At 47.8% G+C, this 283,171-nt stretch overlaps 1 protein-coding gene across 2 annotated transcripts; it reads right to left on the minus strand.

The window, feature by feature from the left end:
• Window positions 1-7,736: 7,736 nt before the first annotated feature.
• NTRK3 (neurotrophic receptor tyrosine kinase 3) lies at window positions 7,737-216,825 on the minus strand. Of its 2 annotated transcripts, XM_032700246.1 has the most exons (18): window positions 216,275-216,825; window positions 183,276-183,350; window positions 181,926-181,997; window positions 163,630-163,698; window positions 156,218-156,375; window positions 153,797-153,939; window positions 153,051-153,192; window positions 150,641-150,937; window positions 147,164-147,187; window positions 146,286-146,356; window positions 144,484-144,586; window positions 100,908-101,096; window positions 49,057-49,187; window positions 44,826-44,998; window positions 39,029-39,272; window positions 28,290-28,364; window positions 11,119-11,277; window positions 7,737-8,226 (listed from the first exon to the last, which is right to left on the minus strand). In XM_032700246.1, exons 1-18 carry the CDS (start codon window positions 216,520-216,522, stop codon window positions 8,041-8,043), a joined length of 2,559 nt encoding a protein of 852 aa, XP_032556137.1. In that variant the 5' UTR covers window positions 216,523-216,825; the 3' UTR covers window positions 7,737-8,040. The 2 variants fall into 2 exon arrangements, with proteins under 2 accessions (XP_032556137.1, XP_032556138.1); XM_032700247.1 differs by lacking the exon at window positions 28,290-28,364 and having other exon boundaries at window positions 7,751-8,226; window positions 216,275-216,811.
• Window positions 216,826-283,171: the final 66,346 nt, after the last annotated feature.

Here is a 283,171-nt window from a genome sequence, read left to right on the forward strand (position 1 = left end):
TGGTCCATCAAATTTCTTCCAAAGCAAATTCCAGTCCAAAGTAAGTGCTTGACCTTTTCTATAACCTTGGATAGCCTTTTCAGCTGTATTATGATTGGGGGTAATAAATGTTAGTTTGAAGGAATCTTCCTGTTGGGTCAGATTGCAGAAATGCCACAACTCCTTCTGAAGACGAAAGGAAACTACAGACATGTCCCCTCTAGGCAGTCCAAAGCCTACCATGAAAAGCTGTGGGTGAGAGGATGGGTGGGCTCTGAAAGAGGTTTCTAGAAGTCCTGTTGAGATTTTGCCCTTAGGGTTAGCAGTGGATCTGTTTGATACCTGATAGCCTGTCTCTTGTCTAGAACCACCTACAGATGCCTGCAGAGCAATGACAGTATGAAAATAAGTGTGAGAATAAGAAGGTGTGACAAAAAGACACAAAGAAAGAAACCTACCCTTCTGCTTCAATTTTTTTTGTTTTAAATGCTAGTGGTTTTTTCACAAAGTGTATCTCAGAGATGCATCTTAATAACCACAGAGAGGATCTTCTCTACTCACATAAAAGTGAAGCTGTTGTGCTCCTGCCTGGGACATTTCACTGCTCCCCCTACTCCTACATAAAAGACAAAAGGACTTGAGGTCTGGTCTATGCTTGTCAACAGAAGTATTCAGTTCAAGTGCCAAGGGACTTCTTTTGCAATGTCCTCTGACTTGCATTGAGTTAACTGTGTGAACTTCTTTAATTCATGCAGTTTTGGTTTGGTAAACAGTGTTGATAGTGGCCTGTGGGCAGGTGGATAGGATTGGATGCCACTATCTCACATCAGCTGGGAGTTTGTCTGCCATTTAGTCCTAGATCACATCTGCTCAGACCATTGTGTGTGGGGATTATATGTCTTGGTGTTAATCAGTGCAAGCAGCTAATTGCCACCGGTTAACTAGTGCCTTTTAATTAGGACTGTGTTGCTGGGTGGATACCTGAAGGGAGCTGTTTGTCACTAGCAAAAATTTTATCCTTGTGATGTAAACCTCTTTGGGGAATTAAAAATAATACAGGCTGGAGCTACTGTCACTTTAGCATGGTAGAAAATCAGTTTCAGCAGAACTGGCCTGGATGAGGTTAGAGTCATGCTTTGCTGGGGTCAAAAATGATAGTGGCTGCTCCCCGACCCTTCCTCCTGTGCAGAAGGGTGGGACACTGTGGGCTTCAGCTGGGATTTACAGGAGATACCCCACATGCATTACAATGAGCTTTGCTGTAAAATTCACAGCACAGAGGTTAATCTAGATGTCAACACTGCCTGACAGCAGTGAAATTACTCCGGGGCAGTGCTCCTTCTGAAGTCTTAATATAACAGTCAATTCCATCCTGCCTGCAGGAAATGAAAGTTTTCTGCTTTGTGTGCGGAATCATCCGGCGCCAATTTTCTCACTGTTTGAAGTCCAAACTGTTTGTGGTCTTGGGATTCACCTCACATTAAGACTTTCACTTCATTTAAAAACTCTCCTAGTCAAGTCCTGAGAACTGCAAGGACAAGAGCTGTGCAGGGAGAAAAAGAAGAGGGCATGGGGGGAGAAATCTTATCTCACCTACCACATCAAAATCAAACACCTCCACCAGCTCTCTGTGCTCTGTAAAGGGAGTGAATGAAGAAACTCAGTTATCTGAGTATCAAGCAGCAAAGACTGAGAGGCTGGAAGCCAGCAGAGAGCAAGAAAAAACGTGCAAGAAGACATTTGGACCTCCCAGAGCTCTGATTTTCTTTAGAGGTATTTCAGTCCTTCCCTGCTGGGACCTTGTCCTAAGCAGCCAGTAGTTCAGCAGTTAAACTCTTCCTCAGAACAACTGTTCCAGTTTTCAGCTGTGGGATCAGTCACTTGTGCTGGGTGGCAGATCAGTTCCTATAGAGGACTCCTGACAGTATGAGGAAGCGATGGTTAGATTTTTTTGTGCCTCCTTTCCCCTTGGAGAGATGCAAAAATTGTGGGACTAGTAGAAGGGAGAAGGAACTCATGGTCATTCCTTTAGTCTGAAAACAGCTGTCAGATTGGGTCTGTGAGAAACTGAAGGCATTGAGATGAAACCAACCTACCAGCTCGCTTAACCCTTGAAGAAAGCTGGAATATTTTGTCCTTCTTTCTCTTTGGTCTCTTATCTCTTTCCTCAGTTCAGTTTTTCAAAGTTTCAAGCAATAGGAGTCCAATCACTTCTCTCAGGGAGCTGTTTCATGGCTCAGTGGCGTACTGGAAAGGAATAAGAGGCACAGGAGAGGTGGAATGCTCCTGCATTCCTCTCAGAGCAGTGAGTGACGTCTCTGCCTGTGTCATTTATGACACTGTCAACCAGAACAGATGTTTTGAAAACACCTATTTTCTCAGGCTTGAAACTCAATATCCCTGCTTGCAAGGAGAGGGGAAAAGGGAAAAGAATTTTTAGGACTTAGCACCTACTTAAATATAAAATGGGTACTGATGGAAGAGATGCATTGGTGCAGAAGTGGAGAAGGTACCTTAGAACTAAGCACTGCTCTCCTGTAATGCAGTGCTGAGAGGGAAAATTTCTCTTTTTCTATTTTTGGTATTCATTTGGAGACAGCAGTGCTGTGACAAGGCTCCATGACCTCAACATCCATCAGAAAACCACTGCATGTGAATGGAGAACAAGCCTTTTGGGATGTGCCAAGACATGCCTCTGCCTGTGAGTCCCATAGCAAAGGAGCCAACCCTGTTGATGATCAGAGCTTTCCAGCTGTCAGAGGAGCTATCACAGCATGATATCACAGCCAGGATCTCATTTATTCCCCTTACTTATCCTCATCATTGACTTACAACCGGAGAACACCTCAAGCTGTAAAAAACATTGGGCATGAGCCATGGCTGTAGTAGTTCAGCTGAATCCTGGCCAGAACAGGAAAAGATGTAGATACTTCCTGAGGAGGGAGGAAATGATAAAGATTAAAAAAAACTTCTTAAGATGGACACCCTGAACACAATATTGTCTCCACACAGAGTGGCACATGAATGCCACCTGACCAAGTGTTTAGAGCTACCTCTGGGTTTGGGGGTTGTGATGATCCATGTCTGCATTCTTGAACCCATATGCTGAACTCAAGGAAACCTATACATTTGAGTTCTGGGAAATAAGAGCCTTTTACATGAAAGGAAACAGCTCATATAGTATTATACTTCTGTCTATGCCCCTGAAAAAGCACAGATTTTCAGACCTTTTTTTAGTTGCATTTTCTTGCAGGGAAAAACAAATAAACAAACAAAAACAGAAAAACAAAAACCCTAGTGATTTGGTTTTCTGCCTGCATAAATGGTCCCTTGATTTAATTGGTTTCTGCCTCCTTTTTAAACCAGTATTTGTCCAGTGTTATAGTTAACTTTTCCTGGAGCTCCAGCACATTGCTGTTTTCATTTGGTTTTGCTTGTACCCAGTGTGCTACTTAAAATTCTACACCACACTCCCCAAATCGATTTCCCAACCTAAGATACTCACTTGCCTTCTAAAACCCGCCTTTCCCTTTTCTTGGCTCTTTTATTTCCTCACTTATTTTCTCACCTTGTTCCACCCACTCCTCGGGACAAGCAAACAGCTCAAAGGTAATGATGTCTCCCAAGCAAGCAGCCTCTCTGAAGACATTCCAGAGTTTCCCCATTTTTCTGTGCAGCACAGTTCCCAGAGTCACCTGTCTGCAATTCAACACCCTGCAGATCCAAGGACAGGCCTGAAATGACGCAGCTCAGACTTTTTCACTCCCAAACACGTGCATTGAGGAACATTTAAAAAGACCAGATGGGCAAGTTTTTCAGGAGACAGGATGGACTTTCAGTCTGACTGATCATTTTATATCTTCCTTTCGCTACATTTCAGCTTTTGTCTTGCAACCTGACAGACTGGAGTGGAAGGACAAGTAATCACTGGAGAAGACAAGACAGGTCACTGATGAGGCCCTGGGGCTGGAGCCACATGTACTCCCCACAGTTTGCAGCCCTTGTACACAATTTCCATCCGTACCATGCACCAAAATAGCACCTTCACCTCCAAGAAAGCATCATTGCAATGACACCCTTGGGTGACTGAGTTGGTGCAATCAATTCTAATTTTTGGGGAGCAGGGCACAGCTGAAACAGGGAAGACCCCATGGCCCCTTCTCAGCTGTATTCAGACTAGCGTTCCTTCCAGCTCCCTGTCACAAGCCCCTTGAGAAAACTGTAAATGGAAGAGGCTGGGTGGTGGGAATGTCTGCTGGATGTGATGGGAATTAGGCCTGGCTTGCCCCAGAGCTGGGGTTGTTGAGGTTCTCTGGCAGCAGGAATAGCTCTCTGCTCTTAGTAGAGGCAAGGCATTGGGAAATATCTCTCCTAGAAATAGAGATGAAGCATGAACTCATTTCTCTTTGACTCTAAACACTCAGATGTTGGTACTCTGTGAGAGTTTCCCCAAACTCTGCTCTTCTTCCTCCCCTCACACACAGTGGGGCCACCCCAGAGCCCATTCTCCTACAGAGAAGATCAGCATTCACCCATACTGATGGGCAGCTCCACTTCTGGTCCAGGAAAGGTGCTTCTGGAAATGAGGTCTCAAGAGTGTTCATTAGGAATGCAGCACAGCTGCTTTCCCTCTTCCCATCCAAAACTGTCATGCCAAAAAGGGATGCAGCACTTTTCATCATGTCTTTGAACACAAAACCATCTCCTCCTTCCCCTTGACAAAACTCCATCCAGCACTGACAGGCCAAGGGGCCTAGAGCAGCAACAGGGCAGATGTCACACCGCAGAACTGCAGCTTATCCAGCTCTTCTGAGTAATTGTTCACAATTAACTTTGACAAAAGGACCTTTTTCCAAGGTAGTTACTGCACATGATGGGGCTAGCAGTAAAGCAGGCAGACCATGAGCCACTTCACATCTTCTGGGGACCCATGAACTTCCCTCACAGACCAGCTATTCCTAAACATGCAGCACCAAGGCTCGGTGTCACGCTCGGCTCCTGAGCTCACCTCGCTGCTGTGACTGTACAGAGAGATGGTGAAGGGACAGGTGATGGTGCCGGGGAGCAGGGGAAGGAGGAAAGAAGGAAGGGAGGATGTAGCTGCTATGCAGAATGGTGACAAGGGAATCTCATTCACTGGAAACAGCATGTCTGTAGGTGATTTGATAGTGTAAAAGCCTGTGACATTGGCCAAAAAAGAAATGAGAGCATGACAGCGAGAGAGAGGGGTGGATAAAATTGTGGCCTTGCACAATCTGACACAGTGCCTGGGAGCCACAAGAGCCAGAAGCCACTTGGAGTAAGAGACAGGCAGCCCCTGGAAAGGGTTTTCTTTTGGAGATGCTGGGCAATTAAGAGCCATTGCTTGTTCTTCCCCTGTGCAGAATATCAATTCCTTTTAGCCAAAGCAGCCTGCACACAAAGGGAGCCACGCCAGGGCAGGCAAATTTTCAACCAATCTTTTTCACTTTCAAAGCTGGACCTAAGTAGGCAGGTGAGGAAAACTGGATGTCCTCTCCCACAGGAGGGAGATCCTGCTGTGGAGGCATGGCATGGTACACTGCTCCTGTGTGCGGACTCCATGTGCCGGTCCACACCCTTGTCCACGACCACACCATCACTGGTGTCCATGCTGTGGAGCAGCTGGTGCCTGCTTAGTGGCAGTCTGTCCAGCCTCCATCGGCACGAGTCTGTCTCACTAGCCCAGATCTCTCTAATATGCAGAGGAAGTTTATGTCCTTACTCCCAAATGGTTACTGCCTTCCATCGTGTTCCACTCCAGGCTTCCACTGCTCATTACACAAGCGCAGAATAAACCCTTGGCCACTGTTGTCACCACAATCCTCCTTGTAGCAATACCCCCTGCCTCTGTCTAAAACCATAAGTCAGGTCATGCAAGAGCCATGGGTGAGAGTTATAGACTGCCAGGAAACATGGATAATGAGAAAAGGATGCAAAATCTTCTTTTCCAATGCAAGACATAAGCAGAGTCACCTATCTCCCCTTTCATCCTGGCCATGAATACTACTCTGGCCATGGGGAAGGAGTCAAGATCCCTTCTCTGTCTCCTTTTCCCCATCTGCATTCCCTTCCAGGAAAGTGCCACGTCCAAGCAGGCTATTTTTGTGCTGGCAGTTATTGCCTTCTCAAAATTGCCTTGACAATGCCTGTGCCACCCGCTCCCTGCCTCCTGAGAGCAGCTGCCAAGCTGAGGTTCCCCCTCGTCCTCCATTAGCCACATGAAAAAAAGACCCAGAAAGGTTTTATATTCTCGGCCCAGTCTGGACAGGCAGGATGCAATGTCTGACTCAGTGTTTCCCCAGGTCGGGATCGTTTCCCGCTCCAGGGAGATGGGCAGTAGGGAGGATGCTGCTGTTTCTCCCTGGCTGTCCCCACCACCCCCTGTTGCTGCCTGTCAGGCCTTTCTCCTCATTGAGATGCAAGGCCGGCCACTGTGGCCATCCGCTGAGCCGTCTGCTCCTGAAGGCACCTTCCCCTCCTTCCCCCCTCCTCCCGGGGCTGCCTGTGGAGCTATTCTTCAGCCTCTGCATTTCACAACAGCTCAAAGGCAGATGCATCAATCCTTTCAGGGGATGGGGACGTGAGGAGAATGGCAAGGGAGCTGCAGGCAGGTGTTGGTAGGTTCCCAGCCATCTCACAAGCCTTGTCCCCCTCCCTGTCCCCCGCTGGCTTGTGCCTGAGGCTTGGACTGAGGCTTGGGGCAGGAACAGGGAAGGGAAGAGGATAGGGAGGAAGAGCACTCGGATATGCTGACCCTATAGACATGCCCAGCTGGTTTGCAGGCATGTTCCCAGCTGTCTGCATCCTGTAGCCTTAGTAAGAGGAGCAGGGATCCAACTCTGCTCACTAAAGGTTCACACCAGGGACCAATTTGGCCCTGGTGCAGACAGCTGAGGGAGGGGGAACAACTCCATGGCTGGTAGCAACCACGAAGGGTGGGGAGGAATGAGGTTGTTCCTCCCAAAGTGACCGCCTGCGCTGGATGCACTGGATGCACTGGATGCCCTGGGCAAAGAGCACTCCTGTCTCAGACACTGGAATGGGTTGGGGATGAGTCAGGACCAGGCCTCCAGGACCACCCCCCAACTCCCGTGCGCAGCCGCCTCGGTCCCGTTGCTCTCCCAGCACTGGCAGCAGCCGGCACAGGGCAGAGGGAGAGCTGGGCCGGGCAAACTTGCAGTCTGCAGGAGGGCAGCTGGTTCCCGGTGTGTGTTTTACCCGTAGGTGTCACAATCCTTTGACTGTGTGTTCGAAAGCCTTGAGTCTATACATTTAAGAATCAGCAAATTAGAAAAATTGTCCTGAAATGTTGGAGGGAGGAAAAAGGCAGGAAGGCAGAGAGGGACAGGGAGGGCCTGAGAGGAAGGGATGGAAGGGGTTGGTAAAAGAGAGTTCACCCAGGGGCACTGCCCTGGCTTTGTGCCCATCACCTGTGGGCTGGAAAGGAGGGAGGGAGGCAAGGACGAAAAGGGAGGACTGATTTCACACATTCAGTGCATATCATACAACCAGGGCAAGGCTTTCTTCCTGGGGCTCCTACCCAGGATGGCGTTGCTGCCATAGCCAGTCTAGAGCCCTGCCCAGCAGCCCGAACCATACTCACAGCAGGGTTACAATTCACTGCTTCATTGCTCGGGGGAAAGATACCTTCTCCTTTCTTTCTCTCTTTTTTTTTTTTTAATTATATATATCTTTTTAAGTACTTTTTCTCCCTTTTTTGTTTCTTATTTTTTTATAGTCTTACAATTTTCTGTAACAGCAGCTTCTTTTTGTATTGGTGTGGAAGTTATATATAGAGAGATATCTATAAATATATATATAAGCCAAACTGCCTTACAGGTTGTTGTTCTCTGGGATTTTTGTTGGTTTGCTTTTTGTTTTGCTTTTTTTGTTTTGTTTTTTTTCAGTGTTGTATGTGTAGCAGGCACTTGAGTTTATATGAAGATGTTTGCTTGGGAGCTGAGGGGCAAAGGACTTGGGAGGGGGAGAGGGAAGGAAGGATGGAAGGAAGGAGCAAGGACTTCCAACAAGTGGCCACTGCTAGCCAAGGATGTCCAGGTAGATTGGTGTGGCCTTGCCCAGAGCATGAAGGATCTTGTAGATCTCCTTGATGTTGAGCCGTTGCTGAGGTTCTCTCTGCCAGCAGCCCAACATGATGTCATAAACCTCCTTGGGGCAGACTCGAGGCCTTTCCAAAACTCGGCCTTGGGTAATGCACTCAATTACCTAAAAAAAAAAAAGAAAAAAATAGACATTGAACACCAGCTGGGCAGTTTCTGGAGCATCTCCTGTCCCAGCTACTGCTTGGTTGATGTGGTACCATTTAGCGAATGGGAGCACTGAGAAGCCAAGAGGTCTGCAGATCCTCAAGGTTCACCTGTTTGTGTGTTGTTAATTATAATTTTGCAGTGAAAAGTTTGTCTCCGGCTGGAGTTTTTCAGATCTCAAAAACCTTCTCCATTTGACACCTACCAACCTCAATGCACTCTTCAAACAGGAGTTCACATACAAATGAAATGGAATTTTAACTTATGATGTCAGTTTTTCCTGCTAAATGAAGAAGGAAAAAAGTCTTAAAATCCCCAAAGTAAAGTAATATTTTGCACAGCTGAAATTATATTTTTCTTGCCTGAAAACCAAGAGTCCTTTCCATTGCAAAGCCCAGGAGAGTTTTACAAGGAAAAATTCAGAGCATCTTTTCCTATATACTTCTCCAAGGGAAGCTTTGCCTCATTTTGACATAGAAAAGCAACTAAAAGAATAAAATTTCATATCAAATTGCATCTGTGATGGAGAAAAAAATTTGCACTGCTATCACTCTATTTTGGGTCAGGCCAGCGCTGATAATGAGAAAAATGTGAGCTCTTGGATAACATCGAAGTCTTTCTAGAAGGATGCCATTGGAAAGAACTCCCCTAAGTATTTGTTTGTGTTTTATTTACAGGATGCATGAAAAGGGAAGGGATGATTTGTCAGAGAGCTGCTATTACCGTCTGCCCTCCTTGGCTGGGGTTGATGAGTCCCAGCATTGCAGTCTGCGAGTGACCTGCCACACTCTGCAGATAAACACCAGTCCCAAGCAGTGTGTTGAGGGAAGCCACCCAGCAAGGGGTGTTTGGAATTTATCATTTATGAACAGTAATGGTCCTTCCACAGAGCTCAAGGGATACTTATCTGTTTGCTGTTTGCATATAAATACAGAAGGAAGAGATTAGGACCTGCTGAAAGGAAGCAAGGAAGACACAGCATGCAGAGAAGCCTACATTGCCACAGAGCTGCTGGCTGAGGACTTGTGGGAGAAGGTGAGTTATGGTTTCTGACCAGACATCCTGGACATGCACAGGAGCCCTGTGGTGGGCTCTTTCTGTCCAGGGCAAAGGAAAGGCACAGACAGAAGTTAATAGGCTGGCTGAGTTGTGCCCTGCCTTGTTCCTCTGCTCAGGTAGGGTCTCTTCCAGCCTTGAAAATAACTGCTGAAAATGCCCTGGGGATATGAGGCCACGCAGATGGCACAGGAAGCAGTGGGCATCCCAGCCTTGCTAATGCTGGCACCCCCCAGTGACAATGCTCAGCCAGCCTGGTGCCTGCTCATGGTCCAGTCCTGGCAGCTGGGACCTTGGCACAGGCTCATTAATCTGCCTCTCTGTGGGGCTCTACCACTGCAGCTGGACTGCCAGAGAGACTTGCTCTGATGCCACACCATCCAGGAGCTGGTGGAGGTGCCAGTCCTCTGCAGCCACACAGGCTCTGCCCATCTCTCCACAAATGGTGAAAAACAAGCCAGATGAGAGCTAATGTGGCTCCCTCCCACCAGGATACTCTGGTCTGGGGTGGGAGCCCTCAGCAATCAGAAAGAAGTGGTGACATTTTATCCCAGGGATGGTAGCAAAACAATACAGCCACATCTGTGCAGATGTTCACCAGCCCTCCCCTCAAGTTTAAGGCTGGTTATTCTCAGTCCTACTGTCCTGCAGAGGAAACTGAGGCAGAAGGCACGGGCACAGTAGAGCTGTCACATTCCAGTATGCCTATCACCCATGTAGGAGCTACATGTGCTCATTTGTGTGTGTTTGTATTTACTCTCACAGGGAAATGCAAGAGCAGCTCATTAAATAGCGTGACAAATAACTTCTGTCGCTGTCGATTCCATTGTTTGTGTCTCTAAAATGTTTGCGTGTGCTACTTTGGGATATACAGTCAGGCCCCATTGAGCACACGAATGGGCAAGTATTAAAGCTGTAAAGGAACACCTTGGATTTGCCATCTCTGCAACTCACTTAATTAAGGGATCTGTATCCAGAAAGCAGAAAATGCACATTTCTCATTACAAAAGGTGAAATTTCTGAAATCCATTAGATACACAGTAGGATAAAAATGTGCAAGGTTCCCACACACTGCTATGTCAATGCATCTTTTTCCTCTTCTATAATACCCCCTGCTATTCTGAGCAAAAATCTTCCAACGCATTTCTGCTGATGTGCCTCAAACCTCAGCGCTGACACCCCGCTAATCCCAACCAGCCTTCCCTCAACGTTTTTATAGTGCATCCCCATACTACTGGGCTACAAATTTTGCTAGTCAAAAAAATAAGAAGGACAAACCAGCTCCTTGGGTTTCACCCTCAATGAACTGGGGCAAACCATGTAAGAGACATCCTGATGGCAAAAAGCCCCATGCAAATGTGCAATATGCAATATAGCAATTAGCCTTAAAACGATTTCTCACAAACTGGAGACTGCAGTAAGAGCCTCATACACAAAAGGAGAAAGCAGAGGAAATTCAGGGCATGACAGTAACTTAGATCCCAGAAGTAATCTCGGTATGCCCAGTTCTGGCAGCACCCTGAGAGTTTATCAGATATGACAGAGGTATGTCAGCAACTTAGAAGGGAGAGGCTGAGGATGGGCCAGTATATGGCTTTTGCAGAGCCCTTTGATTCCTGCACGCCTCAGTTTTCCCTGAGCTCTTAAATGGAGATAATGACACTTATCCTATGTCATCACCGTGGGAGTGCCAAAGAGGGGACCACTCACATACAAAGCGCTTTGCAAACAACCTGGAAAGGAGAGACGGCAGAAAAGTACAGTTTTCAGCTTAGGTGTCTCAGCAGTGTTGTACCTCTGTGTTTGAGAGCTGGAACCAGGGCTGCTTCCCATAAGTGAAGATCTCCCAGAGGATCACCCCGAAGCTCCAGACGTCACTCTCTGTTGTGAACTTCCTGTACATGATGCTCTCTGGAGGCATCCAGCGGATAGGCAGCATGGTGTGTCCTCCAACCTGGGTGAGGGCAAAGGCACACGGAAATCTGAGTGGTTGGAGTCCTGAGGGAGGGGTCAGCCCTGACATGATGTGGACCAACTCAGGACCTGAGCTGTTCCAAAAAGCTGGGCTGGCTGTTGCCTCCCCAACCACTCATAGGTTTACCCACCAATCCCACCTGGTTAACATGACAGATAGGGAGTGAAAGGTATCAAGGTAAATGACGTCTTCTCCACCCAAAATGGCCTTGTAAAGAAGTCAAATGCAAAACGCCAAGAACATACTCCGGCCCCACAGTCTGGTGAACCCAGGCACACAGGAAGAAACAAGTGTCCAGCAAAGCATTGCAGGGCCTCAGTGCTCCAAGGCACCCACCAGAACTACAGAGTGAGGTCTGTCCCTCTTCAGAAAGGTTCTCTAAAACCCTTACACAGCCATCTGTGCATCACCTAACTGCATGAAAGGTTTTGTGCTCATAAAACTGTGCTACAGGCCTTTTCAGAGAGTGCTTTGAATATGTAAATGACTGAAGGACCGCACTGCAAAAAGGTGGCCTGTTGGTAAAAACAGGCTCTAACAGGCAGGGATATGCCCAGTGTTTAATGGAGGAGGGAAATCCAGCCCCTTTGGAGAGTTTGGAAATGGAAGAGCCCACGGGTGTATAAAAATGGGGTATGCCAAGCCAGGGAAGGGCACTTTCCCAGGTAAGGTTCAACCCTTCTCCAGGGCACATGAATCCAGCAGGTGTACAGGAGGCTTGCAGGAGACATGCAAACAGTTCTAGAGTAGATGGATTTACCTGCAGATTCACTAGAGATTCCTAAACAAGCGTCTCTGAGCAGGACAAGTTTTTCTCTGTTCTGTCCTTCTGCTAAGAAGATCCATCTGTGGAGAAACAGCTAATTGCTACAACCAGCTGGTGCTGGAAGCAGCAGGGCTGCAGGTCTCAGGCACTCATTTCTGCTGAGGGTAAAGTGTCCGAGGTTTTATAGGAGATGAGAAAAAGTGCTTTCGTGGTGCTGCTTGGAAGGCTGCTTGTCTCATTACAGACACCAAAAAAGCAAGTACTAATAACTTTGTAGCACTGCAGCTGAATCAAACAGGCAGAAATCTCTCTGGTCCCACGAAGGGTGAGGGAAGAAGGTATCTGCTGTCTAGGATTCCAGCATATGTGTGGCCATTCAAAATAATGAGATTGTTGTGCTCGCTCAGATGAAAACATTTCTTGTACAAACAAGAGCTCTCCTGTGAGCTGCCAGTTTTTCCACAGGTTTCTTTGACTGATTAAAGCAGAACTAGTGTGGGGAAGGGTCAGTACAGAGACACTGCAGCGTTTGGAAGCAAGAGGGAGGTGTGTTGGAAGAGGGTGTGAAACTGGTAGGATGCTCAGCTGGCTTTCTGCACAGAGGGGCTCAGACTTCTCTGGGGTTTGACAGAATTTAGACTCAGGTTTGCAATGCTGTAGTCAGAGGACTGCAGACCAACCTTCTTCCTGACTCTGAAATAGACCCTCCTCAAAAAAGAGAAGGAATTTGAAAAGTCTCAGGAAGATCTTTCTTCCTAAGTGCAGATGCATGAAGATAAAAAGCTCATTGCAGCTCTACACCTCCTATTTAGAGATGGCTGGGCTAGCGTGTTCTCAGCTTGCTGCTCTGAACTCCCAAGAATGTTCTGAAGTAATGGAAATGGAAATATGCTTTTCTTTGTTTGTTCCTTTGAAACCCTGGCTGCAATTTCAGCTCTTTCCTGCATTCCCAGCTTTTACAAGTTGCTTTCCCTTCTTGTGAAGGGCTCTGAGGAAACGTTATCAGCAGAACAGGACATACATCAAACTTGATTGTGGCAAAAACTGTTTTGTGCTAATGCTTATTTTATTCTTCTTTAAGTAGTGCTAAGTCCTCAGTTTTCCAGCAATCTCAAGATGATTTACGTATTGCAAACCATTTGCAATATCCTGAACCTTGCAGGATCATTTGTGATTACAGGTAGCACAAAGTAGTGAGCACAGTTAGCTCCCTTTTGAACAGGTTCAGAATGTATGAAACAGGTCCTCAGCTTACACAGTGTTGCAGCAGCACTGCTCAAATGGGAGGGCCCTGATTTACACCACCTGAGGATCTGGCCCTGAAAGCATTGCTGAGAAGCCAGCAGTCCCATCTCAGTTCTAGTAAGCCAAAATAAAGGTCTTTGGTCTGCTATAGACACATCCTAGTGAAGAACTGCCAACAAGGTGACATAGAGAGTCAACAGTATTCCCAAGGATGTGACAACACAACCTTGGCATAGCTCATACAGTGGAGTCTAGGGACTGCCAAAGCATTCCTCCCAGCCATGTGTGTCATGTGAGACCGCTTTTACTAAAAATTAATCTGTTAATAATTAATAATTCAATTAATTGGGGAAAAAAAAATAAACAAGCAAGCAATGCCCCGAAATGTGTGGATCCCAAAACATGGCCCAACTATGCTCAGTGATAAGATGTTCCTTGCAGAGGTATCCTTTGCTTCTCAAAGAGAGAGCCACATTTTTGAGAGCAAATGTTAAGCCTTGCATTTACTAGCTATAAGCAGAACAGGCATCAATTAAACTCTACTATAAAACCACTCCAATGTCTAGCCTAGCACATAAGGCTGACTATTACATTTTAAAAAATCACCTTTGCCTATCCTTTACTGCTTCCCTTGCAAACTGATTAGGATTAAAATTCCCATTTCACAGATGAGAAAGCAGATGCAGGAAGGCAGGGAAAGGCCCTGCTCTGAAGCTGTGTAGCAAGTGAATGCCAAGTCAAGTCTTCCTGGTCTGCAGTCAGCCATACCCTGTTATTTGCTGATGTAGCAAAATGATTTAGAGTTGAGCATAGAGGGATTGTGCTACTGATGCCACAGGAAGCTGAGTGTGTCCAAGGTGACAGAAATTCTTTGCATAACATGTAGTGGCTGTGAGCTGTGTTTTGCCACTGTAGACTTGCTGTGATTCCCACAGCAACATAACTGTTTTACAGGACCAGCCATTGCCAGAAGCATAAAAGCAAAATGATGCTATTAAATCAGGCTGAAAAAAAGGATGCTCTTTTTTTATTTTGCAAAGCCAGTTTATAAGGCATGTCCTTGGCTTTGGAAAGAATAATTACCACGTCTTCAGGGAGAAGGTGAAAGTTTGTTTTAGTCAAACCACTGCTTTCTCAGAGCTGGGCCTGGTAGGTTTCAGAAATTAGTGACCATGCAGGACTGGTGTTTGTTGGGGTATGCTACTTTTGAGACTTCTCTAAAACAGCTACGTCATCTTCCCACCCCATCTTCTCTTTTTTTCTGGGATCCAGGGATGGGGGAGCCCACCCATCACATCGGCTCATCTACTAAAGGCCCTTAAGGGTAAAATGTTCTGAAACAGTGGCATTGCAACATCTTCCCTGGAGACACTCCACAGCCTGGAAGAAGGTTTTGCTTGAAAGCAAATAAGACAAGTAAATCCTCTTCTGTTCCTCTCTTAAAATCCTATGATGCTGCCAAGCTGCCCTTTCTCCCTGTTATCTCAATGCTTCATAGACCTGCAGACTGGCCTCTTTATCCCATTGCCATGGTTGTCTAGCTTTGCTTGACATTTTTAGCTCTCTAACTTTCTCTCCCTAGATCAACTCCCCATGCCCACATTGACATGCTATTGCCACTGCTTTGCTCTTTCTGTTCACAGTGCTATCCTGGTAATAAATAGAGCAATCAGTGCACATCCTCTGAGCGGCCAAAGTTTTCTTCTCTCTCCATTTCAAGATCACATTATCACCTACTCGTTTCCACCCCTTTCTGATGGATGCTCCCAAGTGCATGACCTGGGCTACAGCCACATGTTTCTGATACTCCAGGGCATCTGGCCTCTGCTCTGAAGCCTCATTACATACCCAAGCCCATAGTCTTGCAAGACAGCCAGTCACTCCCTCTGAGCAGCTTATTGCTGTATTAGATATGAACCTCAGGGAGCTGGGGGAGGTTCATGAAAGGCCAGTGTTAATGGCCATTAGGGAGAAAGATAATTACTTAATGCTAGTACAGCACTTTGAGGATGTAAAGCTATATAAGTGCTATGTACAAGTAGTATTATAAGGCTTGAGGTTTGTCTGCTACCAAGGAAAGCTGGTGTCTGGGGGGAAAATTCTCCTTGTCCCAGCTTTCTGAATGACATCCAGCTGATTAGGAAAGGAAAAGATGACATGTTATCCCCAGTGAGTTTGACAGCACAGCAGCAGGTAGTAGAGCAGCAGTGTTCAGAAAAGACTGTGCAGTTTAAGCCACTAACAGAGATACAGCAGAAATCAAAACCAGAGTAGGGCTGAAAAAACCTCATGAGAACTTAGGACTGGTGGAAATACAGATACTAACATATTAAAGGCAGCTTTTGGTGGGAAGACACTTTTTCCCCTTCCCAGTTCTTATACCAGGGGCAGGGCTATAGCCCAAAATAGCATTTAAAGGGGAACTACTGAGCCATCCACTCCATGTCCACAGCTGAAAGTTCCTTCACTGATCTCAGCTAAAACCAGGATTTGGTCTCTGGCATACTCTCAGGTTGTGTTTGATTTTCCTTTTTGTGCAGTTTTTTTCCCAATGTTGAAATAAAATTTAAAAAAAAAAAAAGTCAGTGTTTTTGTTTTCCTTGGTCATTCGACATTTCCTGTCCGAGGTCATTTGACACCTTTCTTCCTGCTCCTGGTATACTTGATGGAGGCTCTGCTCCTGCTCCTGCCTCGGAAAGGCCACAACAACTTCTGTAGGTGGATTTGTATGGCAAAACATTATTTGAACTTCCCATTTATGTGCAGGAAGTGGAGACATTTGAGTTTGTACAGAATCATGCAGCAGTAGTGGAGACCTTGGCACCATTCCTCTCCAGGAAAATCCACTCAACATCCAATCCACTCAACTTAGTGATAAGACACACATTCTCTGATTGCCATCTCCATTCCTGCTGCTGTAGGTAGGGATGACCTGGGATCTTCTTTAATTGCAGACCTGGCTGCCATCCCAGGCTGGGCTGCACCAGAACATATGTCCTTTAGACCTCAGCACTAGGAGCTGGGTGATCCCTGGAATATACTCAGCCCTGAGCCTTCCCCCAGCAGCCAGATGTATGTTCCCATCAGGACACACTGATTCCTGCTGTGGGCAGGATGTGCTGTAATTCAGCACTTCTGGACAGCTTTGTATGAATAAGAGCCACAGGTGGCTGGGTCACCCGAGAGGACGCAAGGGCAAAAAAAAAAGCAATGAAAGCAAGAAGCGGGAAAAGCTCCTCTGTTTGTCTAAGTTGAGCTCCTAGAGAAGAACAAACAACAAACAAAACTGCTGTAGATCGTGCTTTTGTGAGTCAATGCTTGTCAGTTCAGGCTGGAGCACAAGAAGGTGGCTTCTCAGGGGCGATGTAAAGGGCAGCACATGCTCATGGCTGGGGATCCAGGAGGAAACACTCCTTCCCTGCCTTCAGCCCAGATCCAGCAGCACTGAGAAATGTTTCCCTATCAGATGTGCCAGTATTTTGTATCTGTGAGTCCTGACAGATTCCTGCGCACCTTTTGCAAAGCAGAGGGACCAACTCTGACATGCCAGACAGAGCTGAGCTTTGCTGACTCTTAGCTGTCCAGCACTTCCTAGTTTTAACTGTCACCTTACTAGGCTCTCAAGTATCCAAGTAGTTTAGATCAGAGGTAGCTGAATTTAACTGCAAGTTGTGACTGGATATGATTCCCAAGTGCTTTATCTGTAATTTCCTTTCAGCTTATCCAGAAAGAATGGTGCTTGCTATATCTGAGACTGCACCATTGCCAGAATTACTCTGGCCTCCAAAAATCCCCAAGGTGTTCTCCTGTCTGAAAGGCATCATGCTTTATGGCCATACCAGCCGCAGGGTGAGCCTCTTCTGAGTGATTCAAAAGCCATCATAGCCCTGTCCTTGCCTTCACCTCCCGTGCCTTTGCGGTGGCTGCTGTCATAGCCAGTGCTGAATGTGAGCTTAAACACAGTCATCAAACAAAAAAAAGCTTCCATCAAACTTTTCAACTTATCTGAAAATAAGCTGTGTCCTCACCATGCCCCACTCTCTGGGAATGACAGACATGATCTTCTCCCAATTCTCACTGGCTACACCAACCATCTCCTCCACTGCAGTGGCAGTGCCACAGCATAAGGCTGGCTGCATCCCTGCATGCCAGTGACTGAAGACATCTCAGCAAATTTCAATGGATTTTGGAGACTTACAGAATGAATGAAGCAACCTGGAGCTGTTTCTCCTACTCGCCAGGTGTCCCAGCCTTGTCCAAAGAAGGGGAGATGCTGGTTTCCTGCTGGCAGAAGGGAGTGGGTTTGATTTACCCAGAGAGAGAATGGGGAAAGGAACTAAACGTTCCTGCCATGAGGTGATGTAAGGAGCTATGTGGACTTGCTCAGGAAGAAGAAAGACTGACCAGGAAGTGTTAATGTGAAACTGAGAAAGGGGTGAGAGCTTCCCGCTGTCAGTAGGACTGTTTGGCAAGGGACTGTTTGTTCCCCCTAGATGCACATACTGTGTTTAAACATGATTCTAAAAATAAAGTCTGCCATTGACATTGTTTTTCCTTACTTCATTTAACAATCTAGTTGCTTTATTACCTGTAATTCTGAATCATGTTGAATCAAGCAGTGTAATTTGCAAGCAGGGACAGTGGCCTTCCCCCCCCCCCCATCTCGGCTCCACTGAGCCTGTTTTAATCCCACGGTTTTCAGCATTCCTAATGAGCCATTAACAAGCTGACAATTACTTATGCAAATGAGGGGGCAGACATGGAGGGGTGGCTGTAGCTAGAGGTAAATTCTGCTGTCTCAAAGTGGTCTGAGATAAATCACTATTGCTCTAAGAGTTGCCTGTGCCCAAGAGTCTTCTCAGTTATATTATCTACTGCCTAAAAATGCCAGAGGTAATGCAGAGGATGGTTAAGAAAAGGGAAACAAAGGAGTAATCACACATACATTTTTAATTATATTTGCCAATAATCTGTTTGGGGTACACCTTACCACAGCTCACCCTTCGCCTTTTCTTCCCACAAACTCAAAGCAGCTGCACCCACTGCTTGGGAACAGCTGCACAACCAGCCTGCAGGGGAATGGCCAGTTTCATGTGTTCATCTAAATAAAAACTCCAGAAGCCATGATCTTCAACACCAGGACATAAACTATGAAAAACCTCATCCATGCCTCATTCAGCTGGGGGGATGTGGGAGCAGAGCAGCTGTAGTTTGCAAAGCATCTCACAAAGAGGTCATCAAGGCCACCATCAGCTCCTAGTAGGTCCTAAGCCCTTGTCTTAAAGGTTGCTGCTAGAGCCTTTCTAGCTGAAGAAGAGGTGACCAGCCCCCTGATCCCCTGGATCCACTGAAAGATTCTTGTGGCCCAGAACAACAAGACCTCACAGGAGGATATCAGAGAGAGGAGGAAAGTTGTAGCACTGGGGAAGGATTCTCTGGTGGGTTTGCCCAGTTGGCACCGGGGAGGCGTGCAGGTGGTGCATGCAGATCGTGGCCTTTGCAGTCTCCTGCATCACAGCCACAACATGGGCACACATCTGGGCTGATCAAAAGCTGCCTTTCTCCTGGTCACTGCCAAGACAACAGCAGAGGCTGGGAATGCCATTAAATCTATTCAAACTACAGCCTTCAGGCAGTTTGTCAGGCACCTTATAAATTTACCAATTTGTCTCCACCAGGCTGGAGACCCTTGCACCACAGCACACTTTTTTAGGACAGGCCTGCTCAGAGAGGTTCAATACCCATGAGACAGCACAGCTCTTGGCTGGTTCCAGATTCAAAGGCAATCTGAAGTGTGCAAAGACTGCTTGTGCCAACAGAATCTGTCCATGACTGATCTGCATTATTATTTTGCTGGTATTACTACAAGAAATGTTTAATAGCTCAAAAGTTAATCAGATAGAAGCTAAGTTAAACCATCATGTGCAAGAAACGTGTCCATTAGGATTCTGTTCTTTTGGAGATGCAGGGAATAAAAATCAACTCAGTTTCTGGCTTTAGAAAATAAGGAAAAGATTTGCCCAACAAATCTTAACCTAGTGATATAAAGGCAAAGTCTCAAAATGGCCTGAGAAATGCAGCTTAGGAAATAGGAGCAATAACTTGCATGTGTGATGACTCCATGCTAAAATGCTTTCAGATGGGTATCTCATAATCTCCCTTTCCATCATGTCTCTCTCTGTCCTGCCAGTGACTCCCCTCTGGGTAACCAACAACACTCCATCTTCAACTGCAGCCAGAGCCATTCCTGACTGAGGACTACACAAGATTTAGATAAGGCTCTATGACTTAACTGCTGGATATTGGATAATCAGTTCAACTCCCTTGGCATTAATCATAATAATATTCAAAATTCATTAGACTAGATTGTTTGGAAATCTATTTCTTGTTAATGTCAAATTCACTGAGCATTGGCCTGGCAGGATACAGACAGAAAACTAATACAGGGCAGGGTATGGATCTCCCTATGGAACAGTTCTTTTCTTCATGTGTAGCTGGACAGTGATGTGGCAGCTCCTGCCTGGTTTGTCATTTGTGAATCTTGTTAAGAGCAGTGGAACACCCTGAGCACACCATGCTGCCTGTTTGTTGATCAAGGGAAGCTACAGAAATATATAGCTGGATATATAGTATATAGTTAATTATATTTACAACATTTACTGCAGAGTTTTAAAGGGGGAATATTATATGTTCTGATTTACACCCAAAAATCTTAATAGCTTTTGTATCTAAAACCTGGATAAGCAACCCAGAGAATTCTGTGTGCAATCACAGTACAGAGGTACAAAAATTGACAGTATAATAAAAATTAAAATCTGTTCTTTGCTTTCCTGAAAACTTACAGCACTTTAGATTAAAGGATGGGGCCTTAGCGTTTTGCCAAGATGAAAATCTTTCAGGAATAAAATAACTGGATCATTCCTTCTAGCCAGTTTCACGTAGACCAATTGAGGATTCTTCCAAACAGTGCACTTCCTAATGGTCTGTTTGGCCTGTTTAAGCATTTTGGGTGTTGATGTTTTCCTTCAGAGTTTTCACTCTCTAGTTGAACAGTGGTTTCTGAGCAGGGAAACATCACTGAAATACAGACCAACATCAGAAGACACATGGGCTTTCTCTCCTAATGAAGGCAGTGCAGGCACAGATGGCATCTCAGAGAAACACACTGCAAGCCATGTTAAAATAAAGAGCTCATCATTGGAGGCTGCGGTGTCACACCTACTAATGATGTGATTAAACTCATCAGTGTCGGTGGGAAAGCTGTGCCAGCTCTGGCACTGCTGAATGCAGAGCTGCATTTCATGGCAGAGGCAAATCCCAGTCTGCACAACCCCCACCCCCATGAGTCAGACCACTGTAGAGACACACTGGAGATAACGATGTTCAAGGCTGAACTTCCTCAGACCTAAACTCGGGGAGGTTGCCACTGATACGTTCTTCACACGACTGACTCAAGCATCCCTGTCCAAAGCTGGTGTAGCAAGGAGAGGAGAGGCTGCAGATGGTGACAGCAGCCCAAGAAGGCCAGGCAGAGGAGAAGACAGTGACAGCACCCATCTGATCACTGCTGTCATGGGGGAGCAGCAGCAGCACTGGAAACAGGAAGAACTAAAACCAGCAATAGCCAAAATGGTGGCACGTGCAGATGGTGAGGGTGGGTTTTGGCTGCAGGATTCTGCTGGAAAACAAGCTAAATTTGAATTTTTGAAGGAATCAAGTTCTGCATCCTGTTCTCTATTTTTCCAGCTGAGACATTCTGTGCATTGAAGTTTCCTCCATTCTTTATCAAGTTTCCCGGATGCCCTTGAGTAGGACAGAGCTGCTGCAGTCCCACGCATTTTAACCACTGTGTTAAAATTCTTCCTCCCTACTTTATTTAACCAGAAGCATAAATAAATAAGCAAACCCACAAACACAGGAACCTGGTTCTCAGATGCCATTAGAGCCCTTGAGCACTAAGTGGCCATCACAGATATCACTAGTTGCCTTCTGCTCCCCTTCCTGCAGCCATCCAGACACTCCATCCCAGTGAGCCCCGCTGGGACCACTGCACAAATCCAGTACCTGCTAGGACACATCTGACTAGTTTTGCCCTAATACAGGACTGCTTCTAGATGGTCAGCTCTCCAAACCAGGCAAGTTTTCCTAGAGGAGTCTCTAGCCACCAGCTCTCCATTAGGGTTAGCCACAAGCGGAAGGACGGAAGGAGAAAGTGAGTCTAAAAACCCTCTAATGTTCTGCAGTATTGGATAGAATGAATGACCCCTGCAGACACATGCTGAGCAGACAGGACAGTCCTCAATTATGTCATTGCTGGAGCATTTACTTCAAGGATAAACGTGACTACAAATGCTGGGCTTAAAGCCTTGGCTGCTTTTGCTGCCTTTGGATAAGCCGCTCTAGTCCAGGAGCGTTAGGGGTGTGTGTGTGCAGCAGGCACCGGCAATGACACGCGTGTCTGCCTATGGAAACACTTAGCAGCTCAAAGAGTAGAGTTGAAAAAAAAACCCTATTAAATTTCATTCTTCCCTCCTTCCTTTGTGAGAGCAGGCCCTAAAGGATTTGCTAAGGTATTGATGGGTGCCAATCCATATATCCCAGTGAACAACCCACAGCCTCCCTCAGGAAATCACAAGCAAATCTTGCCTACACGATGGAAATTTCTTGCTTGCCACACTGATTTTCCCCACTCTCATCCTCACTGCATTATCCCTGTGCTAACTTTTATATACTTCTCTCAACATTTTCTAACCTTCAAGCTCACTACTTTGTAAATATTTGCAATCAGGTAGCACATCTCCCCACTCTGGTCATTCTTTAGACAAAGTATTTACATACAGTTCTTTCTGTCCTCAGTAATCAATGGCTTTACACTGTCTTTGTTTCTGCCACACCTCTACAGAGGTTGTGGGGCTGAGTTGGGTACATGTGACTGCGTCAAAAAAGGGTATTTAAAATAATGATTGCTGTAGAGGTACACACTTCACTCTTTGGCTTGGGTCCTTCACCTGGAGGGCTTCAGAACATCATTTGTTTCACTGGCACACTGAAAACCACATTTTCTAGGGAGCTGCCACCCCACAAGAGACCAACCAACCTCTGCTTGGTTCGAAGAGGACATGGTTTATAAAGACAAAATGCAACGTGGCCTGGGGCAGGCACAATCTCACTTTACAGAGCTACTTGCTGTATATTGATCAGAACGGGCTCGGTGCTTTATTAGCCACACGAGAGGTGCAATGAGCTGCCACTGGAATTTGTGCTTGATAATCAAAGGCATTTGTCATTCTTCCAAACGCTCTGTGAGTAGGTGTTTGATTTGGGTGCGTGTGAGAAATGGAGGAAAGCAATCTGGAGCAAGAGGCAGCAGGCATGGGGAGGGTGTCCTGTTGCCCACCCATTGTCCTGACCCACAGGACATCCCCTCTGCATCATCCTCAATGGCTCCCTGGATACCATCCCACAGGGCAAGGTCTGTGGCTCAGCAGAGCCCTCCACCATTGGCAAAGCTGATCCTACTGAAACTCGAAGAGCAGCAGCTGCTGCTGCTGCTGTTCAGCCACTTGGCACAGGGAGCTCCCTCACAGCCCTCTTTTCTGTTTTGGCTTTCCCGCATTTCCTAGACAAACTGCTCTGTTTTTTTTTCCCCTCCCTCTCTCTGACAGGTACAGGTGGCCTTGCTGCCCTCTAATTGCACCTCCCCCAGCTTGAATTTTAAACTATTTAACAGCTTTAAATGCACCTAATGAGGCTTCAGCCTGCACTTTGCTGCCATCCCTCTGTTTCTCTGATGCAGGGAAGACGAGTGGTTTGGAAACCTATCGTGGACTTCCCTGCTTGGAGGTCTAATTACACGGTAACTGGTGACCTCGTAAGCACAGGGTAATCTGCTGTGTAATACTGGGGTAAATGATCCCAGTACTCCTGTCTTTTCCACTGAAGCCTTCTGCAGAGATGGATATACAGCCGGTTAAATGGTCATTAATCCTTGAACCATTTGACACTTGCCAAGGGCAGTGAGGAATAACCAGCACTGCCACTGGGGCAGTGGCTTTGGGCCACTTTCTTAGAGCTGGATGCAGATGTCTCTGCCTGTCCTGCGTTAGGAATCAGTCATGTGGAGGGACACATCCAGAGTCATCCACAGGAGAGTCGCACCAGAGGCACGTGTGTACCCGAGGGGAACAGGCCCCCGTGCTGTCTGTGCAAGCAGAATAGGGCCAGAGGTTCCGAGCAGCTCTTCCATGACTGGGATGAGCCGTCTGGAGTGCTTCCTTACCCTCACTGCAAGGGATGTGCGTGGGAGCAGCAGCAACAAAGGTTTTCCTCTGAAACCATCCCAACCAGACAGGCACAGCCCCAGGCATTCACCCTGCAAAACTCCAGGAAAATCAGCCAAGATATCCATTTTCTCCCTCCCCACTGTGAGATGCATTTCATTCCCTCCCACACTAACAGCCTGTTGCCCTAGGGCTGGGGGCTGCCTGTCTGACCCCTGGTACCTTTGTGGCAATGGAATATATTTGCATACATTTTAGACACACTGACATCATTCCCTCTGAAGACCTTCAGTTTTTTTTAGTAAGCACAGTAATGATTTTCAGATTATAGGCTAATAAAATATTTTAATTTGTTAGGCACATTAAGGTGGGCACTGTATCATTCTCATGACATTTAAATAGTGCTTTAAAACAAAAAAAAAAAAAGGAGAGGGGGGTGGGTTTGCATGCATTTCTTTCCTAAACAGGAGCACTGAAATAGAAAGTCAAAATCCCACACACGGGTACCGAGATCAGCTCTGACACCTCCCCTCTGTGCCTGTTTCACTTGAACACCTGCCAAGTTAAATAAGCAAACATGGTATTGCAGTGTCCTAGTTCCAAACCTGGGTTTGGCAAATGAGGCCTTCTCCTTAGTCACTCTGGCCATGCTGTGCAGCAGTGGCCCCATCTCCATGTGCCATTGGGTCACAACTAGGCTGGGTCACATCTAATGGGTAACACTGAGGTTTTGTGCCTCAGCCTGCCCTCACCAGCTTCCCCCCTCTGCCCATTTACTGTGCGCTCTGATTAACTAACTGGATAAGTCATGGGTCTAGAGCATGCCATCATTTCCATGACATGCATTGTACACTGTGTGCCACAAGGCAGACTGCTGCACCAGCAATTGCATGGTTTGGAGTGAATCAGATTGCACTGGATAAAGCCAGGGGCATTTTGGAGGGGGGAAGTTGCCCTTGCAGCTCCATGGGTTTGTATGGCTGATGGCACTGGAATTTCTTTCCTAATCTGTAAAATGGGGCAATGCAACTCTACCCTTGGAATTGTTCAAGACCAGGTTGGATGAGGCTTTGAGCAACCTAGTCTAGTGGAAGGTGTCCCTGCCCACAGCAGGGGGGTTGGACTGGATGGTCTTTAATGTCCCTTCCAAACCAAACCATTCTATGATCCTATGAACTCAGTGACTTCTCAAGAATGCTGTGCAGGTAACAGCTTGTACAGTGAAAATATAAATGGCATGGAAAAGCCTGCCAGCAAAAGAAAAAATACTTAAATGTTTAGCTTAGTTATAAACATTTAGTTAGTTATAAACATTTAGTTAGTTATACCTGGCAAAAAAAAAAATAGAGGGTTACACAATGATTATGATGGCGAAGAACAGCAAAGAAGTTACTTTGTTCTGTGAGTACTTTTGCCTTGTACCTCACCTGGATCAGACAAGCTTAACGGTAGGTGATTATGTGAAGTCTGTACTACAAGGCTGAGGCAAGTGTGAGCTCAGGGCTCCTCATTATCATTACCTGACCTTGCACGTACTCTTTTGCAAACTCAGCATTTTTTTTTGTGGATAGAATTTCTGGGTGGTTATTTTAAGAAAACTGTGTTAAATTTCTTGCTTCTGTGCCAGGTACCTGCTGTTTAACAAACGGGCCATGACTAAGCACAGACTGAAAATCAGGAGCATCTCCAATTTAAAGCAATGAGATTCTGGTACTGTCTTCCCTTAGGAGCACATTTAATAGTGGTGCTTGATTATGAAAAGGATAAATCTGATGTGATTGATGCAACAGGGGATTAGATTTGATGATCCAGGGAATCCCTTCCAGATCTCTTCACTCCTAATGAATTTATCTCTTAAGGGATTTTTTAAGGTTGTGGGGAGGATGCAGTGCTCTACTGATGGCAAACAGTGTTGAGGTGTGTAGATGCCTACTGATGGTTAGTGGGTCTCCATCCCCAGATTTAACAACTTCCCATCAACAAGAAGGTGGAGCAGTTCTCCTTTCTGGTTCTACCCATCTTGAACATACCAAGAAGAGGTGGGTGCATGGATCCTGCCTGCTTCACTCTTTGAATTTTACAGCTACTAAGTGCTTCCAAAATTCACTCTGTGCAACTTCACCACAAATGTCTCAGCTCTCAGATTCCCTACATATTCCTAAGGTACTTACCTGTTTCCCAACACTACAATGACTGCATCCCTTGCAATCTTTTTTTCATGTGAATCTCCTTGGTGAGGATGAGCAGGGATCACCTTTTAACAATGGGAAACTGAGGCACAGGAGAACTAACTGAATTTCCAATGGCAGCAGAGGACATCAGTAGCATGGAAGGGACCTGCAACCCAGTCCAAGGCTGGGATCTCACTACTTGACTCTTCTCCATGCACCTAACTGGGCTCTCCCTTTCACAGCAGGAATAGCAGAACGCAAAGTGGTTTTCAGATCAGGCACTCACTGATTTGGGATTTCCATCCTCTGCCAAGCCATAGGGGCTGAGCTTGGGGTTTCTGAGGGCACAACACAAGGTTGTTTCAGAAGGGATGACCAGGGAAAGTGATTATGTTCTTTTTTCCCCCCTGAGTAGTTTTAATTCTTTAATTCCTACTTACTAATAAGATAAAATGCTGTGATTTCTGCAGGATCAAATGGTGCAGGATAAGCTAAGGGATTTTATTAATTAACATGCTTTTAGAGCTGGGAAAAAAATAATAATAAAAAGGCAACAGGGTGGTAGATAATAGCTATCAACACGGCCCCAGAATTACCTGCCATGATACTGTATCCAAGAGGAGGCTGTCATATTAGTGCTGGGCATGGCACTCTGATAGCAAATAAAAGTAATAAATCAGAGAGAGCAAGGCTTTCTCCCTCCAAAATATGGCTATTCACAAACATGTGCTACATTTCTCTAAGGCCTGATCCTTCCAGTAACACCATGTATAGCACTTCTATGCTCCTCTGGCTTCCCCAGGGATTGCTTGGAGCAGTGAGTGCTAAGCCCAGTGGCAAGTGGTTGCAAGATCAGATTCATAGTGTGCCAAGAATTTTAGATGAAAAGAGCTATAAAGAAGTCACATATTATTATGTCACATTGCAAAGGTCAACCCCAGTATTTGTTCTGTCATAAGGACATGATTCAAAGGCAAAAAAATAGTGTCAGGGCACAGGGGAAAATAATTTTTTAAAAACTGCCTTCAGGTCCAAGGATACAAAATTACATCAGTGCTTAGAACTAAATTCCCTTCCACACCCCACAATTCAATTTTGGCTCAGAAAGGCATAAACGTAACAAAATCACCTTTCAGTGGCAAATCTTATCTGCTGACATATCCCCTGCAAAATCAGCAATATCTAAACTCACACTCCCATGTGATTCTGCAACAGTCAAGGAAGTGCCAGAAACCTGCTCTTTCGATTTGCAAGATCCACTCAGCTGCTTAAAACTATGCAGGCATTTGCTGGAGCAGGAGGAGTGACCATGACACCAGGTGGTGGGGCAGCCAGTCCTGCATCAGCAGGCCAGGAGTATATATCTCCCCTTGCAATGCCACAGAAAGGTTTGGGTGATCGGACCCAGGTAATTTATCCCTGCCATGGCTACTTTGTAAATATTTATGCCCATCTCTGTGGGCTTGCTGGCACAGGGAAGCTATTGAGAAAGAAAGTCTTAACTTATAAGGAGTCATAACTGCTCTGCAGCTTGGGTGGATTAGCTGGTTCCACTTCCAGAACGGGCTCGAGCAAAGGCTCCCTAACTGCCTGGATCAACAGAGCACTGTGTTGTGTGCCAGCAGCAAAATCCCACAGAACAACCAAGTTTTATGTTTGCACCTCTCACAGGCTCCTGCAGCTCACCCTCCAGTTGGCTGGAGGAGAGTGCTGTGATGCTGTGACAGCCAGGGACATACTGGGCTGAGGATCCTACACAGAGGTGGCAGCACCACAGGATGCTGGCTTGGCTCTGTGGGAGGGAGGGCAGGGTAGACAGAGGTGTTACCAACTCTCAGCAAGCTCACACAGTTCACATGGCTCCCATCAACCACTGCCTTGGCAAAACCAAGGCTCTGTCAGAGCTTCAAACTTGCACCAGTCCCTCACTGTCTCCCCTCTGGGCAAGGGGTGGGAGCAGCAGTGGGCAGTGACAGTTGACATCCACTCAATTGGCACTGCAGGCACCCAACTGGTCAGATACAGAGGAAGTGTCCACACTACCAGACAAAAGTGTCAGGGCTGGCATCTGACAGTCCAGCTGCTCAAATGGTCTGGTTTTAGTCCATGACAATTTGACCATCCAAACAGCTGCTGAGGGGACAGTCCCAGTGAACAGTGCAAAGGCCACGCTGCTTGGAGTCATGGGGTGGTTTAGCTGCACAGAGACAAAACATGCTGCACTTGCTGCCAGCGGAGCCCGAGGACAGCCTGCACTGCCTACTAGTGCAGGCACAGCCTGGACACTCACAGAGGAAGGTTGCACTGAGGACTTCTCCATTCATCCCATATTATCTCACCATATAAAAAAGCCCCAAGAGCTGTTATAGTAGAAATGTGTGCAGTTCCCACCACAGACAAGAGCCCTTTGCTGCCAAAACGCACTAGACCCGACCTAGTCCCAAAGCCACTCAACCCCACGTGTCATTTCATGCTCAAGCAGCACCAGTCCCCCGCTTCCAGCTGCCCCAGGGTTCGAGATGCACTCACTGTTGCAGCTGCCGGCGGTGCCAGTCTCTGTCGCTGCCACGCTGCGCTGAACTGGCCCTTCGGACGCGGCCCTTCCTGACAGTGAATGGGTGAAAACAAGGGAAGGAGACAAACAAAAGAGAAGGGAAGGGTGAGAGAGGGAGGGAGGGATGGGGGGGATGAAGCAAGGGGACAAGAAGGGAAAGGGTATGTCTTTAACTGAACCATAAGTCTTTCACTGGCTGCAACATCCCAACACTATGCAGCCCTTGCTGTGAGGGCAAGGAGAAGGTGAGACCCTCTGGCCCCAGTCACCACCACCTTGCACCCCACACGATCACCTGCACCAGTGCAGAGGGAGGGCGAGCTGGGCAACAGTCAAAGGGGACTCAGCCTCCTGAAACTTCTCCTTGGTCTGAGAAGCCACCTAGAATGCTCATATAGAATGTCATCCCTTGGGGGACCCAGAATTCCTCTCCAGACAAGAGAAGTTTTAGGATGCTTGAGCAGTTCCTTCATATCTGGTACTTAAGCATCCTGCTCCTTGCCCATTGCCAGTCCTCCTGGGCACAGTGCAGGGACTCATCTGCCTCTGCCAGCAGAACAAGACCCAGCCCTGATATCTTTACTCAAGCAAGTTCAGGCTAGCCAGAGTTAACGGTATTGCTGGCCAAATGTACCAGTGAAGCACCTCACACATCACCCTACACTTGCCCGAAGTCTTTGTCCCATCAGCACTGTCACAGGCTGGGGAAGAAAATACCTAAACCCACAGCTTCCAATCACCCACAAACCTGCCAGCACTCACAAAACTGGAGCTTAGGAGGGGACAAGGGAAGCAAAATGCTGGAGCACGAAATACAGGACTACATTTTCCTCTGCATCAAAGTAGGAGAGATTTGGAGAATGGGAGAATGGAAAAGGGATAGTGAGCAAACTGAGAGTGAAGGACTGGCATAAGCTCTGCTGACTTTCTAGTGAGCTTGTTTGTGTTCCCATTGGGGCAAAGACAAAATCCCAAGATGGAAGGGCAGTTGGTGAGCATGGTGATTTGGTGGTACACTTCTCACTGTATTACTCAGGAGCTCAGGCTGAGAGCTGCCTGGGGAATTCCTGAAATACGGCCTCAGAGTGTGTCCAGCTGGTCATTGCCCTGGGCACCTTCCCACCCTGCACTAGCAGTGGAAACCAAGCTGCTAAATGTATCTGACAGCTCATTCTGCTTGGGGAATTACCCCAAGAACGACTGACTCACCTCCCTTCCCAAAAAGCTGAGGTAGGAAATGGTTGGGGGAAAGGCTTAGAAAATTGGTTCATGCTGGTTGTTTAAATTGCTTTTGCATTACAGTGTTACAATTAGGGGAAGAGTAAAGAGAAATCTATGCATAAAGCTGTATCCTAAAGCCAGCTGGGGCAGAGGTATGGAAGTTGGAAAGAAGCAGAGCAAATGAAGTCATCCAGCAGTGGGAAAAAACATCAATATAATATAGTGCAGAACAAAGCAAATTCTACCTCAAACACAGAGTTGAAAGGGAAACATCTTCCTCTGTCAGATCTATTACCATGCATTTATTCCAATAACAAATAACTAACCCGAAGAGTAACCCAAACCTGATTTATTCCCCCATCTAAGTAAATATGGACAGGCAGCCGAATTTGACTGTAAAAACCACTGATCTCATATGTTTTCTTTGTTTATGTTTGAAAAAATAGGAATGAAGTTTCTGCCTTGCTGCCAGGGGATGCTGGCAAAGCATTTGAGCTATAGATATTGTATCTTGTCACTAATGACTGCAGGGAACTAAAAGGGATTTGAATTTTTTAATGCTTCACATTAATTGATAATTTGGTCTCAGAATCCACAGTGGAACACAGGATTTGCTATATTGGATCAGTCTAGTGGCCCATAAAATCTGGCGTCTTGCCTCAGTGATGCTCAGAAAAATTATCATCCCTTGTGTTTGCCTATAAGGTTGCTGACCATTCCTGTAAGGCCATACAGCAGAAAGGGATGGAAGGTCTCTCTGGCCTACACAGCAAACCTCTTTAAAAACCTGAAACATGGGTTTGGCAGGGCTCTACTACATTTTAATTTTTTTTAGGTTTGGGGCTTTTTTTAGGGAAAGGAAGAAACTCTGAAACTACAATCATTTCCAACAGACACACCGCTGTTGTTCCACTTGGTCACCACAAATAGAGAGAAGGTGGACTTGTGTTTTCAGAGGGCAAATGAGAACATGGCTGAGGCCAGAGGGGGGAGATGCCTTCTGCTGAGAAGAACAGTATTGATTAGTCAGTATAAAGATTTTCCTCACTAATTCCTTTTAGCAATCTTATCATGTGTTGCCCACGTAATTGGATGGGGAAGAGAGAGGTGGAATCACTTAAGCGTTCAAAGCTCAACACGCACTGAGAAAAGATTCCCATTTCGTGTGTGTGTGCAATTTTGTGCATCGTTGCCCCTTGATTGTACATTGAACATGCTCTCTTTGACAGCTGAGCCCTAAACAGCCTATATATTAAGGACAGCTGCTTGCAAATAGGGGCTTTCTCCATCCAGCTGGCAGGGAGAAGGAGCTTGCTGGGGTTGTGAGAGAGGTAAGACTATGAAATGGGGGGGGGGAAAGGGAGGGGAAAGTATACAGAAACTCTGACCATGCAGGAATCAGGAGGAAAAAAGAAAAGCAGTGGTTTCTTTCCATGCAAGCATCTTAATTAAGGAGGTTGATGAAGATACTTGCATCTTAATTTTTCTAGGGAGGTCTTCAGTTTGTCTTGAAGCAAAGCGTAATTTATCCTTGCTCTTGCTAAATTGGCTTATAACTGCTCTGCCTCCAGTCCTTTTGCTGATGATACTGAGGTTTGGGGATGCTCCCCACCTTTGCTGACCAATATGTGATCCCTTGGCTGTACCCATGGTAAAGAAGAGCTGAGATCATGGTCCTGCGGGTAGGAAGGCAGGAGGAGGACAGTGGCCAGTTGGGATGAAGTGAGGAAATGGGTACAACAACCTAGACAAGATGAGAGGGGAGGATTTTACATTTACACATCCCAGTCACCCTCAATTGCAAGTGGCAGTGCTCCTCCCAAAGCATGAACTGTTCATTTCTGTATGCTCAGAAGGATCTATACTCTTTCTGGTCCACCTATGCTGGAATAATGAAGCTTCCTGGCATATGGTTCTCTACCTTCTTCTGCTGTGGCTGTAGTTTAAATCAGACCACCTTAGTAAAACCCAGGAACCATGAGCTTCTCTGATCTGACCTTACAAAATCCTTTTGTTTCTGGTGACACTTTTGGATGGATCTCCACCATGAGAGAGTCTTTCATGGCTCAAAATGAGGTATTGTGTTCTTTCCCCCGTATGTCACAGCTTTCAGGCTAATGGGATGTTCCAAGTGGGGACAGCAGGAGGAGGCAAGCACACTGCATGCAGGCAGCCTCTAGCAGGTGTTGGGAATCACACTTGGATAAAAAAAATTAGAACAGGGGGAAAAAACAGTCTCACCATCAGGGGGAGAGAAAAGTTACTCAGGGATGGATGGGGATCACAAGTAGCTTCTCTTGCCTCCCTGGATCTGTTGGCTGCACCCAGGGAACACTGAAAATGGAAGAGTTCTGCCCTCCCTAGTTAAGTTTTATGGGAAGGAAATTGCTTTGAAGGAAAGGGCTCCTGAATTCCCTGCAGGAAATTTGCTGTCTCAAGTTTTTACAGCACAGGTGACAGGGTTTGGTAGTTTGGCTGCACTGAGAAACAACCCCAGTTTTCTGAACTGAACTGAATCTCTGACTTCTGGGGATGGTGTCACTAGCCCTCACCTGGCTCTGGCATTTGACTGGTTACTCCCAGTACTCTCTCCAGCTCTCAGGAAAGCAGACATCAGCCTGGACAGCTTTTAAGAGCAGCCAAAGTCCAGTCAGCATGGGGAAGACTGGAAGAGTCATCTCCATTGAATCCGAATCTGCCACGTACATCACCAGGTGTTTCAGGAAATACTGAACAACAAAAAATTCCTCCCTGTTTGGCTACATCTATGATCTCTGCAACTGGAAGGTTAAAAAACCATCAGGAAGCTAAACTGAAAGGCTTTGAGCTCCCAGGCCTCTGGATCTCAGCCCAGTGGTTGGGAGAAATCAAAAGCCTCAATTCAAATGCCTGGGAGTGGGGCTGAGATTTGATTGAAAGATCCTGAGTTTGATTAGCTTTCAGTAAGTGTGTGAGCATTTGGGTGGTCCGGGAGTAACACAGAGGGGTTAAACATGGAGGTCAGTGTTTAGGTGAATACTGAGACTATATTAAACAAAAATCCTGAACCAAATGACTTGCAATGACAGCAGTAAAATACCCCGAGCAGGAGAAGAGGTGAGCGTGGAGGTCAAGTACCAGAGCAGGGAGTTTTTATTTCCCAAAAACAAACTGCTCTTTTGTGCCTGTGCTTCAAAGAAGATGTCACCAGATTGTGAGAGCTCTTCACCTGCCACATCCCTCTCATTACCGGAATTAAATAAATGGCAACAGCATGAAAACAGCAACTCAAGCAGGAGAACAACAGGTAGACAGTGAGGAAAAGGGGAGGAGGAAAACAGGGTGCGGATGCAGGTCTTGACAGGGTGGAGAATTAGGTCAATTACTGTTTCTGAGAAAATGCCAGGAATACAGCACACCCTAATTTCCCCAATTAATTCTTCTGCACTTGAGCTGCTTTGTGTGAAGGGCTCTTAATGTTTCAAACAGGAGGGGAAAAAAAAAAAGACAACATTTGTTTTTCTCTCAGTGTAGAAATAGGGAAGTGTTGAGGGAAAACGTCTGGCTAAAACACAAGATGATGCTGTTACATCTTCCTTCAGGAGATAAGAAGCTGTGCTGCGAATCCAGTTTGCAGGGGTTTTTATAGGAGCCACAGAGATACCAAAGACTAGCACGTTCAATATCACGCTGACTTTTCCTGCAAGCAGAACACACCAGGACAGGTACAGAGACACTTAACCCACGTACCCACATTGAGCGGTTCCTTCCCCTCCCCTCTTTTCAACCCTACAGCAAGTTGGGGGGAATTTGGTTCCTCTGCCCCCAGACCCAGAGTTGGAGCAGTTTTGAGGCACCATGGCACGAGCCATCCACACCTCATGGTGCATACAGGTGTTATCTAGGGGGAATGAGAACAGTGGGGTAGTGAGAACAAGGAAAGAAATAACAAATCAGGGATGATGGGATACATGGGATAAACAGGTGCCAAGAGGGGGACATAATAGTTTCAGACATGGGTTCTTGCACACAGAAGACTATGGCTCTGCCTACCTGGCACAGCTGTATCAGTACCAGAGGTCACATCTTCAGGTCACTATCAGACTTTTTGCCCTTACTCATGTAGGTATGACAAAGTAAGACATGTTTTCAGAATCCATCTTAAGACAGGAGAAAATTAAAGTACTTTTCCCTTCTAAAACCTTTCCTTAATGACATATATATTTACAGATACGAACCCTTCCCAAAACCCAAGCAGAAAGGACGGAGACAGAGCAGCACATCACATTTTTCGCCTCAGAGAAGGAGTAGGAGGAGACAAAAGGCAATACACAGATGCTCAGCACCTGCACAGCACTGAAGTGCTGGAAATGGTGCTGCTGTTGGAAGCTGAACGTGACACAAAACATTGTACCTTCTACACAAGATCCCACTCAACAGCCAGCATGACCAGGGACTAAGCTTGCTCTCCCCCCACCCATCAGCACTAAATCTGAGCCTGAGGACACTGTCTGGATGCAGGGAGCTTGGCCAGCTCTCTGTCCAGAGCTGACTTACTGCTGGCGGACACCGAGTCTGCCATAAAACCTGAGAGTGGCAGCTTTTTTTCCTCCCAGAGTGAGGCAGTACCATATCCCAGACAGAAATTTAGAGGGAGTTCTGCTCCTCTCTGCCTGTTGGCATTCCTCTTAGCAGGTGATGGTGCAGAGCCCTGGCACGCTCATCACAGGGCTCCATTCTGGCGCTAACGGATTCCCTCCATTCTGGGCAGCAGTTTCCCTCTGCTAGGATCCACTTCCCATGCTGTAAACACTCTGCATGAGACGGACAGCAAAACAACAAAGAGAGCATCAGAGACATGAAAGTGGGTGTTGTACAGCTGATGGATCCACATGGGCACTAAGGGGCTCCAAAGGAGCATGACCCAGGTAGCTGCTAAACCTCAGTGATCTATTGCTCACATGCAAACTTCACTGGAAAAATAACTAGCTGTACCCATGAGAAAGAAAGCAATCTTGAACTCCAGTGGAAAACAACTGGAGAGATGGTCTAGATGGGAGATGGTCATCAGAAAGCAACCTTACAATGGGTACTGAAAATTATCAAGAATATGGTGTTTTTACTGGCCATTTTAAAGAAAGATAAGAAAGAAAATGTTTACACAGTAAACCTTCATGCTTCAGAGGAGGAGGGATCCCAGAATTTTTAAAGAACACTGACCTAAGGCCAAAGTCATAGCAAAAACATTGTTTTGGTTCTGATGGTCTAAGGGTGTGAGCACCAAGGTTCATAGGGAGAGATATTAATCTTTTATTAAACCAACCGACACAACTGAAAATAATAATAATAAAAAAAAACTCAGAGAGGCTTTGTGTACCTAAAATTCATCCTTTTTCCCCCTTCCAACAATATTATGTGTTCTATTAAAAGATATTACTTCTTCCTGAAAACCTTGTCAGTCCCAAATCCAAACAATGCTCCAGAGTAGTGAGGACAGAGAAACAGGGAGCATTTTTGTTATTATGTTTATCTATCTCTGTGTTGCTAGAAATACAAAAACACTTTCAGAGCCCTTTGCAAGTCCTTCACATGTCTTTTTTTGACAAGCAGGTGTCCTCTGTGTGATGAACTGTGACCACAAGAACACTCAGCACAAACCTCTGGGAAAGGATGGAACTAAATCCCCAAGAGGTTTCCAGCCCACCCCAGGATTTGGGGCAGGATGCCAGAAGGGCAGAATAGAGGAAATATGGACAGAGGAATGTCTTAATGATGTTTAATGCTTACGTAAATCCCTCCTCTATCTGACATGTGTCTTCACTGATGATGTCCTACCCACGTTAGGACATTACCTTGGGAGTTCTTAAGGAGTCTTGATTACAATTTAAGAGTATGTTCTCTTCTAAAGATGAAGAAATGCTGCCCTTTTCCTGGACAGTGACCATGATTTTGTTTTGGAATTGAATTATGCATTTTGGGGGACAAATGAAAATTATTTGTATTTTACTGGAGTTTGGGTGGGTTCAGAGCCACAGAAGGGCTCTTGGAGCAACCACACCCCTATCTGCAGGGTGAAAGAGCAGCTGGGAATTCTAATCTCAGCCCTGAAGATGCCTCCAGCTCTGACACTCCTCCCCCAGACACAACAAAAGCCCCCAGCTCCCTGGACAGAACCGGGCAGGCACCATGTGCCTGACTTGCTGCAGTCTCCATGCCACACTTGGCTGAGGCACAGTGTCCCTGACCTGCAGCGTCCCACCACCTGCTGTCACAGTCCTGAGTCATACCTAAAAAAAGTCGCCTACTCACAGAGTTTTTTAAAGAAAACAACAAGGAAAACGAAATCCGCCCAAATCTTTTCTCTGCAGTAGGGATATTTTCCATCCTGCCTTCCCACAGAGACCCACACCAAAGACTGCACAGCACGTTACACAACACAGCACAGAAACGCTTCTTCAGCATCCCCGCCTTTTCTCTTCACACAGAAGCTGGGCTACTTCTCCCTGTCTCCCCAGTTCCTCCACTTTTCTCCGCTTTCTAATCAGATGCTGATCCACCTCTCCCCACCACTTCCACCTCCACAACCATCTTCTCTCCATCCTGTCTTGTTGAAAGGAGGTTTAAAGGAAACAGCTGACGGGATCCCTCTGTGATGCAGGAGGAAAAGGACGCATCTGTCTTCAGGCAGAACATGGAGAGCCTTGCAGAGAGGGGAAACAAGCCTCTCTGCTGCTTTTGTTACTCAAATATTTGTTTTCTGTATCCAAATGTGCAACAGAAAATTAAGCGGCTCACCTTTGTTAAAGCACTTTTGCATCCCACAAATGCTGGAGCCAGATGGTGTTCTTTCTTTGTCTTAAAAGATTAAAACATGGGAAAGAAAGAAAATGTCTAGGAACAAATTCTCAGCCTGGAACATGCTCATATATCCCACTTAAGATATCATATATCCACATGCCCAGTTATCCAGGCATGTGGGGCCTGGGCAGGAGCAAACACAGGGACAGGGCAGACTGAAGTGAGTCTGCTTGCAGAGAGCTCCAGACCTGTCACTTTGTGTCAGCTTGGAGGTGGAATCTTTCCCCATGTTTCCAGAAAATGACAAACTACAGTTTCTCCCAGGGCTGCAGCTCGGACACACCAAGCAATATTTTCTAGAAACCATATGAAGCAGAACTTTACTCCAGGTCCTACTGGTGGCAATGGCAGGCTGTGCACAAGGGGAGAGATGCCATACACAAACACCAGGAAACAGACTTGGGAACTTCACCAGGAAGGTTGTAGATGTGACCAGGGGCAGCAACAAAGTCTTTAAAAGTTCAAATCTGCAGCCACATCTCCACCTTTCGTAGGTGAGACCCAGGAGCAGTTCAGTTCTCCCACTTGAGCTTCTTCGCTCATTTGCTTGGAGGAGTGTGGTTGCACTGTGGTTGGAGGAGGGATGAAGGACACTTGGCCTCTGCACTTCTGCTCTTTGCTGGCCTGGGTAGGCTTCCCAGCTCTGCCACTGACTCCTGCTTTGGCCTTGGGCCAGTCACAGAAACCCTCTGTCTGCCCCTCATGCCACCAGTATAAATGTGGGCAATCAGAACCTTGCTTTGTTAGGACCCTTCTTTGGACTTTAGGAGAGAAAAGGCCTCCATGAATTAATATAGTGAGCAAGAGTTTTAAAAATACTAAAAATAAGTGAAAACAAAGAAAGGAAAATCAGTAAAGAACAAAAGGCTGGGCTGGGCTGAAACTCAGCTCTTGTTGTGGTAAACAGGTGATAACTAGTTACTACTTCAGCCATACATGGCAATTTGTCTATGTAGAGAAAAGTCCACTAAAAAGACTTACACCACTGCATGAGATATCATGGAGCAGTCCTCAGCAAAGCACTTTGCACAGACAGGATGAGGTCTACAGGACACCACCATAGAGAAGACAAAAAATCCAACAACGACGAACTGTGGAAATCATCTCAGTTCTCACTTTTTGGGGGCCCTCCCAGCCTTGACATGTCAATAACAGCAAATTCTCCCACTGCACAGGAGAGCTCTCAGTGCTGCAGGAACACCAGCTCAGCTGGAATTGTCCCCAGAAGTGTGACACTGGCTGTGGTTGGGGCAGGACTAACAGGGCTGAAGGGAAGAAGGCAGGCAAGAACATGGGCAATCACATGTGCTGCTCCTCATCTTCCCCTGGGCTCTTCTCTTTCCTACTCGCTCCTTCCTGAAGTTTCAGCTGTGGTGGGACCACAGCACCTCTCTTTCCTCATCACTGCCCAGTAACTGCACTGACACCTTTTCCCAGTGCAGGCTTTTCTGCCGCACAGTGAAGATTGTTTCCCTCACTGGTAACTAAACTTAGTGGTAAGCTGATGTTCTGGCCTGGGAGAGGTGATATGTCTCAGCACAAATCTGATCATGTTTCTCCTCCTCCCAAACACAGTAACTCCACTTGGCAGCTGTCTATCACACAATGAAAACTTTCTGAATCAGATCAAGACCATAGGTCAACCCTTTCACAGGTAGCTGATAGAAATCATCCTCAAAGCCAAAGATCCATGCTGTAAGCAGAAATAAACCAGCCTTAGTCCAAGCATCAGGCTGGAAACCACAGCTCCATAGCCTGAAAAGCCCTTCCCTGTTGGTAGATGGTCCAGAGACAAATACCTACTCCAGTGTGTTTCAAACATTTCACACATCACATCATCTCCTGTAGCTGGGGAAGGGTAAGAAACACTCTGTTCCCTCAGGAAGGCTGCCATCCTGGGCAGGCAGGACAGTGCAGACAGGTACACAGGGAGTGTGCAAGACAAGGGGACAGTGCGAGCACAGATCACACAAGAAGAGGCGGAAAGGCATTCCTGGCTCATTGAGTCTGTCCCCAGAGACAAGTGCAGGATTAGCCTCTGCACTAAACCCAGGCATTTTTATCTAGTTGCTTCCTGAATTTCTTTAATGACAGGCTTTCAGCAACCTACCCTTGGCAAATTATTCCATTGTCTAAATGATGACCCTGCTGGGAAAAAAAGTGTTCTGAGGTCGAACCTAAATTGACTATTATTTCCTCTTCCATATTTTATGCACTTATCAGTCAGTCTTTCAGTTGCTTTTCCTCTATGTCCCTGTATTAAGTTTCTTTAATCTAACACCAGAGGTCACAGCCTGTAGTCTTTATCATCTCTTTGGATTACCTTTAATTTATCAATGTCTTCCAAAAAAAGGGAATAAAAATAGGCAGTAAGTATGGGATGACTTCAGAGCCATCCCAAAGCATGTGACTGTGTGCTGGGGTACCACAAAGAGTCTATGTGTAGGCATCTGCGTGGATGTCTGAACTACAAGCATGGCCAGGACTGAACAGGAGTAAGGACAGTGTTTAGGGATGCCTCATCAACATCTGTGCACATATTTCAATGAGGAAATAATGAAGCAAGTGAGCCCTAGGGCTCCAAAAACTGATTTACTGTAACATTTCCTAGTCTCCCTTTGCTCTGAGCATCAGACTGCTGCTGGAGCTGCCTTACCCTGTAGTAATCAGTGCTGTAGACATCTCTTGACATCCCAAAGTCTCCAATCTTCACCAGCAGGTTGGCTCCGACCAAGCAGTTCCTGGTGGCCAGGTCTCTATGGACAAAGTGCTGGGAGGCAAGGTACACCATTCCAGAGGCGATCTGGCTAGCGATGTGGAGCATCTGGGATAGCCCTAGCTCCCCTTTGGCTTGTCGAGGCTGCCCATCCACGAGGATCATAGCGTCTGGGCCATGTGCCCTATAGGGAGGAAGAAGCAAAAAGCATAGAGTTGCGTCTCAGAAGTGACCAGGAGATGGGAATCCCACACGGTCGCTGTTCCTGCTGGAGTGGGGACTAAATCCCAGCTCTGCACTGTGAGGATGTACACACAGCTCCAATGGAAAGGAAGAATGAAAGCTTAAGAGAACAGGACCTTGTGGGAACATTTGGTGGGTGAGCGGGTGCCATACATCCTTATCCTATCCTTAGTCTACTGCACACAACCTCTTGTGGCCACAGATGGAGACAGAATGCCAGAACAGTGGGACCACTGGCTTGATGCAACATGGACACTCTTCTCTGGTAAGACCTCCGCAAAACTAATGAGCCTCAGGATATTTACATGTTAATTCTTACACCTTTGATAAGTTCCCAGAGGCAGAGATATCACCCACTTTTCTTCCACACCTGTCATATTCTTACTACCTAATCTCTTAAACAACCCCAAACAGCCTCCTTTTCTTTTCCTTCATATCACCAACCAACCACCCCCGATTGATATTCATACAGCCAGAGATCACACAAAATGTTTCAGAGGAACATCAGCAGCTTCATCCCTGGAAAATCCCTTTTATATCCTGAACTATCCCAAAGGTAACACAGGTACTGTGAACTGTGACAGCATGAGCACAGGTGCAAAGTTTAGCCCTGGCTGTCAGCAGATGCAGAAAACATCCTGTACAACAAAAGGAAATATTTTGCTGAACCAGGTGCATTGTAAATGTAGGACTTTAGGTCAGTCTAATTCCTGTTCTGTCCTTTTTTTGTCCCCTTCATCACTATGTACCAAGCCTTTCTGTGCCATACTCCCTCTGTGATGTCTCTTCCCCTGTTAGAGCTCACCCTGTGGTAACTTGTGTGAAGGTAGAATAACAAAAGCCCTCGTATTTAGGGAAATGCAAGAAATGTTGCTGTGACCTTCCTTCTTGTGACTAAGACACAGAACAGCATTTCCTCTGAGGCTTTCATACTGTTCTCTTTGAAATTATTCTCGGCATTTTACCCCTGTCATCAGCAGTAACCCCACAGAGAGACAGCAAATTGAAACTGCACATTCAGAGCTTTCCCTCCTCCTTGACATGGGACTGAACAACACACCACAAGACCCAAACTGTTTCCCACCTTTATCTCTGTTCCTGAATAGTGTTGGGTTTGAGGGTGCACAAAAGAAATGAGCATCCAGATGTCTGGGGTTCAAGCATCAGTTTTTCAAATGCCCCCCTCTTCAGCTACCTTCCCTACCACTGGGAACATGGCTCTAAAGGTCCTCTCCTGGTAGAAAGGGCAGCTGGAAGAGGAGAGAAACTGCAGAAACAACTGCTGAGGAGCCAGGAGTGTTTTTTGGGAGCCACGAGTGGGTGGTACTGCTGAATGTGGGGTGAGTTGTCTGGGAGCAGCAGTGTGAGCAGCAGAGCAGGGGCTGCCAGATGCATCTCGGAGCCCTGTGGGTATGGTGGGAGCAGCAGCACACAGGAAGACTTGCTGAAGGAGCTGCAGAAGAGTGCATGCAGAAATGACTATTTGATGTCTTATTTAAATAGCCCACAGACATGTTTACCCCAGGAAACTACTTGGTGGTGACAACAAATGGTGACAGCAGGTGAAGCTGAGCCAGGACTGAGCAGGTTAGCTAAAAACAGAAAAACAGAACAAACAATAGCTTCTAAAACTGTTCTGGACAGTTTGTGCCAGTCATGCCTTGCAGTTACATCATATTTAGCTACAGCTGATACCTGTTGTCATCAAAGGTAAACATTCCTAGGTGAGAAGTGAAGGATGTATTACTATCTCATTGCTGCCACTTTTTTTAAATACAATAATGGCCCCCAAAGAAGTGTTTGTGTCTGAGGGGAACATGTGGTGGTTAAAAAATGGTCAGCCAACACCTTTAATTCACTGGCTCTTTGTACAACCTACTATACAGGACACATCTCAGTATGTCCTCTCTACTACGTACATGTCCCTCCCTCCCTTTCTCTATCCCATATGGTTATAATCCAAAGGAAAGAAGAATCAACACATTTATGATATAAACAGGAAGGATATTAGTACATTTAGATGTGTCAAGAAGCCTACAGGGAATATGAGAAGGGTATGTCCATCTTTTCCTAGGGAAAGGAGTTTAATTTAGCTTTAGAGAGAGGCCATAAAATTGGGTGGATTTCCTGTTAAAGAACTACTGGAGGTTTTTTCCATTATGGAGTGGTGGAGGCTTTTGGGAAAAAAAATCACCCTTCTAACTTCCTCTTCTGAAATTCCTTTTCTGTCCCAAGACAGTCTGACTGTTGGGCTGCTTCACCAGAAGGGCTGACACAAAAACACCAGAATTTTGCAACTTTTCTAACAAAACCTGTTGCCTGTATGAGTGGCAACGACTTCCTACAGACTGCAGAGAAGGTCTGTAATGGCAATGTGCAATTATCCCTACTTCAAAATTCCTTCTGTCCCAGACAGAAAACAAAAGCTAGAAAACCAGTGACAAAGGTGAAGGGGGGAAGTGATGGACACCTCCGGTTAGCAGAGAGGGACGTGGTCACTGCAGACCCCTGAGCAGTGGGGGTGTGTGCTGGGAACACCCAGCCTTGCCACCCATGCACCCTGGCAGACTCCAGCCCCTGTGCACACCATCCCTAGGGATGCTGTGCTCCCTGGAGAGGAATGCCTGTATTTCTCCACATCAAGATCATGTCTATTGATATTTTCTGAGGCAGGACACCACAATTGCCGTCTCCCCTGGTGCAGACAGCAGGGTTTGTTGTTGCACCCCCAGCAACAGTCTTACACACAGGGGCCCTGGTAGGTGTGCAGAACCATCCCAGTGCATGCCACCACTAACTCAGCAGGTAGGTGTTGATCCTAGTGCCTTCCTTTTCCACACCAGTCAATATTACAAACCAGTAAAACTCTCTGTTCTCTAGGAAGCACACAAAGATTTAAAAACACTTAGGGGAATTTATTTATTGTGCTTTTCTCTAGGAAACTGAGTCTAAAGTGAGCCTCTTCCTTTTTACTGCTTTTTCGATTTCTGCAGTTAAACTGGGAAAAGTCCATCTGAGTGCCTGTTACAGACTCCCAGCATCCCTAGCCTCCAGTGTCTGGGAGTCACTGTCTCCTGCTGCGGGCTGGGTGAATCATCACACTATAAAAACTGCTGCTTGCTGAGGGATGCTAGGCAGCTCTGCATCATCAACCCTTTCTTACCCCCTTGCAGTCCCCATTCCACGGTCTCCCACCAGCAGATATCTGACCTGACAAACAAACCCACAACTCTCTTTCCATATGTCCCCTTAGGCATTTTGAGTTTCTGTTTGCCGGGTATAAGCTCCCTTGCTCCCAAAGCCAGCTTCCTTTGGGACGCAGAGGGGTTTCACTGCCCACCACACACCAGCATGCAGAGAAGGGAGCATGGAACTGCTTTCTCCAAGGTTGCTCAGGAAGGAGAAGCTGGCAGCTAAATGCAGCTGGAAGATCAGGAGCTGCAATCCCAGAGACCACACATCTGGAAAGTTTCTTTTCCTTCATAAAGGCCAAAGATAATACAACGAGCTTTCTTCTCCAGTGAAACTGGAGATGAATTTCATCAGGCATGAGTGTTTCTCAGACATATCCCAAGGAAGAGTTGGGACAGGGATGAGGATGTCCATGGCTCCAGCATGATATCAGCCTTAGGGACACACTATTGTGTGAAGCAATTCCATGAGGCTTTGCAAGTGGGTACAAGACATCTTTCTGAGACAGTGAGAGAGCCTGTTTTGGACTACACTGTTCAGGAGCTCAACTAGAGCAGTGAGAGGTTGTGCCTCAGCTGTAGTATCTCCCTCCTCTAAGTGAATTAAGGCTGTTGGTTCTGCCAGGAAAAATGATGGGTCAATTTTCCACTCTTCTTTGTGAGGTGCTTTAAGAACACCATGTCTCATGCTCTTTTTCAGACTGCCTTCCTCCAGTCACAAGGCTGAGGCACTGTCCATAACGCTGCATCACCAATCTATGCTAAAATAACCTTTCAGTTCAACTCATGGTTTCATGCCAGTAGGTAGAGTTCAATCTGCTGCTGCTGGAAGGTTGTTGAGCCCTTGCAGGTACCACAAGAGAGGGTCCCAGGGTAATCAAGGCTGCTCCCCCTTGAACGTGGGTCTGAGGAGCTCTGTAAAGCCAATGTAGCAGCAGCCTTCACTTGTCCTACCTTGCCAAGGATGTCATCTATCTATCCAGAGCCTGAGACAGGGACTGAGCTATAAAATCATATTTGTTCTACCCATAGATGAGGAAAATGAGGAGGAAAACCAATGCAGGAATGTTCTCAACTCATGCACTGCCAAGTGAATGCCCCAGTGGAGCTGCAGACAGGTTATCGCTACCTGACAGATGAAAGAAGAAACTTCTACGATCCTTCTTCATATCTCTTCTGGTGTAGGTGATTGCTTGGAAGTGAAAACCTCAGGGGAAAACCTGTGTCTCCTGGTCAGAAACTGACTGTAATGGCAGAAAAATACTCACTGAGTGTATCCCAACCCCAGACCTAGACCTGCAGCGCACAAGCTTCTTGTTCCTCCTGCAATCATATTCACACTTTGCAGTCAAAACAGGAAAATATCAAGGGTCCAATTTTCTAAATATTGGAAAATAAAGCTAGTAATTATTTCAAGAGGTAAGTACCACTCCACTTGCATGCAGGTTTCAGAGTGGAATTTCTGTTTCGTGGGAGAAGAGCACCATAAACATCCTCCAACAGCTGCTCCCTGCCCCTTGCTGCTGGTGGATGCAGGGCACACAAATGATCTGCCTCAGGCTGATGAAATGGTTGAATGATGGGGGGCAGGGAGGGCTCCAGCAAGTTACAACTCTCTAGAGACAGGGAAGGAAATTACAGCACTTTTTCAGGCCTTGCCAGGCTTCTTGAGTAGCGTGGTGCTACAGGTTAAGAGATCTCTGTCTGATGAGGCATGGGGACCAGGGATCGGGGATGGACTCCACAGTCACTGCCTGAGGCCCCTCCAACATTTCTCAGGTCTTTTATGAATACAGGAATGAGAACTAGAGACCAGTAAATGCCCAGGATACCAACCAGATCAAGGACTCCAGCAAGTTTCTGAAAGGAATATTTTGGTTCTTGTGCTGTTGAAGCAGAAGCTGGGTGACTGAGGGAGTGATGGCAAGTGGCCTTCCTGCTTCAGCAGGACATGGCTTTGCTGGGGGTACAAGACTTGGAGCTGCTGACAGCTGTGGTATCATGTCCTTCTACCCCCAAAGGGCAAACACACCTCCTGCAGCTTCAAACTTGCTGAGGTGGGAGAAGAAACCCCTGGTTTCCACAGCTCACAGAGACCACTATTGAGATTACCCAAGAGGAAATGTTGGGACAGGGCTAATAGAGCACCAGATGTGGTGAGGACTATCATCTCCTACAAGCTGTCCTTGGAACAACCATCTCTCATTCCTCAGCTCACTGAATTACATCACTGGTGCAGCACTGAGCCAGAACTCACCCTGGGGTGGCTGTGCAGCAGTTCCCATGCCCTCCTTCACACTTACCTCAGGAACTTGTTCAGGTCACCGTGCTTCATGTACTCAAAGACCATGATGAGCGGGTCTCCGTCCCCACACACGCCGTAGAACTTGACGATGTGCTCGTGCTGCAGGTTGGTGAGCAGCTCCGCCTCCCGCTGGAAATCCTTGCGGGCTGCCAACGTGGGGTCTTTCAGTGCCTGAAATGAGGGACACAGACACGCACAGGGTGGGCTCAGGCGAGGGAAAAGCAGAACAAATGGGTCACAGCATCACAGAGGAGCTGGTGAGGAAGGCAGGGGAGCGGAACCGCTGCCACCAGCCCCATTGCTCTGGGAGGGCTGGTGGCACCACCTAAATGTTTTGTTCATGTAGTTCCTGGCCCAGTGGGTTCCCCAGCCCATTTCTTAGGCAGCAGCAAACATGCCTCAGAGGGTAATAGCTTCCAATTATTCCCAGCTTGGGCAGAATTTGTACTGGTGACCTAGGGGTGAATGGCTTCATATCTCATTATTATTAAATTTCTGAGTCAGCCAGACCTTGCTATCTGTCTTTTATTTTGAAATAGCTGACTACACTGCCTTTATTCAGAAGATGGATTTGCCTGGCTGTGCAGTTATTGTGTGGATTTTTCAAACTGCCTCCGAAGAAGGACATTGTCAAGCTTTTTCTCATAATTTTTAAAATCATGTTTTTATTCTCTGCTGTTTATAGCAGCTCCCCGGAAGACTGATGCTGAAATTGGTATCCTTATTGAGAATATCTCATCTTCCACAATTTGAGCATGCCACTTTGCCATTGCAGGGCAGCTTGCAGGCTCCAGGTGGTGAGGACCAGCCTGACATTGCAGAGTTGCCATGAAGATGTTGCTGTGGGTGCAGCCGGTAATCAGGGAGGAATTCCCAGGCTTGGAGTCTGGCTTGTCCGTGCATTATCGTGCAGTTGCATTGGTGAGTTAGTTTGAAAGCAGCTTGTTGTTATCTCAGGGTACCAAGGGAGGGAACTTGATAAAAAAGTTGAAGTCCAGACCATTTGACAAGATAGAATGGCCATGAGAATCAGCACGGTCTTTGCAAACATTTAAGGAAATGAAGAGGCAAATCTGGTTTTGAGTTGCTGTGTCTCAGTGACATCCTCCCCATCCTCCACATGCCAGGACTGTTTAAAACCAATTCTGGCTTTAAGTGTGCAGCCTAACAGGAGCTGTAAAAGACTCAAGAAAACTTGTTCTAGTTGTCCTGAGTCACTCTGATGTGCACCAGTTCCCTCTCAGTGGTGAGGGACACGAGGTAGCTCTCCCCTTGCCTACACACAAATATACCTTCTCCCTTTTCCCCATGCCTTCAATCTCCCCATACAGACAGGATAAGTGGCATGAGTAGGTGTAGGCTGCAATTTATGCTTAAAAAGAGATGTTAAGCATCAGAAAACTGTGCTTGGAGGACAGGACCCAGCACACTGTTACTGCACCTTGGCTGGCCCATGGTACTGCTGGATATAGTGAGTCCTTCAGAGCAGGTCCTTTTCCCCTCGGAGCAGATCTGCTGGAAGGTTTTTCCCCAAGCCTTAGCACACTACCTCTTCTTCTTCTTCTGCCCCCAAACTACTAGACACATGGCATAAATCTATTTTAATTCTTTGTCCTTTGGGATAGCTTGACTAGAGATATTTAGATGAATGTTAGTTACATGGTGCAGATGGCAAAGCATCCATCCTTATCTCAGGCACCCAATTACTTTTAGTCATTTAATATCTTCATAATGTTGATGCTACCCTATTCTTCTGCAGGGAAATAGTCCCTTCCCCCATCACTCTTTTCTCCCCCTTTTTCCTATGGTTGCACATAGCATTTCAAGCTGCAGTGAGCTTAGGTTTCCTCCCCTTCACACACAATTATTTCTAGAAGGTGTTAGGACTGCAAGTTTGTAAATACAACACATCAAAAAAAAGTTATTAAAATCCCCCACATTACTAAAGTTGTACAGTCAAACATTTAGAAATGAGGAAAACAGGGATAGAACAGGGAAAGAAGACCAGAACCAGAGGAAGGGAAGGGATGTCTCAGTAAAATCACTGGAATGACTCTCTCAGGAAGATTTGGGGTGGATGTTTTTGTGCCTCCATCACATGATTCTTCCATAATTTCTGGCAAGTCCCTGAGCATCTGCAAGGTTGCATCTGTTGTCACGAAGCAACAGTTGTTTCAATATTACCTGGAAAATCCCCTCTTATGTGGCATCATGGCCAGGTCTCCACAAGCACTGTACGTTTATTGCTGCAGCAAGGTTCACTCTGAGTCTGATACCTGCTGTCCAGAGGCTGGAAAGGGAGGTCAGTAACTCTGTCTTCCACCTAAGTGGATCCCTTCAGCTCAGTTTTCCTGCTTCTCCATCTGCCCTTCATCCCTTGCAAAATGGTGATGATACAACCCCAGCAACTTGCTGGGAAGCTGTGAAAACAGGCACACTCACATCTAGGGAGTTCTCAGCACAAGAGTGATCATCACAACGGAGCAGCTCACAGACAAATGAAAAATACGTGTTTGAAGGACATGCCCTGAATATAGCCCCTCCAGCATTTCTAGTACTTGACTTTGTCACCTCAACACTCTTCGCTGGGTATAGTTTTTGTGCATTTCTTAGCATGCTTTTAGAGGCAAGCTGAATAAAACAGGGAGCTCGTCCATGTCATCACATCAAAACTCAGCTTATCTGCGGGGCTGCGACCTCTAGATTTGCTGAAAATCTGAGTCCATTTAACTGAGTGAGTAACACAGCCACTTTATTTGGCCCTGGGAGAGAGTCCCTGAGAGCAGGGCAGAGGCAGGCTCTGGGCTGTGGACTCAGCTGCCCTTAACCAGCATATCCTGCTGCTGCCCTGAGCTGTAGTGACTGGGGAGGTAGTTCTCAGCCTCTATCAGGAGCATGGGATCTTCAGGAAATGCAGCCAAACCTCAACTTAATATGTAAAACCTTTCTTTTTTTTTTTTTTTTTATTTTACATCAGATTTATAATGTGGCCCAAATTAGAGGGATTTTTTTTTTCCTGCCACTCCCAGAGCTGGCAAGAAGCCAGATTCCAAGGCCCTGCTCCATACAGCTGGAACTGTATGATCTTGCAGGATGAAAGGCATTTTGGAGATGTAAGCTCAGAGTAGCAATTAACAGAAACAAGTTCAGATGCTGTTTCTGCCTACATGCAAATGAAACTCAGAAGAGACTCAAGAGCCAGGCTTGCTAAGGGATGGTTGACACTGATAGGCAGGTACGAGCCCTGTAATCAAGCAATTAATCGTATGGGTGTCTTCGCTGCCTCAGCTTTAACCAGTCTCAGAGGTGAAAGGTTCAATCTTGCACTTCACTGCCGGAGCAAAAGGGGACACACAAGCTTACAAATAAGAAAAGGCCTGAGCTGCCAATGATTAGAACAACTCTCAAGTAACTGGTTGCGTCCAGCATGCTGGAGAGTGCTGGAACCTTTCCCCCTGTAGAGCATCAGTTCTAATGCAGAACTTGTTCCAAGGAGTTAGGAGGCATTGGTTAAATCCAAGGGATTAGACTGTGTGTGTCTGCCAACTGGTGCCACTTGAGAGGAGAGCGCAGTTCTGCACTGAGTGGTCTCCCCTGCCCAGAGCCACACTGATGGGACACAGCTCACACAAGGGACTATCACAAGGATGCAAGCAGCACAGCACAAGCCAAGCTGAACCTGTATTGGCTCAAAATGAGCAAAGCAGGAGCAACCTGTGGCTAGGCAAGCAGGAGCTGAGTGGAGCTGAGCCGAGCTGTTTCGCCCATCTTGCGGCAAATTGATCCCAGAAAATTGGTTCATCGTGCTTAGCTTTTAAGTACTTATTTTTGCTGAGTCCTTTTTTTTGTTTCAGCTTCTGCATGTTACACAAAAAGATAAAATCCAGAAGGAGCAGGGCCCCAGTGTCTCACAGAGGGAGGTGGATCCACACCGGGCTGCTTCAGCTGCACGGGAGCTCACGGCTTCCAGACCAGCTTCTCCTCCCTGTCTGTCTCCTGGCTGCGCCAGCAGGAAGGGAGGTTTTGGCATTGGTGGGAACAGACAACCTTGAAGCGAAACACTGAAACTTTGTGTGACTAAGTGGATTTACCACAATCGCCAGCATCAAATAAATCTCCACCCATGGCCCCCAGCCCTCCCCTGCTTCCCTTTCCCATGCAGGCTCATCCAGCCTCGCTTTGCCAGCCAGCCCCTGCCCTACTCTCTGCCATTCGCCCTTGGGATTTACCTTCACTGCCACCAGCATTTTGTCGTTGGTGGGGCTGAGGTTGTAACACTCGGCCAAGAACACCTTCCCAAAGGCACCTTCTCCCAGCTCCCTCTTCAAAACGATGTCTCTCCTCTTAATATGCTGGACATCTGTTGGAGGGAGGGGAGGAAGAGGGAGAGGGTTGAGGGAAGAATGAATCAGGGTTAATTCAGGGAATGGAAAACAACTAATTCAATTTTCTTGCAAGCTGCAAGGGATCTGAAATTGCTTTGCAAAAATATCTACAGGGATCTTTTTACCCACCCACAGAACGCAGCCATCTCTGGGATGGAGCTAGTCTCACACAAAACATCTGCGAGGAAAGCACTTGAGGTTTATCACGTTCTCATGACAAGCTCGTGGCAAGCTTCTCCACAGGGAGAGGAACTTTTGGGGCAAGTTCTGCTACAGAGACCTGAATCTCTTTGGAATGATCCTGGAAATAATCCACCTCCTGTAAGCGGTAGCAAAGGTCACATACCTCTGATGCCAGGTCAGGCAAGATTAGAAGATCCTGATGAGTTTTGCATTTCAAATGGGATTAGTTTAAATTCAAATGCAGTACATTTTTGGGGTTCAACCTTGGCAAGTCAAATCATTCCCAAGAGGAGGAGGACCACTGACCCCCATGCACGTCAGGGCACAAGCAGGAGCCGGCTGGAAGCACCTGCAGCAGGACCCTGACCCTGCAGCCTTCTACTCGACTGTTACCTCAGAAAGGTCATCCCAGGATACAGTCACTGGCACAACAGACAAACTGAATCCATTAGTTTCAATGATCCTTTCCACTGACATTTAGGATGGCAAGGACTGACAGAGAATAGCAACCCAGGTTTCAGGAAGAATCAGAAGAGCAGTAGCTATTAATTTACTAAAGGTACAAAGGCCAATGAAAATTGGTCTGCTTGGCTTACAGGTCATTCCTAAGGGCTGGGTCTGCCCAGGGATCAGGCACCTACAAGGGTGGGTAAGTGACTATGGGATATCCACTATGCTTTGGCATGATTAAATGCCACTGGCTGCTGGGAGAAGTTGTGGGTTTCCATATTCTCTTCTGGGAAAAATACTAGGGCACAGCTACTTGCCACCAAACCTTCAAGCACTCTTCTGACATCACAGCACCCCTGCAGCTCCTCAGCAATACAAAGAGGCTTTTTAATGCCCATAATAAGCTGTGGAAGCAGCTACAGATGCACAGCCACCATAGCATTTTCTGGAGGCACAGTACCCAAAACTTCATCTCTCTAAACTGTCCTTCAGTGAGGCTTACTGCCTCCCTCGAGAACTCTGGCACCACAGACCACCCCCAGCTTCAGCTTGAGGGTCATGGCAGGGCAGTGGAGAGCTGTACACTTTTCTCCAGTGCCTGGTGAGCAAAAGCTGATGCATGACAGGTCTCCCCAAGCAGAGGCATTAAGTGGGTCAGTGCCCTCTTTCCACTCCTACCCTGAAGCGTCCATAACGCTGAATATGTTTGCTCACAAACTGGACCACTTTTGAGTCTTTTCCATCTCTTCCACCTGGCACAGGTACACACCCCTTGGCTCACGTGCATTTTCCGTGGGACACTGCAGATTCAGGAGGTAGAGGTGACTAACTCCAGATTGCAGACTGGCTGCAGGGACATGTCACTAACAGACATCACAATCTGCCACCAGCTCCTGCCACCCAGGTGTCCAAACAGGTATCTGTATCGACCAGGGGGCATGTGCCCCACAACAACATAGGTAACACAATGCATCAAAACTCCAAGGGATTAGAAGACAAGCATCCTAATGGATTTTGTACAATTAAGCTTTTTAATTAGGAGCTCAGAGGCAGGTTTAAGTAGCTGCCATCTCTGGGCCTTTGGCTTGTTTGGGAAGATGGATGCTGTGAGATTGCATAAGCAATGGGCCTTGTAATGAAAGATGCCTCTCTGGGGAATTCTCATTGACCTTTTTGTTAATTGTTCCGCAGACTGAAAAGTGTTACTTACCAATATTAATAACATTTGTAACATTAAGGCACAGGGTGGTAGGCACATCTAAAATTATTCTGGTATTAAACCTGCAGTGACAGCCAGGGAGAACAAATCACATGTGGACTTTGCCTTCTCCACCTGGTTTAGCTGAGTGTTTAAGGAGTACCTTGAGAAATCTGAGACATTATGTGTTGAAATGTTAAGTGATGCACTTGGGTGAGGAAAGTCCTAATTTAAGAAAAGCTCAAATGGTACCAATTTACTTTACAGAGTAGAGAGAAAGGATTTTTTCCTCTTTCTCTTGGCAAGCATTTCTATAACACTCATCACTACAGTACCTTGGACTTACTGTACTGACAAACCACATATTTGCATTGTTGGTCTCCTGAATACCAGCAGTCAAGAAAGCTGCAGGGGAATGATCTGGTACTAAGAGGAGCCCAAGGACACTTCAAAAAACTCAGAAATGTAGCAATTGCAATCCGATTGCCCCGTTTGGTGGGAGATAAAGTTAAAAAGGAAACTGTCTCAGAATATCCAGCAATACTATTTGAGAATGTTTATACTTCTTGTGAGCAACACCATGAGAACTGAAGGAAACTTCTCTTTCTGAACTCTCCAGAGTCTTGCCCAAAATGTTCAGCTCCCAATTTTTCCTCCCAACAACATCTTAATAAATGATCAGACATTTCTGAGAGCTGGTATCCAAACTGTGTAATTATGTCTACATTATTAAAATAATATCCCTTCTGTGTTCAAGACCAGATTTTGCAGCAAGTTGTTAAAGTCACCTGAGAAGCTTCAGGGAAAATTTATATGAAGAATTAAAGGTGCTATTGCACCAGGCAGAGTTGAACTGAGAGAGGAGCAATACTTTTGCAGTGGTGGATGCATGTAGCACTGCTGGATTTAAAATAAACTTGGGTGGTTATAAAAATAAAAGGGTCAAGAAGTTAAGTAGTTTGACAGCAACTGGACAATCTTAATGCAGAATCAGAAAAGTACTTTTGCTGATCACAATTTCTCTCAACCTCAACTGGCCATAAATTTTGCTTCACAGCATTTTAGACACAAATGGAATAATAAGTGAGTTATAATAAATTGCTTTTTCACATGCTATAGGCCTAAAATAGTGAATTTTACACCAAATTCTTCCATTCACAGAGAGATCAGCACTATGATTAATTCTAAATTACTATTAAAGATGGGCTTTGGCCATAAAGCAGTGACAAACCACCCCGGCACAGTGCAGATGGCTGTGTTATTGTGCTAACCCTGCACCTCTGTGCTCGTCTGTCCTGGCTGTAACTCATAAGGAAGGCAGAGTAGCCATGAAGGATGCTCTGCTGCAAGGGCACCTCAGAGGTTCATCTGCATAAATCTGTTTGCCTCCTCCTGGAGAAAGCAGAGCCCTGTCTGATAAACAGCTGGTGTTTATTTGTTTTAGGCAGGCAGTGGTGTGCTAATCTGTCTCGGCTGTGTTGCAGTCAGCCCTGTAGACAAGGTGTATGCAAACTGCCTTCCCCTAAGTACCACTCTTTGGTTTTTTTTCTCCCCTTGTACCATTAACTTATAAAAACAAGCCAACAAGACAATTCAAAAGAAGAACCTTTGCAGGAGCCACGGGAAGACCTGACAGGAAAATAAGCAGACTTGACAGCATGATGGGAACTCATTCAAAGCCGTGTTGTATCTGCAGGAAGGATGTGAGCACACAACACCGAAATAATTCCAGTTTAAAATGAAACATCTTTTAGTCCTTGTTTTGGGATTACTGTGTTGCTGCATGACACAGACGGAAAGTTGGGTAGATTTTCCACCTTCCTGCTTGTCCATCAAGATTTAACACAGAGAAAGCGTTTCAAACTCTTGTTGTGAATAGCCCATTAACCACACCAGAAAGCACCCCACCTGCAGCTGGTTGGAAATGGCCTGTGACTTCAGTTCAGTGATGGTAGCAGGAGGGGAAGTTAGAGCATTAACAAGAATAAGTCTGGGACGCTGCACCCATCTTTACAAATAGCCTCCAAAGCAGAAAGCTTTCCCTTTCACTGAAAGAGCTGAGGCAGAAGGGTGGCAGCTGCAGATCTGCAAAGGGATCTTACCACCTCTGAACCTTTTTGCAGGACAGCTGACTTGATCTCTGCTTCAAGTGAATTTAATCAGAAAAGTGGCTGTCTAAAACCAGAAACTTCTTCCTCCCTGTCATTGCACCCTCTTCTCCCATCTTTTATGCTCATATTGCAGAGTCTCTCTAGCTTATGGTAAGGTCAAAGCACAAAGACCCCGACTCAACCTCCAAATCCCAGGTAGAGCATATGGAGTTGGTAACAGACTGTGTGCAATGAAAACAACTTGTTTTGAATAACCACCAGATTTCAATCACATGAGCGGATGTTGGGACGTTACATCGGTACATTTCATGAATCTAATTTTCCAATTACTGTCTCATTTCTAAATCAGTCCTGGGCATCAGACAAAGAAGAGATGGGTTCAGTGACACTGCAAATTCTGCATTTCAGATTCCCATCACAGCCAGAATCCTTAAAACCATGGTTTGATAATACAGTTGAAACCTGGATGCACAACTGTGTTTGGACACAGATGACTACAGTGGGAGGTAAATGGACAAATCAAACTCCAAGCAGAGTAAACCATGAGCACTGTCAGTACTTAAGTTACAGTGAAATGCAAAACTACTAATGCTGGATCATTTATACCACGTCAATTTCAACTGTTAGATTAATTAATTTCAATTATTTCCTCACATCTCCTTCTTTCAAACTCCCAATCAGCAAGCAGTCTGTCTCATTGTTGTGTTTTTAGTGAGTTTCTTGATCTTGGACTATTAATTCACAAACAACATGTGGCTCGCTGGCTGAGCAGAAAAAAGTTACAGAAATTTCTCCATTTACTTTTGCCACTCTCTTTACCAGAAGATTTCTAATCTAGCCAAGAAAAGACCAATATCAATTTTCTATAATTTTTTTCTTTCCTTCTCACATGTGGCCCTGTTTTCCCTAAAGGTAGGTCCTTTCCTGTACCTCTCCATCACCAGCTCCTCCCTCCCTATGCTTTTTCAAATCATGGCATTTTTTTCTCTCTTTTTCTTCTTCTCTATTTTTTCCCCTCTTGTTGTTCAAGCCCTGGTTTAAAACTGACTTATTTTAGATCTGTTTCTAGGGTATCCTGATTTGAGTCTGATCCTGGGCTCTTTGTAGATATGGCCTTGATTTTCATAAGCTTCTAAAGCCTCATTTGCATCAACAGCACTTTATAAATGATAACAACAATGACTATTTAGTAGTGGCTGAGTCATTTGCTGTAACAACTAATTTATGCTGAAGAATTGTCTCTTTTCTTTATACCTAAGTTGTCCCCAAAAAGGTAGCAAAGTTCTCACTTAGTCAATATGATTCATTCATTTCTTTCTTGATACTGCTGAAATAACTCTTATGAATAAAGAGCTGCACAGCTTTGCTGTTCCATGACAATTAAAACCAAATAATCAAAGCTTACAATTTATACTGGAAATCTTCTTATTAAGACATGTAAGTACCAAGAAGAGTGCCTTTCATGTCAGGCAGTCAATTGCAGCCTGGATGTCAACAAAACATGTTGATGAGTTATCCGATGTACCTGATCAGAGCAAAACGTGCACATCAGGTAGGACCAGATCAAAGAGCCTTGCCACTGGAGGGCTGGTAAGTCATTCTCTCACAGACTTGTCTAACAGTGAGAGAAGATAATGCATACACAGGCTGCACAGAGGTGGAGTCTCCCTCCTGGCCTGGAGCAAATCCATCAAAGTCAATGAAGGATATTGATTTCAATCAATGGCTGCTGTGAAGTATGTGTAAACAAAGGGAGAATCAGTCCCACATCATTTTAAAAAATGGAGACATAAACAGGCTGGTTCTCATCTCTGCATGGACTCTGAGTAGGTAGCCCTCCACTTGTGGTGGCTTCTCTCCCAGCTCTGACATGAGCCACCTCTGGGAAAGGGCCTGGGTACACGCTCCAGCAACTCGGCGCTGTGCCCAGACACTGGTTCTTTGCCAAGTTCCTCTGTAAGACACCCTTCAAGGACTTGGATTCAAAAGAGTTGTTGATTATAAGTACCAAGCAGTTCTGACACAAATCATAGAGGTTTATGCAAAGCATATCTGAATCTTTGGGAACCTGGTGGAGCAACTACAGTTTCTGGCTCAGTCAAGGATCACACTCCATAAAGACCTTAAAAGATAACTATTTTATGTTTCTGCAGTTCTTTTCATTTTCTTACCATCAGCTTCATTCCTTATGAGCAGTGCAAGGCAAGAGTGCAGATCCCAGGTGGGAAGGAGGCATTATTGCCCAGCTGACCCAGCAGACCCAGAGCTAATGCACTACATGCTGCTAAATGAACCTCGGTAAAAAATAACAAGCCTTGACGCATTTAGCTGGGCAATCTAGGTTAAAAAATTATCCAGGAATGCCAGTCAAAACCAGGAGCTGTCAGTGTAATCAGACTCAGAAAAACAGACCAACCTCTGCCTGCAGATCTCTGATGCTTTGTAAATACCTTACATCCACCACTTTCAAGCCTACCTCTGGCGACCAGGACATATCAGCTCCTCTGGCTTTTGCTGTTGCAATAGCAGATGGAGAGGGAGTCCTGACCCAAAGGGCTGCCTTTCAGCTCACTCCAGCCAGAACTGATTCAAGGAAGAGCTGTCTTTCTGCAGAACAGCCCTCAACCTCCACAGAGGGATGTGATTTGCAGCATGGAGTGACTGGATTAGCACCCGCTGAGCTGCTGTAACCTGAGCTGCAGCACCGGCTCCGAATGCAGCCACACAGAGACCACCAACAGTCCACATGTACAGCGCTCTCAGAGCTGAAGGCAAGTGGAAAGGGAGTGTGTGTGTGCATGTAAAGGAGCTGAGAGAAAAACAAAGCACACCTTAAACCAACAACTCACCAGACACAAGTCCAAAACCTGCCAGGGTCCCTCACTACATCACACTGAAAACCACTCCGAAGTGGATGACATTACCTGGACTGACATTACCTGGAGTGACATACCTGCAAAGTTTAAACCCAAACCAAACCAAAATCTCATTTTCTTAATGAAAAAAATCTGGACAAAAATACAGTTAGAATGCACTTGGCACCACTCCACAGACACTAAGCAGAAAAGCCTGTCCCAGCTTAAACAACCTGACACTCCTATAAAAACAAAACACAACTTCAAACCCTTCTCATCCATTTCAGTCACATAAATCTGAGTACAAACCACTTGGTAATTATTTTATGAAGAGAGCAAGGTAAAGTGTCCCATGGCTACTAGGTGCTGAGCAGTCTCAACTGGGATGCACAACCACTGCATAGTTCTGCAGAACCAACAGCCATTTCACAGAGATCCCTGGAAAAAGCAAAGGTTCACCCCATGCTTGCCAATGTCTCTGTATGCACCAACTCCTCCTCATCTGGCTCCCACAGGAACACAAAACACTGCTGACGGGACCAAAACCTTATTAACATTCCAGACAAAAGAGCTAAAAAACATCCAGTGATTACCAACATCATCTTCATCTTCTCAAATAATTTCTGGTTGGCACTAGGCTGGAAAGATAAACTGCCTCTCCAGCTTCAGCAGTCTGTCTCCTCAGGCATCAAGCACCAATTTCACATCCCAAGGGGACACTCGGGCTCTGCTTTTTGTATACAAGGGTTAACACACAGCTGGGCTCTTCTGAAGAGGAAGACTAGGACCATCAGAAGACAAGTAGAGGAGGGACAGAGTAGGCTGCAGAGGTCTTTCCACTGGGTGAAATGCCCAAGAGCCTCATGGCAATGTATCACAAAAAGGATCATACACAAAGCATCCTCATCACTGACTCACTGATACACTCCAGCAGCTCTTGGAAATAGGGATTGGGATTCTTGGCAGGGTGGGAGGAAAAGGGAAAGAGAGAGGAGAAGGGAGTCTTTCTGGTGAGCATGTTTTCTTTCCACCAGCCAGGCCCCTAGGTCCCCTGCTGCCAAAGCACTCAGAATAAAACATTAATTCAATACCACACATTTAATTACACATTATTTGAAAGTGAATTTATTTAACGGAGGAAAATAGTCTTCAGAGAGCATCTGCCTCCCTCAGACTCATGCATCTGCAGGGAGGGGGGCTTGGAGAGGAGATACAAGGAATAATGGTTTGTTTTACATCAGCAGCTATTGCCGTTCAGCTCATCCCTTCAAAAGAGGAGATTTTAAAGATATAGAGTTCTGTTTTGCAGGAACTTACCGGTTGATTTGATTTTCCAGCTAGTTTTCACTTGATTGGAAAGTGCTGCTGCAGACAGATACCACTTGTCTTTCTTTTTTATTATTTTTCCAAGGGAAAGGAAGGATTACTGGTGGAGGGACGGAGGAGGATCGGCTGCCCCTCGAGAGACCACGTGATAGCCAGATTTCAGGCTTAAGGCTTTAACAACACAGTAATCAGACACTTAACAGCATCCTATTGCCGAGATGGATAATCACAAGAAAGCTGGAAGTGACCAGGTCTCAGCAGCAGCCTCCCAGCATTGAGAATGTCTCCCAGCAGGAATGTAGAGGCTTACCTTCTACCCCGAGGTCCCAGGGGCTCTTGGCTATCGGCTCCCCCAGCCTGCAAGCTCACTGCCATGGCTCTGCCTGCTCCAGCGGGGCCTGGAGCCTGGTAGCACCTGCCTTCAGGCAGCGTTGGATCTCATATTTCCCCAGTCAAAGCTTCACCACAGAGATGGGAACAGACTCCAGTGCCTGGTGCAGGAAGCAGGCCCTCCGTGGCTGCATGTGAATTGTGCTGAGCTGTTGCAAGGCCAGAAATGAGATGTTGGGTCCTTTGTAGGAAGGAATTTGCTCTCAGCAAACTCAGTCTGAACTTTTGCCTTTGTGGTCCTGTGGGCTATGGCACCCCCACATCAGAGAAGGAGGATGTCACACAGGGCTGGGTTAACTGCCTCATGCCACATGAACCTTTCTCCCAACCCTCATCGCTGCACCAGGTCTCCCTCACACTCCTTAATTTGGGAGCAGCACTGAAACGCTCCCTCATCTTTGCAACAGCCTCGATTAGATGTCATTCCTGTCCCAGAGGGACAGGCAGACACAAAAGCGTGTCGTGCACCACCACTGCTGGCACCCAGGAGAGCTCAGCCCAGCCAGTACTAACCCCCACAGAAGGGTGTATCTAACCAGCAGACAACCCATGGTCAATCACCACCCTTTTTATTCTCACCAGCCAGATCCTGCTGGTGTCATCCCCACCCCAGCCATCCACTTCAGTGCCACACTGCAGTTGCTGACATAGCCAGGTAGGTATTGCAGCACAGGCTTCAGGTCACAGCATTAAGCTTTTCCTTGTAATTTTGAGGATTCTCAGGGGGTTTTGACACTACTATTTCAATGCTGTTCAGTCTCTTTCCTGATCCACGGTTTGAAGGATCTAGCTCCCACCACAAATGCTAAAAAATTCCAGATATATTGAATATGTTCTGGAAACTATGTGACTATTAGAAGGGTGGCATTAAAGAAAGAGGTATGGTTTGGAAGTGGTTCACATGCTGTACTACAACTGTGGTCCCTTACTCTGAACAGAGTAAGAACTAGCCCCAAAGTTGGGTGCAAAATGAAGAAGTATCTTTAGACAAAGTGCAGTTCCCTCCAGATGTGGAAGTTCATAAAGATTTCAAGAAAAATCTGTTGTGACAGAATTTCTGAACCACCTCAAGGCAGCAAATTTGGTGAAAGGGTCTCGTCTTCTGCTTTTTCCAGCTAGAGCTCCAGGCGGGTTGGAAATGCTTCTGATTGTTGCCATCCTCCCATCCTCAGCATCATCACAAAAGGAAAAGACAATTTTTGAAAAAACCAGCATCATGTGCTTTTTTTTTTCTTGCCTTTTTTTTTTTTGGCAACTGTGAACTCTGGGTAGCAATGTCTTTTCTCGCTCCATTCCCAGTCATTTTGCCACCACCAACTTCCTTTCTGATCATTAAATGAGTGGCTAATGCAGCCAAACCCACGGAACAAGAAAATTCTAAAAGTAAGGCCATATGGAGTAAAAACATGAGGTGTTGAAAGACAGATCTCAGGCTCAAGTTGGGATTTCATTAGAAAGTCTCCCTCCAATTTGCCCAATTTCCATCTCTCCTCTTCCTTCCCACCTCCTGTGACTCCCTTTCTCGCAGGACTGACACAGTAATTGTGCTTATGTCTATGGCTTGATGAGGTGTTCCCTCGGACTCACATTTTCCCATACAGACCTTGTTCCGTCTTTGTTTCTGCCTGAGGTTTCCTTGGCTTTCTCCCTACTTGTCTGCACATCCCTTTTTCCATCTTTCCAACTTCTCCTGCAAAAGGAAACCCCTGAAGGAGGAGTAATGTGAGACAGCTCTGCCTGCTGAGCTCTAAAATTACTGTGGTTTGGGTGATTTAGGCTATTGTTAAGAGGTAGCAAATTATGCAGAGGGGGATAAAGAGGAGGAGGATCTTACAAAGGAATTAGTTAATCTGATGGGGATAGCAGCTGGTCCTCATTTAACCCTCCAGGTGTGTGCTTCCCCTGCTCCTTTGGCCTATGTCTGAGTCACAAGTAGGATGCAATGAATGCTGTACTAGTGTTAATATGATTCTGCACACCAACAGAAGAAAGGGAACCTTAGAAAAAGGTTCCCCTGAAAGGGGGGGGACCTGAAAGGTTCACTGCTGAAAAAGAAAGAAGGTAACAGCAAAGTAGGTCTAAATGAGAGAAAGAAGCCCACCAGTACCCTGGGTCCATCCCACAGAAGAGGATCCCTGAAAGGCAGCAACTCAACCATGCATTGACTCCAGAGCTGCTCCACAGTGGAATCCGGTTTGTTTCACAGGCACTGGCTGAGGCATTGTCCAGTCAACAGCACCTTCTTCTCCTTGGCAGGAACAGACCTCTTTGAGGAATGAGAGGTGAACCAGAAAAAGGTCTCCTTGAGTAAGGCTTTGGAAATCCATCATCACCGGGAGTTCAGTGCTACTTAAGGAACCACAGGCATCCTTCCCTGATGGCACTGCTTCACCATATCCCTGCTGTGTCCTGCATTTATTGTGATGAGAATCCATCTTGTTTGATTGTCTCTGACACTCCCAGTGTGTGAAGAACATGTGATGATAAAACAATATATATTTGTCCATTTGTCAGTCTGTCATCTTTCAGCAATGCCTCACGCCGTTATGAGCCAGCTGATTTGGGTGAATTTTCATAAAAAACAGCACAAACTTCACTGAGTCTAAAAGGGGAAAAAAAAAAAAGAATCCTACAGTTTTCTCCTGTGGCCAAACATCAGTGTCTGCACCAGGGGAAAAATAGCCAGTTAATTCTTCTTAAAGGTCCTAGTGAGACTCAAGAAAACATTCTGCAGTGCTGGTAGCTTCAGAAGACATGATTAATTGCAGATGGTGGAAAGGTGCATGTTCAGCTTTAACCGAACTATGTGTGAGGACTGGATGATTGTTAAGTTGGTATTCAAGGCACATGGGGAAGGCAACCCACTAGGAACTTCAGCTACAAAACCAAGATTATATATATATACTTCTATATATGTATCATATATGGCTTAACAGCTTAAATTTAAATGTGCATTCTGAAGTTTTACAGCAAGAACATACTGCTAGTGGAGAGGAGAAAAATCAACAAGATTGCTGGGAAAGGTGGGAAAGGGTAATACTGTTTTGCAGTTAGGTGAGGATGCAGAGGCATAAAAAGAACCTCTCAAAGCTGGCAATTGCGATTTGTAGATGAATATATGTGGGTGAAGCTGAAGAGCACAGAATGGAGTATAATGGTGGAAAGATCTTCAATATGCCTTTAGCTGTTTTTCTTCACTAGCCTAAGACAGATCTCATTTCATCAGAAAATACCTTGAACAAGACTATATATGTTGCTTTCCTGAACTACCTTAACTGGAGGGCCATCATCAGATCCTGGGTTGGTAACATGGAAAAATCAGAGGCCGGCGTCCACTAATCCAATCCATCAGTCTGCCTGCAAATCCTGTTTCCTTATTGCAATCTGAGCTTGTAAAGTGACCCCAAATTCAGCTTGTATTAAAAAGGTCACCTTGATGTCTTTTCTTTATCAATCAGAGTTTAAATCAAGTCCCTTAACCTTTTCCCAGGGCAGAGATTTTTCAAGCAGCTAGTGGGAAAACCTACCCAGATCAATATCTGAGTGCATATGAACACCCAAAGTTCAAAACTTCACTCAGACTTCTTGCATTTACACAGTCAGCTGCAATTCTCCTGCAAACGAGAGCTCACATAAAGTCACCTGAGGTCCCCAGAGCAGAAACTGGAATTGTAGAGAAAGAAGACAAAAATAAAAAATAATGAAGGAATAAATAATTGCCGAGCTGTCAAAAATCACTTCTTCATTTCTGGAAGGAGATCAATGAACAACAAATTTCTGTGCTGTCCAGCTTGCTTTATTTCTCCTTCCTTAATGGATAGCGCTGTGTCTCTGCGGCATAAATTGCAGTTTCCCCGTGCCATGTCTCTTCCAGTGTGGGTACATTCCCAGTACTGCTCACAGTATTGCAGGAAGGTCCAAGTGGTGTTCTCTCTCTCTGCTTCTCTTCTCTGTCTTGAGATCCCTCTCTCTCAAACACATCCCAAATCACGAGAGGCACTGGCTGTGTCTGGGGCCTTGGCTATAGTCAGAGCTGGTGAAAAATTCCTCAGTCCGTGATGATACAAAAGGGAGGACTCTGGTTCTTCCTTCAGTGTTTTCTTTGCAGTTCGTTAGCAGACATCATGAAAAACAGGTGATTAGAGTGACTTTCAGGACACATCACTTTCAACCTCTTTCCAATTGGAAACACTTTTAACCATAGCTCTTTTCTGTCCCTTGCTCTTAGGGCAGATTTCTACAGAGGCTCTTATTTTAAATCCTGCACTGATGCTTCTAACCCCAGTCATTAATCTCAGATGCTGGTCCTTGTCAAATACTTGTGGAACATCTCAGTGTACTATATCCACTGAATTTCCCTTAGATATAGTTGCAGTGACATCCTCAGGGAATGCCAGCAGATTAGTTGAGTGTGACCTCCCACAACTTCAAGCCACATAAGTTTGGCCTTAACAAACCATTGCTTTCCAGGTGTTCTCTCACAACATCCCTCAAAGTTTAAGAAGCTTTCCAAGAATTTCCCAGAGCAAACATTAAACTTACTGGTCTGTCTCTTGTCCCCATTATATCCACCACCTTCCAACCCTTCCAACTCTCATCCAGCTGCTCCATTTTAAATAGACAGTTTAAAATGTCAGCAAAGAGTTTTGCAACTCGTGTGCATGCCCTCAGGTGTACATTATGGGATGTGCTCTTCATCTGTAGAGAATACTCACCTTGTCCCATGCCCTTGAACAGCTGGCCACTCATATGGGGAGATCCTTCTCTTCATTCTCTACAAAGCTGGATGCAATTTTGGCAGATGAAAAATATTTAATAATCCTTCTCTTATTGTTGATTCAAGCTGGCTTTTGTTCTGTCATCAGTCTAAGTTTTCCATATATCACGCTCAAGATAAACACCTTCTCCTCCATATGCTCTGTACCAGCTCTCAGCAGTGCCCCATCGCAGTCTCAATCTCTTGCTTAGCCAGTCTGGTGTATGTCAGTCTCTTCATCCTGTTTTTTATTATCTTTATTTTTACTAGACTTAATATTTAGGGCAGCCTTCCCAACTGCATCTGAAAGACCTGCACTAAAGCCCAGCCAGATTTCTTCAACTCATTTTGCATTCCCTGTAAGCCTGTTCGCCGAAAGGCCACTGGTTTTGTGCAGCTGCCCTTTCTGCAGACCCTCCTCAGCACTTCAGCTCCGCAGGGAATATAATCACTTCAATTTCAAGTGTATTTATTACAGCTGCTCAATTTGCTTTAATCTGTCATTTCTCCTTCTCCTCCCCCCACAATTGCTTTCTTTTCATTGAGCTATGAATGCACTGGAGGATGCTTTTACCTCCGACCCTCCTTGACTGCTCCAGCCCCATCCCTGCACTGGCTCATGGGATGCCTTGTGCACTGATTACTGCTCGTTACTGTGTAGCTTAATGAATGTGCCGGGCCCTTTGCACACAAATGTCACAGACAGCATGCTCCCACTGGTGACCCCTCAGGACTAATTGAGGGAGAGAAGACAACCCTTTCATGCACAAATTGCCTGTATCATCAGCACCGAGAAGTAAAGAAAGACTGCAAAACTCTCCCAAGCCTGTCTGAGAACCTTAACAACAGAGTGCCCATGTCTGCCTGAGTCTTGTAAAACAACATAATTCTGGGCAGGGAGAACAATGTTTTTATGTAGGGGATGTATGTCCCTTCACTGACAAGGCTGAGTGCAAAACCACAAACATCCCTTCAGAGCTGGAGCTGAAACAGCCAGAGAAGCCCCAGTTGACACGAAAACCATCAACGTGCCTCCCCGTATGTTCAGCTGTGTGAGCACACACACCTCCCGAGGTTTAATTGGTGTATTAATGTATTAAAGCACTGACACAAACAAACAGGGACTGCTTTCATAAGCTACAAAATCCTTGAGTACATTGTAATTAGCTGGGCTTGTTAAACCACTTAATAAGAAACAGATAGCACATGTCTGATGCCCCTGCGTCTTGGCTCAGAGGGAAAGACAGGCAAGTGCTTAAATATGAAATGAGTTCAGGTGAATCCTAGGAACTGTTCCCCCAACAGAGGGAACTTCTGCCCAGGGCAAACAGAGCTGAGACCAGCACCAGGGTCACAGGCTTCCCCTGTCGCAGTCCCCACTCCTCCCCTGGTGTCCCCACTCCTCCCCTGGTGTCCACAGCTCCCAGGATGCATCTGGGGTTTTCAAGGAAAGGTGGGAAGGGCTGGCACTGGGGGGAAAGCACCATGTTGGACACAGGGTGGGTTACCTTTTCAAATGTTAGGCTTCTTCCCCTGTGACATCTCATCTTTGGAGTATTCTGGGGAGGAATTACCTGATTTCTGAAGCAGGTAACTGAGGATCATGAAGTATATGGCTGTATCTTAGCATCCAGTGTGTTGATTTGGATGGAGTAAGGAGAAGGGAGTATATTCACATAATTCCATATGACACAGCGGTGCTACCATGCCCTGGATTTCACCAGCTCACAAAGAGGACCAAAGTAGCCAGAGCCAGGAAAGCATCCAAAATACAGACCAAAAGATTTCTGTCCAGCAAATCATCACCAGGACTCATGCTGTAAATACCCTTTTCCCACTCCCCACAGAGTCTCAGGAAAGGGGAAAAGTCATCAGGAACACAACCAAAACAGGTGAGACAATTGTAGGGTTACTCACTGTCCTGAATGCAAATGGGCAGGCAGTGTTTTAATTTTATCCCAAATCCCAGTTTACTCCTACAGTGATACCACCAGTCCATGTGTCCCTGCTCAGTCCAGCTGGCTATCCAGCTCCAAATTTAACTTTCCCCAGCACATCACCACGCACAACTGCAGCTTTCAGAGAGCGGGCAGAGAAGCTCCCTTAAACACCGCCTCCACCCAAGTCCACCACGGGGATTTGCAGCTCTGCAGCTATTCCTAGATCCCAACTGGATTCTTCTTTTCATCTTTGTTCTGCCTCCTATTCTAGTGCTGAACCCCAGGCTTGCTGCCTTGGAGCTTCCTCCAAATGCTGCATTCATCCATTTTTAAAGGTGACCTTCCAACTTTAAAGGAAGTTAGCAAGCCTCACTGTCTTCATTTGCCCTCTCCTTCTTTTCAACCTGCTCTTTATTATGAATTAAAAAGGGGCCTGAAAGGTTTTCTCTATTAAAAAATAAAAGCTTTAGAAAGAGCACATTTCCAAATCATTTCTCTCCCAGTTTTTGCAGCAGCGTCTTGGGTGTCACGGTGTTTGCTTGCTGCAAACTATCAGCTGCCAGCTCTGATGGTGAAACCTGCTGGGGGTTTGGCCACCCACTCGACCCTGTGGGTGCCTGTCACCCCACCCCACCACGGGTCATCCTCTCCCTTGTTCTGTCACTGCTGTTTGGCAAAGCAGTGCCCTGAAAGGTTCTGGGTGAAAAATAACTTTTGAGGGTGCAGGGCTGGTAGTGGGGTTATTTTTAACTTGAACCATACTAGACACCCAGGTTAGACTGTGGCCTCATAAGGTCTTGTGCTGGCACAAATGAAGAGCAGCAAATAATTGAAGTTCTCTTTATTTCACCTTACTGCCAAAAGTGGATCTTACAAGCCCTGGGGCTGTGTAGTGGTGGAAAGGGAAGGTGTCTCCAGCCTTTAGCAGTAAGATTACTCCTGCCAATGAATTGGTGACAGTAATTAAAAAGGCAATAGCAAAGCAACATGATAGTTTCCTGCTGCTGTGGTACAACATTTTGACATTTAATCAGGACAAGTAGAATCTGAATTTTTGCTGTAATACAACTAATGTAAGAAGGAAAACCATGATCTTATGAAGTGAAAGCTCAACTTCCAGCCCTTCTCTTAGATTACAGAATCAAACAAACAACAACAAAACACAAAGAAAATGCAAACAATCAACCAGTCCCTCTTCCTCTCTTTCCACTTTGTTAGCTGAGAGTTCTGCTGCTATCCAGACAGGTTGTGTTGACTATTTCTTTCTGCCAAGAGGTCAGGACACCACAAACCAGCATCATACAGCCACACTCTGGATTTAATTATTGGCATTTGCTTCTGTGGACATCTGGCTGTCAGGAACAAGGCTGACACCCACAAACTCATTTCATGCTGACCACCAAGTGACCACAAGGGAGCAGGAGCCCTTATTCACAGCTGGTTTGTGCCCCACTGAGCCTAGAAGTGTCTGGCTCAGTTAGAAAACACTCAGCCTCTCTTCTCAAACCATTCAGTTATTCCCACCTGCCATTGTTTGCCAGATTCAGTGTTAACCCCTCAACCCTATTTGATCCCATAGCATCACTAGGACTCTTTCATTCTCATTCCAAGCCAACATGTCCATGATTTTCTCAACAGCCCTACGGTGTTCTCACACGCTCATTAGGACACACACCTCTTTGAAAGCCAATCATAAAGCTGCACAACATGGGAAGCAGTTGATTAGGTTCTTGCTACAATTATCTACTGAAAGTAGAAGAATAGTTCAGATTTTTAGGAGAAAAAGAGGGTTTCCCAAAGCAAAGGCAAGATTTCAAGGAGGTACTACCAGGTCAAGATTTAGTACAATAAATAATAGAAGGCTCCTCGCCTCACAACCTCAGCCTTTTCTTAGCTCTGATGCTCAGTTTCATCTTTGGGTGATGAATGATTCATGGTGCCTTAAAATATATATAATCTATATCTCCTAGAACAAAGAGTCTTTTTTTCAGGGGGTTGTGAGGGAGCAGGGAGCAGTATGTGTGATGCCTGCACTTGGGCTTGGATGTCCCTTGGGAAAGGACCCTTGTGGCTCCCTGCTTCTTTCCAAACCCGAGAAGCTGTTCTGAGCTTGAAGCTGAGCTCTGTGGGAGACACCAGCTCAGCCTCCATGACACAGGGACGTGCTTGCTACTGAGGGTTTCAAGAGCTGCTGTCTTGAATCACACCCAGGACAAGCTCAGAGCCAGGCTCTTCTCATCCATCAGTGCACTATGGGGGACTTCAGTCATTTATGCAGAATTACAGATGGAGAAGCTGCAGCAAAAACTTACCTCCATGTCACAGCCCCTGAAGGCGTTACCGTCCCGACTTCCAGTTCTTTGCCTTGGGCTGTAGATCACATTTAATGAATGTGTCTCTTCCCTTGGAAATCCAACACCATCTTTCCATTATGAATATTTGATTCCTTCTATGCACACAAACACAAACATACACCCCTGCACCATGATCAGAGAACATCTACTTACTTCTCCAGACAAGAACACCGCTTTGGGCAATTCCAGGGTTGTTATGTCAAAGAAATAACTGAAGAGATGGTGATCTTCTGACTTCTAGTTGGGGAACCTAAGCATGGAGCTGGGTAAGATGTGGTGAAAGCTCCAACCCATGAGGATCTGTTCTTACTCAGAAGGGAGCACAGGGAAATGGGCAGGCAAGAGACGGAGAGGTCTCAGACAGGGATGGCTGGGCAGTAAAATTCTCTGTGGCTCGTGTCCAGCAAGCTTGGGATGCCTCCCTCCTTGTGCTGGCACACCAACAGCTCAGGTACATGGCAGACTGAGCTTCACAGTGCTATAACCTAAGGGCACAGACATGCCCCAAAAGGTTGAACCATCCCTTCAAGGGATCATCCAAATACATTCCTGTGCAGCCCTTTGTTTTCAGTGGTATTTTGGGGGATCAGAGAGCCAGGTTTCAGTCTGTGCTGTATCTACAGCTCATGATCATGTCCTTGCTCTTTTGAATCTTAGAGATCTTCCTTAGAAGGGATGTTGTCGATCCTTACCTATTTGGGTATACCTGATCATATCTTTTACGCTCAGGAGTCTTCTTTATTTTCTAAGGATGACTGTCTTTTTGGTGAGAGATATTCTTCTTCCCTTGTGAGACTGCTATTGATATCAATCTGCTCGGCTTTTTTGAGGTTCAGGCCAGCACCGCTGAATCCAGAGAAGGAAATTTGGCACAACATCAGATGCTTCACGCATTACAACCACGCAGAGAAGCTTGAGGACCTACAGAGAACAGTACCCAGCTCCCAGGAGTCCCTACTGAGGTTAACAGGATTAAACTGAACTCAGTCTAGTCATAGGATGGCACCGTCATCCAAGATACACTGTCAGAGATTTTGCTACCTTCATCTGAAGCCATGGCTGCACAGATCTTCTGTTGGGATTGAGTGGCAAGCATGTCATATGGCTGCAAAACAGGCTATCCGTCTGTGATGGATGCTCTGCTGGCCCCAGGCAGGAGGGTTAAGGCCCACCACAGCCTTTTTTAGCTTATTGCTAATGAAAATGAGAGGCTGGCACCATCATCAAGGAGTCACCCTGGCAGTTCTGTGCTCCCAAGTTTTCTAAAGAAGTGAACAGCTATGCCAACCACCTCCCACAGCTCTGCCGTACCTGCTGGCACCCCGGCTGCATCCTCCAGTCTCCAGACCTGACCCGGGTGGTCCGAACAGGAGCAGCCGTGGGTGTTAACCCTGGTCTTCAGCAGCACTTGGCTCTTCTCATTTTCCACTCCCACACAGTGCCAGATCTGCAGCGTTTCCAGCCAGAAGAGCCTCTGCTTTCTCCTGAGCAGGGACTGACAGTTTCTCACTGATACTGTCTAATGCAGTCACTTATCATTTATGCATTTAGAGCAGATCCATCAAAATAATTGCTGCTAGAGGTCTGAATTCAATACATTACACACAACAGCTCCCTGAAAGGAGAAAAATGACACTTACCTGCCTTTAAGTGAGTCCCTTCTCAGTCTCCTGCAACATCTGTGCACCGTGAGATATGGTGGCTTTGGGGGATGGGTACCACCGGAGTTGTTCAAGCAGTGCTGAGCACGTGACTGGAGCTTAAACACTCTGAAACTTTCAAACCCTCTGGGACCATCTGATGAAAAAATGTCTCTCAGAATACACAAGCAAACCTGCAGCCACCTTCAGGAGTCTGCTGGGGACTGGATCAGGCACTATCAAGGAAGAAGTGACTGCACAGCTGTTCCTATCATCCCCAAATATTGTCTGACGTTGACACGGTAAACCCAAAATGCTCAGTTGATCCAGAATAACTCTAAAATTTCTAGGCAACAAGGCCTCATGAGGAAACCAGAGCAAAGGTACAACTCTTTAGCCTGGCAAGACAAGCTCACAACAGCGACGTTTGAAGTGTGTACACTGTATTATCATGATGTCACCTTACATGCCTGTTATTGGCACTAGGAGCTGAATCCTGGCAGGACCAGGCCTTGGATACATCAGCTTGCAAGACCATGAGCTCCTTCTCGCTTGTATCAGATGTTGCAATATACTCCACCACCTCATTGGCCTTGTCCATGGACAGCAAACATCCTTCTCTCCCTCTCCCAATTATCTTAATAAACAGCCTAGACACATCTCTGACTCACTTAAAATAATGATGACCTGGCCACAATCACTTTGTTCAGACATCCTGGCAGTTTACCGAGCCTAATGCAACTCCAGTGTGGCTCTGCCTGACTCCTCACACACAAGGCTGACCTCCAGCAGTGGCTGCACTGACAACAGTGGATGGAGACCCACACACAGGTCAGACACTGCCTGCTCCCAGAATTCAGACTGGAGCCATGAAAGCTACTTGCTCTGAAAACAAGCTCTTAACTACTCCAAAGGCCCAGGCAAAAGCAGTTTTTCTTGCCTGTAGACTGATCTCTTGGGATGGTACCAGTCCCAAGATACAAAACAGAAACATGGGGTTAAGGACAACCCCAAATACCACATGACTGAATGAAGAGCATCTCTGCATATTACATTTCTGGCTGCCTGTCTGAAACATCCACTCATCCAACCTGAGAGCAAAACCAGCACCCATCACACAACATGAATATTTGAAGCAAAACCTTTGAGAAAAAAAGGCCAAATATTATGAAATCATAAGAAAATTCTTACAAAAAGCCAACTTCTCTGCAGGAATCAAACACGGGTCACAAATGACTCACTAACAGCAGAGCAAGTCATTTAACCAGCGCTTGGAACAAATCCCTCCACTTTGTATAGAACAACCAAAATTTATTCCTGCTGATTAGTCAGCAGTTACACTCACGAGTTCAAAATTAATATAAAAATTCCAATGTAGTTGTCTTGTACTTGCACTCTGCTTTACTGCTGGAGAGACTATCATCTTTATGAAGGAATCCTCCTGCAGTTATTTACCAGTGTGGGAGTGTGGGTTGGGATTTATTCTAGCTCTGTGGCATCAGACTACATGCTGGCACCACCAAGGAGCCTGTCTGTCACAAGGAATGCAGGGGGGAAACCACAGAAGAGACAGGCAAAGCAAAATTCACCACAAGAGCAGAAGATACATCATCACTTCACCAGGTAAAGCACATTTTCCAGCTGTGTGTGTGCTGGTCTCCTGTCATACTCTCTTCCCTTCAAAGCAGCTATATGCGCTTCCCCACAGCTTGTAAAACTTTTCTTCCAATTGCTCAGGCTCTGCAGGCACTGGTAAGTACATGGTTAATAAGGACTCCTTGGCTCATTGCACAAAATGCACCAAAAGTGCTTCCAAATGTTAAGAAAAATGAAGTCACTCAGCATTGATTTCTTTTATGGTCTCTTGCTGCTGCTCCTCCAAACCCATGGTTTTTAGCTTTACTCCTGTGTCTAGGCCTCTTTATCCTCTGCTAATGCCAGAGCTTAACCCTGAGGATCTGCAGCTTGTTCTGGGTACAAGTCAGAGCAAAGCAGTGATGCAGTGCTGCAGTTTGCTGAATCAGCCCACAGCTCCCAGGAATTCTACCTCCCTAGACAGGACACAGATACAGGGAAACAGCAGATCTCCTGGTAGATAAAACCACCACCTCCAAAAGAAGCTTCGGCCTCTTTGGAAAGAAGGGGTGACTCCTTAAAAGCACATCTAAATAAAGAAAAGAGCAGCAAAGAGCATCAGGACTCGTTTGGTGCAATGTGGATAAGCAGCTGTGGAGACTCAATATACCCTGATCATGACCTGCAGCATCACACACATCAGACACTGCCCTGCAGCAAGTCTGAGCCCAAGGTCCCACCAGGCCATGTACTGATTCCATCCTGCAGAAAGCTACAGTGCCAGAAACATACTGTGCCCATCATGCTGACTCCAAGTGTGAACTAAAAGAAACATGATTCCATCTTTTTAGAGCCCAAATGCAGAGAACCAAAACTTTGTTTCTTTGCTTACTCACGCACAGGCTCTACACTCTACAAGAACTAAGAAGGCAGGGTTGTGGTGTTCAGGAGGAGCTGATATGGACCACTGCCTGCACCCTACCAAACCAGTATCCTGAGCTTCCTCAGTAGCAAGCTCTGAAATCAGCTCAAGAGTCATTTGAAGCCAGCCTTGGGAGGGAGAGCAGGACAGCAGCATCAACTCATGGTCCACTGTCACAAAGAAGACGGAGCCTTCACATGGGTAATTCAGGCAATAAGAGATGACCAAGAAGCAAGAACAAGGAGAAACAAGTGCCCAATCCCTCTGCAATGCATGTCAGAGTCTGTGGGCATAGTTAAACCAGCTCCTTTGGAACTGGCAGCATTAAAAATATCTTAGGAATACTTATGTAAGGAGTCAGTTGCCCTGAAACACAAAGCCAAGTGAACCAAAGCTGACCACCATACCAGCAGCCTAGGTAATTAGCTAATCAACCATTGTTTGAAATGTTTCTGGTCTGTAAAATCTGATAGCAGATCCTGGAGTAGTGGGGAGGAAGAGGCAGAGCTTCCAACTCATGTTTGTTTCCCACACCTCAGAAAGGAAAAGGAAACAGGGATGAAATCCAATGCAGCTCAGCTACTCATCCTTTGTGTAAGGTTATGTCAGGGGGCAACCATTTGCCTCAGACATTAAAGACATTCCTGGAAAGGTTAAGGTCTCAGCCATCTCCTAATCCTGAAAACCACAGCATCCAATCACTTCTAGAGACATAGTCATTAGAAGGGAATGGCATGCAGAAATTCACTCATAGCATCATTTTGAGACATTCGCTTGAAAGTCATACCAGAAAGTTATAGGAACAGAAGAATGCTGGAAAACATGTCTTTGATTTGCTCATCAAAACTCTTACCAGGTTTTCTAAGAGAGTTCCAGCACCATCCACCAATATCTGCTCAAACACACCCCCAGCCTCATGTCCACAGTCACCTGCAGGTTGGCACAGAGGCTTTTAGTTACATAAATGACATCTCCCATTAACAATTCTAAGACACAATCACTAAGACACATACTCAAGCCAAGCCCTGCATGCTGCAGAATGGTTCCTTTCTCCTCCTGGAGCATCCAACAATCCGGACATGAACTCCTGATGAGGAACCTGAGTGTAGCACTCACCTGTACCCCACTGACTCTACATCAAACACATCCCTGCTAGTTAACAGGAGGCTAATTGTTCCTGAGGATGGAAAAACAACACCCAACAGGTGATCAATTTGCACAGGCAAGCAAGGAGACCTGAAGCAACAACATGCCCTGAAACAAAAGCACTGCAGCCAGAACAATCTTTTAATGTCAAGCTCCCTGAGAGATAAGGCTTCTAATAAAACTTTTTCCACTAACTATAGAAACTCTTCTTGGCAAACTCTGACACAAACTCCCTGCAGTAGCAGCTCGTCCCTGAGAATATGACCATTTTGAGCTACAAAACCCAGCAGGTTGACAACTGAGATCATCAGCAGCTAAGCTCTCAGGCAAGAAAACATCTTTGTGCCTGATGAGAGTGACAGAAACAAGAGCTACACCTCAGCAATGTTCCCATCACAAAAGTAAATCCCACCCTCCACACCCACCAAAGAAGAAAACAAACCAAAATCCCCACACATGGACCATTGTCACGAAGAAGTAGACTATAGGACATGTCATTCTGAATGTTTATTTATTTTGTCTTCAAAGAAGAGGCCTGGTGCAGCTGTTTCGTTAGAAAATAAAGTGTTTATTAAGAAACTAGACATTGAACACCCCTATAGTCTCTGTGAAAAGGGACCGTCCCATTTCCCATTAGCACAGGATGATAGTTATGGCAAGATAAGAATGCTCAAAGATGGAGGAATCTCATTGACAGAAAATGAGGTAATGATTTACAATAATTAAAAATAAAATAAAATTTAAAAAAACCCCATCCTTAGACTTGCTACTTAAAGCCACCAATCGCAAACAGCCACGACTGGCTTTCATTTTCAGCAGTGAGGAACCAGAGACTTTAATTGGTGTTAAACAAATTGAGACATCTATCACAGTGGGGAGAACTGCTTTTAATTACGTTGTACGGTCCGGAGGATTTCTTCTAAGCAGAGATGGACCTGAGCTGCAAAATTCAACCCTTCCTCTGCTAAGGTGTTTGGGTATAGGCTTCTGGTCCAGGCCCACAGATGTATCTCTACAACTGATACACACGGTTGAAAGCAGAGTCCCCTGAACAGTGCTAGGGAGAGGAGACAGTTCAGACGGACAAGACATCCCCAGGTCAGGTGGGCGACTTCCAGGAGATGGGGAAATTCAGTTCAGACAAGCACCCAGTGATTCACACTCTCGGTGAAGCTCCTCCTCACTCTGTGAATCTGCAGAATTGAGGTGTCAACAACACACGGCTGTAGGTCCTCTCTGGCAGTGCACCTCTTGCATTTCCAGCTCCGATGCGGGCAGGAAACGTTGTTGGGAGATTTGGTCATGGTTTCTGAAGCCATCCAACCTGAGCCAGGTCTCCTCGTACTAATGCAGATGCCCCCCTAAGGCATGTCCGTTAACTTAAAGCAATCTGCCACCATCTCTCCAGTACTCTTCTATTGCACTTTACCTTTTTATGCAAATAAACCAGGAGAAGAAGCGAGAGAATGGAATATTCCCAGGGACATCCCTATGGAACGGCTGATACTAAAACCTCCTGGCAATCTCCAGGTTGGTTCGTGCAGGTCACCTGTAAAGGCAGGATGAAGCAGAACATACCATTCTGAGGCTTCTGCCCAGTTCTAGTGGAGAGGGACCGTGACTTTTTCCAGTGGCAGTGACCCTTGAGGGCTGGTGATTTAGAGACACCCCTGATGTGATAAGGTCATCTCAGGCCACCAAGAAGGCAAGCAAAGCTGAGTGGCTGGTGAGCAAGCTCCTGGTCCAATATTCCTCTCAAAAGGATCTGGCCACACCTGAAGCTTTTGGAAGGTTTTTTGTCCTCTAGAAAAAAATCTGCTTTGCTTATAGGTTATGACTGATATGTGTGAGCAAATCTGTGTTTCCCGTACATGTGACATCCAGAGAGTCCAAGGAAAGCCCTGCAAATTGCCACAAGGGCAGCTGGCTTCTCTTGAGGACAGGATAAAAGGGTTTACTTTTCCATCTGAGAGGCTTTGGATGAAGTAAGACAAAAGTGGGATGGGAGAAGGGGAGAGAATACGAATATTGGCCAGAACCAGATTGATACCCCTGTTTTTGCCAGAGAAGAAGCAGCAGAATACTTTTTTTTCCTCTCCTTCAGTCAGCCAGCCTTGAGCTGATGGTTCTGTGTACGTGACTGGGTTACAATCAATCTCTAGTGGGGTGGGAATACAGAGGACAGCTAAAGGGGGCTGGAAAAGGCCCAGCAACTGGGACCTGCGTGCGTCTGATATGCTTTTCCACTTTGTTTACTGCTCTAGTCCCGGCAAGGACACAGACCCTCCTGCGCTACGGATTCTCCATCCATGCGGGAAGTCCACGCAACTCCTCAGATAAAGCTCATCATTTAAGCAGCAGGGAGAGACCAGAGTACGACAACGATATAGTCAGATCCAACGAGCCGCTCTAACACAGACAGACAGACAGACAGACAAAAAAAGCCTCCTAGAATATGTGCACTCCAAAGATAACCACACTCTCTTCCTGTCAGAGAAGTAAGACTTTTTTTTTTTTTCTTTCCATCCTCATTCCTTCCAACATTATTTTCTGTGCAAGAACTGGGAGCGGGGCTGCCTTTGTTCTTACCAAAAGTCTTCATTCTGCTTTAGTTTCTTCCAGGCCTCGGCTCGCTCTGGGAGACCTCCCATGGCGGTGCCACGCAAGAGGTGATGGCAGCATTCACTGGGTGTTGCGAAGACACAAGCTTACAAGGAAAACTCCAAGCAGGGAGGACATGACTAAAGGTGTCAGTTTGGTTGGCTTGGTTGGTTTTTGTTTTGTGTTTTATTTTAAAGCAAAAGTACAATTATTTACTGTGTTATTAGGATGACTCCTTTCAATTGGGTTTTAATTCTCTTTATTTGCTCTCATTGCTGCTGTTGTGCCTTGCAGGAATATTTAACGAACACAGCGACCATTGGAGGAAAAGAACAACCCTGTTATCTGGTGACAGAAAACCACAGTTTCAGTTGGCTTTAACGTGTGTACAGGCAGGGCTGTAGAGTCCTATTAGGAGGAGACCTCAATCCATACAGACCACGCTTACTGCTTCCCACCATTTTGAGGGCACAGCCTATAAACTTGACATCAGAACAGGGACTTTTAAGGAGTTTTTAAAAGCCATGACGTCCTTTGCTGAAATAAACACTGACATCCTCAACATAAATGCCTTGGTTAAGAGGTTTGGAATGTCCAGGGAGGCTTATTGGATTCAACATAATTTCTCTGAAACCTAAAGGGGGAAAAAAAACAGAAAAAAGAAAAAAGCAAAATAAAGTAAACGAAAAAACAAAAAAGAGCAAAACTAGAAAAAAAGAGAGAGATATCGACACACATGTAATTATATAAAAAAGAACCAAATGAATAACTAGCAAACAGCTGCCATTAAATTAAAGCCAAAATGTCTTCTCCAGGCAGGGCTACCTTGCTCTATCTCGCCATAAAGAACAAGCAATCATTTCATGTGGAGCGTGCAGGCACAAGTGCTCTGAGGACAAGGGCATGCAAGAGGTCTGGACTGAGAACTGGGAACAGCTCTTTTCTAGGTGTTCCCTCTAAGACCAAATTCCTAACTAGTCCATCTTTCCCCTAGGCAGACACTGAGGAAAATGGATATTCCTTCCTATGTCTACTTTTGTCTCATGATTTATCTAATCTGGCTTAACATTCCTGAAGCCAAAGAGTACCATTGCAAGGCCGGGGAGTCCTGACTCTCCTAACCCTGTGGACCTCTCTTAATCCCAGCTGTCCCATCTACACTGAATCCTGCATGCTGGAGGCATCTTCTCCTCACACAACCCCCCCTCTCTAAAAGTAATTTGAAGGTTTAGAATTTGCCCGAAATACTGGCCATATGAGAAAGAAAAATAACAGCAGAGAAGTTAGGCAAGCTCCTTCCTTCAGTCCATCAAATTTACTGGGCAAATACAATATTTTCAAGAACTGTATGAAATACCTCTTCAGAATGTTCCTGCCTTAGGATGCCCCAGCCAGGGAAACTCACTGCTACTATATGATACTAATACAGGTATGACTGGATATTAACTACTGATCCTCCTGTGCTATAGATTCTTCATCCATGTGGGAAGTCCAGACATGACAAGATGAACATTATTGTCTGAAGCCAAATAAATGCAAATATGCAAGGACTTGTCAGAGAATTCTCTGAACTGCAGGAAGCAAACCTGTTATGGAACACTGGGTGTGAGCTCCAGGAGGGAATCCCTTCTGCTAAGACACCCAGTCCCTCAGCCCTGTCCTCAAGGTCTGACTGAAGGAGGGCATATTCTGGTTCACTGTTCCTGATATTTACCCTACATTTCCCTTCTTCCTGGCTCAAACTCCCTGTTTTCTATCATCTTTGTGCTAAGTCCATCAAGTTCTTGCAGAAGAGACTCATGAGTTTGTCTTCAGGTGTCACCATTTCTTACATTATTTACTCAGACACCCATTTGTAATGGTATTTCTAGAACTGAGGCCATCCCAAGGGACTGGAAAGAGACATGGCAGGAATAGGTATAGGGCATTGAAGGTAGCTGCTAAGATTGCAGTGAAATTGCTCTTTGCTCAGATCAAGTATTTGGACATAAGAGGCTTCTATGCCACGTTACCAAAACCCCTAATACAGATGCACCGAGTTGCCACGACCAAGACATGCATGGCAGGATCCCGGGGATCGCTCTAATCTATTCCAAATTCTCATGGGTCCAACGGGTTTTTCCAAGAAAATTCCTGTGATGTCTTGGCTACATAATTGCTCTAAGGTCTGGAAAATGCTCATGCTCCTGATATGGTCACAGGATCCTCAACAAATCTGCTAAGTTTGCCCAAGTCTGCCATCACTAGAACAGCGTGGAGCAGCTTGGATGCCATTAAGAATTGATTTCAGTAGGAAAGATGCTTTCCAATAGGCTAAGAAATTTTCCCACACCAAATCTACACCAGCCAGAGGATTTTGTTCTCCTATTTTTTCTTTCTCTTCTTTCTTTTATATCTATTTATATTTCTTCCCTGCACTATCTTACTCCATCTGCTCATCAAACACATGCCTCCTTTGATGGACTTGAGGATGCAGACAAAAGCTGTTTGTTTGCTTTGGAGCTGTTTAAAATTGTTTGGGGGAAGCTATCTGTTATTCTCAGTGGCCCTTAAGGATTGATCCATGTGGGAGAATAAGCCAGGCTCAGCTTCGGTTCGTGTGTCATAAATAATATTCATAGGCAAATTCCAAGCATTGAAATATCATTAGTAGTGAGAAAGAGCCTAGCTCAACTCTCACGGTTTAAAGTGCTGAAGCTTGGAAATGTTTGTGTAAACTAAGTCCATTTCTTATCAGATGCACTGGGACACAAATAAATACAGCATCCCTGAACATCACTATTTATCGTGTTTTGTTTTTCGTAATATAAATATATTTTATGACCACCAAAGGATAGCTGGGAAAGTCTATCCTCAACAACACCAAGTATCTCCAAGGAGAACTCCAGTCTGTTTTATTTTCTTTCCATTTCTTAGCTCTGCTAAATTAAGGCAATTTAACTTCTGCCGGACCACATCCAACAGACCTAAAAACCCACTGGGGACACACAGCCCCAGCAAAGGGACATGTGAAAGATCAGCAAGACTTAAGGCTGGGGACACCAAGGGCTCTGCTCTTTGCCATCAGCTCTATGCTGTGAATTGCACCTGCAGGGACCTCCAGTGACAACAGGATCTCTGCAGAACGGGGCTGCGGGAGAGGTTATCCCACAACAGACATGCAGCCAACTGCTGAGGGACGATTGGGAGTGTGGCAGGAGGACAGCCTGTGTTTCTGAAGCTGAGGGGCTGAACACACATACCACTGACTTGGGAATGCAATGCAGCATCAGTCGTTTTGGCATTCTCTCCTTCTGATTTATTAAAGTCCCCAAAGAATCTGAAAAAAAGCATGCTTCTCTCTTGACTGGTTTTCTCTGTCTTTCTCACTGCTGTCTCCCATATTGTAATGCTACCTTCAACCCCATTCTCTTGTATGGAGCAGAAACCAACAAGGCTCTTGCTACGCTTATATCTTCACTGTCAGATGTGAGATGGATGATGCTCACTGAAATGTCAAGGGTTAAAATGGGTGAATCTCAACAGGTTCAGAGTTTGGATGCTGCTATGACAAATGTCATCCACCATCCAAGCTATTAGCTTCTGAAAAACTGGCTTGGAAATGTCTTAAAAAATGTGGGGGTTTGGTTCTACTTTTTTCCTTTTATTCCAAAGGAAAAAAAAGAAAGAGAACTAGAAATGTTCAACTTCCTAGAAAGAGTTGGGGAAATAAACAGTCCCTTTTGTGGAGTTTCACATTTGTCAGTGCCAGCTGGAAAATGGGAGGAAAAATACTATTTTTGACATTGGTTGTAGATTTGGAGGGAAACTCCATTATGCAAGCCTGAAAATAGTAAGGAGGTAAAAAATCCCCACCCTGTAGATTCAAATCAAAAGCATCTCCAAAGACCGACAAAATTGGGAAGGGTCTGACAGATTAAACTGTTTGCTTCTCCCTGTTCTACTGAGATCACTTTTTAAACTAAAACATAATATTGTCTCTACTAATAGCCATGGTATGGTAGTGGAATAAATGTATGGAGAGTGTTGGAGAATAGGGAAGGAGGAATGAGCTCAGACTTGCTGTGCAGCTCTAACAGCTTGAGATGGAGGGGGCAGATGGGGTATTTCTCTAAGCAGGCTGGATGGATGTGGCAATGAAAGGACAAGAAAACTGAAGGCAACCAAACCATGCATTCAGTTTTTGTCCTCAACCCTGGCCATCCACTTAGTCCTCCAGAGCTGTCTTGTGTTTCCCAACACCCTGGTTACTGGGTCTTGGCCATTCTGCCCCATGCCCATACCAATCCAGCCTACAGACAGTACCCTGCCAGGAGCACACTTCCTCCTCTGACTGAGAGCAAGACTAATGAGACAAACCAGATAATTTCGCTGTGCCTTCACTGTTTGCCTTCTGGTAAAATTGCTACCATTCAATACAGCATGATTCTAGGACTTTGGAGACCCGAGGCTGCTCCACATCACCTGAGAAGAGCAGCAGGGAATGTGACACAGGGAGGCGAGGGAATGACGCAGAAAATGATGCACAGCTCCTCACGCCATCCCTATCTGCCACAGCAGGAGTCGTGTAGATCGGTTCTGAAACCCAGGCATAGAACCTGCTTCTGAAACAGCAATATAAATTGCTGTGGGAATGGATGAGAAAAGCAACGGGATGCCATGTAACGCCTGGCAAAAATGGGTTAAACAAAAATAGCAAATTAAAGGCAACAAGCTGGCCGAACATAACACGGCTATCCACACAGCTCGCGTTAGGCAACAGAGCTTTGAGCTCTCTTCCGTGTCACAGCAGAATTTATGATATAAAGGAAAAGCAATAGGAGACTCCAACAACAGTGTACATTTTACCTTTCTCTATGCACAGATATGAAGTATGAATAGCATCAAAGAAGGCATGAAAACCACCAAGCCTGGCCTGCATCCAGAGCGAAGGAAACAGCCATCCGTCTAGTCAAAGTCAGCACTGATACATCTATATCTGAGGGGGGAGCAACATAATGATCCAGGTTTCCTGTCATGGATGAGTTCATCTGCAGGGCTAGGAGACAAAACCATCTTCTTTTTTTTTCTTCTCCTCCCACCATGTAGCAGGGCAAGATGCAGCTCAGCCTGAGGCCTCACTTGCCACAACAAAGCAGGTCACAGAAGCTCAGCAGCAGCACACTGGGAGGTTCTCAGATGCTCTCAGCTGCAGAGAAGCACAGCATCTCCTCTCCTGTGCAAGGTAAAGTCAAAGAGCCTACATCTCCTCTCGCTTACACCAGCCCAACACTGTTGACCGCAATGGAGAACAGCAAGTAAATTCAGTCCACAGATGAATTTCACACCAATACACAGAGTTCAAGCAGATCAAGTAGATAACACCTCTTTTTAGATTCACAGAAAGGCTCCAAGAGCTACAGAAATGCTTATAATCATTCATTTTCAGGGAGACAGGGTCCTTATTCCCCTCCACGGCAGCTCATCTTGTTTCATTTTTCATTTACCATGGTTTAACCTCAGGCATAAGAGTCTCCACTTTAATCAATAAGACTTGATGTCACTGGAAACCTCTTGGGAATGTGCTAGATGGAGCTCTAGCTACGGTCTGAGGCATCTTCATCTTCTCCACAACCAAAAGTCAAAACCAGGGGATCGCAGCACCACATGTGTTTTTGAGGGCAGGAAAGGGAAGAGATGGACTGAAAGCAAGAGAAAGAGAGGAAGAAAATGGATCCAGAAGATCTCATTTCCACATAAATTTCTCTAGTGCTTAACCAGAGTAGAGGAAGGAGTAGGAGAATTCTGCAGGCACTCAACAGCCGAGCAATGTTCCTTGAGAAAAGGCAGCGTTCAGAGCTTTCCACGCAGCGAACTCTTGAAGACTCTGTAAGATTCATTAAACCTTTGGTCGGAGGAATTCCAGTATCCGTTGCGTTTCTACTGTTGCCGCCACTAATGTAGGCCATGTCCATATTAGCTGGGATCACAAGTTTGTTTTCTCTGGAACTCTTTCATGGATGGAGTAGTTCCAAGATACTAAATGATGTAGCCTGATAGCCCAGGAGGCAGAGCTCCAAGATTCCCCACCGATCCCCCTTAGGAAAAGCCCCAAAGTAGGAAAGCACTTAACAGGGTATAAAAATGAAAAATAAGAAGGAAAAAAAAAATCTATTTAAGACCAAGGGAAAAAAAAATACTATTTTCAGGTCTGAGATGGCCTGTGATTTGAGCCAAAGCTTGTCCAGAGGCACAGTCAGTGCTTTTCTCTGGGCTGCACGGAGGTGCAGCTATTTAAAGCCACTCGGAGGCCCACTGCATGATGGAAAGCAGCCAGATCAGTTGGGCCTCATCGGTTTTGTTTTTGTTAGATTGAAGCCAGAGTATGTGAAATGACTTGTAAGAGGACCGGGGAGGGGAAGAACCGGGCACCCAGCAGTTTCGCCCATGACACTCAGAGATTAGTCTCTGCCTCATTTAAGTGGCACTGGGTCAGAGAGAAGGTCTCCGAGCAAAGAGAATGGCTCTTTTGTCCCTCACAACAGCAAAGACACGTGGCAAAACTCTTGGGGTTTGCAGGTCAGCCATGAGAACAAGCTGCAGGAAAGTGTTTGCAAAGTTTGGTGGTAGCTGACATCCTGGGCATTATCCAGCTGCTGCCCTGCCTCTGTCCCTCTGTGTTCTCGCACTGACACATCCAGGAGCCTTCTCCTCTACCATTCTCACCACCCAGAGGAAAAAAAAACATGTCTCCCTGTCTTCACGAATCCCCAGTTCTCACCACTCTGCACTCTCGCTGCCTCTGCACTACACAAAGCCCAAGGGAGCCGGCATGAAAGATCCCATCCAAACAAGTAATACATCATTTTCATCACTTTGGTTTTCAAATATATTCTTTTGTCAATTTTTAATTTATTTTTTTTTCAAGTCAGCCCTCGGAGTGCTGCCGATTTAAGCACTGCGCACAGTGCTACAAGAGCTTCTCATTTCCACTTTGCCTGACAGGTATTCGTGTCTCTCTGACACTGCCTCTGTTCCCCAGCTGCTTCAGATAGCAATAGTTACCCTAAGCATTCTACAGAGTTATTGAAACCACTGACTAATGTACCCAGAAATGAATATCCACTGGGAAAGAATCTGGTTGGGCTCATGTTCCTTAATTGCTGATTAATTCCAATTATGGTACAGCTGATCCACCAGCACCACAGATCGCCACATCAAAGGGCCAACCAGCAAAGGAAGCCCCTGAGTTAGAACAGCAACAGCCCTGTTGCAAACTCCTTTTGAGCTAGAAAGTGCTTCATAAACATTAATTTGTTACGCCTTGCTCATTCCCTGGGGAGGAAGGAGCTGTTATATTCTTTATGCAGACGGCAAAACGGTGGCATAAAGCAGGACCGTGTTTTCTCCAAGGTCTCCAAAGGAACCAATGATAATTGTGAACATTAAACAGTGAATAGACCCATCTTCCAGATTCCCATCATCTCCATGAGCTCTGGGGTCCAGAAGGGGACAGAAGTGATGACTGGTAAAGCCAGTGAGCTGGGATATGAGAGCAGACACCAAGAAGAAACACAGATGGTAGAAAGGAGTGCACACAACTGCTGCAGTCTGCAGCTGGGACCTTCCCAGCCCAGGCAGTGTCAGTGATGTTCTCCTGCTCTTCAAAGGATGGGAGGAGGCTGGTGAAGAGCTGATCAAGTCCCAGAATAAATCCTTCCTTGTTCAAGTCTCTTTACTCTGCCATCTGCTCCAGCAACACCTTATGTCATTTAGAAAGGCCAGAGCTGCCCTCCAGGAAGCCCAGGAGCGGTACAAGCCCGGGAGTCTGAAGTGTCAGGAAGAACATCCTGTGGGAAAACATGGTTTCATGGAGTTTACAAGCCGAGGATGGAAACTGAGGAGTGCAGGAGATCTCGGCAGGCAAGGAGGCACCGAGTACTACAGAGGAGCTGTAAATGGGAACAGGATGAGCTGAGGGCTAAAACACAGCGAGATCAGCAGGGAGCCTTGAGGAACAAGGTTTTGTTGATTTTTTAGGCTGTTTGGATGCTGTGTTGTCTGGAATTATTGTTCTTTGTCTGTGTCTCTCCAGTGCAGACTGGTTTGGAAATGGAAGCTCCCCCCACAGCTCTTTGGCCCTTGACAATTGCCCCACTAGATGGTTCTCAAAATAAGTTGCCTTCTGCACCAAAATACATCAGAAGAGTGTCATTACACTTCCCAAGGGAGAGCTCCTGGCTCCAGGTTTTGTTTCAAGACCATGTCTTGGTGCCTTCCAACAATTCACAAACTCTAAAACACATACCCCAGGGTACAGGGAAGGCTCTGCTCTCCCAGCTGAAGACAGAGAAACATGGATTTATGCCAACATCATGAAGCTCCTATGGGACCATTTGGATAGTGCCAACCAAATGAGTGACAGGTATTTGTGGTGGCCTTCATTCTGCAGGATAAGGGGCTTTGCTCCCACAAAACACACATGAAAACTGGTATGTTTCTGCACGAGAACGCACAAAATGTCTGGAAAGCTCCTTTCAGCCAGCAAAGCACAGACAAGGTGAGTGGGGAGCCCTCCAAGCTGCTGGAGGGGGGCTGCTGCTGTGCAAGGAGACCCTCACTCCACCCCACAGCAGAGGGTGAGCTTTGCAGAGCAGGGAAGGTCTGGCACAGCACGGCAGGGCATCAGCTTAAGACTTAAGCCCAAAATCTGTGGCTCCTGTCAATTAGGGGTCTTCATTCAAATGAGGGAGGAAGGACCGGGGTTTCTTCCCTACAAGTTTTTTCCAGCAAGTGGTCTGGCTGTGAATTTTTGCTCTGGCAATCAGCTCTGAGCTTAACAAACTGCATGTCTGCCAGACCCTTCTCTGACCCAGTTTCATTCTGGGTCTGCAAATAAGTCTCCCTCTCTCCCTTCTCCCTCTCACATCAAGTCACCTAAGTGCACAAGGCATTTAAAGCACTTCAGCCCAATCTTATTTCACACCACATCATTCTGTGCAAGCCTTTGTGTGTCTGCCCCAGTCGAGCCATTGGCCTGTGCTGATCAAATATCAGCAGAGATGAGGGACAGTGAAGGGGCTGAGCTCACAGGCCTCCGGGTGGGGAGGCACTGCAACATGGAAACTCTTGGGAACACGGCTATGCTATCCAAAACCCATTTTCCCTCTGCCGGAGGCTTTTATGCTTGAGAAAGAGGAAAACAGATTTACTTTAAAAATAAGGCAAATAAGTCTTTCTTCTTCTCCATCATCTATCATCGGAAGTCCTGCCTTCTACACCAGCTGTGACATTTTTTCCTCTATATAAGCTGCTCCTCAAAGCAAGAACTACCCACACTAGGGCAAAATCATGCAAAAACATACACTTCTAATGGCCCTTTCATATTTGCAACATGCAACTGAATGTGAGAGATCACAGTCCACAGCCCTTAATTCAACCTCACTGCCAAAACTAGCCTGTGCACAGAGGAAACCCAGCTGGGTGATGCCAAAAGTGCCAGCAGGAAGCAGGGAGAATGTGCACACAACCTGCTGCTAGTGGGACACGTGGGATGGCCGGTGGGGAAGCGTGCGAGAGGAAAGCAGGGAGCGATGCTGCGGCAGGGAGCACGTGGCAGGGAGCAGAGGAGTGCGGGAGAGGGGCCGGGGAGTGCCAGCACACACGTGTGGGGCCGAGAGCAGAACGCTGCTGAACATTTACTCTCGCATTACGGATCTAATGGCTTTTAACGGGAGACTTTGTAAGCGATCAGGAATTGGAACAAAAGGAGCTGGGGGAATAATTATTCTAACCAGGGGAGCTAAAGAACATGGCAAAATCCGTGCTGAGCAATCATGCTAATTAAAGGCACCCAGAAGAATCAGGATAGAAACGCCAAATGGTTTTCACTCTGCTGCCCTAATCCACTAACTGCCTCGCCACTTTGACTCCCACCAGCTGTGGGAAGGACGGCTCTGGGTGAGTTGGTTTGTAGCAATAAATGACAGAAATAAACAAGTGACACGGGGGAGGGGTTGGTCCCCTCTGCAGTGGGCTGAAGCAATGCTTGGCCTGCCAAACTGAACACTGGCTGCTTTGCACCAGCAGCCTGGGAGAGGACCAAATGCTCCCACAGCCTCCAGCTGAGTGGTAAGGATCCCAACATGCTTCCCAGAAAGCAGAACAGCTGCTGGCAACTACCAGCATGAGGCTGAACACAACCCACAGCCACAAAGCTGGTCCTTTTGGACCAGTCAGCCCTGCTGCGTGACTGCTTCTGCAATGAGCTGTGTTACACGGCTCAGCACAGTGGTCTGTTCTGGGATATGTTTCCAGGGCCACACCAGAGCTCTGGCAGCACTGAATATGCTGCTTCCTTGTTTTCACAGCTTCAGTCATCGCTGGGTTGGGTCCACTCAGGCTGGTGAAGGGGCTTTCAAAGGTAAGGACATCTTCTGTGCAGTGGGCATCATCCTGATCTTCTAATGCTTAAAATGCCAGCTGGTGCTCTTGCCATACTAGCATCAGAAAAGCAAGAACTAACATTGGAGCATGGGCAAATTTTCACCCAGAAGTATGGACACTTGGCCTATGTCCATATTGTAAGGAAAGGAAACAAACACTTTTGCTCCAATAGACTAGAGGCTTTACAGACCCAGATAAAAACTCCATGCACTCAGCTAGTGTAAAACCCAATCAGACTCCTCAAGGACCTACTAAGCCTTGGCCCCTTGGGGATTTCAGGGGAAGCTCTCCCTTGGACATAGCTGGAGTCCAACAGGACATCACATGACAAGGCAGATGGGTGGAGAAACCAAACTAACAGAACAAGGCAGAAAGTGGTGAAATCACATGCTGAGTACGGAAAAGTCTCTCTCTGCCCTTCCCAACACCTCCAGGTGAAGGTTCTCCTTGGATAAGTGCTTGGGCGAGATATGAGTGCTCTTCTCCTGGGGTTTTGTGGCAGTTGCATGCATTGGCACAGAGTGAGAGCTGTACTGGAGGGGGGGGGGGGGGCAGCAGAAAAGCCAGTGCCAACAATTACCATCGGGTAACAGCTTTCTATTTAAAAAGCAATGGTTTTTTTGTTAATCAACAGGTCCATTAACATGAAGCAAATGCCTCTCTAATGGACACCCACAGGATCACAGGCCGAACTATTTGTGTGCAGCATTTTTTGATTGATTCACCATAAAGATCATCAAGTAAATGAGAGAGGATGTAATATTTCTGCAGGAAACATTTCACAGCGAATACACTGATTGCAACACTCAGCCAGCTGCCACGTGCCAGTCTCTTCTTAAAGAGACTTCATATTTGATTCTCTGATTAAATATTTCGAAACTGAGAACAAATCAGGGCTTGATCTGCTCTTGTTTCATGAAGACCTGGTATTCTGCCAAGGAGGATCACATGAGTGACCCATGTGCAGTCTCCTGCTGCTCCTCCTGTCCTCAAGGCTCTCCATCCTATTCCATTGGTCCTCGCCTAGCCACACAGAACACTGCCACTCCACTGCCTGGCCTCTTCCCACTAAATCCTTGGCCCAAGACAAGGGAGTCTGCTTGGTGGGATACCAGGTGACTCATTCATTCAACTTCTACATGCAGCTAAAGCAGCAAAATCATGATCCATTTTGCCTGCCAGTGCCTCTCTGTCACCTGCTCTGTCACCACAACAGACCCATTTTAATCGAAAACCCACTGAACATCCAATAGGACTGGAAAAGGCAGGACTGAAAATGAGGAATACCCTGAGAATAAAGTCAGGACCTATGAGGAAAATTGCAATGAAACCATCAGGTGAATAATTTGCCCCAGCAGCAATCCCAGCCAGCAGATATAGCCTACGAACCAGAGCTGAGAGCTCATGAGCTCTGCGGTTTGAAAAAGCAAGTTCTTTTTTCACAGACCAAACCCTGGGCTGACACCTCCTTTATGAGCTGCTGAAAAACATCATTTTCTGAACGAGCTCTGCAAAAACACAGTGACACTTCCAGTTTATGAGCAAGCCCTGCCACCACTCACCGAGCCACAGCCTTGGAGATGTCAAAGCCGCCCTGAACGAGGCCAGCGGGGCCAGGAGACTGCTGGCACTGCTGCTGAAGCCACATGCTTATTTCACATGCAAATGAGCCACACAAATTAAGACCAAACCCACCTTTTCCCCTCTAAGCTACTCATAAATTACAGAGGCAGAAGGCAGGTGAAGGGTCTTTGAGGCAGGTGTAACACAGTGGTAAAAAAGACTGAGTGTCTAATTGGAGGCAAGAGGAGAAAGCTGAACACTCACCGAGGTCCCACAGGGAGACACAGCTAACCCTCCCCTCCTGAGATAAGCTCCATCAAGGGAGCATCCAGCCTGTTGGATTAATGGCTCCTTGAGGCAAATTAGAGGTGCCAGCAGCTACAAATGAGGGCCTTTGCTGTAGCTTCCATCCTTTTTCCCCTTCAGTACTATCAGGAAAATAAATAAATAAAACAAGTCTGCAGGTCCCACTGAAGCTGAACTACATGTGCCATTACAGCCTCACAGCCAGGCAACAAGGTAAGAGTGCAGGTATAATCTTGGCTGTGGATGCTGGGCTCCTGCCTCCTCTTCTTTTCAAAGAAAATAAAATTGAGTTTGTATCGACTACTGAGAAAACAAAGCAACATTATACAGGACACGACCCTCTGCAATCAAATTAGGTCATTGCAACACCATAGCCAGCATGGAATATGTAGCCCAATAGGTTATAGGATGAAGGAGAATGATTTCATGCAGCAAACATTAAAAGACAAAAGTAAAATTAATCATATCAGGACTTTCAGCATAGCCAGAGTGAGAAACATGTTTGGAGTCGAAGGACAAGCAGCAGTCCTGTCTTAGGGCTTCCCTCCCAAACCTTTCTTGTGCCCCCAGTCAAACTGGCCTGACACTCCTCAGAACTGGTAACTAAAGACGTGGCAAAAGTTGGGAAATATCTTTGCCACTTGCTGCACAGCTTTGTCACTTCCCCTCTCTGGAGCTCTGACAGTTTCCAGTAGAGTAAAGCCACTATTCACAGAGTTTGCAGCCTTGGCCCTCACTGTATCAGCAAAATGCCCAAGAGCAACATATCCAAGGTGCTGATTTCAGGAGTGCTCAGATCTGTTCAGATAGGGGACTTAATGTCCTACTTTTCTGTAAGTCACCACTTCTGAGTCTATATATACATTGCACACAGATCATCAGAAAATAAAAAATAAATGCGTGGTCCAGCTGCACAGACTTTTACCATAATGGTTTGGCACTCAGTTGTCCTCCCATCTCCATTCCTCAGCTCACACCTCTCAAACACCCTCTCCTCTTCCTCAGCGTACCCCTACACAGATACTCCCCCCCCAGATCTCTTATACTCTGAGCACTTGGTCACCCACAGGACCTCACTTTATCACCCAACTGCTGAGGGTTTCAACCCAAACATCCCTCTACGAGAAGGGAGGGAGTTCTCCAGCTGTCCAGATGCCCATGTTGGTATTTATGGTGATGTGGAGGCCCCCACACCCCTGGAAAGGCACGGGTGGGTTAGCACCGGGTGTAGCATCAGTGCTGTTCATCACTGTACCGGGACTGCGAGGATGTAGATGTGGAGCCTGGGCTCTGCATAACCTAAGAGGTGAGTACTGCCATCCCAGGCAAGCCAAAACCCAGCTCAGCACAACTTGCCCAGTGCCTGTTTTACCCCATCAAGCAGGGGAATATGCACTCAATAAATTCATCCTGCTACATGTGGAAGGAGGACACAAACCTTCCAGAAACTTTGATTTACATAGCAGTCTGTGGCAGTGGTTTCCCAACTGCATAATGAGTACATTAACTTTGGCTAAGCTGATTCTCTAGAGATGAAGAGATGGAAAAAATAATCAAAACAAACTGTGATAGAGTTTTTGATTAAGCAGCTGATGATCAATAAAAGTTATCTGCAGGGCACAGAGTGTTAATGAGCTACCATTCCTGTAGCAAAGGAACACCTGAGCCCACGGTCCCTGCTCCACATAGCCCACAGAGGTCAGCAAGACTTGTTCCTCCTGGACTGACAAGGTGAGAACATGGGCTACAGAGTCCACAGGTCTCACCTGCCCTCATTCCAGTTAAAAGGGTGATGGTGGAAGAAGGAAAAGAAACAACCTTGAAGAGGAACGTGGCTAGAAAAAGAGAAATGAAAAAGTTTAACAGCCTGATTCAGGCTTGAGGTGTAACGTTTGAGGGAGAAAAAAGAAACTGAGAAGGCATTCATAACCTTCTCAGACAGCTCCATTAATTTAAAAAGGCATTAGAGCTCTGCAGCTGTAACAGCAGCACTCAGCACCTCTACGGCAGGGAGTAAGACAGACCAGTCAGTTGGGCTACCAGCTCTCTGCCACCAGTGATGCAAGGCACAAAGTGGCCCACACCACATCCTGCCATTACTATCCCCTTATCCCTTCCCCCACAATGATGTCACTGCAAAGAAGGTGTTAAATCTCAATGCTTCTTAATATCTTAAATTCATCCTCAAAGATTCTAAGGCATTAAAGAGTGGACTTTATAGAGAATTTCTCATAATAACGTAACCACCTGTTCAACAGCACACGGCAGCAAGGCTGCACAAGGGTTTCAGAGAGCAAGTGGAAAGGAGAGCTTCATATTAAAGCTACAGAGAAGAGACAAGGCTCAGATCAGCAGAGACATAAAGTATCACTACCTCTGCCTGAACTTAGCAATTTCACTGTAACTAATCATTTTACTCTCCCAGAAATGTCTGGAGAACTGTTAGTGACCACAGGGAGCTGCTAGGATCTTTGTATTACATTTCCTCCCAAAGTTGCCTCCTCTGACAGCCCAGCCCAGCCTGCCTACAAAAGGGATTTGTTTTCCCAAAACTCACTTAGCCTTCCTGTCCTCAGAGGGTCTAGGGAAAGCTGAGAAAAATCAGCAGACAGGATACTCTTTCTGAAGTGTCCCACAGGGAACAGAAGGGATGAACAGCACATTAGGATTTCTCCCCCAATTTCTCAAATTCTCACGGAACTGGGGTTTGCAATCACCCTCTGCAGAGCCCATGTCAAGACAGATCATTAATACTACTTGATGCTGAGGATCTCTTGTATTAAAAAAGCACAGCAATTACTTAGCTCAAATCTCTATATTATTCATAAGATCCATATCTATCATGGATATAGTATTTACACTGCTATGGGGACATGTAATAAATAAGGCAATAAGCGTTTCCTTCCTCCAGGTCAAGATGAAAGTCTGCATCTTAGAAAGTGGGGCTTTCCTTGGGCAGCCAGGCTCATATCCCAGCCTCCCTGCTTAATTCCTTCAGCCAGCAACTAAAGCCAAGGTAAAAAATAAATGCTCTTCCTCTGAGCCCAGCACTCAGGTTCCGACCAGCTCCAGTGAGGGAGGCAATGCCTAGGTGAGATGAGATGAGCAAGGAGAGGCCTCAGCAGCAGCAGTCAAGAGAACAAAGCAGAAACATATTACACTGTAGCTTGACCTCCACGAAGGTGGAAAGGGAGAGTTTGATCTAAACCTATCTGGAAAGAGCAGGAAAAGCTCAGAATGGTCATTTTCTGGGATCATAATATACAGCTGACAGCTCCAAGGACCCTTTGTCCATCCAAACTCCTGACTCCAAAAGACTGGCTGTGAAAGAACTTCAGGTGGGGACTCGTAAACACACAACATGGTCCAGTGGGCTGAACATGGGCCAGGCTGCTAGCTGTCAGCAACCTGGTGCGACCTTGAGCAAACTGATGTCTTTCCAGCTGCCTCTCCTCATCCATAAAATGGAGATGAAGACGCTTGACAGCGCCTTGGTGGGCTTGAAGGAAAAATGCCTCTTTCCAGGAAACAGTGGAAATACAAGATGCTGAGTTACTTCTCCTCATTAAGAAGATGATAAAATATACCCCATCCCTCAAATACTCAGCTGCCTGCTGTGCTCTCAGTAAGGTTCCCCTGACATTTGGGCTCTGCTGGGATCTGGCACAAGAACAGAACAGTCCCACCCCACCCCATCTCTGGAATTTGCCCAGAATTTATTTTTAACACAGACTCAGTGTGAACATTTGTGGTGGGATCTGTCTGAATTTGGGCTGATCTCTGACTCTGAGCTCGTCTCACCCTGACTGTGCCAATAGCCGGGAGTGTCAAGAGAACAGACGGTACAATCTCCCTCACCCTTCCCAAGGAGTCTAACACAATACAGACCCAAAGTGTCCTGTCTCATTCCACATGCAGGAGGGAATCTTTGGGCAGCCACCTCAGATGGAGATACTGCTGCTCTTCAGGGGTAACTAACCTTGTCCTAGAGCACAACACATATTAAACAGGGCCCTAAGCTGAGCTTAAAATGCCCTTTCAAAATCATTAGCCCTTTGCCAAGCTCTTTATTTCTTTATGATTCTGGACTGTGGGCAGTAAGATAGAGCAGAACCTGTGGCCCATCTGAGAGAAGCCTTGAAGACTGGGCTGCAGCTTTCTGGTAAGTCAAGACCTCAGATATGGCTTGAAGCACAAGGTCCTTTGCTTTGGTATACACCTGATGGCCACCATCTCCCTTGCTCAATGCTCCTCATCAATTACAGTGCAGAGATGTAAAATGACTGATACTTTTAATACAAAGGGCCTGTCATTTATTTATTAGCTGGCGACAGGCCCTGCAGTCTAGGATGGATGCATTATAAATCAACTGCATTTCTAACCATTAAAAATTCATCCAATTCATAATGTAGGACGCCCATAATTTCATTATTAGTGTTGAGTGTGAAGGATTTTTCTTTCTCTTCCCTTGGTTTTACTTTGCCTCTTTGCTTTCCCAAAGATCTTGCTCATCTGAGGATTAGCTAGGCTTAATCCTGCAAGAGCGAGGTGGAGGGGTGAGAAGGGCTGGGGGAAGGATGACAAGGACTAAAGTAATTTTATTCCAGCGTTTTCTTCTAATTGCAATTTGCCATATATACTTAGGAGACTTAGCTGCCTTGTCTCCTGTCACACTTATGGGAGCCAGAGAAGCTGCTTGTCCTGAATTTAAAAGATGCTTTTAGGGGGAAAAAAAAAAAAAAAATCCCTTTTACCTCTCAAAGGGGAAAAAAAGGCGGTATGGTGGTGAGATAGGGAAGGATGATGTAAAATCTATTAAAATGTATTAGTAAGAACAGGCATCCATAAACTATAAACCAGTACATTTAAAACAGATCAAACATATATATATATATATATGAGATTTATATATAAAAATAGATAGGTTTAGTAACCTTCAGACTCGGTGCTCCAAATCTTAGAGGAAAAATAGGTTAGTAGGGCTGAAATAAAGGTGTGACATTTTTACAGACCCAGAGCTGTGACAGAAAACTTCAGGAACTGCTGCAACATCAGCACATGAACTTGGAACTACCATCAGGAAAAGCTGAGTCTATGTGAAGCTGTAAATCATCACTTAATTTGAGTACTGCATCCCGTATTGACCACGCTTGGCTGCAGATGGCAGGACAGCCTGATCCCTGATGTGGTACACACAGAAATTTTCATGCTTTCACTGAGCCTCGGTTTGTTCCCATCTCTTAAACAGATCTATTCAGAGAGGGACAGGGAGAGAGGGCTTGAACAGATTCAAGCAAGGTTCAGCATTAGGTAACTTGCAGTGTGTTTGGGAATGAGTGTGCAGGATTCTAAAAATGGATTATGCAATAAACCCTGTCTTAATGGGAGACAAGCCCAGGCATTGAGAGCAATCCTCACATGCTGTGAATTCAATGTACTTTTCACCTCAAGACACTTGCATACAAATCTTACATCAGCTACACATGGAAATGGGATTGTTGAGTTCTCAAATGGGTATGTTCACTTCAGTAAATCACATCTTGTTCAACAAGGCCAGTGCTTTACACTTAACCACAGTGCAAGACAGCTGCTTCAGGAGCACACTAGCAGAAGTGGTGCTTCCATTAGCAGCAGCATCTTCCTTCATCCTGCTGACCCCACTCCCTGTCTGCATCCACCAACAAGAGCAAGGTGGCCAGAAGGATGCTGAGGCAGACTGGAAACGTTCAGCAGCCAAGAATGACAACTTCTGCATTTTTGTTATACGAAGCAATCGTGCTCTGCTCCACCTACCCTGTGCTGCTGGGAGGCACAAGCCATTCCTGCCTGCCCACCCTTGTCTCCCCAAAGCCAGCCACCACAGGAGGCTGGGAAACAAACCCCTCCTTTTACACAAGAAACTCTTTAGGCAGAATAATTTTTTACATGGGTCTTTCCCCAGCTTTCAGGACTGAACAGGCTGTTTTGGGCTGTCTAGCCCAAAAGCAGCACTAAAGGCAGGGGTTTATTTTTTTTTTATCCTCTACTGACAGGCATCTGCAGCTTCTCTGCTACGTTTTGGGCTGTACTCCTTGTCCCACAAGGCAGCGCTACTAATAATGTTCTTGCTGTGTGTGCGGTCGTGCAAAACTGCTCCAACTCCTAAACAATAGCAGCTATTTTTAATTAGGAATCACAATTTAACCAGACAGTGAACAAACAATGAGAGCCTGCAATCTTCGAACCAGAGAGACATCTCCTGTCTGATCACGACGTGGCCCCTTGCACTTCTGAGAGAGATTAAATCTGAAAAACATCCTAGTTAGACTAAAAAAGTCACAGCACAATGCTCTTGCAAACTCTGGGAGCTCCTGGTGCCTTCAGGGGTACCACAGGCACATCCCCCTTGTCCCAGGAATGCAGAGGTACTCCCGCCTCCAGACACTTTCCCAACAACCAAGGATTATAAGCCACAATAAACTCATTCAAAAGCAAGACAAATGTTTAAATGAGGGCCAAAAGAAATCAATACCACAACTCTGCCCACACACACATACACACACACCAGCTATTTTACAGCGACCCACAGCAAAATTCAAACAATCAATGAGCCATAAGGAGAACACTCTTGAATCCCCTTCATTAACCTTGACACCAGGGCTGCCTGAGTCTGCAAGAGCCTCAGGTCATGCACTGTGTTGCTTCCTCTTGTCTTGCAGGGATGAAATCATAGGCATGAGGAGCATTGGCTGGTGAACAGAGCCCTGCTCTCTCTGGCATGGACAACTCCTTCAGGTTTAAGCACAATACAAGTGCATATGGATAGGGAAAGGCACCTAGGCATGCAGCTAGTAACACTAGAATGTAAACCTATTTTATCCCTGTTTTGTCCCACTCCTCTCACCCTGCTACACTGAGAAAAGCACACCTGTCCTTCCAAGCTCTGAACACCCACTAGAAACTGAAGACACAACCATCTTTGCTGGCTTAGGGCAATACCTGGTGGGGCAAATGCCTGGTCGGGAGCATCATGGCATCCCTGGCTTTGCTGAGGAAAGGCAGAGCTTGAGGGAGCTCAGCAGAAATCCACGTGTGCTTCGGCAGCAGCAGCACTTGTAAGGCAGAGGGGGTCGGTGTGTGGGTGTCACTGTGCAGGAAGCTGAGCCACGGGGAGAGAAGGGTTACTGACTCAGCAAGTGTTTTATACCATGCCCATCCCACGGTGTGTGGGTGAGTGGAAGAGGAACGCTCGCCCATGAACAGAGGGACAATGGTGCAGGTGTGGAGGTCAGGGAACGCTGCAAGAGGAGTGGGAGGGTGTGTGAGCCCCTATATGAGATTAGCAGGGCACTGGATGCAAGGCAGAATATCATGGTGTACATAGACATCCTCCATGAGATACTTGATGTCTTGGGCAGTTCGGTCCAACCCAATTGCTGCAGGGACAAGGCTGCCAGGCAGCAAGAGAAGCCTGCTGTGCTAGAGCCACTCCAAATCCAAGAGGAAACCAGGTCAGGACCTCCTCTCATCTGGCTTGTTAAGTGCTTGACAGTTCACACATCAAGGGCTTCCTTTCTGAAATCACCCCAGGCAAACCAACACTGCTTGCTGGCCCCAAAGATATCAAGATTAAACAGTTCAGTGGAAATGCTTTTAGGCAGGGGAGCAGGCAGAGCTTTGTATGAGGAAATACCTCCCTGTCAACTCCTTGATGTCTGTATCCTGCAGTACTTCCATCACTAAGGCAGTCTCTCTACAGGCAGGTCACAACTAGCAGCCCAAAACCAAGTTCTGCTTGATTTAAGGGTTTCTCTCCCTTGTGGCTCCCCATCACCAGGAACATCTCTGCCCAGTGTATCGTCACCCAGCTCTGCTGCCAGCGTCACTTCCCTGTGCTGGGGCTGGAGCCTCCTCAGCCCCCTTTGATCCTGGGTGTTGTTACAAACATCTCCAGTAAACACACGACAGAGTAACAGAGATTGGATCTAAAATCCAAACAGCAGCAGAAGGTGCTCAGGTTGTGTTCAAACCAAGTTGGGTGACTGTCACATCTGGAGCAAGCAGGGCTGCACTGCTGGCCACAACAACTCCTCCTAAAGCAGGTAGGGGTCAGGCAGAGTCATGTTGCTTTTCTTTCTCATGATTAATCCAACAGACAGCATCTGCAGAGCTGGCTGAGAGGCACGGTATATGCAATGGATTTTGCCAGCCTTTCCAAGACATCCCAAAAAAGTCTCATTTCTGCAGCACCATCATGGCAGGAAGGTCTGAAGTGTGACTCAGTGAGCGTGAGGCTGCAACTCAAAGTGCAGGGATAATAGGTTGGATGGGCACTCCACATCTGCAAATGAAGGTTGGACTTCTGGAAAATATGGATATTTCTTCCACTTGCTGTTTCAGAACTGGATGAAACGACGCAGAGCAGAAAATAACCACAGGTAAGAAAAATCACTTGAGACGTGAGCAGGTTGGATCAAGTTCCAGTGTCCGTGGTATGTCTCCTGTTAGTCAGATGTTGCAGTCTGGGAAAGGGACAAGAAGGTGATGCTGGGCACAAGGGAAGTTCTGTTTGCTCCAGTGAGGGACAGAAGCAGTAATTTTGGTTGCTCACATGTTTCTTCAGATACCCACAACATCTGCTCTGTAAACAGCCAGCCAGAGCCTGTGGGGTTTCTTCAATGTACAAATCTTTTGCAGGAATTTCACATCAACACTTGGAGCTCAGAGCACTTTCTATGAGAATCAATAGTAAACCAGAAAGAAGGGAAATTTGGAGCAGAAGGTCATTGCAGAAACCTCCAATGCCATCACCTGTAAGAAGCTGAGCGATGAGGTCGGTCAGGGCTCTTCCACAGAACCAAGACACAAACCCAGGCTCTGTTAGGACCAATACAGAGACACAGAACAGAGTAGCAAAACACACATAAATGAGTATATAGCTACTCACAGGTCTTTGCCAAAACCCTTAAAAGTATCTCACATGGGTTGAGTGAGAAGGACAAGACTGTAAGACAGTGGGAACTCCAGTGCAGAAGAGACTTGACCCACAAGTGCCTACTTCAGAAGAGCAATGGGAGCTAGGTTCTGCTGGAGAAGAAGCTGGAGTTTTCGTCTTAGAGGAGAGAAGAAGAAAAGTAAAGTTTGGAGAAACAGCAGAGCACTGTGGGAGGGGCTGAGACCTGCACAGCCCAGCCCCAGGCTGGCCATGGGGCAGCAGAGTGCTGTTGTCACTTCACACTGGGCTCCACATTTATATTGCATGAAAAGAATATTTAACAAATCCTCTTATCCCTGACAGAAAAAAAAATAAGTAAAGGGAGAAAAGGAAAATTTTCTCCTTTTCACTACCAACTGTTTCAGTTTTCTTTTTTAGGTAAATAAAACTAAAAGCACTTATGACTTTAGTTTCATGTTGTTGTTTTTGGCAAAAATTGGAACATGAACTGGCCAAAAATAGAAATGCTGCATACTTTTTATCTTCCCATGCCCAGGGTGAACAGAATATACTAGGCAAACAAAAAAAAATTAACAGTGGTAAAGGTAAATATCTTTTTCACTTCTGTTTTCAAGACCTATTAGAACCAGAGACAAGGAAATCTATTTGTTTAAGAAATATGATTTCTGAAATGACCACAATGTTCCTTTTAAGCTGCACTGAAATACAAGATAAAGGCAGGGTACTGAATGAAAGAGTGCTGATGGCGCCTTTATTGTGTGATTTGCCTTGTTTTTTTCTGAAGTACTTCTTTTTAGCCGATTACCATGTATTTACAGTTGGTGTAATTATATCTAATTACTTAATTAGCATGAATACGTGTAATTACTAACTTCGAATATGTAATTATGTCAGGGCAGCCTGTAATAAACGAGGTTGAAAAAAACCCTCATTAGGACTGTACGAAAGGACGGCTGCTCCACCCGTGTGGAGAATGCATCCCAGTCCCCAGACTGCGCCAGTCCTGGAAAACACAGCCAGCTCCGATTGTGTCTGGTAAAATCCTCCCCCAAAATCAAATCTTTTGCCCCAAAAGTCTAGCTTCACAGGCTTGTGGGAACTGAACATCCACTGCTGGGATGCAAATGGGGACCTGTCCCCCCAGATTACTTTTTTCCATTGAGGTTTGGATTTTTTTTCTCTGATTTGTGTCGTTCTCCAGAAGACCTGTTTTGTCAGATGAGAAATACAGGGGAACTGAACAACTCCAAAACTGTGCTGTGGCATTTGAGTAAAGCTCGAGAGATCAGATCCAAGAACTAATCTGCATCTGATGCATATTGCTTAGAATTAATGACTACTTAATTGCTATTATTTAAAGTAAAACAATCTTCCAAAATGATTCTTCTGAAACATTACTAATATTTCACCACAGAAATCTCCAGCTAGTCATAATTACAAAACCTGTGTTTTGGAAATTAAAACCCTGAACTTCAAGAGATGGAGATAAAGTAAGAAGCTGCTGTTACTGCCAATCCTGCCCAGAAGGACTAATAGCCACCTTCTGGACACCAATGAGGGCATGTTTTGCACTACCAAAACCTCTGATTGTAGGCTGATGTTATGTCTTACACCCTCATCCTCACCATTTACTCTGACCACAGTGCTTGCCACAAGTCCCATTCTTCTCCTCCCATCTGTTTATTTCAAAATACAGAGAGGTGCAAACTCCTGTCAACCTGTCGCTCCTCCTGCTGATGTCTGCCAAGAAGAAATACACTTGGTTTCTCTTCAGTGTGCAAAAGGGTAAGAGAAAGAGGCAGTTTTAGCTTATTCTTCTGAATTTGACTTGTGGCTGGACTGTCCACATTGCCAAACTCTTTGCTTAACCCTCCCCAGGCAGGGCTGAGACAAGGACTGGATACAAACCCCAGTGCTGCCCAGCATGTCATGGAGTTACAGCATAAAGCTGGGGAAGCATCTTCTCAAAGACTCAATGCTTCATCACGAGAAAACAGGGTGGTGCTGGTTTCTTCCATGGATCTTTGAGAATCTCTCATCCAGGAAGGGAAAGAGAATTTTAAGCCATGTTTGTCCCACCTGCTCCTCTAAAACAGGCAGTAGCAGGAAGGGGGTAAGAGACAATTGCAAAAATCCCAGGAAGCCAAAAATGAGAGCTGGCTTCTGTGCCCTTCATCTCATCGTCACAAGGACAGCACATTCCCAGTGAAGAACACATTTCTGTCTCCTTGAGGACACCTTAACAAGAAGATCCCATGGGACAGCAATGCACAGCGGGAGCAAGAGGGACTGCAGCTCCACAGGCAGGGAGCTGGTCTCCATATTTCAGCTGCGATTCCATTATGCAGAGCTAAGTGGCTGGGAATAAACATCCGTCATCCCTGTGTGATAAGTGATGCTTGCTAGTATAGAGGGTGACAGAAATCTATATCACATCAATGTACTATTAATACTGCATTAAGCATACAGAGTTTGCTCTCCTCATTGCAGCCTGGCAATGGGTATCAGCATGTCCTCCACCCAGACAACATCCAAGAGCACAGAGATATTCACGTGAGGAAGGAAGAAGAAAAGCTTCATGATGGAGAGGGAAAATGCTTGCTGAAGATGCAACTCAGTGCAAAAGAAAGATGCTGGGTGTCATGGAGCATCTTTGCTCACAGCTGGGCAGCAGCTCTGTGGGAGGTGGGTGGCAGGAGCTCAGCTGGGCATTAAGGCACTCCCCAGCCCAGAGGAGTTCTCTCTACAACTGACAGCAACTGAAGAACCGTTTGTGTCCAAGCTCTGCACAGGAAGAGAGAAAAACCCTCCAGCGTGAGAACCATGGGGAGAACAGGAGCAACAAATATTCTCCAGCTCAGTCTTAAGTTGAGTAGAGCACATCAGATCAAACAAACCCCTTACAGCAAAAGCTCCCCAAAGCATGGTTAATTTAAAAGGTGAATTATGAAACTTTCCAGCCTCAAGCAAAGCCACCAGTGAAGTCAGAAATTTTGTCCAAGACAAGTCTTGGGGACTAAAACACAAAGCACACACCAAATTCAACTCTACCTGACGGCTGAAGGCCTGGGTTTTGCCCCATGAATTACAAAGAAATCTAAAAAAATTAGGGCATTCAGCCTGCCAACATCCAGCTGTGATTTGCCTCTTGTTATTACCCAAAGGAGTGCCACTGTTGTGGGGTCTGGTTTCTGCCACACTGCCCTGTAGCCCTGGAAAACCTGAAGCATTCCTCCTGTGACACCTTCCACAGGAGAGAAGCACCTCCAGATGCCATGCCAAGCATCTTTGTGAACCAAATGCTGCTGTGAGCAACTTCCTCTGCAACCCACCCAGCTCTGACAAGCCCCACAGGGCAAACACTCAGAGCAAAACTTAATCCTCTGAGGTTTAAGCTCTGCCACTGCACAGCCTCAACAGCACCCACGTCTTGAAATGGTCGGCACACAGATTAAAGAGATTTGAGACAGCACAGGAGGGAAAGGAAAGAAAAGTAAAGCGGGGAGCCCCCCCTCCAAGCCATCAGAGTTTGTAAATCATTTTGAAGATGAGGTGCTATAAGAAATGTAAATATATAATTAACGGCACAGAAAAAACACGCTACATTCAGCTTCTCCCGCTCCTGCCTAATCACCGCCCTCATCCTCCCCTCTCTACAAACAAGACCAAATTTAGCACATTAAAATGAAAATCAAGGGGAAAGCCAGGCACGTTCACTGAGTACATCCCATCACTCTGGCAAGTGAAGGGTGGTGATATAGGCTTGAGCACAAGCCAGCAGGACCCAGGAGGGTACACAGCAGGGGCTGCCCCATGGACACCTCCCCGGGAACAGCAGCTGCATCTCCCCTTCCCCTGAGAGAGGAGTGGAGAACAGGAGCAGTGTGCTCCTACTGAGCACTTAATGCCAAATGGGTTCCCACAGGTTGGGAAAATCAGCCTTCTCCCTGTTTCCAAGAGCTGAGTTATGTCTCCTACACCCATGAGTCAGCAGAAGCCACGAGATGAACAGGGGTGGCCAGCGCAGCACTCCCTGCTTCTGGTTAAGCCACAGAGTTAGCCCAAGTTGAGGCTTATTCACCTTTTTTTTTTTTTTCAAGCCTTTTATTTTTCCAGTTCTACCTGGAACCAAGACACACTAAAAGGATGAGCAATAACAAGAGAGGAATGTTACCCAAACCCCTGCATTGCTTGGCTTGCATCTCAGAGCTGGCAAGAGGCCTGGGAGAGCTCAACTACCACCTGTGAGCCGCATGCTGGGAGGGCTGCATCCCACCACTCATGTGGGAAGTGGTGCAGGACTCCCAGAAAAGCATCCTTTTACACAGCACTTTTCTTTTATACTCAGAATTTAGAAAGACAAACTGGAGAGGACCATTTGATCACCACCTGCTAGTCTAATGAGCTCAGTTCATGACCCAGACTTATACAGGAAAGGTGTAAAAGCTTTACAGAAGCCCATAAAAACAAGACATCCAGCATCTAAAACCCCTGGAGATAAAGATATCTCCACACATCTGCCCCACCTATGTACACGAGTCCTGAGCTTCTCCCTGGCCCATTGGGGAGCCAAAGAGGCAGCCCTATGACTGGGAAACTGCTGGAGGAGGAAGGGGAGGCAGGTCCTTTCCCCAGCCAAGCACGGGTCATGTCCATCCCCATGCTCTCAGGTGGCTCTTGCTCACACCTGGGACCTCATGCTTGGAGCTGATGAGGAAGAGCCTGGCTTGGAATGGCACTTTCAGGCAAGGGGGGAAGGTGACGGGTGGGTGGCGGAGGGAGGGTGAAGGGAGGTGAAGGTGAGAGTGGAAAGTCTTCTCTGGAAGCATCTACATGTATGTTGTGATTTCTGAGACCTGAGATTCACTTTGGTTTCTGGACCATACCAAGACCCACTCTCCTCAAAAACCTCCTTCTCTTCTTCCTCATCCTCTTAACCTCTTCCTCCTCGTCCTCCTTCCCCCCATCCCCCCCAGCCCATCCCTTGATCCTCACGGGGGCTCCGGATCGGGCACTCACCGTGTCTGGCTTGTGGCAGTTGTGACCTTGTCGGAAGTACTGGGGGTTCTCGATGACGGGAATGCGGGTCATGCCGATCACCACTGTGTCCGGGCCAGCGTCCAGGGATGAGGGTGTCGTGATGCCATGGTTGATGTGGTGGAGAGGACTGGCTGAATCCTCCTCTCCGCTGATCACTTGCCACGGGACCTGCAAACAGCACACACACCTGTCAGGCACAACAGGGGGAAGGGCTGATGAGACCTGCTGACCACGCGGGTAGGGATTGCTGCAGGTTGGCACCTGCTCCTGGACAGGATGCCTGTCCTAGCAGTCCTGGTAGTTGTCCCATCCCCAGGGCTAATTTCTCCAGGCAGCTCACAGGGCAGGGAAGATGCTACAAGTTTTCTTTCCTGGCTTTGGGATACCAGATTAACAATCTTGAAAGGTTAAGTAGTTAAGGTGACACCACATCAAAGGTGAGCCATCCACAAAGTCCTCTCCTAGGACTGTCACAAGAGAAATCAGTCACTGTGGTGTCTGTATATCCTGTCAGAATTATGACCAAGCTTAGACTGGAGAAACATCACCCCCAAAGAGTTATTTCACCCCAAAAACACATTCATGCCATTTCTGTTGCCCAACATGTTGCCCATATTGTTTCCCCTCTTCCAGTTTCACCTGGGCACACAGAGCCCTTCAGTCAGGCTGATACCTACAGGGACCCACAATGCACTGGAGCAGATCCTGCTCAGCTCATGCTACTTCCCACCACCACAACTGGCAACACCTCCCTCTTACCCTCCTGACCCCCAAAACTTGACAACACCATCAAACAGGCAAGAAAATGAGGTAAGACCCTCAAGATGGGAGCAATGGAAGACTCATTCCTCCACAGCCTCTCTGGTGTGCATTAATTGCTCTCACTGGAGCGAGGGCACAGAAGCAGTTTCCCAAAGGAGGACCCCTCTGCCACGCTGGCATCCCTTGGAGGCCACAGGCATCCAAGGATGGCAGAGAAGAGAGTTCCCAGCAAGATATGGAGAAGGCAGTGCCACAACCTTTAGGCTGAGCTGCAACAAACCCAGAAGACTCCCCACTCCTCGTCTCCTCTAACTCATCTGCTACCATCTCAAGTATGTCTTAACTCCCAATTCCCCATCTGTTGCTTGCTCATGGGACCTGTTATCAATCCCCACCAGGCTGAGAGAGGGACCTGGTGGAGAGCTCAAGGTGGTCTCTCTGCACTGACCCCCATGCAATGTCTTGGAGTTGCGGCTCTGTGAACAAGGAGCCCTCAGCACAGTCCACGTGCCTTCCCCCAGTCCTCCAGCACCCACTTATGCATCCTTGTCTACCTCCACGGAGAAGGTCCCCAAAGCACCAGTGAGCCCACGTGCACCCACATTGATCTCTGTCCTGCAGAGGTCCAGCAACCATGTTCCAGCTCCTTCAGACTCCTGCTCCAGCCATGATTTCTTACACTCAATGTCTGTGCCCAAGAGCAACAACTCTGATCTTGCCCTAACCAACAGCAGGCTGGTTCCCTCAGGTGAAAAGAAGTGATGAAGGAAAGAGCATCCATACCTGAGAGCCAAGACCTGCTTCCTTCACAGAGATATTTCACAATATTCAGCTGTATTTCAATTTTGGGCTTATGTTTTATTTTATTTTTAGACCCTCTAATCTATGTTGCAGCCATTCTTGTTGCATTGGTGTTGTACAAAGTAGAGACCACAGTGAAATCCTCCATGAGACCTCCTTAATATATTCACATGGGAAGAGAAACCACACTCAAGTAGTGATGCTCCTTTTCTCCTGTGTGGATGCTATCAGGAGCTGCCAGAAGCTCAAGTACAAAGAAGCAGAGATGCTGCATTGAGGTATCAAACCCATACAGAAAAGCCGGCCTTTTACCTATGTTGCATAGAAAATGCTCATCTCCCATCAGTAATCTACTTCTAATTGCACAATTACTTTATTATGTAGCACTAGCAAAGAAGAGGGGAGTCTTCAAGCCATTTTACTCTCTGGAGCTACTGGGAGGATGGGGCTCCATGCAGTCATTCTGCCTGCATTAATCTAGTCTAAAGGCTGCTCATTTTTGGAGCTTCAAGTATTGTTTGTTCTTCCAAGTGGGATATAATGAAGTTATTGTGTAATTAGCAGAGTCCTGGCAGCTGTGACAGGTGTTTTAGTCACGAGGAGAAAAAGTCTCTCCCTTTATTGTGAATTCCTTTTGGCAGGTTCTGGCTTTTTTAACGTTACTCCTTGGGCCCGTGTGACTTCCAGTTTTCGAGATGCAAAGGCAAAATTCAGCTCTTGTCGCAAGATGCCTCTGCTGGGACTATGCACACTGCATTTCTCCACACACAGGAAGTGAACAGGCAATTTTGGTTTGAATTACTTTTGTTCTTTTGTGATGACAATTCTTTGCAGGCAAACCAGGAGAAGTGGGTTTTGTGTGGTGTGCACATCTCTTCGTCCCTACCCTGCACCACTGGCCAGCCAAGCTGTGGTGGGAAGTGGAGAGCTCTGCATTTAAGGTGCAGTTCAAAAAACAAGTCATAAAAATATCGGCTGGTATAGACTGGTGTAAAAAATTGTAGAAAAGAACATAAAGATCTCCCTTGCAGTGGAGCAGTGTGAGAGGCTATTGAGAACTTATAGCTTTTCCTAAGCAGTCAAGGTGTTGCTTCAAAAGAAAGGTACTTCATTAAGCAATGGGATGTGAAAGGCCCCTCTAGTGAGTGATGGCCAGGCTGGATGACACTATGAGCAGACTGGTCTCATGGAAGGTGCTTCTGCCCATGGCAGGGGGCTTGGACTAGTTGATCTTTAAGGTCCCTTCCAACCCAAATTGTATGATTTTATGGGAACGAAATATTCATTGTCCTCTGCTCTGAGAGCAGAAATCACACCTTTGTGGCAAGGAGCAAAGAGGACATCTCCTGCAGCATTAGGATTTGTAACCAACCACGGGACACACACCAGGCTGACACAGACCCCGCTGAGGACACGGTCCTCAGGGCCTCACAAAGCCCTGATATCACTTTTCCTTTGCTGTTCTTGCTTCCACAGCACCTCCTAATTTTTAAGTAACACAGATCATGGCAGTACCCCTCTAGCACAAGCGGGTTAGCAGGACATGGCTATGTCTAAAAGAGTAGGGCATAATCAAGGTTGGGTACTTGTGAAACTAAGCACAGCAAACATCTATTAGTCATTGTTCCAATGGTCATTTCTTTGCCAATAAACAGATCCAGAGTCTGACCTTCTTTATGCTCCATGGTTTTTTTTTCCTGTGGCTCACTTTTTAGGAGGACTTTCTACATGTGTTATCCTTAGTTTCATGCCCCAAATCCATCCAAGATCTGTGCGGTAACCATGTCTCAGCTGATCCACTGGTGCACTCCCATTTCCCAGTGAACACTGGGTCCCATAAATGGACTCAGCCTCTCAGTCATCCAGCTCAAGTCAATGCTGACAAGCTTATCCATGCACAAGACCTACCAACCCTCAAAAGCCTCAGAGCTGAACTGTGATGCTTCACGACTACCTCAACCCCTCCCCACTTCTGCAAAAGTGGGAAACCCCAAAAACTTCCAATGGCAGTGCTGACACCACAGGGATAGCACACCTCAGAAAGGATATTCTACCCCTGCAATAATACAGGGACAATTTATTGCCTCCAGATGTATTTCCAGGTCTAGAAAAAAAAAAAAATCTCATTCTCCAGAGTCTTTAGGAACACACATGATGGACATGCTGCACTAGGTTTCCAGCTTTCCAAAACATTTCTGATGACAGTAGGCCCTGACCTGACATGGACTAGAACATGCTATTCAGCCAATTAATCCCAATATCCTCCACAGAACATAATTTGAAAAAAGACATAATTTTCAGTTGTGGACTTCTCCAAGTTTCTCCTATTTTTTTTTTTTTTTTTTTTTTTTTTGGGAGAGCGGTGTGGGTAAGTAGAAATCTGGACAACATTAATTCCTACAGCACAGTCATGGCTCTCTATCACTTTCCTTCTCTCATTCCCATCTCTTCTGGCTGGTCACAGCTGAGATCCAGTTCCCTCTAAGCCCACAGCCACTCTGTTGAGACTCTCAGAGTCAGGTGAGTGCTGGACTCACTGCACAAACCTGAGACAAACTTAGAAAACATTATGGATATCAAGCAGTCACTGATCACTTTTATAGGTGTGACTATTGCTCTGACTCAAAATATACACTGCCATTAGCAACTCCTGGGAATAAAGCAGCTACCCAGACTTTAAATCTATCTTGGCAATAGTACATATTTTTTGCTGTTAAGTAGGCGAAGAGGTTGAGTTTTCTGATGTATAATGCTGATTTATGGCTTTATTTGGAAGAATTCCCACTGGTTTCACCAGTACATTTTCCAGGTAAGGTTAAAGGGAAAAAATGAAGGAAAAGAAAGGGAGAGTACAGATTTAGGTTTACTTTCCATTTGACAGGGAAATGGGCAGAGAGATATAGAAAAGAAGACAGTTTGGTACAGTAAAAATGCAGAATAATAGTCAAGGGTAACTTGGGGTAATTCCTAATGTACTATCCTGTGATCTTAAAACATTATATAAAATACTTTGGAGCTTTTCTGAACAGTGATGCAGTGACTGTTTCTGTGAATAACTCAGCCTGTGCTATGGACAAACATACCATGGATATTAACTATAAAAAGAGCTTATTTGTTAATACTTTAAGAAGTCTATGTCCATTCTGAGCACTGACATGTTGCATCTATACTCTGAAAGGCTCTCCCATGGCTCTCCTTCCTTCCAAGCAGGAGTCTTGTCAGCCAGCAGCATCCACACTGTCTGCAAGGACAGAGTTGAGCTGTTCTCCTCACCAGCTCCACCCAGTTTTCCTGACAAGGAAGCACTGTCAGCAACAGTGATGAAGGCACTCCATCACTCCCTTTCTCTATGGGGAAAGGCTGAGGAGATATTAGAGCTGCCCAGGGCTACCCCTGAGTGAAGAAGCAGGCAGCCACTGGTCCAGCCCAGCACTACAGCCTCTGCCAGCCAGTGGGAGAGTCAACCACAATGACCAGAGGATCAGGATCATATTAATCTGATACTATCCAAAGAGCAGCGAGGCAGCTTGAAAATGATACTTTTGGAAATGTCACAAGCAGCAGTGCTGTTCTGCCTTCCCTACCACATATTCTCTACAGCCAAGTCCTCTTTCCTGAGAAAGACACCTCACTCAAACACCACTATTCCCAGTCTCATTTCCACCCTCTTTTCTCCCTCAGTCTCCCAGTCAGGCTATAGTCCATCCATCCCAGCAATGTCCCAACTCTTCTTCCCACTTTGCATCCATCCTGGTAATATCATCTCTGTATATACTCCTACAGATTACCCCCAAATCTCTGCTTTTCAGAAAGTCTGTCATTCTCTATTCAGCATTGTTCTCTGTGGCTAAACTGGAGTTTGTCTCGGTGGGTGTTTACCTTCACCTCCTTGTTTATCTGGAAGCTTTGTGAATAGGATACAGCTTTCAGTCCATGTCAGTGAATCTCCTAGTTCATTCACAGTGCTACATGGACGATTTGTTACTTATGAAAAATAAAGCAAATAATAAATAGCTTAGGGACCCCTGTTTGTGAGATCATATCATAATGGTAAATTATTTATCAAGGCTAAGAGCTATACTTTATAATAAAACATAGACTCAGGAATATAGGGTACTTTATAAATAACCACAGACTAGAGAAGATAATGGTCACTTCATACACATCCATAACATAATGAATACCCCAAGGCAAACAGGTAAAGAAACAACAAAAACTCCAGCTTGGCATCACAGTAGCCTCTCCAAAGCAACAAAAATGATTGAAGGTGGAGAAAACATGACCTCTAAGGGAAAACTGAAAGAATTATGCTTTGTGTTGAGAGGAGAAGACTGAAGGGACACGTGATAACAGCCTTCAAATATGTAAAAGGTTGCAGCAAAGAGAAATATAATAGCTGTTCTCGACATCCACTGGGGATAAAACAAGAAATAATAGGTTTAAATTGCACTGAGGGAGATTAGAGTTTGAATGTTCTCCCTAATGCCTGGCAGTACGGCTGGTTGGGTTTATCTGGAACAGATAACCCAGCGATGCTGCGGGGGCTCAACCACTGCCAGGCTGGGAAGGGAAAGGTTAAAGAAATTTCTTTCAAGGAGAGTTTAGCTACAGAGAATGATGCTGCCCAGAGCCCTCACAGGCTGCAGCACTTTTCACCTGTGACCAAAAAGCCCTCAGCCTCTTTCCTTTCTGATGCTTCCACAGAAACTCCAAGCAGAGACCTCTCCAGCACTGCAGACCAGGTTTGAGCAGCATCAGAGGCACTGTGGGCACAGCACTGGACCAGGATGGGGCCATGGTCTCTCCAGCGTGGTTTCAGAAAGGACAACTTCATCCACATCCCAGGCCACGTGCTCAGGACAGAAACCAAGTTTGCTGAGGCAGAGAATAGTGAGGCGAGTGCTCAAGGCTGCAGGGCAATCCCCTCTCACCACCCACGCCTCTGGGAGCTGTCGTGCAGAACATCATTTTTTGATCAAAAATGATCACTGCAAGAGCTAATTGTGCCATCCCCATTCTCCTTTGTAATATAAAGGAGCCATATAATTAACCTACTTAATTAGGAACTGTATATGACCCATAACTAGCAAAAAAAATGCTCTCCTAGTAAAGTGGGTCACCATGCATTGTATAGCAAGCACTGAAGCAGACCTCATTAAGCTCCAATATATATTGTATATAAAATCCCTTTCTCCTCCAACTCCAAACCCCTGTTGGCACTTCCACATTTCCCCAATCATAATCTTAAATGCTGTTTTTCAAAGGGTCATATCACCAACTGGCAAGTAGATAATTCCAAGGCCAGATCTCTCAGCCCAGCTTAACAACTCAGAGCTATGCACACACATACACGCGGACAGAAAAATTACCTCAAACTTCAGCTTATCAGGAAAACAAACAACTTTAGAATAAACTTTAAAAAATTTCCAACCTTTTGTTGGAGCTGAAATCAAACCACCCCCCAGGGCTGATCTCTGCACCAGGAAGGAGGGGAACTGAAACTCATAAAACAATGAGTGAAAGCACAACAAATACAATTAAAAATCCAGCCATGCTCAGAGCAAGATTGCATTTACTGTCTCATAAAGAGAGCCTCGTCCTTTCAGGCAAACAAAAGGAAATCAATTTCTTAATTTTTATTGGCAGATGTGGGCACGGGGCCAAGGCAGCGCTTGGTGCCTACGCGGGCCCTGTTTGGAGCCAGTCTGCCGTGGGCTCCAGCTTGTTCCCTGCCCTCCTACAATGGGAAGCAGCCACTTCTCATCCCCAGAGTCACCAATCCCAAACACAGGATGGTCCATCATGTGGCACCTCTTCCCCTGACCTGCAGCAGACCCCTCACTTGTACAGAACACTGGGCTTTATCCGGAGATGCCCCCTAATTCCAGCTCTCGGCGCCTGCTTTGTCGCCACCATCTCAACCATGTCCAAGCAGCATTTCCCACACCCAGAAAGCTTAATTCCATCTCCATGTCCCAAATTCACCCCGAGTTATCCCCACATCATGCCAAGGGATCTGGAGGGCATTGCTGCAGAGGCTGACCTGTACAGTCCAGCCCTTGCTCAAACCCCACTGTGGCTGCCTGCGGAGCCTCCGAAGGTGACAGTCCCTTCTCTGCCACAGCCCATTGGGCACAGTCTCTTCCATCAGCTTTTTAGGGAAACAGTGCAAATAAAAAGTCATATCCTTGAGCTTTGCAGGCAGATGAAGACATCAAGAACACAAATCTGAGCTCTCAAAGGGGTGTATTCCAAATCCTCAGCTTCCATCACCTCCAACAACAAAGGCAAGAGAAAACAGCAAAGCAGCAATACATTTTCCCTTCTCCTCAATGAGATGATCATTTTGAGGCCCTGATAATTTCAAGATGAAGATCTCTGTGAACTCTGAGGTAAAAGGAAGTGAGGGACAGGCTCAGGATCTCTGCACCCACCACCACTTGGGTTGGACACATGGCTCTTCCCCCACTTCCACCCTTTATACATTGCAGATCCATTATCACATAACGAAAAAAAGCTGTCAAATCTGTTGTCAGTGGGCGATCCCTACACAGGCAATCCTCAAACCCCTTTCTTTCCTAATGCAACATTCTGCCAAAATACTGCCATTTACAAAAGCCCCTCTCCCTCTTTATATATTGACATTTCCTTCCCTCTCTGATTTTTTTCAGGTGCTTGCAGTGGGGAGTAGGCAGCTCTTGTGGAGGGCCCTGTTAATCCTCCCTTCACCCTTTTCAGCCTCCAGCCACCCTGGCATGCCCGTTTGAAACATCACTCCAACCCCATCTGGTGTAGAGGATGTCCAAACCTCCCTCACTCCTCCCATGTCCTTTGCTTTCCCCCTCTTCCCCAAGCTTATTTATTGAGCTTAGACACCAATCCTCTAAGCACTCACACTCAGGGACGGAAACATTAAGATCAAATCATATAAAATATAAAGTCAATGCTTATGACGGCACAAATGCATAAATCCAGCAGAACAAGAAACAGAAAATGCTTACAGTAAAAACGGTGATACAATCTGATAATTAAAAAGGGTAGGATCTGACAAGCCAGAACCATGTGTGACAGCAAAGCCAGTCAGCAGCCATAGGAAGGCAAGGCAGGAATTTTTATATCTAGGCATAAAGCTTCCAGCCCAGTGTTGCCAAACTACTTCAACTCAGAAACTGTGTCTAACCAGCAAAGGGACTGCAAACAGGCCACAGTGTAACCAGGAGAATATTTCAGATCCTGCAATGCTGGATTCCAGGAATCTGCTGACTTCTGAGGGATCAAAAAGCCAGTGCCTTCCCCCACGTAATAACATATGTATACTGGGAAGTCAGTTCCTTTGCCAAGAGGAAACAGTCTGATCTCACTGCTGAGATCAGCTGAAAGAACTAGCAAATAGTGCAGGCAACAGGAGAGGAAGAAAAGTCTGTTCTATTCAAGGGCCACTGCAGGAAGGGAGATAGTAGTCTGTCAGTGCTGGTGCTGGCATCCAGACCATCCTCAGTCACCTTCCGCAATTCCTCCCACCTAGATTTCCCCATCTGCTGGTAACAAGCCAATTCTTTCCACTGCTGGGTATGCATGCTCCCTGTGGGGTGTGAGGAGGAGTCAGCAGAACCAAATATCCAACCTTGCAGAGAAACCTCCTGTCATTGCATCTTGGCATGGCAGAGCCAGCAGCAGCAGAGAAACATGCACCTGGATAGGGCAGGAAGAGTGAGCAGGGGCACCCGAGAATGCAGCATCTGTGCATGGCCAATCTCCCTGTATGGCCCCACTGCAGCCCTCCTGTCCCAGCCCCAATGTCAAGGTCCAGAAAGGATTGGCGGGGCAGGATGGCTGGCTGTGGGGTACTGGAAGAGCTATGATACATGAAAATGACATTTCTGTTGCCTTATCTTCAATGCACAAGGCCATCATTTCCATCCCTCATTATGGGATCAGCTCCATTTGAAGCCAAAACATCATTTTCTTCCCCCAGGTCTTCATCATTCCGCTACACCCAGCCCCCAGCTCCAGAGCTGGGCACCATCCTGCCTGCCCCAAATCATCTGCTTATTGCCAATTGCCTTGTTTCCCCATTCTTCCTCTTGACTAGATATGCCTCTTGTTTTGTTCCAAACAAAGTCACCAAGCTGTCACATCAGGGCACCTTGACTCTGGAGCAGTGCAGGTTTTACAAGACAAGAGCCAGGCAATGACTGGGCAATGGCCTCAGCAGTGCCTATTAATCTCTTGGCTCACTCATCCCTATCACAGACACACCGTAAAAATGATATAAGCATTTCATTCAAACGGCGCTGCAGAGAGAGTGGGGAAGAGCACAGGGCCAATTGATTTCCAGTATGTCTGCTCTTTACCTCCAGGTATAAATACAACAGCAAAATCACGGAATAACCATCATATCAGCTTTCTAATCTCTTCTGTTCACTTTATATACTGCGCGTTTCCTACAGCTTGTCTACAGGAGGTTCCAGCACCTCTGCACCCCCAGCCCAGGCGTTGCAGTCACTTCCTTGCTCTCAGCCCCTCCAGTGACAGCTTCAGGATCTGCAGATCCAAACCTCAGATCTGCCCCTGCTCCATGCAGGAGGTGCCAAGAGGTCTCCCAAAGCGACGCGCCTCAGGTGCACAAGAGCAGCGCTAACATGCGATTGCTGAGCCCTGGCAGTGTTAGCACTTGTTAAAGGGAGATGCTCCCCTGCTCACACCCTTTCACCATGGTATGGCAGCTTGCTCAGCACTGATGGGCACTCAGGCATGCCCAGATCTGCTGCCAAGCACACCAAGGGGGACAGCCCCACCGACACAGGGACATGGGAAAGGCAGCAGCACCATCCGCTTTCCCCATGCCCTCAGGACCCCATAGCTGGATTTAGCACAGGTGGCCCTGATGGCATTTTATCTCCTCATGAGCACCATCCAGAGGATGAGTGGACACCAAAGACCCATGCCGGAGCAGGGCTGACAGCTCAGCACCGAGGCAGGACACATTTCTTTCTGCATTTCCAATTTATCATAGCCCAAGGCTTTTTATCCTCTCTCCTGGCCTCCAGCCATCGCAGAGGGAGACTGTGACAAACTGATAAACACTCTCTCTGACCCTTTCCTTGGGTGAACATGCAAATGCAGCATGAGAATGGAGAAAGGGCTGCGTGACAAGGCAGGCAGTATCAAGGGGTCATCTTCTGCAAACTCCAGCTCAGCACTGAGGCTATGTTCTCCCCCATCTCAAAACAAGGCCTTGGCTAAATAGCTGCCAGATGGAGAGGAAAGCAGAACTAGTTTATCATAGAACCACAGATGGTTTGGATCAGAAGGGATCTTAAAGTTCATCTAGCTCTGACCTCCCACCATGGGCAGGGACACCTTCCACTAGACCGGGTTGCTAAGGGCCTATCCAACCTGTCCTTGAACACTTCCAGGGATGGGGATAAGCTACACCTCCATCTATTCTGCAATTCAGCCTGCAAAGAACATGCACGTGGCCTGGATCAAGGCTGTGGCAACTACATCACTTTCAACACTGTGGCCAGCACTGGGTGAAAGCTTTGGGAAGTGTTATCTACCAGCTCAGTGTGGAGCTCTCCAGTGCAAGAGGGCCACCAGTGATATTTGCTGAGGGGTCTGTTAGCAGCTCCACCACCAGCATGTCCAGCCTGGTGCTGGATCACTGACCTGAGCCAAGAGTGTGATGCTGCAGGAGCCTGTGACTGTGCCAGAAAACACTTAAAACAGTGAGAACTACTGAAGGTCTGAAAGTCAACGCTGGGACCACTATTGCCCTCCTGCCTGAGGCTTTTCCTGACCTTTGCAGAGTCTGGTGGCCAATGCTGCCTAATAAACACCGTCCATGGAGCAAAAGCCCTGCCAGCAGCAGCAGAATATGATTCCACCAGCCGGACAATCACAGGCTGAGGGCAAGAATTAGGCATGTTTCTCATTAGCTCTGTGTCCACCAGCCACCTCGATCCCCTCCCTCCACTTCCCTTCCCATGCCTTGGCCACTGCAAGATCAGTCTTGGGTCATCTTGATCTACTTGGAAAGCTTAGCCGCCATGAGAGCAAAATGCTTGTCCTCTGGCTCCAATCTCTTACTGAAATTAGTGCCAATGGAAGTGTCACTATCAATTTCATAATGTTATTGGATAGATGTAAAACTGGGCCAAGTCCCATATTCCTGACAGGCCATCAAAGAGGTGGGATTATGGGTAAGGAGACAGGCAAGCCCTGGCGGAAAGGCAAAGGCTCCAGATCAATTAGCCTGACGAGGCTATCTTCCAGCCACATCACTTCGTGCTGACACCAGCTCCTTCTCCCTGGAGCCCGGCCGCCCATGCACCGAGGTGGTTTATTTTCTCCAGTGGTAACCGGAGTCCCTCCAAGCCCAGGGAGCTGCACATCCCCTCTCCAAAATCCAGTTTATGAGACTCCCAAGACAACGAAGGATTTTTGCAGTCATTACAGGACATTAATTTTCAGGCCTCCTTATTTTGGTTTAATATTCTGTCAAGCTAAAAAAGAAAACCATATGTTAAAAAAAATAAATGAATGCCTTACTCTGCATTGCTCAGAGGTTTCAAATGGAAGGAGTGCTCAAAATGTAAAGTACCTGGCACAACACATGTTTTGTCTTTGCTCTGTGTTTTTCTTCTTGGTTTTCTTTCAAGATCCTGCTTGGACCATGAACTAAACTGGCCAGTACCATCTGGTCTCATGCAGTAATTAACAGTACTTGTAATTTTTCAAACAAAAATAATGTTTGGTTGTTGTTTTTTTGGTCAACTTTTGACCTTTGTGTTTTTAAATGGGATTTTTATGAAAACATTGAGCCGCCATCAGGGCTGCAGATGCCAGTGGGTTCACTTCCAGAAGACGCCTCACGTGCCCAGTCCCTACCAGCAAGCAAGCAGCTGCACTTGCTCAGGGTGCAAATTTGTAGACCCAGTCTTAAAATCAGACTCGTGATGTTTGCTTCCAGGCCAAAAAATAAATCCTTACATGGTCAAAAAATAATAAAAAATCCTTGCAGTCATAGTTTGTATCTGTTCGTGCATAAGGGTAATGAAAATTTAAAACTTCTGCTTCTCAAAAAGTAAATGCCCATTTTTTTTTTCACCTCCACAGCCCTCCTTGAGATGATCTCCAGCAGTGATATCAGTCTTTCAGATTTATTCTATCCTAAAATAAATAGTGTGTTGCTTACAGAATCAAAACTTATTTAACTTTTATAATGGTTTAAATCCTTATCTGCTCCCGTAATATTACGAGACTCTTCTGGAGTATGAAGTCTGTGTCAGAAATATCCATGAACAAATAAACAAATCTTTTTTCCTTCACGCTGAGCAACTGGGAGAGGAAGCAGGGCTGGGGTTTGGGCAGCCTTGGTACTCTCCAGCCCATGATGCTCATATCAATAACAGTTTGTTGGGTGTGTTAAGCCTTTGCTGCAAGCCCGGAATCAACAAGAAATGAGGTTTGCAGGTTTTTACAAAACCTCTGTAGACTTACAGAGTAAAGGGAAACCCTTAATGCTCTCCACTCAGAACTGATTGGAAAGGAACCGATGTTTTTTGGCTCAACTAATACTTACTGTTACATTGATACACTGGTGTTTTCCAGGTTGTTACACCTTTCTCCAAAATTTATAGTCCTTGGTCATAAAAGTAATGGTTTTGTTTAAAAGTCACAGAAGTGGTCCCTAGAGAAATGCTCTGAAATTAGAGCTTTTTGGTGGCTGACAGCTCATTTGTAAAGTGTTGCAGGTTTGGGGTTTCCTCTGGCCTTGCTGGGACCATCATCAGTATTGAGAGGGATCCTGTGAACAGGCAGATAAAACAAGTGGAGAATAAAAGGCTGGGAGACGTGGAGAAGGACAGAAAACATTTTCCTGCTCAGAGACTTGCTGCATTGCCGATTCACCAGCCCAAACAACCCCTTTAATAAATTAGAGAGCTATTCATTGAAATGGTTTCCTCTGTCCCCACGCTGACAGTTAATCTGTAATTCAGATGAATCTGTCAGAAGGCAAGAGTCCAGCATATAAAATAATTAATTCCTCCAAGGCCTGGGGAAATTTCCCTTTCTAAAGAGCACAGCACACTCCCCTCCTCACCGGTGAGCCACAGGCGTGGACGTGGCTCCCATCCGAGGTCAGCGAGGAACATCACTCGCATCTCAATACAGATGCTCATAAATGCATCACCTGTCACCTCGTCACTGGCTGGAAGTCCTGGGGTGAGACTTGTTCCACAGATCTTGCAAGGAGCTTGCCTCATACCTCCCAGTGCCTCCCTGGTCTACAAGTCCTCCAGTGCCCAGCTAGAAACTCTTGGCCCCCCATCAGCCCGACACTAATGCCTTTCAAGACCGATTTTTCTGCACCAAGAGTCTAAATCATCAATTAAAATAAGCAGAAATGCAGCATCTAATGATTCTGGTTGAGAAACAAACAGCTGGTGCCCAACATGAGTGTGGGGGTTGGGGCAGAGCACATCTCATCTCCCAGCTCCTTCAAGAGGAATCACTCCCAGATCTGTTTTCAACAACAGCAGGAGATAACCAAGACACTGGCTTCTGGCTGGAAGACACCAATGAAACAGAGCAGCCTTGGAAAAAAAACAAAGGGTGGGAGTCAACCAGATGGACACATTGCAGTGGGTGGCTGGGGAATGGGGACAAGTCATATGAAGCTCCATGTGAGACCAGCAGCACCTGAACGTGATGCCAGCCCTGGAGGCAGGGGAACCAAAACAAGCATCTTCCTCTTGCCAGGACAGAGGTATGAAGAAGGGGGAAAACACACCAAAAAGGACTTTTGATTGGATGCAACAGATTGGGCATCACAGCAGGTGTCCTGGGCATGGCTGGCACAAGTAATGGTCTGGCAATATTAAGGGACATTAAGGAAGGATCTCCAGTCTCTTTTTGATTCTGCTGATTCTTGCAACCTCAGTCACCAGCTTTTAAAGCATGAGAGTGTAAGAGGCATCACCAGCCAAATGCCTGTCTCCCTACATATATTTCACATTTTCTCCCAAGCTATTTCATCAAAATCCCAAAGGCAGGTGGGAGGGAAGCTGCCTCACATTAGCCTGTGAGCCATGAGGGCAGAGAAAGATGGGGCGTTCAGCATTTACCTCCATGACTAAGTGCTGTCTCCCTGCTCCACACCTCATGCCCCCAAAACACATCCCTTGCTTGGCAGCTTTGTAGCTCACAACAAGTGACACAACAACACATCCACACTGGGAAGCCAGACCTGAAGACTCATGGAGGTCAAGTGACTTCTCCATCTGCACCATCAAGGGAGCAGGAAAGAGTAAATGGAATAAACAGCATCCTCACCCACAGCATGTCAATGGGCGGGGGGGGGGAATAAATATCTTACACAAGGCTGTTGGCTTTCTAGTTGGGAGCAACGCGTGTTTGCCGAACATCAGGCCAAGTGCACCTTGCACAAAGCCCACTTCAGGCTGCCAGAGCATCCTGCAGCAGACCCTGCCAAACCCACTCCCAAATTCACCTGCTTGGAGGCACCCATTAGACTGGTAACCCCTGCAGACCACAGCTCGAGTGTGCAGACAGCACAAGCATGCAGCTGGAAAGCAGCACAAGAGAGGGAAAGTTGTGGTGGTGGGGGCTCCTGGACCACAACCAAGCCCCTTCCTAGAAGCAGCTATCAAGTCTCTGCAGAAGCAGTGGAATGGAGCCACTTTTCATCCTACCTCTCAAGGAAATCATTGCTGCTGTTATGCAGACACAATTATGTCTCCAGAGCCTTTTAACTACAGCTCTTTAGGGATGAGTGGGTTGATAGAAATCTATTCACAGGGCTGACATCGCTTGGCTGGGTAAGGACACTGCCACTGAGTCAGTGGCTGGGGAAGGATTGCAAAATAAGACTGGTGATGGGGGAAGTTCTAGGCAATGCCAAGGCAGTACCTCCTGAGGGACCCCAATTTCTCATTTTATTCTTCTAGAACTTTCTTTCAAAAGAACCCAAAATAATAATAATATCTGGGAGCTACCTGCTTTCCTTTAGTTCATATGCTCCCCCTCTGGAGAGGACCACCACTCAGAGATCGATGGCTGCATATGCATGTCAGAGGCAACAGGGCAACACAGATTAGCATAATGGTGTCTCCTCCCCAGCACTCCTACTCTCCAGGTAGCCCTAAACAATGTCAGGATCCAAGCACCTGGCCAATGAGAGCTGAGGAGCACAGCTTGGCCATCAGTCTCTCGGTCACCTTGCCAAGTCCGTGTCCGGAGCAGAGGGATGCAGGAAGCTCTTACTGTGGGACCCTTGAACTGCATTGTAGAGCCCTCTCTGGGCCTGGCAGAGCGTCTGGGGGCTGCTTTATCATATCCGCCATCTGCTTGTTTGTTTTGCCATCCTCTGCTCCTCCTGGCTACGATCACAGACTCCTACCTGTTCTCCGAAAGCTTTGCCGGGTCTCAGTAAACAAACCACAGGCAGGGATGAGAATAGGGAAGGGGAAGGCAGGGGAGTGGTGAAGAGGGGAGAGAATCAAAATTTAATTAAAGACACCTTTGCTTCAGGGCCTCTGAAAATTACAAATTCATAAATCTCTTAGTAAATGCCCTGAGCAGTTGCTATGCCAGGCTGCCTACCAGTCTCACCAGGAGGGCCATAAAGCAGGAGCACAGAGCTCATCGGCTCCCTCTCTCCACCCTGCAACATCAGGCAATCTTGAGCAGCTTGTCAAGCCCCTGACAAGTGTTTCTACAACCAGGAGCTATCAATCTGCAGCTCCATTAGTGGCAGTGCAGGGAGCTGTCTTTTCGTCTGCAGCTGTGCCACAATGAGAGTTTAGAGAAGGGTGGGATGTTGGAGGAGGAAAGTCATGAAAAAATGGGACCAGAAGACCCCCAGGATATATCGTTGGAAACACCAAGTTCTTCAAAAGTGTATTTTCTAATGAGAATGGCCAAAGGACCCACATAAACTACGATGTGGATCCAGACGGACTCCTGCAGTGCCCATCTGAGGGCACTATAGAGAAAACCCATCTTCTGGTCATTCCCAAATGAATCAACCCAGTCTTTGCTCCCATGGCTGAGAGGAATCTTCACCAGGGCATGGATGCATGCTGTCCAGCCCCCACAAGGACTACAAAGACAGCAAGTTTCTGCCAAACAGGGGAAGAGCAAGCTGCTTCACCACTTTCCTCACTCAGCACACAGCAAGGAACAGACTGAATGTCCGGCACATGAGGGTGTTGCATGGCTCTGCTATATTTAACAAAGCTCTCAGTGCAGTCTCTGGTAGTGTGATGAAATAACATATCTTTGCCAGTAGCCTGTCAGAGGAAGGCTTGGAAAGCGGGAATTGGGAGTATTTTTCATCCCTTACTCTGAACTTCGAAGGTGGGAGTAGAGTCTGTTCTCAATAGTATGGTCAAGTCTTGGCCCTCCCCGCTAATAAGCAGGTGGCTGGTAAAACAGTAAAAAAATCTTGCTGGTTTCCCTTTAAAATGGGCATCAGTGGGTGAGAATGGAAAGTTTCTTGCACAAGAAGAGACTGATACACAACAAATTCTGCCAAACTATACCATTGCCTAAATTGCAATCAGTCAGAATCACTCAACACACCACAAGCTACACTTTGTATCACCTATTGAGCCATCTGATAACACCTATTTTCCAAGAGACTGAGTCAAGTGGGATAGATCAGTGTTGGTTGTACTGGGAATCCAGAGCAGACAAAGGGTCATTTTGCTGGAAAGAAGACAGAATTGCTTAGAAGAAGCATCACCCACACCAACTTCTGCCATTTCGAAAGACAAGCTGAACACCCAAGTCTTTCTAGGAAACCATAAGAATCTCACAGCTCTCCATTTAAGCAACTACTGTTACTCCTGCTTCAGGTCGTGAGTGGAAAAATAAGAGCCAAAAGCTGAGGCAGGAGTAGCTATAACATGAAAGCATTGGGAGCCAGCCAGGTCTCTAGACCTTCCCAGCCAAATTATCCAAAGCATAGTTTGAAAAACCCAGGACAAATACAGACTATTTGAATTAAATTCTTAACATCCTACAAAAAAAGGTTGTCAACAGTCCACTCTGAGGCTTTGTTTTGCATTTCTACATAATTTGCTCAAGGATGAAACCCCACTAAGGCAGTAGAGGCAGCAAAACAGATGTCACTGCATCCAGCAAGTACCCGAGCACTGGAGGAGCACAAACAGCTGCTGAAGCTGTTTCATCCACACCTGTGTTACCCACAGCTCAGCTCCCCTCATCATGCTGGATCAGAAACCCACAGGAGCAAAACTGGAGGCAGGTCCAAGTTGGGCTGTTTTCATAAATGGGTTTTCCTGACTTTATTAAGCTCTTTCTTCCAAACCTGTTCTCCAAATTGGAGATGCAATGTTGGAAATCTGTAGAGTACAGACTGGCAATCAAGCCTTCACAAGAAAAAGCAGCAGCTCACCATGCAAATGACTGCCTGGCAGGAGGATCAGTGAAGGGGACAAATAGTTCAGAGCAAGATCAGGGCAATATAACTACTGTGTATTTCCTATTCTGCAAAAGCATCCTGATATCATCCATGTCTATGGACTAGTTGTGCACCCATAAGTCTACATAATTATTTACAGTATCAAAGTATTTATCCATTTATTTTTCTAAGCAGTCTCTCACTTATTCTATTTATCTTTCTACGAAGCTGTAATATTTGTCTCTATTTTAAGACAATAGCACTGCTTTCTTCCACAAAATTCCCCAAGTAGGGCAGTTCCCAGGGGACATGGCTCCTTCCTCCCACGTCCTCACTGCAGTTCAGGGAGGATCGTGTGGGGTTGGTGGGGTAGGATGGAGATGGGACACGTGCCCACAGGGCAGCAGTGGCTGTGGGAAGGTGGGTAGGCAGGAGGACTCATCCCTGCATGCGTGGGGATGTGTGTGACAGCAGGCAGGGTTCAAGCTTAGAAGTGTGGAATATGCTGCCACAGGGTATTTCTTTTTCGGAGTAAGCTGGGATGGCAGCTGACCCAGCTTTCTCCTTCTACCTGCCTAGTCGAATCTCTCTCTTTCCATGGCACTCTGTAAACACAGGAATGCACAAAACTGGCAATGCTCTGCTCCCACCCATGCTCATATAACTTTGCTGGGGATGACCATGCCTGGCACCTCTCAAGGTTGAGCCCCTGTTTTTCCCTACAGGCAAGCTCACACCTCATATCAACACTTCTTATATCATCATTCCTTCAGTGGGCAGCAAGGGCAGATCCTTAAGGATTCAGCAGCAGAGACCAACCCCCTCACCAGCATCAGAAATCAGCACCCTCAGACCCCACAGACAAGGGAGGTGGTGCTCAGCTCTGCATCCCTCCCACTCCTTTACTTGTAGCAGTACCTTCTGCTTTATCCTTCTCTTCTTTCCCCTTGAAGAGTGAAAAATGCAAATAAGAGCTTATAAATTATCAATTCTTGATTGATTTTGCTGAGAAAAGCACATAAAACAATAGCACAAGAGAAGAGAAGAATAATTTAGCATTTCAAGTGGGGAACAGTGATGTTGCTGAGATAGCTTTATGTAGGCAGAGCACTCTTGAGCCACCCAGCAGGATCTCCCTGCTCCAGCCTCTTTCTCCAGCCCTCTGAAAACACACAAACAAAACCATAACCTTGTCTAGCTTGATGCCTTAAGACACAGAAATCCATATTTCCATCAGCAGGACAGTGCCCTTCCAACGCAATTACAATACCCACACACGCACAGCTCTTTGCACACAGGCTTCCACAGAGAAGATTCCATGGCTTGATAGCCAAGGCTAACCCACAGCCTGTGAACTTATGCATAAGAGACTACAGTTTACACCCCAAAAGCTGCATGCTGAGCTATGCAGGGCTGTTAAGAGCAGGTCCCTTGAATCAATCTGTATCAACAACTTGCCACTGCAGATGATCCATGCAATTGTGGTCCTAATTGTGGTTCACGCCTAGTCGCATACTGCCAGATCTTGTGGAGCTCTTTTCCACCTGTGGACTCCTAAAAAAAGGTTGCCAAGTTTTGGTTGCTCTAGAGTTTCTCCAGCATCACATCAAAACTTTCTTTTCTGAGTCTGTGTGGGAAATCAGAGTTTTTCCCCAGAACTGGGTTATAGTAGCACCCCGCTGTCTGCTAAAAGGTTGCACGTTATGCTTCAACTGTTTCATCAGAATTACAAATCACACTACACAATGTTCCTCAGCCATACATATAGTTTTTATCTTCTATTTATGGAATTAGTACAATATTGCAGCTAAAATGTTTTCCAGGACAGCTGATGAAACCACACAGGGATTACCTGCAAATCAGAGGCATGAGAGAGCCAAACAAACCAGCCCACATCCCTCAGAGAGCTGATATCTGGGGACTGAGACTCTCCAGTACCAGCATCTCTATCGGTACAGACTTAAGGAAAAGTCAGCTGTGGCTGGAAGCCGTGATTTAACAGACGTGAAGAACAGGAGGCCAACACACCTATCAAAGGTTTTACTCTCTGTCGTAACTCAAGGAGCCCTAAAGGTGCTCAAGGTTCCTGTTACACCTTCTGGTCATAAACCATCACCTTTCCTGAGTCCCTCTTAAGTATCTCACTGACATCTGGAACACTGCAGGCCACTGGCCCAAACCCGGTGCTAGAGCTGATGCTGAACGTGCAATACCCAAAGCACATGTCTTAAGCTGTACTGCTACAGCAGCAATGGTGTTGGGATTTGATGCATTTGGGGTTTTTTTTCTATAGATTCACTTCTTCCCATCCCTTCTGTTCTGTAGCTTGTGGCCACACAAGCCCTCTGTGCTAAACAGACAAGTCCAGTAGCTGGATTCTGGACACAACAGAATATTATTTGGTTGGCAGTGAAGATGTTTACGTGTGTGTCTACTCAGCACTAGATTTCAAATCATCTAGGGTCTTTGCATGGGTTTGGTTCTGAAGAGAAGAGCATTTTCCATGCTGTCTAAAGCTGGCTTACATCTCTTCTTGCCTTTTACACAGAGTGATTTCATTTTTGATCACATAGGAGGAAAAAAAAAGAATATATATATATATATGTTATTTAGAAATAAATAAAGAAGATGCTGAAAGATGTGATGGCTTGTGGATGGAAAATTATATTCCCTCACAGCTGCAGTAATGATCTGATTAGGATCCAATCCCTCCTCATCCTTCATGTGCTAAGTCATCTTTACAGAGGTGAAGTGGCCCGAGGGTGAGGGATGGAGGGAGGGGGGTGCGTGGCAGGAGGCTCTGATATAATGCGGTACCCAAAGGATTGTGCATTCGCCCTCTGGTCACCTTGCAAAATGAGAAATTTCCTTCGGCACCAAAGCACCTTTTCTGTTGATTTTTGGCAGCAACGTCTTTTAAAAGTACAGTTTCATCCCTCAGCAATAATTTATGTGCATATCTGGATCCTCTACATGAGCTAGAAATCCATCCATTCTTTTCGGTCTGTTATTTCCACTCTCTCCCAGACTTAGCACCTTCTTTGCAAATCTGCCTTTCAGCTCTCTCTTGCTCCTGTTTCCAAGCTGCGTAGGAAACCAAAAAAGTGTGCCAGCGCTGCTCCATCAAGTCCTGCTCTGGCTGCTTCTGGCTAGATTTTCAGGATATAGTAAGAATATATTTTTTCCCTTTTTCCCTTTTTCAGAAGTTAATTTCCTCTGATCCAGACAACACCTTCAGACCAGACAACCTGTTGGGGAACTTCACAACCATTAGCTGCCTTCTTGCAGGCTTCATGCTTGCCATGATTTAGGACAGGCTGAAACCCTGCTAAGCTCCTCATGCAGTAATGACAGAACACATGTGCCAAGTGTGGAATGAGCCATGGGACAAAGTCCAAAGGTGACCCCAGAGCTAGTCCGTCATCCTCCAGAAATGACAGATGGAGAGAGCATTGCTTTCCTGCCAGCCTGGGGGAACTGGCCCTGTCCTGGGAAGCTCTGACCATGACAGAGATGCTGCACCTCCAAAGGGCTCAGCAACTCTGGACTCAGTTCATGACTCATCACAAACCCATCTGATGAGATGATACCAAGGTGATGCCAAGGTTTCAAATGGATTTGGAGGAGGTTCTGCCTATTTTCAACAGCAGCATGTCCACAGGCACAACCTCAATCCTGTATTGACCTGGACCCATACAGCTGCCCCACAAATATCCCCCCTCTTTCCAAGTCTGACAAACAGCAGGCATTTCATGTGTGAGGAGAAAACAGTCCCCCCTTCTCATGCAACCACCAACGCTTCTGATCCAGAGACATGATTTTTTGATGTCAGGCTCCTACTGCTGCTGGTATGCATGCTCCCTTCACCACAACAAAAATAATTTCTGCTTTTTTTTTTTTCCTCTGCCCTCTTACTTTCATATTGACTTTTTTGTGGCTGAGGAAATATGGCCTTAAAGATGATGCAAGGACAAAGGAAGTAGAGCAAAGGAGATCAAAGATTCCAATTTACTCTCCCCATCCTTTGTAGGAATTGGAGATTGGCCAGCAGTAAAACTTTAATAGTAGACATTAAGAGGCAAATAAAGGGAATATTTTTCACAATTAACAATGTGACAAACATATAAAATCACACATGCAGGACCCTGTCTGCTGACACCCAAAAAGAGGTTTCTGCAGATCTCAGACATAAGAATAATCCCTACCCAGGCCATGGTAGCACCTCCAGTACACAGAAAACAGGGAACTTTTTAGGGACTGTAGGTGGCCTTTGCTTTCACTACACATGGGTGACAGGGAGGCTTGAAACCTGGGTCAGCTGCAAGGCTAGGGGCCCAATTCAGGTTTTCTAATCCACCTTCACCTGCATTTGCTTGGACATGGGACTTCCCAGGCCAGAAACCTCAGCCGTGCACAGCTCTGGTGCTGCCAACTCCCAAGGATGCAGGCTGTGACTCCACCCCTTCCTCACCCCATCTCAGCAGAGCAGGAATATCATCACAGAAGTTCAGAAACAACCAGAATGGACCATTAACCTGTTCCTGCAATTCAGGAGCTGGGACACTGGACAAAAAGGAACCCCACGTTAGGCTGCAGACTTGTGCAAGCTAAGGCAGCAGAGCACAGCTGTAATTTGTCATATGCCACCTAGAACATGGTTTGCACAGCCAAGATGAATATTTTTTAGAGGCAGTGACATAAAGAAAAACAAGCTCAGGCCCAAGTGACTTCATGGTCAAAGATTACTGGCTGCAGCCTGCCTGCTCTGTGCACTGCACCATGATAATGTTGGAGGGCTGTGCTTAAAGCTGTGTATACAAGAACAGCAGATTCTCTGTGTGCAGCTCAATCTCCTTCACCAGAGTAATTTAGTTCCAACAGATCTAAAGACAGATTCAAATATCATGACTGTGGTGTTACACCAGGGAGCACAGGGTAGCACAAACAGCAAAGGCTGCAGGCTGGGAACAGCATCAGTTCCAAAAACCTCCAAGAGCTGCTTATGTTGACTGTCAACACAAAAATAAATCATACCCTGTCCCTCTATCCACACACCATCTTTCTCATTTTCTTCCACTTGCTAGTTCAAATTCAGCCAAATTCATTAGTTTAGGTCACGTTTATGGATGACACATGCTGCACAGCATCAAAACAAAAAGAAAGCTTGGCTCTTGGGTGCAAAATATTCTTCTGTGTCCATTGCAGCTGAGGTCACAAGAACAAATTCACTAGGACTTAGCTGGTGCATACTACAGCTTCGTTTCCAACCACAAAACATTCCTCAAAAACAATGTCCAAGAAAGTGCTGCTGCTCTTGAGCTGTTACGTTTCCCAGGGGTAAGCGTTGGGTCATTGAGTGCAGAGAAGATTGGGAAAAGCTTTTATTCCTGTCTGGGGATTCATTTGGCTATATTTTTTTCCTTATAATAAGTTATGTTTTTCCTTCTATTTTATTAAAGCATCTAGAGGCCTTTGGGAACAGATGCCCAGAAAGAGAGGGGAAAAAATTATAACGAAATTAAAAATCCCCAGCATGATCAGGATTGCTGCCTTCTGCACATGGATTCTGTTCAGACTCAATGCAAGTCTCAGCCTGATCATCCCTCTCCCTCTGAGTCCATTGCCTTCACCTGCATTGCTGGGCATCTGCAAATTGGTGTCCTCCTCACCTAGCACACCTCTCCTCTGAGCTGGTGGCCTCTCAGATCTGCCCCACACCACAGGTCTGAGCAGTGAGACAGCATGAGCCCTGATGCCCAGCACAGTATTTTGTACCCTTGCATACACCAAAAACTGCTTCATGAGTTCAGATGCTCCCTTTAAATAAGCAATGACAAAAAAACCCTCCTCTCCTGCTGCTGAACACAGCCGAGCACAGCTCCCTCCTCCTGCCCCGTTTGCAAATTACCTGGATATTGTCACTAATTATCAGGCTCAACAAGTGAAACTGTGCAATTTGCTACAGACACGGTGGAGAAACGATGTGAAAACTGGGGCTCGGAGGAGAGGGGAGTGTGGAGAGCCTTTGGGGTGCAGTGCCAGGGGGCAGCCCAGGGGTGCTGAGTCCTGGCACAGGAAGGGGTCCTGCTGGCAGTGGTGTTGTGTTTGCATTTCAGAGTGTTTGCTTTTTTTTTTTAATTGTTTGATGTTTACTTCAAGCATCGCACTCTGAGGGCTTATAAAGAGGATTAAGTGGTGAGGAGGTCTCACAGAGTTAGGAGGAATTAATCAAGCAGTAATCAGAAAGGAAATTAATCTGAAGAGTTAATTAATCAGTCAAGGCAGGGAGACTGCAGCCAGTCGTCCCTATCACACTTTCCAGGTTGCTATTTCATGCACTGGCACAGCAGCAGGGAAGGAAAAAGGCAGTCCAGGGTGAGGGGGATGCCCAGCCACCCCTCCACACCAAGGAGAAAGCAGAAGCCTAACTTGGCCAGAGGTTTCCATACCCCCATCCCACCATGCAGGGACCTCAGTGAGAACACCTCCACCCACATGCCACGGGGTGAGCATTTGCCATCTGTCCCCCTCAGCCCAACTCAAAAGTTTCCAAAGGCCGAGGCATCCATTTCGGAGTCTCTTCCATGATTCAATGAGGGAAAAGCCTCTTTCCTTTGGAAAAGGGATCTAGATATGCAACCCACAGGTTTTTGATTGCTTAATTGATTCTATACACCCCATGTTTTCCTTCCAGCATCCTAAATAGCCTTTTTAGCTCTTCATTGTTCAAGTCTTCTAAATATGCACCGCTGGGGATCACTTCCCTTCACTCCGGTCTAGCTATATTTTATGTATTTAGCTTTTCTTTCTCTTAATCTTTTCTTACAATACATTCCCTGCAGGACCTTAATCATTTTAGTTGCTCTTCTCTGAATTCTGTCCAAAAGGCATCAGGCAGAGTGTTTTACAAATTTGCTCTCACCCCTTCAAGGCTGCATTTTGACTAATGCTTCTTTCCCTTGGGATGAGACATACCCCACCACAGGCTGTCTGATCAGAGATGCTCAACCTTCATCACAGCCTGAAGCACCTGGGGGAGAAAAACTCCCCAAACTCACAGGGGCTGCAACACGATGCATCTTTGAACTTACAAAACCTAGGTCAGTTTGCAAAGACATCTGAAATCTCATTAACTTCACAATTATTACTATTATTAGATTCTTTTTATGCACAGAGTAGACATTTTAATTGCCTGGATGTGGACAGCAGCTTCTATTATCTGTTTTATAGACTGCAAGCAAAGATTCATCCTTGTGTGCTGCCTCAGACCTGCCTCCAGGAGTTACAGCCAGTTCAGAGCTGAGCCCAGGGTTACCCAACAGCCCCAATACAATTCTTTCAAAGCCCCTTCTGCAGAGGTTTATTGGGGCTGTTACGTTCTCAAACTCCAAGCCAGTTCAGCTCAGGCAGGTCACACTGTCCCACAAAACCACAGAGTCTTCCCCCAGCATCAGCAGCCCAGGTACATGCCATGGTGAATAAGGGAACAGAACACAGACCAACGTTCATCTCACTGAATTAGGCCATCTTTGTGGTTAAGGGGCAGGAAGACATCTCCATCTACAATGTCAGGGCAGGGTGACCTCCCTGGTGCAGGTGGTACCGTTGCCCAAGGATTCAGGATGCAACAGAAGCATACATTAGAATAGACCAGCATCAAACATAATATTAAATACACAACCTTCTTCCACACAAACTACATCAAAATAAAAGGCAAGAAGATGCATTTAACATGAAAGGACCTGTGGGACTGAGAGCTGGTCAGGCAGTTGTGGTGTGCAGAGATGAGGAGTGACTGGAGAGAACTCAGCTGCAGTGAGGATGATGGGTCAGGTTTAACCAGCCACTCTCAAACAAAGATCTCCATCAGTAGATGGCCCCAAAAAGTGGCTAGAGCAGCCTCAGCAGAAAATACATCCACTCCACAGCTTCATTAGCAACTTAAGCCATTAAAGCATTCTTTCTTGTCATCCCATTTCCTTCACACCAGTTTACTTCCAAGGAAGACTGGGAAGGGCTACGTCCTCTCCTTGAGCAGTTGCCTTTTTTTTTTACAGAAAGCTCCCACATTACCCAAGGCTGTCCCTCCCTCTAAACCATGAACTTGTCTCTTTTTGCTTTTGATGCATAAATGCTATTTGCACATATCCTCTAGAATGAAAAGTGACATCATAAAATAAAGGTGAAAAGGCAAAAAATCACTGCTCTTGTCTAAAACAAAGCTAAGTGCTGCAGAGTCCAGAGGGAATGGTGAGCTCCCTCTGATACAAACATATTTCTGGTTATCTTAACCCAGAGAAGCAGCTCCCCAAAGATAACTCTGTACAGGGAAAATCCTGCTCCTCTCCCACCCTGCCTATGCTGCCTGTCTGTAAACAGCTGGACCCATTTCATTATAACTTGCTTCTACTGTGGCTGCCAATTATAAAAAATTGATTTTAATAATTTATAGCCTGTGCAGTGCCACAGCACTCTAACCACCGACAGGTATCCAAACTGCTGGGTTTGAGCTGGAAATCTCTCCCTTCAGAGCCAGAGCCTCAGACACCTCAACAATGTGCCTTGGTGTGGTACCCCAAGAGCTGAAATAAAAAGATGATGCTGCTCTCCTCCACACTACTAATGGCACAAAGGGGGCACATTAGCAGACAGCAGCTTCTTCCTTTGATGTCTCCCTGCCCTTCTGGCTCCAACAGAGACTAAGGAGTAAAGATCTATTCCCTGGGGGGTTGCCACTGTGTACTGACTTTTAGGGGTGCAATGCTTTTTATTTTGGCTTTTCAGGTGGCAGTTTAAAGGAAAGGGCATTAATCCCTTACCCAGCATCTAAACCCACCACAGAAGGACCCCACAGCATCTCCTGCAACACATCCCTGGGTCCCACAGAGCTGGTGATGTATAGGTAAAACACTCCAGAATAAACTGAAAGAATAAACACCATGCACATATACACAAATATGTAAGCTTGGGTATAAATATACACAGACAAATGCACACCCTCTCAGATGATGTTATCAAATGCATTACTCCTCCAAATCCCTGCAGAGCAGTAGACCATCTCCAAGGTCATATTAGCGTGGAAGGAATGTAATTCCATTACCCAGGCTCCTTTCCCCTCTCCTAGTTTTCTATGTTGATGTTTGCTCTCTTAATTTTAAACACCAATCGTATATCTTGTGGCCCAGCCTGGGAGCGCTTTGCTCAAGTGGTAGTAAACACACGGCTTAATTCACTCATTCTCCAGGAAAAAAAAAAAAAAAAAGAAAAAAAAAAGAAAAAAGCAAGCTTTTCCTGCATGAAATACCCGTGTCTGCCAGTGCGATGATCGACACAGGGCGTGCTGGAAGCTGCCGTAACTAACTCGGGCTCAGGGAACAACCAGAGCACTCAGGGTGGTAAGCAGAAAATCCGTACATGCTGCTCTTGTCAGGAGAAAAACATCCAAGTGGCTGTGGCTCAGCTGCCAACAATGTGCTGTGTGAGCCTCCCAGTGCAGGGATGCAGCTCTGTGCTTGTGCTAAAGGGTGTTGGCTGATTCCCCAGGTGAGGGACGTGGTCAGAAACTGAAAGCTGGACTGAGTGCCTAACACCAGGGGGAAGCAGGGCAGGAGGGTGAAGCAGCCAGCAAGGCAAGCTCAGAAGAGAGAGGGGATGGAGGAGAGTGCAGGCAGGAGCAACCACGGCCACTCTGCCCCATGGCCAGCAATACAGTCCACACAAGCCCTCTGACAGCTTTTCCAGGGAGTTTGTCCTTCACAGCAGAGGAATGTTAAGAGATTTGGGCCCTTGGAGTCGTAGTACACAAAACTTTTTGGAAACCTGGATCCACTTCAAGGCCTAAATCCCCCCATGCCACCATCCTCCTCTATGCTTCCAAAACCTTCCTAACCCATCTACAAATCTTCCTGAAATTCAGACCATTGCTCTTTGCCTATTCATTCTTCTGAAAACATCTCTCATTTTTTACCTTTTGCTGCCTGCAAAAGGCTGTGATAATATAACCTCCTTCACACCTCATCTCTTCTAGCTGACACCATAAGAAGTTTAATAATAACAATCTCCCACAAAGAGCAGAGGAAGCACTTCTCATAGGCAGACACATCTGCCAGGAACATGCATCTCAAAAGACACTTAGACTTCTCCCAAAACCCATGTGTACCACTTTGTGGCAAGCCCATGCTGATCAAAGGTCATGCAGGTGGTCAACATTCACACCTGCCCTTCAAAGAAGATACTGAGGGTAAAAGTATCCCAAAATGCTGTCCTGAGCACGTTCCATCTTTGGGTTTCCCAGTCTACCAAGTCTGATGGATGGCCCCGAGGTTCACTCTACTACCAGTGGTGAGAGAGACACAGCTCCATACACATCTACCTAATGAGGAACCTCCCCCTCCCGGATGGCAGTGGACAGGGTCTGCAGTGATTAGTCTCATTAAGCCTCTGTGAAAGCTACTCCAGCATCAAACTGATGAACTGTCCAAGACAGACTTGTTAGCAGAGGATAAATGAAAATCCAACTGTGGTATTTTACCAGTCTACAAGGTGTCATGTCTACCTGGATGGCCCTTAACCCCTTGGATGCTCCGGATGGCTCATATGTCTGCCAGTTAGAGTAGGGAGCCTGTCTCAGTCCCCAAGCCCACCTCAGTCCCCAAGCCCATCTCAGTCCTGGTCTTCTCATCGAGACCATGCAAACTTACCCTGAGCTATTGTGAGTAAAGCCCATTTCCTCCAATGAAACATTTTATTAAGTTTCAAACATATCTCAGAGCTCGTTAGACATTAAACCCAGGATTGACGAAGGATGTTAGAGGAATTTCAGTAGGATTTGTCTATTAATTCCCTTTGCTACTTTTTAAACTCTTATGCTTAGAAAAATGCTGGCACACATGTTCTTCTCAACAGGTGGCCACTAATGAAATTATCTACCAGCTGCTTTCTCAGTAAAGCTCAGCTAATCTGGTAAGAGGAGCACATATCCCCAGAAAGGTACCACTGAGATGGTGGGGCTCAGAGCTGCTGTCACAGCTGATGGAGGCTGGAAGGCTGGAACAGGGTGCATCCCTGTGTCCTCACTCCTCCATAAGTGCACACACAGCATCTCCCATCTCCCAGCCTGCATTTCCCACATCTGAAGCAGGAAAGGCACAGACACAGCAAAAGCCTGATCTGTGCATTTATGATACACCCCAGAAATAAGAATGAACAACCTCAAACAGATGAGGACTGATAGTTTCTTTATCCTCTAGGAGCCAATATTTACTAGAAACATTTCCCTCAGCCTACAACTTCTAGGAAATTACAGCTTGATATCCTGACAGTTTTATTTGGTACCACAATGTTTTTTACCCCCTGTGCTTCAACAGCTGCAGCACAAGCACAAAGCCTGCAGTGCTCCTATTTGCTCAAAACACGTGCAGGAGTGTGCACACCTATTTCCAGGCTCTCAATGTGTAAGTCTAAATTCAAGTCTTCAGACCTGTAATAATTCGGGAAGGTACTGAGGTAGTTTTGTTGAGTCTGCTCTGAGTGTGATGGAGACATGAGGTTAATAACTGCAGGCTTCCACGCAGTTCCCCCAGCTCTACACTAGCACAGGTTTGTGTATTTTGCATTGGTTTTATCCCTTCTTAATCAAGACAGCCGTATGTACCTTCTCAATAATTTAAACTGACAGAACTGTGCTGGATTCTGTATCAACCAAATGTCTTTATCAAGACAACATCTTTCAGTGGAAAGTTTCAAGGACTCCAGTGTGTACAGTGGAGCCATATCCGTGGGTAATGCATGTCCCATAGTTACTGTCATACTAGACCAATAAAAGAAATCCAAATTCAGCCACCAACCTTCCATCTCCCACACCACTAACCAAAATGGGAAATGCTTGCTGCTCCCTCTTCTCTCCAGCCTCCTCCTGCCTTCTCCATTCACACCCCAAAAAAAGCCAGAAGCACTGCCTTCCCTCCTCCTCCACTGATCAAGACATGCCAGCACGCTTGGGAAATCATTAGCGCAAATTCCAGCCAAGATTATCTATCCTAACAGAGCCTGCCCTACGGCAAGTCTCCCTCCAGCCACTCCCGGCCTCTGCAGCTCCACGTAGATAAACAGGCACTTACCACCACCTACCAACAGCTTCACAAAGCATCTCCTCACCTTTATCTCTGCCCTGCAATGCCTGTGCTCCCTGGTAGAAGAGGGTGGAGTTCCCTCCTTCCCCACCTGTTCGGTAAGGGTGACATGAAGCATTAGGCTGTCAAATACACACCTGGACCGCTGCATCATCTCTCCCTCATCCTTCCAGGTCCTCATTTCTTCTCATCTCCCAATTGCAAACTTCACAACATCTTTTTATGTCATAATGCCCTGTAGATAGTGATGGTGCAAGGGCCATAAAATTTTCAGAAGACGTGCACGCCACAGGAGAGAGCTCATAGGTCCCAAAGCACGTGGGGCTTTGTATGCACATGCCAGCTTAGCACAGACATCTGAAAGTAAAATACTTGGAAATGGCTCCTGGGAAAAGCACTCAAGAGCTAAATTCAAGATTGAAGGTTCTCTGCTAAGAATGGAAGATGTTACAAGACCTGTAAGTTATCTTGAATTTGCACAAAAGCCTGATGGCTTTGAAAACCACAGATGAGTAAAAACAAAAATGTAAAGTTAAAGCCTGATCCAGGAATAATGCATAGATTTTTACCAATGATTGGAAACCAGGATTCATCCTCAAGGCACAGTTTCAGGCACCATCCAGTTTCCCTTCCTGCATCCAGGAAGGCTTCCAAAGGTAGGTATCAAAGCAGAGCAGCACAGCAACCAGGAATTTGAACTAATGTACCTTTAGCAAAAAGAGAGCTTACACAGCTTCCTGCAAACTGTCTCATAGTGAGTAAATAAATGCCAGATTTTGTCTCATTCAAATAATAAAATAAAGTATTAAATTAAAAAAAAGAGAGGCACCTGGCAGACATTCAAAGGCCCAGTAGCACATGTTAGCAAAAGACTCAACCAACAGTATTTAATAATACCTCTCCTCTTTTAGCAGAAAAGTAGAACCTCGGTCCTTTTCAGCAGATTAACACAAAGCCTGCCCATATGACTGGTCCCAAAACCACCATCTGAAACTCTGGCAAAGCTCTGGCAGGAGCAAACCCAAGTGAGATACTCTTTGCTGAAGCATCCCAGAACCCAACACAATTTCAGCTCCTCTGTTGGGATGCACTTAAGAGATAGTGAGTTTTTTTGGTGCAACCTGATCACAGTGAGTTCAGCAGAACTTAAATCAATGCCTTTCCCTATACATATCAAAAGCTAGGAAGGTTCCTTGCTTTACCCTTACAACTTCAGTTTTAATATGCCAGGGTGGAATACATGTGCTTTGCTGATGAGGGGTTTTGGCACATGCTGACATCCCATTAACTCCGATATCATGTTAACAGACAGTAGCAGCCAAGAAACATTACTTGAAATCTTTAAGCAGAGAGAACAAGCCCAAATCACTTCTAAATACACCAGCAGCATAATAAATTCAGATAGAAGAGAAACATAGTGAAGACAATATGTTTTGTTATTAGGAACTAGCTAACAATATAAAAAAGGGGAAAAAAAATCTAAAATCCAGCTGCCCTGAAGCAGCAGAATGGAAAGGGATTTCTGCAGACATGCAGAAGTAAAAGGCTGTATCTAATTTCAATTTCTATCACAATCCTTTAGATCAAAGGAGATTGAGAGCAAACAGGAGATAGAAGAATTAAGACTCTTTAAATATAAATAAAGCATAAAACAAAACAAAAACCAGAAAGTAATAAAATTAAAGAACGGTCAAAACAGCTAAGAAAATTCTTACTGGAAAATTCAGCAATATTTCCTATCTTGGTCCCACACAGTGAGGGACAGACCAGAGTAGGAGACTCAGCAGAAGCACTCAGCAGCCCAAAAGGCATGAAGTCTCATTACCAGATGCTGATACCAATTTAATTCCAGGCTGAAAAACTTGTCAAGAAGGCAGAAGCTCTTTAAACCTGTAAAGACTCTTCCCTTTTTATACAAATATTCCCACACAGCTTGTATTTGCTTTCCTGGCTGGTGTGCAGAAGAAATTAATAAACCTAACTTTAAATTTATAGTGAAAAATCAAAGGAAATATTTAGAAAAAAATTATTTAAGAGCCTAAATTATAGTGAAATCAAGAGGATGAAGCAGTTGGTCTATAAAAACAAATCATGCTGAACTACCTTCAATGCCTTATTTTCCCCTGATTGAATTACAAAATTAGTCAACGAAGACTGCAATATATTTGATGGTAGCTCAGAAAAGAAAATTTCTTGAAAAATTAATTCAAACTGGCTTGGATATGAGCACTGTCATACTAATAACAGTAAATTTGATTTACAGGGCTCTTCTCTCCTAGTGCCAGTCTGGGTGGCATAACTATGGCAAGGCTCTAAGCCACTCCCTGTGGTGATGTGTGTCTGTTTAGGGGGCCAGGTGGGACCATAATAATTTCTGAAGCCACCACTCATATGGAGGTTCAATAACTGGACAGAGCTGGTTACTTCTCACCATCTTGGCTGCCTTCCCCTAAGTCAAGAGATATCAAAGGCACAAAGTCACATGGGGCAGTGCATCCCTTAGGCAGAAAACACAGGCAGAAGTAGGAAAACCAAGATGTAAACTTCAAAAATATTAAATAAAAGCAAGTTTTGGTGATAAATCACCGATTTACTGGGAGGTAGAAACCTGGAAAACAGTTAACTTCCAGATGGGCTGGTGGTGATCCCAGACTGCAAATGGGTTATGAGCCTCTGAGGGAGCAGGACAGCAGGACTATGCTGTCCACAAGGAAGAAGTGTCCCCATCCAGCACCAGGGGGAGCAAACCTGGGGTAGTCCTCAGCCCTTCTGGGTACAGGGCCAGGAGCCTCCCACACGCCAAGGAACTTCAGCAAAGGGCAACAGCAAAAAAACATGATGACGATGCTGAAGGACTGAGCTGGGATGAAAGAGGGTTTGCATCCATGCCCTTGCTTAGCACTGTGGGAGGAAAGCCAACTGTAGTGGCCCTGGGGACAAACAGCCAGGAGTGTGGGGTGTAAATCATGTAATGAATTAAGTTAAATAAACAGACTGGGCAATTCTCTGGCTGTAGCCTGCCCTGCCCCTGGGTCCAGGCCCAGAGCACCTTTAGTGACCAGCACAGAGCAGCACAGGGACCCTACACATGTTCTCCTGACAGCTCTCAGCAGCTGGTTTCCCACCTTTGCACCTCACCAGTGGAAAGGGTGTCTGCCCTTTCCTGCTGCACCAGAGTTCCTCACCGGTTGCTCAGGACTGCTGCAGCATTCCACTACCCTGTGCTCAGGGATGGGATGGGAATTTACCCAAAACCCAATTGAAAAAAAGTTAGAAAAATTGATTAAGAAATCAATGAGAATAAATATTGATCCTAGACCATTGTTGCCTCAAAATTATGATTTTCTTTCGCATCACCCCTACGAGCACTTTGGATAAAGCCACGCTTTGCTTTTTTGTGCAGACCATGCACCTGCTGATTGAGGCAAACTCAGCTGTGCTTTTCTCTTCCCAAAGCAGGAGCCCACTGGAAGCACCACAGCCCCTCAGTCAGACCTAGGAGCATGCCTGGATGCCAGAAGAAGGTGCCAAGAGACTCCCAAGCAAGGGGTGAGCAGATCTGGCCAGCATCTCCTGCATTGTTCCATGGCCTGGGAGGAGGAGGAGAATCTGCAGCACCAATTCACATCTTTGCGCTGCACAGTGAGAAATGTGTCTGAGCCCAAAGGCAGTAGTGCCTTTACCTGCCTCCCTGAGTGCCGGCTCCACTTAGTGTAATGATTATTAAGCCCTGTCAGCAGATATGAAACCAATGGACGCAGCTCCACAGGCAAGTGCTTCGAGAACCGCCGAGACGCCCCTGCTCGCAGGTTTTCATTATCCATCTGGAAAATTGTGGATGTCACAAGAGTTTTCAGAGCATTCAGATGAAATCATCTTGTCAGCAACAAAAAGGCCAGTTCTCCCCTGCCCCAATCCCAGCAGCTGTCTCAGCACCACAGGCTCCCACATGAGCATTTCATCAGGACACCGATGCCGTCAGTGCCGGGGACCCTCACTGGCACACTGCTCACCCTGGAGCTACTGCAGAACCAGCATCTCAGCCCATGCCATGTGAACCTTACAATAAAACAAAAAGAGGGTGAAGGAAAACAATGTTTTTCCCCTCACACTAATTCACAGCCTTTTGTCTGACTCTTGACTGCATTAGGCTGGGAAGAGCCTGCAGTCTGCCGGGGAGGATGAAGCATGCGCTGGGACAGAGAGAAGGTGGAGATGCAGGTTAAACAGCATCAGCTCCTCTTATAGCTTGTTCAGGTGGAATGAGAAGAGAGCCAAATAGTTGTTAATCCAAAATCGAAGCAGATACATATCCCTTTTCTTTGCTTTGTATGGCTTTTCCTTTTCTGCAGTTTTTGAAGCTGTGCATTGCTTTGGGTTGAGTGGCATCGAAGGCAGATGTGGCAAAGCCACCTGGCTAGAGATCATGCTTCTCAATGGGCATCTCATCGAAAATGGCTGTTTCCTATTTTTGGTAGAGAAAACCCCTTGCTGGTCACAAAGTGATGTCTTTCAGCTAGTTCAGAGGGCAGCCAGCAGAGCCACAAATCCTCCTCCACACCTGGGTGCATGGGATGCAGGGCTGCAGTGTAAGGGTCCTGATGTGAAACAGTCCCTTCCAGAAGAGGCTGGTAACTCCTGCAGATGCTGGACCAAGGCAAAAACAGTGAAGAAAAGCTTTTCTGGAGCTACCAGGTTCCAGCAGATACAGGGAGCAAAGAGGCCATGAGACACAGATGATGTCCATGAACACGAGCTCCATGTTCTTCTCACACCACAAGCCTGAGCAGGGGGAGATCCTGCAAAAGATTCAGGGCCTGAATGTGAATCAGAGCGCATTGATGGCTGATGACTGGGCTGGGATGAGTTTTTGTGGGTGCACTGGATGTCATTCCCAGCATGGTGCCCCTCAATGCACCCTGATGGCAGCCATGTCTCACACACAGAGTCCAAAGGGAGACCTGTGGAGAAAGGCAACCAGATCTCCAAAGTCCTTTTCCTGAACCACAAGCTGAGTTCAGGGTAACAGAGTATCCCCTCTATTCTCCCCCATTATCCAAGGCCACAGCACAAACTGAAGACCACTGTCCCAAACAGAAACAGCATTATAACCCTGCTCCTCAGACAAAAAATATAAGAATCCAAATGTGATTTATTCCTCCTGTGCACAAAATACTACCCAGCTGCTTTTGTGTACAGGCATTATCTTCTAGTCCATTGATTTTTAATAGCATGGTTGTAGATTGAAATTAGATGCCTGAGCATCCTGCTTTCATCAACAGATGCTAAATACTGGTGCTGCTGATGGGGATTTTTGGAACTGTCTTGGACACAGACAGGCTCGTTACTGCACCACAAGAAATAGAAGCTGGAGGTGGAACAAGCCCATTAGATCATCAGATGCTCCAGTGCTCTCTACAATTTGCTTCTTCAGTGATTTCACCAGTCGAAACTTGAACAGCCCAGGTGACAGCTCTCATCCATTCCCTTGGGAGGTTATTCTGCTGCTTCCAAATTTCTAGGCACTCCTTCAAGCACATTCAACTCAGGTCCAAAACCAAGCAGCACCATTCTCTTTCTTCTCTCCATTTGCCTTCACAGCTCCTAAACATTTCCCTTACCAATCCTGCCATTTACATTGCAGTCACCCGTCCCTTAACAAAGCACAAAGTTCTCCTGCTCCAGCACTGAAGGACAGAATGACAGATCTCTGCATCCCTGGCTAAACACCACGTAAATGAATGACAATGCTACAGCAAGTCACGAGGAGGAAGAGGTGATAAACTCACCAGGGACATCCTCCCAGAGGACCATTTATCAGCGTTAGCAGTAGAAAAATCTTTGTCAAAAAATAATTGGATAGCTGCAGTACAGACAAACTACAATTAAAATATTAATTAAAGCCCTTTGCTTCTTCCCACACTGCACCTTATTAAAGCCATATCAAAGGTGACATTTAGTTGTCTGGTTATTGGTTGCCTTCAGAGAAGCCCAAGAGAGTGCACAGGACACAAGGCCTGAAGAGATGGTGGGTCTTCATCAGACTAGTCATACTGTTTAAAAATAAATAGCTTATCCTGTTGCTGTATGTGGTTCCTGTTCTGGAGACCAACAGAACTGTTCTGGCTCTGTGCTGTCATTCCAGCATTTCTCACTAAAACAAAGTCACGTGAAGACAGACAGATACCATCAGAACAAGCAGCAAACAGAGGCTGGAGCCACAGAGGCAAGGAATGGGCAGGCAGGAGCCACTGCTGTGTAGAGGAGCCTCATGAGGATTAGCACCTTCTGCATGGACCTGGGGAGGCTGTTGAGGTGACTGAGCCTGGGCAGTCCCACAGCTGCGGCAAAGATGGATGCAAGAAGTTGTATGAGGAATTCAGGGGATTCAGTTGCTTCTGAATGGTGAGTGGTGAAGGACATCTTCCCACCCCTGCAGTCTGAGGGAAGCAGCCACGGCTCATTCTCACCCTCTCCCTCCTCCAGGTTGTGCCCAGCATGTAAAGAAGCCACCATGGTTCTACAGGCAGCAGTGTCCCCAGCAATGCCATTTGTTAATGCTTTGCTGGAGAACAGGGACAGCTTCAAAAAAAAAAAAAAAAAAGACAACCCTATTAAAAAATTAAATAAATGAATGTCAACCTCTTTCCAGCACCTCAGCTGGGAGTTCACATGACACAGAGTCACAGGTAAGATGAGGGTCACTCTCACAGCTTTTGACACCACAACGTGAAAACCAATTGTGAAAGCCAGTGATGAGACACCTGCTAAGGCTGAACTGCCCCGGGCAAACACCGACTGTGCTGCGTGGCCCCCTCGGGGCAAGGGGTGCACCCGGGGTCGAGCACCCGCCTGGGGACTGGAGCAAACATGAGCGCCTGTGAGTGAAGGAGGTCACACATGGGGAGGGAATGCCTGCAGGAACATGGCATAAAGGAGGCTTGGGACTTCTAGGGTCACCTAAAAACTACTGGTCTGTCTTTTTTTTTTTTTTTTTCTTTTTAAAACTGCTTTTAGTAGTTGCCTAAAATAGACACCTGGGTTTTGCAAAAGCCAATGGAATAAATAATGGCTGGTCAGTGCACTTTATATTTCCTTTATAAGTAACCCATTAATACTTCTGGAAGTGGGAAAATGTTTTATTTCTAGATCTTAATAAATCCTGACCTTGTGCTAACCAATTCTTTTTCAGGGTCATTTGATGCATCTCTCCAGCCAAGGATGGCTCCCTGCTCCTTCAGACAGCAACAAGCAACAGCATCTCCCCATCTTTTCAAGCCTTCACCTGACCAATACCACCTGGGACCAAAGGACAAGGGATGTGATCATTTAACTGCTGGAACGAGAGCAGATCTGCCTTCGTAGAGAGGGGAGACAGAGACATAAGCCTTGTCACAGCACTTCAGGGGACAGATGGGATCTCAAAGGTTTGCCAAGGAACCCAAGGCTTCCTAGCAGCTTTCCCTTGCTGCCACCATACCAGTTACAGACTGCATGGTGTAGCAGAGGGCAAGGTACTTATCACAGAATCATTAAGGTTAGAAAAAAACCCTAAGATCATTGAGTCCAACCATTAACCTAACACCGCTGGCTCTACCTAAACCATGTCCCAAAGTACCACATCTACATGTTTTTGAATGCTTACAGGGATGGTGATTCCACCACTTCCTTGGGCAGACAGCTCCAATGCATGACCATGCATTAGGAAGAAATTTTTCCTAATATCCAATCTAAAACATGTCCTCTTGTCCTATTTCTTGTTACCTGAGGGAAGGGACTGAGCCCCCTTTGTCTACAACCTACTTTCAGGTAGTTGTAGAAAGCAATATTCATCAGTGCTTTATCACCTTGAAGGCATTAAATAAATAAATATAAAAATAGCACAGCTTGCACTTCAGCAGAGTATAAACAGGTATTTATAGAAGGAAGCCCCAGTGAAACCACATGCCCTTTCAATCCACTTCCAAGGCAAATAAACCCAAGTAATATCGAGGACTAGAAGTACATCAAGGGTATTTTCAAACAAACAGAAGGATACCAGCAAGGAGAAGCCCTGAGCTCCATCAGTCCCACGCAGCCACTCTGTTCAGGCGTTTCAGGGGGCTTGGCCCCTCAGCACTGCTGAGCTCTGTGCATCACACTCCTGGGCTCAAAGAACACAACAGCAATGAGTTCCCATTTCCAGGTCATTAGTATGGTGAGCCACACATCCTGGAGTCCTCGTGGTTAGCCGTGGCTGCTAATGCATGGCTGCTTCTCTCCCGTAGCCGTGCCAGATTGATAGTACTTTGCTCTTTCTTCCTGCTCCTGGTACATGGCAAGTTTCCAGGAGGAAGGAATGAAAGAGCCCTGATCACAGATTTCTTCTGAGCAAATAACCCTTACTGTGCACGTTCTCCAACTTGCAGAGGGGTTTGTTCATGCCCCTACAACTGCAAACAAATAGTTGGGGGGAAATAAAATCAGTGTATGATTATAGGCAAGTTTAGCCAAGGCAACATAGGACAGAATTAAGCCTCATCTGAAAGCAGGTCAGGGCTCTCATATATTATTTTTTTACCCCTTAAAGCTGGAGTGATAATTGCATGATGAAGGAGAAAAAACAAAACAAACAAACAAAAAAAAACAACAAAAAATAAATCAACAAAAGCAAAAAGACAGGCATCAGAGATATCTTTGCATGAGCTGGTCCTCTTGAATCAGAACTCTGGAATTGTTCTGCAATCGACTCAGCGGACAGTTGCCATCTGTTTATGGAAAAAAATGTTAATAACCCCCAATCAAAATCAAATGGGCAACTGCTTTAAGTACCTTTTAACTAACACTAAATTACAATGGAACAGCTCTGCAAGTATTTCTGAAATCCACAGGCACATCAGCAGTGCCAGCACTTTGATCAGGGCTGTTAGAGCAAATATCAAATGAACTGATAGTGATGTGATTTCTCAAACATTACAGAAAGCGTGGGCAGTGTTTATTTACTGTTCGTTCATTTCGCCCCCACCTCCTTGCTGTTTGTGCCTATTCAGAAACAAAACATATATATAAATGTGTACAGATGTACACAGTACCCACCACAGCAGACCCCATGAAAGCTTTATCCCCTGTGTTTTGTTTTCCTGTCCAAGGCAGAAATTCCATATGAATTCTCTGGTGCCCAGAAAGGCTTAAGGCACTTTCGTTGGTGCAGCATCACCTGAGCTGTCATTCTGTTTAGCTCCCTTATTTCCATGATGTCTGAAAAGGCATCTCCAGTTCTCTTCCCTCTCCTCTGGGTGAAACAGAGATCCAAAAGCTGCAGCACAAAAAGGGAAAATCCAGGCAGGCAGAGCTGTACACACGTGCCTGCATGTGCACAAAGAGGCAGCATGATCACATGCCTTATTTCTTTAGGAAATCAGATTAAAAATCAATTGACCCTTTGCCAGCTGTAACCAAGTCTGAACCATTAGCTGGTGCTGGCTCCACCTGAGGAAGAAAACCTCTTTTGGAGAATGCAAGTAGTTTTTAATCTCAGAGCCTGGAAAGCAGCTCATCTCAACAAAACGACAAGTGCTCTTGTCTCTGGATTTTCTCTAGCACCTTTCTCTGCATATCTCAGCTAACTCAATTTGTTTTTTATTGAAGCTGTGCAGCACCAGGAATACATCACACATATATGCACGAGCACACGTTCTTTATCCCGAGGCACTTGCAAATATAACAGAAAACAAGTAAAAGGAGAATATACTGAGCCCCTCAACCTCAGCATTTACACTGCCTCCATAGCTGTGCCATCCAAATGTTTTGTATGTCACAGAACTTTTCTGTGCCATTGTTGTTCTTTTATGAAATCTAATTTTTGTTAGTCCCAGGACTTGCATGTGGCTTTTTTATTATATCACAAAATTTCATTTCCTGTCATCTGCTGGGATTAAACTTTGATTGGAAGACACAGTTTACAAGACTTGTAGTGACAAGCTTGACCCCAGAAGGTGAGTTGTAAATCCTTTCACGTTGGGTGGGCAGTCAGGGAACGTGGAACACCGAACCTAGAGTTGGAGCAAGCAGCAACTGAGAGCAGGATGTCAGGCTCCTTACTCCCATGCAGAATAACACACCAGAAAAAAAATATTCCCCTGAGACACACAGTAAACCAAAGGATTCCAACTCCCAATTTCTTGTTTGGCAATACCCTTTTCTTTTTCCTACAATAATAAAAGGCTTTAAAAAGCATCTCAGCCCCCCTTCAGAATACATCACCCTTCAGCAAGCGGCTGCAGTCCATTTCTGCAACTTCAATGTGTCTCAGTTTTAACATTCACTTTTCCCAGTGGTTTTCCCTCCACTGCCTCTGTGTTGCCCCTGTAACACCACTTTTCACAAAAAGGAGCTTTGTTTGCCATTTCCCTGCCGCCTCCACCAGCCCAGCTCCAGCGATCTCCCAGCTCCCCCCAGCTGCCTCAGCCCACCCTCTGTTCCCTCCCAGCTACGGGAGCCAAAGCCGACAGGCGGCCAGAGAGGGTATCTGACCTCCGCCGTTCCGTGTTAATGAATGCCCTCTCCGGGGGGAGCAGGGGAAGGAGGGGGGGATGGCGCAGAGCCAGCCTCCGCAGGCTCAGCTGAGGAGCACAGCGCGTCAGAGCCCCTTTCAAAGGAGCTTTTGTTGGTGCCACCGCTCCAGCCCGTCGTCGGCACACTTGGCACCGCAGGCTTTCCCACCGCTTGGCTGCTGCTGGATCAGTAACTGGGTCGTAGGCAGAGCGGTGGCTCTGACAGGTCTCTGGTGCAACATTCCGAGGGTGTGCTACCAGCCAGAAGAGGACAAATATGGACACACCGTCCTCTCATAGTCCTCACCCAGTTGTTGTGCCTCAAGGCACAACAACTTTCTTTACAGCAAAGGCAACTGGGATGTTGGACACTTGGCAGCCCATTAGTCTGGTTCTAAGGCTGGTGGGCAATCCAGCAGGCTAGCCCAGGGGGCCTTCCAAACTCAACGTGACATCCAACCTTGCCAGTCCAAGTTCACCTCTCTCTAGGAAATAAACCATCTGCTTAACACTAGGAGAAGCAGAAGGAAAAAGATGTTCTCAGAAAGACTCATGAGGTGCTGTGGGTAACATGTCCAACACGAGTACACAATGTTCTGCATCCGTGACAAAAAACAACAGGAAAAACCTGCTCCTGCAGGCCTGCCAAGCTGGGATTTCAACAACAAGTGGCAACATATCAGCTGGCGGTGAACAGCTCCTGAATCAGGCAATGATGCACTTTCCCAAAAAGACTCAGGGTCTGGATTTTTTTTTTTCCTTAGTAAATGATAGCATGCTGGTCGCCATAAAGGACAGCTCCTGCCCAAGAACTGACTGATAACGAGGGACTCCGAGGAAAGCCTGATGCAAAAAAGGGAGACATAGGTAAAGCCTGGCGGTATAGCAGCTGACAATGATGTTAGGGCTAAAGAAAACAGCGAAGGTAGAAGAGAAGCTGGGGGAAAACGGGAGGCTCAGAGTAAGTAAGATCATGTGCTAGGGAGTCTGTCCACAGGGCATGAGGATTCTCAACCTCCAACAGGGAGCAGAGTTTGGGTAGTGTGAGTAGGCTGTTCATGGTGGTGCCTATGACATTTGTAACTCATTAAAGAGTTATCTCCCTCTTTTTTAAAAGATGCATTTAGCTTCTGTCAACTCCATCTCTCCAAGCAACATCAATAAAACTTGTAGAAACTTTGTAAGGTTGTGGTTTCATATCAGAATTGAAAGAAACACCGAATAATGAGGAGAAAAGCAGGCTTTTCTGGTTAAACAATTTTGCCTCCCAAAAATCATACACGCAAGGGCCCATCACAGCACCCCTCTGGTTTCTGGGAATGCAAAATATCCACTGACATCCTTATCCAAACACCTCTAAACACATACACACATCTGTTCACCAAGACTCATTACTCACATCAGGCTCACTTCACTCCTCTTTGATTCTTCCATTAGGGTCAGATGTTACTTTTCCTTTTTATATTTGTATCTCTAAGCTCCATCAGTGGCCCAAGCACTTCCAAAGTGTTCTGACAAATCCCTCCAGAAGGCACGTAACATCATCCCAGTTTTACAGATGGGGAAATTAAAGCAGAGACAGAGGTTAAGAGAGCTAATTGCCTATGGACACTGAGTCAGTAGAAGAGCTGGGAATTGATCCCAGGAACCGTGTCTTCCACTCCTCTACTCCACCCACTAGTCAGTACACCCCACCAGATGGTTCTTATCATCGGACATATGGACTAAATATTGCTAAGTTGGTGTAGAGGATTCACTACTTAATTAAATGTCCTGTCTTCTATCTCCATAGGATGCATAGGAGAAACTCCAGCCAGAATCCCATCTGGAGCCACTCAGGAAATGTCTACGTAAAGCAAACAAAGCCCTGGGCAAGCACAAGGAACATTCCCAAACCTACCAACCTGCCCTGCAGCGCAGACCACAGCAAGGGCAGGAAACAGGCTCTGACTCGGGAGCCTTGGGAGAAGCTCACGTTTGTCAAAGCCTGGCTTCGAACAGTGTATACATGAGCCACCAATTAGGCTGGGAACTACTTTGTCATGTGAAGGCTCTTCCTCCAGCCTTCACTGGGCACCACCAACGCTGCCCAACTGGAGATACCAGCAGAGTCACAGAAAGCAGATGGCACAGAATCATCTACTTCTGGCATTAGCTCTGTCACATCACAGAGCTGGTGTCAGCAGGACGGAGAGACCAGTTCTGCCTGGCAAATATCAGATGCCTTCTCACTTTCCAGTCACTATCAAGGACACTTGAATAAGTTTTTAAAAGTCATTATTCATGACACAGAAAAGGAAACCTTTCATCAGAGAGGCAGCAGAAAGAGACCTTCCACACCACTGCCTTCCCAGTATGGACATTGCAAACTGACAGCAGTGTCTCTGTCCTCACTCACAGACAGTCACAGAGTGGATGCACTTCCCTTTTCAACAGAACCCAGAACAATTTCATATCCTTCCGTCCCCCCTTCACACACTGTGCTCTGGAGCCAGCGCAGGGGAAGCCCATGCACCACCACGTCCACAAAACAGGTTTCACCCAAGAGCATGCTGCCCTGAGTACAACTCTCTCAACACATGGCTGGAGTGAGCAGGTTCAAAGCTCTTCTGGGCAGCCTGTAGATGCAGTTATGTACTGATAAGGAACACACATGCACCCTTGTGCCAGCAGAAGCACATACAGGTGAGAACCACCAGCCCGCTTATCTCCGTCACTCTGTCAACAAACTGAAGAGGGCTACGTTCTGTTTAGGAGGCTTTGCACCAGCATGGGCAATGTAGGAATGAAACCACAACACCTTTCCACGTGTGCTATAAGAGCCGGGCAATCCTGGAAGGTGCCTCCTGCTAGAGGAAAGTGACTGCACCTACCTTTCATCCCAAACTTGGACCGCCGACCATACTTGTTGATCATAATAAAGAGGACGACCAAGAGGACACAAGCAAAAGCTGCCAGCCCAACTGCTATGGAAACCTGGAAGGAAAAAGCCTTAGAGTCAAGAGAGAGGAATTTAGGAGTCTAAACTGGAAATATAGCACTTCCTTGCCCACTTAACCTTTCTGTAGGTTCATACCATCTGCTGCAGCTCTGTGGATATCAGCTATGGAGGAAAACACAAGCTAAACCAGAGGGCTCTGGCACAGCTTGGAAGGATCACAGGCTGTTTTCAGGACTGGGAGGTCTGGGATCTTCCCATCAGTGACACTGTCTGGCAGCAGTTCTCCCCAGACCCTCCATCCATATATCTGCAGGGAAGAAGGACCTCTGCTCCAATGCCTGCGCTCATCACATCCCAAGCCTCCGTTTCTGACATCAGCACTGTGCCATGACCTTACAACACCAAGGCTATACAAACCTCAGCTGGGAACACACAGAAGCAGCAGAAAATTCTTTAGAAAGAGCAATTCTGTCTCCATCTAAACATCCTTCAGGACAAAGAGTGAGGAAAAATAACATAGCACAGAAAGAAAATAGAAAAAATTAAGTAGAACTGAGATTTTTTCCCCCTAAAACATCTGGGTTTCCAAAAGCCTCTAATGGTTCCCTATTTATTGTAATTTTTAGTAGTAAATATTGATACTACAGCATTGTCCAAGTCCTCCCCTGGAACTGTGATTCCACTGTGGCAGTGTGCAAGCAGAGGAAAGAAAACCTCCTTGCCCTAAAGGGTTTACAATCCCAGGCTTATTTTAATATTTATGAATATTTATTCCTTCAAGTCTTTGCTCGAGATACTTTTATTGCATTGATATAAACAACAATTTCTCTGGCATTTGTCCAATTGTTCTGTACTGGGTCTTGTGATGCATTTAGACCTTGCTTCCTTTTACAAAACTGCATTCTGCTGTAATAGAAAATACATCATTTAACCAAGAAAAAGTAATTTCATTTTGCAACCCTTTCCCCGTTCTCGGTACATTTGTTATGATATTTTTAAATTTTTATTTTAGCACACACTATTTTCATCCCCAGCTTGTTTTCTGTGTTTTATATTTAATAATCAGTGCACATTATTACTCCAGCCTTACTGTTCAAAGCTTTCACTTCAGCTGGATGAGAACTGAAACCACTGTGGACTGAGTTTTGTTTGTTCTGGTGGGTTTCAGTATCTTAAAACTTTCACATAATTAGAACAATTGTGTAACATGCTAATTTTTCTTTTTCTACCTGGATTCTGCAGAAGAAAGACAATGTTGAGATCTGATAAGCCCTAGGCTTTCTTTCCTTTTTCATTTTAGGCATGCCCTGCACAGCAGGAGGGAGGGCAAACAGTCATTGACAGAACTGAACCAAGCTAAATCTGTCCCTCACCCTGCAAAACTTAACAGATCAATAACAGTCTGAAAGACACGATTGCCTGTTTGTTTGTTCTCTGGGTGCTACTTTTTTAGAGTGAGAATTTCTGACCCTGCCAGCAGCGACTTCATAGGATACCTTGTTTTCCAAGAGCTCCCAGGTCCCACACTGCAGACCCAAGAGGATCAGATGGTTCATGTCAGTATTTTACCTGTCTGACACACAAGCCACAGAATCCTTCTGATTGCTGCCTTGAGTCATAAAGGAAGAGATTTTCCTTGCAAACACTCAAAACAGCAGAGGAATACAAATATTGAGTCATCAATTACAAGGAATGCATGCAAAACAGTTCTGTAGAGCAGAGACCAGGACTCACCCCAAAAGTGTCCTCTTCTGGTTTGTGGGTCACAGTGATTGGTGGGGTGGGACTCACTTCATAATCCCCGACTGAAACCAAAACACCAAAGAGAGAAGATTCAGTGTGGCTCCCAGGGGACTCCCAAGGCACCCAGCACATTCCAATGGCCCGACCTAATGAGATCCAGTTCACCCCTAAAAGAGGCTGCAACTTTCTATTTCAGAAGGCACAAATCAACCATCAGAGAGTTCCTTGTGCACATCAGCAGAGAAAACACAGACCAGCACTATGCTGATGTCACTCCAGACTTACAAATGGGAAACATGGGAGCCTTGTGTTTCAGAGTGGGTACCCTCCACTCTTGAGCCATCTCCTAGTTTTCAAATATCTACTGGGCTAAGTAGGATTAAAACATGAGTGCCTTCAGCAGAACTTGATCAGAAGAAACAGTAACTTGGATGCTTTTTTGGAATTTTTTGGGGGGTTGTTCTTTTGGGGAGATGTGGGAAGGATGTCTTGTGGAAACACTACAGAATTTGATTCCTGTTTCTCGTCCCAGTCCACCCTAGAAAGATGTCACTGGGGACTGGTCAGCCTGCATCTAGTTAAGACCCCCTTTGCTACACCACAACCAACCACCATTTCCTTTACAGGACCTTCTTCAGGACATTACTAGATGGAAATGAACATCTCCTGGTCTCTAGAGATTACTCAGTTCATCAAAAGCTCCCCAGACACTTTGCTCATTTGTGGGGAAGGCAGGGCTTTGTGCAACCTCCACGAAACTGCTTCTGGCTTCCTGATTTTTCCTCCAGGAATATGTAAATCACAGAGGAGCAGGAGAAAACCACAGAAACAAACCAGCCACAGTATGTAAAAGGCAAGGAGACACTTACTTGAGACAAAGTTGTCTGTACTCTCTGTGGAAAGGACAAAGAGAGAAGCAACACAGTCAGCAGCACAGCAAAAGGAGAGGGGTCTCATTCCCAACCCACCTCAGACACATTTCACCACCCCACAGAGCCCAGGAAACCAGCTTTTCGTATTTTTTCCTCTTGGGCAACTGTAACTTGAAACTGCAGTGTATGTGCCAGCAGGACATGCTGGAGGTCAGGATGGAAAGCCCTGGGCTGAAAGAGGAGGGGAAGGATACTACTGTGAGGCCAACAAGGAGAACAAGTGGCAGCACACTAACCACTCTTTTGAACGATTGTTAAACAATCCTGCTTTCAGCAGGCGAGCAAAGCTCAACAGACACACAGGACTGGGCAGGATGGAGGTGGAGTGGAGAGAAGCAGATTTTGCCTTACATGGCAGTGTTCACCCAAGGACAAAGTCCTACAAGGATCAACTCCCATAGAGGAGAGCCCAGCTTGGGGCAGGGGTTTAGAGGAGACCTCCTCTGACCTCCTTTTCATGAACTGTTCATAGCAGCTAACAGCATCTGAACGGGACAAGGAGGCTGTGGCTGCCCTAGAGATGCCTCTTGCCCGAGACAACCATGCCAGTCCCTGCTGTCAGCCTCTTGACTGCTCCAGTCTATTCAGGAAAGCTCCTTCAGCTCCAAAGGTGGCCGAGGCCCCAGACAATGAGGTCTAAAGCCCTCGGTGACACTCAGTTTACACAGTGTGAGAATAACATCAGCTTTCAATTCACTCGCCCATGTAAGAAACTGAGCCCGATATTAACTGGAGTTTACACAGCTTTGCTGGCAGAGGGCTCCTGCAAGGATGCTGAAATGTTCATGCTGAAGCATTGGGTGAGTTTTGGAAGGGAAGCATAAAACAATCCCCGGGTGACAAACACAGCTTTCCAAACCAAGGGAAAAAACCTGAAAAAATATTTTTGTTTCAAGTTGAGCAGAAGTGTAACTTTCCTTGGCTTTTTCTACCAAGAGGGGGGGAAAAAAAAGGAAGAAATATTTTATTTGGAGACCTTTTTTTTCCTATTAAGGCAGACAGAGTCTAGTCATAAAATTCTTGCTGCTTCTACACTTTCTTCTTTCCATTTTTTCTCTCTTGGACTAAGCAAATTCAACAGAAATCCACAAAAAGGGTTTCTTTGGTCTTTTTTCCAGTAAACACTATTTTTCAAAGTATAAAAAAATAACCAAGAAACTTCAGCCAGCTTGAGTTCTGTGGGAAGTTCCCAAAGCACTGAACACTCATCACAGGTACACTGATCTTTGCGGATTAAATAGGGAGATGGTAGCCTATGGCAGAGATACCAATGACAACATGCAACAAGATTTTTAGAGGATATGACACAAATCTGTTCTGGGAGCCACTGCCCTTTCTCCTACGTACCCAACATCAGAGAGAAGGGGGATATGACATGTAGCATATATCTCCCAGCTTCCATCCAGCTTCTAACAGTACCTTGCTCCTCTTGGCCTGGAAAACTTCAGTGTGGCATGGTACCAGCAAGAGGTTTTCAACTAGGGGGTTCTAAAATACATGGTCACAGATCATTTTCTATGCTGACAGGAAGTCTTCCAGGCACTACACTTTCATTAATTAATTAAGACTAATAACCTTATCCTGGGTACTGACAGCAAAGTCCTTGCACATTTGAATTGCTGTGGGCAATGAGGGCTTCAGTGAATCACACTGGGGAACCTTCAATGTGTGGCATTTTCTGAAGGAATCTACCTTCAAATGGGAAATTATAAACGTCAACTGCATTGAGTGTATATGTCAGCTGTGGTAGTGGACAAAGCAACAAGCTTCAAGGAAAGTAAATTACATCCTGCATTGTGCTGACAGGGGCTGCCAGGGTGAGGAATGGCTTGGGACTTTGGATCAGAAGAAATAAAAGAAATGGGTCAGCTCCAGCTGAGAGATGGTTCAGGGGCAGTAAGCACTCCACACCAACAGTACACACAAGGCGTGGGTGAAGATGCACTCACAAGGGCAGTATTTTACATTCGTGTCACACAATCCCATTCTCCCAGAGCCCCTAGCATGAGATGGTCTTCAAACATCACCGTGCTTTCCCACATCAAGCATAGCTCAGATACATTTCCAAAATCAGCTCTCCAGAACAGCATATCTGCCACTCTTTTCTGCAGATCCAGCATCTACTTAAGAGCTGTTCCCATTTTACAGATGGGGAAATTGAGTCACAAAGGTGGGACCTGAGAGAGCTGAGACTGCAAACCTGTCTGCTTCTCCTCACCCACCTACATTTGATAAGCTGCTCTTCTGCCCTGACAGAAGGAAACATAAATAGGTCAGATATTCAAACAGGGCAGCATCCTTGAAGTCAGAATACAAATTTTCCACTCCCATCCATATCAGCTCATTTGTTCAATTGTCAGATCTTCAAGGCAGAGATTTGGGTTTGCATTTATGATATTTGACCTGCGGGAAAACTCTGCGTACATATATGGTGTGATATAAATAATAAATGAGAGTACCGTTGGTATTTTTCTATATTTAGCAAACGCCCTATTTTGCTGGATTTTCTTGGGCTGCAGGGGCCAATTTAGAGCTGCCACTTTCTCATGGCATCATTCCTGAAGGCAGCACAGATCTTAACTCCATGATGGCCAGTGTGGTGTTGCAACATCAGAGAGCAGACCAAGACACTCCTGTAAAAAGCAGACAGGCCACTACAAAAGTCTCTGCTGCACTCCCAAGAGTTGGATCTTTATGTCCTCAAATGCTTTTTATTTTTTTTATTTTTTTATTTTTTTTGCAGCTAAGCTCTGAGTCACCAGAAAGTACAACAGGGAATTCCAAGCAATCAGTTAAGAAATGCCAGCAAACTGATGCAAAGTGACTAATTGAGCCGTTGCATCTTTTGTAGACCTGTCATCCTGGAATTGCACATACCGCATTCAGAAAGAAAACAACCCTGACACTGCTACATCCAGCTTTAATCATTTCACAAATGCAAGCTAGAAGTAAAAAAATGGAAGAGCTGCATCACTTCAAAGGGCTTTACTTTCTATACCTTATAACTATCATGTAGCAGAATACTTTCTCTCAAAAAAATTGAGCAACCTCTTTGGGACACCCAAGAGGAGATCCAAAATAATTGGCCAAACTTACATCCTATTCCCACTGAAATTCCTAAAGATCTTTAAAATAAATAAATAAATACACTGCAGAATATATTACAAAAACAAATTTATCTAAACCAGTCAGTATCTCTCCCAGCATTAAAGAGTTGATATGACACCAAAATATACTTGAGCAGGAAAATCACACTAGTCAGAACAGGTTTCCAGAGTTCACTTCTTCCAACCTGATGCTCTAACAAAGGCCAGCTTGGGTTAAGGCCTTGTTTAGATGCAAGGATTACTGTCAGGGCCACAGTAAAACCTTCAGATTGCAAGGAACCCTAACGACATAAACTGAATATCCTACCTGGAAAGGGTTTTTCAAGGAAGTGTCCTTTGATAGTTTGGTTGGCTGAGCCCAGCTGGTTGGTGGCCACAATCGTGTAGTTGCCATTGTTGTAGTGAGTGGGGTTGTCGAAGAGCAGGCAACCCTCAGACACTTCCCCTTGCTGGTATAACTCCACGCGGATGATCTCTGTCTCCCGGAGCACCTGGCCGTTGTGCAGCCAGTGAAGGGTGGGAACTGGGTTCCCTTGCACTGCAAACGCAATGCAGTGGTCCAGGTGTCGCACCGGCTCCTCCAGAGTAAGGATGCGAGGGGGATCTAGCAGAGAGAAACATGGCAGGCTCACAGCACACCTCCACCCCACGTCATGGCTCTGTGCACCACGGAAACTAAGGTTACTGACAATCTCCAAAATCCCTTGTTCCTTCTACTCTTCCCAGTGGGTGTCTGCAAAGAAGGAGCCCTGTCACAAGAACCACTCCACACTCCCTGAAAGGAGGATCTGAGCCAGAGCCATCTCTCCTGGTCTTCTGAAAAGAGGGACAAATTAATGGTAAGGATGGTCCTTTCACCAGCCCAGGAACAACTAAGCTTGGAGTTATCCAGTCCACACACTTATTGCTGCTCTCCTCCTCCCAGGGGATCACAGGGAGGCCACCTGTTCCCCTTAAGGAGGACACCACAATGTAGCACTGTTACATTACACAAGTGCAAGGTGCCCATGGGAGCTCTCCAGTCACACCAAGCAATTTTGGATTGCACTGCTGTGGAAGCAAACATCCCTCAGCGACCGCCTGTCCTTGGGGGTTTTGACTGCCTGAACATCCCAAAGGAGTTCTCACTCGCTGAACAGCCTCCAGGGGTGTTTAATTAAAGGGAGTAGAGTGGGAGAGGGATAAGAAAAGCAGCGACTCCACCTGCAATTTATTGCATATGCACTGTCTTTCCCCTGGGACACCCCAAGAATTCAAATGTTGCTCTGCTATCGCTTCTGAAACCCCATTTACAACGCCTACATGTAAGGTCCCAAACCTCAAGGCTGGCAAGGTCTGAACTAGAAGAACAAGTTTTGTGCAAAGATAAAGGACACAAAGATATAAGCCTTCCCTAAAACTCTCCTTTTCCTGGTACTATCCATCTGCAAAGACAATCCATGGAGCATCCACAATGAAGAAAAACAGCACACCAGCTTAGACACATCTTTTGGAAAAAACTCTGAGTTTGTCAGGCAGTGAATGTTGTAGAAGGAAAGATGCAGAGCTGGTTGGAGATGAACAAAATTCTCCCACCAGCACCCATCTACCCTGAACCACACAGTTATGTCCCAGCCACCTTCTTTCACTCACAAGCCTAGATCTGCATGTGGCTTGTTCACATCTTCCTGGCAAGGAGGATTCAAAACAGGCAGCCACCTACACACACAAACCCAGATCTTTTCAGTGTGAAATTACAGCCTTGAGTGATGGGTCTGGGCAACAAGAGCAGGGGTAGCAGAAACTGTCAGCAGCTTAGAGGATTTCACAGGTGAAAATAGGCACGGGCATGGTGCTGTTTAAGACGTGGAGGAAAGACTGTGCCTGCTGACCAGTCACCTCTGAGCTGAGCTTTAATCACCTCCATTATTAAATCCATCAATAGCACTTATTGGGAGGAAGATCAAAGTAGTAAAGCATCATGCAGCATGCATGGGTTCACCAAGACTACTCAGAATCCCACATGGGTCTCCACTCTACCTGGTAAGGTTGGGGGTGGGGGACAAATTTTCAAACTATGGAGTAAGGGCAAATATTACACACACAGCAAAATATAGTAAATCTCAGCTGCTTGAGACCACAAAGCTGTGTAAACTTCCTCTTAAGGTCAGGTTTGTGTTATGTTATATTAGAAAGCACAAAGAAAGTTGAGCTACATGCAGATAAAAGTGAACAGTTGAAATTTTACATGCGCACATTTATGTGGCATTTGCAGTCCAACTTTGAAGGAATGGACCTGGGGGAAGCACTAACATCCCTGAAATCAGTGGCAAGATTTAAACTGTCTTTAACAAGGGTGTCACTGAACCTCTCACATAGCATCAGGGCAATCAACTCTGTATTTGTAAACAGATTTTTAGTCCCTTTTTGGCTTTTTCTTACTCTACTGGATCTTCCAAGAGATGAGTGGAGAGATGCCCACCACCAGTGCAGTACTGGTGCTCTACCCCTGCTCTAGCACTCATTTCTGGATTAATGGAAGCATCAGGGAAGCAAAATTACTGACACTTGAGAGAGAGGTGTGTGAGGATCCACCTTCTCCTCACTGTCCTTAGCTCCTCCTAATTCTCACTCACAAACCCAATACGTCACAGGTAGCAAGTGGCCACGCACTCAAATAGTTCCCAAGGCAGCCCCTCCAGCCTCTGTATGGACAAGGTCTCTCCAGTGGTACTTACAGTAGACGGTGAGCAGCACACTGGCATTGCTCATCCCCACCACGTTCTCGGCAATGCAGGTGAGCAGGAATCCATTGTCCTCACTGGTGACGTTCACCAAGGTCAAATTGATGGCATGAACATTGGTCCAGTTGAGGTTGGTCTAAAAATCATAAAGAGAAATACAGACAGAAGTTGGTGTCTGGTGGATCCTTGCTTCCCTGCTCGACCCCCAGAAGAAGAGGATCACGCTTCCCATGCAAGATGTGAGGAGGTCTCAAAAACCCAAGGACAACTAGGATCTGTGTGAAGGGAGGTGTTCCCTCACCTGATTAAACACACCACATCTTATAAGAGGAACTACTGGAAGGGGAGAGCCATGGCACTGTAGCACTGATAAATGTGTTTTGCCTCTAGAAAATCTTGCTTAGCTGCCTAATTCAGCCACGGCTATTGCAGGCATCTCGGCAAACAGTTGGTTTCATTACAGCAGACATGAGTTAATTCAATTAGGGATCACTGAAATACAAAGCTCTCTCCTCTTCCCTTTCCAGAGATGCAGAGGGAAGGTTTTACTCCCTTCTGTTAGCCCCCAGGTTCTCATGGGGGAAAGTAATGGTTGATACAACCATTTCACATTTTTCACAGCAGTCTCTACCATCTACCCAGATCCTCTGCCCCACACACACAGACCCGGGGAAACCCTGGCAGCTGCTCTGCCCCTGCCACACGGGGCACAGGCAGCACTGAGGTCCTGCGGCCCCTACCTGGTGGGTGTTGATGGAGTGGAGTTCGGCCACTGTCCAGTCAACGTCCGGCAGCGGCGATCCCGAACCGTTGCAGGTGATGACAGCGTTCTCCCCTTCCCGCACCGTCAGGTTCACGTGGCTCACACTGATCTCAGGAAGGTCTAGAGGAGCCAAACACCAGAGTGCTCAGGTGTGGTGCCGCATTTGCTATAGCCAGACACAGAACACTTGTGTGGACTCAGATCCTACCAAGCTGTTTCCCAAATCAGCCTCCAGCACCCTGGGATAAGTAGCAGGAGGTAACAGCATAGCCTTGCCCTACCGAGGGAAAGAGGGATGTTGGACACGGGGAAATGTAGACGCTGGAAACGTGCCAGCTTAGCAGACCCTCTGATCATCTCTGAATCTGAAAGTTGGTGCCCAGTTCTGGCTACCCTTCCCTTTATACAACCCCCGTCCCCATCTCGCTACTCCCACAGAAGCTGTTCACGGTGGCAGTAACCTGGGATTAGAAAACTGTGTACTGTGAGAAGATCCAAAGCATCCCCATATCTCCAGGCAAAAGGCGCAGGGCACCCAGCACTCCAGGTGAGGAAAGTGTCCCTCTACTTTATAACAATCAAGAGAAGATGACCAAGGATGTGTCCTCATATTAACTGCAGCTCTCCTAGTAAAAGGTGCCCTTGCTCTTCCTCGGTGGTAGCAGAGGGATTCACTGATTTATGGCGGTTCTGATTTACACCACTTCCTTACTGCCACAGGCACCAAATATCCTTGCAACATGAAACAAGACAGCACTGGTTGCAAGAAGGGCAAATAGCCTTCTTGCATAGGGGAGGTTTTCTGGGATGTTTTCAGAGGCAAACTGGGGAGGCAGGGCAGAAGGAACTGACCAGTGGTCCCATCCCATCATAGGGCAGGAGTATCCATCACATGAATGCAAAGCCATAGATGGGGACACACATTCTTTTGTTGCCATCAGGGAGTCACAAAAGGAGGGAAGGAACATTGTACTGACTGGGGGGATGCCAGAAGAAAGGAGGCAGTGGTCAAGGCCTGGCAAAGCTGTAAATGTGGTAGGAATCAGTGGAGAGGGAGATGGGAGGGACATGTATGGTCTTCTCAAGGTTGAGCTGGTATCAAACATGGCCACATCAAGCCACACCAGCCCTCAGCACCAAAGGACAAATATTGTTACAACATCCCTTGAGTCTTAATGCTTGAACAGAAAGACTCTCCTCTGGAGGAAAGCAGACCAGTGTAGCTCTCTGCCCTTCCAGGAGATTGCATGGTCAGAGGAGCTCATACTGGACACAAGCACATTTGTGTTCCTAAATCAGCCTCCTGCTAGAGTCTCCTAGAGTCTAATACCACCACTGATGGAGCCACCTCTCCTCATGTCCCTGATCCCTAAGGATTTTTTATTATCTCTAATTCCTGAATCTTATTCTTCCCACGTGGGGCGGAAATTACAGCACTCTCAAATCTTTTTAGTTCATCCACATGAAGGCACACTTTGGCCAGTTTCCAGAGTTTAATGGGCCATCATGAACTTGAAAAAAACCAAACCAACAAAAAACCCCAAGTCATGCAAATCCAAACGTGCATGCTGTTTATCTACTACTGCTAAAAGTAACAAACCCAAATTCCTAGTATAGAGGATGATCATCAAAAAAAGAAATCCTCTGGTTTTCATCCTTTTTTCAGCCTGTGAGTTTGACAGCTGCTTGCGTACAGGTAGTGTAATTGCTCTGCAGAAGGTACATCTCTTTCTCCTTACTCTGCAAGGGATGCTTTCCAGTAATGGCAATAGCAGAGCAAAAACTGACACCAAACAGGCAGCTGATGCATGAACAAGGTGAAGGAAAGAGGGATAACTATTGAACATGCCTCATGTTGCTCCTGGGGCTGCTGGACTCTTTTAAACATCAGCAGGAAACAGAAAGAGATATAAAGTCACTCCTGCCTCTTCCCTACAGATATGGGATTTCAATTGAAAAATAAAACAAAGGAAAATGAATAGAGACATGCATTTCCTAAGAGTAATTATAAAAGATACAGTGGCAGCGTCTTTTAACAATATACTGTTTCTAGGATTTGTTAGACAGAGGAAGATCAACATGAAACAGCCCTTTTCAAGACATCACAGACTCACCACAGACACTTTGTCAAGCAGCAGCATTGCAGTAAAGAAAATGCCCCAGATCACCCAATATCTTTCATACACACACTAATAGCAGTCTCACATTTACCCAGATACTCTATTTATAATCCACAAACTACCCCAATCAGCTTCAATCTTCTTGTTCTTGACCACATGGTGGGATTCTGCTGCACCAGGCTTCCCAAGCAAATAACTGAACCAGCAGTGCTGGATAGCACAGGGAGCCCTCCTGGCACCCTCTTAGCCTCCCTCACGTGCAGCCCCAGGATTCTTACCACACTGGGTGATGTTCATGTCCTGCAAACGGATGATGGCTGCATCCATGGTCATGCAGTAGAGGCCCTGGTGCTGCAGGTTTGCCTCACCCTTCTCCTGCCAGAGCTGGATCCAGCGAATGTCACAGCTGCAGTTAAAAAGGTTCCTCTCTAGTTTCCTGTGGGCAGAGAGAGGTGAGAAAGGATGGTGGGATGGGGAAGAATGAGTAGAGCCATCGCCTGGCTCCAGGCTCCCATGGGAGGACAGACACCATGCAGGTGTAAGAGCTAAGGTAGAATCATCTCCATGTTATTTGCCTGGGGTCTTCTGGCACTTATTATTCCTGTCTTTTCCACAGTTACACATCCATGCATTCAGTCTCCTTCATGTGTGCACACAAGGCTTTACATCTCCCAGGGCAGCACAGGGATACCCACAATGTCTTTCACCACAAGATCTGCTCAGCTGTGGCTCAGTCCCACAGTCATCCGGACACCCAGAAGAGTCACCCCTCAGCAAAGGAGCAGGCAGCTCCCCACTGCCCTAAAATATTGATTCACACCTTCAAATCCCACTTCAGCAGCAGTCTAAGCCCCTGCTGGGCAAAGCACACCTCCAGCTCCCACAAGCACTCAGAGAAGCTGGTAGCTCTTCTCCCAAGTTCCTTGTACAGACACAGGCTCCTGGTGACCCAGAACATGAGCTAATGTGCAAGGTAACATGCATTTTAATCAAATCAATCAGCACTGCACCGAGACCCTGCTGACCTGGCCAGGAGAAATGGAGAAAAGCACTGCCTTTAATGTACTTCATTTAAACCACACTTACACACAGTTTATATACCAGGAATGTTTATTATAATTGATTTTCCAACCTATTAACCATTTCATTTACATTTTTAAAGCTCTGCAGCTCTCTGTCATGCAAGGAAGGCAAGTCCCAGCCAGGAGAAGAGCCCAGTGTTCAGCCAGGGCAGACTGAGTTATCAAAGCAGATTGCAATGATAACTTGAACAAAATAGGAGACACAGCCTGAAGAAACAAAATATCTCGCCACATAACTATAAAGCAAAGAAAGTAGGGATCAGCGGAGCCAGCAGTGCCAAAGATGAGCTCAGTCACCCCAAAGAAGGGTCATCTCCAAAGGTCAAACCATTGCTTCACGTGATATCTAGATCCCCCATCAGAGAGGAAAAAGCTTTTTTTCCTGCTCTGTTCCACGTGTTACTGCAAAATTCATGCTTGCTTTTACAAAATTAATTTCACCGAGTAACAGGATTTGGAAACAACCTTCCAAACATCTGCAGCTGCTGTTTTGTCAATACTGTGCTGCAAAAGGAAGAAGTGAAGGGATCTTCTGGTAGTACATGGGGTTGTTAAAACTGAACCCTAATCTTCTCATACATCAAGATGTCATCGGACTTTTTTTTTTTTTCCCCAGAACAAACACTGAGTTGAACTTCACTCTAGTTTTTCATCAGTTAATTTCTTTCCCACCAAAAGCACATAAACCTCTGTGACACAGGTACAGGGTTCAGACAAGCAATTCAAAGGCCAAAGCACTACATTTAACAGACCAGAACAGATTAGCACAGTGATTTGGTGGGATTTGAGTGATGAGGCATTCCCTGTGTGCTATGACAGGTACTGCCAGTGGTTTGCACATGCTTCACAACCTCTTCTACACAGTCATGAATCCACTTTCAGGATCACTGCTACCAGCAGGACAAGCATGCGGGTAAGAGCCGTGGACTTGGCTAATGGCAGATCAGGTAACCAGGGACATACCCTGGGACCTGGCAGGGAGCTGGGGGAGCTCAGATGCAATGGGGGAGAAATTCTGCTCTGCTGCAAATATCCTCATGAAACAGGCTGCCAGGAGAGCTGCTGTCCTAGCACTTAAGGGCAGCTCTGTAAGTAATAGACAGCAGCTTTCCCGGTCCATTGCTAATTCATGAACGGCCATGAATAATACAGGAGCTGCAGGCTTCAGGGCAGAACTTCCCCACAACCTGACCCAATGTTAGTGATGTAACTTGCTCTAATCGAGACCCCCACAGGGGCTTTTGCACAAATTAACTCCCATCATGGGCTGGATGCACCAAGTGCCACTGGCAGCTGGCACAGCACCGCAGGTAGAAGGGGCACAGATGTGTGCACCCGTTTTCCCTAGCATGCAAAAGCACTCCTGACATGTGGAAGGCACCCTCCCTCCTTACTTGAGGCCTGCCTTGCCATGGCAGCCAGCTCTCCAGAGAGGCATGTAGGGATTTCCATTCTCTCGCTGTTCTGCACCCGCTCAAAAACCTGAATCTCCAATTCTCTCCTCAGACCTCATCCCTTGCAGGGATCATTAGGAGCTGTGGCTCCTTCCAACTCTTCCTCCCACATTTCTGTAACACATCTCCACTACCTACGACCCTCTGCTTGTGGAGATAAAATTCACTTTCTCTTCTCTGCAAAGAGGAAAATACCTTGGGAACCACAAGGCGATAAAACTCACCGTTGGACCAAAAGACATCATCATGTGCTGCAGAAACATCTGCCATCCCATGGGTGCAGTGGCACTGCAGTGAGAATTAAGGCAGGCTCCTTGTCATGGGATGTATACAGCACAACTTACTCCTGGAGCAGACAAATAAACCCAAAAGAGATTTTTTTTTTTTTTGCATGTAGCCTGCAATTATTGCCAAAGCCTTGCTTGGTTGCAGGTGCTCAGGAGTGGTGCACACTCCCACACCCTCTTCAAGCCTCCTTAAAACTGAAAACACCTGTAAGAAATAGCAAGTGTCACAGCCACAAGCAAGCTGGGCTCTCTCTGCACAAGCAGAGCTGCTCTGTGACTCAAGGAGCTGGCCCAAAAAGAGATAAAATCTGCACATGAGCCTGAGCCATCCACCAGCCCCAGGCAAAGCAGAGGCTTCAGTAGGGTGTGCTCTGGGCACAGCCCCTTCCCAAAACAGGCACACTGTGCTTGGGAAAGAGAAAAACTGTGACAATCATACCCTGAACTGTCATTTGATGGGGCAATGACCCATCAAAGCTGAAACCCTAGAGCCATATAGGCACCAAGTCAACTCTTCAGCAACAGTGATCCTACAGGTGCCTGGCTGAGCCCACCTTTCCTCCCTACAGAAAGCTGTACCCACTGTCTCCCAAAACTGTCTGGACAGCCTACACCACGGTGAACCAGTGTGGGAGAGAGATGCCATCAGCATTCCAGTATGTACTGAAACAGACAGAACTTCACACACACTGAGCAGTTTTTTTCCAGACTAGGCAGCTAAATGAGACACATGCCTTGTCCCATGCCACCCCACTCATCAGCTAAAGCAAAGCTGTCTGCAGCTAAAGCCTCTCAAAGGGCAGCAGAGATCCTTGCCACACTTCTCCTGTCTGTTTCAATTCACATAGAACTGCTGCCAAGGTTTTTTACACTTGCAATTAAAACATTCTTCCTACCTTGGGACTGAGGCCACTTGCCTAAGCTTGAGAACCAAAGAGCACTCAGTAGAGAGAGAACAAAATCTAGTTTTGTTTTTCATTTCTATTTATTTCCCAGAACCAGGGCTTCTCTTGATGTTCCAACCAGAACTGTTGTTTCCGAACCCCTGCCAGAAAGGGATAGAATAGAAAGGGAAGGACTCAGACAGGGAGTGATGGCTGGTGTTTGACATCTGGATTAGCTAATGCAGAGAGCAGGCAAGTGCCCACTGTTTAGCTACAGCTCTATTAGTGGGGCTGTTGGCAGGAAGAAGTTTCTAAGCTAGAGGCAGAGATGATGTTAAATTGGACTCATAACATTAATAGAGATGCTGCTGTGCCCCATCCCCACCAAAGCCTCTTCCTGTAGCATTGCAGAAATATACTGCAGGGCAAGCTGGCAGGGACTGTTGGTATTAGAAATGCTGATGGGCCAGGCAGAGTGGCAAGATGTTCAGGACTACAAGGTTTTATACAACCAAAGGCATAATTGGATCCAGAGTCTTAGGTCTTTCCGGGAAGGAATTTCTTGAAATGTCAGCCCTAAGCTCTCTAAGGACATGACAAAGGAAGCCAAGGACATGACAGAGGAAACCAGCTGTGACTTCTGGATAAGAAAGGCTCTAAGTCCAATGTTTATGAGCTGTTGCATGTGTCAGATGCTTCCCTGCACACACTCAGCTTCAGACTTAGGAGAGTTCTGTGCTCATTAGCCTGAGCCCTGCTGGTCAAGGTCAGCCTGTGCTGTGGGAATTAGGGTTGGAGTTACTGGAAACCATTCCAAGCCTTGTTTCAGGCCAGAAAGAGCAAGAGATAATATTCTCTGGAAGGGTGCCTCATTTTTGCCATCCTTTCTTCAGTGAGTCAGCAGGGGAAAATCTCAGCTATGTTGAACAAGAAACTTTTCTTTAAAGCCTTACCACGTTCATGAGCTTGTGATACCTTGGATGCAGCCAAGCAGCAGTTTCAAGCCTCAGGTTCCCGACCACCTCTCTGGTCTTCCTATTAGCCTTCTGCTCTTTCCTCCTCATTGTTCACTCTGAGTGGCTTTATCAGGTCTCATGTTCCCTGGCAATCTCCATGACACAATTAGTTGTAGCTCCTCTCCTCCCAACACTCTCCTGGAGACAATCCTCCCATCAGTTCCCTCACCACATGCTCCACTGCTCCAAGCTGCCTTGTTGTAAGCTACAGTTTTAGCTTTGATGACTATCCTCCCTCTGGATCCGCAATTGTCTGGTAGCACAGGGGCACTGACACTCAATGTAAGGTGCCTCTGGTGAGCCACTGCAGATCTGCTGGTCCCACAACCCTCCACACTGCCCTAAACCTCTGGAGAAGAGCAGACTCTTGCCAGCATCTCTGTGTCCCTGGAGTCTTCTGGCCTCTCCACTGCTGTGCACAAACACTGCTGCTCAGCCTGCCTTCCTCAGGCTTACTGTCTCTGTATTGGTCTCTGCTGCTCACCACCTTCTCCCTTTCCAGAGAGTTTTGGCTCAACTTCAAGTCCTTGGCTGATATCAATCTGCAACTCCTTTTCTAGCTTTCACCAGTGTTTCACACTCACTTTATGTGGGCCATGTATTCTATCTCTTTCCTGGTTCTGGAAGCCTCTTTGGAGCTCATTGTGCCAAAAAACTGTCTCTTACTCACCCATCCTCTGCATTTCTAAAAAAAAAATAAAAAATAAAAAACATATTTCCCACTTTTGCACATCCATTAGTAATTCCTCACTATCTTTGAGGATTGCTTTTTTTCCACCAGCAGGTCCCATCCTTCTAGCACTGTGACCACTATGTAGACAACAACCTTAATTCCCAACATCAATTCAGAGCCCATAGCTCAGGCTACACCTCTCAGACTACACCTCTGTGCTGCCTTCTTTCCAACAAATCCAAGGTTTAGCAGGACACTTTTATGGCCCAAGGAAGGACACTGCAGGCACATCCTTCTGTCCCTTAAACACTGAGGTCCCTGTGGACATCAGGTAAAATATCCCTCTCTTGTCACGTTTGGGGAACAGCATCATCACATTATTCTGGTAGTCTCCATCTCAGTTGTGCTTATATGGACAGAGAATCCTTAATGCCAAGGAGCTCAGAGAGGAACATCTGTCAGGAAGCACCAGTGACAAAGTAATTCTTCAGGAAAAATAAAGTTCACCAGGCTCTTACTCCAGCTCAGCCAACAGCAAGGCAGCCCCTGTGGGCAGGCACATTTGTAGGTCTAAATTGCTCACTGAAGCTGGTGCCAGGAAGTGGTTTGCCAAGACCCCTTTCACAACTTGGAGTAGGAGAGATTCAGCTGAGGCTCCTGCCCCACACTATGTCAAGTGTCCCTATGGGACACCATGGACAACACCACATTGGTGTTGCTTTCCCACCCCATCACAACTTCCTACCAACCAGCCCTGTGATCTCCCACAGTTCTACAGGCATTATTGTTTCGTTCATTGGGGCTTGTTATCTCCAAGAAAACAGCTCTCAGCACAGCTCCAACGTGAGCCAAGTAATTCAGCTCCTTCCCACTTGCCATGCTGTGGAATGCTGGCCCCAAGTGACCCTGCTGACAGCAACCAAAGCCATCCCAAGCACACCAGCTCCCTGCCAGGATCATCATATCAGGACAACACAGGTGCATACTTCATCAGGCAAAGTACCCTTTGCTACCCCAAAAGCAGCTTCTCAATTCCCTTTTTGCTTGGTATTGGTTTTCTGAACCTGATGGGGGCTGGCAGACCTGGGACGTGCCTGAAGAAACAAAATATGAGCAAATGGAGCAAAGGCACATAAAAATGAGCTCCACTGGAAATATTCCCATTAATCTGCAGGCTCACCATTACCCCAGGCCCTGCCAGTGCCACTAGCTCAGGACTGCAGCCCCATTTGCTCCTCCACTCTTGGGTCTCTCTTGGGTAACAACCATCAATCTGAGTTTTGCCAGACAGTACAATGACAATAAGTAAAGGTCTAAGAATACAAATGACTCATGCTATTAAACTTGAAACCCGAGCCAGACTTGAAAAATATTTAGAGCTGTAATCAGTGAGGAGACAAATTCCAAATTCAGCATTTTAACTCTGCAAGCCAAATTTTCCCATCAGAAGGGCGTTTCGCTATTTTCTAATATCACTATTAGTATTTTTCATTTAACAATTTGACAGAAATAAAATACACTGCAGTAACACTGGTGATAACACACTTACTCCCACTTGAAAGACTGTCTTTATTCTTTCATAAGTCACTTCTAGCTTACAGCTCTATTGATCATTGGTGAGGATGAATGGAGCTTCCCAGGATCCTCTGGGACAAATCCTACATATATATTTTTTTTTATACCCACCAAACAACTATTTCTAAAATTCAACAAAACAGGTCATCAGGGCAACGCTCCATTGATTTCGTGTCCACTTATTCTTCAAGCACGACGCTGAATGCTCTATCAATAATTCAGCAGGCTGAAGGCCACCAGTGCCCCAGGAGAGTCACTATCTCACCATCTCCCACATCAGAGCTGGGAGGTGCCTCTGTTGTTAGAGAGCAAGAGAATCATTCGCCTAAAAATCCAGGGCATCTTACAAAGCATGTCTACCAACCAAAGAAAAACAGTTATTCCTACCCTGCAACAGATGAAGAGCAAGTATTTGAAGAGATTCACTCAAAATCTGGCCTAGTAAGTATTTCTAATGTGATCCCAGAGTTAGTCAACCGTTTACTACCCCAAGCATGACTTGTTCATCATCCCGACATTAATTAGCCAGCTGCTGTGAAGTTAAAAGAGAAGCAGTTCTGCTCTGGTGCTTCTGTACACAGGAAACCCTTCCAAGGATGGTGTTGCCCACTGGAGTTTTAGGTAATCATTCACAGGCTTCAAAATAGCTCTATTTGGATATCATTCCTCCTCTCAGCCTCCCCTCTTCTCCCAGGAGGTACCCCCAGGGCAGGACTTACAGTTCAAAGAGCCGCAGGGTCTGGAAGAGTTGCCATGACAGAGTGGTGAGGCGGTTCCCGGAGAGGTCTCTGAAAATTAACAAGAAAAAAAAAAAAAAAGAGAAGTAGTCACAGTAAATAGTTCTTCCTGCACGTGGCCGTACCACCTCCACAGATCTCATCGTCCTCCTCAACAGGGATGCCATCAAGCAGTTCAGCATGCAAGTTTAGATTTAATAAATGAGAGATTTTAATGAGGACAAACCCAAATGAAAGTTTCTCATTTTAGGTTTTTGTTGTTTTTTTTTTTTAAGGAGGAAAATGATTTATATCCTGTTGCAGTGTTAAGAAAAAAAAAATCCAATGTCTGATTCTTGCCCATGAATCTGGAGCTCAACCAACCATAAGCAAAAAGAACAAGTCTAATTTCAGAACTTGAACAAAAAATTACGTAGAAATCTCATGTTAAAAATAGTAACAGCCAGGTTCAAATGACAGCATGATGATTACCCAAGGTGTTATCAAATGATCTGCAGTAGCTGTAAGCTCCAGGTGTCCCAGTATGACTTTGTGTTTCTTGCACCCAGGGGTACCACTGCTACAGCAGCCAACAGCTCCCCATCCCTCTCTCCATCTGCCCAAACTTGCAAAAACATAAATCTCATCTACCTGGGAGAGCTTTGCAACCCAGTAGACATCTCTTCAGCTGAAAGCCAGAGAGGATGAAAGAGTGAAAAGCAACTGAATTAATTAAAAAAAAAAAAATGTGGGGTAGAAAAGCAGAAAGAGGAAAGCTCTGGGTTTCCAACAGCATAAGAAGATGGTAATAAAGCACATTCTGTAGTGAGCAGCCTTCCCAGGGACACTCAGCCAGCCTGAGAGCCCCTGAGTGAGTGACCAGTCCATGGGGGAAGCAGAGAGATGGGTGGTTGCAAGCTCTGGGAGAAAACCAAGTGTTCCAATATCTGCTGGCCTCCAGAACACACAGGAGGTGCTGCCTCACATCTTTCACCAAATCCATCCCCACTCTGAGCTGCAGGCAGGGCAGTTCAGTGCAAGGCTGCAGACACTGTTCTGCCTCAGCCCTGCCTGCTGGGAAGAGCAAGGAAAGGCCAGAGGCACGAAACACCTGGAGGTTCATTCAACTCCGGGCTGGCCAGGCAGGAGGTATGAGGCAAGGTGGCACAGCAGTGACAGTGGACAGCCCAGTTCTGCCCAACCCAGCCCCCAGTTCCTGTTTAATTTGCAGAAACATGCTAAAACCAAGAGAGCAAACCCTTGAATGGCTCCTGCTGGCACAGGTCTGATGCATGAGGATTTGGGATGACGGATTTATTTGCTGCCTTACACCAGGTTGCAGCAAGGGAAAAGCAATTCTGTCCTGTCCCACCTGCACAAGCAATGCTGTGAAGCCCAGAACTCTGCAATTAGGAGTGGGGAAGCTGCTCACACAGCAAAGCATTGTCCCAAAGGCTCTCCACGAGCCTGGCAGAAGAATAATCCCAAACACCATGATGGCACAGTGCTGCCTCATTAAATTCTGTCTCTGCTTCACATCAGACTACCCCGCTGCAGAAACCACAGCAAACCACAGGTACCTTATTTCACATGACTATGATCCCACCATTCCTATGGCTGTAAACAAACTGCTTCCAGCCTCTGATAAAGGTGGCAAAAATGGCAGGTGAAGCTAAGCAGAGAAGAATAAAAATATTACAAGACTCCATCTCTTATCCACCCCAGAGCACTGAGCACCTGGAAACTTTGCGAGGACAGATGAAAAGTAGGAGGGGAAGGAGCAGCTCACTGCTACTGAAAAGTGAGACAGTAAACTCCCTCCCCCAGCCCAGGGAGAAGAAGGAAGCGTAAAGGGGATGCATGAGAGACAGCAAGATGTGGGAGAGAGGCAGAGATGCAGAGGAGGGAGTGAATCTCACTGGAATGTCCTTTCTCAAAGGTCATGTTTTGCTACATTAGGCAGAAATGTCAAGAGAAAATTGGATTCTGAAAGAGAAGAGAAAAAACAACAGGCTTTCCACGCAAATAAGGGAATCAAAAATAGCATGATCGTGTTATTACAATTTAGGACACAGAGAGATGGAGAAAGAATACAACCTCACTAATGCAAGGAGCTTTGCCAGGCAGATGTGCTTCACTTCTCATCTCCTGTAGTCCTTGGAAACCAACTCTTACCACCTCTTCCCTCCCCCAGGCAACAACCCACAACAACATTAGGCAAAGAGGAGACGGGTCTTCCCTTGCACACATCTGGCAGGAGACTCTGCTCTCAAATGGCAAAGCTGCTGTTCAATCTGACCTGAGCATCAACTTCCACGGGGCTGGTCAGGGCACACACACCCACAGCTGATTTCAGATCAGTCAGGACACACATGGGGAGAAACATGTTTATCATTGGAAACAGACACGCTGGACATTCAAAATGTCAGAAAGGTCCTTCCTCAGCCTCAGAGACAGACCTCAGCACAGAAACAGAAAGGGGTTGCACACAAACACACATTAAAAATACATCATTTCAATCACAAAAACTCCAAAGGTCAGAGATGCCAGGATTAGGATTCCACTAAAGTACAGCTACTGACTTTTGTTGCAAAAGATAGAGCTCCTCCAGAGAAACCTCACAGCACAGCACTGATTTCTCCCCAGAAGAGATCAATCCCATATGCTGGATGGGGCAAGTTTCACAGGGAAGGTAGCATGTGATTCTGTAATTAGAGATGGAATCACAGCACATTCACAGGAGGAGACTAAATTACAGCTCTACAGGTGAAGCTCTGAGCTCCAGCACTTTGTAAATCCTGTTTGTGCTCAAACCTCAGCTGCACCAAGTTTCCCAGTGTCCTGTACAGCATAAACAGGGAGGATTGGGGAAAATCAAGGCACTTTCAGCCAGGCCTAGTTCTCTCCCAGTTCCAGTTGCCCATTCTGCCTTTTGGCAGCTGTTTCCAAGACTGAAAGTCTGTGGCCACCTCCAAATCCCTCTTGTTTGTAGTGACAAGAACCCCCATCCTCCTGTGCCATGGCTGGGCAGTGCCAGCCCTCTCCTTCCTGACCCAGTTGATTCCCCCTCCCAGCAGGCTGAATCACACTACTCATTGCTCTCCAACCACTCCCAAATACTTCTCAGCCTCAATTTCCTTATCCATGTCCAAATTTCCTATGATCTTCTGTACTTTTACATCCTTCCAGCCCAGACTCAGTGTCCAATAAGAACTGTTGCTCCTCTGCCCTATCTGCTCCCAAACATCCTTTATTAAACTTCTTCCTCCAGCTGGATCAAAACCCATTCTGCTGACATAAGATGTCCCAGAGCAAAATCAAGTCTTTCAAGCAAAATCTGCCCTTTGACAAACTTTCTTCTCCTCCACAAAAGGAGAATGCAGCTGCTCTGCAACAGGAGCATCACCAGTATTTTCTAGTTTGAGCAAAACAGCTTGTTTTCCTCCCTCCTTTCCTCCACCTCAAGCATTTGAGAAAGTTCTTATGTGAAACTAGAAAGAAATAACAATAAAATGTAGAATTCAGCCAGGAGTAGACACCCAACACAGAAAACTTCAGGCTGAGCAATTAAAATTTGGCAGAGTTATAGGAAAGTGGAAGCAGTCCTGCAGCAAAGTGTGCCAGACAACCTTTATAACAGCCTATGCACCAGCTCCACCTGTAATAAAATATGGCATATCACACATCGAGGAAACACAGGTAGAGGGAAGTAAAATGCCTTCCCTGCATATTTCTCAATGATGAACAAGTCTCTCTCAGGACAGACCTGCCATCAGAGCTCCTGGAACATATTCAAACTGCTTCTTTGCCATGGGACATTTTCTCCATCACTCACAAGATGCTCTTTTCCACTGAGATAGTCTTTAGAAATATCTGCCAGGGTCTTTTTTGCCTCCAGAGCAGGTTTTAAAGGAGCTGGGGAGGGAGAAAGTGTTAGGTCTCAGACCAGGTCCAGGGCAGCAACCACCAATCCCACCCATGACTCAGATCCAACACCACTCCACAATCTTCCTGCCGCAGCAACCGTACCCCTAAGGCTCCTGCTTTGCAGGTGGCTCATCATGCCCTATCCCCACCATCCTTCTCCACCAGCAACCCTCCCACACCTCAAACACAGGCTGCTATCGCTGAGTGACAGCTAAATCCTAATTCTTGCTCTCTCCCTCCATCCTTCTCCTACATTTCAGGAAGGGACATGCCATGTCCTGCACACTCTCCCACAGCTCCTGCAGGCACTTGCTGGTGACCAGCAGGGAAGGGGAGGTGACCTTTGCCATTTTGTCCCAGCACAAGTGACAGATGGGACCATGGAGGTACATCTGAACAAGCTCTTGGGTTTAAAAGGGGATGTGTGGGTGTGAGACAAAGAGGAGTCTGGATCCATCTGGCCCAGAACAAGGGCACTTCAGTGAAGAGGGGACAGCATGGGTTTTTTTTCTCCTCAATTAGCCAGCAGCCAAAAGTGTTTCCACTATTAAAGCAATTTTTATTCAGCTAAATTAAGCCAGTTGCCTCATTAATGACACCAACAAGCAGGAGCCCCTGTAATTAAACTGTAAGTTATTTTATGCAGTTCAGCTCAACGCAATGGCAGAAACGCTGCTGCTGGGGAGGGACCCTGCATGCCTGTGCCTCCTCCACATAGTTTCATCCTCCACTCGCCCTTGTTTCCAACCTGACACGTTTATTTCTGCATGGGAGAAGTTTTTCACACGTTTTAATAACATGGTGCCACTCTGAAAATCCTGACCGGGGAGGATTAACTGCACAGAGCAGCTGGGGCTGAGGGAGCACGAGCAACTGCCTGGCAGAAATGAGGAGAGATGCACATCCTCAGCTGCGGTCCCCAGCACTGGATATACGTACGGATGGCACTGCATGGAACTCCATTGATATCTGGGCACAACAGGTGCTTCCCATCACCTCACAGCTTGCTGCAGCCTTAGCTGGGTGTTGGTGGCCACAGGAGAGGAGAATGTCAGCAGCCTCACATGCTGTTGTAGGGGCAGCTCCATCCAGGCTTCATATCTGAAGCAAGTAAGCTGCTAAAGCTTTGGGTTTGAACCAGAGAAATGCTGGAAAGTTACTCTGGGGCTTGCTTATCCCTGCCAGATAACTCCAGTGACCTCTAAAAGCAATGTTACACTCCCCATCACCCGCCTCCCCTTCCCCGTCCCCCTCCCTCTGCTTCCTGTTTAGTAAGCAGCTTTGCTCATTAAGGGAAAAAATGTACTGTCCTCCCTTAATGAATGTGCTAAAATTACCCCAACAAGTCTCAGAAGCTGTGGCAGGACAGGTCTCCTCACAAATCAGGCCCTGCACAAATATTAGACTCAACTGAAATCTCTGATGGCTCTGCACCAAGCCCCAGCAGGACATGCTTGACACAGCCTGAAAAAGGACCAGGCAATGCCAATCACATGCAAACCTTGCACACTCAGGAAGGAGAGTGAGCAGAACAGGGTTGTGGAACTGGTCAGCCTCAGATTTTACAGCTGCCAAGATTTCTCCTCGATCTCCTCCCTATCCAGGCTCATCACCAGAATGTGTATAGTGGTGCTATGGAGGAGTGAGACAGTTTACAGAGGTCCTCAGCCATGGTCTGGCATTACCTACAGCCCAGTTCTGCTACTCAAGCAACCCCTCAGCAACCCCCATGTCTTTACTGACCTCAAACATGCAGAAGCAATAAAGACTGCAAGGTTCAATCTTCCTTTGTGAGTTTGGGCAACATAACTAACTCTTTTATCCTGTCCACAGGTTCTGTCCTGTGCCTTGTAAGGCACATGTCACACAGCACATGCCATCACATTATCATCTCATTCTCCACAAATTATTTCTTGTTCTAGGGCTACAATCAGAATCTGCAATAATTTCTCAAACTCAGAGTACCCTGCACAAGAGAGGATGGAGAGACCATCACAGGTGACACAGAGGAAGAGACCCTACCATTCCATATGCACAGCACAGGTCCTGGAGGTGTGATGCTGGAGGAGGAACCACCAACCCCTCTGCGCTTCTCAGTTGCAGGACCCTGATTTGTAAATTCCCAGCTGCCACTGAAACAGTGCTGAGGGAAGTGAAAGGGGCTGGGTCTCCTTCATTGTTCTTTAAACAACAGCTTTACAAAACAAAAGCTGCAGAGCAAGTGGGAAGGCGTAAGGTACCACGCCTCTGTCACAGGACTCCCACGGCCAGTGCCAGCAGCACGTCTGCCCCACGCCTCTCCTCCCACTACCTCTGCCAATGCAGCAAGCCATGTCCTGCTGCTGCCTTCAACCCAACCCATCCTTTACTTTAAGGGCTATTTTAAGGCCATCTCCTACCCCATGACACTTTCATACCCTCTAAGTCATCTCTTCTGAGGCATCTCCCAGCTGCATGTAGCTTTGTTTGGAGAAAAATCACCCTTCAGAATTCATTGCTGCTCACAGTTTCAGTTCAGCACGTGGTACAGATGGGAAGGCGTCACCAGATGTGGGTAATATTGTCCCCTGTGCCTCGAGGCACATCAGATGCAGGGATCTGACCCTCTGGACTACACTCATCTTGCCCTTGTTGTGTGCACTTTCCATTGCTCTTCTCCAAAGACATCTGGGCTCTCAGAGGACTTAAGGAAAGGTTAAAAGCTGGGTCAGCCCTGCAGTTGCTTTCCCTTTGCCTGCCAGCTTCCCTGCAGGGCAGAGTCCAGCAGCATCCATGGAATAGGCCAGTCTTCTGCTCAAAGAGAAGAAAAATCAACCTGCAATAAGTAAGAGCCCTTCCCCATGGCTGCCCTCCTGCAGCCAGAGGTCCTCAGGGCTGCACTGTCCTCACCCTCTCGCTTCTGTCCCAAACTGCAGTAATTCCAGGTCCAAAATATAACTGTGTGTTGGGCTTTCCTCCTGCTTCTGCATGCAGAAATAATACTGGAGATGTATGCTGACTGAGGACAAGGGCTGCCAGCTGACAGCTCCAGCGAAGGGCTGGGTTTACCCTGCCTGTTTGCTTCAAATTTCATTGTTCTTTGAGCTAGGAACAGGGAACAATTGGGGAATGACTCCTGCTCACAGGTTTCCAGTGAGCCCAGCACAAACCCAATTGCTCTGTGTGAGAGAACTCAGTGCTGTGGGCAAGACATAGCTCAAGGGGATGGTGTGGGAAGCAGATCCATGCCCTCAGGACATTCCCCAGCATCTCCAAGTATGCCATAACTGGACTTGATGAACTCAGAGGTCTTTTCCAACCTTAAGGAATCTATGATTCCATGAACACCAGACTTCCAGGCTTCCCACCACCTCCTCTTGGATACACTGAAAGCAGCAAGGACAGGTGCACAGGAGGTACCACTCCAGATGGGAGGTCACTCCAAATGCCCAGGCAGACACTGGGAGAAGGTCCACACAAGAGCCTCAATGCCAACACATCAAGAACAGATGTGCTGGGAGACAGTCTAGTTATCACTCTCCCTCCAGAACAAGCACTGTGTTCTCAGCTGTTAGAAGGCTCTTGCGTCAAATTTATATATAAAAAAAATAAAAATTAAACATCCCCACCTACTTGGATGCCCAGAAATCAATGAGCCCTGAATAATCTCAAACACTGCTCTTGCAGGGGGTTAGTAAAGACAAAACTAACAGCTGGGCCTGAGCCCCAATTTGCCTGACTCAGGGAAGGGTGCCAGAGGATGAGATGGACTGGGATGGTACCAAGAGCTCTGCAGAGCCTCTGAAGAAAAGAAGGGGTATAAATATGAATATATATCTCTCTCTCTCCAGCAATAGCAAAACAACAGGGCATAAGGCAGGGTAAGCTCTCGGCAGACTCTGCTAAATGGTTTCCAATTAATTAACTGATTACATGATAGAACAGAAGGGGATTCAAGTGAGTGCTGTTGACCTTTAAGAATAATTAATATCATCAGGATCGTAAAACTCGTCCAAGAAAAATAATTAGGAAGATTCTAATATTGCCTCCAAAGCCACATCGAAATGGGAGAGGAAGGTTCTGGTTAGTTCAGAGGCACAGTTCCCAAGTATTTGCTAGCAAACCCATTTCTCCCTTATCCCTGCTTCCCCCTGCAGGTCTCCCACACACACATGCTTCTTCCCTACTCCAGTTAACTCTCCCTCTCCTCTCCAGATCCATTTTCCATATCAACTCTTCTACAACCCATCCCCCTTCTGCTCCATTTCAACCTTCTTTCCAAAAGACCCCTTGCTTCAAGCCTTTGTTGCAACCCTATCTCTCCAGACTGGTCCCTGTCTCTCCCACATCCTCATCCCAACCCCTGCTCAGCTTTGACCAGCCCTGAACTCCACCCTCTGCCTTCCTGGATCTCAGGAAGGAGCCCTGGTCCTTCCATATGACATCGATCCACTTTTTATCTCCAGTCACCACTGGCAGCTTCATAGGCTGACAGAAGGCAAGCGCTACATGTAATCCCAAAAAAAGCCCTTCTCTGCTTTTCCTCAGCAGTCAAGTCCATCACAGAAGCTGGTCTGGGAAGCAGATGTAAGCAATGCACAGCAACAGAAGGAAGTGAAAGACGGGAAACTCATGAATCCCTTATCTCCCATTACACCTCACCAAGCACATGAATGCTCCCACCTCGCTATATTTTCCTCACTTCTCCTTTCCTAGTTCACTTGGCCCAAAGGTCCTGTGTGGGAGAGGGCTGGAAAGCCACTGAGCCAAGCAGGAACTGCAGTGGTGAACTTCTCAGGGAAGGTCACTTGAACACACTGGGAGGGAGGGAGGTTGCACAAGCAGCCAACATTTCTAGTGAGGGAAGTACAAAAAAAAAAAAAAAAGGAAAAAAAAAAGAAATCCACAGCCCTGGAATGAAACCCACCTATGCAGCGAATAAATAAATTTCCTCTGCTGCTTATTATCATTAAAACTTCTGTGGCTTGACACTTCACTAAATTATAGATAAAAGGAAAAATGGTCTTCCTGGGCTCAGAAAAGCAGGCTGCTGGCAGAGGGCTGTGTTTACAGCAGCTAATGAAAAGAAAGCCTGCCATTAGCCTGCAGCACTCGTCCCACCTTGGCGGGGAGCAGAGCTACCTGCACCCACAGCACCAAGGACCCGGGAGCAGCAGCTGAGCACCATGAGGGGCAAGAGCATGCAGGGGCCTTGGGGCAGCACGGGGAGGTGCACACATGAGGAACCAAAGGGACCATGCCATCAGCCAGTGGAGATGGCAGCTGCCACCTCCCATGCTGTGCAGAGGCTGCTGGCCGCAGCGGGAGGTGAGGCTGACATGCTCCAGCTCTGCCTCATCAAAAAGCAAGAAAAACACTCAGCCTGGGAGACAGACAGCACCAAGCAGGGAACTGCCTCGCACCAGGCTGCTGCTTCCCCCCAGGGGCCCATGGGGTGGCATGGGGAGCAAGCAGGCAGCAGATGCCTGAAGTGCACCTGAGCATGGGCATAGGAGTATTTCTTCCCAAAAGCCTGTTTGCAGCAGCTGAGCACACAGGGAGGAGTAACACTCTAAGCAGAGACCTGCCTGCAGCAACACCTGAGCTGTGGCATGATGTGCCTCCTCACAGCTCCGGGCACGCTTGGCTGAGGGGGACAGGGAGCTGGTGGTGACTTAATATAGCCAGAACTCAGCAAAGCCTGCCTGCTACACTCCACATTTATAACCACCGCAAAAGCAGAAACATGTTTTGCCTTTGACAGTTAGCTCTGTCAAAACAAAAAAGAACGTCTGGACACAGAAGTTACATTTTTCCCATTCTTCTCAATACATGATGCACTTAAAAAGAAGTGTGTTTTGCTGGGCCATGTGAGGAATATCTTCAAATGAAAAAACTAATCACCGCAAAGAACCAAGTGCTTCAGAGTGCAGCAGGCATTCTTTCATTATTCCGAGACAGCAAATTACTCACAATTACCAACACGCACAACTGGATACAACAAACATTTAGCCAAAGCCCACGGATTGCGGTTGCAGCGAGATTGGATGGCAGATGTCCTAGAGAACTACTCATGTGAGAAACCCCCAGACAGCAGTCAAGCAGTGGTGCTGCAAAAACAACTCCATTCACGCTGCAGAGCAAAGTCAGTGCCAGCAAACACCGCAGTTCAGAAAGTTAGCATTCACAGAATCACAGAGTGGTTTGGGGTGGAAGGGACCTTAAAGATCATCTAGTTCCAAGCCCCCTGCCATGGTCAGGGACACCTTCCACTAGACCATTGCTCAGAGACCCATCCAGTCTGGCCTTGAACACTTTCAGGGATGTTGCAGGTATTGCAGCTGTCAAACAGGCACCTGGGCAGGCTGGTTTCACAGCAGCACAAAGGCACCGCCAGCAGTGACCCAGACTGGGCAGCCTATAGGCAGGATCACACCTTGACCCTGCTCACAGCTGCAGCCAGGAGCGCACAGGCACTAATCCCTCACTGCCCTGAAAGCCTGGTTGGGACTGGAAGGTGAAGGAGCTTGATCCAAGAGAAAGGTAAAGAAGGTAGGGGCTGTGCGCAGTGGGGCAAACTGCTGGCTGGGCTGAGCAAGAGGTGGGGAAGCCGGGAGGCTTCGGTGCAGGCAGGGAGGCTGGGTCAGAGGCCAGACTGCAGGCAGGGAGGACGAGGGGCCGCCGGCCCTGTCCGTGGTGCTGAACGTGGCCCCATCCCGCGGGACACCCGTGGGCACCGGCAGAGCTCCCTGGGCAGCAGTGCTGGGAAGGGCCACCCATGACCTCAGGCACGCGGGAGGACAGCAGGCATGGAACACGCTCATCCGCAGTCACTAGCACGGCTAAAGACACCCACAGCTCCCCGGGGAGACACACCCCTGGGTCTCACTGGCAGCCCTGTAAACACCCCACAGCCTCTTGAATCTGACATAATTCACAGCTCATCCCTTCCCAAATACAAATAAGGGGAGGGGGCTGGTGGGAAACTCCACCCCTTGACCAGTATTGTAATAAAATTTTATAATTCCAATAAAAATCCATGACTGCCTAACTTATGACATTTAAATTCCTGACTTGTCACACACCATCGTGAATTAATGTCCCATCTTTCATGCCCTGTCGTATCTTATTGCTCAAATAACATATGATTTTAATGTTTCTATTTTTCTGCCCTGGTGCTTATTGCCAGTATATCAAAAAGGGAAAACCAGCCCTGCAATAATATTGTTAGTAAACCAGTACCACGGTAAGAAAAACCCTGGGAGAGAACTTGTATAGTCATTTAGCTTTCAGTCATCCTGCCATGATTGTTCACTCTCTCCCCCAGAAGCTTTCCATGTCCTCAGGTAGCCCCCAGGGAGGTTCCTCTCCGCTGTGCAGTACCTCTCACACTGGCATAGGCAGGTAAGAAATGCTTTGCTCCACATCTAACCAACTGAGCCACAGGGTCTGGGAAACAAGCAAGAGGGAGAGTTGGAGGCTGTTCTGGAGTACCTCCGTGCTGCAGTGACCTCAGAAACCTAGAAACAAGATACTCTCCTTGTTGTGCCCAAATCTCCAGAAATCAGCTCATTCTGTGCTAAAAATAAAAAAAAAAAAAATAAAAAAAAATTAAAAAATAATAATAATAAAGAAAGAAAGAAAGAAAGAAACAACACAACCAAAAAAAACACCAATACACAAAACCACACACACCCATGTAGGAACAACCTCATTTTAAACATTCCCAGCATCATCTGCAGACTTTTTTAAAGAGGGGTTGGGAAAAAACCCAAGACCTTTGCAAAAACCACCACTGCTCATTTCACATGTCAGTCAAAAGACAATTGATCAAACTTCAGGAAGTGAAATAAGTCTCACAATGCAGCTGGAAAGAACATCTCAACATTTCAAAGGAAGGAAGGAGAGGCAAAGCCACAGTAAAGTCCTGAGCCCAGGTACCAGAGTGGTAGGCATTATGTAAGAATCCAAGTGAGCAAAACTTATTTGTGATAGAGTTGTTATAACTCATCCTACATTAAAATAGCATTATAAAACTCAAGGTCAGGTTTCATTAGAAATCATACAAGGTGTTAGGTCTCAAATAGATCAAATAAAAACAGAGGAAACAAGTGTTATTCCAAAATTGAAGCAGGACAAATCTTTCCACAAGGTGTGCAGTGCTTGAGCTTCCCAGAAACTTTCTTTCTCAGGTCCCACTAGAGCACATCAGTCACAAGCTCACCACTCCCCTTTTATTACAGTGCAACAAACCCTCTCCACAGCCAAGTGAAGTAGCCTGCAGCCAAAAATTAGTTACCCAGCCCTCTGAATGCAGGTCAAATTATTTCAACCCAGCCTGAAGGAAAGCCACAGTCCTGCAGGGAACTGGTCTCTCCTTTGGCCTTGTGCACAATGGCTGGTAAAACCCAGGACCTGCCTCTGTCACTGCAGAAAAAGGAATAGCTACAGTTAACTGCTTATCAGTCGCCTATGGCAATAAAACGGGGAATAAACATGCCATCAAACCACTGCTGCCAATTCGCATATCAGCAAGGACCTGCACTACCACTGCTATCCAGGGAGCAAAGCAGATGGGGAGAAGAACAGGAAAGTTTATGGAAGCAGAGGAGATGCTACAGCTGTTTATTTTAGTGACTGTGCCATAAGCATGCCCAGCATTTTATAGAACTAGAGACACACAGGGGAAAATGCCTCCCTGAGTAAATCACAGCACAGACGTTTGCTCCTGGAAGGGGCTGGAGTGGGAACACCCTTGGAGCACAAATAGGAATCAAAGGGTACCCAAGCTGCCTGCCTGGTTAAGGATACTAAAGAAACATTCACCTAATACAACTTAAAGGCTGTTTAAAACTTTCTCATACTTCTCATTTTCCATATATTCATGGAGAAATTTGGTTCCTATTTAGCAAATGCAAAATAAAACACATTAAACTATCAAGGAGGTGGGTTGGGTAAATGCATTTTACTTTACCTTCCCAGTGAGCTAAGAGCTCACATATAGTCATATACTGTGCCCCAGCTGATACACACAGACTTGTTAGGCTGCATTGACCCAAGAGTATGGATAGGAAATCAAGAGCAATTAACACATGACAGTTTGGGTTAGGAGACTGCCAGGATGTGTATGACAGCAGTGCATTGATGAAAGGATAAAGCAGGGAGAAACCACTAGGAAGGAGGAGAAAGGGTAATAGGACATCCAGAATCAAGCAGAGAGTTGCAGAACAAGGTGATAGATCATTAACCACCGAGCGGGGGAAAATGACCCTCTAACCTCAACTGAGAGGCAACAGTGTTATACTTGCACTAATTCAGCATTCTGATACACTAAATAAAGAAATAAACAAAGTAAGATCTCGATCAAGTTCCCAGACACACAGAGCAAAGAAAGGGAATCTCACTAGGCTTGCAAGAAGGTTGCCTGCAGCCCTTTGAAAGTGCAGGATCCTTAGTTGCTGGAGGGCTACAAGTCCTGTCCTGAAGCCCTAAAGAGGGCAGAGGGCAACTCACCACCTTCGTACTGCCTCAGCCCCCTCAGTTTTCAGGGGATGCAGCCTAGCATCTTGCCTAAACCCATAACATATCTCTGGGAATTCCCACGTCAAAGTAAAAAGCTACATTTAATACCAAGGCACCAGTTCATAAGATCACTACACAGCTGCCATGAACCCAACCAGGACACTGAAGCTAAATCCTCATCCTCAGAAAACAACAACTGACAGGTTCTGGAAGGCTCCAGATTAATCACAGCTCAGGTTTGCCTGTGAAAACAAGCCATCTCAGTCTTTCACCAGGCAAAGCAGGTCCCTGTGGCATTCCTGCCAGCACCTTCCAATTATTCCTCAATCCTCATTTTGGGGAGAAAGGGATCAACATGGTCACACAGATAAAAAAGCCTGTGGAGCTGGTGATCTGACCACACCATACTCAAAAAACACCTACACTCAGCACAAACCACTCCAGGGTCTCCATGTTTAAGACTCCTGGGTGAAGACTGGAAGAGAAAGCTTGATCCTCAACCCCATCCTTACTCTGGCAGGCGATGCTGAGAGGGCAATCTTTGACAGAAGCTGTGACTGGGCTGGCCCACAAACTAATTTAGAGCACATATAAACCTCCAGAAGACAGTTAAGGAAGAGCCTCTGAATGCAGATAGAAATGGCAATTATTAATTTTCTAAATAGAAATCTGACTACTTAAGCCTTATTTAAAAGCATGCCTGTCTCTGTAATTACACAGCCTTAATTTGTTTTCTTTACTACACAATAAATAAGGTGTGCACAATTACCCTCTGCAAATACAAGGCAGCGCCTCCTGACTGGCTGGTTGAGTACCCAGCCACCCAGGAAAATATTTAGAGGGAATCAGCCTCTTAAGTACCTGCTTACCAGTAAAGGGGGGCTCGGGCACTGCAAATATCAACTTGTCTCGCTCAGCCTGCTGAGAGCTCACTCCCCTTAGATGCACAGTTCTAGTGTCTCATGACCAGTGAGGGCTGCACACTTTGGCCAGCAGCAAACAGGTCGTGGCCCCCCCTGTGCACCAGTTCCTGGTCCACTGTGAAACAGTTCTCCTGTGGACTCTCCAGTTCCTAATGAGGAATTTGCTAAGGCTAAATTCTTACCTACAAGGCGCTACAAAATCTTCTCTTTACTATGCCTCTGCCTATTTTCATGATATATGTAGGAAGTTGACCTCCTCATGACTTGTAACCCTCTATCAAGTTCAAATAAATTAGTAAAAGATTTCCACTGTCATTAGAAGAAGGGACAGAGAGTTTGAGAGCATGCAAGACTTTCCTCAGTAAGCTGTGCTAAACACAGCAGCATAGTAAATATGTATTCAGATGGTTTATGTCTCAAATTTAGGAACCATACCACACTAAAGTTTTCTTGTACAGCCTCAAGCCAAAGTCTGAGGTTTCCTGTCAATAAGCATTTTCTATGTTCAGCTGCATTGCCTGCTAACACCAACATCCAGGAATCTTGGCTACAAGTCTTCCACAGCCTAGACTTGCTGGTCCTCACATCCAGTTGTCCAGGACTATTCCTGCAACAGCCAAAGGACTGTCAAAGATGCACAGAAATGGGACCAGAAACCCATCAATGCAACTTCTCCCAGTGAGATGATCTGAAGAAATGGCACAAAATTTACGTCAGACCCACATCCAGCCAGCCAGTACTTCTTTTGGAAAGACTCAACTGTCTTGGTCCAAGCGCCAGCAGAAGACATAGATCCATGTTATATAATCTCCTGTTATATTTTGGATTAATTGCCTTGTAGCAGTGATAGGCTTCACATCACCGACAATCAGACAAGGCCATGGAGCCCTAATTGTCCCCATTCAAGGAGAAGGAAGAGGAATCCAAAGCCATTTCTAGATCCAAACTTCTGGCTCCAGGTCACCCGCTGCTACTCCAGTGATCAGGTTGACCTCCAGCCCCTTACACTAACACAGTTCATTTCAAACCTTAAAGGACAGGCATGACCCTGCCCAGCTGCACTTTGGAGCACTCTGAGATCTACCACTTGAGCACCTGAATGCTGAAAATTCCCTTCATGGGTATCTCACCTTTCCACCCTGACTCTGTGACGGGGAAGGGGGGAAAAAACCAAGCCAAACTTCATCCAAACCCTCACAAACCTGAGCTCCTGCAATCAGAGTTGGGATAAGTGATCTGCTTGTGATTGCACAGCTGGGGTCTGAAGACAAGCGCGTGCACAGAGGAAGGGCCAGAAATAGATGTTACTGAGAGAAGGCAGAGCTATCTGGCCCATTTGAGAAGAGGAAACCTTGATGAAAGGCACTGGGAAAAAACTTAGTTCAGCAGGAAGTTTGGATTTAACCCAGGATGGGAAGGGAGGGGGGAGGGAAAAAAATCAGTTTTTGAGACCTCAGAATTTGTACATGAGCTTCATGTGAAAAAATGCTCAGACCCAGACTGTAGCACCCTGCAAAGGTCTGGCCCGGGGTTCCCACCTCCCTGTACCAACCCTCACTGGCAGTGAAACCACTTTCTCATTTATTAGACACATTTGCCATCTTATTGACTCAGCTTCACCAGCAACCATCCAAACAGGCATAGAAGGCGAAGTAAAACCAGAGTGGCAGCAATAACATGTAGCAGTAACTCAACAAGCCCTAAACATCATCCCATAGTCCCCAATCCTGCAGACAGCCCTTCCACAAGGGGGTGGGGACAGTATCACTCACTCCTGTCTGCTACTGTACCTGGTTGCAGCAGCCCAAGACTTAGAGCAGAGTGACATTTCCATTAATCCTTTTATCCCTGGTTCTTACGTGCAGCAGCTGCAGAGGATGTCAGGCCTTCCAGGGAGGCAGCACCTGCAGAGCAGCCAAGGAGGCACCTTGATGCACTGGCAGAGAGTGAGGCCATGAGGAGATCCTGGGTGGCACCAGGCACCTGCCAGGCTGCATAAAGCCTCAGGAGCCACCTTGGGAAAGGCAACCTGGCCACAAAGGAGCACTGGCACCATGGTCTGAGAGCCTCTGGGGAGCAAGAAGGAGTCACCAACCCTGTAAGCACTAAGTTTCCATCCTTGAGTGTGCAGCATCCTCTACAGGGAACATCCACCTTGCAAACACCCATGCTGCCAAGTCCCAGCAACAGCATCAAAACCCACTGGCAAAAGCTAACCAAATAATATACTTACTCGCCTCGAGCTTCAAAAGGCAAGGAAAGAAAGATGTGAAGAACATGATCAATCTTACATGGCCCAAGCAGTAAACAAACACATATTTCATCACCACATACCAACCCTAACTCTTGACACAAGATGGATGTGGGGTTTTTTCCACTCCCAAAAGTAATTCCAAAAGACAAAAACAAACACTTTGGGAAAAAGCAGCAACAATTGCCTGTGTACACATTAATGACATATTCAGCCTCAAAGCAAGTGTACAGAGCCTTTTAAACTCCTACGACACCCAAACTAATTTCATCAGGAATCAAATGTTATTCATTTTATCTGCGAGATACATAAACAGCAACTACACAATTGACAAACAACCCTCCAAAAAAAAAAAAAATTTGAGAGTGGTTCAGAGAGAACACTTCCCAGGAACAAACGACTACAGAAAACACAAAAAACCTGCTTCAAATCAAAATTACAAAGGGCAGAAATCAGGAAAATCCCAGTGGTCAGCATTTACGAGGGTTTATTATGAAAAATATGCAATTCTCTAAACTCAAAAAAGCTCAGTCCATGTTCACAATGCCCTCAACTATTCATGCCCTTTGGTTCCGCAGATCTCCTATTTAGCAAGTACTTTACTGTCACTTAGCAACTGTAAATGGTTTTCCAAAAAGGGAGCTTTTGGGGTTTTTCAGTTCACATCATTTCTGAGCAGACATCAAAAGACAAATCTATCCTGCTCTGCAGGTCGCATTTATCTCCTTGCCCCAGGAACAAGTCTGTATCGATGGCCCAATGCATCTGCAGACTCAAATGGATGCACTTTAAAAGGGAAGAAGCCACTAGCGCTAGTTTCCAAAAAGCAGGGATACACACACTCTCCATCCAGTCCACCAGCTCATGTCCAAGGACAGAGCCTCTCAACAACCCTTTTTCACCTTTTGTATCTACACTGGATAGAGAGGGGTTTGATCTTGCACACAGTTACTTGGACAAGATATTTCAAGCCCATAGAGCACCTTGCAGAGTGGCCTAAAATTCAGGCTTTGATTTTTCACCTTGGGAAAAGTAAATACACATTTAGAAAATAAACCAGTGCCCTTGGCGTCAAGGATGTGGAAATTCCCCGTGACACTGTACTTGCTGGCTAATGATGCCCCAGCAGCTGGACACTTGTGCAATGTCCCATGATAACAGGACTCCAGCCTCTCTAGCACAAAACGATCCTACCCCAGGCCTGCTGCAGATGCCAGTTTAAGAAGTCAATAATTAGGAGCAGAGCTGGCAGCCCCTGCACCCCAGGATTTGTATTGGAAAAGTAGCCTTTGGTTAAAAACTAACAAGCGGGGCAGGCTCCGGCTGTGTGCTGGGGCTGGCGGCCGCTCCCAAACTCTGCAGAAAGGGAAACGTGCACCAGCCGCTTCAAGGCTTCAAGGTTGATAATGATGCAAGCGCTCGTTAGAGTGGTGATCAAAGCCAGGGCAGTTATCAGAAACCCAAACCCATCACCTGCCCAGCGGGACCTCGCCCCATTCCTGCATCGAAGCCCATTCCACTTCCCTGCACATTCGCTTTTCCATTTCCTGCCCTTTCCCACCTCTCCCTCTCTTTCCCCATCAGCGTTCTGCTTCCCTCTCCTTGCTGTTCCCAAGAGGCACTTTGGGGATCCACTTTGTGAGTTGTCTTTACATAGGGAACAGAGGGAAAAGGGGACAGGAGCCGCTGGCACTCACATGTAGTGCAGGTGAGGGTTCTTGGCAAAGGCGCGTGGCTGGATGTTTCGTAGTCCTGAGTTCCTGATTGTCCTGCAGAGAGATGCAGAAGGGCAGCAATGGAGTGAAGGCAGACAACTGCTCTAAACCCCTGCTCAGCAACTGAGAGCCCTCGATTCCCCCTCCCACCCCAGGAGGCACATCTGTCCCCAGGCAGCCTCTGTGAGCTACAAGCAAAGAGGAAATTTGGCTTTTAAGCTTCATCTGATATGGTGCCAGCACAGTGCAGATCAGCTGTTGGGCAAGGCTCTGCTCCCACATCCACCAGGGCTTGCTGGGGTGGCACAGGCCATCTCCTGCTCCTCTCCCTCCATCTTCACAAGCAACACTGCCACAAGCAAACCTAACCCTCAACAAAGTCATCTCCCCTCTTTATACCAAAGAGAAAACCCTTCTGCTTGCAGCTCTGAAAAGGAAGGGTATTTTATACCAGGAATTTTGGACATTGAAGGGGGAATTCTCTTCACACCCTGTTTTAAGAAAAGCTCTCAATATCTGCTGCCACTGCTGTTTTGTTAGGTGAGATGAAAACAGCAGCCAGCCTGCTTACAATGGGTCTGTGTGTGAAAAGTACAGCTTGCTGGAGTTTGGTTACTGAGTGCTCAGCGATATACACCTCCTCCAGCCCACATGGGAGCTGTACTTAATGTAAAGCTCCCAGTGAAACACATTATTAGAGTCTCTGATTATCCCCAAGCAACACTCTGCATCTCACACAAGCAGCACCCAGGGCACTCCCAGATCCAGGAGTATGCAGGAGGGGGAATAAAGAGATTGGGTGGTATCCTTGCTTGGCCAGGCTTCCCAAGCATCTGGCAAGTCTCTTCAATCTCATGGACCTCAATTTCCCCTCCATGACGCACACAGTTGACCTCTCCCTGTGCTCAGAGAGCTGTGTAGGGAGATGCAATTCCCTTATTGTGCAGCACCACCGTGATGGTAACTGTTCTAAATGAGGACCAACAGTCCAGCAATGAAGGATTGGTGGAGACAGCTGGAATTTCACATTGTGGGGCTGAAATGAGTCAGAACAACACATAAGCCCAGAACCAAAACAGCAGGGGAGGGGAGAGGTCAGGGCTGATGTGTGTTGACAGAGCTGTCAGGAGCTAGCAATCTTCCTTCTCACAGACCCAGCAAAGACCAAAAAGCACTTCATCTCCATTTTGTGGAGTCTCGTAGCAAAACACAGTAGATCCAGCAGCTTAAACTGACAGCGTGGAGACTGCAGATGGAGGGAAGCCACAGCTCTGCTGGAAGGAAGGGGCTGCCCAGGTCCATTCCCCTCCCTGAGGCACAGGACATACTCACAGCTTCTGGAGTCCTGTGTACAGCTCCATGTCAACGGCGTTCAGTGTCTGCAAGTTCTTCCAGTTTTCTATGTGTCTGTGGAGAAGAAGGAAAGGCTCAGCTGTGGCACAACCAGATGGTTGCTCTGCCCAGGCAGGGGATGGTACACAGAGGGAGGATATCATGCCCTGCCACCCAGCCCCATTCTGTTTTCCCAGCATTTTGGAAAAGTCAGATAATGTGGGTTTATTCACAGTTTCAAGCACAGAATGTGCAATTGAGCCATTGAACATCCTTGCCCAAGTCATTGCCCCTCACTGCACACATCATTGAACAAAGACACGATTGAAACGGATCACACAAAATAGTGAAAGCAAACAAAACCTCTCAACAAAAACTTAGGACCTAAATTTAAAAAGTCATATATTTATCCAGTCTAACTGGGGTGGATAAACAGGGCCCTAGTCTTTGCCGACTGGAAGTGCTGCTGGCAGGAGAGCACCAAGCTCAGTTTGGAAACATTGCCTTTATTACAAATTCCTCAGTCGCCTAGGGCAGTCTGTCAGGTATGTTATAGAGAACAAAAACAGAAATAGATCTGTCACCACAGGATCATTTTCAGTAAATATTAGAGCCAGGGGAAGGTGGCAGATCAGCAGTCCCAGAGAACAGGGTCCCCTGTTGTCGGCAGCACAGGAGTGATGCTGGTAGCAGTGTGGCTGCTGGGCCTCTGCTAACAGACTGCAGTGCTGGGTGGTGTAAAAGGACTTCAGTCCTCATCCTCCAGGCAGTCCTTGGGCAGTTCTGGCTTTCTTCAGATTAGACTCAGACACCCTTCCACCAGAAAGCACAAACATTTTCAAGAAAGTTTTCACTGAAAAGCAGGTGGAGGTGGTCTTCTTTACAAGTCAACTGAAAGGGGGAAAAATATCTGGCAGGTTCCTCTTGGACAATATGTGAAAGAAGCCCAACTTTGAAGTCTCTGAACATGTACACCCGAGTTCACATCTGCCTTGATGCAATAGTTGGCTTTGGACTTGACCCTGGGGAGGGGAAACATCTCCAAGCGATGCAGGGTTGGAGGGATGAGAAAACACTGAGAACTATTCTGTGATTCTATGATTCTAGGCAAGAAGGTTGCAGGAGCCCACACGGTGGTCTAGAGGGTGAATAAGCAGAAGAGGGATCTTAGACCACTTCTAGAGCAGTTGCAAGGGCGACACATTCCTCCTCCAGCACTTTCTACACCTTGTGCTTGCACAAGAGCAGATGAATTCACATGACAGAAGTACATGGACTTCCTTGAGCCACATCCCAGATAACATCCAGCTCAAAAAAGAAGAATACAAGCCTGGACTAAATCTCAGTGTATTTCTCTGCTCTCGCGATACAGATCCAAGAAAAGCAGAGACCCACAAGAGTCACCTCTGCTTTCCACATGTTCCATAATTGCCTGCATGCCTAGAGGGGTTAGTGCAAGGACACAGCATGAGCTCCCAACCACTGCTGCACGACAGTGTAAGTCACGGTTCATCCTCAATGACCTGCTCATCGGCTTGGATCGCCTGTGTCCCAGACAGAATGAGAAACAGGACACTATTACAGCCATTTCATATTCCCTGCCAACATCTAAGGCCCCTGTGAACATTTGCAGAACAAAACACAGACTGGGAGGAGTCAGTCAGGAGTTCCAACAGCTCAGTGAAACCTTTTTGAGTCAGGGCAGGACTGCCAGTTCAGGTCCTGGGGCACAAGACTGCAGAACTGAGCAAGGCTACAAACACAGGATGAAAATATTTCCCATCTGCAACTCCTACATAGCAAAGCAAAGGTCCTCCAAGAGAAAGAAAGGACAAGGGGAAAAGGAGGAATGGGATTATGTGCGTTTACCACCAGGGCATACTGAAGCTACACAGCATCCAAGCAATGACCTTCAGGGAGGGATGGAGCAGTCCCAAGCCAGGAGCGATGGAACAACCACAGCTGGGAAGGAGGCGGCGGCCAGATTGGCTCTTGTTTTATTGATTGTGTTTGCTATAAAAAGTCAAGGTTATTTTTGACTTGACACTCAAAGCCATGTGGGCAGCATTCTAGAAGAGACAGAAAAAGATCCAAGCTTGTTCCCAGCAACATGCTTAGGCATGAATTTCTGATGACTCAGCTCTGGGGTATGGGGATCTTGGGGGCCTCCCCATGGCCAAGCCCCCCTAGAAGTAACATTACACTGGATTGTAAATATAACTCCACAACCTGTATTCCAGCCTCCCAAACAAAGCCCATGAGCTTCCTGAGCCAGATATGCTTTGGTACATTTAACACAGACATAAAATACAATACCCATAAAGCGAGAGGTGAGAAGCAGCAGTGGAAATACACACACACACTTACATATAGGATAATCCCCCAGCCCAGCAGCTGCTTTACATAGAGTGCAATGCAGGGAAATAACATCTTCAAGAAGGTGCACGGGTCAGCAAGGACTTTGAGTCCTTTAAGCTACACAAACCCTTCCTTTCTCAGGGATTTCCAGAAATGGCTTTTCCCCGTTTTTCTCTGATTTTTTTCAACTTAGCAGGAGCTGCACCCTTGCTCCTAGAAGTTACAAATCGGTCTTGGTTTACAGGCACCTCAAAGACACACCGGGAAAACCATTTTCTTGGGTTCCCTATTGCTTTGGAAAGAATAGTGTAATTTTGCACTGGCTGGGTTCACCTGAACCCACTTAAAAAAAAAACAAAACAGAAATGCATCTTATTCTGAAAGCTCAAGGAGTCAAGCTGTGATTGCAAAATTGGCAGTGGTTGCACAGGAAAGCAAACCAACCAAGCAGAGAAACTCCACCCCTGAAACTTAAGTCCCTCTCATGTCCTTCAGTATCTCAACTAGCTCCCTCTCTTTTCCTTCCAGGGTTTTGCTTGCCCTAGAGATCTTATATCCTCCCACTTGCTGCCGCTGACTGAGACCTTCCCTCCTCCTCTGCCTCGGTTCATTAACCCAGCAGGAACGTGGGTGCTGGGTTCACACCAAATAGAGCTGTGATAGCTCCCAGCCCCCCCTGGTCTCCTCAGTCAAATACTGAGGTATGAATTACAGTCAGTGGACTACAGTTTATTCCTCCCTGCAAACATCTCTTAGTACATATTCCTGTAGCATTCCTCGGTTATTACTAAGGCAAACTGTTCTTCTGCAAGACCCAATAGCTCCAAGAGCAATACCATACTTCACAAATCCTGAAGAGCTCACCACATGCATATCCACCTAGACTCATATCCAACTTCTAATCGAGACCATATGAGACACATTGCTAGCACAGATGGGGTAGCTCACTTATTTTTCGGGTGGAGGATGGAGAGTAGGGCATGTTTGTTTAAATACTCTCTTCCTTCTCATAATTCTTGTATATTTGGAGGGTCCTGCCAGTCCAGGTCTCCTTGTTTGCACTGCAGAGCTGAATTATACCATGCCTTCTACAGACAATCAACTTCCACCTTGGGAGTAGGTAGGGCTTTGCTCTCCCAACTCAGACTGAAACGCTCCACTTACATTTCTTACCCAAATGTACTCACTAGCATTTTACATCCATTTTCTCTTATGTCAAAACTGTTTTTGCTTAAGCAGCTCTTTTTCTCTCCTGGCACGTCTTCCTCCCTCCTTTGCAAGCAGGAATCAGTCCCACCCAACTATCATTTATAAGCTACACGATGCCAACTCTTCTAAGGCAGCGCATCTGTATCAGTGAAGTGCAAGGCAAATTGTCTCAAGTGCCCTGAAGTGATACTAACTCAAGCCCCAAAAGTGATGCAGATATATTGCTCAGGTAGAGTCCTGGCAGTGAGGTTATTTTGCTTCTGCTTTCAGACCCAGACGCTCACGCTTGGTGATCTATGTAAGAAGGACTACTGTGACAGACACATAGAAAATGGCTCTCTATTTTCTTCATCAGCCTATTTAAATCCCTTTTTCTTGAGTAAGGGTGACCAAAAACACAGCAGTCTCCAGGAGGTCTCACTTGTATAACAGCACGAGTAGCTCTCCAGTTACATTGGAAACACCATAACTTGCAGCCTGAGATCACACTGGCTTTTATCACAGCCCCATCAGCCTGGAAGTTTGTTTTTACTCCTTTATTAAGCATTGCATCAAGCATTTCTATCCACCAGGTCATTTCCAATGGACACGATTTCCTAGCTGGCAGCAAAACCCCATTACACCCACATTTACCTTCACCCTACCTGGCATCACAGACTGTCTCTTGGTTTTGTTACTGTAGCCCTTCCTATTGGCTGTCCTCGACCCAACTCGTGTTCCCACAGCTCCAGCAGCAAAGCCCATGAACATGCTGCTGCCTTTTGTGCCAGTGTCCTCAACAAAACCATGAGCCAGCATCACCTCCAAGGAACCTCAGTATTTACCTCAACTTTCAACACCTCCCACCACCACTGCCCCACTTCACCTGCAACACCTGGGCTATACTGTGTCTTCTCCAGAGAAACAACCCACTTCTGAGGTAATGCAGCATCAAATTAACCTCTCATCACAGAGTCCTCTCTTTGCTGAGGAAATCAGCTACCTTTCCAGAGGAAGGCGTGGGGTTAGCCTGACAAAAGTTAACCGTAGGAGGCCAACCCTGCATCATATCTCAGCCTCCATGTACCCACAGCCTTGCCTTTACAACTTGTTGAAGGCCTTGTAGACCACTGCAGTCAGACCAATGGTCAAACCTGGGCTTGCATGCTGTGTCCCAGCTAACAGCAAACCTGTGAAGTGTGAAGCCCCGTTTGCCAGCTCAGCAGCTTGCAAGCTCCATGTCTCACACAGATCCCAGGGCACCATGTGAAGCCAGCAAGGCAGCAGGTGTCTTTGCCCCTGCATCACACAGATAGAAAAATCAGTATTCTTGCTGACCATAAGATCACCAGGTCACAGGGTTTAGGTTTCAGCTGGTCTCCAGATGCACCAGAACCTTGCCCCACTTACTGCAAGGGGACTGGTAGCCACCAAACCTGTGGGAACAGCAATTCCTTTCATTCCCAGAAGGATACCATGCAAGGTGGTGTCTGACAACACAGGCTAGCGTCACCTTCTTGTGACCACACATCTAGCCTGCACAGGTCCACATACTCCCCTTCCAGCCCAGGGCCAATGCAGCAAGGGAGACTGGGATTTAAACACAGTCAGGCTCATTTCATCCCACTTGCATGAGGCAGAGGTGAACAAACAGCCTCATGACAATTTACCAAGCGATTAGCTTGAGGCTACTTAATGTGTCTGGCCTTCCTTCACCCTCCTTATACAACAAGGATAATATTTATCTAATCTCTCTCAGCTTTTCGAGCACTGTGGTCAACAGCTGAAAAAGGCACCTGATAAGCACCAAGTATTACACAGCATGTGTACACATGTCGTACCCAAATCTGTATCTATCCCAGACTGGAGGGGAAAAACTTTTCATGAGGATGCCATCAGCTCTAATCAGTGCCTGAGCAGATGACACATCCCTGCTAGAACCATGCTTTGCAAGTGCCACTCATGTTTGGATGCTGGGCAGTAAATACATTGCATGCCAGCAAGCAGGCAGCACCCCAACACACACAAAATTATATATATTATATATATATATATATATACATATATATACACATATATATAGGGAAGGCAAGCAGAGCATTTGCCTTCTCTCTCCTGTAGGGCAACAGGAAAATTGATTTGTCGCCCAGGCATATTAAACCTCGCAATCCAGACACAAGCATTAGCTTTCAATTACCTGATATGTTTAGCATTATAAACAAACCTCGTGGCACAACAGCTCCAGACCATGCAAATGTGAATTTGATTGCACTGGGAATAGAGAGAAGACATCTCTAAACCCTTGACCAGTAAGACCTGCCTCGTCCAAGCAGAGGTGTTGCAGATGTTAATGGGAAGCACTGAAGGCTGGAAAATCTATGGCACTGGTGCAGGCCCCACATCCCAGGGAAAAGCACAGGTATGATGGGAATTTCTAGCTCCTTTTATCCATCCTTCACATCCCAAACAGGGATGAGGAAGCCATAAAGGAATCACACACCTTTCACAGTATTATAAAGCACTTATCACACACATTTAATAAGCAGATGCACAATAGACTTGATTCCCTCAACGTGGAAGTTATAAAAGTGAATTGGTAACAGAACCCTAAAGTCAAGTGCAGCTGAAAAAAGACTTACAAGGACAATATTTTCCTCATCTAAAGTATGGCCTTCCCCTTCCCAAAAAGCATAGAAAGGTCACCCAGCAGTGAATAACTTTGCATCATTAAGGATAATTTGAGGTCAGTGGGAAAAGGAGGGGTAGAGAAAGCAAATCCAGCTTTGTAGAAACAATTATGAGCATAACCCCACAGTGTAATTGTGATTCGTCAAGGTAAAAACCATAAAACACAACTGCAACACAGCTCCCTCTGAGCTGGCAGATCTGCTCCTCCTGCCAAGGTCATGTAGGGGTACTTGGGTGCTGCAGAGGATGCACTCAGTCCCCATCCCACGGGCCCAGCCACATCCAACCCAGTAATCCAAACCAGACCCTTCCAGAACAGGTGAGCAAAGGAAAAAGTTCCCAATTCCCATCTGGGGAAGATGTGGGACTGATACGGTTACACACAAGCCACTGCACAGTGGTGTCTCAGTAGTGTACCTGGAAAAATGCTACCGGTACACACAAGCAACTCACAGGATACAAGGCATTCAGAAGAGAGGACTCCCCCACAGAACACCTTTTGGATGAGTCCACATGAGCTCCATGCTCACCCCGACAGCATCTGCCTGGCCCCAGGCTGGCCAGGAGCAACCACCAGGTGCAGAAGAGCTGCTACAGCTGCACTGTCTAACAAGATTGTCATATAGAGACACTCAGCTGTGGAAGATGCCCTGAGAAACAGCTTTAAGCTCAGCTGAACACATTAGGGTTTTTTTCCAGGTGCTGCACTAAAGCCATCCTGCCTGGCACCCATAAGGACATACAGGAGCTGGATGAAAATACCTGCTTTTAAAAAACAGACAGCAGCACCAATGTGACCAGGACCTCATCCTTTGCTTTTGTCCCCAGGAGCAGAAGATGTTCTCAGGCACAGGGTGTGTTGTGTCCCATGTTTGTGCACTCACCAGCTTTCCTTCTACAATCTCCTCAAGCCTCTGCATCCCCCACCAGCTCTGGAAGGTGACTTATGGAGCAGAGAGCATCCCTCGCAGGGACAATATGTCAGTATTACTAGAGGACAGCAGGCTGCCTGGACCCAGCATGGACAGATTGCTGCAGAACACAGGAGGCAGTACGTTCTTGTTATTGCACACTACATCCAAAGTTTTTCAGTGTAGGGAGTTATGTCCAGTCACACAATTTCAGAAAGGAAGAAATAGGTAGAAGTGGGATGGCAGGGTTGAAGAAGTGCTGTAGGTGCAGCTGCCACCACAACCAATACCTGCCTTAATATTCCATCACTATTACTCAGGTAGTGCTGGGAGGAAGCAGCCCTGGGGTCCCAATCAAGAACTGAGTAGTCCAAAATCATTCCATTGCTGAAGAAACCTCATTTATCAGAGCCAAGCAACAGTGCAAAAGCTTCAGGAGGAAACTCCCAAGGGCTGCAACATTTCAGGGAACAGGGCTGGGAGGACAATGCCCCTGAATCTCTTTGCATACAGGCTGGATTCCTGGTTCACCCCCAGCTCCCTGCCCACAACCTTGGCACTTCCCAGCTACCACAGGCTGTCTCCCTAACTCCTTATTTACTGTCTGTCACTATTCAACCCCTGTACAGTCCCAAACCTCACCCAAAGTGAGAAAGGCGATGGGATGGGCAGTCAAGTCCTGCATACATGGACATAAATACAAAAATACAACCACTTTTGGCTAAAGCATCAGTAAAAGTGAGAGTTCGCTCTCCACCTGCAGCATCAGGCAAAGTTCACTCCCCTTTTCCTCTGGGTGACAGACTCAGAAATAATGATATTTGCCTGAAGGGCATTTCTTTCATTACTCACTGAGAGGAGAGCCTACAAAGCCAGTCCTCTGTGCCCAGTCAGGTTCCTCCCACCCTTAGACATGGATCCGGGCTACGTGGAGCAGACTCCTGGCTCAGGACTGCTAACATCAACCTGTGCATGTCTAATCACAAAAAACCATCTCCAAACTAGCCATGCAGCCAGCTAGGATGAAAGGATAATCCAAGTGCAGGAAAAAAACCAAAACATTCCCCTGGGAGTTTACACCACACAAGCTTCAGGGTGAGGCAGCACCCTTTGGTCTCCCGCCCCCATGTAAAGCAAAAGAGCTCCCATTTTTAAGCAGCTCTCCAAACACCTGCCATGCTGAAGGAAAGGGTGCTTTATCCATAGGATTTCACATGCCGTGAGAGCCAGCAGTGTGCAGCATTTTGTGGTCTTTAAAGATCAAACGGCATTTTATAGAGGAAGCAGCACCCTGGTCAAAATCGGCTTCAGTAATCGTATTCTGCCTTATTAAACCCTCCCTGCAACTTCAGACTGGAAGTCAGATTCCCTCAGTTCCCATCTCCAAACAGGTCTGGGGCTTTTCAGAAACTAAACTACATAAATACATATATATTAATACAGGCAGACAAAGCTGCCAAGCTCTGCTCCAAAGGCAGTTGTGTTTCTCTCCTGGAGAGCACAGTGCCTACACACATTGGCAAGGCAAGGAGATGTACTAAAGGTGTGGGATCACTAGAGTTCAGCTTGGCAGGAACAGCTCGTGGTACAGAGTGGTGCCAAAGAGCACGTGGCAGAAAGGAGCCCCCACAAAAAGGCCCAGGGTCTTGGAGATGGTCAAGACGATATTCTGATAGACCATATTAGCTCAGCTAGGACCCAAAAGGGAGCCCTGCCAGCCACATGCACATGCTGCACTTCAAGCTGTGCTCGAAGGCAGGAAAATGGATGGAGGAGGAAAAGGAGAAAATAAAATCTCCCACAAACTGGCTGTTACTGTGATATATGGCACTGGGAATGAGGAGGCAGGAACAGAAGTCCAGTAAGAGCAGAGACAAGAGCCAGGGATGGGGCTGCACAAGTGCCATGATGGGAAGGGGCTGCGGTCCTTAATCCAGACCTGCTGCCACCCACCCACAAAAACCCACAAGCAAACTTCCCAAAACCACAGCCACCATGGTAGTCTCAATTCAGGAACTTTTTTACATCCACATGAGTTTCATCTCAAATCCTGTTTCAATGCAGGTGCACATTTTTGGGCAGATCCTTTCCACTGCTCCCAAGCCTGAGTCCTGGAAGCAGCATGGAAACTAGGGGTTGGAGCTGCAAACCATGGGTGCCAAAGGTCCCTCAGCTTCTGCACAGGTCTGGCAATCAAGCAGCCAAATCCAGTGCCCTGCCACAGTCCCCCATCTTACTTTAACCTCCTCCATTCCCCCACAGCTCCACCACCCCCATAGTGTGGCTCATCCCATTTCCAGCTTTCCCACACACCCTGAACACAAGGAAAGCCACTGCCCAAAAAAGGGGAGGGGAGAGAATATCTTTCTTGGACTTGGATCCTGCTCCCACGAAGCTTTTTTTTTTTTTCCTCCCAAATGCCTCCCAAGGAGCCTGAACTTTGATCCTCTAGCATTTTGGCTCCTCGGATGTAATGAAGCTCGAACAAGCAGGCAGCAATGCCCAGCTGGGCTGGCCACAGGCCAGGCTCCAAGCTGCTGTGCTCAGGGCAGCCACGGGCAGAACAGCTCCAACCTGCAAGGAGACTTGCCAGGGTCCCCATTACCTCCACAGCGTGGCAGATCTGCCTGATCAACTTCCAGCTGCTCCCCATAAAGCCAAAGGGCCAGGTAAGTTCTCCAGAGAGTTTCTTTGTCATGACCCACCCTTGGCTTGTATCTGCACTTTAATTAAATCACAGCCAGCTCTGCCCACCCTCCTCAGTAACAATGGAGGGGCTCCTCCATTACCAAGGAAAAGGACTCAGACCCCCTTTTCCCCAGGAAAAGCCATGAAAACAACCTCCTCCCTTCCCTCTGCCAAGCTTTTCCTACAAGGGGCACACACACTGATTTGGCTCTTATTGAAGAGGCTAATAAACAGAAGCATCACTCAGGAGCAGGGGGATGTACTCATTAAGACATGGTGACTCAGAGCTCCAGGCTTCCTGGGATAACAGGTATTTTGTGGGAAGTCAGCTGGCTCTGAAAAGGAAAAGCTAACCAGCACGCCCATAAACATGACACAGGCAGGAGGAGGCGGGAGGGGGGAAGAAAGGAGAGCAAGGAGGCACCAGACACTTTAAAAGCTCCTCTCCCAGTGCTCTACTTTGTTCATATAAATGTGAAAAAAAAGCACCTTAGAAAAATGTTTTAGAAGACTCTGACAGCCAGAGACACTGCTAACCAGGCTGTTGTGTTTGAGCTGATCCAGCTACACAAACAACAAATCCTGGGGCCGTATCTAGCTCGTCTCATGGCTCGATCTGCCATTCCTCTGGATAAAGGTATAACTGAATTACAGAGAAGCCTTTGCTTGCCCAGCACCTCAACACACAGCCAGGGCTTCCCAGCACAGCAAAACCAGTCCCCTGACCAAGACCCAGCCCTTCAATCCCCATAGGTACCTCCTTTACCAGGGCTAAAGGTGGGGTGAAACCCTTGAGCTCACACTATCCAAGCATGCTGCTGGCTGTTAATCAAATAAAATTCATTTTACACCAGGAGCAAGGCAGGAGGACACAATGTGAATTACTGCAGCTTGGACAACACTTGGCAAACATTAACCCAACACTGATACTCCCACCCTGCACTAGCAGGGTCTCTTTGTATCATTTGAAGGTTTTGTTCATCACTGGCGCTTGGAGGTTTACACAGAGGTTTAATGCCACAATGGTGGGATGCAGTGACATCCAGTCCCAGACAGGCTGTGGCAGCCCCACATGCCCCTCTCCCTAGCCCAAGGCCACATCCCCTTGTATGACACACGAGCATAAACATGATGAGCCTGATAGTTTGGTGCTTCTGAAAATGAGCCTTCTATTGCTGAAGGATTCCCAGGAGGCTGGCATTAAACTGACAGGTACAAAATCTCACAGGAGCACTTGAGGAATCCAAAATTCCTGCTCAGTAGTAACTGAGGAGAGGCAGGGAGCAAAGAAGTCAGGATGCACCTCCTGACACCTCCTGCCCCTCTTAAGGTGTATTTAACTGGACACATGTTTTTTTGCTGATGTTTAGGACCACAGAGAAATTTCAAAGCCAAAAAGCAGATCATCGGAGAAATTATCCAGGGAGATGTTGCTGTATTTTATTTTTGTTGTTGGGGGGGGGTTGGGGGGGGGGGGCAGAAATCACTCAAACTCTGTGTCTGCTCCTGGAGAGCAAGGAGGGTCCCAGCACCAGCCCAACCTCAGAGCAAACTACATCAACCCAGAGGGTTATCAGTGAAGGAAAGCACATTTTGCACAAAGAATACGGACATTGTCTGCCCCCGGCCGCAGGCAGCCCTCCAGGGAGGGGGCTGGCTCAGTCACAGCCTGCAGCAGCTGGAGCCCAAGAACCCACACCCTGTGCCAGGCTGGGGCTTACCAGGGACAGCAGCTGGCGGGGGACAGCCCTCCCACACCAGGCTCTCCTCCTCCTGCTGTGGATATCGCAACAGGACGAAGAGTTGCCTTCGTGCTTTCTCCTCCTGAGCAGCAGGAGAGCTGGGACACAGTGTCACCAACCCCACCAACACGACCCACTCTGACCTCACTCAGCCTCCCTGCACCAGCCTTGCACCAAGCCTATGGGATGCCCATCAGTCCCTCAGACACCTTCAAGCTTGCCAGGCAGCCAAAGACATGACCAAAGCCCCCAAACGCAAGCCACCATCAAACCACAGATGTCTCCAGCAGCACTAGGTCAAGACACTCTCTGATCCCTCTTACTGCAACGCCAAGGCTTGGATTCAGCCTCTGGGACAGGATACACAGTGTTACCATGCCAGGCTTGTGCCCATCACCAGACTACCAAAGTTTTCTGCCCCCAGATCATCATTTACAGCCCTTCCAGATGTTTTGCTGTCTCTTAGCAAGGGCAGAAGGCAGAGCAGAGCCGGCAGGATGAGGACAGAGGGGAGGACAGAGTCCAGAGCCAAACCAGCACTGGAATGCTCCAAGGCCAGAAGTTGCAGCTCCCTCCCCAGGGCTCTGAGCCCTGTAGGAAAGCAGGGACAGATGTAAGACATCCCTGACTCCCACCTGAGCTGACACAGGCCCCAGCACCACTGAAATCATCTCGCTGACAACAAGCACAGCCATGCCACCAGCTTGGGAAATGACTCTGTGCATCAGCAGCTGCAGTGTCCTCCATGGCACCACCAAGAGCACATGCCATTTCCATGCAGCCAGCCCTGCATACTCCTGCCCCTTCTCCAGCCCCAAATCCCTTGCACAGGTGTCCCACAAGGGCATCCCTGTTCCCCCAAGCAGTACAATGTAAGCACCAGCTCCCATTTCCAGATTTTAGGTAGCAAGAGCATCAGAGCTGCCTGGTCACAAGTCCTACACAAATACACCAAGCCAGGGAACTTCTGGGTGAGAGGCAATATATGATCACCCAAAGTTCCCCCACACTGACCAACTTCTGCCTGTGATGGTTTTCAGCTGGATTGTTTTCAGCTTTTCACATCTTTCCCCAATCTCCCCTTTGAAAAAATCCTGTAGTTGCTATGGAAATAGTCTCATCAGTATGGGTGGAGCGTAGCGGCACCAGCCAAAACTCCCTGTGGATCCCAGTTGACACCAGTGCCTAGAAACTGGCAGCAATGGAGATTACCCCAAGTTGCAAGGGAATACACTGAGCTTAAAGCAGCGCTTGGCACTGATGGATGAGTGAGACCCATCTGGGACTCAAGGACAGGGACCTGCAATTCACCCAGGGATAAACAGGTAAAAATAATAATTGAGACATTCTAACACTGACTAAGGGATGAGAGGGTTATAAACAACAAAAAGCTGCAATTTGCCCCAGCAATGCTCACCTCGAGCAGGAGGCGGCCACAGACAAGAGTACCAGAAGCAGAGCTGAGTTTTGTCACTGGCCCTGCCACAGGCTTGATGCACCTCTCCAGGGAGGCTTCTGCTGCCTGCTTTGTACTCCCAGCTCTGACATGAAGCTAATAAGCAAGCAGGGTGTGAACAGTAACCATCAAGTGCTGTGAAGAGGGCTGGACAGCAGAGCAGGAATCTTTCCCATGTGGCAGAGAGAGCAGCATGTTGTGCAATTGCTATGTGCTCCAGTGGACCCACTTCAGCCCCTGAGTCACCCCCTCCCAGCTGAGAGCTGTGGCTGCAGAACATTCAGATTTTACACTGCAAGCCAATTGCTTGCTGAAAACACTGGCAGGGTCTTTGCAGACGATGGATTATCCTTTCCCATTAGAGTTTGGAGCAAGGTCCCCAGGCACTGGAGACCAGCTGAGTGGGAAATGTATCTTCTGTGTGGGAGTGGACAGCAGGCCAGCAGCACTCAGTGCACAGGGAGGTGCTGCTGGCAGATGTGCTGCAGCTGCTATCAACCCTGGATTTAGGGTGAGTGCTAGGGACCTCCACCTCCATCACCTCACCCAGCTGGGAGACAGGGAGGATGTGACGCTCCTGCCAACAGCGTGGACACCCCCTGCCTCTGGCCATGCTGAGTAGCTGTATTCCACCCACTGGCATCTGTCATCTTGTCACCAGCTGCAGTTCATGACAAGTGACAACAGGAGGCTCTCCAAGATGCAGGATGCAGACACAGGTCCCAGGCACTACCAGGGCTGTCCCCAGCCATTCCCAACTGGAGATCACAAATAGCAGTTCAACCCCGATGCAATCTGGTGCCACAGCAATGAGTTTCCAAGCTGTGTGGTGGACAGTCACATCACAAGACCCTCATCAGCAGTCACTGTGGACCATTACAGGTGAAACTTTTCACAGCATCACTACATGCTTGGCAATGAGCAGGCTACAGATATTTTCCCAAGCATTTGTTTCCTGAAGTGAGGATTCTTCTATACTCAAAGCTGGTGCCACCATGCAGATCTCACCTAGCTTTACCATTCTCCCCCACCAACCCTACACAAAGCCCCTCGGGCTGTCACACAGCACATCCCACCCTCTGCTCCCAGTCCTGCCTGCAATGGGAGAAGCACACAGGCAGCACCAGCACAGCACCACGAGGCACAATGGTACATCCATTGGGCTGACATTACCGGTGAATTGAGCACAGCACAGAGCATTGCTGGTCCCTGACAATCCTTACAAATGCATGACCCTATTCAAAGGGCTAAATAAGAATGTGCATCATTCAGACTGCAAGGTGCACATCCACACATCTACTTTGGGAGCATCTTGCCAAGATCCCAAACGCGTTCCCAAAAGGATGCACTCAAGAGAGAAGGATGGGCTTGAGCTGTTACCGAGCCATCCAGAGATGCTGCAAATAATAGAAGCCTGCACTCCAACAACTGTTCTTTCTCATCCAGGTTTAATAAGTTCAAGGTATAAAGCATGAAGTAGAAGCCGAAATGCCTCCCACCTCCACTATTCTGTCCCATGCCCACAGAACACAGTCTCTCTTGCTCCCTGCTGGCAGAAATCTCATTGTACCAGCCCAAAACATTTTCCTCCACAGTTTTGAGGAGATGTTATTGAAAGGAGTTACATGCAAAGCTGTCTGCAAAGCAAAGAGACTCTACAAAAGCAACAGAGAGACCTGAGTCAGCCCCACTTGGTCCAGGGATAGCAAACCCAAGCTGAAGCCAGGGGGGCAGCCAAGCATCTGAGACTCTGTGGCACCGCCACCTCCATCTCAACACTAAGCCAGTACATATCACCATCCCTCATGCAACATCTCCAAAGGCCTGGGTGACAGACTGTGCAGTCCCAGTTCCCACAGTTCCTTTATTCCCTGTGACCCAGAACCAATCTCAGCAATGGAGCAGAAACCACAGAAAACTAAAACAGACCAAGTAAACAACTTATCTCTCATCACACAGCAAAACTTTCAGGATGTGTTAAGATGCAATTCCTCCAACATCCACATTTTCACTGTCTTTACCCCAACTTGGAGGTCCCCATCAAAACCTCAGCAACACAGACATCCTCTGGTCAGCCCTGAGGATGCTGCTACCAAGAAGATTCTGCTACTAGGGAGTAGAGCAGCATTTGGGGGCTGGCTCCTGGGAAGGGCACCCAGGTGGCTGCCTGGGTGCACCCAGCTGCACCCCACAGCACCCTGAGATGCCCAGAGAGCCACCAGCTGTGCCCATCGCCTGCATAGCAGCACAGTGCCTCAGATAAAAACTCCCCACAGCCAACACAGTGAATAAGATTACAACAAATATAAACTAATGATACAGCTGTCAAGACAGATTAGACTGCACAGTGTAAAAAATTGCAGGGCTGTTTAGTCACAACAATATAAGATTAATTTATCAATACAGCTTATGTGGCACTGGAGAGATAGCAAATTGAATAAGTGAATCTTTTCTACACCTTGCTCAAGGAGGGAGTCTCAGACCTGATGGGTGTACAGGTCTGGATATTGGTGAGGATCCGCAGGCTGGGATCAACCCAGAGGGCTGGTTTGATACAGCCCAGGGGCAGCTGCACGTTCATCCAGGCTTAGAGGATGGGAACATGGCTCTGCACCCATATGCTCCTAAAGGTGCCTCCCTTTCTGCAGTACCAGACTGGAGAGGGATGTTGCTAAATCAAGACATTCCAAAGCTGCTGCTGCTGCAGGCAGGAACTTCCCAGAGCCCTTTCCACAAGCTCCTCTAGGTCCAGCGTCACAGGACTTGAGCCATTCGTACTGCCTCACCTTTAAGCTCTGTCCCAGTTACAGCGTGTACGTGTGTCGGTGCACACACGGCAGTCAGAGGCAGCATCCACCGCACTAACGCATGCAAAAATATGCACAGCCACATCCACCCTTTGGGGGCTAAGCCCTGGCAGAACCAGGCAAGCTTGCAGCCCTGAGAACATCTCTCAAGAGTTCCCAAAAAAAAAAAAAAAAAAAAAAAAAAATCAAGAATCCAACACACAGGCCCTGAGAAGATGATTCCCTATCCATCCTGCAGCTTCTGCCCAAAGACTGCAGCATCCCTGGCAGGCCCACATCTTTTCAGATCTCTCATGTGTTGCCATCTGTGGGTTAAAATATGTGCAAGTAAATAAATAGGTGCAGCAATAATGAGCCAAGGTTTCGATCTGTGAAGGTGAGAGCACAGCAGCATCTGCCAATACGAAGGAAGCACCCGTTTCTATAAATATTGAAATCCGGTAATTATCATCATTAGAACTAGTTGTGATTTAGCCATAGCTCAATCTCAACAAGTAAGAATGGCATTTATTTGCCACAATTAGAACAGCTAAAAATACCTCCCAAACTTTGCCTGGTTCATCCCCATCCCACCCCCCTTCAGCAGGCTCAGCCCAGAGCAGGGAGAAACGCAAAAGAAGGGAATCACTTCAAGGACCATGCAGGGGTGAAGAAACCCTGTGCTCTCCCAGGGATATCAGGACACCAAAACAAAGCCACCCCATCTTCTAGGAACCCTTCATAGCTCTGCTCCATGGCTTTCTACCCAACTCTGATTCAACCCAGATAATTCCTGACCCACCATGCTGGTTTGCGAAGCTAGCTGCTCCCTATGCAAAGCAACTTCTCCTCTAGCAAGCCACCTTTTCCATACTGAAAGTTTCTTTTCATTTGCGTCAAAAGGCACAGATTTGTTTTAAAGGGCAAATGGAAAAGCCTGGCTCAACCAAGCCATCCCACTGGCAGTGGGGGGTAACAGCCCTGGTAGCACTCAATTGACCCAGAACAGCCATCACTGACAGACATGTTTCCTCAACTTGTGGGAACACTGCAGTTATGCCAAGAGCCTCCACACATTCAGCATCACTTCCAGGCTCCAAATGAGTGCTGAAGGACTCCTAGAGATCAGCATGCTGGACAGACACCTTCATGGACGAACTTGCTGGAAAACCTCATCCTTCCCTACTTCTACAGGTAACTCCTCATATAAAATCCTGTGAGTGGCACCAAGCTACCATGTCCTACCCCTGAAAAGTGACCAGGGGACCACCACCTTTCCAGAAGCTTTTAAACATGAAGGGACTTGGACACCCTCCCCTGGGGACACATCTGCACTCCAGCTGTCACCAGCAGTTTCGCAGCCTTTTCCCTGATGATAAATAAATGCCTGTGAGGCGCAGATAAATATTGCAGGAGGCAGCATCTCAAGGCAGCTACAACCACCTCTTGGCTTCCCATTCAAACCCATAACCCAGGAAAAATCCCCATCTGCTGACCGAAATCACCCAGGGCCATCTCATGCTTGCTTCAAGACTCAAGATTTTCCCTGAGGAAACGTGCCCAGCTCCCTCAGTCAGGGATGTTCTTTCTGACAGTCACGGTGAATATTCTCCCCTGCCTATTTGATAATATCTGGAAAGGGCCGTGAAATGGGCAGCTCAGCGAGTCTCTGCTGCGCGGGGGCGAAGGCGCTGAGGTGCTCGATGCCAGGTCCCAACAACAGCCTGAATATTCATCCCAGCCCCAACAGCCACCACCTGCTCCTCCTCGAAATGCCTCCAGCCCTGGAACTTTCTCAGCCCCCAGCCTCCCTCCAAGGGTAATCTGACCCCTCTGATGATTTCCCACCCCCCCCCCCCGCCCCCTCTTTGTTTGCTTCCGAACTCCCTCCAGTTTGTCAATATTCCCATAATAGGGTGCCTCAAACTGAGGCCACATTCCTGATATTTTTTTTAATTTTTATTTTGGTAGGTTTATGTTGTTTTGGTTTTTCGTTTTTGTTTTGTTTTGTTTTTTTTCCAGTAAGAATAGCCAGGTCATAGCTCTGCTCTCACAGCTCCCCCTCTCCACAAACACAGCCCATCGCTATTTGTTTAGGGCTCTAAGCCAGTTCTCAGTCCATTTGGCAGCATTGTATCCAAGGCAAACTGAACTAATTTTGAGAGTAAGATTTGGTGAGACACTATATCAAATGCTTTGCTAAATCCAAATATATTAGGATTTCCACGTTCCGCTCAGCCACTAATTTTGCGATTCCATCAAAAAGAAAAAGCAATCAGGTTTGTCTGGCAAGATTTATTCTTTCTAAATCCCTGCTGTTATTGCTCATGCTTTCCTTATCCTCTAGTGCTTCACTTTCTTAATACTGCAGGACTGGAAGCATTTGCTGGAAATTTATTTTTGCTATTTATATGGATTTTGAAAATCTGCCTCTGCTCTCCTCCGCTGCCCCCTGCCTTCCCACTGTTGTTAGCATCCCTGTGCTCTCACCGTACACATCTTCTCCTCCATCCTCCTCCCAAAGCCAGACCACAGCAGCATCATAAGCCCAGTGCTAATACACAACTCAGACACAAGATACAGAAGAGATACTGATTAAAAAAAAAAAAGGGGGGGGGATGTTTGGCAGCAGGAGAAAGCTCTAAAGGAAACACCCATCTGGGTCAAGCTCAGGTCCATAGCAGAGCATCAACAAGAGTTAATAATAATGCCTGAATCAGCCATCCCAGAGCATCACTATGTTTTTCTTGCAAATCTTCTGCCAACCCCACTCTGGTGATCAGGCAGAGTTGAGCTGCAAGTGACACGGGTCGGTGCCTTTCCAGAGGACACACATGGCCCATGCTGAGTTACAGCCAGCACTACTATAAACCAAACCCTGAACCACTCGAGCTTGAGGCTTGCAGAGAAAGGTCAGGAAAGGCTGCACTTCCCTGGTACCCCAGTTTTCCACTCATACATTGAGGATTAGGGCACTCAAAAAGCCACGTCAGAAGGTACTCAGATCTCCCACAGAATCTTCCTCCCCAGGGAGCCAAGTAGAACCCTCTAAACCCTGTGTGCCCACAGCAGCTTTTCAGACAGCACCATCCCAAAACACTCCCATGGGTGACCCCACTGTGGCTCAGGCTGTGCATCCACTGCTGTGTGCTTCACTGACCTCCATGGGAGCAGGGCAGAGCCGCTCGTGCATTTCAGGATAACGATCATTGCTGCTCATTAGGAGAAAAAAGGCAGCTGTGTTGGAGTGTCATCGGTTTCTGCCCACTGAGACTTAGAAAGGCTCAGTAATGTGTACACCAAATAACACCCTGCCTGGGTGCCAGGTGAGTGCACACCCTTGGAACACCCCATCCAGCCACAGCAAAGCAGCAGCACTGCACCAAGAACAAGCCACAAGCTTCAGCCATAGCCTTTCCCATAAAGACTGGCAGTCTTTATGGCACCTCCCCTTGCACACCCTGGCACAGCCCAGCATGCCCAGGTTGTGGCACTGAACTGATGCCCCCATGCTTGGCCTCCTACACCTCCATCAGGCCAGACCCCTTGCCTCAGCTCCTACATGCAGTCCCAGCATCATCATAAGGGGAAAAAAACCACAGCAGGGTCATCACAGTAACTCAGGACTTTGAAACAGGACACAAGCATCCAGCAGAAGCCCAGATGATGGTTGTCCATTACACAAGGGACCTCTGCTGCCTGCAGCTCCTTCACTGCTCACTGAAGAGAGCTTACACGGGGCATGGTGAAGCTAAGCTATGGCATGACCCCGAGCACTCAAGGGATAAAGGGAGATTTTCTCTTTACTCTGGCTATTTTTACATCTCAGAAACATGTCCTGGGGGAGCAGCCTTCTCCAGGAGCCCTCCTAAGGGCTGGGATACCAACACCCTCCAGTTTACAGCCAGCTGGCTGCAGCCCAGCTGAAGATGACAGCCCAGCCCTGCTTCCAGCACAAGGATGACCTTCCCCACAGGCAGCTGGGCAGAATATCCTCCACCAGCTCCCACTGGCAAGTGAGTCCTGGGGGAGCTATAGGGAGGGATTAACCCATCTTAGGATGGCTCCCCTCCTTCACCCCATCACTGCACCCACCCTCCATTTCCCCAGCCTCACCAGACCTCAGAATTTACAACACAGGCAGAGCAAGGGGGTCGCCAGAGGAAAACTAATGGGGATGGAGGATTTACAAGCAAGGGCTGGATTCAAGGAAGGCAGAGCAAAGCAGAGGGTGATTTACAGGGTCAGCAGCAATTTACACAGCAGGTAGCACAGAGGTCAGGATTTACAGGGGCAGGGGAGAAATGCATTTTATGGGTGTTTATTAGGAAGTGAGCATCTCCTTCTCCCGACCGCTGTGACCTGGGGAGGGATACAGGAGCTGATGGATCTGCAAGGAGCCTCCCCCTTGCTCTGGAGGTCACAGACAGGCCATCATGGGGAACCATCCCTGCCCCAGCATGGCTGCATGCTGCAGATGGTTTCTGCTCGGCTATGGCACCCTTAGGGTCATTCTAGTGTGTCCCTGTCACACCGCTGCCCTGAGGCGGTGTTCCAAGGCCAGGCTTGGTGGTCGCTGCCTCCAGGGAGGCTACAAACAACAAACCCTCAGACATCTCCTCCTGGAGCTGGAGGCCCTTCCTGCCTCCTGGCAAGCCCCACAGTCCCTCCCCACCAAAGTCTGGTCCAGCCCATCTGCTGGTAGAGAGGCAGCATTTCTCCCAGTGCCAAGACTCTTTGCCACCGCCCGGGATGGGGCTGCCGAGCTGGTGATGGGCAGGCAGGGATCATGGAATGCTGTCCCTCCATCCCACAGCGGGGCAGGTGAGCCAGCCCCAGGGTCACCATCACAAAACACATACAAGTCACATCACCCACTCTCCAGTCCCATTTTCCAGACACTCCTGGCACCCAGCAGGAGCCAGGAACTGAGGTCACCCCCTCACATGCAACCCTGAACACACTGGTTTGGGCAGGCAGGTCCTTTCCCTCTTCCACTTCTGAACTGCACCAGGGCTGAGAGGGACACACTCATGCACACAATGGGTGGCAGCACGTTTGGGTCTCCAGTTGTCACACACCTCCCTGCCCAGGCTCACACTAGCAGCATCCCTGAGCTGGCAGGTGCCAGGCTGGGCACAGAGACACACACCTGCTCACACTGCCAGGGGTCAGCCTGAACAGCTGCATGTGAAGGAAAATGAGTAAAGAAATATATAGGAAAAGTTGTCCCAGCACAGAAACTCCACTACATTGTGACATCCTCCCTTTGGAACACACTGTGACTGGCCTCTGCCACCCCAGGAGGACACTTAATGTTTGGGAGCAAGCCAGGACACTCTGCCATCCCCAGCTCTTCCCTGCCACTGCTTCCCCTCAGTGGTACAAGCTGAAGGCTGCCCATCCAGAATTGAGGTTTGCAGCACATCATGGCCTGGGGACCAAAACTTCAGCCATGCCAGCATGAGGGTGCCCCGAGGTGACATGTCAACCCACACCTTGCATGCTCCTACATTTCCTCCCCAAAAAGGTACCAGATCTGGCTTGCAAAAAAAAAAAGCTGGAGAGGCAGGTCCTAGAAGAGCCAAAAAAAGGAGGAAATTCACTCAGACATTTTATCTCAGTCTCCTTCTTCAGGCACTCCCCTATTTTGCAACAGATATAGGAGGCCACATGCTAAACAAGTGCAATTCCTGCAGGGGACACCCAATTTCTTGCAGTACTGGGTTGATCAGCACAGGGGTGCAATAGGACAGGTGCCACTAGCAGAGAGAGGGAAGGAGAGGAACAGCTCCAAGCACTGACCACAAACACCCATGAAAGCATTGAGCACTGCCCAGCCCTGGCATGCCATAAACAAGATGAAAATAAAGTTGTGAGCATCCTACACAAAATAAGTGAAAAAGTTTCTCTCTTTCAGCCTGGAGAGATACAGCTTGGCAGCACAGACAGGTTACAAGTCACACTGAACAATAACCCAAGTTGTAGGAGCCCAGATAACATCCCATTGCTGACAGGTGAGGCCTCAGCCCCAGTACAGCCCAGCTGATCCCACAGCTCCTCAGCAGAGGCACAAGGGCAGCAGCAGGGCAGCATCCCAAGCAACCTGGTTCTCTTATCCACGTAAAACTTCCAGAGAGGCACAATAGCAGCACCCAACTCACATCTTCATCAGAACCACAAACAGCAGCAACACTATTGCCCCCCTCCCGCTCCCCCAAAGTTTGACTAAAGCTCAGGAGTATCTTTGCTTTTATAAATCTCTGCCTTTTAATGATGGCTTCAAGGCTCAGAGAAAAAAAGGCCCATTAAACTCACTGAATAAGTTAATGGGGCAGAGAGAATCCATTTCAAAGCCACCCCAGGCTATTTTCCTCTGGAGCTAAAGCCTGAATAAGCAAAAAGGAAAAATTAAAACTGTACAGTGCTTTGCCAATAAATAACCCCCAGTGTAATCCACTACCAGGCAGGCCTCCATTTGCAGAGATAATAGGATGCAGATCAGCTGCAAACCACCTCCCCTTGCAGGGACCACCACCTTTTGACTGCAATTAGCCGTGCTGAGGCAGGAACCTCCATCTCCTGCCTGTCCAATTCCACCTGCCTGGGCAGGAGGGAATGGCACATCCTGCAGGGAAGTGCCAAAATCCGGCACATCAATGCTCAAAGCACACACTTCTGCTTCTCTGCCTCATTTTTACCCAGCCCTTCTGCCCCTTCATCCCTGTCTTTTTCTCCTCCTTCATCAGCAGAGCTATGGGTCCAGCCCTCTCCCATCAACCAGAGCCCACACACAGCTGCTCCTCCCCAAACACTTAAAAAACAAGTGCATGTCCCAGAGAGGGAAAAAAAAAATAGAAATCCCTGCTTGTAAATGTTGATCCCACTAGACGCAGTTTGTTTACTATTTAATATTTAGAGATGCTAATTAAGTCTCTGAATAAATAAATCTACGTTATCCGTGCCTTTTGGAAGGCAAGGATCCTTCCCTCGGGGCCAGGGCAGCCCACAGCACGCTGGGTGCTGGGCAGTCTGCCTGGGGCTGGGACAAGCCTAGGGCAAAGCCTGAGAATCCCACCACCATCCTTCCTGGAAGGGAGGGCTTATCTGCAACACAAAGCAACGCCAGGCACGGCTCAGGCTGGGAGCACCAAGCACTTCAGCCATCAAGTCCTGAAGGAGAGCACAAACAGGGCAAGGCATGGAGAAGACGATTTCCAGCCAGGCTTGCCCAGAAAGGTGCCTCTTGGCCCTGAGATGGGATCTCAGCTACAACCAAGGAGCCAAGGGGTTGTGCTCCCAAGGGCCAGAGGATCAACCCACAAAATACTGTAGGGACACAACAACAGACACCAACACACATCATACAGCCCAACACCATGCAGGTAGCCAGGGCTGCTCCAGCAACCAGCTACAAATACCCACATCCCTCCCCTCTGCCTGGAGCCAGGGCAAGCAACCCATACAGCTTCCTACCTGAAAGCACCCCCACTCCAGGTCCTCTTCTCAAAACCACCACTGCAGCATCTTGTAAGGAACAGCAACTGCTGCCTCCCTCACACACAAATCCCAACCAACGCCCACACCTCAGCTCTCCCACCTGATACCTCTTCAGCCTCATTAGGCTCTGCCTCTCCCAAATCCGCTCCAGCTGTATCATGCACCTTACCATTAACCCCTGGTGTGCCAGCCCTGCAGAGCTCCCTGTTGTAGAGGCCCCCTCCCTGCCCAATCAGCAACCCTGCACCACATGGGTGCCCTGCATGCAGTCCTCTGGCTCAGGCTTTGCTATGATGCTCCCAAGAATACTCCTCAGTATCTGCTCCAATCTGAAATGAGGAGCACAGTGCTTCCCAAGGGAGCTGCTCTAACCCTGATCTGGCTCTGTGCTACTCTACCCTCTCCCCTGCAGAGCCTGGGACAGCCTGTGAGATGTTTGGCAGCAGGGATGTGTTCAGAGCCCCTGTGAGGCTCAAACTAGGAAATAGTCCCCAATAACATTCAGCTTCTCTGAATTGGCACAGAGAGCGCCGCAGGAGGAAGGGATGCTCCTGGCAGACTGAGAAGCTGGGAACATGCAGCATCCTTGACCCTGTGTCCCACTGAACTTTGCTTGCTCCACAAGCTGCTCAGCAGCAGCCACCAAGTGATTTGGTGGCTTTCACCTTACTTTTTCTGAGATATATTTTGGATGGGAGAGCACAGACAAGGCAAGAGACAGACAAAGCCAGGACCCACATCACTGCCCCAGGAATACCAGTCACATCCTGGTGGCAAGAGTTTTCGAGGACAAGAGAATTTTTTCCAGTCACACAAGTCACAGAGCTCCCCAGAGGCAATCCCATCTGTACGGGGATGGACATGAGGGATGCCCAAGCTGACCTTGGGTGCCTGGGTTAGAAGCAGACAGGAGGGGGGCAGGCAGCCCAAGGGAGCATTTGCACAGCTGGATCACAGACTGGAGAGCCAAGACTCCTTGTTCCCAGCCCAGGTCACTGAATGGCATTTCCATGGAGAGCATGGGATGGGGGATGAGGCCAGAGCTGCTCCAGAAGCAAAAGGAAAGTCAGCAGCTGCAGGCACCCGAGCTCTCCCCCATGTGGCTTCGTGTCCTGGCAGGGTCAGGAGTGAGAGCCTGGCATCTCTGTGGCTCAGCTGAGCACTCGTGATCCTAATTTATCCTGGCAAAGCCCTGAGCATGCAGGGTCCTCAGCAGCACTCAGATTACCAGCATCTGTTTGAGCATTTCCACATTAACATTTCTTAGTGGGAACCTCCTGGTGAGAGCTAGTTAAGGGACAGCCTTGCACAACCCAGGAAGATGGGGGCTTCACCATGCTCACATCTGCTCCTACCCACTTCTCAGTCCCCCAGGGACAGTGTAGGGAGCCAGCAAAAGCACCAGAGCCCTGTCCCCTCCCCAGCACAGAGCTGTAGGAGAGCTGCAGGGAAGAGGCTGTGTGGGGAATTGCACTTGGGCTCAGCATCTCCCTGAATCACTCCCTGGGATCCCAAGACTGCTTAGTTGTCACTGCAACAAGCACCATAGTCAAGAACAAGTACCCTGAGTCACACATCTGTGCTGTCACACCATCACACTCCCTTGGGAATCCTTCCTGACCTCTCTACTCCACCACTGGGACTTTTGTTTTTGATTAAAAAGGCAAATTTCATTCTGTTTAGGCAGACAAAAGCTGGGAGAAGGGGAAGGTGGGGGTGATGTCACATGCTGGAGGGGGGTAGAGGAAAGGGATGGTCACTATCAGTCTTCATTATCTACTATACCAAAGCACTGGGTGGCAGCTGGAGGAAAGCTAGATGTAGACATGGTTATGGCTTCTCCTTCAGCTCCTCAACTGCTATAGCACATGAAAACAAGCTAATATTTTCCTGGTGCTACTCTTCCAGGCATGCAGGGGCAAGGTCTTACACAGAGGGGAACAAGACAGGACCCCCAGTCCCATGGGATGTGGAATCAGGGTGGGGATGCACAAGGGCACAACAGAGCAGGGGTGGTGGAGTAGCCCTGCTGGCGGGGCACTGACTCCAAAGGGAGCCTTCCAAAGGGAGTTCAGAGAGACTTTAGTCTCCCTTTCTTGAACTAAAGTCCAGTCCCAGAGCAGTATCACAGCTCTAAACCCACGTTCATAACCCACGCCCAACACACAACCACATCCAACCAAATGTCACCCCTGCCATGACACCAGGGGCCCATATGCTGTTGCATTGTGGGACCACTGGGTGTCACAGCCCTTCCATCACGCTGACAGCACCTGGCAACAGCCAGCAGGGAAATAACCAGTCCACCTTTGGCCCAGCTGCCAGGAAGGATGAGATACCTCCAGGAACTGCACATGGAGGATCCTGCAGGGCCAGCTTCCTGCCCCCACTCGCCCTTGCTCTATCTCAGACCAAGCTCTTCTCAGCCTTCCTCCCCTGGGGAAGGACATGTGGCCTCTTTAGCCCTCCAGTCTTTATCCAACCTGTGCAGAGAGTTAATCAGAGGAGCAAAATGCATTGCACCTACTTTGGAAGCCTCCAGAGACAGCTCTCAGCCTGTGCCCTCTTGCCTCTACCTCCAGGATTTTTCCATGAACTTCTCTCATGTCTACTAAATATAACAGGGCCAAGAGAACAGCCTTGTTTATCCCTCCCTCCATGCTTGACCTCTCCCTAAACCCTGGCTGGTGCTGGGCTGAAGGGTTCCCATCCCCACTCTGCATCCTGCAGGCCAGCTGTACCACTGCTCTGTACCTCAGTTTCCCCATCATTAAAATGATGAGAACTCTTAGGGTCTTCCTTGTAGAACATCCACAGCCAGAAGCTGGTCCCAGATGGCAGCTCACCACCTGGATCAGCACCTCTTGCCCAGAAACACCTTCTCAGTGACCCGCTTTGGTTGGGCCAATACCTTCCAAAAAGCTGCAAATCACTTCAATTCACAGACAGGCTGGAGCTGCATCACTTGCAGCACTGGTGTAAGAGCTATGGGTACCTGGGCGTGCACTGACCACATCCTCCCGCTGCAGCACAGCAAAGAAAACCCTGTCCCAGCAACCCACTCAGATCCCCAAGGGCCATCCGATACTGACAGGGATTGGGATGCCGAGTTAGGGAGCAGCCCAAGAGGGGTTCAGCAACATGGGCGCCGGAGTAAAGGCCCTTCAGTGCGACAGCAAGCAAGCGGCGACCCGACCGCCGAGCCCTCGCAGCCCCCGGCGCTCTCGCACTCCGCGCCGCCCCGGTGCGGCTCCATCCCGGCCGTGCCCGCGAATCCCGCGAAACCCGCGCATCCCGCATCCCGGAGCCGGGCTGTCTGGCGCTGCCGCTTGCCCTCTAGCGGCACAGCCACCTTTAGACGGGAATAGCGGAGCGGCTGAGCCGGGGTGCACCGGGCAGAGGGAGCCGGGGCTGAGCCGGGCTCCAGAGCGGAGCAGGGCGGAGGCTCGGCCGGGCGTTACGGCGCATCCACGGGGATGCTCCTTTGCCAGCGCTCCCGCACCAACAGCCTCAGTCTCGAGTGTCTCCTTGCTGCGGGATAACGGGAACAGCCTGGTGCAGCCGTGGTCCTGGTGCTGTGTGCGTGGTCCTAGTGGACCTGGAGCATGGGGTGAGGTGAGCAGGCTGCTGGGTCCTCATCTCCACATGAGGGGCACAAAGTGCTGTGATATCCAACCACTCCACAAACTGCAGCCTCTGAGCAAGAAACTCACCCCACAGCACCTCCTTGATGACAGTTTTGTTGTTCATCCCTCGGTGCAGATGGAAGAGCAAAAGAATTCGGGGGAGACCAGAGCCCACAGGCTGCTGTCAAACACACCTGCTTAGAAGGCACCTACACAACCTATCGAACCTCCCACTGCAGAAACCATAAAACTATTGCTATTACACAGTGCCTGGTAAACAACACAGTAAGTTACAAGCACTATTATCATTTACCTTTGGAAGCCTGGCAGGCTTAGGGGTTGGTTCTTTCCTAAGCGGGATGCACCAAATCCAGCCATAAACTCATGGGTAAAACCAAGCAGGGGCACTCCATTGAACAGGACAGGCTGGTGTGCCAGGGTGGCACCGGAAAGCATTGCACTATCTACCTGCAGGGCTCCCCAGGGGTGACCCCATGGGACATCTCATGGACGGTTTGGGGGGTGCACTGAAAGAGCCTGGCATTTCTGGGTGCATGGATGGTCACAGCCCATTGGGAGACCTCAAAGGGCCTCATGCCAAAGCACATGAAGGTGTCACCTTCACAGGGGTGAGCTGATGGGGTGGAGCATACCCAGAGATCTTCTCCTAACAGAGCTCTACAGAAGCCACTAACCAGGGGCAACACATCTCCGAGCCTCTGAGGGCAGCATGCAGGTCCTTCTTCACTCTCTTCTTCTTCCTCCTACTACCAGGAGGAATAGGTAGTCCTCAAGCATCTTCATCTCACCTCTCCAATCCCAAGGAGACAAGCCAACAGGCAGAGCTGACTTAGACCTCCCCAAACACTGCAGGACATGACGGTTGGAGAGATGTCACACGCACCCTGAAACCATCTGGGTCACCAGCTGCTCCTGTCCCAGCAGCAGTTCAGGGCCCATGTTTGGTTCAGAAAAAGTCTGTGAAGTCCTGACAGTCACCAAAATTGTCTCCTTCTTGGAGAAATACCTGACATCACCTGTGCCAGGAAAGTGCTTCTCTCCAGGACTGGTCAGCAGAGAGAAAGACCACAAGAACAGGGCAAGGAACCAACAGCCAGCTCACAAAAAAGGGGAAGGATATGGAGGTTACAGTGCTCCTGACTTAAGTCATCTCTAGAGTATCAAGACCATACATGTCAGCCCACCTCTTTGTCCCAAACATCTCTGGACCCTCTTCTGTCCCCACAGCCTTGTGCTGCACCCACCTCTCCCATCTTAACATCCTTCAGGACAGCTGCTCTGCATGAACAAGAGCCCAGGAAATCCAAGCTGGATGGCATTAGAGACCTTTTGAATGGCCTCTGCAGCAGCCAAAGCCTCTGGAGATGGGAGGCTTTGGGAATGCAGAGCCCTTCATCTCTGGAGAGAAGTAGATTCACGGAGAGGGGAAAAGTTTGTGCCTGTTGTCTGAAGCAGAGCAGTCACTACCTTGAGCATCACAGGAGGCCTTTTCTCAGCTGTTTGGGTCACCAAAGCAAGTCCTGCTCCCTCTGTCCCTTCCAGGAAGATGCCTGCCCTTTCTTTCTCCCCTCCTTCCCAGATGCAGGCACACAGGAGCATTACTGGTGCCTCAGCTCTCCCCACACCGGCACTGAAAGGGTGCTGCTGCTCTGAGCACCCCCTCGCTCTCCCCCTCTCCACATGCTCCCGGCTCCCGCGCAGCGAGTGGGGGCTGCGCTGCCGCTCCCCCCCACAGCACCCAGCTCTGACGTGGCTCTCCCACCCCCGGCCAGGCCCACGGCATGGAGCGGATGCTGCCGTGGGCTGGTGGGACAGCCCAAAAGGAAAGAATGAGGATGCTCTTCTCGTCCATGGAAAGGGGCAAGATGCTTCCTCTTCACCCTGTGAAACCCCAAAATCCTGCACCCCACAGTGCTCCAGAATAAGCCACCTCCCCTTGGGTTGCTCTGAATTCATGTCACCTTGTTGAAAGCAGCTATGAACTGCACAGATACACCCTGAAAATCCACCCATGGAGGCTATTTTACCACAAGAATCCCCATCCTCTACTGGTGAGGCTGGGCGAGGAGCAAGGTTTTATATGCCAGGGACACCTCCCTTGAGGGAGCCCAGGGGTGACAAACGCAGGCCACCATCGCCTGCCTAGCAGCATCTCTCCAGTGCCATAGCAACAGCTGAGAAGTAGGGAGGCCCAGATGGCAAACTCCTCCGTCTGTCCTTCCCCACGCACGGTGCCGGCGCACGCAGGAGCTGCCCACGCTGCCAGAAGGGTAACTCCCCGGCCCGGCCCACCCCTGGCACGCGGCACCCACCGTCACCCCGACACGCGGCACCGCCGGGCCCGGCTTCCCCGTGCGCCAGCCAGCCCCTCACAGTGCCATGGTGGGGGACCCAGAGTGACAAAGACCCCAGCTGCTCAGTGCACAGGGGCACAGGGGCTCTGTGCTGCAGGATCCCCCAGGATCAAAGTTCTCCCTGTGTGTCCGGTATTTTTAGGGAGGTCTAGCAATGAATGGAGCCCCACATCACAGGGGTGAGGATGGACTGGGGGGAGCTTGAGCATCTCCTTAAGTCACACCTGGCTGGGGACACAGCAAAGGCCACCCAGCTGCACCAGGAAAAGCAATGGCATGGATATACCCCTACCCCATGGTGTCCTCTCCCAAAATCAGGAGGATGAAATACAGAGCATGACTCCAAATTGGAGCCATCTCAGCCAGGTCCAAGGTGTCCTCCCAGCTGGACAGGACCACTGGTAGCTCCCACAGGGATCTGTGTGAAGAGTCGCGTCTCCAGGGATGCAATCCAAAATTGGGTAAACTTCTGGGCATGCTGGCAAAGGGCAGAGGGAAATCAGCCAATCCAACCTCCTGTTCCATCTCACCTCCTGCCCTTTCCCTGCTTCACCATTAACCTGGCAGTGCCTGGATTTGCATGGAAGTTGAGTGTCACCATCCCTTCCGGCCCATCCAGAGTAGGAGCCACCCAGCCCTGACTGCTCCACTTTTACCAAAAGGAGGATGGGTGGGAAGCCAGAAGCACCAGCAATTGAAGTAAAGGCCATTCATTTGAGGGGTGCAATGGGAGGCTCGATGGTGGGGTACCACACTGTGGGCACCCAGGCCTGCCTTCCAGCCTCTGTGGGCAGCACTACAGTCTGGGTGTCTCCTGTCCCTCTTCTGTCGTCCTTGCCTTGGGGTTCTCATCAGCTGCTGAGAAGGGATAAAACCCAAAGCTCCTGATGGCTTAGCCCCCAATGCTGGGTTTGGGTGGGCTGGAGTGGAGGGGTCTTGCCCTGGCTCAAGTGGGTAAGACGGACAAGCCCTCCAAGATGGCTCACAATGTTTTCTTTTTCCAGCCCTCTGAACGGGCTCTGGCAGTCTTTCATCAGCAACACCCAAGCCCTAATTTCAGAGCTGAGCTGTCTTTTGGACATGAATAAGTCTCTGCTTGGTCCCGGGGTTGTTTCCCCACCCCACACTCCATATGCTTTTTCACCAGCAACAAGATGGAGCAGCAACCACCACCTTCCCCAGGGCCCATGGGGAGGACCTATCAGGGGCATCAAATCCCCCAGCCACAGGGACAGGGCTGAGCCTCCCCTGCTCATCCCCCACCCCAGCAGGAAAAGGTGTTTTTGGCCACTAGCTGTCCACAAACAAGGCAAGCTGCCTAAGGAGGCCAAGCCCCCGGTGAGCATGGCAAGCAGGAGGAAACACTGTTCAGTGCCCAGCTGAATCAGAGTCGCATGCCGGGAGTGATTCAGCGATGACCAGGCTGGGCTTTGAGGCACCCCTCACCCCAGCACCCATGATGTCAGGGCTGTCAAGGAGAGGCCTGACATCAGCCTGGAAGGGTGTAGGACCTGATGTCTCCCAGACAAGAGGATGAAAGTGATTCAACCCTGGATCCCAGCAGTGACTCCTTTGCTGGGAAGCATCCCCACCACACAAACCATCCCTCTGCTCCCATAAGCATCCCCTACAAACCACTGCTGCCTTCCCAGGAAGCACAGACCCTTGGGGAAAGTTTTCACTCGTGATCAGTCTCAGACCCCCATGACATTTTGGGGTTCACCCCAGTCCTGTGCCTCAGTCCCCCCAAAGCCTGAGGAGGAAGGTGTGGAGCCAGAAGCGATGCAGGGGGTGAGTGAATGTACTTTGCTCAGTGTGTAGCAGAGATGCATACAAATTCCAGCAAAACTGGCACCTTCTTCTCCTTCCCCAACTTAAGAGAAGCATCTCTCAAAAAAAATACCCAATATTTGTCTCTGGAGCTGTCAATTTTAGGCATTTTTTTGCCCCTCTCCTTTTTATGAACTGCTTATCAGCATTTTTCAATTTCAAATCAGTAAAGACATTTTCTGGGCACAAAGGACTCGTGTAACACTACCTCTCCCAGCAGTTCAGATGTGTCTGTGCATCTGACAACGCACACTTACGTTGGTGGCTTCCAAACCCTTCCCTGCCTTTCCTGCTGCTCCCCAGCCCCCAAAGAGTTAAAACTAAACCACAACAAACAGCGAGCAGAGGGAAAAAACACGAGTTTCTCTGACTTCCCCAGCATCACCCTCATCCCTCCAGCATCGCAGAGAAAACACTCCACCACCACGACGCAGGATAAATATGGGGCAATTGGAAGGGGAGCATTGCATTAGTTTTCCCCACTTACTTTCCCCATTCCTGCTGGGTTTTCAGGGGGGTTGCTGGCAGGGGGAAGGCAGGGTTGGGTGTTCAGGGTCAGTGGTACCTGCTGAAAACCTGCCTGGGCATCGCATGAACCTGTAAGCAAGGGGGAAAAGCAGCTCCCGTCATCTTTACCCAGCAAAGGTGACGAGCAGAGCTGCAAAAGAGGCACTGCAATTACTCCATGGCTCTGCTGCAATTGCACTGTGACCAAATAAAACAGCCTCAGGAAGAGACCCAAAGCCCTCTCCCTCCATGCAACCGTGCCATCGAGGTGGGGAAAATAAATAAATAAATAACCCTCCATTACTCATTTCAAACCTTGCTGCATTTAACTGTCAGAATAAAGGATTCCACCTCTTCTCTCCTCAACTCCCACTGGCAACTTGCTCTGGGGGCTACATTTCCCTAAATGCTCACATTTCAATTAGCATTAGAATAATGAAATGGCTCAGAGTTCATCTCACCCAAAAATGTACTGGAAAATAAAGAGCAGAGATTGGAAGCGATGAGGAATTTTTTTTTTTCACAGACACAGAGCATGATGGATTCAGGAGAAGGAAATATATTCCTTTCTCGACTCCACGCTGATGAGATTAACATGGGCTTTGCTAACTGCCTCTCCAAACAAGGATAATGCAACTTCAAGTTGATTTTCCAGATAAACAAGCATGCAAACAAACGCAAAGTGCTCAACTAAAAATATCTCCCTGCTCCGATGCTTCTCCCCACCACCACCACCCCAGCCGAAAACGCACAAATCCTATCGCAGCACCACGACAAGTTGTAAAATTATAACAATGCGAGTTAAATAAGCTACTTAAGGGACATCTCACTGTCCTATTTTTTTCCCTCCCATTAAAAAGGCGAAACCGCAGATCCCCAGATACACTCAGGGAAGGGAGCATTTTCTGATGTGGGGATGTAAAAAATAATGACATTCTAACAAGATCCAAAGTCTCAAGAAGGGAAAAGCAGCTCAGAACTTGCTTTTCTTGCCCAATTTGGGTAAATATGTGACGATGTGCGGCTGTAGCGTCCCCCCTCCCCTTGCAGAAGCAAACAGTTAAAGGAAGCAGCAGCTTTAGCATCTTTGCCTGCTGCTCTCTCTCCTGCTAAGGAATCAGATCTCATTTACTTTATTCCTCTTAAGCCTTGGCCAAACTGTTGCTGGGCTTTTTATGTTTTTTTGTGGGGATGGAATAAGGGAAAAGCCGGATCTGCGTCCTCTGCCCGGGGAGCCGGACTGAGCCCAGACAGCGCAGCGACGCCGGGGGCACCTGAGCCCCGCACGGGCGACCCAGCCCGCACCCTGCCGCGGGAGGGGGAGCCCGGGGGACCCCCACTTACATGGAAGTGATGTTCCTTGAGATGTCCGTGATATTGATGCTCGTGTTGCCATTGCTGCTGCCTGAATCCTGCCCTTCCAAGAGAGGGAAGAGGTTCCCATCATCCGGCTTGTTGCAATTGATGTCTGTCTTGCTGCAAAGACAATTAGCAGGGCAAGCCAGCACCGAAAGCAGATAGTCTCCCCAAATGCTCCAGAGCAAAAATACCCTCCAGAAAGTGCACTTGGTAGGGCAAAGAGAGACATCCATCTCCGATTGCTGCTTCTAAAAAAGAGGAGGAGGAGGAAAGGGGGGATGGAGGGAGGGGAAGGGGGGGAAAGGGGGAAGGAAACAAAGACAGAGGGAGGAAAAAAAAAAAAACAACAACAACAAAACCTCAAGCGATCAGATGCAAAAATCCTCCAGCAGATGAAATCATGCTGGCAGCTGGCTGGGAGAGGCTGTAATTCCCGCTAGGGCAGCGGCCGCGGCCGCGGGCGGGGATGGATGCATGCCGGCCCGGCCGCCCGCCGCTCCCGCAGCCGCTCCGGAGGATCGCAACGGGAGGCTGGGGAGGGAGGGATGGGAGGGGAGGGAGGGAGAGAAGCAGCCGGGGAAATAAATAAATAACAAAAACGGTGCGAAAGTCACCAAGTCCCACCTACTGGGCAGAATTAAAATTGACACACCTGCAAAAAAAACAGACAGAGGGAGGGGAGGGGGCGATCTCCCCTTCTCATCGCTTCCCTCCCCCGGCCTGGCCAACCCTGCTGCGGCGGGCACAAAAAGCAGAGGAGGAGGAGGAAGAGGAGGAGGAAGGCTTGCAAAGAGAACTGGACTCCGCAATAAAAAGGATTCCCCACCCCCCTCCCTCTCTTCTAAAATCAATGTAGGAGGAAGGGGGGAGAGAGGGGAAAAACCCACCCCAGCACTGCTGGAGCTCAGCTCAGCCCCGGTAGCAGAAGAAAAGTTGAAGCTGGGGTTAAATTTGTGGTGGGGGAGAGCAGAGGGGCTCTGGCTCGGCTCCTGCTTTCTCAAGCTCTTTTGGAGGACGATGCTGCCTTTCGCTTGGTTGTTGGGTGGGTTTCCCCCCCCCCTCCCCAATCAGGACATAAGGGTGGAGAGGAAAGAGAGATTAAACTGAACTGGAAGAGAATAAAAGCCAGTGTGGATTACAGCAATTTAAATCTTTTTTTTTTTTCCTCTTTAGCGAGAGGATCCTGGCGAGAGGCAGATCAGACGGCTGGGTGGGGAAAAAAGCGACTGGAGAGCACCCAGGAAGGACTTTCTAGAAAAGATGCACCCCCCACCCCCTAAAAAAAATGCATCGGGGACCCAGCCGGCTGCCGGGAAGCGCAGGCAGGAGCACTCAGGGTCGGGGCTCCCGTCCGCTCTCCCCTGGCTTCCCCCTTCCCTCCTGCAGCAGATTCTGCAATCAGACATGCAAAAAAAAAAAAAAAAAAAAAATCCTGAAAGAGGAAGACTGAAGTGTTGAAAAGGCTGAGCTCAGAGCGCCGAAATGGCATCAGGAGAGCAGTGAGTGCGAGCTGAACAGCAGAGCGAATTAAGATGCATGGTGCATTTTTGGCAAGCACAAACCCAAGCAGATCAGAGCTCTGCTTAATTTACTCTGCTTTTCCACAGCGCTTTTCTGCATGCCTTTTTTTTTTTTCTCCTCTCCCCAATAGTTTCATGTCTCTGCTCCTCTGCACAGAGACACAGTGATAAAGGGATGGTGCTGCAGGCAGGAGCACGGGTGAACAGAGGAATTACAGGTGTAGGACTCCAAATATTTCAAGGGTCTACTTCTGCCAGGTACAGGGCTTTGCAACGGGAGGAGAGAGAGTACAAGCTGAGCCAACAGCTCCAAACTCTGCTACATACCCCAAATCATCCTAGTCCAGAAGAGGCAAGTGGACTGGGGGTGGGGGAGAAGGGGAGAGAAGGGAGAGGGCAAGGAAGAGGGGATAAATAGCAGCTGCAGGGAGGATTTGCAACTGGGATTCAGGCACCTCTCAGCAGGGAGCAGCTGCCCACAGCCATGCACACGGGGAGCCCATCCCAGTGGGACACGAGCAGGGATCATACTTGGGCAAGTCCTCACCCATTGCTGCCCAGCCACATCAGAAGCCCTGGGAATGGCAGTGATGTGCAAGGGGCTGCACATTCTGGAGCATCAGTCCTGCTCCCATGGAGTCTTCAGGGGTGCTGGGCAGCTTCACCAGAGTTCCTCTTGCAAGGGCTCCCCAGGAGAAGCAGGAGCATTTGGTTAGAGAATAAACATCAAAGTGCAAGGGCTGTTTTCTTCTGAGCCCCACCCGCTTCTGAATTACCAAAGTGAAACACTTGGAGCAAAAGAGATCACTGAAGTGCCTGGCACTGCAAGGAAGAGGAGCACGGGGTGGGGGGTTGGTAGTTCCCCACTCCCATGAGAAGCAGCTCCCACCCTCAGCCACCTGTATGGAGTCACCAGGGGGGAAAACAGCTAGGCATATTTTCTACTCCCTGCCTCAGTTTCCCCACTCATGTGAGAGAGATGTAATTCTTGTGGCTCAACAGCACAGGGGACAGGGATATCACACAACCTGCAAAACCAGTGCCCAGGATGAGACCAGGGCTTCCTTTATCCTGGAGCTGGTGCAAGGTCACAGACTCTTCTTGGTAACTGATATCAATCACACAGTCACAGGTGAAACCAGTGTGAGGCCATCAGCCCACCCTGGCATGTCACTGCAGGGCCAGTCACAGGGGGAACACGTTCAGGGGCCACACAGCCAGCTTAGGGACAGACTGTAGTCCCACAGCACAGCAAGGCTATCCTCTGGGCAGACCAGCTCCAGGACCTCAGGGAAGCCACTGTCACCTGGAAGGGCCAGGGTGGCACTGCTTGACCGAGGCTGCAGGAATGGAGCACCTTGTCCCTCTGTCCCCCAGGGTGTGGGATCACCCCTCGGCCTGGTGCAGAGTACAACTGCTAACGAAGAACAAATCCAGTCAGAGAGGCTTTAGGGTCATCTGCAACCTGAGGCAATTACCAGCTTTGCACTCTGCTTGCAAAGACGAGGTTTAACCCACAGAAAGTTGGGGAGGTCTCCCGGGTCAGCTGTCCTGGGTGTAGGGGACAAGGAGCCCACCCGACCCCATGACACACCCACCCCACTCTGCCACCTGGTGCCAGGAAGGCCCCACTTCAGCAGCCGATGAGAAAGTTTTGTGCCAAGCCACAGCTTCCTCTGCCACTGATAGATAAAGCTGCTCTGCGGGAGGAGACGTGGCCGGGCACAGCGGGGGGGAATGGGAGGAGCGGGAGCATCCATCTGGGTGCCCGGAGGGCAGGCGGAAGATAGGCAGGAGAGGAAAGAAACTGTGGGCTGTTCATCCTCCCTGGTGCAGGCTGCCAGGGGGATTGGAGAGTTCACTGGGAGAAGAGACTGCAATGACAGCAGAGAGCAGATGGGCTACCAGCCTTCACCCAGCACCAGAGCTGGGTGGCCCCTGGTCCTGCTACCATTTGCACACCCAGACCCAAGAGAGGACAGGAGTAGTTGGGAGCTGCCCGTAGTGGGAAAGCACCATCCCTGCCTCCATCTCTGCCTCCATCCCTCACTCCTGTCCCCGTGGAAGAGGGAGACAGGAGCCCAGCATGAGTGATGGGGCTGTCAGAGCACAGAGATGGTATCTCAAGCAAAGGCCTTGCCGTTATTGCTGTGAGGGATGCTGGCAAATTGCTCTTTTAAGAAGCATCTTCATGAAGGATGAAATCAGGCCTTCCTGCGAGAACTCTGTCCCATGGAGGCTCAGGGGCTGGGTTCCCTCTGGCCTTTGAGAACCTCCAGAAATTCCATGCTCAGGCACAAGGAAACACCAGTTCCTCTACAGAAACCTCCTCATCTCCTCCACCTCAGCTGGCCTCTGCATGGGGACAGGAATTGCTACCAAAACACTCATCCCAGACAAAGGAGCGGGGCTGGGAAGTGCCGGAGGGGCTCCTGGCCACAAACAGAGGGGAAGGGAAAGCAGCTGTTTGCTTTGTGGTTCTACTCTTCCCACCTACACGGCCGCATCTCACTCTCAGACTGGCCGTCCCTTGGGGACAATCTTTCCCCTTGCCACCCTTCTTCCCAGGTAATGGTTCCCCAGAGTACTGCTTGCCTCCTGGGGCCAGCAAACACCGCAGCCCCTCAGGACACGACCAGAAACAGATCCGTGGTCCAATATCTGCTCAGTCATCACAAGCTCCGACGTCCACTCCTGCCTCTGATCTCGGTATCGATCTGCAGGCCCGTACTGAGGCATGCACTGCCCAGCTCTCTATTACCAGAACAGCACTCCAGCTCGCTGAAAATGATGAGCTGACATTTTTCTAGCCCCCCTCTTGTCCAGAAGGATCTGCAGATCTGCCAGCAGCAGGACCACTTTGCACACCTCTGACACGCAGCCAGCCCCGGGCGGGCAGAGCTGCTCCGGCAGCACACAGCGATGCCGGGCAGCAGCACGGGGTGTGAGCTCTCATAGGAGAGGCAGGGAAAAGGGTTTCATCCTCTGCCTTGGCAATTTGGTTGCAGGTTCATTCACCCCTTTGCAGAGAGACCCTAAGATCTACACACTGCAGAGGTTCCAACTTGCAGGGTAAATTCCCAGGAGCTGCTGCCAGCTTTCAGGGAGGGGGAGTCAGGGCTGGTTTGGGGCACAGCATCCACCATCACTGAGTTGGGCTGCAGGAGGAAAATATCAGCCCCTGTGGAGCCAAGAAGCATTCGCCTCTCACCTAAGCCATGCAGGCACACAAACATCAAAAGTGTTGTCCCTGAAGCAGAGTTCCTTGTTCCCACCACTCTGGGAGGTGCTTGGAAGCATCTTTTGATGTGGTCTGTATCACTTCACAAGTGCTTGGCAGGAGAAGCCCCTGTGCAGCAGGGATGGTCACATCCTGCACATGGGTCAGCATGGCCCCAGGAACGTGCAGGGAGAGGAGCAGGAAGAGGGGCAGGGAGAGGTGTATGGGACAATCATATCTGGGCAGTGACAGCTGTACAATGAAAGGGGAAGGTCTAAGCTGGGGGAGGTCACTGGAGAGAAGCCTGTTGTAGGAGACTCCAGCCTTAAGTTGACCTTGCCTATGCTCTGGGCATGTGGGGACAAGGCCAAGATGAATCCATTCCAGCTGATTTCCTGTTCATAAACTACACAAGACTAGTAACAAAGTGTAGGGGAAAGCATCTAAATTGGAACTGTTTGCTCAAATTATCAGGAACAAAAAATTTGAGAGAAAACATATTCAAGTGAGGTCTAAAGAAACAGCCCTGTCAAAAAGATAACAAATATTGCTGTGCTTGCATTCATTGCTGAGACCTGAACCAGTGTCCCACCTAGACAGCTCCTGAATTAGCGTGTCTAGCCAGGGAAAAGGTCTGGTCATGGCTGCAATGTCCAAGAGATGATCCAGGGAAGATGTCTGCAATGGTAAAAAAAAAAAAAAGACTGAAACAAAGATCTTGGAAAGCCCAAGGAATAGGAAGGGGAATAAAGTGGAATAATGTGGAGCAGATTATAGCCTCTGCCAAGGAATCAAGGCAGTGCTTTGATCTGGCAGCAATGCTCTGCAAAGCCAGTCCACCTCTGCCATAGGACAGAGGAGCAGTTCTGAGAGTCAGGTGGGGAAGCCCTAACAGGGCCCAGGCTGCAAAGCCTGAGGGCAACTGCTGGGAGAGGAGCTGGAGAGGGAGCTGCAAAGGAGTCCCACGGGGCATGGAGATGGCCATGCTGCAGGCAGATAACAGGAATTACAGTTCCAGCATTGTTCCTCTGATGTCCTGCCATCTGCACATCTCTTGGGGCATTTTTACATGCTCAGAGCCACTCACTTGTGGGCACAAGTCAGGAAATTCCTGATGTGAGTGGTCAGGACACCCAGTCAAAGACACAACCCTTGCCAGGACAAAGGAGCAGAACCCCCCATCATGTTCCCCCACGATTTTCCCCAAATCAAGCCTGTGTGTTCAAAAATCCCACATTTCTAATTCAGTCTCTGAATGAGCAAGTGGAGTATGTGGGACTGCAGGGAGGTCACAGAGTGCCTGGAACATCCCACACTGCAGGACCTTGCTGTAAGAAAAGTTGCTCTAGATTTTAAAAATAATCAAAATGAACAACAACAAAAAAAAAGCCCACAAACCTTCAGCTTTTTTTCAAGCATACTTTTAAGAGCAAGAGGTAGAACTACATCCATGCCAAGTCCTGTTCTCTTGCATTGTGAAGCTCCATCTGAGTATCCCCATCCTCCAGCCAGGCACCTGCACTCATGGGAGCATTCTCACCACACCACTGTGTTCTTCACAGAAACCTGGGCTGATGCTGAGATGGTGGGGAGAAAACTGTGCAAAAGGAACAGTGTCTGTGACACACACCTTATCAGAGAGGTAATAACACTCATTTCAGGCCCCTACCAAGCCCCCAAGTTGAATCACAACTCACTGGAGAATTCATTCCTCCTTGCCCTGAGCTCTTCTCTACACATGTGCAGAGAAACACACTCTGTAAACCCCATCCACCCGTGTGAGGAAGTCAAATTGCTTTAGAAAGTCTCCCCAGCCTGTTTATGCCTCCAAATCAGTCACTGACCTTCCTTCCTGGGGGCTCTGTTGACTTTGGGGAGAGGTACCAGAGTAGTGTTAAGCAGGGAAGAAATTAATATAACCATAAAATCATAAAATCATTTACCAAAGTCTTTTTGTAGGGTGCTGTTCTTCCAAATAAATCTGGTGAAGTTGCTATTATCTACAGCAGAGTAGGGAAGGCAGCTTTTACCTGGGTGTTGGGGTTCTAGTGTAGAAAGGACATACAGTCCCATCTCAGCATCACTTGCACCCAATGTGCTTCCCAAGTGCCAAGGAACTTGCAGCCCCCACAACTGAGTGGGGAGATGGCTGCAGCCCTAAAGCCTAAAGGAGTATCGTTTTAAAATTCTCTACTACCTCTCTCATCCCAAGGATCAGTTAAGGCAACAGATGCTTGAAATGGTTTTCTGGTCCATCTGAGGATTCAGAAAACCCTGAATTACTTAAAATATCTCCTCATCCTATAATGGATGCAAGTGAGACAGCTGGTTGCACTCCCATCTTACCATACAGGGAGAAGAGACCCTGTCAAACCCAGAGGAACCATGACCCACAAATTCTGGCTTAGCCAGAAGCCCTGGGCTGAGCAAACAGGACCTCAAAATGCTCAGTCCCAGCTACCTCACCACACTCTGGAGAAAAGTAAGCAAATGCAGATTCTCCCCCCCTCAACAGCTGGTGGTATCTCTGTTTTCCTACTTTGATACCTGTCCAGCATCACCTGAAAGCTGGAGCTCTCATAGCAGAGGGTGACAGGCTGACAGCAGCCCCAGTTGAAGGACCATGCCTCTGAGCCCTCCTCTCTGGGCACGGCCACACTTGTTTCTGAACTGGCTTTTGCAGAGTTGTTAACAATCCCACTAATTCAGCATCTAATCTCTCCTTTCCCAGGGATGACAGCAGCTGGGGCTCAATGGCATAACCGTGTTTTGATCCCTTGTGCCAGACTTCCTAGGCACACACTGGGAGTTGATACCACCTCACAGGAGGGGCCTTGCTATGGGAAACAGTACCCATGAGCTCTGCTGACTTGGAGGGAAAGATGAGGCTTGGGGAGGGGCTCTAGTTTTGGCTCTGCAGGAAAGCCCTTTGTTGTGCCAACAGACTGAGCTAATGGGGTTAACCTGGGAGACCCTGGGGCAGCACACAGGTGTTGGTGGGGACGGAGGGATGTTGTCCTCAAGGTGGGGCACATGGTCCTCAGGTCACCCCTCTAACGCTGCCCTCCGCCCCCGTGAGCTGCAAGGGGAACCGAGGGCAGGAGCCTGGTGTGTGAGCTGTGGCCAATGTCCTGCCAGAGTGTCTGCAATAAACAAATCAATAATTAAGGGAGGATGTACATTAGCCTTTGAACACACTCCAGGTAGAGCTTATTTTAGCCTTCCAAGGCAAGTGTGGGGTGAACAAAGTGGGGGCAGGAGGCAAGGGGCTGGCTGTAACAAGGCTGCAGGAGGATAAGGTGTGGATTAGGGAGAAAGATGGAGAATCAGGAGGAGAAGGGTGAGATTTATCAGGCAGGCAAGTTGCAGGATTAGGGACATGCGTGGGCAGCAGCCAGCTGGGATAACCATTGGGGGCCAAGGAGCAGAGGGCTGCAGGCATTTGCAGTGGTTGGAGGTGATGAACAAGAGCATGACTGTGGATGGGGATGTGCCGTGAGAGACCATCACGGAGGAGCTGTGCAGTGAGAGCACATCACCAGCATCCCAGTCCCCCACCCCTTTCTGTGCTGGTGGGTGAAATCCCACCACAAGGCCTTCTACTCCAACAGCAGCGGTGCCCCACCTCCTGATGGGTTGGCTACTGGCCACTGGCTAGGGGCTGGGTGCTGGATTGAAGTGCTCATCTCAACCCCAGCCCTTACACACAGACTCAGGATCACTAAAGCAAGATTGTGCATCATGGCTCCATTCAACTGTGGCTGTTGATGATGCACAGATCTGCCCCATCAGGTGAACAAAGGATGTAGACATCTGCACATAGAACAGCAGGGAGGTTTTCTTCTCCTTGAACAGGCAGTTTTGCTTCCTTACTCTTGCCTCGCTCCTTCTCCAGTGACGTCCCTTGCTAAAGATCACTGCCTTCCCAAAAGCAGCCTTACCAATCTCACATTCACCTGTACAAAGCTCAACATATCAAAGAACTGAAATGATCTCTTTTGTTATTTTAGTTTCTGACAGGAACCAGTAGCTCAAGCTCTAAGGTCCCCATGCTTATCCAGGGCACACTGCAGGGTAGGAAAGCAGAGGAGGACACCAGCAAGCCCTGAAGATGTCTGGGCAGCACTGCCATATTGTTCTCTACATTGGCAGCTGTATCATCCCTGCTTTGACACTTCTAATACCAGTGGGGAAAAGCCAAAGCTCAAGATCTCGCAGTGCAGATAAATCTTTATTCTACTGAAGAGAGTAAGTGTCCACACCTTTTAGCCCACTGCTGAGCAATTCTCAGCACTGAGCAATTCCCCCATCACCCCACCAGTCTGAAAAGGGGCCCTCCCTATCCTCACAGAGAAAGATTTTCTGACATGATTTATGCCAACTGCATATCCGAGCTGGCTTGCCACAAGCCTCTGCATTTGGGCTAGTGCTAGAAACCACACAGGAGCATCAGCTAATGTGAAATACAACTCACTTTCTCAGCGGGATGGGATCCCTAGAGCCCATCTTCCCATTCCCCCCTCCCCTGGTTCGGCACCTACTCCCCTGCCAGGCAAGGCTGTGGTTTGTGATAGCCAAATGCATCAACACTGGATGGAGCAGCAGCATTAACCAGAGCCCTGACAGCCCTGCTCCTCCTGGGGAGCTGGGGAGGCTCTGGGAAACCTCTGCAGAGGGATAGAGACAAACCTCTGTCAGATGGAGCTGAGTTGGTCCAAAATCTCAAACACCAGAGAGTTCTCCCCCAGCAGTTTTCCATAATGAAGCACTTATCAGTGAAACACTTGTGATGCAGTTCAGCTGAGTAAAATAAATAAAAGTGTCTAATGACTGATTAAATATTAAAGGATCTCTTTATTTTTGCAAATGCACAGAACAGAGCACACAGCTGAAACCTGGAGATGGCCCCTACAGCCGAAATTACCAAGGAGAGACAAAATGACACCAGGTTCTTCCTGCTGCTGTAATGAGGAGCATCTGGATAGAGACCTGCTTCCCACCAAGACAGAGGTGGGTCCAGCAGCCATCTCTGTCAGCTGCTCACATGCAGATTATCCAAATGGAACTTCTACAACCAAACAGATAAGCTGAGCCTTCAGACCAGGCTGTGCCAGTGTGACCTGTCTATGTGTTCAAACATCGCTATGCTGAGCAGGCAGATTCAGTAGCAGTTGTTTCATCATGCTACAAGGCTCCCCTCACTCCCTCACCTCCGTCAGTGATATGCCAGAGCATCTAATGAAGTTAAGATAAATATTTCCACCAGCTACCTGTTAATGCTGGCGAGAGGAGAGCTCCTGCTCTCACCAGTGCTGCCACAAGCCCACACCATTTCACTGGACCCAGCAGCCCATCCCTGTTCATTCTCTTCCAACACTTCTCCCCGTGTCCTCCTGGAGGTTCCCCAGGTGCTCCTGGTGCTATTTGTCTCCCCATCTGCAACACAAAGTGTTTCTGTGGCTTTGGTGGGTGAGATCTGCCAGAGAGGACAGAGCAGGCTGTTCTGGGGATCTGACAGCTCTGGGTGCTCTGGACCCAGATCCACCACTACAAACCCACAGGGAGAGCAGGTGAAACACACCACCAGGTACCAACCAGAGCAGCAGGAACACAAGGGACTATATGATCCAAGTCCCACAGCTCAGATATGGGAGGCCCAGGCTGGGCAGCCAGCACACCTCTGTGCAGGAGATACACATGAAGAGCATGTGGTCACTTCACCGGCAGTTTGCATTGGCAAGAAAAGACATATTACGGAATATTTGCCTCTGCACATCTGGTTCTTTGTTCCATCCCCAAAATCCCATCAGAGAGGTCCAGTAGGAACCTAAACACAACTTTCTTCAGAGTTACTGCAACATTTGTCTTGGTACTAATTTTATAGTAAGGAGGAGTCCAAGAGGTGCAGCAGCATCCCATGTGCATCAGCCCCATCTGTTGAGGACCCCAAGAAAACTACTGTCCTGCTGCCATCCCTTCCCCTGCCATCTCTAGCTGGCCACAGCCACTGTCTGGGCAAGGAGAGGGATGTTGGTCAGTTAAAATCCTAGTTATTAGGAACTCAAAGGGAAAGGAATGAATGAGTGCCAAATGGCAAGGGATAAAATCAATATGGGGAGAGCTGTTATTTAAGCTTCTGAGCTCCGGGGTATTACAAATGTTGGAGAGCAATGAAATAAAAATGATACATAAAGTGACAACATCATCATGTCTGTATAACTGACGCCCTTAGCAGCTGTTTGGTCTGAACAACAGAAGTAAATCCAAATCTGTGCCTGCTGCCCAGGGCTGCCTGGCATTCCTAGGGGGGCACTTTGTGATCAGAGAGAGAGGAAATTACAGGGTATTTTTGCCAACCCGATCGTTTTTAACCTGCTTTGGTCACCGTGCCCTGGAAGGCCAGAGGATCACACAGTCAGCAATTCCCTCCATGGACTGCACACTGAAACTTCTAAGAGAGGTCGGGTCTTTGCTACAGGTGGAGGAGACCCCATGGGAAGTCCCAGCAGCTTCAGGGGTACAGGTTGGCAGTAAGGCTCCCCAGGCATAGGAGCCAGCCTGCTGCCATGGCCAGGACCTGCCCTTACAGGACACAATTCCCTCAGTCAGCCTGAGTCAAACTGCACAGCCAATGCTGGGGAGACATCCTGCAAACCAGGAGTGAAAACACCAGGCTGGCATTTAAAGTGTCCTTTTCTTGCCTCCCAGGCTTCCTGACACCCTCTTATCACCCTATAAAGCTTCTCCACACCAACACAAAGCAACATTTTTATTTCTCTCTGTTGGTGGAAAATCGAGATAAGTTTTTTTCAAGCTTTCTCTGCCTCTCCAGCATGTCTTCTCCTGTTGACCTGGAAGATTGTCAGCCCTCCCAACTCTGTCTTCAAGCTACTCCTCACTGGCAGCCTCCCAGCACATCCTCCTCCCTGGGCCTGCACGTGTACCAGCATTGCCATGGGTGGTGTCACCGGTGCTGCGGTGCCCTTGGTCCTAGCTGGGATGCTGGATGACACAGAGGGGGAGAAAGCCGTGAAACACAGCTCTGGATGCTTTGGGAAAGCAGAGGGACACCTTGGAGGATGCAGAGCTGAAAGAGTGGGTTGCGGGAGGATGCTGCAGTGCCGGGATTCGCACTGCCACCTTAGGGAAAGCCAAAGAAATGCTTAACCTGAGAGCGGGAAGCGACGGCACTCTCGCCTTGGCTTTAAGACGAGCTCCTGGGAGGCCAAGGCAGGGTTTAACCTCCCGGCAGCGTGGGGATGTGGGGGGGGAGCAGCGTGTTAACCCTGCTTAGGGCTGCGCTTCTGTAGCTGCCGCTGCATTAACCCGGCTCTGGGAAAGCGCCGGCCCCGCTCCAGCGCGGGCAGGCAGAGGCTTTTAGCACAGCCCAGCCATTACTGTGCCACACATTATGGGTTTGCTGGAGGGAGAGGAGCAGCCTCCGGCTCCCAGAGCACCACTTATCCTCCCGGAGGTGCTCGGGAATGCACTAACGGGATGTGCTGGTGTAGAGAGAGATGGTACCAGAGCCAAAAGAAGGCACCAGAGCCGTGCCCGTCAGCACGGGGGCAGTGGGGACGATCCCAGAAGCAGGTTCACGCTGGGGTAGCCAAGCTGGGTGGGGACAGGGAGGGGACAAAAGCTCTTTTGTCTTTGTTTGCCTTGAGATGCAGCTCCTAGGCCTGGGGAGAGCTGATGTGGCCCCTAGCCCTTCTCTGCTACAATTGCCTTTGGGCAAAATTGCCTGGGTTGTTGCCTGGGTTTTCTCCACCTTCTCCCACCACTGCAGCCCATCCTGCAGTCTCCTCATGAGCTCACAGTTGCTCTGATCCATCCCACAGGGCTATGCTTTTCTCCTATGCTTCTGCCTGCAATCAGCTCCCAAATAGCAGAAGAAATGGGAAAGGAAAAGGGGGTTTTTTTGGACTGTGAGCTTTGTGAAGGAGAGCTAAGATCAGTACTGCTTTTAGAGAGGAGAAGGGACAGCAGGGACAAAGTGAAGGGGCAGGGATGCAGGGTGGGGGATGCTGACAGCATTACATGGGATGGGATGGGATGGGATGGGACTGGATAAAATGGCATAAAATGGGATAAAATAGAATGGATGGGATAGGTTTGGGTGCTGAAGGGCAGGGCAGAGAGCTGCACTCTGGAGAGATATAGCATCTGGAAAGTGCTGTATCAGGGCTGCAGTAGTGGCTTGGCAGGGCAAGGAGCTGCTGACAGCCACATCTGGAGAGCAAACATTGGCCAGTGGAGGAGAAAGAGTCTAGAAAAACCTGAAAGCATTGCTTGCTCTCTACTGTCCCTGATGCTTGCAGGCTTTCCTGCTCTGGGGGAGAAATGGAAGGTCCCAGCTGCAGCCACAGACACTACCTAACTCACAGGTTTCTCCCAGCCTCTCCAGAGTTCCTGGATTTTGATTCTTTCCACCTCCTCCCAGTTCTCATACCCACCTCTCCCAGTGATGCTCAGCTCCCGCACCCGACCCCAGTCAAAGATGCAGCACAGAGCATCTCTGTGGTGAGTGGTTACACTGCACTCTGCCTACTGGAAGTGTTGGGAGTAGGGAAGAAGAAGAAGAAAGGAAAAAGAAATAGAAGCAGAAAAACAGCCTCCAGACTCTGCCTCCGTTTTTGAGAAACTGCAACTAAGTGGCAAAAAAATGCCACTTAGGGCATTTTCCCATTCTGTTCTACACAGGCTCAGTTCTCAAAGTGGGGAGAGCACGAGAGGCTGGGAGGGCAAGAACAAGACAGGTGCATCTCACCTTACAGACCTCCCAAAACCTTAACCTGGGAGCACTGGGAGACGAGAGCAACTTGTCCAACGGAAGTCTCCCTGTAAGCAGCAGGTTAAGGCAGGTTTCCTTGGATACAGGGAGCACTCCAGCTGTTTAGCAAATGGCCAAGAGAAAACTCCAGCCTTGCTTTACAAAACAGACAGGGATTGATGCCCCCCCCCCCCCTTCTGGCTGCCCGGGAGCTGGGAAGAGGATGCTCCAGGGCTGGCTGTGGATCTGGGTGCTGATTGCAGCTGGAGGGGACAGCAGCGTGGGGAGGGTGTTGATGCCTGCTGGGCTGGGATGTAGGAAACATGGGGTTGGGCTCTTGTCCTGTGTTGATTTTCACACTGGTACTTTGCAAAGTGAGTGGATGAGGAAGGTCCAGGTTTAGTCCAGAGGATAATCCATCTGTGCTGATGAACAAGGTCTCTCATGGATAATAAAGTGCCAAGGAGGGTGCACCAGAAGATCCTGAGGGATGCTCCCATATCTTCACTTGCATCCCCAGCAGTGTCCCATGAGCAGACATGCAGTATCTTGCAGCCCCTTTTGCCACCTGGCCAGGAGCTGTGACGGGCAGCTGTGGGCAAAGGAGACTCACCAACAGTGTCCCTGACCAGGGAGGTAGAAGGGGTTTTCCACGTAACTAAGCAAGTAACAGAGGCTGGGAGAAGCCTTGTGAGACACAATCTACAGCTCTGTTCATTACTGAAAACACGGATTGCAAACAGCTCCCCTGGGAAACACAAGATGGAAGAAAGAAACCCATTCATAAGATAAGGGAGCAGATCTGTCCTTCAGACTCACCCCACAAGCCTGGTCTCCAAGTTCAGAAGATGTCAAGAAACAGAAATCCAATGGGGAGTTGTTGAGACTGGTGGCAATCCTGGGAAAGGTCCTTCATGTCTCTGTGTGTCTGTGGCAGCACAGCAAATCAAAGGGAAAAAGGAAAATGAAATTCCAGGAATGTCCTGTTTATCTGATATGGTACTTTCTTCTGTTTTAAGCTGATTGTTTTTTAGAGAGGGCTAAGATGAGGCAAGGGCAATTTTTCATGGGAGATGAGAATGCCACTAGGACAACCATCCCAAAAACCAGTGAAGTGAAATTTGGCTGGCCTTCAAAACAAAGCCAATGTGGCTGCTTTAATTGGAGGGAGAGGATGTACTACTTGCATATCCCTGCTAGATGCTCAATTAACACAGTCCAGCAATTCCTGAGATGGTGACAGAGAGCCCTGGTTGGGTTCCTCCAGCCATTTTTCAATTCTGTTGCGTCTTTCCCTTCGGTTCATCAAGTCATCGTTAGGCAAACGCTCGGAGATGACACCGGCAGCAACGCCAGGGAAAGCAAAGCTTCCGCGTCAATGCACATGACTTGACAATGCAAATAGCTTGGGATACACAGTGCATAAGTATATATTATTAAGCAGCAATAAATGAACAAATTTCCCGTACTCGCCTGGTGGGAAGGGGAGGGAGGATTCAGGAAAGGCCCATGGAACTGACAGCCTGAATCACTCCCTTCTCAGCTTGTCTCTATCAAGTGGCTCGTTTGCTCTGGGTATTTGGAATCGATTCAATTAACAATCTTTATGCGCCCACGTATAATAAAATAGAGACAATTAAACCTAATAAAGCTCAGGTAGTTGTGCCCTACCCTCCTTATGCTTTCTTGTTCCTCTTACAGCCTCCCAGAAGAGGCCAAGGAATGCCTGATGGATTCAAATGGGGCAGGGTCAGCCCTTCTCTGTATAGCCTCAGGTGTCCAAAACCCCACAGAGGAGAAGGAACACACAATAAGCTCCCATTCCTGCATTGGCCCAGAGATCAGCCGGGGTGCAGAGGTGTCCTGGGATGGATGGCTTGGGACAGTCTCCCCAGTTACAGATGGGCACAAGATGAACTGATGTAGTTAGATGGAAAGTAAACTCTGGGCTGTTTTGAGAAGTCACATGGGAGCTCACCATGCCTCTGAGGACTGGATGGCACAGAGAAATCCCACAGTCCCCTTTTGAAGACCAGTCCTGATGTGAGTTGGCAGTAAGACGCTCCCAGTATTGTCACTAAAGTGGGAGAGGCAAGTGTATTCATCAGGCACAGCCACAGAGAGACTCCATAAAAGCCATGGGTGCAAGTCCAAGCTTCTAGCAGCTGCAGCGGTGGATGAAGGAACAGACCCTTGGATGATCTTCTCTCAGGGTCCAGCCACCAAGTTGGAGCATCTCTCACCAACAAGGTCTCTTGCACACACAACCAAGAGGCCAAGGCCACATCATGTTGAAAGCAGGGCTTAGGAGCCGAGAAGTTATATGGAGAGCATTGCATTTCTCCCCCAGAACTGGATGAAGAGTGTGTGGTTATGAGCATGGCCATCAATGAACCACAAAGCCTTTTAGCATCCATTATTTGCAACTGCTGCTGAGCAAACAAATGTGACCACATCAGTCACGGGGGCCCACCCCCAGCTGAAAGCTGTTCACATCAGCCTATGCCTCCCCCCAGGAAAGAATAGCTGACCCTGAGGGAGCGTGGTACAAACCCATCCCCCTTTCCCTTCTGTAGGCTTGTCAGGAAAAGACAAAACGGGGTATCTCACCTCTCTTTCCCTCTATCATGCCACCCTTCAAGGAAGTCCCCATGGTCCATGAATGATCACTGTGGGCCACATCTTTCTCCCCGTGTCAGCTGAGTAAGTCTTGCTCACAGGCAAGTGTGGGAGACGTGCACATTCCGACCAGATTCCTGTTTGTGGCCAGAAGCATGGAACAACTGAGGATCCCAACATGGGCATCAGTGCTTAGAGGTCAGATTTGTGTGAGGACCTTCTTTCAGCCCCACATCACCTGCCGTGACTAGAGGAGGTCCAAGGCTCAGTTGGGTTTCAGCCCAACAGGGGTCAAAAAGGAGGCTCTCCTGGGCAGCCAGGGGATTTGGCTGGCAGCCTAAGGGGTGGTTTAACTTAGCAGATGCTGGGCTCCCTTGGCAGAGCAGAAGTGAAAAGCCCTGCAGATGCCTCTTCCCAACCGCAGATCTGCCCTGGCTTCTGAGTGAGGGCTCATGCTTTGCCAGCACATTGGAACCCCTGCACCCCTCCACCTGCTTGCTTGTTTATCCTCAGGCTACCAGCTTAACAACATGGTTTGTTTATTTATTTTATTGGTGTTTCTTTCTTTTCTCCCCCATCTACCCCTCTCTCTTTTCCCTTTTGTCTTCTTTTTTTTTTTTTTTTATGAGTTCCACCGCACTTCTTGGTAAAGCACTTTAATCCATTTTAATGCCCCAGTTCTGCTCCTCAGTGACAGCCTGGTGGTTAGTCTAATGCGTCCCGCTCACCTCGGGGTTACTAATGAGGTCATGGCAAAGGCAATCTCCAAACTGAATAATTCACTAATCAGATGCTGCAGACTCCAGTGGTAAAATTTATTTCTGACACCTAAACAGCAAATGGCTTTGTGGACACACACACACGTGCACACTTGTCCACACGCATGGCACTTCTCTTCTTCTTTCTTCTGAGCTATTTTTGGTGAACTGGTGCTGTGCCATATATTTAATGATGGGTCTCACCACAAGGAAGACTGTCTCATCCCAAGCTAAAGGCGAGGAGGAACTGGTGTGATGGAAAAGTGCATTGGGCATCTCCATGGGATGTCTGACTGAGTGTGACGGGACAAAGATCTGAGAACAAAGGCACTCTCGTGCCATGTACAGAGACTATCTGTTGCCAATTTTCTCCTGGCCTTAGCTTTGAGGGAACTGCCTGTCCAACCACCGGGAGGGATTCACTGTTGATTCAGGCATAGGGAGATAAAGAGTCTTGGGACTAAGGACTAGTTACTCTTTTATATCTTTATAGCTGGAAAATAGAAAAAACATCCATGGAATTGAAGCCTCCAGCCTGTGGCAGGTTTGGTGCTGGCATTGCAAATCCCTATTCCCCCTAGGACCAGTCTCCCAGATCTCCTCTCACCTCTGCCACTTTGTATTATCCAAATAACACTGCCTGAGTTCCCTCTTATCCCTTTTTTGTATTGAAAGCAATCTCCATCACTTCTTTGTGCCCCCCCCCAAGCATCTCCAGGAGAGGAAACAGTAATAATCCAATTAATTAGAATTGCTAAGAATAAAAGTCATAGGGAGTCATTAATAATAATTAACACTCCATATTCCTGGAGGAGGTAGCAGTCTGAAAAATTTTGCTTGTCCACTGCTAAGCCAGAAAAGAGGTGACTGGTGTTGTTACATGCCTGGTGGGTCCCCAGCCTGGGGTGCGCGTTGACAAAACCTCCCCCTTTTCCTTGGACCTGAACCGACACTGCCTTGGCAGACAGCCAGAGCTTGAAAACCCTGGAAGGCTCCATTGGTACTACTCAGATCTGTCCACTAACACAGAGGGGCTGTGTTTCCCTTGGAATTGCCAGTCTTTCTCCTGATGGTTCTTCTGCAAGAGAGGGAAGGAAGGTCTGGAGCTGTTTGGGTGGCAAACGACTCTGTGGATGGGAAGTGCAAGGGCTGGAGGTGGCTCAGCCATCCTCAGGAGGATCTCACCAGGCACAGGAGCGTTGTGACACCTCTTCCAGAGGGATTTGGGCTGTGCTGGGACAAAGAGAGGGCACCAAGCTCTTTCAGAGAAGAGCAGCTCCATGTCAAAAGTATAAGCTGAGCTGCTCTGAAAAAGGGTGATGAGGACACAGTAATGAAGCTGGACGCATGGAGGGGCCCTTCCAGGAGTCTGAATGAAGAAGAAGTAACTGCTGGACCTGGCTGCAACATTGCTGGAAGCTTTGTCCCAGCCAAAATGTTTCTTGGAAACAAGCTGGTTTCCACAGCCAGGAAAGGTGAGAGGACACAAGGGAGAGGGTCTGCAGATGGAGCATCAGGGATATGGGATGCTGAAGTGTCCAGGAGAGAAAATAATTTAGGCAGAGAGAGCATTTGAAGCTCTGCTCCCCAGCCCTGAGCCATGCCCTGCACACCGTCCAACCCTCACCTCTCAGTGCCTGAAGGTTTGGTTTTCTTCAGAAAAGAAACGAACAACAAAATCTGAGAGTGGTGCTGAAATTGGCTCTCTCATCCTGTGGCCAGCTCTGGTAATTACTCAGCTAAGTGCTGGGCTGTGACAGGGCTGTACAAATGAGCTGTATGGCTTGGCACTCCACTGCTGCCCTGGGGATCCAGAGGATGATATTAACCACAAAGCCCATGAACATCAGCTGCAGAGGAGAGGTGGGTCAGTGGGCATCCCAGTCCCATAACCTGGTGTTGAAATTCCATGTGCAAACTTTTTGGATGACTCATCCCCCAGTGAGAGATGCTGCCTTGATAGGCTGAACAGTGGCGAGTGCCATGCTTGCTGCACAGGGGATTCAGGGGTCTAAAGAGAAGTGTAATTCTCCTTCCAATTTGCAGACTTAAGAGAAGGAAGAGCAGATCCTGACAGAGCCAGAGCAGCTGCAGCTGGTGGGGTTCCCACCCCAAACACTCACAGCCCCGGCCCGGAAAGAGCTGCTGGGTGGTCACGGAGCTCCCACCCCTCTGCCTCGCAGGAAGGGTCGAGCAGGAGCGAATGAGCTCATCCTCGCCAGAAGTCACCCTTTGATGTCCGGGCGTTCCCCTGGGGTGCGGATCACATATGGCCCAAACACGGAGCAAACCCTAAGATGCAACATGAGCAGGGAGGGAAATTCCCTTGCTGCTTCCTTTTGGTAACGCTCTCTTGCTGACCTCTTTGTGCAGTGGTGTTTCAGCAATGTCTCATTTTATGGCCAGGATGAGGAAGCAGTAAATCCAGGTTCCAGGCGAGTGGCTAACACAAGCGTGGAGCCAAAGTGGCCTGGTGATGAAATGTCTCAGCACAAGCAGTGACCTGACAAGGTGCCATCTTTTCTGAAAAAGGGTCCGCAGCAAGGCAGAGTAAGTCCCAGTCTGGCTCTGGGCTGAAGGGAAACATGTGAGAGACAACAGCGAGAGCAAAATGACACAAGTACCACAAACACAACAAGGTGGTGTAAGGAAAACCTCAAGCCCTGGAGAATCCAGGAGAAACAACCCTCACCAACTGGAGCAGGATACCAGGGGCCAAGAGAGTGCCAGGCATTGCCAGGCTCCCCACCCCACTGCTGAGCAAGATTATGTGATAAATGATTGCATTAGTCCGGACAGCTTCTCATTTTCCTCCAATCTGGCCTGTCTGCCCTCTTAGCACGGGGCTCCTGATAGCATTTCTCCCTTCACTGACTTCATTTTTCCTGTTAGGTTGTCAAGCTGTCACAGGGAAGAAAGGAGAGGCATGGACAAGGCTGTTACTGTCTGTGCTCTGAGAACGTTCTGTGCCTCTGCTGTCCCTGCCCTCCATGGCCCATCCTGGGCAGGTGCCTTCCCACCACCTGCTCATCTTCCTTGGAAACCCCCCTTGGCATTGCAGATATCCACACTTCAGCTCAGGAGACAGTGTCTCCCTCTATCCCTGACCATACCAAGGATGCAGCATGGTTTTGTAGAAATTAAGGCTAGAAGAGGTTTTGCAGGCACTCTCTGATTAAAGACACTGTACACTGATCACAGTTTTGGAGGTAAAGGTTCATGGCTGCTGTGTTGGGGTGCACAGATGAAGCTTAAGAGCCTTTCCAAATGAAGCAGATGCTCCTGTCCTGGTTGATTGTTGGTGGAGGGAACCAAACTGACAGTGGGAACCAAGCCAAGCTTGCTCTGGTACAGCTCTCTTCTTTTCTGTACAGCCTGCCTGACGTTTCTACTGTGAGGACAAAATGGGGAGGTTGGGGGAAAATTAGTTTTCATCAGACTCTGCTGTGTAATGTTCAGCGTGGCGTCCAGGCAGCCATCCCACCTGGCACTGAGCAGCCCCGTGGAGGGGAGATGGTGGCTTCAACAAGGGTGTAGCTCCAGGGTCCTCTGATCCAGACCAGAGACACAGCTGGGGAGAAATAGCCCCATCACCTGTCATATCTCCAGTTCTTCCTAAGGCTTAGGGGGATGCCAGAGGAGGATGTGAGTGAGCTTGAGGCTTGACTTGATTTGGGGGAGAGACACACAGCCAGAGCTGAGCACTTGGGTCTCTCCTGGTCCCTTCTAAAAAGCTAATGGTCCAGACATGGAGGTTTTGAAAAAGCCAAGGTTTGAACTTGGTTTCCAAAGAGAACATTGTGCCTCTACAGCAGCACTGTCAGTCAATACATGCTAAACACAGGTGTCCTCAAGCCCGAGTATCCCCCAAACGGAGATCACAACAGCATGTGGAATAGGACTCTTCCCTCCTAATCCCAACTCTGTGAGAGATGTTCAATAGCTCCCCTGTGCTCTAGATCCCCATTTCTCCATTTGCCTAAATGTCACAATAATACTATTTGCACCTTCAGTATATGCTTAACAGGGGAGACATGCTGTGAAATTCCATAGCTGCAGCCCTCTCACCTGAGCAAGAACGGCACTGGGAGCAGTGGTGCTGGCACCTGCAGCATTTCTAGCACGTTTCTCTTCTTCAAAGCACTTTTCAGGAACTAGGGAAGCCTAATTATTTCTGGTAACAAGCACCCCTCATTTTCATTTATCAGTGACGGGTGGGACTTTCACATCTCATTCTCCCCCACCTCCCCTAGACAGCATTCCTTCATGTTGATATGAGGGTTAACAGCCATTTGTAATCATATTAGAGAGGCGGTTTAATTCCAAGGAGGCTCGTTCCCTGGACTCGCTGCCCTCCACTGCATCGCAATGAGCAGATCAAACAGCACCAGTTCCGACTTGGAGATCGATCCAGGACAAGGGGAGCACATCCACGGGCTGGGAGTGTGGTGGAGACCGTGGCCAGCATCCTGCTCCACCGGTGGAAATCTTTGCAAATGTCATTAAGGGAGGGCTGAATTAAGGTATCGGGTACCGGGGAGCAAGGGATGGCTGCAGGCAGGGCTGCACAGCCAACTGGTGGGGCAGCTGGGTGACCTGGGATGTTATCAGTTTGCTGCTGCTCCATGGAAAGTGCTGAGCTCAGTAAGCACAGGGGATTTTGGCCTTTCAACACCAAGGAGAAAACCACCTATCCCACATGGGCTGGGATCAGATGCTGGGGAGGGCTGAGGTAGGGTAACAGTTCCACATGCCCGTACTTCAGGATTATTTAGGGTTTAGGAAAGAGACAAGCAGTCAGTAAAAAATGCCGGTTTTCTCTTCAAATACCTTTCCCGCACTCCCTCATTAGACAGCCTGTTTAGCTGTTTACCTGCTAGATGGGTCTTTTTATTGAACTTGCATTTGTACCCTGTGAAGTGGGTGAAGCTTGAATAAAGTGGCAGAAATCAGGCGGATCTGCAAAATTTCCACACAGCTCATCTCTCCAGATTCGACAGATAAAATATAATTCAGGAGGAGAAAAATCTTGGCTGGAGCGAGGGGTCAGCTCAGAAGGAAGATACAGAGACATGGAAGATGTCTGGGAGATAAATTGCCAGACGTGGGCTTCCTGAGGAGCCAGCGCTTCAGCAAGGCTGGCAGGAGCTGGAGAGGCGGTTGTGGGGTGCTCTGCTTGTGCTACAAAGGGGTGGGACCCCCAAGATGGAGCTTATAAACCCTGATGCAATTGCAAGAAGGTGCAACTGCAAAACCCCCCAGCTCCTCCAAAACAAATTTCTGTCCCTTAGCTGTCACCATCGCCTTGCCCCAGCCACACTGCTCCCTATGTTGCCCTTTTGGGGACTGCTTTTGGGATTTGGCTGGGTTTGGTGGTAGCGGAAAACACCAGGCTGGTGGCTGGGGAGGTTGGGGCACCACAAAGGGGTCCCCAGTTGCCTGCTGAGGGTCCCTGCTCCAGCATCTGCTGGGAGGGGAGAGGACTCCTCTGCAGAGACAAGATCTCGTAGTTGCTGGTGTACAGTTATTTTCAGATAATTAATCTCTCAGAAGAAGGAGATATCAGTCACTGCAGACACTGAAGAGGTATCAGACTGATGTTCACTGGCAGCAATTGCTGCTCCCCTGATGCTGCCACTCCCCACACCAAACAGTCTCTTCTGTCTCTCTGGGGACAGTGTAGCAGGGCCAGGGCTGGGCTTGGAGCAGGAAATGCTTCCCAGGCTTCTTTGCTACCTCCAAGCAAAGCTGCACTGCTTTTTCATAGGACATTCTCCCTTGTCTTGCTGCAGTTCTGGGGTATGTCCTGCCCAGTGTTTAGAGACACATGGTCCTGGATGGGGCCTTGTGGGTTGCAAACACCAGTTCTGCTACTAATGAACTGCATCAGTCCCTGGTTCTTATCAGCCTCCTCTCTTAATTCTTTCAGGCACAAAATCTCCAGTGCTTTCCCCAGTTTTGTCTCTTTCCCTGGTTGAAGAGAGCCAGGGACAAGGTGGGGGAGGGACCCCAGAATCAGGGTCTGTGGTCTGCAGGAGATATGCCAGGCCAGAGGACCCAGAAGATTTAGTAAGAACACAACTAGTTCTCTACAGCAATAATTCCTTCTCCTGAGCTTTCCAGCTGAAGAGCTGGTGATTCCCCTTGTCCATCCATGTTGTTTCTATCCCTCTTTCAATGCTTTCTCCACTCTGGAGACCCACAGGACTCAGCACCACTGAGACCTGCAGTCCCCTGGGCATGTTTGAGCTCCTTGGTGGCTTGTGAGTCCACCCCAAAGGCTTTCAAACCCAAAAAACCCAATTTATTTCCCATCACATGCAGCCAGACTCTCTCCAGGACCCCATGGAGTCTGAATTTAAGGAGAGAGAAGCCATCATTAATGAAAAATTGCTCCCATTCATTTTCATTTAGTGCTCTGTCCCAAAGGGAATGGCTGATCTGCATTTTGACAGGGACACAGGGCCCAGTGGACCATGTAAGTATCAATTTTCCAGAGTGGGCAGATCATGTGTAATTACAGACCATGCCAGGGTTTATGGCTGTGGAGAATCTCTCTGACTGACACTAAAATGCTTATGAAGTTGTTTTGAGCTTTTTCCAGGAGGAAGGGATCCAGAACAGGTCATTCAACCCTCCCAGCACCTCCTTCTGCCCCTCCTAATATCAGATCACCTCATGCTCAGAGCTAAGCCTTGGGAGAAGAGTAAATAAGCAGTAAAGGACTATAAATGCCAGAAAAACAGCACAGGACTTTGCCTCCCTTCTCCAAAACAATATGAGAAGAGAAAAAGAGACTGAGCTGTGACTCCCAACAGCTCTAAGAGAAGCCTGTAGCTGTGAGGTTGCTTTGGGCTGAGCCATGACTATCAAGCACTAAATATAAACAGATTATAAAACATCTCCAGGATCCTGGATTGGATGGAGACAGACCCTAGGATCTCCTCTGTTATTTCTGCTATAGTTTCATCCCAATACTTTGCCAGAAGAAACTCAAAGAACCACCAGACAAGTACAGGTTTGCTCCAAGAGATGCAGATCCTCACACTGGTTGCTACTGGAAGACTTGACCTCGGGTTCCTTGGTGCAAACTGAGGCAACCTCCACTGAGCCTGGTGCAAGCGGCGTGGAGGTCAGAGCCATCCCCAGGAGCTCAAAGCCAGTCCAGTGCTTTGGCACAGAATCTGGCTAAATGGTCGCCCCTTTGGGTGAAGCTCCCTGTTCACACAAGTCCTCATCTTTCAGAAAAAGAACTTTTCTGTGAATTATGGGGAATGAGCCACGTGAGACACCAGGCAGTCTCCTGAGAAATTTTCTGACTAAATCTAGGCTCTCCAGTGAGTCAGTAGCAAAATAGGTGAGAAAAAAAAAGTGCTTTTAGGAAAAAAAGTGAGATGATCTGAGAGAAGGAAAAAAGCCCTCAGAGCAGACATTTAACAGCATGGTCATAAAACAGTGGAATAAAAAAAGAACGTGAAATAGCAGGATTGGTGCAATCTTTTCTAATTTCTGAATCACCACCTCTTCTGGGGCTTGTAAGCATGCACAGAGGGAGTCCAGCCAAGCCCACCTCACATGAGTGACCAGCCAGGTACATCCACACTGCTCTCTGCTTCCCCAGCCCTTCTCCAAACACCCCCTCAGAGCATCCCACCCATAAATGGTGGGACATCTCCAAGCCCAGGATGTCTCAATGAGGGAACACTGGTAAGTGGAGCAGCTGTGGTTTCAGATGGCTCACTTGTGTCATTCCCAAATAGCTACCTCCATGTAGACACTCTTTGTGGAAGAAGAGAGATTTCCCTTCCAGAATAATTACTGTGCTTGGAAGCACACTAATTAGCCTGGAACAAAGTGGCTCGAGTGTCCGCATGGGGAGCTATTGTAGAATAGCTTATTCTGTCAGAGCTATTCTGGGCAATTTCCTTTCACAAACGGGCCATGAGATTTAATTTTCCTTCTTTCTACAAACAGATGAAAGGTCTGTGCTTACCAACCCCAAATCATCCCAGCCTTCCTTGCCAGGGGCAAGTGATGGGTGCAAATTGTCCTGAAATGTCCTGCCTTTGTGACTCCTTAAATTCCTTTTTTTTTTTTCTTGAAGGAGGAGACATAAACCAAGAAGATTTACATCTCCAGGACTCTGGACCCTTTCCAAAGGGTGAGGTCTAACTCAGCATAAATTAACCCGAACAATGGCAAGTCAGGACAATGTTCTGATCATCCCACGAACGCTCAGAGGTCTTACGCAATACATGTTTACCAGGCAAAGATGGAGAGGAACAAAAAAACCACCAAGAGGCTCTGTAAACAGAAATACCCTCTCTTAACTCAGATTGCAGTCCTACAGGAAATGCATTATGAGCTTCATTAGCCTGTGATTAAATTCACCTTTCCCCAGCATACAAGATGGCAATGAAAAAGGAAGGAAGATACTGGGGAGGAAGAGAAGAAAAGCCCATGGTGCTCATGGGGTTAGAAGGTGGAGGAACACTGGGGCTTGTTTTGTGGAGCCTTTAACACCCAGGGGCCCCACTGATGGGCAAATGGGTGAACATCAAGATAGACCCACCTCTAGCACAGATTTTCCTCATGTCCCTCCACACACAGCAAGTCTCACAAATATGGAGGGGGAAAGCAGACTGGAAGCATAAGAACAGCTTCACAGCAAAGCAAGAGAGACATGGGAAGGACCAAGACCACCTGCTGTGGGTGACAAAGCAGAGGGTGGCATCAGCTGTAGGTCCAAAAAGGCTCAGAGAGAGCACTGGCAGCCTGGGATGGCTGGAGACACCTGGGACATGGTGTGTCAGGGCATTGCGGCAACAGCCAGGGAGCCAAGGGGAGAGCAGAGGACTAAACCATCTACTTTCCACTTGGTAAAAACACCACCACTTTGATTTCACTTCTTCTCAACATCTGTCCCACTTTGTGACAGCTCCCTTACTTAAAAATAAATCCTTGGGGGAAAAAAAAAAAAAAGGAAGAAGAAGAAAAAAAAACAACTCTGCAATTTGTTCCTCCAAGCTGGGCTGCCTTTCTGGCCCTGATTTTATCAGAGTGGAGACAGGCTGTCCTTGCAGAATGATTTTACCATCTTGAAAATGATTACAGGGCTGCACAATGCCTTCAGCTCACCATGTAACGATATTTTTATATGCTGTCTCATTAGATCGCCACCCGGGTTGAGGATGTTTTCAAACATTGTCTCTTCATGGTCGGCGTACCGCAGTACCAGGAATAGAGTGACGAATTGGAGGGAGTTCAGAGGGCAGTGGCAATAATCTGAAATCTGATTTACAAGGAAATGTTAAAAAAGCTAAATCCATTTTACTTGGCTAGAGTGAAGAACTAGGCATCCACCCACAAAGATGGGAAGGGCAAAAGGCAGGTGCTGGGGAAGGTGGTACCTGATGTGGTGGAGGAAAAAAATAATAAAAAGCAGAAATACTTTCTCCAAAATCTTTTGTTTTCAGCAGATCCAGGACAGATTCATGGAAGGACTGCTGCTGGAGGGACAGCAACTGGAAACGTTAGGAAAGAAATGACCTCTGGGGGAATAGTTCTGCTTAAGCAGAGATGGAGATTACAGGACTTACAGATCTGTTTCTCCTTCAACGTCGCTGCTTCCCAAAGCGCTGACCAGCAGTGACAACCAGCCATTAGTGACCCCAGTGGCCAACAAACCTGTGCTCAGAAGGTGACAGGCTCCAGAGCTCACTGTCACCCCTTGGAGTGACCCCTCATTCACCTGAGCCCCTTCCCCCCCACCCCAGGCAGGTCACATCATGTGCCTGAATGAACTGATATTATCTCTGCAAATAATGCTCGTGGCATGTCGCACACTAGATTTTTTCCCCTGTATAAATACATGTGCTATAGCCTGGCTGCACTCCGTGAACCAGAGTGTCAGCAGCCTGTGATTAGAGGAGAACGAAACCCTGATTATGGGTTAATTAGTGAGGCTAATAAACTGCTTGTAGCTTCGTTTAGGAGAGAAACTGTATTTCATTGCAGACAAAACAGTGAAGAACATGGAGAGGAAGAGTGTTTTTCTTTGAGAGGTTGAAACATCCCCTGGGAAGAAAGGAGAGACAGGAATGCCCTGCACGGATGCAGAGGGATGCTGGTGACAGCAGCAGGTGGAGGGTCTGAGTTCATCCCTGCTCATACCCTACAACCAGGATGGAAGAGCAAACTGGGACTGCTGGAAGGGCTGGGGGAGCCACAGGGGGAGGAAAGCCAAAATTACTCTGATGAGAAACGTCACCTCCAGAAGTGGTCCACAGCCAAAGGTGGATTGGGACCTGGTAGGGAGAGCATCCCAAAGAGACAGGGCTGGGGGAAAACCCCAGCAGGAACCAGGGTAAGGGGCAGGAGCTGTGGCAGAGCCCTCCTGGTACTTGAGAAAGGAAAGCAGTTCACCCAGACATAGCCAGGGCAGCAGCGTGTGTGTGAAACAGGCAAGGGACAATCCTGCCCAGGGGGAAGGATTAAATTGTCTACAGTGCTTACACAAAGCAGTTGTTTCCATTGCTCATTTCTCTCTGAATCAGATGTTTAGAGTTTTATCTGAAGGGACTTTTATTTCTTTCCTTCTTTCTTTCTTTCTTTCTTTCTTTTTTTCGTGGATGAGGTGGAAATCCCGACATCAGCCTTTGCCTTCCTGGTGGCAGTTCTGTTCCCATATCTCCCCATTACAACCAGGTGCCCAGGAAAAAGCCAAGCTGGCTTTGCCATGCACTTTCCACAGACCCAGCACCCAGCCAGCCTGGCACCACATCAACGAGCGCCCCACGGGTCTGGTTATCTGCAGCTCAGCATCTTGGTCCACAGCTCAGCTCTGGGCAACTCCCCCTTCCTCTTTCCCCCTGTCATGATGGGAGCATACGTGCAAGGCTCTGGCACAAAAATAAACCCCCTCCCATCACATTCCAGTGTATTAATAATGACATTTAATAACTTCTGCCTAATAGTCTCCATATTTGTGTGGGAATCTGTGACACATGGTGAACTGGACAAGCTTTCTCAGCACACACAGCGTGGTTGCCCCATATGTCATGCAGCTTTCAAAGAAAGGAGGGGGACAAACAAACGGCATTCTGGAAAAAAAAATAATGTATATTTTAATTAAATTGCATGTTGCTGATAGAATTAGTGCTGACAGCTCTGGAGATCAGAGTCTTCTCATTCTGCAGTAGATATAAGTACCAGATGCTCATGGTTGTGGCCAAATCCTGTCTTGGAGGGTCTGAGAGGACTTCACTACATGTTCATTGCATCCTCAGCCACTGCAGGAGCCAGGAGCAGGCCAGGGTTACCCAAGGATGTTCAGTGCTTTAGATCTGTGCCTCAGCCATGCCCAAGCCACATGTGTGGTCTGCTCCATGTACAGACAATAAATCTAATCAGCAGCCAATGTGCATCCCTGAAGGGACACACAAAATATACCCTGTGAGTTTATTGAGCCCATTAATGAGCTGGATGGCCACCAACAAATGTCCTGTGTTTAGGATCATGCAGAGGGGAAGGCAGTCCGGGGAGAGCTCCAGAGGGTTCTCTTCCATGAGGATGGAAGTCCTTAATGCCTCCCCAGGAGAGTTCTCATGGGCTGCTGGGAGGGAGTGTCTCTGCCAGGTGCCCAGGTTGGATGAGGAAGGGTTCTCAGGTGAGGATCTCAGGTGAGGATCTCAGGTAGAGACAGGAGTGAGGAAGCTCCAATGTCCCTCCACACTGGAGGTATGGGTTTCATCTCCTTGAGCTCTTCCCCATATGCAGGCTTGCTCCTCTCAGCTGGATTTCCAACAGGGGTTATATTTCTGGCTATGCTCACCAAGTAATTAAAACCACTCATTTAAAAAATAGCAAAGCAGTTACCAACAACTACAGCCACAGAAAGGCTTTGATTTACAGCCCGTCACCCTGGGTTTGGCGTGAGGGAAAGTCATCTTCCTCACATAGAAGAGGATGCTATTACAATTTTTTTGCAGTCAAAAATCCCTCTTGGGCAGAGCTGCATAAATCCCAGAGTACCCTCCCTTGTTGATAGGAAGGAGACACAACCCGAGGTGACTCGTGACTCCCAGGGTCTGGAGTAAGGCCACCCCTCCAAACCACACCGACATTGCCCACCTAACCCTAATGGTCCCTGGGACAATTTTGTTACCTAAACTCCACACATGGGGTTTCAACTACTGAAATCTCCTTCCTGTACCATAAGTAGGCAAGGCTTGAAATAATGGTGATGGAAATGGTGATGGTGGGGACAGAGGTTCAGACGTGATGATTCAAAGGTCCTCCTACAAAATCATTCTAATTGGGCATTTACCTAAGCTGCATTCCCTGCCACACACAGTCGTTGCTTAAAGCAGAGCATACAGCAAGGCAATTGCCTTTTTATTTTGCTGGTTATTATTCCTCACTGGAAAAGGGGAGGGGGGTGGAAAGCTATCACTCTGGGTTTTTTATCAGGTTTCATCCACTCTACCTGATGTTCAATAAAAGAAAACCTATCTCTTTTAGAGATGGGTAGACCTTTACAGAACAGTCATTGCCTGCAAAGTAACCTTTAAGTACACGACTGTCTCTTAAGTTAATGCAGGCAGAGGATGGAGAGGAAGTTACAGTCACTCCTATATGTTTGAAAAATACAGCTATTTCTCTTAAAATTCAGCAGCCAGGCACACATGCTTTGATTGGTTTCATCGATGCTGTTGTTTTCAGTTTTCCTGAAATCACTACTTTTCCCCTACCCAGCTCAGCCACCTCAGTCTCTGTGCAGGCAGAAGAAGAGGAACAGAATCAGCCTGCGCTTGGGGACCAGCATCGTGTCCCCTTCTCACCCCTGATGCTCAGAGTCATGAGAAGCTCAGCTGCTAAACCTTCCCTTTTAGCAGCTCCTTCAGGAGAGTGCAGAAGGAGCCAGCAGGTCCCAAGTGGGGGTGTGGGCAGAAATGGGGAGCTGTTAAAAGGTCTGGTGTTGCACCCCAAGCCCTTGGTGTGCCAGTGCTCAGCACCACGATGGCTCACACCGAGTCATTCGTGTGCCTGATGTGCCTCTGTGTGTGACTGTAGCAACCAGGAGTGGCCTCAGGGTGACAAACTACCCCTTGTGCAACACATGCTACCAGGCAGGCAGTCCCATCCCACCAGGAGGTTGGAATCTCTGTGTGCCTACACCTGCAGACTCATCACACACTTCTCCTAGGGCTTGCCATGGCCACAAGCTCTCCCACTACAACCACCCCTGCTGGGGAAGTTCACAGCCAGGCAGCCAATGTGGGCAGGGTTTGACTAAGTCTTTATGGTAGAGCCATGTTAGAGCCTTTGGAGGTCTTTGGCATGTAGGTCTAGTGAAAGGTGTCTCTGACCATAGCAGGGGAGTTGGAACTAGATGACCTTTAAGGTCCCTTCCAACACAAACTATTCTATGATTCTGTGATAACCCTTTTGCAATAGAGGTTGTTCCCGCGGTGTCGTTACCCACCTTCAGGGACTACGTCCAGACTCAGGAAGGACAGCATTCAGGATACAGGGCTGCAGGATGGCCAAGAAAGGACACATGCAGGTCACCCACTGCCTCCCTCCAGGCACATCCATCCCCTCATGCTCTGAGCCACAGCAGCAGGAAGATATCCCCACGGCTCAGCTGAGAGGGGTGGTAGAGCCCAACCAGTGGATACACACGTGCCAGAGGAAACCTGAGACCGCCCCACAGGCCTCGTGCCATGGCTGCATCCTGTGTTAGGAGGCTCAGGATTTAGGGTACCCCCGGCACCTACTGCAAAAGTGACAAGCAGCTGTCAGCAGCTTACGGGGGTCTCCGGCTGCCTGCAAATTTCCGCATTAAAGCTGTAAGCTCTCATGCCTCACTTGGGACCAATAAAACGGGGTAGGGTAAAGGCTGTTGTGATAAATGGGGCATAAATCACACCTCCCCCTCCTTCTTCCCTTTCCTTGGGGGGAGGGGGTGCTGCCAGAGCCTTTACCAGCCCTGTTTCAACATGCTCAGATGGGTCCTCATCTGCCTGTGCAGTCAATTAGAACTTCATCAGAAATCAATTTGCGAGGCCCAGCTGAGATGTACCTATAGATCAGGCAATGCCAAGTGATTATTACACTAATGGAATATTCCATTGATTAATTGAATATATAAGTCCTGAAATGTAAGCCCCACTATCTTATCCGTGGTTTGTTACGGAACTGAGCAGCAGAGATGTTGCACCAGCGTGAGAAGCTAACCTTGAGTCTCTCTCTTTTGGAGTGAAAGGCAGAGGATTTGGTCCTGATCACACAGGAAATATTTTTACCTCAGCCACCCAGAGACACTCCTCTCCCTTGTGCCAGCAAAAATAATGTCCTACCTTTTTCAATACTGTGGGTTTGGACAATTTTCTCACTTGGATGTTGTGCAGAAACTGTGCACACTGAGTGATGAATGAGAAGGTCCATGGGAAATAAACACACCTACAAAAAGCACCTGCAATACTAACAAAGTGGAGAAGGTGCTGTTGGGACCATTGCCTGGACTCTTTCCCAGGGCTCTCCAGCTGTCCCCCACGGCCAGGCAGCACCAATCACTCCCACCTCTTCCTCCCATGCAGAGCTCCAAAAAGCTCAGCCTTCCTCTGCTTTTTGAGCAGTACCAGCTTGGATGGCCCAGCCCCATCCCAGAGTCAGCACTGCTCCCGTTCCCCAAGCTCAGGGAGGAAATCCTTGGTGATTTATTTCATTTTTTACACACAAGCAGATGTCAGGACTGCAGATCACAGCCAGCGGGTCAGGAGGGCCATCCAATGCTTTTCCAAGCAACTATACCCACAGCCCAAGAGCTCCTCCGTGCCGCGAAAGCCCCAGGTGTCCAGAGGGCAAAGGTGGCCAGATGCCTCCAGCAAAGGGCTTCTGGATCTGCCACACAGAGAGGGCCAGGCTACTTCTTCAGTGAAACACCTGGTTAAGTGCTTTGTTGGACAAAGGCCATAATGACCAAGAGAGAGAAACAAGATAGAGATGGGGGAGAAGGGAGAGGTAGGAGTGGCAAGTGGAAGAGGTGTGCTGCAGCTGGAGTAATCATCACTGAAGGGCCTAGCAGTGGGTTAAGGAATATTATTCCCAAATGGTATTCTGTGAATAACTCAGTGGAGAGCCATTAACTAGATGAGCAGGAGAGGTTTCCAGTCCTCTGCACGGAGCTCCTGCTCCCACACCAGAGGGTGAGGTCTCCTTCCCCAGCTCAAAGAGCACTGGGTGCCTGTGGCCAAACCATGTTGGTTGGCTGCTGGAAGAAGGAGACATCCAAACCGGAAAAGTGACCTCCACGGCAGATGTCCAAAGGCGTGGAGACCCATTTGTTTTCCTCCCAGTGGGGCTAACAAGCATCCCCTTGAAGGCTGCTTCCCAGGAAATGGCAGAGGCTACAACAGTAGTCACCATTTTTAGATAAATCATTGCAATGGTGAAACTAGATCCTTGTTCCCACCTGCTGCCTATCTGTGAGGCCTAAAACAATGGCTCTCATAAAACCAGAGATGGCAAGATGCACATAAGCTTCCTATTGTTCCCATCTTCCCTTCTCCCTATGCACAGCATGTGTTCTTCTTCCTGCCCCAGGATTCAGAAAGGACCCTGGGCCCAGCCAGACTGAAGGAAGCACACGGAGAACAAGGACCATGCCTCACTTCTGGCTGGAGAACATCAGGTGTCCCCCTCAGCACCTCAGCTTCTTCACACTTTGCACTAGCCCTGGCCATCACTGAGGACTTCTGGTCTCCAACTCTTGCCCCTAAATTGTAGTGGAGTCCTTGCCCTGGCCTCTGGTAGTAGAAGCTGCTTAGCTGCTGACATGGGAAGCAGCATTTTTCCCCTCTTTGTTTACATTTTTCTGAACAGGAAGGTAAAAGTAAATGGAGAGGAAAAACAAGTATTGATGGAACAGCTAGAAGGAAGAAGAGAGCTTTTCGTCTCACTGAGAGATCTGACCTTTCAGTGGTAGCTTCAAGAAACCTCAAGCAACTGTGGTTTGCTGGCATTTGCTGCAGGTGAATCATAGGGAGCTTTCATCCCCTCTCTCAGGGGATAATGTCTAGACATCTATTAACTTGCAGGTTCTGGGTGCCTGAGACCTGAGGAGTCTAGAAACCCCCAGCTGATGAGATCAGGCTCTGAAAAGAGATCAGAAGTCATGTTTTCTCAAGCAGCAGATCCCTATGGAACTCAGCATTCTTCCTGCTCAGCAGACCCTCTTGCCCTCACATGTGGGCCTGCAGTGGGATGTGGGTCTGCAGTGGCCTCATGCACAACTCGTGGTCTTCACACTTTAGTTGCAAAACACAACAGACTCATAAAAGCAGCACGGAAAGATGGGCCAGAAATGAAACACATTCCACTGGGTTTGGGTTTGTGTTTGCAAAAGAGAAGAGGAAAGTTCATCTGTGCTGGTGTAAAACTGTACAGCCCCTCCTCTCCCATAGAAATGAGGAGCAAAATGTCCAGGCTGCCTTCCCTATCAGAGAGGGCTGGTAGTCCCAGACATACTGCTCATGCCATGAGCCAAGGGGACACTGGAGATCAGGCAGCAAATGTGGCTGTGCTGTTGGTCAAGGAGTAATGAGATGCAGAATAACAGAGAGCCCATCTTACCGATCTGGCCTTGAGCTCCTTTGGCCTCTCCTTGGCCAGAGGGATGCAGGAAGCCCATGGCAAAGGCATTACAGCAGCAATGTCCAGAGGCACACCGGGGGAGGCACATAGTCCATCCAGACACATTCTCTACCTCCTGCTGAGCATGGAGCAGGAATCTGTTTGGCAAGCTCTTGGGGCAGAGAGCAGCAGGAGCACCCCAGGCTGACTAGTGCAGGGTACCACAGCCAGTTCAAACAGCGGTCATTGCTGGCATGGGGAGAACAGACAACATCCCTGGAGTGGGGTTTGCTGCCTGCCGGGCAGTGCAGAGGTCAGATGCTGCCCCCATGTCCCTCCAGCCCCCTGCCACGGGGCTGCTACAGCTGCTGAGTGCCCATAAATGTGTGTATCACCTTTCTTTCCCTCTGCAAACAGCACAACCATCATTGATTTTAGAAGAATCCACAGGCCTCCCTGCAGAGGTGTTTTGCTCAAAGGCGGAGGGCTTGGGATGGTTTTTCCATCCTGGTAGCCCTGAAAGCAGAGCAGCTCTCCCTTCTGTGCCCTCCCCAGGCTGCTAAACCTCCTGAGGACTGATCCCCAAGCTGTAGGGAGCCAATTTCCCCCATCCAGCTTTGCTGGACAGGACAAGGCAGGGGTAGACGAGGCAGAGATGCAGTCCTGCCACTGCAGCCCCACAGCAGAGACCCTCCTTCTGCCCAGGGAACCTCAGCTACAAACCCAGAAAACAGGAATTAAAAATGGAGGTATCAAACCATGGCATGAACTGCAGGGAGATTTCAGACTGATAAATATTTCAGACTGACAACTATTCCTGTCCTTGAAAGTTCATTCATCAAACTCTCAGCAAGGCCTCCACATCCCAGGACCATAAATACTGAGACCTATTTTAACAGCTGCTTTCATCGTGGCCAATACCAGAGGACGAAAACCAGTTACAGATCAACCTATATCCTCGAGTATTGCAGGGTAATTTACTGCACCTATAAAGGCTATATTCAAATATACTTCTGTTTTAATTACAGCCCCTGGCTGTGTGGGACCCATTTCTGAGCTGGTTTTACCTTGTTTAGGTCCGACTCCATGCAATGATGACGATTCAGAAACAATGGCAGAGTTAGTATTGCAGTGGTATAAGCAGCCTTGGTCTTACATGCAGGAGGAGTTTTACTGTCTGTCTGTGGAAGGAAAATTTGATCAAAAACCATGAAAACCTGCTCGCTGTCAGGAGAATAAAAATGCTGGCAACTTGGAGCTCTCCCCTTCTTGGCTCTGATGTAGTTTCTGAGTGATGCTGCAGCAGCATCTGTTTCCTGAAATGGGTATCACAAACTCCAGCAGGCAGGCACAGGTCCTGCTCTGGTTTCTCTACAAGTCCCAGACCCCTGAAGCACTTGAGGGACTACTTTTTGTGAGGTATTTGATAGTTTTCTCCTCAAACTAGCCCTGACTTTTTGAGTCGCCCAGATGCTCCCCACAGGATGGTGCAGAACCAGGAGCCTCTTGCTAAATGCCACAGTAGGAGGGAAGCACAGAGCCCTTCACTGCACCATATCCATGTTAGCAGTGGCCTACAAGGATAAAGGGGGAACCTTGCTCTGCTCCTTTAAGTCCCAAAAATAAATTTCATCCCCAGATCTTTACATCAGCCCCAGATTGTGACATCCCAGAGCTGAGAAGCTGCTGGGCTTCTCCATTCCCACTTCCAAGCACCATCTTGGCTAGGAACCCTTTAAGCTGAGCAGTTGCCTACCAGGCGCTCTTAAGCCCATTTCATTCATGAATTAAGTCCCTGACAGCCCATATCTCTATGATCAATATGTTTGTTTATTAGCAGCAGCTGCTGTGTTTTAGCAAAACTGGAGGGCTCCAGCAGGAGCAGTGTGCTCTAACCGCAGAGCAGGGCTTGGGATAGAGAGGAGAAGGACCTCCTGCTGGCAAATGGGAGCTGGGCTGGATAAGATTTCACGCTAATGACCCTTTAATTGAAATCACTACTCAGGACAGCTTGCTCGGCTCGGGGATATCTGCACTGATGGCTCCTGGTTTGGCCACTCCTGAGATGAGCCCATTAACTCGGCAGCGGTGAACAAAAGCAAGCAAGAGGGACAGTGAGGGGTCATCCATCCCCAGCAGAGCTGATCTGCACATCTAAGGAAGCCCAGGTCAGCAGCTGGTATAAATGGAGATCTGCACAAAGGGAGGAGAGTGTGTGCAGCTTGTTGGACCTTGTGCTTCTACTTCTCTGTGCTTTGCTGACCCAGGCTGGATACGGCCCCTGTTGTCTCCTTCTCTGGGCAAGGTTGTCACTATGTGCTGGTCTGGTGTGCCCAGAAAGGGAAATCAGGACATCTGGGCATCATCTCCATCTCATGGTGTGACCTCAGCCTTTGCTTGGCATCCACTCCATCTTCCTCTCTCAAGGCAGCAATATCTGTCTACCCCAACACACAGTAGGCGGGAAGATGGACACATCAGAGCAGAACAGGAGCTGAAGAAAAGGGAAAATCCTGATCTCCTGTCTCCTTGTGTAAGGGGCAAAGCAGTCTGAGGTCTCCCTTTCACTCTGCCTTCCCCTGCCATAGCAGGGCAGCATTGCACAGGAGCACAGGCACAGGTAGGGCTGCTCCTGGCTGGGCTGGCAGCACAATGCAGCAGCTCAGGACAAGGGTGAGCTGTCCCCATGTTCAGCCCATCCGTCAGAGCAGGACATGTGTGCTCTGTAAAAGTGGAGACCCTTCCCCCCCGGGCAGGCTCCAGGGGAAGGGCAGAACATGGCTTCCTCCCCACAGAGCTTGGGGAGCTGCGATATAAAACTCAGGATTGGCAAAAAGTCCTCGACAGCTGCAGAGGTGCTACAAGGTACAGTTCCTGCTCTGCATCCACCTCATTTCCAGTCAAGAGTGAATATCCCCATCCATGGGGACTCTTCATATCAGAAGGTTTATCATGGGACAGCAAGTGCTAATGAAACCCAGGCTTGTTAGATGTAGGCAGCTCTTTTGGGCCTGTTTTGTAAGTTGAAATGTTGATGTGTGTCTCTTGCAATGTGAAGAGATGTCTGAGTGCACAGAAAGGAGGGTTACGAACCTGCTTTGAATGCATTTATTATTCCCATTAATTACTATGCCTGCTAAAGAGGACCAGCTGTTCTAGGAGGCTGTGGTACCAATTTATCAGCAGAAGATTCCAACAGAAGTCGTAGAGAGTTTTCCTCTGAACTTGGGAGGATGGAAGATGGAGGATTTTTAATTAGAACTTGTTATTAATGGGAACGTAGCAAATTAAAAATAGTCTCCCTCCCCCCCTTCCTATTATACGAAGCTCTGATCTCAATTAGAAAGATCAGGGACTAACCATTGAATGGGAATTACTGAGATGAAAACTGATTGAAAGACAAAAAGCCAAAGACAGACACATCACAGGGAGGGAATGGAGACGGGGAGCGGCAGGACCGGGGAACAATGAGCAGAGGCTGGCGGAGGCTGCCTGCAGCTGCCGGGCGTCAGCAGCACAGCCCAGAGCTGATGGCTTTCTGCTTTCCCCTGCGGTGAGCACACACTCCCAGGGCTGCTGCTAGCCAGGGCTGTCCCTTCTAGAGCCCTGGAAGCTCATTTCTGTTTGGGCTGGAGCTTGAGTCATGCTGCTGGGCATCATTGGTACCCCAGTTTTGCAGACTCAGTAGAGCGGGACCACAGAGTCTGTCCTATATGGGCATCTCTATAGGAAGGACAAGTCCCTGTTTTCAGGCTTGGGGCCATTTTGGGTGTTTCTGGTGGGTGCAGGCTTCTGCATGCTTGGAATTGCACCTCCAAAAGTTTCCCATCTCACCTCCTTTCCTTACTCCTCATCCTACCTCACCTCACCATCACCATATGGTTTTGTCCTGCTGGTTCCCCAAATCCAGCAGTGTTGATGATGCCCTGCAGCTTCTGAGTTCCCAACAACAAATGATTTAATTGGTCCACATGTTCCCTATCCCAGGAGATGTAGCCCTACCACCCAGGCATTGAGTGCAGGCTGACTGCAGGATTGGTCCCTGCCACCTCTGGGTGGGCAAGAACAGGTGGGTTGGGAGGAGGCTTTGTGCTCCACTTTGGCTTTGCCAATCTGAGTCATGCCATGTTGGGGAACAGGAGATCAAGACTCAAACCTGGGGTGGTGCAAAGGGACCTCTGGGTCTGACCAAACCCATCTCCTGCATCCCACTGTTGGAAAAGCTTGCTTAATGACTTCTTAATGAGAATCTCATCTACTCCTTTCTCTGGTCACCTGTGGATCAGTGCCCCTGTCTTCCTTCCAGCAGATAATCCATGCCATATTCTAGGGCAGACAAGGACCTTAGGCTGAAATTACAGCCTTGCTTACTAATTGCTGCATGTTCTCTCTCCGTAGGTATATCATTGCCAGCAATTAGCACAAAATCCTTTCCCACTCTTGTTAAGTTCCTGTGCTGCAGTTAAATACTCCCAGATCCCATTTAAATGATTTCAAATGCAATTCATTCTGGCTCGTTAAATAATTCCACAGCAGTGTTTGTCGTCTTCTCTCTCTGTTTTCCAACAGACACTTTCTCCCAGGAAGAATACAACGACTGAAGAACAGAGAAGGAGGGGGAAGGGGAAGTGATATGAAAGCTGAGAAATTTGGGGACCATCATCTGTGCCCATATTTTCACTTCTTTTTTTTCCCTTCTTCTTAGGCTGAGATTTCTCTTGGTATCTGGAGATACCAGGAGATCTTATGGCCCAGGGAGAACAGGATTCTGCCTATGGCATTCTGCACCACGTAACCAACCACAGGAAGCTTCCTTGTGTTTCCTGATGCATTTTCCTGAGTCCAGGACTGTGGATGGGCAGGGATGAGGATCAGTGAGACAGAAAGCAACTGTCCAACTCAGCTTGCCTCAGGGAAAACCTGCCTTTTCCACATGTGTTTCTCCCACTTCCAAGCCTTATTATCCCTGCTTCCCCCACTTTCTCCTCTTTTCCTTCCTTTCCTTCTTTTCCAGCCAACATGCTGCTGATCCAGTGCCCAGCATTGCCCACCTCTCCTAGAAGACATGATCTTTACTTGTACTCCCACTTTAGGTGCAGAGCTAGTGGAGGGGGGAGGTTGGTATGGGCTGAGCCCAATGCCTGCCTGTCATTACCATCTACACAGCATCCCACGGCATTTATCTGTCACAGTCACAGGACATGGTCACACTCACAGATCCCTGCCCTCTGACCAGGGCTGCCCACGCCCCCAAACACAATCGTTGTGTTGTCCTTCCCACCATGGCTGCATTACATCATTTTTGGGTTTCATCTCCAGCTGGCGATGCCAAGTCTCACGCATACACTGCACACTTCCCAATACTGGATATTTTCCTTAAAGCCCCAGTTCATGGAGACAAGTGATTCAGCAAGACTCTCAGCTTTTGGCTTATACTGAAAAAAAAAAAAAAAGAAAGAAAAAAAGGAAAAGTTCTAGTTCTTGCAGCTGGGGAAAAAATAAATAAAAGCTGTGAGTGTTATTTGAGTGCAACTTACCGGTTCCAGAGCCAGAAGGCAAGTGGAAAGAAAACAGTACTTAATATCTTTGTTTGAATTTGGAGACCAGACTGGTGAACTCTGAGTGTCTGGGGTCAGGAGTACAGCACCTGTTGTGCCTCTGCTCTGGGGAGCAGGTGAAGGAGCCAGGCTCATCTCCTCAGGCAGATCTTTGTGGCTTCGCAGACAGGGCTCTGCTCGCTGCAAGGATGGGTATTGTGACAGGGGAGAGTTCCCCATCTCCATCAGGAATATCTGAAATCTCACTGCAATTTCTGTAGCTTCTTATTCCCTCCTGTATGCGCATGAAATGCTGCTGCCTGCTAAACTTGATGGCTAACCCATTCCCACCCATATAAAGTGATCTCCATATGCTGCCTGATAAGTCAGTGGTCCTTGAGACCTGGGGGTCCAAGTGACTACTTGCATGGAGTTGTGAAAAGGTTGCAAAGAAAAGCAATTTCCTTTCTGCCATTCAACAGTCCGCATCTGGGTTGCTGTCAGAAAACTTGTAGTGGCCCTCAAGCTGATGAAGCTGAAAGCCATTGTGCTAAATACATTAAGGATCCTGTGGGATGAAAGGTGGAAGAACAGGAGATAGCGCTGTCAACAGGATGGGAGCTGCCAGACTGCCTGTTGAGGGAGGACAGGGATATGTGAAGGTGGAATCCCCAACTTTGTGTTTATTCCTTTGGGCTTTTGTTTGTTTATGCCAGAATGTGTTTCAAGTGAGGTGTGTCGATGATCCCTCAAGCCTTTCCAGGGTGGGAGCAGGCGACATGGAGTGCTCACAGCTAACAGTCCTCCTGAAAGTCTTGGATGGAAGCAAACAAAATATGTCACAGCAGTGTTCATGTAGTAAAGTTTACTGCTGAAAATCAATTTGGCTGGCCACACGCCTTGGACTGGGATGCCATCTTATTCCCAGGCAGCCATGGCATTGCAAAGATGGTCCTGAAAAACACCCTCTAAAATAAATGGGGCAATGTAAGGGAAATCTCTGCTTGAAAAATGTGTGTTCCCATCTGTTAAACAATATTCAGGTGCTCCTGTATTTACGCTTCCTCCAGATTTATGCAGCGATGGCTTTAAAGGCAGATTGTCAATGAGAAGAACAGATGGAGTGAACAATCCTCCCATCCAAGCTTTGCACCAGAACTGAAGAAGTTTGTAATCTGGTTCTTGTTTACAGAGCCAAGGCTTCAAATTAAGCCCTCTCTGGTCTGACTGAGTAGCTCAGGAACCCATGGTGGAGCTGAGATACTCCTGATTTTGCTTATTCTTTTCTGCTGGTTTCCCACTGAGGGATATTTTGTTAAAGCAAAATGGTGTCAGGGACTTTTTCTGCATGGGCACCCACTGGGGTCAAGAACATGGGCCAAAGATTACAGGGCAACAGAGCCAAAATTTCCTTCTTCCCCATAGATATGAGAGAAAATGTTCCAAGTGTCTGAGCCAGCTTCGCAAGCTTCAAAATCAACTGGTGAGCAAGTCTCTTCACTACCCCGAACCTTTCATCAGCACTAAATTTCCTGTAAAATGAGAAAAGTCATTTCAGTGAAGCAAAATAATACTCAGTCACATCAGCATCTCAGCTCCCAATCTCTGTTTTCTGTATCTCCATCGATATTCAAAGGAAAACAATGTGATTGTTAATTACAAACTGTTTTGAATGCATGAAAGAAACTGTTTCAGAGCCAGAGCCAGCCAGAGGCAGGAAAGCTGAGAATACAACACGCACTGAACTGCTTTAAAGGACAGAAGGTCCCTTTGTAATTAAGGCTGATGCAATCATTGTAGCAGACACAAGGTGGAAACGTTACCTTGCGTAGCTTCCCACTTGCCTCCTCTCTGCCTGTTGGGTTTTGCTTTGGACTAGGTGAAAAATGCTGAAATATCAAGGGAGTGCTTTGCATTTCAAAGAAGTTAATGTATAAGTGATGTGATTCATTAGTCGTCTGTGGATGTATTGGTGTTCCAGGGTCCACAGCCCTTACTGAAGGCCGGTGCTGCCCTGTGCTCATCTTCTGCTTCCTGGGTGCTCAGGAAGGAAGAGGCCAGCTGAAACTTGGCAACTCAACCCTGATGGGAAATATAACAGAGCTGGAGGTTGGTGCAACAGCTAATCCTCAAAACACAGTTTCTTTCCCCCACTCTAGGTGATCTTTTTAATCCCATCATGATCTAGCCTGCCATGGGGAAAGCAATCACAACAACTTGATGATGTATAGGATGAAAGTGAAGTGCACAGCTGTAAACAGAGAAGGAGTCCAGATGTCCATGTGGAGGATGGCAGTTCACAGCAGAACACCTGTGGGGCAGAAGACAGGGGACAGTGGCTGGAGCATGTGTAGGAGAGAAGGGAGGAGAGAAAAAAAGGATGTCAAAGACACACTGGATTAGACACCCAGACCCAAGGAGGCCTTCAGACAGAGCCATGTGGAGGGCTGTGGGAAAGTGCCAGGAGCCCAGGACAGCTTGCAGCACCAGTTCACCATCTTCTGCTCATTAGCAGAGAGGGACTGCAGAGCTTAGTGTGTACTGCACTTGCCCAGCCAAGGACAGCTGTGCCTCTGCCACTTCTGACTCCCCTGACCTCCTCTCTGTCGGCAGTGCTGCCAGAAATCTCCAGCACCCCGTGGCCAGAGCTTCACACCTGCTGCCTTGCACTTCCACCCACCCTGCAAATAGGGCAGCTGCCTACTCTGCAGTTCAAAGGCAGCCTGCTTTCACCTGCCAGCCAGGCCAAGGCTAATTCAGAGGGAAGAAAATAGTGCAAGTAAGCATTTGTGGTTACTGTCTGTCTGATCTGCTGCCCATGTACTCCACAGGACCTGGAAGCTTAGGGTGAAGGGGCTGGATGAAGGGCTCCTCTCCCAGCTGAGAACTCCCTCCGTACTTTTTGACCAAGGCTTCTGCAGCTGGGACCCCCCCTTCAGGACAGCCAGCCAGGCTGTCTTCTCATTGTCATCTCCTGGAAACTACTCAGAGGGGAATGTCCCTTTGCTCAACCCTGATCTGCTCTCCTTGAGGGCACCCCAAAAGTTCTCAGACTCCCACAACTGCCTTTCTTTGCCCTTGCCCTGCTTTCTCACCTACATCACTAAGCCAAACCCCCCGGAGTGCTTTCCTCTTCCCTTTCCAGTCCATCTTCTCCAGTTTTATCTAACTGCCCTCATGCTCATTCACACCAAGCTCCTCCTCCCCAAAAATGAACACTGGGAAATGTGTCAGTGGGACTGGGCTGGGAACACTTCTGTGAGTCTGCCTCTCTCTCTCGACACACATCAACGACTCCGTGTATGACCTGGCCCCTTCCCTCCCAGGTGGCTGCAATGTACCCAGAATGTTTTTTCTGCGCCGTAAGAGCCATGTCAGCACCGGTGTCCCCCAGCAGCCTGCTCACAGCTCCAGCCAGGAGGCTGCCTGTCCCCTCTAGCTCCGGACACAAGGAGCAGGACGGTCAGCGGTGACACCGTGCTGAGCCGGTGGCTGTCTCTAGGACTGAGGTCTTGCTCCACATCGTGGCTCTGCTCCTCCTCCTCCTCTGCTCACAACCTTCCTCCTACGGGAACGGTGACTAATGCTGATGGCAGTGCTCCTCTCTGGAATGCATCATCCCGGCGCACGTGGGTGTGCGAGGGTGAGGGAGCGAGCGCACGGAGCGGGGGGAGCGCGCTTACCAGTGTGTGAGACGGGCTGCGGGAGCCTGCGTGTGACAGTGGGAGGGAGGGACAGCCCAGAGACCATGAGAGCATCCAGGCTGCCTCTCGGCACAGAAAGAGCTGGGGATGCAAAGGGATTGTCCAGGTGACACCTTCTAGTGGGATGTTGCTCCCAGGGTTCTGAGTGAGTCGGTGCACAGATTTGAAGGAGCTGGAAGCACTGGGCACACTGGGAAGACAGGGACTCCTGGGTTTCTCTTCTGTGAGAAACAGAGCAGGAGGCCAGACAGAACAGCTGACACACTTGGAGCAAGTCATGTCTCAGCCTCTTCCTCAGTTTCCCCCAAGCAACACTTGATACTGCCACAGCCATTATTTTCAAGCAGTCTCCCAGACTAACATTCTCTCACCAGCTTGGTGCAGCTCCAGGACTCGATACGAGACAGCTCATGATGCACCGATCCATCAGCAGCGACCATAAAGGTTGATGTGTGGAGACAAGGGAGTGGCCCAGCATTGCCCAGTGTCCCTTTCATGGGCTGTTCCATCACCCATGGGGTGTTAGACCCTCAAGGAAAGGAGCTGCTCTGGGTCAGAAACTTAGGTGACCCTTCCCTCCCTCAGCAGTACCACCAGTCTCCACTTAGCCCCATTCCCCACACAAGGCATTGGTTGGTGGTTCCTGGGGAACACAAAGTGCTGAGGGATGCAGGATGCTGAAGGAGGTAGCCCCAGGAAGCAAGATCCATGCAAAGTCTCAATCCAGCAATGGAAAAGAGCATTCTTGCCTGCTGCTCAGGCCAACCTTGGGTGCCCACCTGCAATTTATCTGTGCACGAGTGCACCCATGGAAGACTTGGATATTGCTCCTGAAGGCTGCAGGGCTCTAGCCAGGGATGTCCTTGCAGGATATGGGAGGACACAGCCAGTGTCCATGGTTGGGATGCTGCTGTGATCTCAGGCTCTGGCTGCAGGATCAGTCCCAGCATCCTGCCCACTGGGTATGTTAAAACCCCACCTCCGGGGTCTCCTCTCCCCTCAGGCTGGTACAGAATAACATTTATAGCATTTCTGGCATCCAGGAACTGGTACTGGGGCTCATGACACATCTGCCCACTTTTGGTCACCTTGCCATGTGGCTGCCACCCACGCACAGCCAGGACAGTCCTCGTCCCCTCCTGCCACCTTCACGCTCCTCCTCCTCACCCCGCCGGCCGCGGGGAGGCTGTCCCATGGGAGGCCAGGCAGCGCTCTTAAACACCACGGTTAACCATCGCCTCTGTTTTCCAGGCACGCGGGCGTGTGGTTGGTTTTTACAAGCCCACTTAAGAGCGGAGGAAGGGGTGAGCTGCCGGCTGCCGTGCCGGCGTCCCCGCGGGCTCCGGCGCCCCGCGCTGCCAACCGCAGCCCGGCCAGCCCGGCGTAATGGCCTGAAGAGTGATGCAGAGAGCCAGAGCAGCCTGCTAATGCGAGCAGAGCAGACGGCGAGCACTGCCCGTGCCCCTTGTTCTCCCCCCACTCCTCCTCCCTTCACCAGAGCCAAGCCCAGAGGGGGAGCCCGGGGAGACTGGTTTTCTCTAGCCCTCAAGAAGAGACCCTAACAGGGCTGGATGGGGAGACAGGATCAGGCTGAGGCCAGGGGACGCCTCTCCCACCCTGCATCCCACCAGTGGTTGCTCCAACACAGCTGTTCACTTCCCTGCCCTTGCCCTGACAGCTCCACCCGATCTGCGCTCAGGGACAAGGTGCCCTGGAGTAGCGAGGAGGGCAGCAGGATCAGGCCTCCTCAGCCAGCTTGGAGACTGGGAGCCATTTAATTGACTGAGGATTTTAATTACCTGTGCACTGGATAGAGCCCACGGGGAAAAGAGTGATGGGCAGGCAGCTGGACCAGCAGGTACAGAACAGGGAAGGTCATTGCTGAAGGTTTTCGGAGCAATACTATGGAGCAAGTGCCACTGAAAATGCACCTAACAGGTGCCATTCTGCATGCCATGCATCCATGGGCAGGTATGAGCCACTAAATGGGGCCTTCTTGCACCCTTCCTTCTGCAAAACTCACTGGATAGACTCTACACAGGGCTGGAAACAGCACCTAAACAATTCTACGATTCAAGTCCATGTTACCAGGCAGGAGGATTCAATGGTCACAGCCTTGGCCCTCCCATTTATTAGAAGAGCCTTGTCTTCATAGGGAATGGGTATGCATCCAGAGCACAGAGGGTAGAGACAGAGATTCCTCACCCAAGTCCTGCCCAGATCTCACCAGAAACATGCTATGGGACAACAATGACAAATTTAGAGATGCTGAAGATGTTCAAGCCTCCGTTTGCAAAGATTCAAGGCATAACAAGTGTCAAGGCTGCAGAGCAGCATCAGTGTTGATTTAGAGGATTTCTCAAGGCCCAAAGAATCCCCTCAAAAGCCCCCAGACCTCAAACCCCACCACTGACCCCCCGACCACCAATGGCAGGCGTCATTACATAGCAGCAGTGGTCATTTGTCACATAAGCCTTGTCCATTAGCAGCAGGGCGGAGTCTCAAACAGGAGTTTTTGTGGAAGATTCTGAGCGGTTTTTGGCACCTACTGTTTGGATCAGAAAAACAGTCCTTACAGACTGCTCCAATCATAAAAATGGGTGGGAGAAGCAATAAATATTCCTTAGTCTTTGGCATAAAAGCACATAAAGGAGGAAGAAAAGCATCTCAGCCCAGGTGGCAAGGACAGAGCATCCACTGAATCCTCCAGTGCAGGTCCCCATGCTCCCACGCTCACCACAACCTGTCTCCCCACCCTCATCCCCCACCACATCCACCCAGTCACAGTGGGGACACATTTCCCAGGTGGCCCTCATCCAGAAGGACCTCAAGGCTTTTGGCAGCTGCTGCATCACAGAGCATTTTCGTGGCTTCTACATGAACATCTCCATTCCAGAAGAGCCCATAAACAGCCAGCAGCGGTTTCGGCACTGGGGCAGACGCGCGCTGGAAAACGCTGCCTGCCAATTCAGCAGTGCAAACGCCTCGCAGGGGTCTGTTGCAAGCAGAAAGCTGGTCAAATCCTGCTTATCTGATGGGATCTACCAACATCCCTGCTCACAGCAGTACGACTTCAGGTTTTTTTGTCAGCTGATGATATGAGGCTGAAATGAAGATAAATGAGAGCGGAAAAAAAAGAGAAATCCTTCCTCAAAACACATCTGAAGTCAGGATAAAAAGCAACTCAGCGACAAGGGCTTCTTTTTTTCTTCTCCCCAAACTTTGGGAACTTGGATGTGGGTGTGAATATCACTTTAAGGATTTATAAAATGACACATGGCCTCACCTGTCAGCATGCCAAAATCTGAATGTCGGTTTTAATTACACCGAATATTTTACTTTCTTATGCAGAGGCATAATCAATTATCTTATTTAAAGGCATTACGATAATGTGTGTGTAAAATGGAGCCATTCCCTGTATTGCATTAGATTCTCTAATTATAGGAGAATGTTTGGAGCTAAAATGTCAGCCTGTCATCTGGCGGGTGTGTAATTCATGATCTGCATTTGCCGGCACGGATGGAGCTGACAAAAATTGCATTCATTCTCTTCCACTGCTTTGGCCTCAAATTTGCCTGGCCTGGAGGTGACAAATCTCACCCTGTCGCCCTTCTGGAGCACAGTGAATCCATCCCACCCTGTGTTGGGTGGATGATGCCATGAAGAGCTGAGTTTGACAAAGTGGTTTTTATTGGTGGGTGTTTCTTAGTTAAACCTCAGTGAGCCCAGAGATCGAGCGTGGGGTTATATACCAAGCTCTTGGGCAGTGTGGAGCTGTTTGGATGTGATCATGAGCTCAGCAAATGCTTCCTCATGTCCCACATGGCAGGAGGAGACCGAGGTGTGAGCAGAGCTGGAGGCAGAAGACAGAACCCACCAGGGACTCTTCAAAACACCCTCATCTGAATTACGAATAATGAAAGCCCTCCAACTCTCAGTTATTAAAGCAGAGGGATTAGATAAAAATAGTGTGCTTGTTTCTTGGGATTTTAGTCCTTTCTTTAAGCATTACCCAAGTGAAAGCAGCCTGGATGGCTTCCATGTCTCTGTTTTGCAGGACAGTTCCTGATCACATCCGTTATTTCACTTCTAGGTGGGCAACCATGCAGAGGTAGGAGAGAAACTTCTCTGACTTGGGGCAGGAGCAAGGAGAAGCTTGGGGTTTTGGAAATTATGAAGCTTTCTCATTAAATGAGAAATACTGCAGTGAGACTGCTGTGAGAGCACTGAAACAGTGATTGTGATCCCCACAGGGCAAGGGGTAGCAAGAAGCATCACCTGGAGGTGACACTTCAGCAGCAGTAGCATCCCCAAGGGGATGGTTCTGATGTAGGAAATGCAGCTGGTGGCCATGCCATTAGCCAAAGGGACAAATCACATCGGGGAGTGCCATTGTTTTGTCCAGGCAATGCCTCTTCCTAGGCAGTGCCTACCCAGTCACCCCAAAAACAGACACTGTAGGACCAGACACACCACACGGTGCGATGCCACAGGCTGTAGGCAGTGCCACCTCCTGGTCTGTCCCTGTGCCCCAGCTTTCAGACCAGACCACCTTCTGGATGTTCTGCAGTGACCCGGATCCATGCAACAGAGCAGGACCCGAGTCCTCCACAGTGCTTCCTGCATCACCCCTGCCTTCCCAACCCTCAGTTCCCAGCACTGCCTTCCCTACATCCAGGCATCCTAACACAGGCATCATCCTAAAGCTGCCAAGGATCCGCACGATGCCATTAAGAGGCTTATTAAAAAGTGATGCTCCAATTTAACACCTATTAGCCAGCACGGTACCCTTTAACAGCACAGGGGAACCTGCAAATGGAAGCCCCAGCTCCCAGCAGAACCCTAAGTGGCTGAGTTTAACTTTATGGCTCCAATTAGAGCAACACTAAAGCAGTACCCGTGCTGTGGATTTATTAACACTGAGCCCATCCCCAGACCGCTGGAGGCCGATGCCAACAGCTGGCACGAGTGGGTGCTTTGCCAGCCGTGACCACACCACCATAATGCCCCATTCCCCCTAAGGGGAGATTTGGGGGAACTTCTAGGGAAGGTATCGTGTCAAACAGTGGGATCAATGGGAGCACAAGCTGAACCCACCCCCAGTGGTTGCTGCAGCTTGAGTTTCCTATTTTGGGGGATCTCACCAGCAGGTAGGATGCTAAGGCAAAGCAGAGGAATGTCTCTCTGGGTCTCAGATCTTCCTTTGGTCTGGATGAGCAGGGCAAGAGTGGGAGGGAGAGCAGCTGCCTTCATGCACGGTTTGGAGATGTTTAAAGAGCCTGTTTGTTCCAGGAGGTTTATAGGCCGCCTTTGCCTAATAAAGTAATTTTTTAGCGTCTTGCGTCACCCTAATTACTTGTCACAATAACGAGAGGCAGCCCTCGTGTGGTGTGCTCCCTAGCCCAGCCAGGGGCAGGCACAGCCAGTGGGAGAGACAGTGGGATGTACAAGTCTGCAGAGAGGATGGAGACTTGGCATCATTCATTCCCACCCCTCATCTGCAGCATTTGAGGTCATTTTCCCCATGCACCTGCTGTTTCCCATTTCCTCATCACCACTCCCCAAAGCAAAAGCACAAACACCTCAATAGGGGCCCCTCCTGCCTGGATTGTGTTGCCGGTGGGACCCTTTGCCAGCTGCAGGGGTGGGAGCAGCTTTTCAGCACTGCCCCGGTGCTGCTGCTCTGGGACCACAAACATCCCCTCCCTGGGACACACAGATGTCCCCAGAACTGAGCAACTAATGCCTGCTAAGGAGAGCTGGGGAAAGACAGAACAGTAGGACCAAGCAGGTCCTATTTTGGACCCTCCAGCAGCACATTCTCTCCTGTGTAAACCACCCATGGGGCTGCAGTCACCCCAAGGCAGCTCCTGCACACCCCAGGGAGCAGCCCCTGCCCACATCACTGCCTTAGCCAGCAGAGCAGGCAGCACAAGTCCCACAGTGCTGTCTCTCCCACCCTTCTCAGGCTGCTGTGAAAGCCCAGGAAGGATCTGATCACTGCAATTTTCTCCCCATTCCCACTGCTGGCTCATCAGCCAACATGCCTCCACCAGCACGGGCTGTCATTTCCTCACCGTGAACAACATCTAACAGCTCTTTTCCCCTCTTCGTTCAGACAAACAAACAAACCAACCATTCCAGGCCTTTGTAGCAAGAGGAAAATTAGTAGCAGGTGAAAGCAGATTTTAATGAGACCAAACTGTTCCTAACACAGCCTAGGAACAGCAGTTCCTTCCCCTCCCTTTTGCTGTTCTGTGGTTTGAGTGAGTAAAAAGAAAATTATCATGGGGAATGCAGAAGGTTTTCCTGAGCAAAGTGCAGGTCTAAAGGAGAGCTTGTTCCAGGCATCTGTGTCCCTCCTTGCTCTCTGCATGGACTTCCCCATCGTCCATCCTCTGTCTGTCCTCTATGGACTGAATTCAGCCATTATTCATACGCAGTGCTTCACAAAGTATGAACTTTTCAGGCTGAGAAACAAAAAACTCATTCCAGTTCAACATGAAATGTTTCATTTCATTCTCACATTACTTGTTTTTTACATTAAAAAAAAAAAATAAGATCAATGGCAAACATCAAACCCCCAACATTTGGGAACAAAAAGTCTCAAGTTTGGTTCCGGAGAGGCTCGTGAACCGCCTGGATGTGGTCACATGCTGCCCAAGAAATGCCTCATCTTTGAGCCAAACCAGGGTGGTTGACTTGAATTCATTAGTTCCTTTTGTTCCTCCTTGCCACTATTTTCTCTGCGTTTGTTTACATGAAGAAAATCCCCCCCTTCCCATTCCCCAGCTCTCCTCACATATTAGAGGAACATTATGGGATATTTATAGCTCAGCTGAGCTTGCTAAATGCCTTCTTCTAGGAAAATAGTTCATCAAACTGTCTATTTTGACTATTTGTTTATTCTCTCTTGCCCATCTGTTCCTACTTCCGTTGCTGGAAGCCCAGCACCACCTGAGTGAGAACAGGCACGACTGCACAGCTCAGTCTGGGGAGGTGACCTGGCTCAGGAAGGATTTTTTAGCTGGCTGCACCCATTTATAGCACACTGGGCAATGCAGAAATGGACCCCCGTGGGCACATGTAGGAATGTGCCACTGCCACCCTGGCTGGGAAGGAACATCCCCGGCACAGGGCGCTTTGCTGCACGGCTCCGCTTTCATTGAAAGCCTGGCAAATTTGACAAACTTTGAAGAAAAATCCTCGTGCCCTCAGGCTGTGGAGCCAGCTGTAGTGTTTGTGAAGCAGAGAGGGGAATGCCTCTGAGAATCCTACAGCAACACAGAAGGAATAGCCTGATGTGGGAAGCCTCCACTTTTTTCCACAAGAGATTATTCAGATAATTTCAGAAAGGTGACAGGACTGACAGCCTGCTCCCTGTCCCCTTGCTGTCCCCAGGGTAGCTCTGGAGCCACATCTGTACCAGCACATCTGGCAGGTGTCCCTCAGAGCAAAAACTGTGCTCCCCACCTGAGGTCAGAGCTCTGAAGCATCCCACCAATCCCCCTGCATCCCCAGCTCTGGCCACACGGCCAAAAGCTCTTCTACTCCCCTTCCTTCTAATATATAGGAGGGAAATATCTGAGATCACTGCAGTTTTATTGTCAGATTTGGCAGCCTTTTCATATTTGCTTGAATTGAGATATAAATTGAATTTGGTTTTCTCCCGCTGACTCAGTTATTTGTTATAGGAATAAGCATGTGGTAATGGATTAGACAGGGGAAAGAGATTTCTCTTTCAGGCGTGTGCACAAGGTGGGATTTGCCATGCCCTGTCCCACATTTTCCTGGTGTGGCTTTGCATCATCAATGACTTTGCAAGCACTTTCCCCTCGCTATCTGGCCACAGCTGGATGTGGGACTCTTTTCATGGCAGGGCTCTGCTTCTTTACCCAAATTCTGCAATGTTTTAGTGCGGAAGAAATCTTACCAATGGTGAAGTAATTTTCTAAATCTGCTCCCCACCCATATCCTTCCCTCTCCCTTAGTCCCCCATCAGTCACTTTGCTGAAAACAGTGAAAAGCAACCACCCTGACTGAGGAGCTTTCAAGCTCCCTTTGCCCTTCCATCTTTCATTTGTGCAGACCAGGAGCAGTACATGATGCTCTCTGCATCCAATCCCCATCCTTCCCACCTCCCTGCTCGCAGCAGGGCCACGCTGCACCACTACCAGCCCTGCAGGGACTGAGGCAGCATATGTGGCATTAGCCCCTGGATTTGCCCACCAGCTTTGGCACTTTTTCTACACTTCCCATCCCAGCATTGCCCCTTCATCCAGAGTCTGGCACCCCTGGTTTTCCTCCAGTGTCCCCAGCCCACCTGAGGGCAAACAGAGCCCTCCAAACTCTCAGGCATGCTGCAAGCAGCAGAACCCAGCTCTGGCTCCCCAGCATTCCTCCTCCAGAGCATTTGTGGGAAGTTTTCATGGAAAATCCATAAAATCCTCCTGTCCCTGGCACTTGACAGGGATGCAGGTCGCTGCAGCATCCCTGAAGCCACAGCACACTCTGCAGGCACTCACACCACAGCACTGACCCCAAACCCTCCAGCACGTCCCTCCCCACAAGTGTCACAGTATCAAGCCCCAGCCACTCCACGTGTCCCTGGAGATGGTGGCACTGGTCTGCAGAGGAGTTTGTGCCCACACCCAGCCCAGCAGGTGCTGGCAGCTGGGGCCATGTCCACAGACAGGAGCAGGCAAAGGCATCAAACAGAACTCATCGCACCATCCTCCCACCTGCCCCAAAATCTCTACCGCCCCACCACAACCCCTCTTTACAAGTCACCAGGCACTCACTGCCTGCAACCCCCCCACAGTGGGCTTTGGCAGCTGAGGGCAGCTGCTGCAGGGCCTTGCCCCTTCTGATGCTCATCCCAGCTGCAGGGCTCCAGCGCAGCACAGCCGTGGCTCCGCTAATTCTATCAGCATAAACATGGTTTATAGGACTGCCATTTCCATGTGTCAGCTTTTCTAAATCACCCTGTGCAATGCTCTCCATCCCTCACCAGAGCACCAGCCCCTCTCCCAAGGGCAGAGATACTGGGAGAGCCCACTCAGCAGCAAACAGCACTAAAAGAAAGTTCATGTCAGGGATGGGGCAGGCTGGAGACACTCAGAACAGCCTCCATCCAGGAAACCCCCACACCAGCCAGAGAGCAGGTCAGCCCCTCCACATCTCTGGGGCACATCCTGCAGGAGGGCATTTAGGTGAAAATAAAATCAAACAAGCAAGAAAGCAAACTAATAAACAGTCAAAAAAGCCCTCAGAAAAGAAAATACAAGCTACACAGCTCTGTGAAAAGAAAAACAGAACAGCCACAGTCCAAAAACCCTGCCAACCCAGCTGCTACCCACTGCCCACCCCCATAAAGTTTTTTTTTTGCCCCTTTTTTTTTTTTTTTGTTCGTTTTTAAAGACCCTGCTCAGTTCCCCCAGAACAGACCCAGTACCTGCTCTCAGCCACTTAGAGCAAACACCCCATTTTTTGAGCTTGAGCCCACATCAAGCTGGATATGAAGCAGCTGTGGCTCCTGACCCCCTTGCCAGGCCCAACAAGCCCTCACATCAGTGGTTTCACCTGCAGAAACCACCCAGCCCCAGCTCTTGGGCATCTCCCTGTCCCAGTGCCAAACGTCCCAGCGCAGGGAAGGAGGCCAGAGCTTGCCAGAAAGCAGCAGCATTTCTGAGCAGGGCTCTTGTAAAATTCCCGTCCTTTCCCATACGATGTGCAGCAGAAGCAGCCGCAGCGTTCCCACCTCGGCGGGAAGGAGCCACGAGGCAGACGGAGTCTGCCAGCACTGAAGCACTGTGGTGCAGGCTGCCAGGAGCCAGCCAGGATGCTCCTAAACAGCATCCAGCAAGCCTCAATAGCGTGGAGCCTGGTGTGGCAGCAAAGCCCTTTGCTGTGATTCCTGTCAGGAAGGCTGAGGACCTAGAGAGACACTGTGGAGTGTCCCAGGGCTGGACCGGTCCCATCAATGGCTGCTATGGGGTGACACTTGACCTATGAGGAGGGCCCCCAAAAAAAGGTGTGTGAGTGGTCCCTGGAGACAATGAGGATGATGGGGCCTCTGGGGAGCTGGGCGTTGGGGAAATCCAGCTCCAACAAATCCACAGGGAGAAGTGTGGGATGCCAGCTCGCTGTTGAGGGTCTGAGCCTTCAGAGACACATGCATGGGGGTTAAAACCTGCTGCTCAGTTTGCACTCACTTTTGGAGGCAGTGGGGTCCCCAGGCTCCTGTCCTCCCTGCTAGAGTCACACACCACGCCAGGAGGGGAGCTCAGCACCCTCCTGGGGGTCCCCCTGCTGCCCCCATCACAGTCTGCATCGCCCAGAGGCTGACATCTTCAGGGTACCACTCCCAAAATCTGTCCCACATGTGGAAAACTAAGCAGCTAAACCAGCAAAGGGACTTTGTTGCTGCAGCAGGGCCTGTCAGCTGGCCCTGTCCACCTCTTGTGTCCCAGCTAGGCTGAGCCTCTGCTCAGGCACATGTGTCTGTCACTGATATTTAAAAATAGAAATAATGACAACCTCTTCTCTCTTTCCTGTCTGGTTGGAGAAATAGCTTAATTAGTTAATAAGGGGTTTAATTTGTTGTGTAGCTGTGTGAAGAATTTGCAGAGGGCGAGCTAGGTCAATAAGTCCAAGAAATGAGCCTTAGAGGGGAGAGGAGGGGAGGGCAGAGGAGGGGAGGGGAGGGTGCCCCAACTGTGACTGGTTATGTTCCATGGGGAGACCCAGCTCTGCCTCTGGCCTCAGAAGGATTTCTAGATCAGGCCTGAGGAGCTCCTCTTGTGGTGAAGTAGTTGTGTCTGGGGGGAAAAGTTGGGGCAAATCAATGATTTTTGTTTTGCCTAAAAATTTCCGCCCACATTAGCTGTGCAGTTGGACCTCAAGCAAGATGCTGTTCGCCCCAGACACAGGGGTCTCCCCTTCTCTGCACTGAGATGTGGGACTCCCAGTATCCCCCCAGTTCTGGGGAAGGGCAGGGAGGTGACCAGAGGATGGCTCTTTATTCCCATACACTCAAAGCCAGTTGCAGTGAAGATGTTGACTCCTGGATATGGATTTCAAAGTCTTTATCTCCGAGGGGACTGTGCTTGAACACTTGGGGACACTGCCCATATCTCCTGTGCCCCTGTCCCAGCTGTAGTGGCAGGATCTGGCCCCCCAACACGCAGTCCCTTTGGCCATCAATTTGGCCAGGGCATGTGCTGTCTCAGCAAGCTCCTGATCCTAAACAACCTGGCAACTGCTTATCCATAGCAACATTTAAAAAGGCAAAAAATGGATCTTTATATGGAGTCACTGCCATGCTCCAGAAAAAGGGCTTCAGCACTCCTCATTCCCAAGCCTGGGGCGGGGATTGAGGACCCTGTGATGGTAGCCAAGATGCTGTGGTAGTTACAGCTCTCAGGAATGTCCTTATATTTACTGGGTTTTAGTGCTGTTGGCTGGAACTTGTTGAGAATGAGCTCTTATGCCTCCTGTTCCCCACTGAGCACCAGCTGATATCCTAGAAGGGGAAAGGGTAGTCTGGGCTGCTGATGAAGCCAGAGACAGGGAAAGCTGCTGGAGTCCACCAAGAGCCACACTGGGAGATGCTGGAAGTGCCAAAGGCTTCTCCCCATCTATCCAAGGGAAAGCCACAGCAAACTTGTCTTTCTTCCCCTATGGCAGCTCTCCACTTCCCGTTTGGGTGTCATTATAGGTAATTCCCTGCTTGAGATCTCATCAGAGGTGGGGGAGGCAGGCACCATTTCAAGGAAAGACAAAAGGGCTCTTTCTTCATCAGCATTAACCTCAGGCAGCTCTCGAGAAAAATTCTGGGCAATTAGTGGAGCATAAGAAGATTTATAATTGAAATCTAGTTTGTAGCACTATAGGCAGCTCCCTCGAAAGACATTTCTCAGAAACCAAAAAAAGAGGGGAAGAAAATAATAGAGAGAGACAGAGGGGGAGAAGGAACTAGTTAAAGACTTTTAAAATCTCACTGAAAACTCCATTTAGTTTAACATTGCATGATAGCTTTCATAATTCAGAACAAAGTGCAAAGCTCTTTAATGAGGCCATTAATGACCCTTTAATTTACTCCACCAGGGCTGAATTCATAAAACATTTATGTTCCATTTACACAGGATTTTCCTGAGACTCTTCGGGGCAAGTCACCATCACAGAGCAGGTGGGATGAAACAGAGGATTCTTCTTTTCTGTTCCCACTCTTCTTCACCCCAGTGCTGTAGATCCACATGGGACCCAGGAGGAAAAAGAGCCATTTTTTACTCCTCTGCATGATAAACAGATGCAGAGTGCTCACTTGGATTTCTGCTCTAGGAACTGTGAAACCCTTTCTAAGATCAAGCTGGGGCATCAACAACCAGCCTTAAAAGACGTGTTTTTAAAAATCATTACAGCCCAATTCGTTACACACTTATGATATCAGATTTGCTCTTGGGGTAGCACTGTTGATCCCAGAACATCTGGGGAGATATGACTCCCCCAGCTTCCCAGGCTGCTTCCCACACTTGGAGTGGTGATGGAGGAAGGGATGGGGGGGAGACTTAAAGAATGCAGGTATGTAGGTGAGTGCTGAGGCTGCTGATGCTGACTGCTCTGCTTGCTGATGAGGGTGGGCTGGGCTGGGAGCTGCTGTCAGGCTGAGCAGAGGTGCCTGCTGGGCTGTTGGTAGAGGTGGTCACTGAGATTGTCTCTTGGCATCTCAGTATCTCCTGCCCCTGCAGCTGCAGGAAGCTCAGAGAGCTGTCGAGGGCACATAGGGCAGCACCCTGAGGTGAGAATGGGCTGGTTCAGCACTTCCTGAAGGCCACACCTGAGCTGCAAGTGATGCTCCAGTCTGGTTGTCCCTCGACTCAGACTAAGCTATTTGTCTCTCCATGATTTTTTCTTCTGTTACAGATTGCAAGCAGGGAGAGACATCTAGGAATCTTTAATTGTTTGTATTGGCTGAAACATCTCTTTTTATTAAAAAAAAAAACAAACAAGTCTTCCTAGTTCATTTCAAAGACCTCACTCTCATTTCTTCAGTAAATGTCAGTTTCTGAACATCTTCATATAAAAAGAGCCATTAATCATCCAAACAGGGTTCACAGCATCTTAATTTTGCTTTGACCAGCCTTCTCATATGCTTACTCAGCTTCAGGACTTTTAAGCACTTCGATCTGCTTCTGGCTTTGACTTAAGGAGGGTTTGTTGCACCTGCAGCCACAATATTCATGGTAAAATCAGGAGGACCGAGGTGTCAGCCCACAGGAATCAGTCCCTCAAAAGCCTCTGCAGAGAGAGATAGGGAAGATGCCCTCAGGCTCTCAACAGAGTAAGAAACTTGGAGCTCGTTGGAGAGCATGTCCAGAGTCAGTATTTCCAATATCTATGAATGACAGCAACAGTCCATTCCTGACAGTCTGTGGAGCTGGGTGTCCCTGCAGCTTGTGTCTGGTAAGATGTGGGGACACGGGCTCAGAGGGAGCTGCATTTTCCATATCACTTGCCCTCTCCCCCTCAAATTCAGGTTCAGTTGCCATTCTGTTTTCCTTCTTCACCCCTTATTTTGCTGACGCAGGTTAGAAACCCAATGGACCATCAAGGTACTGACACCGCTTGCGTCCATGCAGTTCGTGAGTCATCCTCCTCGTTTCACAGCTAACAGGGCTGCTGACGCTGATGCCCTCAGAAAGGACACATCAGCAGGAGCATCAGTACCTCTGAAAGCATGTCAGCGCTCATCAGCAACGGGCTGTGTGCACACTGGTTTGTTATTGTAGGGTCTCTTGTGTGCACCAGGTTCTACGCACCAGGTCTGTGGTTGTAGGGTCATTTTTCACTTCAGGGGAAGGAAGCAGAGAAAAAAGATTGCTTGACCTACTTGAATCATTCATGCAGAACTGCTCTGCAGCGTAGGGTCAAGTTTGTCAGAACACTTACGTCACAAAAAGAAATTATGGCCAAAAGAAACTTTAAACATGGACAAGGAAAAAAAAATAACTAAACTCTCACAGGTATAGACTCCAATTGAGAGAAAAAAATGGACACTATTTTTCAAATATTCCAAATGATTTTGGAATCTCACACTCAAAAGTGATCTGAGCACTAAAAACACCAGGACCCTGACAGGACAAGAAGGGAATTGGTCCCAGTTCAAGTCCAAAGTGTCAGTAACACAAGTGGTGTTGCAGGAGATCAGTGAATGGGAACCTACAGCAAGAAGAGGAGGCAAAATGGAAGTGGCTACCCAAGGGACCAGTATACTCAGCAGCAACAGATTACCCACTCTGAAGAGATGCTCTCCATCCCAGCACAGAGGTGGGATTTGCTTAGGTGGAAACATTTTGTGAACTACAGTAGCAGGAAAAGTCAAATTTCTTTGCTGAAGTCACCCTCAAATGAAAATGGAGAAGCAGGAAGTATGAGAGCAGCAGTGCTAAGGGAAGCAAGCCATGGATGGAGCTCAAGGGATCATTCCTGGGATGCTGTCTGGTGCAGTGACAGTTGACTGAGAGAGAGCAGGGAAGAGAGCCAGGTCTGAGCAGCATGGGGACCTCTTGCTGTCCCACAGAGCTGCCTGCAGACCCAGATGCTCCAGGGGCTCTCAATCCCTTTGGCTCCATCAGCAGACTGCTCTGGGCAGCTCCAGGAACAAGCTGCCTTAGTTCAATTGTTATTTGATTTCCAGAAACATCAACACAGGGATCCCATCTGAACTGGACACTGGATTGTTTACTAAGCACAGGCTGTCATTTAGTTAGAAACACATGAGCTTTTATTATATTTCCCTGGAAAAAAGCAATAGTTTAAACTAAGGGGGAAAATATTTACTAAAAATCCTAAGTTGCACTCACACAGAGGCTCTGACCTTTCATAACCACTCAGTTTCCTGCTCACCCATCCCAGTTTCCTGCTTAGCACATCTCTACTTACAAAGACCAGCTCTAGGGAAGCCTAGAGCCAAGGACTTGGGTTTGCTAAAGTTATCCATCTTGACAGCCACGTGGGGTCAAGACTTGCAGGCTATGAAGTAGAGGCAGGGTCCTGAAGCTTCCAGTGTTTGCATCGATTTCTTAACATCTCCAGGTAGCTCACACGCCTCCAGGGCTCCAAGAGCCAAGACCTGGCAGCTACTGCCCTTGAGAGCATGCAGTACTTGAAGCCAACAGACACACCACCTTTACAAGGATCTTTTTATAGTTTAGCTAAAACCAGAAGTGCAGTTTCAGCCATACTGAAAGACCCTTGCAATATATCCATGAATGATCCAAGCTCCTCTGAGCAGTCCAAGATCTCTCTCCACCACTATAACCGAGTGCACAGACACCTGAGGATCCTCATGCATCCACTTTCCTGCTACTGCTTTAAAACCTGCAGAAGAGGGCAGCTGAAGCACTAGAAGCCTCAATTTGGTCACTTTGACAGGCCCCAGGAGGTGGGCCAGGGCTCACAAGGTGTCTGTCCTACTGGTGGTGTTGATGCTGCCTGAAAATCAACAGGGTTTCGCAGCCAAACCACAGGGTACAAACAGGAAAGGATCAGCAGGCCTGTGGGAATGCCCTGTTTTCTTCAGTACGGCTGCTGGATCTTCTAATCAAGACTATCTGATACACTGATGTCATGCTAGTAATGGTATAACTCTATATCAGCCTAATGACACAATGGGTTTACAAAAGGAGCAGTATATGCAGCAATACACATTCATGCTTGCTAATCCTTCATAAGCCTGTAATCCTGATTTTCTTTTCCAAATAATAAGTGCAGATCTATTAAGACCCTATCACTAGCTGCATGCTAAATTCCCCTCTTCCTGCCTGGAATCTGCAGTGTGCCCTACACATGGTGGGGCAGGGGAATGACATGTCATGCCCACCAGCTCTCAGCCCCTGTAATGATGACTGGAGTGGTACTTGCTTGAAAATCCCATTCTGGGGTTTCTCCCTCACCTGCACCAGGGGGAGTACAAGGAAGCAGCCACAGCTTCATTGTCACTTCATTTCCTTTCTGGAGGGTCTGAGGATGCCTTCTAGAGGACGTTTCTGCATCAAAATGAAATACATTTATTCACAGGCATGCAAGTAAGCAAGGGAATAACCAGCAGTGTTTGACAGCCTTCTCCATCCGGCCCTGGTAGAGTTTTTCATCCCCTTTTTGACGATTGTGTCCCAGTGCTGCCACATCCCCACCTTCACCAGCATCCCCAGCCACGGACAGCTGCTTCCAGGGAGTCTTGGTATCAAACAACATTCATAACCACTCCAGCCACTTCATGCAAACAACCTGGAAATAACCCTTCCAGGAGTGACAAAGTAATAGTCACTAATTACACAATTAATTTATTCCTTGGCACTAATAAAAAAAATTACTTTGTGTTTCAAAGGAGCAGGAAAAAAAGAATCTAAGGACTTGTTTAATTAAAACTACAATGTATTGGAAAACCAAGTAGTTCTAATGACACAGACAGTGGTGCCATTTTATAAATAGTAATTAATTACCTACAGAAATAACACTTTCTTTTCTTTAAAGCTATTCATTCTTTTTCTTGTTGTTTTTCTTTTTTTATTTGCATGCAACTATCTTCAGGGCACAAAAATCCTGGGAGCTACCAGCCTGGTTCTGTGTGCTGTTCCTCGACTATGGGCAGAGGTGCTGTGTCCTCACCTCTCACATCCTGATCCCCACTGAGCACCAGTTGCAGAACTCCCTCCACAATCTCCCTCTGTCTGTAAGAGCTGCTCTCCGTCCTGAGCTCCCAGCAAAAGTGGGCAATGGGGCAAACTGTGACTCCAGCCATGAAGAGCCACTGGGACAGAGCTGACAGGCAGAACAGCTACAGCCTTCTGTGGAGGGAGTCAAGGCATGGACTGTTAGCCCAGTGTTATATATATATATATTATGCTTATAAGTCCTGATGTTAACCAATGTTATATATATATTTTAAGTATTCATGTATTCACAGCTATAAAGGCCTTTTCTCTACTTGAGCTAAATTGTATAACCGTGACCTATTGTCCCAGAAGGGTTTTTATTCATGTTAAATGGGTACTGAGATTAGAGTGCTCCTTGGTAGTAGGTACAGAAGCATTCTGGAGGAGACAGGAGAAGATGGATTGTTGTATCGAGGCTCAGCACAGAAACCAAAAACAGGAGAACCAAGCAGCTCTGCAGCCCAGCTGGCTTCACATCTGAAAAATCAGCTGTGGGGTTGGAGTGGCGACAACAGAGCCCAGCACATACCCCTCACTCATTCACAAGTCCCCAGTTCTGGTAGCTCCAACTTCCCATAGTGATGCCTCAGCACTCTCCAGTCCCATCTGTTCCCTGACCTGTGAGCCAGGTTGGCCTTCATGGTGCTGTCCATGGTGGTGCTTCACAAGTGCTCCATGCTGCACCTCTGACAGGCTCTTCCACCCTGCCCTGCTCCTCCAGGACGCCGTGCCTGCCTGTATTGCCCCTCATAAACAGTATGAATTGTCGCTGGCCCCCTGGTACCCACGGGACCCTCCAGCCCCATCAGTGAGCCCAGATGCACCTTGGTAGCTTCCAACTAATATAAAAGGGGAAACACAAACTCCTTGGAAAAAGCTCTGCATCAGCATCCTACAAGCTCCTGTGCCCTCATGCCTCCCTGCCCAGCCAGGAGATCACTGCAAGTCACGTCACTGAGACTGGCAGATCCCCTGCTCTGATCTTAACCTTTATCCAAGGCCGAGGGATCCCTCTGGTTTCAAGACTCATGGTCACATAGCCACCAGAGGTGATATATTCCCAGTCTGCCTGTTCATTCCCAGTGCACACCAAGGACAGCCTCAGTTCCTTAGAGACATGTTACCTCCATACTGCCTTGTGAAGAAATCAGGACAAGGCTGGCCTGGGTGCTGGTGCCAGGATGCACAGTGGTGGCCAGGGATGCTGGTGACCCCTCACCAGCTCTGATACTCCAGTCACTCTAACACAGTCAGGGTGGAAGCAGCAGTGAGCTGGCTGCTGGCTGTTATGCTGGTGCCAGATGGTGGATGAGATTAAAAGAATTTGATTTTCAAATAATCCATAAACCTGGATGAGCTAATGTCGTTTCATATGCATTATCTTGTAATCCCAGGAAAGAGAACGTTTCAGAGCAAAGAGCCTTATTCTCCCTTCCTGCAAGGACTCTAACAAGCTATAGATAATCCCCTTTTTGTTGGAAGGTGCTTACAGGGGACCTACAACACCCAGAGTGTGGCACAGGGGCTGCAGCTCTGTGCTGGTGCCTGTGAACAGGACAGCCAGGCATCCAGCACCACGGGGGCTGTCTTGCCCTGAGCTTTGTAGAGGTGGGACCAGCACGTAGCAGGGCCCAGGGACAGCTGAACTCTTAGGAGCCCATGCTGCACCTCTGGGGTAGAAGAGGGGGATACATATATTCTTCTAGGTAAGTACTTTTGTGTGCATTTCTGGGGATAAACCACCAAAGCCCAACCCAAGTAAATCAAAGGAATGCTGTGTCACCCTGGAAACAGGATCAGGCCCTCCCTGGTGACTGAACCCCATAGCCAGGGTCTGGTGACCACCCTCCCTCTCGCAAGGTGAGGGACAGCATCTGGCTGAAACCTGGACATTGCTGGAAACCCTTCCACTGCCCTCTCCAAAGCAACCGCTGCACAACCAGGGTTATAGGAAATTCATCCTCAGGGTTTCTTAACTTCTCATTGCCTATGTCAAACACCCACAATCATTTTTTCTCCTACCCTTACCCCCTGTGGATGCACCCCTTCTGCACTCCCATCCCTCCCTAACCCTCACACACAGCCCTGGGCAGCCCTCACAACCTGCCTGCCATCCACCCTCCAGGATCAGATGCTGCCTACCTGCTCCCTGCCTCTTTTCTCTGCACTAGAGATTCCATGGAATCTCCCGCTACTTGTCAAGCCTCAGCGGAGCAAAGACAACTGTCTGCCAATCACTGGGATCCTTCAACATGCAAGGTGTAAGCTTGAGCACAGCAGTTAAAAATTGTTGATCCTTATTCCATGCTTCAGGTTCCCACACTGAAGCATGCGAGAGCTAGAGGAGGAGGTGATTTTAAGGGGAAAGGGAAGTAAAACTCCACAGCTAGGATTTCCCAGTCACTGCCTGCCATCTAGTGCCTAGCACCGAGCTGTTACATGGGCAGCAAGTGACATCCACCTCCATCCTCGGGGGAATTTAGGTCTTAAATTAGAGCCAGTGACATTCGAGCATCGAGCTCCCAGTGCTGATAGTTGCCCACCGTGTTACTCAGTCTGGGCAAGGGCCAGGGAGAGGAGTTCAGAGTCAAATAGCCCAAATCCTGGTGGGACCTTTCAGTGAAAACAGCATGGGAGTGAGGGGAGGTGATGCTGTGTGTGCCTGCCTGGGTTGTGATGCGATGCCCAGCTACAAGGAGCTCACTAAATACAACATGTCTCTCTTCGCTGCACACCACTACCTTCAAGGTCACATCGCCGTCGTCAGCAGCTCTGATCAAAGCAGTGCAAACAGGCATTGTGTGAAGAATGCCACAGACAGGCTAAAAATAGATGAATGGAAGCACGAGGTAAAGAGGTGAAGGGTGAGGCTTCTCAGCTGTGCAGGAGACTCAAAACTTACAGAGAATCAGGAAACAAACAAAAGTAATCAAGAAACACTGACTTGGTGACTTGGGATATTCTGGCACTTGGACACACCACTGGAGTTTCCTGCCCAGTTCAATCCATAGGCAACCATTTCAACAGGAACACAGTCCCTACCAACCACTTGTAGCCTTTGGGTTAGCACCAACAGCAGGTGCTTTGGAGTGGTTTACAGGTTCTCAGGCAATCTGGGGGGCTGATGCTCTCCCTCCCCTTCCTTCAGTAGGGATATACCTGTGTTCATCTTAGGGGGTGTCTGGCAGCTTCTTGCCCCTCTGAAAGGGCTCTGATACCTATCTGTCCACAAAGGCAGGAGAGAGCAGGCAAGACACCTACAGCTCACCATAGTCCTGCTTTCAGGCAGAGAAAATAAAGGGGTATGAAATCCAGAAGGATGTGGGACAGGTATGTCCACCTTGCTCACTGCCTCCAGCCCCTGCTAGCTCAGGAGCCTCTAGCACGCTGCTGGAAGGCACCATCTGCTGCACCACATCCCTAAGCAGGGATGAGACTGGATGTTGAGCTTTGAGTGCTGGTGGAGCAGAAAAGTGGCTCCCCACGGGCACCACATCCAGCAGTCACCCGACCCACCCCCTGAAATGGGGAACTCACTGCCCCTACACACAGGGCACTGGTGGGATCAGACACCCCAAAAGCCCAGCCTCCCTCCTCTCCAAGGCTCTTATCATTTGCCTGCCCACTCCCTATGGCATGCCACTGCTTCCCTTGAGCTCATCCCAACATTTGCAGCCCATGCTATTTGGTAGTAGCACAGCTTGGGAATTCTTGCAATTGCTGTTCTGCAGAGTGGGGCACTGGGTCTGACACAGTTGGGCTGCATGGGGCATTTGGAAAAGGCAGGCAGAGCAGGGCAGCAGCTTCCAAACACACAGAACCAGACTGACTGATTAGCACATGGCTCTCATTTCCTCCAATGCTTCCAGAAAAGCAATAGGCGACATTAACAAAAGGATTACTCAGAATTCAAAAGTAAATGGGATTTGTGACCCATTATATTAACTGGGGACTGGGGAAAGCCCTACAGAGAGAGAACACTGCCAGCAGGTCACCAAACCAATTATTAAGAGCTCACAGATCACGAAAGTAGAGATATACACACATCAAGATAAATTTCTATTTGCCTGAAGAAGCAGGATGCTGGCTGAGCCACCCTCCCAACCCAGTGTGGTTTTTCTACATGCCCATTAAACCTGGATTATATCTGGTTATTTCCCCCAATAATTCACTCACCCCACAGGTTTAATGCTGTGGAATAACATTTGGGAGGATAAAACCTGAAAGGAGAAATGTAATGGTCATAATTACTTTGATAGATGAGAGGGTGCAGAAAGCAGGCAGGCAGCACGTGGTGGGAGTGGGACAGCGGCACACACTCACCCTGACATCGCTCACCATCCTCCCAGCAGCAGTGCTGGCCCGTGCCTTGTGTCCCAGTGTCCCCAGCTTCCCTCTGCCCAGATGCTTGAGAGGCAGAGCAGCCTCTCAGAGGATAATCTGCCTTCGACATCAGCTCTCACCTTAAACTCCATCAGAGATCAGCTTAAACTGCAAACTGCTAAGTGAAAACTCCCTAAACTTCTGCCTCAGCCAGTTATGGCATTGGAAGTTCATGGTAGACAGGTAAAGGGCCAGGTCCTGCCAGCACACTGTCCTGCTTCTGGAGTGGCCTGTGACAGTGAGTCCTAAAGCCTTGTACACCCTGAATAAGGGCTTTGTTGCCTTGCCTCGGTTTTGAAGAAGCTTCATTTTTATGTTGCTGAACAACTCTTCATATTTCAACTGAAAAATGCCCCTGGGTCTCCAAGCATTGCCTATGAAGTCCTCACAAAGGATTCTATACCCCTCAAGATCTGTTAGGGAAAAGTAGCCTTGACAGCAAAGCTGTAGCTGGAACTATGTGAGGGGCGTTCCCGCTGTCAGCATTTCATACTCACCTCACAAATTCCTGGCTTTCCTTTTTGAGGGCTTGGTGTCAAGGATTGGGTATTATGAACAAAGTTTCTGGGGTAATTTTACCCTGAGTACAAGTTTCCCAGCAGCACTCCTTCTTTTATATCCATTCTTACCTTTGTAGAGATTCACTCAAGCATTGCCTTCTGCCTGCCCCACTCTGCATCCTTCCAACATGCTGGTTATGCCAACCCACAGAGGTGATTTCAAAAGAAAAGGGAGGTAAAAGGTGTCCTGAAAACAAAAGGATGGGACATAATCCACTCATGCCACTGCTGATCTCAACCAGATTTTCCACACAACTTTCTGCTGGGTCTCTGGGCTGCCATGAGCAGAGCACCCCATTCTGAATCCCCTGCAGGCAGCAGAGCACAGCAGGAAAGGGTGGTGCTTGCAGAAATCCCAGGCGCTACTAGAAAAATTCCCTCCAAAGACACAGATCCCTTTCAATACAAGCACAGGAGCTTGAACAGAACAAAGCCAAAGTGACTGATGCTGCTGGAGATGCTTCATCCTCCACGACAGGGAGCGAGCCCAAAGGCTACACCAGCTGGGACAGCGTAACTCCCACCTTCCCCAAGCCAGCCCACCCCTTGCCCCAGCAGTGAGGGATGCCACAGGTTCTCCCTGCACCCAGCAGCTCTCCCTGCTCGAACAAGCTCACAGCTGTATTTGGGAAAAACAGCAGCTCCCCTCCTATAGGTTTTCAGAGAACAGTAAGCCACTTAGCCTGTGAATCCAACAGCCTCTCCTGGCTCCACACGTATTTATCTTCTCCATTTTGAAGCCTTTGGTTGCTCGGGGCCAGCCAGGAGGAGCAACAAACAGCAGCTTCCCATTATGTGGGAAAGCATGCAGTTCTGAACAGTTCACAGTGTATCACAGAACATGTGAGCACTAACCCCCAAAACTCACACAGACAGGGAGGGATGTCAGCTAGGGAATGATTTTGTAGAAGAAGAGGAAAACTATCTGTGAAGCTGAAAAGCAGTTTTATTAGCGCTTGTTATCTCTTCTCCACTGGAGGGGAGTACTAGCATCAAAAAAACCCTTCATCTCCCTCTTCTAACATGATGGCTCAAGCAATGGCTTAGATGCTTAAATGCTGGTGTTTTAGGTTGCAATTGATCCTTCCATTTCTTTCTGCTCATGGTAACTTTTAGCAACAGCTGCTGGACTCTGTCACATCAGGGAAAGAGCATTTGAGATGCTTCCTTCCCCCTGGGAGGGGGGAAAGGATTTGGCTTTTGTGTATGACCCTCATGAGTGGAAGCATCCTGTGCCAAAAATGGCCTTGAGGAGCAGAAAGGCCCCCCAGTCTGACCACATCCCAGCTTCCTCCCCCCATGTGCACAGTCAGGGGAAGGTAACACTCTGCTGCCAGCCTGGGAGCACTGATCTCACACTGGACTTCTTAGATGAGCCCCACATTGCTGCTCTCAGCGAGGAGTCACAGGTCCTTTCCAAAACTCCTCTCTCTGCTGAACACTTCACAGGAGAGCTCTTCAATTGTTCTGACTGTGCCTTGCACTGAAGTGCCACAGCAAATTCAGTGCCTTTCACAAATTCAGCGCCTTTCACAAGCACTTGCTACACCTCAGGTTCTGGCAGAGAGATCTCACGTTGAGGAGGCTTTTGCCAAGGTGAGAAAAACCCTCCAGGCTCTGGGTGCAAACAAGCTCCAGCCTCTCTCTACACCCAGGCAAAGACTCACAGAGGTCTGCATTGCTTTCTCAAGAGGAGTTTTTTGTTTCATGCTCAACACAAGTGAAATCCTCCCCCAGCTCTTTGTGCTGGACTGCAGGAGGCACACCTGGCTGCAGCAGCTCTCACCCAGCCATGACACGACAGGTTTCTTCTGCTCTCTTAGAAAAGGTTTTGTGCTACTCTTTCAGTGGTTATCAGCAAAATACATCTCACCAGCCTGCCTGCTCAGGCTTATTCAACTACAGCTATGGGTATAGGTTTGCACTGTGTGGAGCCACCAAGCTCCCAAAGGAAAAGAACAGCCTACTGCTGTGACCTACTGCAGGACTCTAGGAGCAGAGGAAGTGAGAAGACCTCAAACCATCCTCTAGGAAACCATCATGATATCCTCCTACCTTCCCTCTCAATGAGGCCAGAGAAGAAAACAGGCCACACACAGGAAATGTGGAAAAGGACCCAACTTGCAGGATCTGGGATTGTTTGCAGCAACTGGCTGAAGGTTTTTAAATAAAATCGACTGCAGGGAAAAATCAAAAAAAGCTTTCAGTACCGCTTTTTCTTTCTTTTGTGCTCATGCTTTTGAGGACAAATAAGCACTGACTAAACAGCATTTTAGATGTTTTAAAAGTTCTATTCCAGCAAAAACCTCCTTTTGGCACGGGAAACAGGGCAGAGACCTTGACAAAGGGAATGCCCTAAGCCTGCGTCCTATGGAGCCAGTGACAGCCTGAAACAAGAGTGGCAGAGAAAATCCTAATCCTTTGCTGACTGCACCCACAGCCCCCCAGGTGG

The sequence above is a fragment of the Chiroxiphia lanceolata genome, chromosome 12 (genome assembly GCF_009829145.1).
Source record: "Chiroxiphia lanceolata isolate bChiLan1 chromosome 12, bChiLan1.pri, whole genome shotgun sequence".
NCBI lineage: Eukaryota > Metazoa > Chordata > Aves > Passeriformes > Pipridae > Chiroxiphia > Chiroxiphia lanceolata.

Bases quoted from the DNA above. Each gene is read 5' to 3' on its own strand.
- NTRK3 (XM_032700246.1), bottom strand. From the start codon at position 216,522: ATGGATGTCTCTCTTTGCCCTACCAAGTGCACTTTCTGGAGGGTATTT. The intron at 144,587-146,285 runs GTGAGTCCTGGT...TTTTCCTTCCAG, and splicing joins CAGAAGAGGACACTTTTGGG to GTTTCCATAGCAGTTGGGCT. The intron at 101,097-144,483 runs GTAGGTGCAGTC...TGCTGTTTGCAG, and splicing joins GTCCAAGTTTGGGATGAAAG to GTCCCGTGGCAAGTGATCAG.